This window comes from Taudactylus pleione, unplaced genomic scaffold (assembly GCF_031769625.1).
Source record: "Taudactylus pleione unplaced genomic scaffold, aTauple2 ptg000224l, whole genome shotgun sequence".
Classification (NCBI taxonomy): domain Eukaryota; kingdom Metazoa; phylum Chordata; class Amphibia; order Anura; family Myobatrachidae; genus Taudactylus; species Taudactylus pleione.
In genome coordinates, this window is record NW_028284626.1 from 349,207 (window position 1) to 596,353 (window position 247,147).

The 247,147-nt window shown below is 43.9% G+C and overlaps 6 protein-coding genes and 1 pseudogene across 7 annotated transcripts; 2 read left to right on the forward strand and 5 right to left on the reverse strand.

Annotated features, from left to right (window-relative positions):
* Positions 1-12,424: 12,424 nt before the first annotated feature.
* On the reverse strand, positions 12,425-37,016 carry LOC148517293 (uncharacterized). Its single transcript, XM_088478867.1, is given in 7 exon segments — positions 12,425-13,710; positions 13,712-14,952; positions 28,308-28,512; positions 28,663-28,760; positions 28,880-28,958; positions 36,416-36,538; positions 36,944-37,016. Coding segments are annotated over 5 exon segments (2,259 nt in total). The 5' UTR covers positions 28,914-28,958; positions 36,416-36,538; positions 36,944-37,016; the 3' UTR covers positions 12,425-13,029.
* Positions 37,017-37,356: 340 nt separating this feature from the next.
* On the forward strand, positions 37,357-230,693 carry LOC148517294 (uncharacterized). The gene is made up of 8 exons (XM_088478862.1): positions 37,357-37,373; positions 42,693-42,801; positions 43,640-43,718; positions 43,835-43,926; positions 44,107-44,696; positions 44,841-45,202; positions 224,510-225,051; positions 227,165-230,693. Exons 4-8 carry the CDS (start codon positions 43,866-43,868, stop codon positions 229,063-229,065), a joined length of 3,456 nt encoding a protein of 1,151 aa, XP_088334988.1. The 5' UTR covers positions 37,357-37,373; positions 42,693-42,801; positions 43,640-43,718; positions 43,835-43,865; the 3' UTR covers positions 229,066-230,693.
* LOC148517295 (uncharacterized) lies at positions 45,250-66,078 on the forward strand. Its single transcript, XM_088478863.1, is given in 3 exon segments — positions 45,250-45,540; positions 59,292-59,411; positions 59,414-66,078. Coding segments are annotated over 3 exon segments (2,865 nt in total). The 5' UTR covers positions 45,250-45,263; the 3' UTR covers positions 61,882-66,078.
* On the reverse strand, positions 85,621-88,115 carry LOC148517296 (uncharacterized; annotated as a pseudogene).
* Positions 107,273-141,364, reverse strand: LOC148517297 (uncharacterized). Of its 2 annotated transcripts, none has more exons than XM_088478866.1 (5): positions 141,316-141,364; positions 121,652-121,762; positions 113,622-113,719; positions 112,966-113,458; positions 107,273-108,839 (listed from the first exon to the last, which is right to left on the reverse strand). In XM_088478866.1, the coding sequence occupies exons 1-5, from the start codon at positions 141,320-141,322 to the stop codon at positions 107,287-107,289; spliced, it is 2,262 nt and encodes a 753-aa protein (XP_088334992.1). In that variant the 5' UTR covers positions 141,323-141,364; the 3' UTR covers positions 107,273-107,286. The 2 variants fall into 2 exon arrangements, with proteins under 2 accessions (XP_088334992.1, XP_088334991.1); XM_088478865.1 differs by having other exon boundaries at positions 107,273-108,842; positions 141,316-141,337.
* Positions 181,944-195,335, reverse strand: LOC148517298 (uncharacterized). The gene is given in 5 exon segments (XM_088478895.1): positions 181,944-182,999; positions 183,001-184,801; positions 193,647-193,851; positions 194,369-194,560; positions 195,258-195,335. Coding segments are annotated over 5 exon segments (2,364 nt in total). The 3' UTR covers positions 181,944-182,911.
* An 11,445-nt stretch (positions 230,694-242,138) lies between the features above and the next one.
* LOC148517299 (uncharacterized) lies at positions 242,139-246,777 on the reverse strand. The gene is made up of 2 exons (XM_088478898.1): positions 246,693-246,777; positions 242,139-242,971 (listed from the first exon to the last, which is right to left on the reverse strand). The coding sequence occupies exons 1-2, from the start codon at positions 246,775-246,777 to the stop codon at positions 242,139-242,141; spliced, it is 918 nt and encodes a 305-aa protein (XP_088335024.1).
* Between the last annotated feature and the right edge of the window lie 370 nt (positions 246,778-247,147).

Here is a 247,147-nt window from a genome sequence, read left to right on the forward strand (position 1 = left end):
TCTCTAAGGCTATTACATCCATCACTCTCCCTGTATGTCACCCCTCTGTACACATTGCCTCCTCATTACTCTACTCCCCTCTTATATACACACATGAGCTATATACACTGACAAACATCCTTGACCTGTCACCATAAAAATCTTTCATACACGTCTTACAACTATAATTATCTCTCCTACTTCTATTAGCTGGTGACATATCTTCAAATCCAGGCCCCACTCATAACATAATATAAATTCAGCTAACCACAAACATCATGTTTCTCCCATCACCCTCCCAGTCACTATAATGTGCCTTATGGAATGCTGCTCTGTCTGCAACATATTTACATCCATCCATGACTTTTACCTCAAATAACCTCAACCTTCTGGCGATAACAGAAACATGGCTCACACAATCAGACACTCCCTCCCCTGCAGCATTGTCACCTACACGTCACACACACCTCCAGGGCTGGTAATAGTAAAGGAAATGGGGTTGGAATATTACTGTCCCAATCTATCACATCCACAGTTCTCCCACAGGTACCTTATTTTTATTTATTACCAGTTATTTATATAGCGCACACATATTCCGCAGCGCTTTACAGAGAATATTTGGCCATTCATATCAGTCCCTGCCCCAGTGGAGCTTACACTCTATGGGCCTAATTCAGACCCGCTCGCGAGCGTTGAGCGCTCGCAAGCGGGTTGATGTTGCCCTAGTGCGCATGCACGACGGAGGCGGCTCCGTCGTGCGCATGCGCGAGACCCGAATAACGACGGCCAAACCGTCGTTATGGGTCTCGCACCAAAGGGGGTGTGCTGTCGATGGTGAGTGACAGCACGCCCCCTTTGGTGGGTGTGCCGGGGTTGTGGCTGGCCAGACGGAGGCGTTCCCATGGGAGTGCTTTTGGCTCTGATAGAACCAAAAGCACTCCAGGGCTTGCGGCACATGAGACCCTACCGCAAGGGTCTCGTTGCAAGCCCAATGGTCGCGATGGTCTTGACCATCGCGACCATCATTTTGGCCGCTCGCTATAGCTGTGGGTGGTCACCGATATGCGAGCGGCCAAGAGGCCGCTTAATTTCAGAGGGACGGCCCTGATTCAGAGCGAGCGCTCTGTTAGAGCGTCCGGCTCTGAATCAGGGCCAACATTCGCTGTCACATGCACACGCACATATACACTAGGGTTAATTTTTGTTGGGAGCCAATGAACCTACCAGTATATTTTTGGTGTGGGAGGAAGCCGGAGTACTCGGAGGAAACCCACGCAAGCACAGGGAGAATATACAAACTCCACACAGGTAGGGCTGTGATGGGAAACGAACCCATGACCTCAGTGCTGTGAGGCAGTAATGCTAACCCTTACACCGTCTGTGCTGCTACCTTCACTCACATTACATCATTTGTACATTCTGTCAGGACTGTCACCCCTTTCTCTCTGCGTGTTGCTGTCTGTCGCCCACCCCAACAATCTCTGAAACATATTTCTGCCTGGTTCCCTCACTTCCTATCCTCAGACATCTCCACCATCATCATGGGTGATATCAGTATCACTACTGACAGTCCCCAATCACCTCATGCCTCCAATCTACTCTCTGTAACCTCTCTCAGCATCTCCCAATCAGAGGCGTAACTAGGGCCTTCAGAGCCCAGGGCAAGTTTAAGATTGGCACTACCACCCTGTAGTAAAATACATTAAAAAAAATGAAAGTGGTCACATACCGGAAAGGACGTGCCAATATCACACGCCAGCCATTTCTGTCACTCTGAGAACATTCCATTCCATATACACCTTACCTATATGGTGGTTTCTCACAACCTGGAACCTCTAAAGAAATCTATCCTCCCTGAGACGATGGCGTCTTCTGTCAGTTATCACACGTTCGGATGATGCCTGTTTGTGTAGGAATATTAAGTTCATCATACAACAGTGGTTCAACCAGACTCATTCCCCCTGTGTAACTTCCCCTGAGGCTCTCAGCCACACAATCTCCCCCCACCTTCTCTCAGCACACAGACACACACACTGACACATATACACACTGACTCATACACACACTCACATATATACACACTGAGAGCCTACATAAACACATGCAGCCAGCCCCCCCTCCCTCCCTGGCACCACACATGAATATACTAACACCTGCGGTCAGCAGAGGTTCCCCCCATGCAGCAGCTTGGTCCTCTCCGCCCCCCTCTATACACACTTGCGGTGAGCGGTAGCCTCCCACCCCCTTACCACTGCAGCTTAGCTCCCCAATATATACCTGCAGTGACTTAAGCGTAGAGAGCCCCAGGGAAGGAAGAATCACTCTTCACCGGCGCAGGGGGCAACTCTCAGGTCAGGATAGAGAATGGGAAGAAGACTGTCTGGGCCAAGTAGCAAGCTTCCGCTGCAGCGCCCTCTACAGGCAACCCAGCAGGCACACTTGTCTTCTCATTAAAGTCAGGATGTAATGGTGGGGGCAGGTGGTGCGGGTACAATGCCCTGGCCGGTGGCACCCCCTCTCCTGGGCCTGCCCTGGTACCCAGTGCATGTGCCCTGCTTGATTTCCCCCCCCTTCAGTTACACCAATGCTCCCAATGGTCTCCTCTACTCATCAGGAGGGTCACTGCCTTGTTCTGCTAACACCAAGGAAGAACTAGATGAGGATGTCTGTCATTGGTGCACATGTATAATATATAACTTATTGTTAGCTGTAACATGGATAGATTATATACAGTCAGTGAGATAATAAAAGATAGACAATTAGAAATGTGACTATAGAATGAATCGTGTAATAAGGAAATTCTGAGCTGTACGTCCCTACCATTAATTGCTCATATTTATGTGTATATATACGTGTCTTTCTCACTTGTTGTATATAGTTATATATTGTGATAAAAAATTATTTATTCCAAATCCCTCAATATTGATCAGCGTTTTATTCTCTGTACTCTTATGTCTATTTATTTCACATTCATTGGTGATCCCAACACAGATGTTTCATAGAGAATCTTTATTTTTTTAATTGAGTCATTTTTATTGCACTTTTTTTTTAAAGTACAACAACATAATAAAATAAAGTGTACATGGCAGACAGGAAACATTAAATGTGGCATATGTAATTCCACATGGCAATGCTGACTGAGACTCCGGCTGTACAGTCACTTTCCTCCCAGGTGATCTGTAATCCAGCAGAGAAGATACAATGTATCACACGGGGGTAATCCATCAGGCAGCAAAGGTAACAGGGCCATAGGAGACACAGAGCGTTCTAGCTGACTGAGACTCCGGCTGTACAGTCACTTTCCTCCCTCCCGGGTGACCTGTAATCCAGCAGAGAAGATACAATGTATTACACGGGGGTAACCCATCAGGCAGCAAAGGTAACAGGGCCATAGGAGACACAGAGCGTTCTAGCTGACTGAGACTCCGGCTGTACAGTCACTTTCCTCCCTCCCGGGTGACCTGTAATCCAGCAGAGAAGATACAATGTATTACACGGGGGTAACCAATCAGGCAGCAAAGGTAACAGGGCCATAGGAGACACAGAGCGTTCTAGCTGACTGAGACTCCGGCTGTACAGTCACTTTCCTCCCTCCCGGGTGACCTGTAATCCAGCAGAGAAGATACAATGTATCACATGGGGGTAATCCATCAGGCAGCATAGGTAACGGCCATAGGAGACACAGAGCATCCTAGCTGACTGATACTCCGGCTGTACAGTCACTTCCCTCCCTCCCGGGTGATCTGTAATCCAGCAGAGAAAATAAAATGTATCACATGGGGGTAATCCATCAGGCAGCTAACCAGATACAGGGATGAATAGAAGCAGGAGGATTTATCTCACTAGCAGGCTGATGGGTATCGGGCTTCCCCACACCCTCCCCTAATGTGGGCAAGTCACAGCACAGTGTGTAAGTCTGCCTGCAGCTCCACAAGCTCATCCAGCACACGGTATGTAGTCACTCACCGCCTACAATGCCACAAGCTCATCCAGCACACGGTATGTACAGTCACTCACCGCCTGTAATGCCACAAGCTCATCCAGCACATGGTATGTACACTCACCGCCTGCAATGCCACAAGCTCATCCAGCACACGGTATGTAGAGTCACTCACAAGCCAGATCTTGTGCACAGATAGTAGCTGGTGGGTTGGGTGAGGGAGGGGTAAGAAGTTATATGTACTAAATAGTCACTTGGGTTAGAGGCTTGAGCAGAGATGAGAGATTGGGAATATGTTTGCCTGACAGTGTCTGAGCATTAGGATAAGAGTGATAGATAATCTTACATGTGAGGAAGTCACTTGGAGTACGAGATTTACGCCAAGATGGCGGCGCGCTAGTGTACAGCGGCGTTAGACACGAACACTTGTGGACACATAATTACCAGCAGCGTACTTTCCATTGTGCTGCTGGTTGGTGCATTTTGCTGGAGCCGGGATGTGATTGTGTCTGTCAAAAGACACCACCGACTTCAGTACTATGGAAATGTTTTACTTGTTTGTTATAATATAATAATATAGTGGAGTGTTAATAATTCACATTTCATTGACACTTCAGTGTTGTTGTTTTGTTAATGACATTAAAGTGTATTGTATTATACTGATGATCTACTTTACGTCTGAGTTTTTGTAGGTGTGTTGTGCATTTAGATTGCTACAGTGGCATCTAAGTCTACATGGAGTCAGATCAGTAGCTGGATCCACCTCACTGAGAGCTATTTATATAGTCTGGTACAGGTGATACTGCAGTCTCAGGAGAAGTGAATGTAGACATTGGTGAGAATAGATGTCACAGAGAAGTGGATAGTTGTCACTGAGAGCTATGTCTAGAGTCTGGTACAGGTGATACCGCAGTCTCAGGAGAAGTGAATGTAGACATTGGTGAGAATAGATGTCACAGAGAAGTGGATAGATGTCACTGAGAGCTATTTATATAGTCTGGTACAAGTGACACCGCAGTCTCAGGAGAAGTGAATGTAGATATTGGTGAGAATAGATGTCACAGAGAAGTGGATAGATGTCACTGAGAGCTATGACTAGAGTCTGGTACAGGTGATACCGCAGTCTCAGGGAAGTGAATGTAGACATTGGTGAGAATAGCTGTCACAGAGAAGTGGATAGTTGTCACTGAGAGCTATACCTAGAGCCTGGTACAGGTGATACCGCAGTCTCAGGGGAAGTGAATGTAGACATTGGTGGGAATAGCTATCACAGAGAAGTGGATAGTTGTCACTGAGAGCTATTTATATAGTCTGGTACAAGTGACACCGCAGTCTCAGGGGAAGTGAATGTAGACATTGGTGAGAATAGATGTCACAGAGAAGTGGATAGTTGTCACAGAGCTATATCTAGAGTCTGGTACAGGTGATACCGCAGTCTCAGGGGAAGTGAATGTAGACATTGGTGAGAATAGATGTCACAGAGAAGTGGATAGTTGTCACTGAGAGCTATTTATATAGTCTGGTACAAGTGACACCGCAGTCTCAGGGGAAGTGAATGTAGACATTGGTGGGAATAGCTGTCACAGAGAAGTGGATAGATGTCACAGCTATATCTAGAGTCTGGTACAGGTGATACCGCAGTCTCAGGAGAAGTGAATGTAGACATTGGTGCGAATAGCTGTCACAGAGAAGTGGATAGTTGTCACAGAGCTATATCTAGAGTCTGGTACAGGTGATACCGCAGTCTCAGGAGAAGTGAATGTAGACATTGGTGGGAATAGCTGTCACAGAGAAGTGGATAGTTGTCACAGAGCTATATCTAGAGTCTGGTACAGGTGATACCGCAGTCTCAGGGGAAGTGAATGTAGACATTGGTGGGAATAGCTGTCACAGAGAAGTGGATAGTTGTCACAGAGCTATATCTAGAGTCTGGTACAGGTGATACCGCAGTCTCAGGGGAAGTGAAAGTAGACATTGGTGAGAATAGATGTCACAGAGAAGTGGATAGTTGTCACTGAGAGCTATGACTAAAGCCTGGTACAGGTGATACCGCAGTCTCAGGAGAAGTGAATGTAGACATTGGTGAGAATAGATGTCACAGAGAAGTGGATAGTTGTCACTGAGAGCTATATCTAGAGTCTGGTACAGGTGATACCGCAGTCTCAGGAGAAGTGAATGTAGACATTGGTGAGAATAGATGTCACAGAGAAGTGGATAGTTGTCACTGAGAGCTATATCTAGAGTCTGGTACAGGTGATACCGCAGTCTCAGGAGAAGTGAATGTAGACATTGGTGAGAATAAATGTCACAGAGAAGTGGATAGTTGTCACCAGGAGGGGTGAGGACCATATACAATAAGGGCACAGTCACATAACTGTGACTCAGACATGGACACTTGTGCTGATACACCATTTAGGAGGTGTATGTAGTGCGGGTGATGGTACATGTGATGATGACTGTGACTCCTTACACCAGGAGAGGGGTGAGGACGATGTACAATAAGGGCACAGTCACATAACTGTGACTCAGACATGGACACTTGTGCTGATACACCATTTAGGAGGTGTATATAGTGCGGGTGATGATACATGTGATGATGACAGTGACACCTTACACCAGGAGAGGTGAGAGGGGTGAGGACCGTGTACAATAAGGGCACAGTCACATAACTGTGACTCAGAAATGGACACTTGTGCTGATACACCATTTAGGAGGTGTATGTAGTGCGGGTGCTGATACATGTGATGATGACTGTGACTGATTACACCAGGAGAGGTGAGAGGGGTGAGGACCATGTACAAGAAGGGCACAGTCACATAACTGTGACTCAGACATGGACACTTGTGCTCATACACCATTTAGGAGGTGTATGTAGTGCAGGTGCTGATACATGTGATGACTGTGACTCCTTACACCAGGGGAGGTGAGAGGGGTGAGGACCGTGTACAATAAGGGCACAGTCACATAACTGTGACTCAGAAATGGACACTTGTGCTGATACACCATTTAGGAGGTGTATATAGTGCGGGTGATGATACATGTGATGATGACTGTGACACCTTACACCAGGAGAGGTGAGAGGGGTGAGGACCATGTACAATAAGGGCACAGTCACATAACTGTAACTCAGAAATGGACACTTGTGCTGATACACCATTTAGGAGGTGTATGTAGTGCAGGTGCTGATATATGTGATGATGACTGTGACTCCTTACACCAGGAGAGGTGAGAGGGGTGAGGACCAGGTACAATAAGGGCACAGTCACATAACTGTGACTCAGAAATGGACACTTGTGCTGATACACCATTTAGGAGGTGTATGTAGTGCAGGTGCTGATATATGTGATGATGACTGTGACTCCTTACACCAGGAGAGGTGAGAGGGGTGAGGACCATGTACAATAAGGGCACAGTCACATAACTGTGACTCAGACATGGACACTTGTGCTGCTACACTATTTAGGAGGTGTATGTAGTGTGGGTGCTGATACATGTCATGATGACTGTGACTCCTTACACCAGGAGAGGTGAGAGGGGTGAGGACCATGTACAATAAGGGCACAATCACATAACTATGACTCAGACATGGACACTTGGGCTGATACACCATTTAGGAGGTGTATGTAGTGCGGGTGCTGATACATGTGATGATGACTGTGACTCCTTACACCAGGAGAGGTGAGAGGGGTGAGGACCATGTACAATAAGGGCACAGTAACATAACTATGACTCAGACATGGATACTTGTGCTGATACACCATTTAGGAGGTGTATGTAATGTAGGTGATGATACATGTGATGATGACTGTGACTCCTTACACCAGGAGAGGTGAGAGGGGTGAGGACTGTGCACAATAAGGGCACAGTCACATAACTGTGACTCAGACATGGACACTTGTGCTGATACACCATTTAGGAGGTGGATGTAGTGCAGGTGCTGATATATGTGATGATGACTGTGACTCCTTACACCAGGAGAGGTGAGAGGGGTGAGGACCATGTACAATAAGGGCACAGTCACATAACAGTGACTCAGACATGGACACTTGTGCAGATACACCATTTAGGAGGTGTATGTAGTGCAGGTGCTGATATATGTGATGATGACTGTGACTCCTTACACCAGGAGAGGTGAGAGGGGTGAGGACCATGTACAATAAGGGCACAGTCACATAACTATGACTCAGACATGGACACTTGTGCTGATACACCATTTAGGAGGTGTATGTAATGTAGGTGATGATACAAGTGATGATGACTGTGACTCCTTACACCAGGAGAGGTGAGAGGGGTGAGGACTGTGCACAATAAGGGCACAGTCACATAACTGTGACTCAGACATGGACACTTGTGCTGATACACCATTTAGGAGGTGGATGTAGTGCGGGTGCTGATACATGTGATGGTGACTCCTTACACCAGGAGAGGGGAGAGGGGTGAGGACCATGTACAATAAGGGCACAGTCACATAATTGTGACTCAGACATGGACACTTGTGCTGATGCACCATTTAGGAGGTGTATGTAGTGCGGGTGCTGATACATGTGATGATGACTGTGACACCTTACACCAGGAGAGGTGAGAGGGGTGAGGACCATGTACAATAAGGGCACAGTCACATAACTGTGACTCAGACATGGATACTTCTGCTCATACACCATTTAGGAGGTGTATGTAGTGCAGGTGCTGATACATGTGATGACTGTGACTCCTTACACCAGGGGAGGTGAGAGGGGTGAGGACCATGTACAATAAGGGCACAGTCACATAACTGTGACTCAGAAATGGACACTTGTGCTGATACACCATTTAGGAGGTGTATGTAGTGCAGGTGCTGATATATGTGATGATGACTGTGACTCCTTACACCAGGAGAGGTGAGAGGGGTGAGGACCATGTACAATAAGGGCACAGTCACATAACAGTGACTCAGACATGGACACTTGTGCAGATACACCATTTAGGAGGTGTATGTAGTGCAGGTGCTGATATATGTGATGATGACTGTGACTCCTTACACCAGGAGAGGTGAGAGGGGTGAGGACCATGTACAATAAGGGTACAGTCACATAACTGTGACTCAGACATGGACACTTGTGCTGCTACACTATTTAGGAGGTGTATGTAGTGCAGGTGCTGATAAATGTGATGTTGGCTGTGACTGATTACACCAGGAGAGGTGAGAGGGGTGAAGACCATGTACAATAAGGGCACAGTCACATAACAGTGACTCAGACATGGACACTTGTGCAGATACACCATTTAGGAGGTGTATGTAGTGCAGGTACTGATACATGTGATGATGACTGTGACTCCTTACACCAGGAGAGGTGAGAGGGGTGAGGACCATGTACAATAAGGGCACAGTCACATAACTGTGATTCAGACATGGACACTTGTGCTGCTACACTATTTAGGAGGTGTATGTAGTGCAGGTGCTGATAAATGTGATGTTGGCTGTGACTGATTACACCAGGAGAGGTGAGAGGGGTGAAGACCATGTACAATAAGGGCACAGTCACATAACTGTGACTCAGACATGGACACTTGTGCTGATACACCATTTAGGAGGTGTATGTAGTGCAGGTGATGATACATGTGATGATGACTGTGACTCCTTACACCAGGAGAGGTGAGAGGGGTGAGGACTGTGTAGAATAAGGGCACAGTCACATAACTGTGACTCAGACATGGACACTTGTGCTGATACACCATTTAGGTGTATGCAGTGTGGGTGATGATACATGTGATGAGGACTATGACAACTTACACCAGGAGAGGTGAGAGGGGTGAGGACCATGTACAATAAGGGCACAGTAACATAACTATGACTCAGACATGGACACTTGTGCTGATACACCATTTAGGAGGTGTATGTAATGTAGGTGATGATACATGTGATGATGACTGTGACTCCTTACACCAGGAGAGGTGAGAGGGGTGAGGACTGTGCACAATAAGGGCACAGTCACATAACTGTGACTCAGACATGGACACTTGTGCTGATACACCATTTAGGAGGTGGATGTAGTGCGGGTGCTGATACATGTGATGGTGACTCCTTACACCAGGAGAGGTGAGAGGGGTGAGGACCATGTACAATAAGGGCACAGTCACATAATTGTGACTCAGACATGGACACTTGTGCTGATACACCATTTAGGAGGTTTATATAGTGCAGGTGCTGATAAATGTGATGATGACTGTGACTCCTTACACCAGGAGAGGTGAAAGGGGTGAGGACCGTGTACAATAAGGGCACAGTCACATAACTGTGACTCAGACATGGACACTTGTGCTGATACACCATTTAGGAGGTGGATGTAGTGCGGGTGCTGATACATGTGATGATGACTGCGACACCTTACACCAGGAGAGGTGAGAGGGGTGAGGACCGTGTACAATAAGGGCACAGTCACATAACTGTAACTCAGAGATGGACACTTGTGCTGATACACCATTTAGGAGGTGTATGTAGTGCAGGTGCTGATACATGTGATGATGACTGTGACTCCTTACACCAGGAGAGGTGAGAGGGGTGAGGAACATGTACAATAAGGGAACAGTCACATAATTGTGACTCAGACATGGACACTTGTGCTGATACACCATTTAGGAGGTGTATGTAGTGCAGGTGCTGATACATGTGATGATGACTGTGACTCCTTACACAAGGAGAGGTGAGAGGGGTGAGGACCATGTACAGTAAGGGCACAGTCACATAACTGTGACTCAGATATGGACACTTCTGCTGATACACCATTTAGGAGGTGTATGTAGTGCGGGTGCTGATACATGTGATGATGACTGTGACTCCTTACACCAGGAGAGGTGAGAGGGGTGAGGACCATGTACAATAAGGGCACAATCACATAACTATGACTCAGACATGGACACTTGTGCTCATACACCATTTAGGAGGTGTATGTAGTGCAGGTGATGATACATGTGATGATGACTGTGACTCCTTACACCAGGAGAGGTGAGAGGGGTGAGGACTGTGTACAATAAGGGCACAGTCACATAACTGTGACTCAGACATGGACACTTGTGCTGATACACCATTTAGGAGGTGTATGTAGTGCAGGTGATGATACATGTGATGATGACTGTGACTCCTTACACCAGGAGAGGTGAGAGGGGTGAGGACTGTGTACAATAAGGGCACAGTCACATAACTGTGACTCAGACATGGACACTTGTGCTGATACACCATTTAGGTGTATGTAGTGCGGGTGATGATACATGTGATGAGGACTATGACACCTTACACCAGGAGAGGTGAGAGGGGTGAGGACCGTGTACAATAAGGGCACAGTCACATAACTGTGAGTCAGACATGGACACTTGTGCCGATACACCATTTAGGAGGTGTATGTAGTGCAGGTACTGATACATGTGATGATGACTGTGACTCCTTACACCAGAGAGGTGAGAGGGGTGAGGACCATGTACAATAAGGGCACAGTCACATAACTGTGACTCAGACATGGACACTGGTACTGATACACCATTTAGGAGGTGTATGTAGTGCGGGTGCTGATACATGTGATGATGACTGTGACATCTTACACCAGGAGAAGTGAGAGGGGTGAGGACCATGTACAATAAGGGCACAATCACATAACTATGACTCAGACATGGACACTTGTGCTGATACACCATTTAGGAGGTGTATGTAGTGCGGGTGCTGATACATGTGATGATGACTGTGACTCCTTACACCAGGAGAGGTGAGAGGGGTGAGGACCATGTACAATAAGGGCACAGTCACATAACTGTGACTCAGACATGGACACTTCTGCTGATACACCATTTAGGAGGTGTATGTAGTGCAGGTGCTGATACATGTGATGATGACTGTGACTCCTTACACCAGGAGAGGTGAGAGGGGTGAGGACCGTGTACAATAAGGGCACAGTCACATAACTGTGACACAGACATGGATACTTGTGCTGATACACCATTTAGGAGGTGTATGTAGTGTGGGTGCTGATACATGTGATGATGACTGTGACTCCTTACACCAGGAGAGGTGAGAGGGGTGAGGACCGTGTACAATAAGTGCACAATCACATAACTGTGACTCAAGACATGGACACTTGTGCAGATACACCATTTAGGAGGTGTATGTAGTGCAGGTGCAGATACATGTGATGACTGTGACTCCTTACACCAGGAGAGGTGAGAGGGGTGAGGACCGTGTACAATAAGGGCAGTCACATAACTGTCACTCAGACATGGACACTTGTGCTGATACCCTATTCAGTTTTCGGAGTTTGCTGAATACTGGGGGAAGAGGGGGGATCCTATTGGACCCCTATTGATGAATGGCCCGGTAACTAAAATATGTGGAAACTAGCGATTCCGCATTGTTACCGGCCCACTTATCGTTTGATGAATAGGCCCTTCAGAATGGACTATCCAGTTGTTAGCATTGAAAACATTAGCGCCTCAGGTATATTATATGAAGTCTATCCCATTACATGTTATCTCCATGCCAGCTGCCACAGAAAAGACGACACCTAAACATGAAAATCTGTACTTTATGTTCTTTCTTTTTAATATTCTGGTTAATGCGACTTTCTCTTTTACCAATAAGATATCTGCACTTGTGCATCTCACTGCATTACCCTATTTGTATATAATATAATGTTGCTAATAATAGTGTAATGCTTTTTCTGCATTGCATAGACACCCAATGCTTATATACAGTACATGTACATCAGGTGTAGCTACTGGTCCTGCATCCCAAAAAGTGATTCTACGAATGGATATATACATTTTCTTGCTAGCAAGTTTTATGTATGAGAAAAAAATTGTGTCCACTTGTAAATAAGCCCCTTAGTGCATAAACACCATGTGGCCTAAACTACAGACAATCCATTTTTGATGAATCTCAGGTAATATAACTGTTATTGTATTTTATGTATGCTGGGTGGTCAACAAAATTAGACTTTTTAATTTTAATAGTCCACATTAGAACATATCTCACCTGTTTGACTTTTCTCATGTCTAACAAGATGTGATTTATCTATACAACATTAATTTCTGTACAGAACATTTCTCACCTTTGGAAAATTTAGAATATTGTTACAAACATTTCAGATTTATAAGTTCATGAACATTACTTTTTCCTTGTGACTTTTCTTATGTGTAACAAGATGTGTTTTGTTTCTACAACATTTCCCACACTCAGAGCAGGGAAATGGTTTCTCACCTGTGTGATGTCTCTGATGCATAACAAGATGAGATTTCTGTGTAAAACATTTCTCACACTCTGAGCATGGAAATGGCTTCTCACCGGTGTGACTTCTCTCATGTCTAACAAGCTTTGATTTCTCTGTAAAACATTTCCCACACTCAGAACATGGAAATGGTCTCTCACCTGTGTGACTTTTCTGATGTCTAATAAGCTGTGATTTGCAAGTAAAACATTTCTCACACTCTGAGCATGGAAATGGTTTCTCACCTGTGTGACCTCTCTGATGCGTAACAAGATCTGCTTTCTGTGTAAACCATTTTCCACACTCAGAACATGGAAATGGTCTCTCATCTGTGTGACTTTTCTGATGTATAAGAAGCTGTGATTTCCAAGTAAAACATTTCTCACACTCTGAGCATGGAAATGGCTTCTCACCTGTGTGACTTCTCTCATGTATAACAAGCTGTGATTTGTATGTAAAACATTTCCCACACTCAGAACATGGAAATGGTCTCTCACCTGTGTGACTTTTATGATGTCTAACAAGCAGTGATTTGATAGTATAACATTTCCCACACTCTGAGCATGGAAAATAGTTTCTCACCTGTGTGAGTTATCTGATGTTTAACGAGGTGTGATTCATGTATAAAACATTTCCCACACTCAGAACATGGAAATGGCTTCTCACCTGAGTGACTTCTCTCATGTCTAACAAGAGTTGATTTCTCTGTAAAACATTTCCCACACTCAGAACATGGAAATGGTTTCTCACCTGTATGACTTTTTTGATGTCTAACAAGCTGTGATTTGCAAGTAAAACATTTCTCACACTCTGAGCATGGAAATGGTTTCTCACCTGTGTGACTTCTCTGATGTGTAACAAGAGATGATTTCCAAGTAAAACATTTCCCACACTCAGAGCATGGAAATGATTTCTCAACTATGTGACCTCTCTGATGCGTAACAAGATCTGCTTTCTGTGTAAACCATTTTCCACACTCAGAACTTGGAAATGGTCTCTCACTTGTGTGACTTTTCTGATGTGTAAGAAGCTGTGATTTCCAAGTAAAACATTTCTCACACTCTGAGCATGGAAATGGTTTCTCACCTGTGTGACTTCTCTGATGTGAAAGAAGAGCTGATTTCTCTGAAAAACATTTCCCACACTCAGAACATGGAAATGGCCTTTCACCTGTGTGACTTCTCTTATGTCTAACAAGAATTGATTTCTCTGTAAAACATTTCCCACACTCAGAACATGGAAATGGTCTCTCACCTGTGTGACTTCTCTGATGTCTAACAAGCATTGATTTGCAAGTAAAACATTTCTCACACTCTGAGCATGGAAATTGTTTCTCATCTTTGTGACTTCTCGCATGTCTAACAAGCAGTGATTTGTGTGCAAAATATTTCCCACACTCAGAACATGGAAATGGTTTCTCACCTGTGTGAGTTCTCTCATGTTTAACAAGAGCTGATTTGCATGTATAACATTTCCCACACTCAGAACAAGGAAATGGCCTCTCACCTGTGTGACTTCTCTGATGTACAACAAGCTGTGATTTGTGTTTAAAATATTTGTCATTTATAGAACAGTGGGATATTTTATCTGCTCTCAATGCTGTACTATAATTTCCAATATCAGAGTTATCAGGAGAACAGTCCTTATGAGTAGAGGGATTAGATGACACATCTGCACGGTGATGTGCTGGGTGTATAATGGGGCTGTCACATGAAGAATCTCGTGCGATGTCACTGCCTTCTATTTCACAATTTGGAGATAGCATGGGAGATTCCTCTGAGACATTCCTGCTGTTACATCCATGTGCTGGAAATAAAATACATGGTAATATGAATTTCTTCTATGACAAGTTTATATTTTTAAATAAAATCTATGATTAAAAGTTCTAGAATTACCAACAAATAGATAAACTGAAGATGTTTGAAAGTACAGTCACAAACCGCCCAGCTTTGGTATATTTGTAGATGGCTCCCACCTCCCGGTCTGCTGGATTCTCATGCTGTATCAGCCTCTTCTAGGTACAAATCACATGGAGTGGCTATAGTCTTTCATCATGATTACGCTATAGGATACTGCATTGGGGAATGTTTATCAGCCTCTTATAGGCACAAATCACATGGAGCAGGTATAGTCTTTCATCATGATTTACACTATATGATTCTGGATTGGGGAATATTTATCAGCCTCTTATAGGCACAAATCACATGGAGTGGCTATAGTCTTTCATCATGATTACGCTATAGGATACTGCATTGGGGAATGTTTATCAGCCTCTTATAGGCACAAATCACATGGAGCCGCTAGTCTTTCATCATGATTTACGCTATATGATTCTGGATTGGGGAATGTTATCAGCCTCTTATAGGTACAAATTGCAGTTAGTCTTTCATCATGATTACGCTATATGATACTGGATTGGGTTTCTGATCCCATGGGCCATTGTGTGGTTGTGGAGATGGAAAGTAGTAAATGTACTTTGGTGAACATATGCTCCTAATATTTCTCCTAGTGATTTTATTTTCTAAATTGTCCCAATTTTTAGCTCTCCGAACATTACATACTCTAATACTAGCTGGCGATTTTAATACAGTGGACGAACCTAATATTGACAAGTCCTCTCCTGCTTCACGCCTAAAAGCTCCCTCGTGGTACCATATTTATGGTCTTATAACTATTTTTCAATTAAGTGATCTGTGGGGGTTACTCAACTTGACAGATAGATCATTTACCCCCTTTCCAGAGCTCATCACTCCCTGACTTGCAGAGATTACTTTTTAGTGGCCACTCGGATTCTCAGGTGCGATCGGTGGGTATTGGTGACATTATAGTTTCTGATCATGCCTCGATTAGGCTTAGCTTATGGCATGCTTCTTTCATGACGACTGACCGCCTTTGGCATTTCCCAGATTATCTGTCAAAGTCTGAGGGCTGTTAGAAATTTTTGGCGGTTTCCTGGGCATTAATTTAGATGACAACCTGAAGCATTAGGGTAACGGTCTTTTCCTTGGAGACATCGGAGGGGGTCATGAGGGATCATGTTTTTAATTATGTGTCTAAGCTGAGAATAGAATACTCTGAACAGTAAATTTCCCTGAGATCTGATGGAGCTTTGGAGTTTCATTGCTGTATTATCAGATTCCACTCTGGGATCCTATACAGTGTAAATGGCTTCTAGAGAGGTGCCTTACAGCGCAGGCACAGACATGTATTGATTACACTAAGGTGGAGGAACAAATGTGGGAAATTGCTGTCAATGATGTTTAGACCGTAGAGGAAAGGCTCCTTTATTACAGCTATCAGGGATCCTGCTACAGGCGAAACCCATGTCCAAACCTTTTCCCATTTCCATGAATTCTATACTGAACTTTATCAATCTACATCGATGGACAGGCCTCTGCCATATAGAATTCGAACAGAGGAAAATATGCCTACACTCAGACTCAAAGAGATGCTCTATCAGCCGACATTACTGAGTCGGAACTGGCAGTTACTGCCCGTCTACAACCACATAAATCTCCAGGATGTGTCGGTTTACCGGGGTATATTTTAAACTTTTACAACCACACTTGACGCCAACATTGTTATAACCTTACTACAGAATTCTCCAATACAATCCACCTTACTCATCCTTCACGATTGCCTACGCGATACTTATTCCTAAACCTGACAAAGATCCCCTTCTAGTTGACTTCTATCAACCCATATCTCTCCTCAATATGGACGTCAAACATCTCTCCAAAATAACAGCTAATAGACTGCGCACTATACTAACAGACTTGTTGTCTTCACACCAAATGGGTCTCGTTCATGGCTGACATTTTGTGACAGCTGTACATACAGCTTGTCAGGGTTCGGCCTAGGATCGGCCATTACCGCAGCAACAGCTTCGCTTGACTTCTCGTGCGGTCAGACGTCAAGTGCGGTGGGGGGTGACGATCTGGGGATTTTGCCTTCGGTGCCTTTGGACTTCCATGTGCGTATCAGTGTCAGGGTTTCTGAGGTTGCAGTCATGGACGCTGACATGATGCTCCTTCTCACTTGACTGTTCCTTCAACCAATGGTAGCATTGTTTTGGTCAACAGACGCTGTCCTCCTATGAGCTGCTACCTTAGGGTATATAACTGGGCTCTGGACATAAGGAAGTTGTTTATGCTTGTCATTCCATTCCAGGTTCCCATACTTGCTCTCAAATTATTCCTAACATATCGATTATATTCTCCAGTGTGTCTGGATTCTCATGCTGTGTACTCAGGGCCTGATTCAGACTTGGGAATAGAGAGAGATCTCTCTCAACTGATCATCTTGGTGAAACCATGCTGCACTGCAGGTGAGGCAGATTTAAAATGTGCAGAGAGATTTAGATTTGGGAGGAGTGTTTCCAAACTGACATCTAAACTGTAGTGTAATAATAAAGCAGTGCAGTATCTGTGGGCTACATGCAAAATCAGCCAGTATTTACCCAACATGTAAAAAAAATGTATGTATTTACACCCCTTGCACTGCAATATGGTTTGTTCAGGTTCACAGTTGAGAGAGATATCTCACTATTCCCAACTCTGAATCAGGCCCTCAGTACGCATTACTGTGTAGAAATACTGAACCACTCTCCGGTGTGTGTGGATTCTCATGCTGTGTACTCAGTACACATTACTGTACAAATACTGAACCACTCTCCGGTGTGTCTGTTTTCTCATGCTGTGTACTCAGTACGCATTACTGTACAAATACTGAACCACTCTCCAGTGTCTGGATTCTCATTCTGTGTACTCAGTACACATTACTGTACAAATACTGAACCACTCTCCGGTGTGTCTGTATTCTCAGTACGCACTACTGTACAAATACTGAACCACTCTCCGGTTTGTCTGGAATCTCATGCTGTGTACTCAGTAAACATTACTGTGTACAAATACTGAACCACTCTCCAGTGTCTGGATTCTCATTCTGTGTACTCAGTAAATATTACTGTACAAATACTGAACCACTCTCTAGTGTGTCTGGATTCTCATGCTGTGTACTCAGTACACATTACTGTACAAATACTGAACCACTCTCCGGTGTATCTGGATTCTCATGCTGTGTACTCAGTATGCATTACTGTACAAATACAGAACCACTCTCCTGTGTGGATTCTCATGCTGTGTACTCAGTACGCATTACTGTACAAATACTGAACCACTCTCCGGTGTGTCTGGATTCTCATGCTGTGTAATCAGTACGCATTACTGTGTACAAATACTGAACCACTCTCCGGTGTGTCTGTATTCTCATGCTGTGTACTCAGTACACACTACTGTACAAATACTGAACCACTCTCCTGTGTGTCTGGATTCTCATGCTGTGTACTCAGTACGCATTACTGTACAAACACTGAACCACTCTCCGGTGTGTCTGGATTCTCATGCTGTGTACTCAGTATGCATTACTGTACAAATACTGAACCACTCTCCGGTGTGTCTGGATTCTCATGCTGTGTACTCAGTACACATTACTGTACAAATGCTGAACCACTCTCCGGTGTGTCTGTATTCTCATGCTGTGTACTCAGTATGCATTACTGTGTACAAATACTGAGCCATTCTCCGGTGTGTCTGTATTCTCATGCTGTGTACTCAGTAAATATTACTGTACAAATACTGAACCACTCTCCGGTGTGTCTGTATTCTCATGCTGTGTACTCAGTACACATTACTGTACAAATACTGAGCCACTCTCCGGTGTGTCGGGAATTTCATGCTGTGTACTCAGTACGCATTACTGTACAAATACTGAACCACTCTCCGGTGTGTCTGGATTCTCATGCTGTGTACTCAGTACGCATTACTGTACAAATACTGAGCCACTCTCCGATGTGTCTGGATTCTCATGCTGTGTACTCAGTATGCATTACTGTACAAATACTGAACCACTCTCCTGTGTGTCTGGATTCTCATGCTGTGTACTCAGTACACATTACTGTACAAATACTGAACCACTCTCCGGTGTGTCTGTATTCTCATGCTGTGTACTCAGTACGCATTACTGTACAAATACTGAGCCACTCTCCGGTGTGTCTGGATTCTCATGCTGTGTACTCAGTACGCATTACTGTACAAACACTGAGCCACTCTCCGGTGTGTCTGGATTCTCATGCTGTGTACTCAGTATGCAATTACTGTGTACAAATACTGAGCCACTCTCCGGTGTGTCTGGATTCTCATGCTGTGTACTCATTACACATTACTGTATAAATACTGAGCCACTCTCCGGTGTGTCTGTATTCTCATGCTGTGTACTCAGTACACATTACTGTATAAATACTGAGCCACTCTCCGGTGTGTCTGGATTCTCATGCTGTGTACTCACTACACATTACTGTACAAATACTGAACCACTCTCCATTGTGTCTTGATTCTCATGCTGTGTACTCCGTAAACATTACTGTACAAATACTGAGCCACTCTCCGGTGTGTCTGTATTCTCATTCTGTGTACTCAATACGCATTACTGTACAAATACTGAACCACTCTCCGGTGTGTCTGGATTCTCATGCTGTGTACTCAGTACACATTACTGTACAAATGCTGAACCACTCTCCGGTGTGTCTGGATTCTCATGCTGTGTACTCAGTACACATTACTGTACAAATACTGAGCCACTCTCCGGTGTGTCTGGATTCTCATGCTGTGTACTCAGTACACATTACTGTACAAATACTGAGCCACTCTCCGGTGTGTCTGCATTCTCATGCTGTGTACTCAGTACACATTACTGTACAAATACTGAACCACTCTCCGGTGTGTCTGGATTCTCATGCTGTGTACTCAGTACGCATTACTGTACAAACACTGAGCCACTCTCCGGTGTGTCTGGATTCTCATGCTGTGTACTCAGTACACATTACTGTATAAATACTGAGCCACTCTCCGGTGTGTCTGGATTCTCATGCTGTGTACTCAGTACACATTACTGTATAAATACTGAGCCACTCTCCGGTGTGTCTGGATTCTCATGCTGTGTACTCAGTACACATTACTGTACAAATACTGAACCACTCTCCATTGTGTCTGGATTCTCATGCCGAGTACTCCGTAAACATTACTGTACAAATACTGAACCACTCTCCGGTGTGTCTGGATTCTCATGTTGTGTTCTCAGTACGCATTACTGTACAAATACTGAGCCACTCTCCGGTGTGTCTGGATTCTCATGCTGTGTACTCAGTACGCATTACTGTACAAACACTGAGCCACTCTCCGGTGTGTCTGGATTCTCATGCTGTGTACTCAGTATGCATTACTGTACAAATACTGAGCCACTCTCCGGTGTGTCTGGATTCTCATGCTGTGTACTCAGTACACATTACTGTATAAATACTGAACCACTCTCCGGTGTGTCTGGATTCTCATGCTGTGTACTCAGTACACATTACTGTATAAATACTGAGCCACTCTCCGGTGTGTCTGGATTCTCATGCTGTGTACTCAGTACACATTACTGTACAAATACTGAACCACTCTCCATTGTGTCTGGATTCTCATGCTGTGTACTCCGTAAACATTACTGTACAAATACTGAGCCACTCTCCGGTGTGTCTGTATTCTCATTCTGTGTACTCAATACGCATTACTGTACAAATACTGAACCACTCTCCGGTGTGTCTGGATTCTCATGCTGTGTACTCAGTACGCATTACTGTACAAATACTGAACCACTCTCCGGTGTGTCTGTATTCTCATGCTGTGTACTCATGCTGTGTACTCAGTAAATATTACTGTACAAACACTGAATCACTCTCCTTGTGTGTCTGTATTCTCATGCTGTGTACTCAGTAAATATTACTGTACAAATACTGAACCACTCTCCGGTGTGTCTGGATTCTCATGCTGTGTACTCAGTACACATTACTGTACAAACACTGAACCACTCTACGGTGTGTCTGGATTCTCATGCTGGGTACTCAGTACGCACTACTGTACAAATACTGAACCACTCTCCGGTGTGTCTGGATTCTCATGCTGTGTACTCAGTACACAATACTGTACAAATACTGAGCCACTCTCCGGTGTGTCTGGATTCTCATGCTGTGTACTCAGTACGCATTACTGTACAAACACTGAACCACTCTCCGGTGTGTCTGGATTCTCATGCTGTGTACTCAGTACGCATTACTGTACAAATACTGAACCACTCTCCGGTGTGTCTGGATTCTCATGCTGTGTACTCAGTACGCATTACTGTACAAATACTGAACCACTCTCCGGTGTGTCTGGATTCTCATGCTGTGTACTCAGTACGCATTACTGTACAAATACTGAACCACTCTCCGGTGTGTCTGGATTCTCATGCTGTGTACTCAGTACGCATTACTGTACAAATACTGAGCCACTCTCCGGTGTGTCTGGATTCTCATGCTGTGTACTCAGTACGCATTACTGTACAAATACTGAGCCACTCTCCGGTGTGTCTGGATTCTCATGCTGTGTACTCAGTAAGCATTACTGTATAAATACTGAACCACTCTCCGGTGTGTCTGTATTCTCATGCTGTGTACTCAGTATGCATTACTGTACAAACACTGAACCACTCTCCGGTGTGTCTGGATTCTCATGCTGTGTACTCAGTATGCATTACTGTACAAACACTGAACCACTCTCTGGTGTGTCTGGATTCTCATGCTGTGTACTCAGTACACATTACTGTACAAATACTGAACCACTCTCCGGTGTGTCTGGATTCTCATGCTGTGTACTCAGTACGCATTAATGTACAAATACTGAGCCATTCTCCGGTGTGTCTGGATTCTCATGCTGTGTACTCAGTACACATTACTGTACAAATACTGAACCACTCTCCGGTGTGTCTGGATTCTCATGCTGTGTACTCAGTAAATATTACTGTACAAATACTGAACCACTCTCCGGTGTGTCTGGATTCTCATGCTGTGTACTCAGTAAATATTACTGTACAAATACTGAACCACTCTCCGGTGTGTCTGGATTCTCATGCTGTTTACTCAGTACGCATTACTGTACAAACACTGAACCAGTCTCCGGTGTGTCTGGATTCTCATGCTGTGTACTCAGTAAATATTACTGTACAAACACTGAACCAGTCTCCGGTGTGTCTGGATTCTCATGCTGTGTACTCATTAAATATTACTGTACAAATACTGAACCACTCTCCGGTGTGTCTGGATTCTCATGCTGTGTACTCAGTACGCAGTACTGTACAAATACTGAGCCACTCTCCGGTGTGTCTGGATTCTCATGCGGTGTACTCAGTACGCATTACTGTACAAATACTGAACCACTCTATGCTGTGTACTCAGTACGCATTACTGTACAAATACTGAACCACTCTCCGGTGTGTCTGGATTCTCATGCTGTGTACTCAGTACACATTACTGTACAAATACTGAGCCACTCTCTGGTGTGTCTGGATTCTCATGCTGTGTACTCAGTATTCACTACTGTACAAATACTGAGCCACTCTCCGGTGTGTCTGTATTCTCATGTTGTGTACTCAGTACACATTATTGTACAAACACTGAGCCACTCTCCGGTGTGTCTGGATTCTCATGCTGTGTACTCAGTATGAATTACTGTGTACAAATACTGAGCCACTCTCCGGTGTGTCTGGATTCGTACACTGTGTATGCAGTGCATCCTCATTCTACACCAGTGTCAGCAGTACAACCTATTCTCCATTGTCAACAACACATTCTCTCTCTCAGTGGATCTTCTCTCCAACTTCTCAAAGTATCACTCCAGGAATTAACACCCTTGTACCCACTCTATACTCAGTATGGAGATTATTCTACCTGTGGGACATAGTGGTGTATCTTTCTCCACTCCCACTCGCAGCAGTTTCCTGACCAGGGGACTGCGACCTGCTTGCCTGGTGCAACTGAAACCCATATACCGCATGGAGGGGTCACTGTTGAATACCTCCCAGCAGGTTAGATTCCGTAACCTTGATCTGGTCTCGTTAACATCCGCTGTTTGTGGATGAGAACATATATCCAGGCCCCTCACCTCCGATTCCTACCCGGGACCACAGAGCTTTCAGCCCCTTAGTAGGGAATTCAGGTAAGCCAGTTATTGCAGCAGTGATAACTGCTGAAAGGAGAGGTGTTGGGGGGAAGCTACTGTAGACAACACAAAGTTTGTCATTGTGCCACTTGGCCCCAACTATTTACGGGTTTAGAGAGACCTGAATCTGACCCCTCTATCTATCTAATGTGTTATTTTTACTCACAGCTCATCACTTCTTTGTTGGTTAAGGGACCCTATACTAATGCACAGAGATACACGTCAGGGGTGCCCTTTATTGCCCCTCTTCTTTAATCTTTCAATAGACCAACTTTTCTGCAGTTAACAATCTTGGTTTCCATTCAAAGTTATCTCTGTGGACAATGCTGAAATCAAACCGTCAGATTTTGCCTACAACGTCTTACTGTATATTACCAATCCTAAAGAATCTCAGGATTATGCTGAATAAATTGCAGGAGTTCGGTGATGTTTCAGACTTTGCAGCCAACATGACTACATCCACGGGCCCTTTCCTGCACCCTATATAAAGAAATCATGTTGGAGCAACCTTCTCCGATTTGGAAGAAGAACCCAATCACCTAACTGGGTAATCATCTACCTACGCGCCCCCTGGGGGTTATATCGACTTCCCAAAATGAGCTCTGGCATTTCAGGGAATCTTCTTTCATCTTACCTGGGTAGGGTTAGTTTGGTCAGAATTGTGACATCTCCTCGGTTTATGGATTTTTTTACAGTCCCTGCCGCTTCTGCTCACTTCCGTTTAGGAAACTCGTTTGGCAAATCAACAATCTAAATCTAATGGAGGCATCAACTTTCCACACCTGCCACATTACAACCATGCTGCCATACTGAGGTATTTATGGGACTGGCTTCATGGTCATCATTCCTACACAAATACATCCCTTGAGTGGTATTTCCTGACTGACTGTCGTTTTCTTCATTACCTCTATCAACATGATCCTGAAATTCCACAGCAGATACATGAGAATCCCTTATCGCAGTCCACACGTAATTGTGGTACATAATGTGGCATAGTCACAGATCTGGGTTTGTGCCATTCTTGGGTAATCCCGAGTGTCGGTGTGGTGCACAGGATTTCCCATTTACCAGATTGAGGTCACCCCATCCTGAGACAATCGGCTGCTTGGCATATAAACAAAGCGACCACTGACATTAGCACAGACAATACAGAAGCTTCCTACTTTACATCACTTCCCCCCCTTGCACTCTTCCAAGCACAGCATTACGTCAGTGCCTCATTTGTGTGGTCCTCAGACCAAGATTAGCAGAACGCGTTGGGCCGTTGGCATCTATCCTCTCCGATCCCCATCATGCTATATATGTAGATCACTCCTACATGAGAACGGTTATGGATCAATGATCAGACTCAATCTGGTAGGAATCTCTGGCTACAAAGTCATCCCATTTCTTTCCTACAACACTCTAGTCAGTGCTCCCAATATATCGCGTAAGGAACTATCCGCGGCTCAGTATCAGGAAACGTTTCCCAACATCTGTCACGAAGCCTACTTTACACCCCATAGACACGTTATTAGCTGGTATGTCATCCTCTCATTCCTCTTATCGCGTAAGGAACTATCCAATGCTCAGTATCAGGAAACGTTTCCCAACATCTGTCACAAAGCCTTTTTTACACCCCATAGACATGTTATTAGCTGGTATGTCATCTTCCCATTCCTCTTCTCGCCCTAAGACCCCACCAGCCAATCGCCTTCATTCCTTTGGAGCTTACCCTTCCTTTGCTGCTTTTGGCAACAGATTAGGAAAGTTGCTTTGGAAAACCGAGTCAACTATTTACCACTAACCAGTGATATGGGCGATCTTCTGCATTTTACCTAGTTGTCAGAGAGAAACTAGAGGTTGTAAAATAACCTACTTATAATTATTAGTGCTGCCGCAGGAGAAGGCCATATTACATGTATTAGTGCTGCCGCAGGGAAGGCCATATTACATGTAATTATTAGTGCTGCCGCAGGAGAAGGCCATATTACATGTAATTATTAGTGCTGCCGCAGGGAAGGCCGTATTACATGTAATTATTAGTGCTGCCGCAGGGAAGGCCATATTACATGTAATTATTAGTGCTGCCGCAGGAGAAGGCCGTATTATATGTAATTATTAGTGCTGCCGCAGGGAAGGCCGTATTACATGTAATTATTAGTGCTTCCGCAGGGAAGGCCGTATTACATGCAATTATTAGTGCTGCCGCAGGGACGGCCGTATTACATGTAATTATTAGTGCTGCAGCAGGGAAGGCCGTATTACATGTAATTATTAGTGCTTCCGCAGGGAAGGCCATATAACATGTAATTATTAGTGCTGCCGCAGGGACGGCCGTATTACATGTAATTATTAGTGCTGCCGCAGGGAAGGCCGTATTACATGTAATTATTAGTGCTGCCGCAGGGAAGGCCGTATTACATGTAATTATTAGTGCTGCCGCAGGGAAGGCCATATTACATGTAATTATTAGTGCTGCCGCAGGGAAGGCCGTATTACATGTAATTATTAGTGCTGCCGCAGGGAAGGCCGTATTACATGTAATTATTAGTGCTGCCGCAGGGAAGGCCGTATAACATGTAATTATTAGTGCTGCCGCAGGGAAGGCCGTATTACATGTAATTATTAGTGCTGCCGCAGGGACGGCCGTATTACATGTAATTATTAGTGCTGCCGCAGGGAAGGCCGTATTACATGTAATTATTAGTGCTTCCGCAGGGAAGGCCGTATAACATGTAATTATTAGTGCTGCCGCAGGGAAGGCCATATAACATGTAATTATTAGTGCTGCCGCAGGGAAGGCCATATTGCAGAGTTTAATTAACGCAGACCATCCGACCCCAACTGTATTTTTAGAGAAACTTCCACATGGTTATCATGGACTGCCTTGGGAGCACATTAGATAAGGAAGAGCGGTCCTCTGATACGAGGGAGAGTTACGCACATACGTTTCCCATAGACTATAGACTCAGAGTATGTGACTCGCTCTAACATACCCTATGGGACGGTTACTGCCAATTAGATCACATTTTCCCATTCTCCTGGATTGTGAAAGCAATATGGTCTCCTCGGTTCCCTTTGTTTCATTTCTAGCTTATAGTTCATAGTGTTCACTCTAGCTCCGGCGGCAGCTGCGCCCAAAAAGGGGGCATGGCCAATGAAAAGGGGGCGTGTCTATAAGACGCGTCCCCTTTTCGTTACACTTGGGGGCGTGCCCGCACTTACGGACACGCCAGGCAGCCTCCAAGCGCTTCCAAGACGGAGAATAGATGCCAGGTGCATGCGTCTGGCGTCTATTCTCCGGCGGTAACCAGGTCACCACACATTTCCCCACCCGCGGGACAATGTGACCCGCGGGTGAAGACGGCACCCGCAGGCTGTGAGGGCAGGGCGCTTTTTGCCCTCCAGAAGGAAAGCAGGGCACCGCGCCCCGCTAAAACAGCCTAGCGGGAATGTTAGTTCACTCGCATGACTGTCTTCCCTTATAGAAGTTACTGTCTACACTCTTCTTTTTTATCTGCTTCTATTTGGGTTTGTATACAGCAGATTTATCTATACTGTATGTCCGTTATCTCTCATTGTTTACATTCATATACTGACTGTTAGTCACTTCTTATTACTATTATCTGCTCACTGTTTCAATGTTTTACTGTTGAGTGTATGGCTGTGATTCACACCAACTCTTTGTGTAAATGTTATTTTACCTAACACACAATGTTTGAGAAAGTGTGAGGAGGAGACTGATCAGACCTTTGGGCTGGTAACACACAGTGACATGATGTGAGGGGGAGAGCAGGAGTATAATAGGGTCTGATGGCTCCTGATGTATATGATACACCAGAGAGTGAGGGAGGAGACTGGTCAGATCTCTGGGCTGGTAACACACAGTGACATGATGTGAGGGGGAGAGCAGGAGTATAATAGGGGCTGATGGCTCCTGATGTATGAGATACACCAGAGAGTGTGGGGAGGAGACTGGTCAGATCTCTGGGCTGGTAACACACAGTGACATGATGTGAGGAGGAGAGCAGGAGTATAATAGGGAATGATGGCTCCTGATGTATGAGATACACCAGAGAGTGTGGGGAGGAGACTGGTCAGATCTCTGGGCTGGTAACACACAGTTACATGATGTGAGGGGGGAGAGCAGGAGTATAATAGGGGCTGATGGCTCCTGATGTATGAGATACACCAGAGAGTGTGGGGAGGAGACTGGTCAGATCTCTGGGCTGGTAACACACAGTGACATGATGTGAGGGGGAGAGCAGGAGTATAATAGGGGCTGATGGCTCCTGATGTATGAGATACACCAGAGAGTGTGGGAAGGAGACTGGTCAGATCTCTGGGCTGGTAACACACATTGACATGATGTGAGGGAGAGAGGAGGAGTAGAATAGGGGCTGATGGCTCCTGATGTATGAGATACACCAGAGAGTGTGGGGAGGAGACTGGTCAGATCTCTGGGCTGGTAACACACAGTGACATGATGTGAGGGGAGAGCAGGAGTATAATAGGGGCTGATGGCTCCTGATGTATGAGATACACCAGAGAGTGTGGGGAGGAGACTGGTCAGATCTCTGGGCTGGTAACACACAGTGACATGATGTGAGGAGGAGAGCAGGAGTATAATAGGGGCTGATGGCTCCTGATGTATGAGATACACCAGAGAGTGTGGGGAGGAGACTGGTCAGATCTCTGGGCTGGTAACACACAGTGACATGATGTGAGGGGGAGAGCAGGAGTATAATAGGGGCTGATGGCTCCTGATGTATGAGATACACCAGAGAGTGTGGGAAGGAGACTGGTCAGATCTCTGGGCTGGTAACACACAGTGACATGATGTGAGGAGGAGAGCAGGAGTATAATAGGGGCTGATGGCTCCTGATGTATGAGATACACCAGAGAGTATGGGGAGGAGACTGGTCAGATCTCTGGGCTGGTAACACAGAGTGACATGATGTGAGGGGGAGAGCAGGAGTATAATAGGGGCTGATGGCTCCTGACTCCGCCACTGGGCAAACACATTTCCCTTTTTACTTTGTACTGTTGTAGTGACTTACTCAGAAAAGAGTCATATATTCTTCTTGCTAAGTGTTTATTACTCACCTGTGCTAATATCTGTAGGGATTTCCTCCACCTTACACTGCTGATCATCCTTCATATACGTGTCTTCTCCCTCTATATCTGCTGCCTTCATATCAGTCACATACGTCTCTTGTTCTCCGTCTGTATCTTCTACCTTTATATCAGTCACATACATCTCTTCTTCTCCCACTATATCTTCTACCTTTATATTAGCCAGACTTTCACCCTTAGTAACACACAAAACAATAAAATAACAGTTTAAAAATGTTCGATTTCATTAAATCACATTAATTAGAATAATTCTGGTTAAAAAGACACACACAGCTTCCTATAGATCATATAAGGACACTGTGGTATATTGGTGAGACTCAACTACCTGATGCTCCTGTGGGATCCTGTGATTCTCCTCTATACAATCCTTTGAATAAAGAGGATGGGGACATCTCTCTGGGGTATTTCTGTTACTGGGTCCATCTGTAGGAGACACATAGTGACTGAGTACATTGTATATATGTGATTATCAGGTGATGTGTGTATATAGGGGGCCCCCATACCTGCTCTCCCCGGTACAATAAATGACAGTCTCCTCTTACCCAGTGATGTGAGGGGCCGGTGATTCTCCATCATCACGTCCTTGCACAGACCCCTATGTTCCTCTATATACTCCCCCTCCTGCATGGAGACATAGACAGTGACATCCTGACACCTTATAGGAACCTCACACATACAATGATACAGTCATCATGCAAAAACATATCCCCTAGTGGCTCTGTCATGCCCCATTCCCAGCAGTCACCTCTCCAGTCATGACCCTGTATTATTACTCTAGATATAAGTGATGTCACTGTGACACTCCCAGATCCCCTCACCTCCCCAGTCATGTCCCTGTATTATTACTCTAGATATAAGTGATGTCACTGTGACACTCCCAGATCCCCTCACCTCCCCAGTCATGTCCCTGTATTATTACTATAGATATAAGTGATGTCACTGTGACACTCCCAGATCCCCTCACCTCCCCAGTCATGTCCCTGTATTATTACTATAGATATAAGTGATATCACTGTGACTCTCCCAGATCCCCTCACCTCCCCAGTCATGCCCCTGTATTATTACTATAGATATTTTAAAAGAAACAAACAATCTACAGACAGAACAAAAAATGGAATCAAAGTAAAACAGCACAAAAATCATAATACAAAAGCTGGACAAAGCTAAACACACTCCAGTTCGACATGGATAGCATAAACAAAATCACACAATTAAATTGCTCTGGAAATAAAGGCAAAATAATTATAAAACATACAAATATAAATGGTATCGACTACTGGTATAACAAAATACGAAAAATTGCACTTAGGACTGAAAACATGGAATGAAAACATTTTAGGAAAATTAACTGAACAAACTAATTACATTAAGGAGCTGACAAATTAACGGTTCCTTTCCCCTGTCTGGAAAGACACCATCTATCTCATTTCAGCATAGAGTTACAACTTTTAATTAATATCTTTCGTGATTGGCAACATCAGACCAGAGCTCTCCTTTTAAAAAATATCAAGGGGATCTGCTGCAAACCAGGTTCTAGCTACAAATGACCTTCACCAGGATAGTAAGACAAAGTGTATCGGTATAGCATTAGGGAGTGTGTTTCCTCTAAGTCAAGGCTGAACAGACATAACCTAGGGTCTAACGAAGTGAGAGAGGAAGCTGTTGATTTCATATTATCCCAAACCTTAGACCAAAAAGGAAATACTGCTGGACAATCCCACATCAAATGCCAAAAACCAGAATACAGTGCACCACATTTTGGGCAATTAGTCCTCAAACAGACTGCCGTAAGGAGAGTGTGGTATGATATACTCCATGTAAAACAAAAAAACCTGCTGGTACCCAACACACTGAGTAATAAACTTAAATTTGCATCCATTGTTCAATGAATCCAGATCAACTTCCCATTTCAGCTTAAGAGGATTTAACAAATCTGTCATAAAATTAGTATTAAGGTTAGCATACACAGTGGAGATTTGACCCCTTGAACCCAAACAAGTTACTAGTGATTTAATTAGGGAAGGGGATAACATTGGGGGCAAACTACCAAGTTGAGCATGGACTGCATGTCTCAATTGTAAGTTTCTATAAAAGGCCGTGCTAGGGAAACCGAACTCAGACTGAAGCTGTAAACAGGATATAAAAACACCCTCTACATATAATTGACCCAAGGAAGAGACCCCTCCCAATCTCCAAATGTTATCATATGAAAGTTTAGACAGTTCAGGATATTATTTATTAACCCATAAAGGGGAATCCTCATCGAAATTTTTCCAATCAAATAAAGTATGTGCATAACGCCATAACAAAAGGGCCTGGCGGTGTAACGGAGGAAGACCAGAGACACAGACACCAGAAAGAAGAAATTGCAAAGGATAGATAGAGGACCCCATCCACTCGGCTAGAAAACCAAGTAACGTATGGTCCCCAGCACTAGAAACCCAACTGAATAATTGGACCAATTGAGAGGCCATAGAATACAAACATAAATTAGGGAGGCCTAAACCACCCGAAGCCTTGGATGCAACAAAGTTTTAATGGCCACTCGCGTGGGTTTGTCACCCCAAATACATGAAGATAAAATACTCTCAATACTTGAAAAAAAAACTTTTGTAGGGATATAAACTGGAGAATGCGGTGATAAATAATATTTGGACTGAATTGACATTTTAAAGATTGATGCGTCCCATAATGGTAAGTGGCAATCTCTTCCACATATAAACCCTCAATTTAAAATTTAAAGTAATTGGGTCTATTGTGAGAAAGTCTGTAGATTGAGGATGAATCCAGACTCCCAAACACTTAAAACGCAGACTCCACTGAAGTGGGCAAGACGATTCATTAGTTATAGTGAGACAACCAGAAATAGGAATTATATTAGATTTGTCCCAATTAATGAGTAACCCTGAAAAACCACCAAACGTATTGACTATTCCAGCATCATAGCCAAAGAAACCTTGGCATCCTCCAAAAATAAGAGCATATCATCTGCGTATAAGGCTATGACATCGCTCAATACTCCAGCTCTAAAGCCACGAATACCAGGAGCAGTACGTAACAGACACGCCAGATGCTCAATAGCAAGCACAAATAGGGCAGGAGATAGAGGACACCCCTGGTGAGTCCCTCTAGCGAGGCATCTCAGTTTCGTAGCAAGCTAAATGCCGGAGGAGGATAATAGAGAGAGAAGAAAGTCTGGAACACCCAAGAATCACATTCTCATAAGAAAGAAACCAGAAACCGGTGACCAGAGCGAAGCCCATCTGAGGCACAGGTGCATCAGGGTGGGTGCCCTGTGGACCCTATGGACTTCGTAGAAAGAGAGATAAAGGTAAGTTCTTACCATATTCTCTCCTTTTCTACTTCAGGGTCCATAGGCTCCACAGGAAAACCTTAGGGATGTCAAAAAGCAGTTCCATTAAGGGTGGGGACGCTCCTGTGCAGAGAGGAGAATCTGCCGCCCAAAGGAAGCATCCTGAGAGGCAAAAGGTATCAGGTGCATAATACCTCAGAAAGGTCTGGACAGAAGACCACGTAGCCGCCTTACAAAGCTGAACAGCCGAGGTGTCATGGTGAGCTGCCCACAGACAGAGTAGAATGAGCAGTAACAGAGGGCAGAACAGGAAGGCCCTCAGAAGTGTAAGCCTTAGAGATCATCATGCAAATCCACCTAGCCAAAGTTTGCTTATTGGCTGGCCATCCCTTCTTGTGGAATCCATAGAGTACAAACAAGGAGTCTGACTTCCGAAGGGAACTCGTACGGTCCACATCCAATGAGGCCTCACCTGTCGAGAGGTCTGGGGAATTAAAGGCCAGCACAATAATTTCCTCATTAATGTGGAAACTACAGACCACCTTAGGAAGGAAACCAGGGCCAGTCCGAAGCACTGCCCTGTCCTGGTGAAAAAACAGAAATGGAGAACGGCAAGAGATAGCCCCCAAATCTGACACTCTTCTGGCAGAAGCAATAGCCAGAAGAAAAACAACTGTCTTAGCAGTAAGCCATTTGAGATCCACTGAGTCCAGGGGTTCAAATGGAGGGCCCGAAGGACAACAGCCAAATCCCAAGGCACCACAGGAGGGACAAAAAGGAGGCTGGATGTGAAGGACCCCCTGTAGGAAAGTGCGGATATCAGGAAGAGGAGCAATCCTTCGCTGGAACCACACTGAAAGAGCACAGAACTGCACCTTCAGTGAAGCAAGGGGGAGACCAAGGACCAAACCCGCCTGCAGGAAAGCCAAATTTCTGGATATCCTAAAAACTTGGTGGTCGTAACCTCTGGAATGACACACAGAGCCGGAAAAACCCTTGGAATTTCAGAGGGATGTCTCAACAGCCACGCCATCAAAGACAGATGACCCAGGTCCGGGCAAAGGCAAGGACCATGAGACAGCAGGTCCAGACGTTGAGGCAACAGCAACGGAGTGTCGATGGAGAGACTTGGAAGATCTGAGTATCAGTGACGTCTGGGCCACACTGGAGCCACCAAGAGGACAGTGCCTCCTTCTTGTTTGAACTTCCAAAGAACTCGAGGAAGAAGGGAGATTGGAGGGAACAGGTACGCAAACAGGAAGGTCCACTTGACTGACAGAGCATCTACCAAGAGAGCCTTGGCGTATCTTGTCCTGGACCCGTACATTGGCAGTTTGTGATTTTGTCGAGAGGCCATGAGGTCCATGTCTGGAAGGCCCCACTTATCCACTAGGGGCTGAAACACTTTTTGGTAAAGAGATCATTCCCCGGGATGCACGTTGTGACGGCTGAGGAAGTCCGCTTCCCAATTGAGAACTCCAGGGATGAACACTGCAGATATGACTGGGAGATGGCCATCCGCCCATGTCAGAATGTGTGACACCTCTGTCATTGCTGCCTGACTTCAAGTCCCTCCTTGTTGGTTTATGTAAGCCGCAGTCGTGGCGTTGTCTGACTGAACTTGCACAGGCTTTCCGTGAAGTAAGAGTATGGCTTGTTGCAGGGCTCTGAAGACCGCCCGACGTTCCAATATGTTGATTGGCAGGGCGGCCTCTTCCGCTGTACACCATCCCCGAAATGTGTGGACCAGTCACTGCACCCCAAAATTGGAGACTGGCATCCAAAAGGGGCACCCCCTGATGAGGTGGCCCATCTGCAGCCACCAAACAAGAGACAGACGCACCTCCGAAGAGAGCACCATTGTTTGCTTTATCCGATGGGGTAATCCGTCCCACCTGGAGAGGATCAATTTCTGCAGAGGCCAGGAAGGAAACAGGGAATATTTCACCATGTCGAACGTCGACACTATGGAATCGAGTAACTGCATTGCAGAGTGGATGGACACTCGGCGACTGTGGAGGCATCTGCATACTTGCATCAGCAAAGTGGAGATCTTGTCCGTAGACAGAAAGATCCGCTGCTGTTGTGAATCCAACAGAGCTCCCAGATGCAGCATCCTTTGGGATGGGATCAGGGAGGACCTCTTCCAATTGATATACCACCCGTGCATAGATATAGTCAGCTGTAGGTGGTGGTGGTGAAGTCCCTCTGGAGACCCTGCCAACAGTAAAAGCTGTAAAAACAGTAAAAAGTCGTCCATATATGGTAACAGGCGGACTCCCTGCAGCCGCAGATGGGCTGCCATCACTGCCATAACTTTGGTAAACATCAGAGGTGCAGTAGAGAGGCCAAACAGCAGAGCCCGAAACTGGAAATGTTGCAGTACAGCAAACCTGAGAAAACGCTGGTGAGATGAAGCAATCGGAATATGCAGGTATGCATCCTGAATATCCAGTGACACCATAAAATCCCCAGGTTCCATAGCCAATATAACTGAGCGTAGGGTTTCCATCCTGAACAGAGGTACCCTGAGGAATTTGTTCAGGGAGTTATAGGCCAGTGGGATCCAGTCGAATTTTGAACCAGAAAGATTGGTATAACAACCCGTTCCCCTCTGAGGCAACGGGACAGGTACAATGACTTCTGCTTGAGCAAGGATTTAAGAAATGACAGTTTGTGAAAAAAAAATAATATATAGTTTCAGACAGACAGCGCTAACATAAGTCACATACAATGCAGAAATTAACCTGCACCATGGCACTATAATCAACTACACAGACTCAGTGCCTGGTAGGCAATAGTGCTGCATACACTGACCCAAAAGGGAGAGGTATGCAGGGGGACTGGGCACATGCTGGGCAAAGAGAACTGCCACATTGCCATCCAAGAAAATGGCCACCGGAGACTTTAGAGGTGGCGTGGCCCAAGAAGGGGAGCAGCTCAGCGTAGCCAGGCCGCAGTGGAAAGGCGCGCTGAACTGAGAGGAGGAACCGGCTGTTAAGACAGGGAAGGCAGCCTGCCCTGGCCAGCGTTTAACCCCCGGGACGCTGGAGCATTTCCGCATCACTCCAGCCTGCAGTCTCTGGTCGCCTAGTGGAAGCGAAGGACTCAGTGCCTGGCTCCCCATGCTGTCATCCCCAGGGAGTCCTCAGCCCTGGCGGAACAGGACTGCGTCTCGGCAGGTCATCACCGCGGTGGGGTATGAAATCCTGGTGGCTGAAAAACTTCCAGGTGAAATACTGACGGGGAACGTAAGTTAGCAAACCCTACACTTCTCCTCCCCCACCAAACCTCCCTTTGTGGTGCCTAACCATAAAACTCCCAGAGTGGTGCCTAAACATAAGTCCCCCCGGGGGCGCCTAAACCTATCCCCCTCCCTGAACCCTAACCTAACCCTCCCGGATAATCAAAATTTAGATGTTGGGATTTTGTCAGGTGGCTTCCCGCCATGCTTTACTGTTGGCATGACACAGGACAAAGTCTTTTGGAGGATGGCCTGGTGTCAGGAAGAGCAGCAAAGAAGCCAATAATCTCCAGGAAAACATCAGGGACAGACTGATATTCTGCAATAGGTACAGTGATTGGACTGCTGGGGAATGGGGTAACGTTATTTTCTCTGATGAATCCCCTTTCAGATTGTTTGGGGCATCTGGAAAACCCATGTCTGGAGAAGAAAAGGTGAGTGCTACCATCAGTCCTGGTACGTCTATACCTCCTAAAGACTGGTCACAAAAACTTTCTATACAGATTAAGCCACTGTACAATTTATTGTATGTTCTATAGAACCTGTGACAATTATTCAACTTTGAGCGCCCTTTTCCCTTTGCTATGTGTATGTCTGTATGGTGACCCCACTAACAGGGGGGCGGGTGTGAAGGTGCAGCCATCGGATTCTCTCTATTTGTGACATTGTGTGAGCGCAGGATAAAGGTATATTATAACACACAGTGGTCGAGGTGGGGATTTCGAAGTGGGGGTATGGAGACACGCTGTGAAAACTGGGCGTGGCCATGTGTGACGAGGGGCGTTGTTACGTGTCACGATGGGGCAGCGACTACTGCAACTGATGATCGCGACGGTGATCCTAGGCAGCATCTATGGACGCAGCACTGGGATGGTAACTTAATGTAGGAGGAGCCTAGTTCCTACAGACGCCTCCTGCTGCATCTGTATTGTAGCTGTACGGGTCACATATAAATCAGGCCCTTTATGCTCAGCATATGAAATCCACCAATACAATTGTACACATATATGCTGGGTCACAGATCCGGATATATGATTATTCTCCGAGTTACCCTTTAACTGAATTGTAAGCTGAACCAGCAGAATGTTTTAGAGCAGAACTTAGTGATGCTGCTGACCTTGCCAGTGGACATTAGAGAAAGCTCTTGCTCAGAAGGTGAGGAGCTTCTCTCATTAGCTTTGCAAAAGTGGTTCCATGTGAGGGGGAGGTCCTCCAAGCAAAGTACCCTCCCCTTTCTTCATGTGCAGTGGCGTCAAGGATGTGCTTGCCACCGCGCCCGTGATCCGTCCATCATGGATACCAATGGAGGCCCCTGGGAGAGAGGTATGTTACTCGCCTGGGTCCTCAGACTCCTCATTAATATGGTTTTAGCCATCTGTAGGAGGGGGACCTTGTGTATCACATCAGGGTCGGTTCTAGACCAAGTAGAGCCCAGGGCGAAAACTGCTTTTGGTTCCCCACTTAAAAGGACAAAAAAAATAAAATATTCTATACTGTTTATGTGTGTACTAAAAATCTCACCTTACCTATATGGGGGTTTCTCGGCAATGGGGAACCTCTGAAGAAATTGATCCTCCGTGGGCAGACAGTGTCCTCAATCAGTAGTCACTGTGCACATTGAAGATCACATGGTCCGGAAAATGCCTGTGTGTAGGAATATAACCAATGTCACCATCATACAACAGAAGCTTAACCAGAAATGTGCCCCGTGTCCCATCCAGCCTCCTGCCCCCCCCCCGTGTTCCCTCCAGACCTCTGTCATTCCAGCCTCCAATACCCCCTCCAGTCCTCATTCCAGCCTTCAGCCCTGTGTCCCCTCCAGTCCCGTCATTCCAGCTTCCAGCCCCCTCTGCACCTCCAGCCCACCATCATTCCAGCCTCCTGTGACTCCTCCAGCCCCCTCTGTCCCCCTGTCATTCCAGCCTCCTCTGTCCCCTGTCATTCCAGCCTCCTCTGTCCCCTGTCATTCCAGCCTCCTCTGTCCCCTGTCATTGCAGCCTGCTGAGTAACCTGAACAACCCACCTGCTCCCCGGCCCCCTCCAGCTTACCTGCCCTCTGGCAGCGGGACACTGCTCCTCCTCCTCCTCCCGGGTCTGCTGCTCCGGCCACCACTGTATCCCGTATGTGCCCCTCCCCCTGCTCCTCCCCCTGCTCCTCCCCCTCCCCAGCACCTGACACGTGGCCACGCCCCCTTATGGGGAAAAATAAAATCTTTTTGCAGTTGTGTTACCGGGGGGCGATAACTCTAAACCCCCCCCCCCCCGGATCCGTCACTAATATGGGGGCACCGGCAGCGCGGAGACACCGGCAAGTAGGGGAGGAACTGGCAGCTGCCAGGAAGAGTAATGGCGGCGGCGGCCAGTGGCAGGAAGTGACGGAGGCCGCAGTGGAGCAGGAGAGAGGAGAACGCGGACGGGACAATATGAGGAGGAGGAGGAGACACGGCCTGAGCTGCTGCTGCCCCCGTCATACATGTACGTATGTGTTATATGTGTGTGACCTGGGGGCTGTGTGTGACCTGTACATAGGACACACACTGTATACTGTCTGTCTCACTCTTACTGTAATACATCATATATATACCATTTCCCCCCCAATGTTGGGGTCCCCCCTATTTGTTACTAGCTCTGGTACTCCCAAAATCAGGGGGAGAGATGGGGGTTCCCCCCTGCACCATGAATTGCCCCTGGGGGCTGCCGGAACCATACAGGAACCCCCCTCCTCCACCATGATACCAGGCCAGTTGGCTCTAGGACTGGTTTTCCCAGGTATGACCGGCAGTCACAAAGCCCCCACCATTAGGTAAATACCCTAACGCTAACCCCTAACCCTCCCTCCTTCCCCGGTGCCTGACCCTAACCTCCCCTCCCTTACTGACTAACCCTGACCCTCCCCCTAACCCTCCCTCCCCGGTGCCTAACCCTCCCTCCCTGGTGCCTAACCCTGACCCTCCCTCCCTGGTGCCTAACCCTGACCCTCCCCCTAACTCTCCCTCCCCGGTGCCTGAACCTAACCTCCCCTCCTCCCTTACTGCCTAACCCTCCCTCCCTGGTGCCTGAACCTAACCTCCCCTCCTCCCTTACTGCCTAACCCTCCCCCTAACCCTACCTCCCTGGTGCCTGAACCTAACCTCCCCTCCTCCCTTACTGCCTAACCCTCCCTCCCCGGTGCCTGACCCTAACCCTCCCTCCTTGGTGCCTAACCCTGACCCTCCCCCTAACCCTCCCTTCCCGGTACCTGAACCTAACCTCCCCTCCTCCCTTACTGCCTAACCCTCCCCCTAACCCTCCCTCTCCGGTGCCTGACCCTAACCCTCCCTCCCTGGTGCCTAACCCTGACCCTCCCCCTAACCCTCCCTTCCCGGTGCCTGAACCTAACCTCCCCTCCTCCCTTACTGCCTAACCCTCCCTCCCTGGTGCCTGAACCTAACCTCCCCTCCTCCCTTACTGCCTAACCCTCCCCCTAACCCTCCCTCCCTGGTGCCTGAACCTAACCTCCCCTCCTCCCTTACTGTCTGACCCTCCCCCTAACCCTCCCTCCCCGGTGCCTGAACCTAACCTCCCCTCCTCCCTTACTGTCTAACCCTCCCCCTAACCCTCCCTCCCCGGTGCCTGAACCTAACCTCCCCTCCTCCCTTACTGCCTAACCCTTCCCCTAACCCTCCCTCCCTGGTGCCTGAACCTAACCTCCCCTCCTCCCTTACTGCCTAACCCTCCCCCTAACCCAAACTCCCCGGTGCCTGAACCTAACCTCCCCTCCTCCCTTACTGCCTAACCCTCCCTCCCCGGTGCCTGACCCTAACCCTCCCTCCCTGGTGCCTGAACCTAACCTCCCCTCCTCCCTTACTGCCTAACCCTTCCCCTAACCCTCCCTCCCTGGTGCCTGAACCTAACCTCCCCTCCTCCCTTACTGCCTAACCCTCCCCCTAACCCTAACTCCCCGGTGCCTGAACCAACCTCGCCTCCTCCCTTAGTGCCTAACCCTGACCCTTCCCCTAATACTTACCTTCGGGATGCCGGCAGTCGGGATTCTGGAGCCCGTATTTGGACCGTCGGGATCCTGCACCCTGGGATGCGGATTACCTCACGTCAATGTACATCGACCCAGGTTTATACTATGTGTGACAGCAAACGACCCGGGACGAATGTCCCAGGCCCACGACCCTGCTCTGTACTAGGGTCAGGGACTGAGACCTGGGAAATTCACGGGTTAATCGGTGTGCGAGGTGTATAACAGCGCCGACCATCGACTGGCACGCGCCCGCTATCATCATAGTGTACGTAATCCCTGCACTGGCACTGATGGCGAGGATGGCAGCACTACCATACGGGTCTTATGGGCGAAAACAATAAGGACTGATCGGGGTACTGAGAATCCCCCTACTTCATAGCAGCGCCTGCCGCAATCTGACGTCCTCAGGGTACAGGCAGGTCTATATAACAGCTGATCTTTTGGGCAAAATGAATGCACTGGCTGAAAGATCTATATATATATCTATATGTAATTGCTTATTGTCTGCTTGAAAAATCCCTTTGGAGTGCTGCCTGTATATTGTATTGTGAGGATCCCTTGGATGTGCACCCGGGTACATGATAATATATAGGAGTGCCGGTCTATAGTCAATGATACATACATACACTGGCTAATTCATTTTTCTATGCATTGCATTATGGGAGTGATGATTTCAGTCTGTTCTATGGTAAATTAGTTCTGCCTTTTGAATTATTGTATTTTAACATCAGCGTAACTTTAGTATTTGGTCGCTTTGCGTTGGTTTATTACATTTCCTTTGTGGTTTGGTTTTTACGGCGCTGGGTGTTGAGTTTTTTTGACAAATTACCTATTTCCACAATTCCCATCCCCCTGAATTACCAGATGAGGTGGGAGAGGGCCAATTGGGCCCCTGTAGCCTAATGACACTTTCTCATTGCATCTGGTGCTGGTGATGGTCATAGTCCAAATGGTCAGTGTAATGGCGGGTACATATCGGGCATATCGTCCATTGCAGGCATGGGCAACCTGCGGCTCTCCAGCTGTTGTGAAACTACAAGTCCCAGCATGCCCTGCCACAGTTTTGTTATTAGAAAATGCTAAAACAGTTGCAGGGCATGCTGGGACTTGTAGTTTCACAACAGCTGGAGAGCCAGAGGTTGGCCAGGCCTGGTCTAGTGCATCCTCAATGTCACTAATGCTGCGCTCTCCCATGCATTGTCAGCGATATCTCCAGTCAGACCTGCATGCTCTTTGCTCTGGTGCTTCTAGCACACTCTGGTCTGTATCTCAGCACTTTGTTGCATCAGCTGAGTGTGCTAGAGGCACCAGAGCAGAGAGCGACACCCCAGGCAGGAAAGAGGAACTGCACGGGCTGTGACAGGTGCAGGGTGCTAGAATGAACACTACGGGGGTCAATCCAATTAGGTGCAAATTGCGAGTTGCTATTTTCTCTTCGAATTTGCATAGCAAATTCATTTTGCACTCCAATTAGCAACTCGTACTGATCAGTCAGACTGAATTCACATCTTTCCACTCGCACCTCCCTGAGGGTGAGAGATGGGAAGGAAAATCTTTATCTTAAGGTTAAATTGTTGGGATATTTTGCTGAACCCCTTGGACCCCCCCTAATGACTAATTAAGCAATTGGAAGTTTCCAGTCAGCTTAATTATTAGTCCAATAATTGCATGTAATTTTTTGAGGTACAAAAAAAAAAATTCCTCAAATTACCCCAAAATCAACTTTTTCGTTATTTTAGGCACCCCAAATTTAATTACAATAATTTTTTAATTGAAAAATTATTTATTATTTTTTCAATTTTTCAAGATGCCTTCAAAGTACCCCAAAATCACATTTTTTTTCTTACTTTTTTTTTGCATTTTTCGTTTCATTCGTTTGAGATTAAACAAAAAAGTTTGTTTTTTTATCAGTTTCTTGCATTTAAAAAATAAAAATCAGCCATTTGACACCATTTAAAAACCTACAGTACCTTCCTAATGCTCACAAACAGCCCACTATATGGTCCTTCTAACAAAATTATATACATTTTGCGGGGTCCAGGATGGTCTCCCCACTTTTTCATGCACTTCTCTCAAATCTCATTTGGCAGTCAAATCATACCCCTCCGCTGCGAGCACCACAAATAGCCATTATTAATTGGATCGGAGAATTCTTGGGCGCTCGCTTCGATGAGAAGTCTGTGAGTTTCAAGAAACAAACTCACTACTCGCAATTCGCACCTCGTTGGATTGACCCCTATGTATGTTTGATGGCTGAGCTCCTCTCCATGCTATTTTGAATGCTGTATCAGTGAGCATATAATTTGTAGTATTACTTAGTACATTTGGGGTAATATTATAAATGGTCACATATAGGAGAGGTAAGTGCTATATAAAGTACTATGGGCCTTATTTATAAATGAGTTTTATAATACACGAGGGATAAAAACTCGTTTCCTATGACAATGTTACTCCAACCAACCAGCTCCTTACTGTTATCTGTTTGAAAAATGACAGTTGGGAGCTGATTGGCTGGATCATCATTTATCTTACGCAGCGAGTTCTTTCACTCGTGAATGATAAAACTCATCCTATATTAGAAAAATAGGTTCAGGAACTCCTGGGAGGGGGAGAGGCATTGATGGGCGGAGCTGTGAATAATGTGGGTGGAGCTACAGAGGGGTGGGGCATCAATTGGGGCATAAAACCATTTTTCTTTTTAAACAGAGTTTGGGCTGTGGCGGTGTTGTTATAACTCTCACTGTCTCCTCCCATCTGTCCCTGATGACATAATCTCCTATTCTGACTTATCCTTTCCTCTGCCCTTTTTACCCCTTCTCCGTGTCCCTTTTGACTTCTCTCTCCATTTGCCCCACCCCGTCCCCACTCCTAATGACCTCAATCTCTTTCCTCCACTTTTCCTAACTAAGGTCTCTGTTCGCTGCTTTTGTCCCATGTCTTCCCCCATACTGTACCCTCTTCCTGACTCCATCATCTCCTCTAGGTGAGCTCTCCTTGTCAGTCCGATAGTGCTCTCTCCCTGATGACTCCTCTTTGTCACCCCAATTGCCCCTGATGACCCCTTGTTCTTGAAGAGGAGGGGGGACAGATCATGGGTGCTGGGGCCCGGAAAGGAGTCAGCACAAAGAATAGGAGGACGGGGAAAGAGGGGGACAGAGCAGAGAAAGACAGCCCCAGCCGATGGCCCAGACGGGTGGCACCACTGGCCCACACACTATGTGCAGCTGCAGACATGGACATGGCTGACTGCTGGGAGGAAACAGAGACTGCTGTCTGGGTGCAGCTGCTCGCATTGTGACAGAGCGGCCAGGAAGCATCCTCTGCCTTCCTCCCGCAGTCAGCCATGTGCAGGCATAGCGCGGCTGCGGATGGCCCTGAATCAGTAAAATTGTATTGGCGAGGGGGGCCGTTGGCAGGACCATGTGCAGCCAGCCGTGTTCTGCAAGATGGCTGCCGACCCAGTCAGTAGCACAGTAGTCAGAGACAAGATGTCCTGCTGGCGAGCAACAGGTAGGAGATCCCCCAGCTCATGGTGCGCTGTAGTATACTGCTAGCATACTTTAAAAAAAAAATTATTATGCGGTTCTGGACCGCCGCTCCAGATGGCGTAATTTTTTTACATGAACTTCCAAAACGACTCTACGGTACAAATATATAACCCTGGCTATATACAGTCCACGATTTTCATATTATCTCCTAAAGTAGACTTCTAATTTACATTTTATTGATGTCTCTCATTAAACAGGGTTACACAGTAGTCAGAAGACATTTGTGTTTCCTTCACAGCTGTGCCTCCTTCACAGTGCCTCCACCTCAATCACTAATACATGAGCGATACAATGACCAGAAGATCCTGGAACTCACCAAAAAGATCATTCAGCTGCTGACTGGAGAGGTGACTGCTGGGAATGGGACATTATACAGTAACACCAGGGGATGTGTCTGGGTGATGACTGGAGAGGTGACTGCTGGGAATGGGACATTATACAGTAACACCAGGGGATGTGTCTGGGTGATGACTGGAGAGGTGACTGCTGGGAATAGGACATTATACAGTAACACCAGGGGATGTGTCTGGGTGATGACTGGAGAGGTGACTGCTGGGAATGGGACATTATACAGTAACACCAGGGGATGTGTCTGGGGGATGACTGGAGAGGTGACTGCTGGGAATGGAACATTATACAGTAACACCAGGGGATGTGTCTGAGAGGTGACTGCTGGGAATGGGACATTATACAGTAACACCAGGGGATGTGTCTTGGTGATGACTGGAGATGTGACTGCTGGCAATGGGACATTATACAGTAACACCAGGGGATGTGTCTGGGTGATGACTGGAGAGGTGATTGCTGGGAATGGGACATTATACAGTAACACCAGGGGATGTGTCTGGGTGATGACTGGAGAGGTGATTGCTGGGAAGGGGACATTATACAGTAACACCAGGGGATGTGTCTGGGTGATGACTGGAGAGGTGATTGCTGGGAATGGGACATTATACAGTAACACCAGGGGATGTGTCTGGGTGATGACTGGAGAGGTGATTTCTGGGAATGGGACATTATACAGTAACACCAGGGGATGTGTCTGGGTGATGACTGGAGAGGTGATTGCTGGGAATGGAACATTATACAGTAACACCAGGGGATGTGTCTGGGTGATGACTGTATCATTGTGTGTGTCAGGTTCCTATAAGGTGTCAGTATGTCACTGTCTATGTCTCCATGCAGGAGGGGGAGTATATAGAGGAACACAAGGGTTTGTACAAGGACGTGATGATGGAGAATCACTGGCCCCTCACATCACTGGGTAAGAGGAGAATGTAATTTATGTGCGGGGAGAGCAGGTGTGTAGGCCCAAATAGACATACATCATGTGATAATCACATATATACAATGTACTCAGTCACTGTGTGTCTCCTACAGATTGACCCAGTAACAAAAATATCCCAGAGAGATGTCCTCTACATTCACAGGATTGTACAGAGGAGAATCACAGGACCCCACAGGAGCATCAGGTAATATAGGTTCTTCCCAATGACCACAAAAACCAAAGTGACTTTTCATTAATTGACCTGTATTTATTAATTATTCTGCATCTAATTGATATTTTAACATGCTGATATTATACTATTTATTCTCAAATAATGTACTCAGACATTATTAAGGTATTGTTTTCTGTGAAATTTACAATGAAGATCTGACTGATATTAAGGCAGAAGATATAGAGAGGGAAGAAGAGACGTATGTGACTGATATGAAGGCAGAAGATATAGAGGGAGAAGAGACGTATGTGACTGATATGAAGGCAGAAGATATAGAGAGAGAAGAAAAGACGTATGTGACAGAAATGAAGGCAGAAGATATAGACGGAGAAGAAGAGATGTATGTGACTTATATGAAGGCAAAAGATCTAGAGGGAGAAGAAGAGCCGAATGTGACTGATATGAAGGCAGAAGATACAGAGGGAGAAGAAGAGACGTATGTGACTGATATGAAGGCAGAAGATATAGAGGGAGAAGAAGACACGTATGTGACTGATATGAAGGCAGAAGATATAGAGGGAGAAGAAGAGACGTATGTGACTAATAATAAAGCAGAAGATATAGAGGGAGAAGAAGAGACGTATGTGACTGATATGAAGGCAGAAGATACAGAGGGAGAAGAAGAGACGTATGTGACTGATATGAAGGCAGAAGATATAGAGGGAGAAGAAGATACGTATGTGACTGATATGAAGGCAGAAGATATAGAGGGAGAAGAAGAGACGTATGTGACTGATATGAAGGCAGAAGATATAGAGAGAGAAGAAAAGACGTATGTGACAGAAATGAAGGCAGAAGATATAGACGGAGAAGAAGAGATGTATGTGACTTATATGAAGGCAAAAGATCTAGAGGGAGAAGAAGAGCCGAATGTGACTGATATGAAGGCAGAAGATACAGAGGGAGAAGAAGAGACGTATGTGACTGATAATAAGGCAGAAGATATAGAGGGAGAAGAAGAGACGTATGTGACTGATATGAGGGCAGAAGATACTGAGGGAGAAGAAGAGACGTATGTGACTGATATGAAGGCAGAAGATATAGAGGGAGAAGAAGATACGTATGTGACTGATATGAAGGCAGAAGATATAGAGGGAGAAGAAGAGACGTATGTGACTGATATAAAGGCAGAAGATATAGAGGGAGAAGAAGAGACGTATGTGACTGATATAAAGGCAGAAGATATAGAGGGAGAAGAAGAGACGTATGTGACTGATATAAAGGCAGAAGATATAGAGGGAGAAGAGACGTATGTGACTGATATGAAAGCAGAAGATATAGAGGGAGAAGAAAAGACGTATGTGACTGATATGAAGCCAGAAGATATAGAGGGAGAAGAAGAGACATATGTGACTGATATGAAGGCAGAAGATATAAATAAACAAGAAGAGACTTATTTTAAGACAGAAGCTACCGAGGGAGAAGAAGAGATAAATGTTTCTGTTATGAAGACAGAAAATACAGAGGAGGAAGAAGAGATAAATGTGAGTGATGATAATAAAGCAGAACATACAGAGGGAGAAGAGATGTATGCAAGAGGTGATCAGCAGTTCAAGGAGGATGAAATCCCTACAGATATCAACACAGGTAATCAGCACTTATATTTTTGCAGAAAAATGTCACATTCGCTTTGCTCAGTCACTACAGCAATCTCTTCTGCACCATCCTCTTCCAGTACCAACTATAGAGTGAAAAGTACCTGGACAGTGAGGAGTCAGGAGCCATCAGCCCCTATTATACTCCTGCTCTCCCCCTCACATCATGTCACTGTGTGTCACCAGCCCAGAGATCTGACCAGTCTCCTCCCCACACTCTGGTTCATCTCATACATCTGGAGCCATCAGCCCCTATTATACTCCTGCTCTCCCCCTCACATCATGTCACTGTGTGTTACCAGCCCAGAGATATGACCAGTCTCCTCCCCACACTCTCTGGTGTATCTCATACATCAGGAGCCATCAGCCCCTATTATACTCCTGCTCTCCTCCTCACATCATGTCACTGTGTGTTACCAGCCGAGATCTGACCAGTCTCCTCCCCACACTCTCTGGTGTATCTCATCCATCAGGAGCCATCAGCCCCTATTATATTCCTCTCCTCCTCACATCATGTCACTGTGTGTTACCAGCCCAGAGATCTGACCAGTCTCCTCCCCACACTCTCTGGTGTATCTCATACATCAGGAGCCATCAGCGCCTATTCTACTCCTGCTCTCCCCCTCACATCATGTCACTGTGTGTTACCAGCCCAGAGATCTGACCAGTCTCCTCCCCACACTCTCTGGTGTATCTCATACATCAGGAGCCATCAGCCCCTATTATACTCCTGCTCTCCTCCTCACATCATGTCACTGTGTGTTACCAGCCCAGAGATCTGACCAGTCTCCTCCCCACACTCTCTGGTGTATCTCATACATCTGGAGCCATCAGCCCCTATCATACTCCTGCTCTCCCCCTCACATCATGTCACTGTGTGTTACCGGCCCAGAGATCTGACCAGTCTCCTCCCCACACTCTCTGGTGTATCTCATACATCTGGAGCCATCAGCCCCTATTATACTCCTGCTCTCCCCCTCACATCATGTCACTGTATGTTACCAGCCCAGACATCTGTCCAGTCTCCTCCTCACACTCTCTTGTATCTCATACATCAGTAGAAGGGATGTCAGCATGATCCTACCTGTGTTCAGGGCCATAAAGAGCTGCGCCAAATCACTGGCTAATCACTTGAGGTGTAGCCATGCCCCTTATGATTTTAAATTTAAAAAAAAGGAAAAATATTAATTTTGTAGTGGTGCGCTGTGAGCCCCTCAACTCTGCGAAAAGCCAGGGGGAGGCGTGATCACCCCCCCCCCTTCCCCCCTACAGGCACAAGAGGCTGCTGCAACGTGTGCTTGGCTGGTGTGAGGTAAGAGGGAGGGGAGCCCGGCCACACCAGCAAGCCTGGGTCTGGGTAATTAGTACCCGGTCCCACCCCTCTGCGCCCATACCTGTGTTCTACCACATGTGAGATTATCCTCTTGAATAATAATACCATACTAGTTCATTCTTTATATGTGTATACTAATACTGCTATACTAAAGCAGAATAAGAGGCGATTCCCCTTTCCCTAAGATCATACTACACACATGACTTTATATTGCATTCTTGTGTAGCAGAGTGGGCCAACAGTAATGTGTCTGTGTGATGCTCTTACAAAATGTGCACCAACCCTCCACTATATTAGAGGGACCATCATCTAAAATTACAGACTAGTGTAAAAAACTAGCAATAAGGTCAAAACGGCTGCAAACGGATATCCCTGAGTACTAAGACTCCACCTTACTAGAGGTGCCATCTTCTAGAGATGGACGTCTTAGGACTCCAGATATACATTTTATTACATAGTATTTACACTGGTTTCTATTTTTAGTTGAAGGTCACAGTGTAGAATAACTTAGGCTTGTTATTATTGTATATAACCCTGAGGAAGTCCTACGGACCACACTGGTGGTTAGGACGAAACGCGTTTTATAGACTGATGGAGACATTTGTCGGTGTCTATTATGTTCAATGTTTTTGAAAAGATTTTTCAAATAAGTGAATGATATATTTTAATCATATTACGTTTGGATTTATCTTGTTTTTCCAGTTATTTTGGGTGCACTAGAGTGAACATTTTCACCATTCTTGTGAGATGATCATATGACATGTTTATTTTAGGGACGGGACCACGTGGTTATGGCACATTTCCCTCTGGATGTACTGGTGATTTTATCTGGACAATATTGCACAAATACAGTGCATCCGGAAAGTATTCACAGCGCTTCACTTTTTCCACATTTTGTTATGTTACAGCCTTACTCCAAAATGTAATAAATTCATTTTTGTCCTCAAAATTCTACAATACCCTATAATGACAACATGTAAATAGTTTTTTTGAGATTTTTGCAGAGTTACCAAAAAAAACTTAAGAAATCACATGTACGTAAGTATTTACAGCCTTTGCCATGAAGCTCAAAATTGAGCTGAGGTGCATCCAGTTTTCACTGGTCATTTTTGAGATGTTCCAACAGCTTAATTGGAGTCCACCTGTGGTAAATTCAGTTGATTTTGAAAGGCATAAACCTGTCTGTATAAGGTTTCACACTTGACAGTGCATGTCAGAGCACAAACCAAGCATGAAGTCCAAGGAATTGTCTGTAGACCTCCGAGACAGGATTGTCTCGAGGCACAAATCTGGGGAAGGGTACTGAAAAATATCTGCTGCTTTGAAGGTCCCAATGAGCACTGTGGCCTCCATCATCTGTAAATGGAAGAAGTTCGGAACCACCAGGACTCTTCCTAGAGTTGGCCGGCCGTCTAAACTGAGCAATCGGGGGAGAAGGGCCCTAGTCAGGGAGGTGACCAAGAACGCGATGGTCACTCTGTCAGAGCTATAGCATTCCTTTGTGGAGAAAGGAGAACCTTCCAGAAGGACAACCATCTCTGCAGCAATCCACCAATCAGGCCTGTATGGTAGAGTGACCAGACGGAAGCCACTCCTTAGTAAAAAGCACATGGCAGCCCACCTGGAGATTGCCAAAATGCACCTGAAGGCCTCTCAGACCATGAGAAACAAATTTCTCTGATGAGACAAAGATTGAACTCTTTGGCGTGAATGCCAGGCGTTATGTTTGGAGGAAACCAGGCACCGCTCATCACCAGGCCAATACCATCCCTACAGTGAAGCATGGTGGTGGCAGCATCATGCTGTGGGGATATTTTTCAGCGGCAGGAAATGGGAGACTAGTCAGAATAGAGGGAAAGATGAATGCAGCAATGTACAGAGACATCCTGGATGAAAATCTGCTCCAGAGCGCTCTAGACCTCAGACTGGGGCGACGGTTCATCTTTCAGCAGGAAAACGACCCTAAGCACACAGCTAAGATATGAAAGGAGTGCCTTCAGGACAACTCTGTGAATGTCCTTGAGTGGCCCAGCCAGAGCCCAGACTTGAATCCAATTGAACATCTCTGGAGAGATCTGAAAATGGCTGTGCACCAACGCTTCCCATCTAACCTGATGGAGCTTGAGAGGTGCTGCAAAGAGGAATGGGTGAAACTGCCCAAAGATAGGTGTGCCAAGCTTGTGGCATCATATTCAAAAAGACTTGAGGCTGTAATTGCTGCCAAAGGTGCATCAACAAAGTATTGAGCAAAGGCTGTGAATACTTATGTACATGTGATTTCTTAGGTTTTTTTTTTTCATTACATTTACAAAAATCCCCAAAAAACTTTTTACACGTTGTCATTATGGGGTATTGTGTGTAGAATTTTGAAGACAAAAATGAATTTATTCCATTTTGGAGTAAGGCTGTAACATAACAAAATGTGGAAAAAGTGAAGCGCTGTGAATACTTTCCGGATGCACTGTATATACATATAGACACACACATATAGTAATGTATGTGAGGCTTGGTCTTTTTGGGACATTGCATGACAACTGCAGATGGAGTAAGAAGGCGCTTATTAATTATCTTGGAAGAGCAAAGCTTGATTTGTAGCACATTTGCAGTATGGGTCTGGGGCATGCACAGATTCCCGACCCTTGGGATTTGCAATCAGACTCAAAGTACCTGATCGGGTTGTGCTATATATGCTGCAACCCATGTGACCCATGACCGTACGCTCCGTCTTGACCATAGAGGAGGATGATCCTCCGGCTTCTATATCCAAGCAGAATTACTGCTACCATTTTTCCTTTTTCTGATCAACTAGTGGATCATTTGGAGGTAGCATGGAAAACTCCTGGAAAGCGTTACAGGTGCAAAGACGCCTGTCTCACGCGTATCCGTTTGCTGGGGAGTATTTTGCCACATGGGAATCTCCATCTGTGGTGGATTCACATGTCACGTGCTTGGTCAAGAGCGCGACTTTGCCTATGCCTTCCATATCGTCCTTAGGACACTACAGGTAGGAGGGTGGAAAGTTGCCTGAAGTTTATATATTCCCTGTCGGGTGCGGTGGCCAGGTCGGCTATAGCTTTCTGCTGGGTAGCCAGAGCTATGGAGTCCTTGGCAGACTCCCTGGAGGAGTCCCTGTCTTCAGACGCTAATAGCGACCATGTGACTCTGGTGGGCAATGTTCGTGATTCAGCCGCATATATTAATGAGGCTGATTTGGATGTTACTCTCCTATCTTCAAGGGGGTCGGCGGCCGCAATTGCGGCTCGCCGTACTTTGTAGCTCTGCTCCTGGAGAGCAGATGCAAACTCTAAGGAGGGTTTGCCTTATAATGGTAAAGTTCAGTTCGACAGCATGCCTGCTTTCTGCGTCCATGCCTGCCGGGTCAAGAACTGTGTCCTTTCGGCCCTTTAGGGACCAAGGTAAGGTTTAAAAGAGTCAGTCAGACTGGCAAGTCCAAGAGACAGGCTTGGAGCGCAAGGCGTCCCGACATGCTGAGGACCTGACTAGTCTGACAAAGCCTTGCAGGCCCAGAAAGCAGTACATTCCTGGCTACAAGCAGGAGTCATTGTACCTGTCCCAATGTCGCAAAGGTGACAGGGATATTATTCAAACCTCTTTCTGGTGCTCATAGCACCTATCCTCAATCTCAAGTCCCTGAACAAAGTCTTCGGGGTACCTCGATTCAGGATGGAAACCCTACGCTCCATGATACTGGCAATGGAACTGGGGAATTTATGGTATCCCTGGATGTCCAGGATACATATCTGCATATCCCGATTGCATCTTCGCACCAGCGGTTTCTCAGACTAGCTACAGTACCAGTCAAAAGTTTGGACACACCTTCTCATTCAATGGTTTTTGTTTATTTAAATTATTTTTAACGTAGTAGATTAATGACATCAAAACTATGAAAGAACACATATGGAACTATGTTGTAAACAAAAAAGTGTTAAACAAATCAAAATATGTTTTATATTTTAGATTCCTAAAAGTAGCCACCTTTTGCTTGGATGACTGCTTTGCACACTCTTGGCATTCTCTCAGTCAGCTTCATGAGGTAGTTTCCTGGAATGCTTTTGAATTAACAGATGTGCCTTGTCAAGAGTCAATCTGTGGAATTACTTGCCTTCTTAATGTGTTTGAGACCATCAGTTGTGTTGTGCAGAGGTAGGGTTAGTACACAGTGGACACCACTATTAGACTACTGTTGTAATCCATATTATGGCACCAACCACTCAACTCAGTAAAGAGAAATGACAGTCCATCATTACTTTAAGACATGAAGGTCAGTCGATACAGAAAATTTCAAGAACTTTGAATGTATCCTCAAGTGCCATTGCAAAAACTATCAAACGCTATGATGAAACTGGCTCTCATGAGGACCGCCCCAAGAAAGGAAGACCAAGAGTTACCTCTGCTGCAGAGGATGTTCATTAGGGTTACCAGCCTCAGAAACTGCTACTCAACAGCACCTCAGATTAGAGACCACATAGTCTTCACAGAGTTCGAGTAGCAGATAAATCTCAACATCAACTGTTCAGAGGAGACTGTGTGAATCAGGCCTTCATGGTTGTATTGCTGTGAAGAAGTCACTACTGAGGATGAACAACAAGAAGAAGAGAATTGTTTGGGCCAAGAAATACAAGGAATGGACATTATACCAGTGGAAATCTGTACTTTTGGTCTGATGAGTCCAAAATTTAGATTTTTGGTTCCAACCGCCGTGTCTTTGTGAGACGCAGAGAAGGTGAGCAGATGGTTTCTGCATGTGTGGTTCCCACTGTGAAGCAAGGCAGGAGGAGGTGTGATGGTGTGGGGGTGCTTTTCTGCTGACACTGTTGGTGATTTATTCAAAATTCAAGGCACACTTAACCAGCATGGCTACCACAGCATTCTGCAGCGCCATGCTGGTTTGCGCTTACTGGGACCATCATTTGTTTTTCAACAAGACAATGACCCCAAACACACCTCCAGGCTATGAAAGGGCTACTTGACCAAGAAGGAAAGTGATGGAGTGCTGTGTCAGATGACCTGGCCTCCACAATCACCCGACCTAAACCCAATTGAGCTGGTTTAGGATGAATTGGACCACAGAGTGAAGGAAAAGCCACCAACAAGTGCTCAGCAACTCTGGGAACTCCTTCAAGACTGTTGGAAAACCATTCCAGGAGACTACTTCATGAAGCTGATTGAGAGTATGCCAAGAGTGTGCAAAGCTGTCATACAAGCAAAAGGGGGCTACTTTGAGGAATCTAAAATATAAAACATATTTTGATTTTGTTTAACACTTTTATTTACAATATAATTCCATATGTGTTCTTTCATAGTTTTGATGTCTTCAGTATTAATCTACTATGTTGAAAATTATTTAAATAAACAAAAACCATTGAATGAGAAGGTGTGTCCAAACTTTTGACTGGTACTGTATATGGCAACAACATTCCAGTTTCGGGCTTTACCTTTTGGCCTCTCAACGGCCCCTTGGGTGTTTACCAAGAGTATGGTGGTAATGGCATTCCATCTGAGACTACAAGGGATCCGCCTATTACCTTACCTGGATGATCTCTTGCTGCTGGCAGTATCTCCAGAGGTACTTCTCCACCACCGGCAGCTTACCATTTCGGTGCTCCAGTCGCACGGGTGGCTGATTAATTGGAAGAAGTCCTCATTGACTCCATCTCAGAGAATGTTCCACGTGGGAGCCCTCTTGGATTCACAACAGCAACGGATCTTTTTGACACCAGACAAGATCTTTGTTTTTCAGATGCAAATATGCAAATGTCTCCAGGGTAGCAAGGTGTTCATTCACCCAGCAATGCAACTACTGGGATCCATGGTATCGACCTTTGTCATGGTGGAGTATGCCCAGTTTAATTTGCGACCTCTGTCAATTTTCATTCCCGGAGTCCTCAATTGGGAAGCGGACTTCCTCAGCCATCACGACATGCATCCTGGGGAATGGTCTCTTCTCCAGAGTTGTTTCTACTCCTAGTGGAAAGGTGGGGCCTTCCAGACGGTAGTCCTCGTGGCCTTCCGACACTATTGCAAACTGCCAGTGTACGGGTCCAGACCAGACGCTCTCCTTGTAGAAGCTCTGTCAGTCAAGTGGACCTTCCAATTTGTGTACCTCTTTGCTCCGGTGTCCCTTCTTCCTCGAATACTTCGAAAGTTCAAGCTGGAATGTGGCACTATCCTGCTGTTGGCTCCAGTGTGGCCCACAGGGCACTGGTATTTAGATTTTCAGAGTCTCTCCATCGACACTCTGTTGCTGTTACCTCAACATCTGGACCTGTTGTCTCAGGATCCTTGTTTTTACCCGGACCTGGGTTGTCTATCTTTGATGGCTTGGCTCTTGAGACATTTCTCCTAAGGTCGAAAGGTTTTTCCAGCTCTGCGGTTAACACCATGCTCAGAGCTTGGAAACCGGCTTCTACAGGTTTTACCACAGGGTGTGGCATACCTACTTTAAATGGTGTCGCCTTAGGGGGTCGATCCCCAGGTGTTTCGGATATCCAGGGTTCTGGCTTTCCTATAGACGGGCTTAGATCAGGGTTTTTGCCTTGCCTCCTTAAAAGTGCATGTCTCTGCACTGTCAGTGTGGTTTCTACATAGGATTGCTCCGCTTCCTGAATTTCGCACCTTTAGGCAGGGTGTCCTTCGCATTCAGCCTCCCTTTGTCCCTCCAATAGCTCCTTGGAATTTGGCTGTGGTCCTTAGGGCTCTCCAAGGACCTCCATTTGAACCTCTGGGCTCAGTGGACTTCAAGTGGCTTGCAGTGAAGACTGTGTTTCTTCTGGCTGTTACTTCGGCCAGAAGCGTATCAGATTTGGGGGTTCTCTTCTGTCGCCCTCCTTTTCTAATTTTTCACCGGGACAGGGCAGAACTTCGCCCTGGTTTCCTTCCTAAGGTGGTGTCTAGTTTCCACATTAATTAGGATATTATAGTACTGGCCTTTAAGTCACCAGACCGTTCAGCAGGTGAGGCCTCATTGGATGTGGTACGGGTTCTATGGATTTACGTGGACCCTACCAGTTCCCTTCGGAAGTTGGGCTCTTTGTTTGTCCTCTACGGTTTCCACAAGAAGGGTTGGCCTGCCAATAAGCAAACTTTGGCAAGGTGGATTTGCATGGCGATCTCTGAGGCTTACACTCTGGAGGGCATTCCAGTGCTGCCCTCTGTTTCTGCTCACTGTACAGGGTCTGTGGGTCCTTCATGGGCAGCTCCCCGCGGTCCTCTGTCCATATTTTTGTATGGTATTATGCTTTTGATACCTTCGCCTCTCAGGATACTTCCTTTGGGCGGTGGATTCTCCTTTTTGCACAGGAACGTCCCCACCCTTAAAGTGATTGCTTTGTGACATCCCTGTGGATCCCTAAGGACCCTGAAGTAGAAAAGAAGATATATGGTGTGAGAATGTGATTCTTGAGTGTTCCAGACTTCTTCTTTCTCTCTTATTTTCTCCTCCTCTGGCCTTTGGCTTACTACTAAACTGAGGAGCTTCTGGCTGGGAGGCGGGGTATAGAGGGGAAGCCAGGTGCATCCTGGGAAGAAAAAATTAACTATGTGGTGCCCAGATGCCTCTGCCATCACGATACCCCAAGGTATCCCTGTGGATCCTAAGGACCTCATAGATAGAGAGATAACAAAGGTAGGTTCTTACCATATCTCTTCTTTTTATTTTACTTTACTGTAATGGGGTCTATCCACTAGGCGACCTGAAAGACTGAACGACTAGCGTTCAGACCTTCAGGTCGCTGAGGTGCAGTGCCAGCACTGAACGGTGTTCACTGAACATCATTCAGTGCAGAGACTGACCTCCTATCTCTGAACATGCGGAACCTGACGATCGTCATCAGGTTGACGGGCATGTTCAGTAGATAGTCGGGGTCGGCAAGGACCCAGAGTGCACGCGCATCGCTGGTCCTTCCTGGCTATCCATTACACAACTTTCTGTACATTGTGACCAAAACCTCCTGGTTTTAATTGGATCGTGCAAAAAGTTTTGTAATGGATAGGCCCCTTAACATAGCAAGCAGTACTAGACAGTCTTCTGGACGTCTGTGCTGCTGCTCCATCATCCCTCTTGCACACCGGGACTCGGCGGGGCATCGAGCGGGACCTGGTTAGCGTGGCTCCTCTGTCCCCAGACTGCAGCTGGGACGCAAGGGGACAGGTAAGGCGGGCAGTCTCGCCTCCGGTCTCTGGAGACAGACCAGAGGCGCCGATGCGGACACAGGTCCATCCGGGACTCCAATAGACCACAAGGGCATACATTACTTGTGCATAGAGTCCAGGGAACCGGTGGATAAAGGGCCTGATTCAGACCCACTCGCAAGCGGCTTTCCGCTCGCAAGTGGGTCGATGTTGTGCACTGCGCATGCACACGACGGCGGGAGCTCCGTCGTGCGCATGCGCCAGACGTGACGAGCGAAGGACTTTCCTTCGCTCGTTGTGTCTGATCAAAGGGGGCGTGCTGTCGATGTTGATTGACAGCACGCCCCCTTTGGTGGGCGTACCGGGGGCGTGCCTCCCTGACGGGGGCGTTCTCAAGGGAACGCCTACCGTCAGAAGCCGGCCCCACTGACATCACTAGTGATGTCAGTGGGAGTGATTTTGGCTCTGATAGAGCCAAAATCACTCAGGGCCTTGTGGTTGAGAAACTCAACCGCAGGCTCCGGCTCGCAGTGGCGATGGTCAAGACCAGCGCGGCCATCAACCTGCACGCTCGTACAGGCTGTGGGTGGTGACCCACAGCTATATGAGCCTCCAGGAGGACGCTCCATATTAATGGAGGACGGCCCTCATTCAGAGTGTGCGCTCTGCTCAGAACGTACGGCTCTGAATGAGGGCCAATGTCAGCACAGGGGCTGACATTAACCACCGGTTCTCCTTTCCTCTTGCCTGGACCTGCCTTGTTCTGCCTTGGTGAGATGTTTAGTGAAACTGACCTGCAACATTCTTTTGAACAGAAATGGATTGGCGTGCTGCGCTGGAGATGAGCATCTCAGTTAGGGAAATAGATTAGGTTATGTGTACAGCATCAAAGGCTGGACTGAGCGCTAGTGTCGATGTATGTTAATAAAATAATTAGGTAAACATAAGCACAAAATTCAGCATCAACAGTATATATGGTTAAAAAGTGGGTATTATGGCCACTATGTGTATATTGTTAATGTTTATAGCCTTTTAGGGCTTTATGGGTGCGGTGATAGGAGGTCCAGTGTCCGCTTTTCAGAGGGTTCTTCACCCTGTTGGGGTTGAGGGTATCCCTATCCCTACCTCCCCCTACCTGAGGTCGGCATTCCTCCTTTCCCTGCAGTCACCGATATGTGGCTGGGACCCGGTCGTATAGTCGCGGCACTTTGTGATGTCAGATACCGTTATATTCTTCACAAGGGTCTCACCTCCTCCAGCTAGTATTCTCTCGCACTGTCCACGGTTAAACCAGCGCATTTCACATTCGTTGGGATGCTTTTTCAAGGATATTTGCTGTCATTTTTTTAGGTCTTTGAATAAAAAACTTTATTTAGAATTGGGAATGACTGGAACCTGAAGTGCCCTGTTATAGCAGCAACCTCATGTTCCTATAAGCCATATTTAAAAACAATATACTGCTGTGCTTTATTTTGACAAAATAAAATATAAATCAAAGGATAAATACAAAATAGGCGATAAAAGAAGAGAATGAGAGATCACTGAAGTTAAAATGTTATGTGTTGTGAACGTGTTTGCAATTGTGTTAAAATTATGTTAAAAAGGCTTTGAGGTCAATGTCTATATTGAGACCATTAGACTCCGACATTAGTAACTGGTATATCCATTTCGTTTCATTCTTCTTGAGAGTTAACCAGATCTTCTCTCCAGTGGGGTATATCTTTCTGCATACCAACAAATTTTTGCCCTTTTGGAGCTCTGTTATGGTGTTCTGCAAAATGTGCTGAAAGGCTGTGGGTTTTCAGTCCTTTTTGTATATTATACAGATGTTCGGATATTCTTGTTTTCATTTTTGTCTGGCCAACATATTGGGTGCCACGTGGGCATTCCAATAAGTATATTTCTCCCTCAGTGTCACAAGACATACAGTTCTTGATTTTAAATTCTTTTTTTGTGATACTTGAATGGAAAATTTGAGCTGGTTTCATGGTTGATGTTTGGTTTTTACAGCCTGGCAGAAGTAGTGTGGGGAGGAAGCTTTGTGTTGAATTTCTTGCTTTCTGTACATGATTTTTGATTGTGTTGGTGAACTTTTTTTCAGGTCTTCATCCAATAATAAGACATCCAATGGTTATTCAGGATTTTCTCAATTTCTTTATGGTTCCCATTGTATTGTGTGATAAAAATGGATTGTGTTTCTGTTTGTTGTTGGTTTTTGATTTGTAGTTAGTAATTTTCTTCTATTTTTGAGATCTTGTCTATTTGTTGTAATGCTGTTTCTTTGTAGCCCTTTTGGATAAATTTTTTCTTCATTTCTCTGGTTTGTTACATGAAGATATGGTCTTCTGTACAGTTTCGTCTTACGCGTCGGAATTGTCCTCCTGGAATATTTACCCATTGTCTATGATGATTACTGTTGTATGCCAACATATTGTTTCCATTCACTTTCTTGATATGGGGTCTTGTTTGGATACTGTTTTCTTTTATGTAAATTTCAAGATCCAGAAATACCACCGGTGGTTGTGAATTCCAGATTTAGAGAATTACTGTTCATGTAAATGAGAAATTCCTACAGTTCTTCATGGGACCCATTCCAGCCGAAAAACAGATCATCTATATACCTCTGCCAATTCCAAATTTTATCTATGTAGATAAAGCAATGAGACCAGCATCTATGCTTTTTATTGTATTTCATGGGGCTTATATAAGCTAGAAGTTTTTTTTATAGTCTTGAATCATTTTTTTAATATATATTTTCTGCCTTTGTAAATTATTATTAAATTGATATTATTCATTTGCAAACAACATGGGTGCTTCTTGATTTCTCACTGCCCTACCATATGCATGATACTCGGTAATGCCGGCACACCCATGCTTGCCTCCGGTACTGCGCCCCGTGCCCACCAATTACCTTTCCCAGTCAGGAAAGGAATAAATATATAGCATCTATGGCAGCACTCAGGACGACTTGTAAAATATATATACTGTATATATAGAGTAACAGAAGCACTAGTAAAGTACTAAATGGCAAATATATTTCTCCAAGGTTTCTGACCCTATGTATTTTAAACCCTCAGGAAATGTCTGTTTATGCTTAATGAGAGTTTGGGGCTTTAAGGAAAGATGGATAATGGGTCCTGTGGGTGTGGATGTGAGAGTGAAGGGAGGGCTCCATCCACAAGGCCAGTTCATCTTTTCCGGCCTTCAGCCTGAGAGCAGGCTAATTAGTGCCTGCAGCTGTGAGAGGCTCATATAAGCTGTGTCAGGGTTTGGCTCCTGTACTACTTGTAAGTAATGTGCATATGCCTATGTTTGTGGTGAGGGAAATAGGCCCTACCACTTTGAGAGAGGGAATCTGTTTAGTGGCCAGATGGGCTAGGATTTATTTTTATATTTTCCACTTTATACTGCACAATAAAAACTAACTGAAGCTAGCTTGCACGAAAACCCTGGACTGGTGTGCTGTTACTGGTGTGCTGTTCAAGGCTTGACGCCTTTTTGTCAGGATGCGTCACTACAAGTGCAAATAAAGGCCTTTATTTGCACTTGTAGTGACGCATCCTGACGAAAAGGCGTCAAGCCTTGAAACGTTGATGTATCTGTAAATTGTCACCATGATATACTGAATTCAGCACTTTTTTGTACTTTGTATGGGAGTGCCGCCTGTTCCTTTATTTAGGACTATGGAATAATAAATAAATATATATATTTATCTTTATCAGCAGTTTTTTTGCTTTGTTTTCACTTTTTGTGGAACTATCACTATTCCTCATTGGAGCTACCAGCTATTTTTTTCCGTATACTTTAATATACAAATTTTCTATTAAATTAATATATAGGATATATTACATCCTTAATCAATTAGTATTTACACATTTTTTATTTATGTCTGCCTTTTTTTTCTTATGTCAAAGGAAATGACAGCCTCATAAAGAAGTATGGCCTAAATACTGAGGTGAGGGATTGACCTTTCACCCTTAGCCTATAACTTGGGAACCGGGTGAAAGTTCCCTTGGGCATTATCTAGGGCTGGCCGGCTCCTGGGCTAGTAAAAAGAACCTAGAGTGCTAGGGGTCTGCTCTATTTAGTAAGGTTTGTTTCTTCTCCTATATTATGTTTATGAGTGTGAACGGTAGAAGCCCAAAGTGTTCCTCATGATGTTGTACTAAGCACAAACCTATGGGAATAGGGGTGAGATTAATATTTATTAATTATGCCTTTGCTGTGGGATACTTGGATAACTATTTTATTTCTACCAGATGGACCGAATACAAGGAAGACCTCGGAAGGACATCTTGTTTGGTGTCCAGATTTTAAATTAGAAGATAACCTCACACAAGGATCTCCAGAAGAAAATTACATAACCCTAAATATACATCACTTTTTAGTGCAGATATATCATCTGATCCCTCTATTCTTGAGGAATGTACTTCTGGTAACTCACATATTGCTGCACATAGTACAGATCATAGCGGTGATACAGTCACTTCTGTGTGTGGGACATGTTTTACACCAAAATCAGCTCTTGTTAGACATCAGATAAGTCACACAGGTGAGAAGCCATTTCCATGTTCTGAGTGTGGGAAATGTTTTACACATAAATCAGCTCTTGTTACACATGTGAGAAGTCACACAGGTGAGAAACCATTTCCATGTTCTGAGTGTGGGAAAAATTTTACACAGAAATCAGATCTTGTTATACACAAGATAATTCATATAGGTGAGAAACCATTTCAGTGTTCTGAGTGTGGGAAATGTTTTAAAAGGAAATCACATCTTGTTAGACATCAGATAAGTCACACAGGTGAGAAGCCATTTCCATGTTCTGAGTGTGGGAATTGTTTTACAAAGAAATCAGCTCTTGTTACACATGTGAGAAGTCACACAGGTGAGAAACCATTTCCATGTTCTGAGTGTGGGAAATATTTTACACAGAAATCAGATCTTGTTACACATAAGAGAATTCATACAGGTGAGAAACCATTTCAGTGTTCTGAGTGTGGGAAATGTTTTAAAAGGAAATCAGAGCTTGTTATACATCAGAGAAGTCACACAGGTGAGAGGCCATTTCCATGTTCTGAGTGTGGGAAATGTTTTACACATAAATCAGCTCTTGTTACACATGTGAGATGTCACACAGGTGAGAAACCATTTCCATGCTCTGAGTGTGGGAAAAATTTTACACAGAAATCAGATCTTGTTATACACAAGATAATTCATATAGGTGAGAAACCATTTCAGTGTTCTGAGTGTGGGAAATGTTTTAAAAGGAAATCACATCTTGTTACACATCAGATAAGTCACACAGGTGAGAAACCATTTCCATGTTCTGAGTGTGGGAATTGTTTTACAAAGAAATCAGCTCTTGTTACACATGTGAAAAGTCACACAGGTGAGAAGCCATTTCCATGCTCTGAGTGTGGGAAATGTTTTACACAGAAATCAGATCTTGTAAAACATGAGAGAATTCATACAGGTGAGAAACCATTTCCATGTTCTGAGTGTGGGAAATGTTTTAAAAGGAAATCAGAGCTTGTTATACATCAGAGAAGTCACACAGGTGAGAGGCCATTTCCATGTTCTGAGTGTGGGAAATGTTTTACACATAAATCAGCTCTTGTTACACATGTGAGATGTCACACAGGTGAGAAACCATTTCCATGCTCTGAGTGTGGGAAAAATTTTACACAGAAATCAGATCTTGTTATACACAAGATAATTCATATAGGTGAGAAACCATTTCAGTGTTCTGAGTGTGGGAAATGTTTTAAAAGGAAATCACATCTTGTTAGACATCAGATAAGTCACACAGGTGAGAAGCCATTTCCATGTTCTGAGTGTGGGAATTGTTTTACAAAGAAATCAGCTCTTGTTACACATGTGAGAAGTCACACAGGTGAGAAACCATTTCCATGTTCTGAGTGTGGGAAATATTTTACACAGAAATCAGATCTTGTTACACATAAGAGAATTCATACAGGTGAGAAACCATTTCAGTGTTCTGAGTGTGGGAAATGTTTTAAAAGGAAATCAGAGCTTGTTATACATCAGAGAAGTCACACAGGTGAGAGGCCATTTCCATGTTCTGAGTGTGGGAAATGTTTTACACATAAATCAGCTCTTGTTACACATGTGAGATGTCACACAGGTGAGAAACCATTTCCATGCTCTGAGTGTGGGAAAAATTTTACACAGAAATCAGATCTTGTTATACACAAGATAATTCATATAGGTGAGAAACCATTTCAGTGTTCTGAGTGTGGGAAATGTTTTAAAAGGAAATCACATCTTGTTACACATCAGATAAGTCACACAGGTGAGAAACCATTTCCATGTTCTGAGTGTGGGAATTGTTTTACAAAGAAATCAGCTCTTGTTACACATGTGAAAAGTCACACAGGTGAGAAGCCATTTCCATGCTCTGAGTGTGGGAAATGTTTTACACAGAAATCAGATCTTTTAAAACATGAGAGAATTCATACAGGTGAGAAACCATTTCCATGTTCTGAGTGTGGGAAATATTTTACACAGAAATCATATCTTGTTACACATCAGAGATTTCACACAGGTGAAAAACCATTTCCATGTTCTGAGTGTGGGAAATGTTTTACACATAAATCAACTCTTGTTACACATGTGAGAAGTCACACAGGTGAGAAACCATTTCAGTGTTCGGAGTGTGGGAAATGTTTTACAAGAAAATCAGCTCTTGTTACACATGAGAGAAGTCACACAGGTGAGAAACCATTTCCATGCTCTGAATGTGGGAAATATTTTATAAAGAAATCAAATCTTGTTAGACATCAGATAAGTCATACAAATGAGAGGCCATTTCCATGCTCTGAATAGGGATGGACATCAGAGCTTGGTGTCGATTGATTGCCAAGCTTCTGTCATCAAATCATGCAATACGATAGCTACTAGCTATCGCATCATAACCATTGGTGGTTAAACCTTGCATAGAAAAAAACAGCTGCAATAGTCATAGAAACTAAGCTGCAGAACCCACTTTTGGGTGTCCTCGGCTTAATTCAGACACTCTATGGATGGGCATCGGAGACAGCAGCAGATAGCTGGCAACTGTCGCAAAACCTTTTCATTGGAAAAGAGTACTTTAAACGGATCAGGAACATTGATGGTTGGTAACTATTTGTTTCTGATATCCATCCCTAGTTCTTAGTGTGAGAAGTGTTTTATACAGAAACCACCTCTTGTTACACATCAGGGAATTCATAGAGGTGAGAAACCAGTTACATGCTATGAGTCAGTGGCGGATCCAGGGGAGGGCGATCAGGGTGATCGCCCCCCCTAGCAGGGTCCATCCTTGATTATGTTTCAACAATGCTGCTGCACTCCTGCACTGAAATGGTTAAGGTCCCACTCCTCCCTTTAGCTGAACACACCCGGAGCCTTTCATCTGCAGACAGTTCATCAGTCTTTTTGCATGATCAGGCTGCCGGTGTGCTGAGAATGGAGGTGGTGGGGGAGGGCTACAGTATCTGGAGTTATTTTTTTGTGCAGCCAGCTCCCAGCCTATAACTGGGCTAAGGGCACACAGCTCCTGCACAAGCCAGGCACCGAGTGCTGGGGGGCTTTTGCCGAGATCCTGGGGTAGGGGGCTGCTGAAAGTTCAGCTCACGGAGCTGCAGTTTGCAGAGTAGGACATGTAATAGCAGCAGTAGCCTATTGTGATCCTGTCCCCTCCCTGGCCACACTACATCCTCTCTAGTGTGCACACCAGGCAGCATGTACTCCCTGCCCCTTCTCACCCAGGTAAGTGGCTGCAAATCTGGGCACTCAGCCCTGGCTGGCACATGGCTATTGGCACCTTCCAGCTCCTACTTTCAGCAGGGTCTGGTGCTGTGTCCCGGGCATTGTGCAGGGGAAACTGGCTGCACATTTCTGGAGGAGAGATGCCAAGGGATGGGTACCCTGCAGTGTGCCAGGCAGCTCTGTTATTGTTCTTACTGTAGCCTGTGAGTTTGTATAGATGCATTTAGCACACTTGCATTATACATGGTCAGACTCACACAGGACAGAATGTACTAATGCTAAAATGTGGTCAAAACTCCAAAATGTGTAGTTTTTGGAGTTTTGACTGCATTTCCCATATGTACAAAATTCCAGAAAATGTAACTTTCCGGCGCATGTGCCCGATAGGCTGCTAGGCAACACCATCTATAGATGGCGTTGCCTATAGAAGCCTATGGGCTTCTTTCAGCAGAAATCCGCAGTAGGATTCTCCTTTTCCTCAAATGTGCTGGCCGTCTGTAAGAAACCTGAAAGTCGTAACTTCGCATTGGGACAGCTCTTAACGTCAGAGCTGTCCTGTACATAAGTAATCATGCATGCGGCGTTAACAAATGCTGGTATGCATGCGATATGGGGAGAGATGCACATGATACATCTCACCTACAGTGTATACATGTGATACATCCCGCCACTTAACGGGAACATACCGGCATTAACGCCTGTATGCACCTAGAAATGCAAATAGAATCGTAAAGGACAGCTCTCTGTCCTTTGCGGTAGAGGGACTTTTGGGTTTATGACCCTGGAGTCCTTCTGCAGGGGGTGCTGGTAGGGATCTGATTGGATCTCTCACGGATGCAAATGTAAAGAGAAGCCCATAGTCCACCAGGTCCAAGGATACATTCCTGAGCTAGGTACAAATGGAAATGTGGTCTAAACGATGTTTTGTCTGTATTTTTTCCCTTAGTACATCCCACCCATATAGAAATTGGAATTATCAATGTGACTGACAAACTAAAAAAAAAAAACCTGTAAAGGAGAGGAGTAGGTACCAGAAAGGGGAGGAGTCAGGATAGATCACTAAATCACCCCCCCTAAAAAAGTCTAGATCCGCCCCTGCTCTGAGTGGGGGAAATGTTACCCTAGTAATTAGTGTGGTTATAGAGTGTTACAGCTCATTGTTCTACCACTGCTGGGTGACATATAGACCTAGGTTGCAGCACTAGTGTGTGGTGTTACAGCCCATCATTCTTTCACTGCTGGGTGACATATAGACCTAGGGTGCAGCACTAGTGTGTGGTTATAATGTTACTGCTTATTCTACCACTGCTGGGTGACATACAGACCTAGGACGCAGCACTAGGGGGACTATTCATTGTCTTACATGTGCAGCTGCATGCTTACATTGTTCAGTGAGCAGAAGCTTATCACCATTTCTGTACAAGGTGAGATTGTGTGCGATTGCACAAACAAGATTCTTACTGAATTTGACCTTGTAACACTCTGGTTTAGTAACACGTATCAGTGTCAGGGTGACAGTGACATTGGTTTGTCTCGCAGTTGCTTTCTGTAGTGATATCTGTTAGATATTTAGTGTTTATCAATTTTTATTGCATATTATATTTTTATTGCGCGCTCATTAACACCATCATTAATTCATGAATCATACACTTATATATTATAGTCTTTGGTGTTTATATATATTGGCACCCACATTGGTGATGGTTTGTTACTTCTGTTTAAAAATCCTTTAGATTCAGGTATGAATTCTCCCAGGTGCTGCTTCACCAAGTAATTCATCCGGCACAGATATACTACTTTATTAATTAATTAAATAATCTTACTGAGAGTATAAATGCATCTCTCAGGGTTAGTGCACAAGTAACAAGGAGGAGAACAAATCACAGACCTTTTATACACTGGTCATGTCATTTACAGAACCATTACACATTATCACGCCCTCTAACATGATTGTTACCTTCTATGGCATGCAAGCACTGGATGACTTCTGGCATAATCTGATAACACATCTATAATAATATGGAGGCATAGTTTATTCTTATTGGTATTAGAATCCTCCGTCCTGTCCTTGGAATACTATGGACGAGGCTACTTGTCCTGCTAACATCCTTGCTCTGTGGGCTGTATCTCTATATTTGGTAAATAGCTCAGACACTGCGTAATAGGAAAGATCTTATTGTATTCCTTATACTCTCTACATTGAGAAAAACAAGTTATGTAATATCGTGCTTACAGTGACCATGATAGCTGAGTCCTGCTGCAGCATCATGGCTGACGGGTGGTTCTAATACTGACTAATGTATATATGTGCTCTGTATGATATATATCAGTATATGGATATTTGTAACTTGTAAATATATGTACGTATATGAAATATATCTGTATATATTGAGTTATGTGAAATATTCTGTATTTATTGTTTCTTATTGAATCTAATTTACGCAATTTCCACCCTTTGAATATACACATTTTACATGTGTCATATTTATAGATTACACTGGAACATAAAGCTCCTCCATATCTATCTCAGGTGTCTCTTTATTGTACATGTCTCATATTTATAGATTACACTGGAACATAAAGCTCCTCCATATCTATCCCAGGTGTCTCTTTATTGTACATGTCTCATATTTATAGATTACACTGGAACATGAAGCTCCTCCATATCTATCCCAGGTGTCTCTGTATTCTACATGTGTCATATTTATAGATTACACTGGAACATAAAGCTCCTCCATATCTATCCCAGGTGTCTCTGTATTGTACATGTGTCATATTTATAGATTACACTGGAACATAAAGCTCCTCCATATCCCAGGTGTCTCTGTATTGTACATGTGTCATATTTATAGATTACACTGGAACATAAAGCTCCTCCATATCTATCCCAGGTGTCTCTTTATTGTACATGTCATATTTATAGATTACACTGGAACATAAAGCTCCTCCATATCTATCCCAGGTGTCTCTTTATTGTACATGTGTCATATTTATAGATTACACTGGAACATAAAGCTCCTCCATATCTATCCCAGGTGTCTCTTTATTGTACATGTGTCATATTTATAGATTACACTGGAACATAAAGCTCCTCCATATCTATCCCAGGTGTCTCTCTATTGTACATGTGTCACATTTATAGATTACACTGGAACATAAAGCTCCTCCATATCTATCCCAGATGTCTCTTTATTGTACATGTGTCACATTTATAGATTACACTGGAACATAAAGCTCCTCCATATCTATCCCAGGTGTCTCTTTATTGTACATGTGTCATATTTATAGATTACACTGGAACATAAAGCTCCTCCATATCTATCCCAGGTGTCTCTTTATTGTACATGTGTCATATTTATAGATTACACTGGAACATAAAGCTCCTCCATATCTATCCCAGGTGTCTCTTTATTGTACATGTGTCATATTTATAGATTACACTGGAACATAAAGCTCCTCCATATCTATCCCAGGTGTCTCTTTATTGTACATGTGTGATATTTATAGATTACACTGGAACATAAAGCTCCTCCATATCTATCCCAGGTGTCTCTGTATTGTACATGTGTCATGTTTATAGATTACACTGGAACATAAAGCTCCTCTATATCTATCCCAGGTGTCTATTGTATATGTGTCATATTTATAGATTACACTGGAACATAAAGCTCCTCCATATCCATCCCAGGTGTCTCTTTATTGTACATGTGTCATATTTATAAATTACACTGGAACATAAAGCTCCTCTATATCTATCCCAGGTGTCTCTGTATTGTACATGTGACATATTTATAGATTACACTGGAACATAAAGCTCCTCCATATCCCAGGTGTCTATTGTACATGTGTGATATTTATAGATTACACTGGAACATAAAGCTCCTCCATATCTATCCCAGGTGTCTCTGTATTGTACATGTGTCATATTTACAGATTACACTGGAACATAAAGCTCCTCCATATCTATCCCAGGTGTCTGTTTATTGTACATGTGACATATTTACAGATTACACTGGAACATAAAGCTCCTCCATATCTATCCTAGGTGTCTCTTTATTGTACATGTGTCATATTTATAGATTACACTGGAACATAAAGCTCCTCCATATCTATCCCAGGTGTCTCTGTATTGTACATGTGACATATTTATAGATTACACTGGAACATAAAGCTCCTCCATATCTATCCCAGGCTTCTCTTTATTGTACATGTGTCATATTTATAGATTACACTGGAACATAAAGCTCCTCCATATCTATCCCAGGTGTCTGTTTATTGTACATGTGACATATTTATAGATTACACTGGAACATAAAGCTCCTCCATATCTATCCTAGGTGTCTCTTTATTGTACATGTGTCATATTTATAGATTACACTGGAACATAAAGCTCCTCCATATCTATCCCAGGTGTCTCTGTATTGTACATGTGTCATATTTATAGATTACACTGGAACATAAAGCTCCTCCATATCTATCCCAGGTGTCTCTTTATTGTACATGTGTCATATTTATAGATTACACTGGAACATAAAGCTCCTCCATATCTATCCCAGGTGTCTCTCTATTCTACATGTGTCATATTTATAAATTACACTGGAACATAAAGCTCCTCCATATCTATCCCAGGTGTCTCTTTATTGTACATGTGTCATATTTATAGATTACACTGGAACATAAAGATCCTCCATATCTATCCCAGGTGTCTCTTTATTGTACATGTGTCATATTTATAGATTACACTGGAACATAAAGCTCCTCCATATCTATCCCAGGTGTCTCTTTATTGTACATGTGTCATATTTATAGATTACACTGGAACATAAAGCTCCTAAATATCCCAGGTGTCTCTTTATTGTACATGTGTGATATTTATAGATTACACTGGAACATAAAGCTCCTCCATATCTATCCCAGGTGTCACTGTATTGTACATGTGACATATTTATAGATTACACTGGAACATAAAGCTCCTCCATATCTATCCTAGGTGTCTCTTTATTGTACATGTGTCATATTTATAGATTACACTGGAACATAAAGCTCCTCCACACCTATCCCAGGTGTCTCTTTATTGTACATGTGTCATTTTTATAGATTACACTGGAATATGAAGCTCCTCCATATCTATCCCAGGTGTCTCTGTATTGTACATGTGACATATTTATAGATTACACTGGAACATAAAGCTCCTCCATATCCCAGGTGTCTCTTTATTGTACATGTGTGATATTTATAGATTACACTGGAACATAAAGCTCCTCCATATCTATCCCAGGCTTCTCTTTATTGTACATGTCATATTTATAGATTACACTGGAACATAAAGCTCCTCCATATCTATCCCAGGTGTCTCTGTATTGTACATGTGTCATATTTACAGATTACACTGGAACATAAAGCTCCTCCATATCTATCCCAGGTGTCTGTTTATTGTACATGTGACATATTTACAGATTACACTGGAACATAAAGCTCCTCCATATCTATCCTAGGTGTCTCTTTATTGTACATGTGTCATATTTATAGATTACACTGGAACATAAAGCTCCTCCATATCTATCCCAGGTGTCTCTGTATTGTACATGTGACATATTTATAGATTACACTGGAACATAATGCTCCTCCATATCTATCCCAGGCTTCTCTTTATTGTACATGTGTCATATTTATAGATTACACTGGAACATAAAGCTCCTCCATATCTATCCCAGGTGTCTGTTTATTGTACATGTGACATATTTATAGATTACACTGGAACATAAAGCTCCTCCATATCTATCCTAGGTGTCTCTTTATTGTACATGTGTCATATTTATAGATTACACTGGAACATAAAGCTCCTCCATATCTATCCCAGGTGTCTGTTTATTGTACATGTGTCATATTTATAGATTACACTGGAACATAAAGCTCCTCCATATCTATCCCAGGTGTCTCTCTATTCTACTTGTGTCATATTTATAGATTACACTGGAACATAAAGCTCCACCATATCTATCCCAGGTGTCTCTTTATTGTATATGTGACATGTATAGATTACACTGGAACATAAAGATCCTCCATATCTATCCCTGGTGTCTCTTTATTGTACATGTGTTATATTTATAGATTACACTGGAACATAAAGCTCCTCCATATCTATCCCAGGTGTCTGTATTGTACATATGTCATATTTATAGATTACACTGGAACATAAAGCTCCTCCATATCTATCCCAGGTGTCTCTGTATTGTACATGTGACATGTATAGATTACACTGGAACATAAAGCTCCTCCATATCTATCCCAGGTATCTGTATTGTACATGTGTCATATTTATAGATTACACTGGAACATAAAGCTCCTCCATATCTGTCCCAGGTGTCTCTTTATTGTACATATGACATATTTATAGATTACACTGGAACATAAAGCTCCTCCATATCTATCCCAGGTGTCTGTATTGTACATGTGTCATATTTATAGATTACACTGGAACATAAAGCTCCTCCATATCTGTCCCAGGTGTCTCTTTATTGTACATGTGACATATTTATAGATTACACTGGAACATAAAGCTCCTCTATATCTATCCCAGGTGTCTCTTTATTGTACATATGTGATATTTATAGATTACACTGGAACATAAAGCTCCTCCATACCTATCCCAGGTGTCTTTATTGTACATGTGTCATTTTTATAGATTACACTGGAACATGAAGCTCCTCCATATCTATCCCAGGTGTCTCTGTATTGTACATGTGACATATTTATAGATTACACTGGAACATAAAGCTCCTCCATATCCCAGGTGTCTCTTTATTGTACATGTGTGATATTTATAGATTACACTGGAACATAAAGCTCCTCCATATCTATCCCAGGTGTCTCTGTATTGTACATGTGACATATTTATAGATTACACTGGTACATAAAGCTCCTCCATATATATCCCAGGTGTCTCTGTATTGTACATGTGACATATTTATAGATTACCCTGGAACATAAAGCTCGTCCATATCTATCCCAGGCTTCTCTTTATTGTACATGTGTCATATTTATAGATTACACTGGAACATAAAGCTCCTCCATATCTATCCCAGGTGTCTGTTTATTGTACATGTGACATATTTACAGATTACACTGGAACATAAAGCTCCTCCATATCTATCCCAGGTGTCTATTGTACATATCACATATTTATAGATTACACTGGAACATAAAGCTCCTCCATATCTATCCCAGATGTCTCTTTATTGTACATGTGTCATATTTATAGATTACACTGGAACATAAAGCTCCTCCATATCTATCCCAGGTGTCTCTTTATTGTACATGTGTCATATTTATAGATTACACTGGAACATAAAGCTCCTCCATATCTATCCCAGGTGTCTGTTTATTGTATATGTGACATATTTATAGATTACACTGGAACATAAAGCTCCTCCATATCTATCCTAGGTGTCTCTTTATTGTACATGTGTCATATTTATAAATTACACTGGAACATAAAGCTCCTCTATATCTATCCCAGGTGTCTCTGTATTGTACATGTGACATATTTATAGATTACACTGGAACATAAAGCTCCTCCATATCCCAGGTGTCTCTTTATTGTACATGTGTGATATTTATAGATTACACTGGAACATAAAGCTCCTCCATATCTATCCCAGGTGTCTCTGTATTGTACATGTGACATATTTATAGATTACACTGGAACATAAAGCTCCTCCATATCTATCCCAGGCTTCTCTTTATTGTACATGTGTCATATTTATAGATTACACTGGAACATAAAGCTCCTCCATATCTATCCCAGGTGTCTCTGTATTGTACATGTGTCATATTTACAGATTACACTGGAACATAAAGCTCCTCCATATCTATCCCAGGTGTCTGTTTATTGTACATGTGACATATTTACAGATTACACTGGAACATAAAGCTCCTCCATATCTATCCTAGGTGTCTCTTTATTGTACATGTGTCATATTTATAGATTACACTGGAACATAAAGCTCCTCCATATCTATCCCAGGTGTCTCTGTATTGTACATGTGACATATTTATAGATTACACTGGAACATAAAGCTCCTCCATATCTATCCCAGGCTTCTCTTTATTGTACATGTGTCATTTTTATAGATTACACTGGAACATAAAGCTCCTCCATATCTATCCCAGGTGTCTGTTTATTGTACATGTGACATATTTATAGATTACACTGGAACATAAAGCTCCTCCATATCTATCCTAGGTGTCTCTTTATTGTACATGTGTCATATTTATAGATTACACTGGAACATAAAGCTCCTCCATTTCTATCCCAGGTGTCTCTTTATTGTACATGTGTCATATTTATAGATTACACTGGAACATAATGCTCCTCCATATCTATCCCAGGTGTCTCTTTATTGTACATGTGTCATATTTATAGATTACACTGGAACATAAAGCTCCTCCATATCTATCTCAGGTGTCTCTTTATTGTACATGTGTTATATTTATAGATTACACTGGAACATAAAGCTCCTCCATATCTATCCCAGGTGTCTCTGTATTGTACATGTGTCATATTTATAGATTACACTGGAACATAAAGCTCCTCCATATCTATCCCAGGTGTCTCTTTATTGTACATGTGTCATATTTATAGATTACACTGGAACATAAAGATCCTCCATATCTATCCCAGGTGTCTCTTTATTGTACATGTGTCATATTTATAGATTACACTGGAACATAAAGCTCCTCCATATCTATCCCAGGTGTCTCTTTATTGTACATGTGTCATATTTATAGATTACACTGGAACATAAAGCTACTAAATATCCCAGGTGTCTCTTTATTGTACATGTGTGATATTTATAGATTACACTGGAACATAAAGCTCCTCCATATCTATCCCAGGTGTCACTGTATTGTACATGTGACATATTTATAGATTACACTGGAACATAAAGCTCCTCCATATCTATCCTAGGTGTCTCTTTATTGTACATGTGTCATATTTATAGATTACACTGGAACATAAAGCTCCTCCATACCTATCCCAGGTGTCTCTTTATTGTACATGTGTAATTTTTATAGATTACACTGGAACATGAAGCTCCTCCATATCTATCCCAGGTGTCTCTGTATTGTACATGTGACATATTTATAGATTACACTGGAACATAAAGCTCCTCCATATCCCAGGTGTCTCTTTATTGTACATGTGTGATATTTATAGATTACACTGGAACATAAAGCTCCTCCATATCCCAGGTGTCTCTTTATTGTACATGTGTGATATTTATAGATTACACTGGAACATAAAGCTCCTCCATATCTATCCCAGGTGTCTCTGTATTGTACATGTGACATATTTATAGATTACACTGGAACATAAAGCTCCTCCATATCTATCCCAGGCTTCTCTTTATTGTACATGTGTCATATTTATAGATTACACTGGAACATAAAGCTCCTCCATATCTATCCCAGGTGTCTCTGTATTGTACATGTGTCATATTTACAGATTACACTGGAACATAAAGCTCCTCCATATCTATCCCAGGTGTCTGTTTATTGTACATGTGACATATTTACAGATTACACTGGAACATAAAGCTCCTCCATATCTATCCTAGGTGTCTCTTTATTGTACATGTGTCATATTTATAGATTACACTGGAACATAAAGCTCCTCCATATCTATCCCAGGTGTCTCTGTATTGTACATGTGACATATTTATAGATTACACTGGAACATAAAGCTCCTCCATATCTATCCCAGGCTTCTCTTTATTGTACATGTGTCATTTTTATAGATTACACTGGAACATAAAGCTCCTCCATATCTATCCCAGGTGTCTGTTTATTGTACATGTGACATATTTATAGATTACACTGGAACATAAAGCTCCTCCATATCTATCCTAGGTGTCTCTTTATTGTACATGTGTCATATTTATAGATTACACTGGAACATAAAGCTCCTCCATTTCTATCCCAGGTGTCTCTTTATTGTACATGTGTCATATTTATAGATTACACTGGAACATAATGCTCCTCCATATCTATCCCAGGTGTCTCTTTATTGTACATGTGTCATATTTATAGATTACACTGGAACATAAAGCTCCTCCATATCTATCCCTGGTGTCTCTGTATTGTACATGTGTCATATGTATAGATTACACTGGAACATAAAGCTCCTCCATATCTGTCCCAGGTGTCTCTATTGTTCATGTGTCATATTTATAGATTACTCTGAAACATGAAGCTCCTCCATATCTATCCCAGGTGTCTCTGTATTGTACATGTGTCATATTTATAGATTACACTGGAACATAAAGCTCCTCCATATCTATCCCAGGTGTCTCTTTATTGTACATGTGTTATATTTATAGATTACACTGGAACATAAAGCTCCTCCATATCTATCCCAGGTGTCTCTTTATTGTACATGTGTCATATTTATAGATTACACTGGAACATAAAGATCCTCCATATCTATCCCAGGTGTCTCTTTATTGTACATGTGTCATATTTATAGATTACACTGGAACATAAAGCTCCTCCATATCTATCCCAGGTGTCTCTTTATTGTACATGTGTCATATTTATAGATTACACTGGAACATAAAGCTCCTAAATATCCCAGGTGTCTCTTTATTGTACATGTGTGATATTTATAGATTACACTGGAACATAAAGCTCCTCCATATCTATCCCAGGTGTCACTGTATTGTACATGTGACATATTTATAGATTACACTGGAACATAAAGCTCCTCCATATCTATCCTAGGTGTCTCTTTATTGTACATGTGTCATATTTATAGATTACACTGGAACATAAAGCTCCTCCATACCTATCCCAGGTGTCTCTTTATTGTACATGTGTCATTTTTATAGATTACACTGGAACATGAAGCTCCTCCATATCTATCCCAGGTGTCTCTGTATTGTACATGTGACATATTTATAGATTACACTGGAACATAAAGCTCCTCCATATCCCAGGTGTCTCTTTATTGTACATGTGTGATATTTATAGATTACACTGGAACATAAAGCTCCTCCATATCTATCCCAGGCTTCTCTTTATTGTACATGTCATATTTATAGATTACACTGGAACATAAAGCTCCTCCATATCTATCCCAGGTGTCTCTGTATTGTACATGTGTCATATGTATAGATTACACTGGAACATAAAGCTCCTCCATATCTATCCCAGGTGTCTGTTTAGTGTACATGTGACATATTTACAGATTACACTGGAACATAAAGCTCCTCCATATCTATCCTAGGTGTCTCTTTATTGTACATGTGTCATATTTATAGATTACACTGGAACATAAAGCTCCTCCATATCTATCCCAGGTGTCTCTGTATTGTACATGTGACATATTTATAGATTACACTGGAACATAAAGCTCCTCCATATCCCAGGTGTCTCTTTATTGTACATGTGTGATATTTATAGATTACACTGGAACATAAAGCTCCTCCATATCTATCCCAGGTGTCTCTGTATTGTACATGTGACATATTTATAGATTACACTGGAACATAAAGCTCCTTCATATCTATCCCAGGCTTCTCTTTATTGTACATGTGTCATATTTATAGATTACACTGGAACATAAAGCTCCTCCATATCTATCCCAGGTGTCTCTGTATTGTACATGTGTCATATTTACAGATTACACTGGAACATAAAGCTCCTCCATATCTATCCCAGGTGTCTGTTTATTGTACATGTGACATATTTACAGATTACACTGGAACATAAAGCTCCTCCATATCTATCCTAGGTGTCTCTTTATTGTACATGTGTCATATTTATAGATTACACTGGAACATAAAGCTCCTCCATATCTATCCCAGGTGTCTCTGTATTGTACATGTGACATATTTATAGATTACACTGGAACATAAAGCTCCTCCATATCTATCCCAGGCTTCTCTTTATTGTACATGTGTCATTTTTATAGATTACACTGGAACATAAAGCTCCTCCATATCTATCCCAGGTGTCTGTTTATTGTACATGTGACATATTTATAGATTACACTGGAACATAAAGCTCCTCCATATCTATCCTAGGTGTCTCTTTATTGTACATGTGTCATATTTATAGATTACACTGGAACATAAAGCTCCTCCATTTCTATCCCAGGTGTCTCTTTATTGTACATGTGTCATATTTATAGATTACACTGGAACATAATGCTCCTCCATATCTATCCCAGGTGTCTCTTTATTGTACATGTGTCATATTTATAGATTACACTGGAACATAAAACTCCTCCATATCTATCCCTGGTGTCTCTGTATTGTACATGTGTCATATGTATAGATTACACTGGAACATAAAGCTCCTCCATATCTGTCCCAGGTGTCTCTATTGTTCATGTGTCATATTTATAGATTACTCTGAAACATAAAGCTCCTCCATATCTATCCCAGCTGTCTCTGTATTGTACATGTGTCATATTTATAGATTACACTGGAACATAAAGCTCCTCCATATCTATCCCAGGTGTCTCTTTATTGTACATGTGTTATATTTATAGATTACACTGGAACATAAAGCTCCTTCATATCTATCCCAGGCTTCTCTTTATTGTACATGTGTCATATTTATAGATTACACTGGAACATAAAGCTCCTCCATATCTATCCCAGGTGTCTCTGTATTGTACATGTGTCATATTTACAGATTACACTGGAACATAAAGCTCCTCCATATCTATCCCAGGTGTCTGTTTATTGTACATGTGACATATTTACAGATTACACTGGAACATAAAGCTCCTCCATATCTATCCTAGGTGTCTCTTTATTGTACATGTGTCATATTTATAGATTACACTGGAACATAAAGCTCCTCCATATCTATCCCAGGTGTCTCTGTATTGTACATGTGACATATTTATAGATTACACTGGAACATAAAGCTCCTCCATATCTATCCCAGGCTTCTCTTTATTGTACATGTGTCATTTTTATAGATTACACTGGAACATAAAGCTCCTCCATATCTATCCCAGGTGTCTGTTTATTGTACATGTGACATATTTATAGATTACACTGGAACATAAAGCTCCTCCATATCTATCCTAGGTGTCTCTTTATTGTACATGTGTCATATTTATAGATTACACTGGAACATAAAGCTCCTCCATTTCTATCCCAGGTGTCTCTTTATTGTACATGTGTCATATTTATAGATTACACTGGAACATAATGCTCCTCCATATCTATCCCAGGTGTCTCTTTATTGTACATGTGTCATATTTATAGATTACACTGGAACATAAAACTCCTCCATATCTATCCCTGGTGTCTCTGTATTGTACATGTGTCATATGTATAGATTACACTGGAACATAAAGCTCCTCCATATCTGTCCCAGGTGTCTCTATTGTTCATGTGTCATATTTATAGATTACTCTGAAACATAAAGCTCCTCCATATCTATCCCAGCTGTCTCTGTATTGTACATGTGTCATATTTATAGATTACACTGGAACATAAAGCTCCTCCATATCTATCCCAGGTGTCTCTTTATTGTACATGTGTTATATTTATAGATTACACTGGAACATAAAGCTCCTCCATATCTATCCCAGGTGTCTCTGTATTGTACATGTGTCATATTTATAGATTACAATGGAACATAAAGCTCCTCCATATCTATCCCAGGTGTCTCTTTATTGTACATGTGTCATATTTATAGATTACACTGGAACATAAAGATCCTCCATATCTATCCCAGGTGTCTCTTTATTGTACATGTGTCATATTTATAGATTACACTGGAACATAAAGCTCCTCCATATCTATCCCAGGTGTCTCTTTATTTTTACATGTGTCATATTTATAGATTACACTGGAACATAAAGCTCCTAAATATCCCAGGTGTCTCTTTATTGTACATGTGTGATATTTATAGATTACACTGGAACATAAAGCTCCTCCATATCTATCCCAGGTGTCACTGTATTGTACATGTGACATATTTATAGATTACACTGGAACATAAAGCTCCTCCATATCTATCCTAGGTGTCTCTTTATTGTACATGTGTCATATTTATAGATTACACTGGAACATAAAGCTCCTCCATACCTATCCCAGGTGTCTCTTTATTGTACATGTGTCATTTTTATAGATTACACTGGAACATGAAGCTCCTCCATATCTATCCCAGGTGTCTCTGTATTGTATATGTGACATATTTATAGATTACACTGGAACATAAAGCTCCTCCATATCCCAGGTGTCTCTTTATTGTACATGTGTGATATTTATAGATTACACTGGAACATAAAGGTCCTCCATATCTATCCCAGGCTTCTCTTTATTGTACATGTCATATTTATAGATTACACTGGAACATAAAGCTCCTCCATATCTATCCCAGGTGTCTCTGTATTGTACATGTGTCATATTTACAGATTACACTGGAACATAAAGCTCCTCCATATCTATCCCAGGTGTCTGTTTATTGTACATGTGTCATATTTATAGATTACACTGGAACATAAAGCTCCTCCATATCTATCCCAGGTGTCTCTGTATTGTACATGTGACATATTTATAGATTACACTGGAACATAATGCTCCTCCATATCTATCCCAGGCTTCTCTTTATTGTACATGTGTCATATTTATAGATTACACTGGAACATAAAGCTCCTCCATATCTATCCCAGGTGTCTGTTTATTGTACATGTGACATATTTATAGATTACACTGGAACATAAAGCTCCTCCATATCTATCCTAGGTGTCTCTTTATTGTACATGTGTCATATTTATAGATTACACTGGAACATAAAGCTCCTCCATATCTATCCCAGGTGTCTGTTTATTGTACATGTGTCATATTTATAGATTACACTGGAACATAAAGCTCCTCCATATCTATCCCAGGTGTCTCTCTATTCTACTTGTGTCATATTTATAGATTACACTGGAACATAAAGCTCCACCATATCTATCCCAGGTGTCTCTTTATTGTATATGTGACATGTATAGATTACACTGGAACATAAAGATCCTCCATATCTATCCCAGGTGTCTCTTTATTGTACATGTGTCATATTTATAGATTACACTGGAACATAAAGCTCCTCCATATCTATCCCACGTGTCTGTATTGTACATATGTCATATTTATAGATTACACTGGAACATAAAGCTCCTCCATATCTATCCCAGGTGTCTCTGTATTGTACATGTGACATGTATAGATTACACTGGAACATAAAGCTCCTCCATATCTATCCCAGGTATCTGTATTGTACATGTGTCATATTTATAGATTACACTGGAACATAAAGCTCCTCCATATCTGTCCCAGGTGTCTCTTTATTGTACATATGACATATTTATAGATTACACTGGAACATAAAGCTCCTCCATATCTATCCCAGGTGTCTGTATTGTACATGTGTCATATTTATAGATTACACTGGAACATAAAGCTCCTCCATATCTATCCCAGGTGTCTCTTTATTGTACATGTGACATATTTATAGATTACACTGGAACGTAAAGCTCCTCTATATCTATCCCAGGTGTCTCTTTATTGTACATATGTGATATTTATAGATTACACTGGAACATAAAGCTCCTCCATACCTATCCCAGGTGTCTTTATTGTACATTTGTCATTTTTATAGATTACACTGGAACATGAAGCTCCTCCATATCTATACCAGGTGTCTCTGTATTGTACATGTGACATATTTATAGATTACACTGGAACATAAAGCTCCTCCATATCCCAGGTGTCTCTTTATTGTACATGTGTGATATTTATAGATTACACTGGAACATAAAGCTCCTCCATATCTATCCCAGGTGTCTCTGTATTGTACATGTGACATATTTATAGATTACACTGGTACATAAAGCTCCTCCATATATATCCCAGGTGTCTCTGTATTGTACATGTGACATATTTATAGATTACACTGGAACATAAAGCTCGTCCATATCTATCCCAGGCTTCTCTTTATTGTACATGTGTCATATTTATAGATTACACTGGAACATAAAGCTCCTCCATTTCTATCCCAGGTGTCTGTTTATTGTACATGTGACATATTTACAGATTACACTGGAACATAAAGCTCCTCCATATCTATCCCAGGTGTCTATTGTACATGTGACATATTTATAGATTACACTGGAACATAAAGCTCCTCCATATCTATCCTAGGTGTCTCTTTATTGTACATGTGTCATATTTATAAATTACACTGGAACATAAAGCTCCTCTATATCTATCCCAGGTGTCTCTGTATTGTACATGTGACATATTTATAGATTACACTGGAACATAAAGCTCCTCCATATCCCAGGTGTCTCTTTATTGTACATGTGTGATATTTATAGATTACACTGGAACATAAAGCTCCTCCATATCTATCCCAGGTGTCTCTGTATTGTACATGTGACATATTTATAGATTACACTGGAACATAAAGCTCCTCCATATCTATCCCAGGCTTCTCTTTATTGTACATGTGTCATATTTATAGATTACACTGGAACATAAAGCTCCTCCATATCTATCCCAGGTGTCTCTGTATTGTACATGTGTCATATTTACAGATTACACTGGAACATAAAGCTCCTCCATATCTATCCCAGGTGTCTGTTTATTGTACATGTGACATATTTACAGATTACACTGGAACATAAAGCTCCTCCATATCTATCCTAGGTGTCTCTTTATTGTACATGTGTCATATTTATAGATTACAGTGGAACATAAAGCTCCTCCATATCTATCCCAGGTGTCTCTGTATTGTACATGTGACATATTTATAGATTACACTGGAACATAAAGCTCCTCCATATCTATCCCAGGCTTCTCTTTATTGTACATGTGTCATTTTTATAGATTACACTGGAACATAAAGCTCCTCCATATCTATCCCAGGTGTCTGTTTATTGTACATGTGACATATTTATAGATTACACTGGAACATAAAGCTCCTCCATATCTATCCTAGGTGTCTCTTTATTGTACATGTGTCATATTTATAGATTACACTGGAACATAAAGCTCCTCCATTTCTATCCCAGGTGTCTCTTTATTGTACATGTGTCATATTTATAGATTACACTGGAACATAATGCTCCTCCATATCTATCCCAGGTGTCTCTTTATTGTACATGTGTCATATTTATAGATTACACTGGAACATAAAGCTCCTCCATATCTATCCCTGGTGTCTCTGTATTGTACATGTGTCATATGTATAGATTACACTGGAACATAAAGCTCCTCCATATCTGTCCCAGGTGTCTCTATTGTTCATGTGTCATATTTATAGATTACTCTGAAACATAAAGCTCCTCCATATCTATCCCAGGTGTCTCTGTATTGTACATGTGTCATATTTATAGATTACACTGGAACATAAAGCTCCTCCATATCTATCCCAGGTGTCTCTTTATTGTACATGTGTTATATTTATAGATTACACTGGAACATAAAGCTCCTCCATATCTATCCCAGGTGTCTCTGTATTGTACATGTGTCATATTTATAGATTACACTGGAACATAAAGCTCCTCCATATCTATCCCAGGTGTCTCTTTTTTGTACATGTGTCATATTTATAGATTACACTGGAACATAAAGCTCCTCCATATCTATCCCAGGTGTCTCTTTATTGTACATGTGTCATATTTATAGATTACACTGGAACATAAAGCTCCTCCATATCCCAGGTGTCTCTTTATTGTACATATGTGATATTTATAGATTACACTGGAACATAAAGCTCCTCCATATCTATCCCAGGTGTCTCTTTATTGTACATGTGTCATATTTATAGATTACACTGGAACATAAAGCTCCTCCATATCTATCCCAGGTGTCTCTTTATTGTACATGTGTCATATTTATAGATTACACTGGAACATAAAGCTCCTCCATATCTATCCCAGGTGTCTGTATTGTACATGTTATATTTATAGATTACACTGGAACATAAAGCTCCTCCATATCTATCCCAGGTGTCTCTTTATTGTACATATGTCATATTTATAGATTACACTGGAACATAAAGCTCCTCCATATCTGTCCCAGGTGTCTCTGTATTGTACATGTGACATGTATAGAATACACTGGAACATAAAGCTCCTCCATATCTATCCCAGGTATCTGTATTGTACATGTGTCATATTTATAGATTACACTGGAACATAAAGCTCCTCCATATCTGTCCCAGGTGTCTTTTTATTGTACATATGACATATTTATAGATTACACTGGAACATAAAGCGCCTCCATATCTATCCCAGGTGTCTGTATTGTACATGTGTCATATTTATAGATTACACTGGAACATAAAGCTCCTCCATATCTATCCCAGGTGTCTCTTTATTGTACATGTGACATATTTATAGATTACACTGGAACATAAAGCTCCTCCATATCTATCCCAGGTGTCTCTTTATTGTACATGTGTCATATTTATAGATTACACTGGAACATAAAGCTCCTCCATACCTATCCCAGGTGTCTTTATTGTACATTTGTCATTTTTATAGATTACACTGGAACATGAAGCTCCTCCATATCTATACCAGGTGTCTCTGTATTGTACATGTGACATATTTATAGATTACACTGGAACATAAAGCTCCTCCATATCCCAGGTGTCTCTTTATTGTACATGTGTGATATTTATAGATTACACTGGAACATAAAGCTCCTCCATATCTATCCCAGGTGTCTCTGTATTGTACATGTGACATATTTATAGATTACACTGGTACATAAAGCTCCTCCATATATATCCCAGGTGTCTCTGTATTGTACATGTGACATATTTATAGATTACACTGGAACATAAAGCTCGTCCATATCTATCCCATGCTTCTCTTTATTGTACATGTGTCATATTTATAGATTACACTGGAACATAAAGCTCCTCCATTTCTATCCCAGGTGTCTGTTTATTGTACATGTGACATATTTACAGATTACACTGGAACATAAAGCTCCTCCATATCTATCCCAGGTGTCTATTGTACATGTGACATATTTATAGATTACACTGGAACATAAAGCTCCTCCATATCTATCCTAGGTGTCTCTTTATTGTACATGTGTCATATTTATAAATTACACTGGAACATAAAGCTCCTCTATATCTATCCCAGGTGTCTCTGTATTGTACATGTGACATATTTATAGATTACACTGGAACATAAAGCTCCTCCATATCCCAGGTGTCTCTTTATTGTACATGTGTGATATTTATAGATTACACTGGAACATAAAGCTCCTCCATATCTATCCCAGGTGTCTCTGTATTGTACATGTGACATATTTATAGATTACACTGGAACATAAAGCTCCTCCATATCTATCCCAGGCTTCTCTTTATTGTACATGTGTCATATTTATAGATTACACTGGAACATAAAGCTCCTCCATATCTATCCCAGGTGTCTCTGTATTGTACATGTGTCATATTTACAGATTACACTGGAACATAAAGCTCCTCCATATCTATCCCAGGTGTCTGTTTATTGTACATGTGACATATTTACAGATTACACTGGAACATAAAGCTCCTCCATATCTATCCTAGGTGTCTCTTTGTTGTACATGTGTCATATTTATAGATTACACTGGAACATAAAGCTCCTCCATATCTATCCCAGGTGTCTCTGTATTGTACATGTGACATATTTATAGATTACACTGGAACATAAAGCTCCTCCATATCTATCCCAGGCTTCTCTTTATTGTACATGTGTCATTTTTATAGATTACACTGGAACATAAAGCTCCTCCATATCTATCCCAGGTGTCTGTTTATTGTACATGTGACATATTTATAGATTACACTGGAACATAAAGCTCCTCCATATCTATCCTAGGTGTCTCTTTATTGTACATGTGTCATATTTATAGATTACACTGGAACATAAAGCTCCTCCATTTCTATCCCAGGTGTCTCTTTATTGTACATGTGTCATATTTATAGATTACACTGGAACATAATGCTCCTCCATATCTATCCCAGGTGTCTCTTTATTGTACATGTGTCATATTTATAGATTACACTGGAACATAAAGCTCCTCCATATCTATCCCTGGTGTCTCTGTATTGTACATGTGTCATATGTATAGATTACACTGGAACATAAAGCTCCTCCATATCTGTCCCAGGTGTCTCTATTGTTCATGTGTCATATTTATAGATTACTCTGAAACATAAAGCTCCTCCATATCTATCCCAGGTGTCTCTGTATTGTACATGTGTCATATTTATAGATTACACTGGAACATAAAGCTCCTCCATATCTATCCCAGGTGTCTCTTTATTGTACATGTGTTATATTTATAGATTACACTGGAACATAAAGCTCCTCCATATCTATCCCAGGTGTCTCTGTATTGTACATGTGTCATATTTATAGATTACACTGGAACATAAAGCTCCTCCATATCTATCCCAGGTGTCTCTTTTTTGTACATGTGTCATATTTATAGATTACACTGGAACATAAAGCTCCTCCATATCTATCCCAGGTGTCTCTTTATTGTACATGTGTTATATTTATAGATTACACTGGAACATAAAGCTCCTCCATATCTATCCCAGGTGTCTCTTTATTGTACATGTGTCATATTTATAGATTACACTGGATCATAAAGCTCCACCATAGCTATCCCAGGTGTCTCTTTATTGTACATGTGTCATATTTATAGATTACACTGGAAGATAAAGCTCCTCCATATCTATCCCAGGTGTCTCTCTATTCTACATGTGTCATATTTATAGATTACACTGGAACATAAAGCTCCTCCATATCTATCCCAGGTGTCTCTGTATTGTACATGTGTCATATTTATAGATTACACTGGAACATAAAGCTCCTCCATATCTATCCCAGGTGTCTCTTTATTGTACATGTGTCATATTTATAGATTACACTGGAACATAAAGCTCCTCCATATCTATCCCAGGTGTCTCTTTATTGTACATGTGTCATATTTATAGATTACACTGGAACATAAAGCTCCTCCATATCTATCCCAGGTGTCTCTTTATTGTACATGTGTCATATTTATAGATTACACTGGAACATAAATCTCCTCCATATCTATCCCAGGTGTCTCTTTATTGTACATGTGTTATATTTATAGATTACACTGGAACATAAAGCTCCTCCATATCTATCCCAGGTGTCTCTTTATTGTACATGTGACATATTTATAGATTACACTGGAACATTAAGCTCCTCTATATCTATCCCAGGTGTCTCTTTATTGTACATATGTGATATTTATAGATTACACTGGAACATAAAGCTCCTCCATACCTATCCCAGGTGTCTCTTTATTGTACATGTGTCATATTTATAGATTACACTGGAACATAAAGCTCCTCCATATCCCAGGTGTCTCTTTATTGTACATATGTGATATTTATAGATTACACTGGAACATAAAGCTCCTCCATATCTATCCCAGGTGTCTCTTTATTGTACATGTGTCATATTTATAGATTACACTGGAACATAAAGCTCCTCCATATCTATCCCAGGTGTCTCTTTATTGTACATGTGTCATATTTATAGATTACACTGGAACATAAAGCTCCTCCATATCTATCCCAGGTGTCTGTATTGTACATGTTATATTTATAGATTACACTGGAACATAAAGCTCCTCCATATCTATCCCAGGTGTCTCTTTATTGTACATATGTCATATTTATAGATTACACTGGAACATAAAGCTCCTCCATATCTATCCCAGGTGTCTCTGTATTGTACATGTGACATGTATAGAATACACTGGAACATAAAGCTCCTCCATATCTATCCCAGGTATCTGTATTGTACATGTGTCATATTTATAGATTACACTGGAACATAAAGCTCCTCCATATCTGTCCCAGGTGTCTTTTTATTGTACATATGACATATTTATAGATTACACTGGAACATAAAGCGCCTCCATATCTATCCCAGGTGTCTGTATTGTACATGTGTCATATTTATAGATTACACTGGAACATAAAGCTCCTCCATATCTATCCCAGGTGTCTCTTTATTGTACATGTGACATATTTATAGATTACACTGGAACATAAAGCTCCTCCATATCTATCCCAGGTGTCTCTTTATTGTACATGTGTCATATTTATAGATTACACTGGAACATAAAGCTCCTCCATATCTATCCCAGGTGTCTCTGTATTGTACATGTGTCATATTTATAGATTACACTGAAACATAAAGCGCCTCCATATCTATCCCAGGTGTCTCTTTATTGTACATGGCTCATATTTATAGATTACACTGAAACATAAAGCTCCTCCATATCTATCCCAGGTGTCTCTGTATTGTACATGTGTCATATGTATAGATGACACTGGAATATAAAGCTCCTCCATATCTATCCCAGGTGTCTCTTTATTGTACATGTGTCATATTTATAGATTACACTGGAACATAAAGCTCCTCCATATCTATCCCAGGTGTCTCTGTATTGTACATGTGTCATATGTATAGATGACACTGGAATATAAAGCTCCTCCATATCTATCCCAGGTGTCTCTTTATTGTACTTGTGTCATATTTATAGATTACAGTGGAACATAAAGCTCCTCCATATCTATCCCAGGTGTCTCTGTATTGTACATGTGTCATATTTATAGATTACACTGGAACATAAAGCTCCTCCATATCTATCCCAGGTGTCTCTTTATTGTACATGTGACATATTTATAGATTACACTGGAACATAAAGCTCCTCCATATCTATCCCAGGTGTCTCTTTATTGTAATGTGTTCCTGTTTCCCTCATACTGTAGCAACCTCTCTGTGTAGCCCTTGAATACAGCATAGGCCACATCGGTAGACTGCATAGTTGAGAAGAACCAAGATCACAATAGCAAGAATAAACTGTCATAGCATGAAACAAATTGGTAAACCATTTTCTAAATACTGAAACCCATTTACTAGGATCTAACCATGACCACCATGAAACGTTTTCTGAATCTTTATCATAATGTATATGGCAAAATTTTTCTTTCATATCATGAGCCTCTTTCATGTAATTAGTAATGACAGCTTCCGGATCAGTAGTGTCATTGGTCAGATAATTGCAACAATGAACTCCAAGATTTGTTTCAAGAGTAAGACAGTATCCCCCCGCTTGTGCATTTAGATAGTCCAGCGTTAAGCGGTGTTGCAATAGTTCATTTCGAAATGCTTTTAACTCATGCCCAACATATCTGAAAGTCTCATCATAAAGTTCAGTCACATTGTCCATAAACTCAGCCAGATCAATAATCTCTTGTTGATTTTCCAAATATCCCCAATTGCCAGATGTAAGAAAGTTATCAAAGGCTGTACCAATACGATGTTTATCAGAGAAATTCTCTTTTTTTTCACTGGATCAATGTCTGTTTTAGAACGTCCAATATTGGTACCCTGCAAAAGAACTTTTTGCAAATCATCATGAGTTATGGAATAAAATTGTGGAATCACTCAACCTAAATAACAAATACCTTAGGAATTGATTGGTAACCATTTGTAAGCATATTTTTCACATATGTAATAGAGATCATTTGGCAAAAGGAAAGGAACATCAAATCCTAATACCATAGTAGCAACTATCATTCCCAGGTGACGTGTGAAATATCTCCTGTTCTGACCCATTTTCTGTCCTAGTATCTTCCTCGCTGTTTACCTGACCTTCTACCTTACTGCCTTTCTCTGTCTCATTATCCTCTGAATTCCTGGGTTTCCTCACAGGAAATGTATAATCAAATGATTCTTAATAATTGATTGATAAAAATCGGTGGTACATGTTAAACAATCAGGTTTCAGAAGACCTTACAGAATTTGTCACATTGAGGAACATAGGGCTTGTGCATAGTAATGATGTTTTTGCAGTATCCTGTCTCAGCCTTTCCTAGCTGTATTGGGTGTTCGGGCCTAGGAATAGTATACAATCCTGCAGTTGTGCAAATCTGAGGTGTAACTGTTGCATTTCATAAATTGTTTTATTAAAACAAAAAGGAATATATTCACTTACATGTGGAGCTAATGTAATCACTGGAGGTTTTGTCAGATTATAAGTATCAGTAACCTTTTGACCAGACCATTTAGCAAAACAATCCTCACAAGCTATGGTATGTATCTTAGTAATGTCAGTGTGAAAAGCTGGTACTGGTGTCAGTGGCATATCTCCACTTAATAATGGAGTTCTGGTGCACATCCAACAGTTAGTAACATTTAATATTTTACCCAACAATGGGCCGTATTCAATTAGCGGCGAAAACGGATGTTTTTTCACCAAAAAACAGCGAAAACTTAATTGGAGAAAAAAAACTGGAGAAAAGTTTTCTCCATCGTAAGCTGCGCACTTTGGCGAAAAACGAACGCTGAAATTTCGTTAATTTTTTTTTTCCATGAAAAATCCATTTAACATAATGGGGCTGGTATTTTGGAGGGCCATAAGGATGCGTCAAGTGTTCTAAGCATCGCACGTGGCTGGCGCAGGCGTTTTTTTTGCGGTTATAAAAAACCGCCTGCGCCAGCCATGTGCGGTGTTTAAAACAATTGGCACATCCTTATGGCCCTCTGAAATACCAGCCCCAATACGTTAAATGCATTTTTCATGCAAAAAAAATGTTTAACTGAAATTTCAGCGGTCGTTTTTTGCCAAAGTGTGCAACTTACGTTTTTTTTTTCGCTAAAGTGTCATTAGGGGGGCTGTCCAAAGTGTTCTGTAAGAAATCCCCACATTTTTACCCAAAAAGAGATTTTGCTAATTTTTTCGCCTGCCCTCGCCGTCGTTGGCGGAAATCGGCCATGATATTGGCCGATCGGATGGACGATATCGCCAACGATGGCGACAATGGTCAATTATGCCTGTAATTGAATACCCCAATGCATGATATTGCTGAATGGGATATTCCTCTGAATAATAACCAATATTTTCCATACACCACAATATACATCTTTCCTCTGGTGATTTAGTACAGTAGTCACAAATACACTTTTCAACGGATGGTAAATCAGTCTCCTGACACCGGTCATTTAGCTCTTGTCCTGCTTAGAAAAGGAAATATTAGAATAAACTCCATCCAAATTACTGGATGTGTAGTAACCAGACCATGAACCCTCGCTCGCTCGCTCTCCAGCAAAAATCAGTCCCACTACTGAAATAACTAGGAAGAAACCCAACACACAGACCACAATGTTAAAAGTTCTATTTTGCATCAGTCTAGGCCTGCAGTCTGTGGTAAGCAATCACTTCCATCTTGCTTGAAGAGTTATTTCAGATATAATTCGGTCTTGATTTCAGCACTTGAGTCTGAGGACCTCATTCAGAGTCGGTCGAAGCGGCCGCACGGTCGTACGGGAAAAGGGGTCAGATATGCAAATGATTCCCTCGCAAGTTGCGTCCCTAAGTTCGGATCGGTAGCTGGCCGACCAAGGGGAGGAAGCGGCCGGAAAACAAAAAAATACGCCCCCTTTTCGTACGCATTACACGTCATCTCCGGGCATATAAGGATTAATCGAAACCATCAGGAACCATCGGAACTGGTCGTAGAGCTTAAGGTTGACCATACCCTCTCTTAAGCACTACGATCATGTCAGTGTAAAAACCTCCCATGTCACATGTGCCATGACGCTACTTTGTTAATTATGCACTCCCATAAACCGTATGCACTCCCATAAAACGGCATTCGCATAATTAGGCACGCCTGCGTTCGGATCTCCACTCCCCCGTTTTCAAGCACCTTCCCCTGTTACCACCCACAAACGCCCCAATCTGTCACTCAAACTACCGACCTGGCTGTGTTCAAGGAGAGAGAAATTTCTGATCGTAGCGGCTAGTTTGCGAACTTTATGCATGCGCACTTTAGCGAACATCGGTGGCGTACGACCGTGCGGCCGCTTCGACCGACTCTGAATGAGGTCCTGAGTCTTTTGGTCCCTTTAAGCTCGGATCTCTGTCCTTTTTGCAGTGAGAGCCGTGAATCCAGGTGTTCTCAGCAACCTTTACAGCTGTGTCTGTTGTCAGCAGTACTTGCCAAAGACCATCCCATCGATCTGTAAGGGAACCAGAATGTAAAAAACTTCTTATCATAACATAGTCTCCAGGCTGTATCTCATGTGCTGGACCAATTGCAGATGCTGGTTGAACATCTTGTTGAGCTTTTCGCAGATCTTGCAACTGTTTAGACAATTTTATGACACAATAACCAGTCAAATCATGTTGCATTTTAAAGTCAATTTTTGGGTTAGTAAGGTTTTGTGGTTGCAGTCCCAAAAGTAACTCATAAGGTGATAGATTGAGCAGGGTTTAGGTGTGGTTCTTATGCTACGAAGCACCAAAGGTAGGGCTTCGGGCCACGCCATTCCTGTCTCTTGTAAATTTGGCTAGCCTATTTTTATAACCCCATTCTGTCTCTCAACTTTGGCTGACGCTTTGGATAATACGGAGTATGCAATTTTGATTCTATTCCCATAATTTCACACATTTTCTGAAACACTTTTCCTGTAAAATGAGTTCCCCTGTCACTTTCAATAACACAAGGTAAACCATATCTACATACAAATTCTTGCAATTTGCGCAGTATCGGTGGCCGTAGACCATCCTTCAATCCACCTGCTGAACATACAAACACAAACCAACATGTACTTGAACCCTCTGGACTTAGGTACCTGAATATAATCTATTTGCAATCTCTGGAAAGGACCTGTGGAATTTGGTAGATGATTTACCTTTGTAGGCACAGTTTTCCCCACATTGTTCTTCAGGCAAATTACACAACCTTGACGTTTGGCTCTAGTCACTGACATGAAACCTGGAGCACACCAATAAGATTGCACAATGCGATTCATATTGTCTGCTCCCAAATGTACTAGTCCATGAGCACCTTCTGCAAGGGCTGGTAGTAACGCCTTTGGTGCCACTGGTCTTCCTTCTGCATCTACCCAAACACCATCTTCCCTTTTGTTGCAATTTCTTAGCTTCCAAGTATTAACCTCAATGTGGGGAGTATTTTCCTGACATTGTTTTAAGAGCTCAAATGTAATTTCCTTAAACAACATGAATTTAGTGTTTACCACTGGTTCCTCACTTATAGTCAAACTAGCTGCTTCTCTTGCTGCTGTGTCAGCTAATCTATTCCCCATGGAAATGGTGTCATTCTGTTTAGTATGTGCCTGACACTTCATCACTGCGACTTTTGGTAATTGTATTGCTTCAATCAGTTCTTTGACTGTAGGTCATGAACAATTGGGGTTCCTGAAGCTGTGAGATAACCCCTATGCCTCCAAATTGCACCAAAATCCTGAACAACCCCAAACACATATCTGGAGTCAGTATAGGTGTTAACTCTTTTACCTTCAGCTAGCTGGCATGCTCTTATTAATGCTGTAAGTTCTGCCACCTGTGCTGAATGTGGTGGACCCAATGGGTTATCTTCCACTATCGCATCCTGTGTAGTCACTGCATACCCTGTCACCAAAGAACCATCATGTGTTTGTCTGTGACAGCTGCCACCTGCGCTGAATGTGGGGGACCCAATGGGTTATCTTCCACTACCTCATCCTGTGTAGTCACTGCATACCCTGTCACCAAAGAGCCATCATGTGTTTGTCTGTGACAGCTGCCACCTGTGCTGAATGTGGGGGACCCAATGGGTTAGCTTCCACTACCTCATCCTGTGTAGTCACTGCATACCCTGTCACCAAAGAGCCATCATGTGTTTGTCTGTGACAGCTGCCACCTGTGCTGAATGTGGGGGACCCAATGGGTTATCTTCCACTACCTCATCCTGTGTAGTCACTGCATACCCTGTCACCAAAGAGCCATCATGTGTTTGTCTGTGACAGCTGCCACCTGTGCTGAATGTGGGGGACCCAATGGGTTAGCTTCCACTGCCTCATCCTGTGTAGTCACTGCATACCCTGTCACCAAAGAGCCATCATGTGTTTGTCTGTGACAGCTGCCACCTGTGCTGAATGTGGTGGACCCAATGGGTTATCTTCCACTATCTCATCCTGTGTAGTCACTGCATACCGTCACCAAAGAGCCATCATATGTTGTCTGTGACAGCTGCCATCAGTGACAAAGACCAATTCAGGATTTTCTAATGGAACTTCAGAAATGTCTGGTCTTACAGAAGTTTTGTCTCATGTATTTCATGCAGTCATGCTCATCAACCCCTTTTATTCAAATCTCTCCTCTCCCGGGTAACAATGTAGCAGGAATGAGAGTGGCACACTTGTGGATATGTACATTAGTAGGGGTTAAAAGATAATCTCCCAACATGAAAATCTGGCTGCCGACATGTCTGGTCTGAGCATTGTTTAGTAACTGAGCTACAGCATGTGGAATGTATAAATGTAATTCAGGCTGAAGCACAATGTCCTGAGTCTTATCTACGAGTAAAACCGCAGTCCCGTCTGCTCCGAGACAAGTAGGCAGAGCTCTCGCAGCTGCATCGAGCTGTGCACTGAAATAACCAAATGGTCTATGCATGTCCCCATGAATTTGAGTTAACATGCCTATGGCCGTGTTCTTATCCTCTGTACAATAAAGTTGAAAGGGCAATTTATAACGTGGGAGACCCAGTGCCGGGGCTGCAGCCAGAAGTTCTCTAATTTCCTCAAATGATTCAATTGACTCAGGTGTATGTTGTAGAAGTTGAGGTTGATCATGAGAAATCAATTTCTGTAAAGCTAATGTAACGGAAGAAAACCCTGGTATCCATTGTCTGCAACATTGAGTCATTCCTAGAAATGCACGCACCTCCTTTTGTGTCTTAGGCAAAGGATGCTTATCAATGAAAGCAATCCTCTGTGGATCTAGGTGTCTGGCCTGGTGCCAAGCAATGACCTAGGTATTTAACCTTTTCAGAATAGAGCTTAATCTTCTCTCTTGAAACTTTGTGACCTGCCTCTGAAAGAAAACACAACAGTTGTTTAGTATCTTCTAGCGATGTCTAAAATGACTTGAAACAATAGCAGATGATCCACGTATTGAATAAGAACTGAACCACCTGTTGGTACAAAAGACTGTAAGTTGTTTTGCAAGTACTGGGAAAAAAATTATTGGTGAATCCACAAACCCATGACTAAGCCTAGTATATTGAATACCTTAAAGTAAAGGCAAAAAGATATTGTGATTCTGGATATATCGGTAATGAAAAGAAAGCACTGCACAAATCTATAACTGAAAAATGAGTTGTATCCTCAGGTATCTGCCTCAGAACGGTTGCAGGATTCGGAACTACCGGAAAATGTGACTTTACCACTTTGTTTAAAGCTCTTAAATCCTGCACTAGCCGCCAACCCATAGTTTTACCTGTAGCCGTACTTGTTTTTTGCTTTGGAATTGGATATATCTGAGTATTAGGTGGACTCATACATTTCACCAATATTCCTTTTGTTAGGAGAGATTGGATAACTGGTTCTATACCCACATCTGCTTCTGGTTTTAGTGGGTACTGAGGTACGTGTGGTGGAGACTCACCTGGCAACAACTCAACATACACTGACGGGGCATCATTCATCAACCCAACATCCTGTGAATCTGTTGTCCAGAGTTTTTCTGGAACTTCTCCCAGCATTTGTTCTATCTCTGGAGTAAGAGTCACCGGATATATAGGTGTAGGAACGTTTGCCATATCCAAGTACGCCTGCGCATCCTCTGTGTATTTTCCTGGAATCTGTAAAAATACTCCATCCAGAGTACAGTAAATTGTACATTGCAGTTTACACAGCAAATCTCTCCCTAACAAATTTGATGGAGCTTTTGTTGAAGGAATAATTGCATGTGTTGTAGAAATCGGTCCTCGTGTAATGTCCTGTTTTGTAGAAACTGGGAGAGTCATCATTTCACCAGTAATTCCTACTACTTGAACTCTCTGTGATGTTTTTTGAAATAGTCCCTTTGTCCTTTAAGACACTACACTCAGCACCTGTATCTAGTAAGAAAGGGTAAATATCATTACCTACTTGTATTTATATTGTAGGTTCAGATACCTTAGGCACCTGTAATGCAAGTATATTGGTACACGCCTCATCCAATGGGCAAGCTAAAGAATTGACCCCTCCCTTATGAACAAAAGGCCGTGTGGCTTAAACCAAGGAGTGTAAAACCCAGCAGGAGGAGGGGGGCAAAAACCTGCTCTATAAAATCTAGCAAGAGGTCTTTAGAACCCTTAGCTATAGCTATCAGACATTCCCCAGACTTTCAAGGCATTAACATAAATGTAGTAGCTTTAGCTTTACTTGCAGATAATATGCTTTTATTTTTATCCCATCCAAATTATTCCCTTCCTATAGTTTTTTATATCATTTCAGAATTTGGAACATTTTCTGGGTACAAAATTAATATCAATAAATCTGAACTTTTGCCGTTGGGAACAGCAAGGAATACAATTTTATTAGGGGAATCTTTCCAAGACATTAAAGTGGTGACTACCAAATTTAAATATTTAGGAATACAAATTACTTCCCTATTATCTACTCTCTATAACATTAATTTTACACCAGTGATTACTTGTATTACTGCAATGCTATAAAAATGCCAATTACTACCACTTTCATTAATGGGAAGAGTTGCGCTTATAAAATCAATTGTATTCCCTAAACTGTCCTATGTTGTGCAGATGCTTCCCTTAAACATTCGGCAGAAGGATGTTAAGCTATTGTCAAAGTCTTTTCAGAAACTTATATGGAAAAATGGTAAATGAAGAACCTCTCGCTGTAATTTGCAGAAGACACGCAGTATTGGGGGTCTGGGGATCCCTGATCTCTCACAATTCTCCCACTCTATATTTTCCCGATATATTGCAGAAGACACGCAGTAATGGGGGTCTGGGAACGCCTGATCTTTCACAATTCTCCAACTCGATATTTTCCCGATATATTGCAGAAGACACGCAGTAATGGGGGTCTGGGAACGCCTGATCTCTCACAGTTCTCCCACTCTATATTTTCCCGATATATTGCAGAAGACACGCAGTAATGGGGGTCTGGGGACGCCTGATCTCTCACAATTCTCCCACTCTATATTTTCCCGATATATTGCAGATAGGTTATGGGAAAGAAGTATTTACACGTCTTATGAATTCTATTGTGCTCTCCTATATCCATATTCTCCAGGTACTTTGCTTCACACCCCTAAATCTCATTTACCTGCTCAGATATATGATCATATTATTTTTCGAGACACATATAACACATGGTGGATGATAAAATCCTAAAGAGAAACCCATGTGTACCTCCTCTTATTCCCTTTTGGGGTTATCCTATGTTTACACCTGTTATAGAAAATGCTACTTACTATAGATTGCAACTTAAGGGGATTAAAAAGATTGCAGATGTGTTTGACCCTGGTGGCTTTCTTTTATCATATCGGGCTATTCAAGAAAAATATGGACTAACTCGATACCATCTTTTCTCTTATTTTCAAATGCGTCATTATATTAATTCTCCCGAAAGCTATGTCTGGACAAGACTTTCCTGATCCAATGATGTCCCTGTTGAATTTGATACGTCAAAATACCTATAGGACTAGATACCTATACCCAGACTTGATACCGATGACCTGTGTTAATTATCAGAGGCTTGGTTAAATCATGGGCATTGAATATACCCTCAATAACACAAGACACTGATATATTTTTACACTACGACTCCGTTCTACGTGTTTTACAATCTACTTCTCTTCAAGAAGTCCATGTGAACACATTGTATGGTGCTTATATATTCCAAGCCCAGAGGAAGCATTTTGTAGAGGAGACAGGCTCCTGCCCCAAATGCAAACATCCCTCAGCTACATTTTATCACAACTTTTGGGAATGTTGTCAAATTAAATGTTTTAGGTATAAAATACTACACTTTATTAATTAAAAATTATCAACCTCCTTTATGTAAAGTCCGGCTGCTTTTTTATGTGCAGATTTTACAGAATGGAAATTACAGGGACTAAATAAACAAATGCAACCTTTCCTTATAATATTAGTAACAGCAGCCAAAAAAGCTATATTGAAATAATGGATCTCCAGGTCTTCTCCTTCTCTCATGACAGTTCATAACATGCTGCTTAATATTCTTTTTCATGATCGTTATTCCACCTTTATAAATATAGAGAAAGATGTTATTAAATTCTACCATAAATGGGGACCATATGTTGAGACATTATCAGCAGAAACCCAGCCTTGTATCTTCAAAGTATTTGAAAAAACGGAATTGTACCTCTATAAACGTCTCTTAGAGTCAGTTTAGAGATGAGACACAAAAGATGACTGATTTGTATTGTATTGCTTTGTATTGAGATGTAATCCCTTCATCTACTTCAGTTTACCTCCTTTCTGTTACCTTTCTTTCCCTTCTCCTTTTTATTCCCTCTATTGTGTTCCGCTTTTATTATTAAAGTGGTTTACTTAATGCATTTCTGAAATATGTATACATATACGTACCAATGTGTCAGGTATGCCGTTAGTGGTCTTGAGTTTAGGGAAGAAGTCAGAGATGAGAGACCTGGATAACCGAACTCCTCGTCCACAGATCTTGGACATGAGAGACCTGGTTAATGGTGTGGAGTCTAACCTGCAGGGAGGTGTTCACCAGTGACCCCTCCAAGCGGGATATGGGCTTAGCTGCACCCTGCAGGCAGGTCGCGGTCCTTTGACCAGGTATTCAAGATTCCGTGGAATAGAGACTGTGGATATCAAATGGACCAGGGAAAGTGCCTAACCAAGGCACTGTTACACAAGGAGTTAACTAGAAGATGGTACTTAGAATTAGCACTTGAGAGGTACACTGGGATTGACCCTTGAAAGGTACACTAGAAGAATACACCAGAAATGCCGGGCAGATGCACTTTAGCACCACAGGTAAACTCACAAGGGATACACAGGGAATGGCGTGTGGACGCACATTTGCACTGAGAGGTGGCACACGAGGGAACACAAGGAGAGGAGTGCTGAAGCACTTTAGCACCGCAGGTTAACACACACGGAATACACAGGGAAATGGCGTGCAGATGCACTTTTGCACCACAGGGTGCACTTGACCAATAATACAGGCAGAGATGTAGGTCGCACTGCTGCTCACAGGGAAACACCAGTAACTAGATGTGGAAACCAAGGGAACCTGGAACAAAACTCAACTAGTACACTAGGAGTGACAGCTGTTGATCAGGCAACTTCCTGGAGTTCTGGAGGCGGATTTATACCCAGGGGTAGCATTTAATTGGAGCACAGCATCAGCTGACTGAAGATCATGCTACCATTGCTTAGGAGGACTGTCACATCAGAGGAAATGTCATGGTGGAGCCCATGATGGGAACTCCGATTCCCAACACACACAGCCGACCATGGAAGTCCACAAAAGCACCTAAGGCAGAATACTCAGCATCTCGCACCAGACGTCTGACCACAAGGAGTCAGGGGAAGCTGGCACGGAGGTAACAGATAGTCGATCCTAGGCTGAACCCTGACTGACACAATGTTTGGTATACCACATATATTGTATGTTTCTGTTTTTAAAAAAATCAAATAAATATATTTGAAAAAAAAAAATCTAGTAAGAGGAGGAGGGTGAAAACTTGCTCTGGATCCAGGAATGAACTCCCCATTCCTGCCCATAAATCTGGGAGGGGGACACATTGGGAATGGTAATATGCTCTGTCGTAACAGTAACATCGGGCACAGCTTTGAAAGTGACCAAACTCTTCACATGAAAAACAATTTCTATTACGGTTATCCTGCACAGTACTTTCCAGATTCCTAATCTGTAATGTCATTAATTTCTCTTTTGTTTTTTACTTTCTCTGCAAAATGTTTCTCTCATGTCTTTTAGCAGCAGTCACCAAAAAGCTGAAAGTCTGCTCTTTCCATTCTGGATACTGAATTGTTACCCTCTCACATAATGTCTCATTAAGTCCTTCCATAAACAATCCCTTTACCATATACGCAACCTGTACATTCTCATCCGTAATACCACCAAAATCTTATAGGTTGTCCATTAACCTCTTATGATAATCAGCAACTGCCTCAGAGAGATCCTGTTTAGTCTGATACAGTTTAGACCAGGGGTCTTCAAACTAGGCCCTCCAGCTGCTGTGGAACTACACATCCCAGCATGCACTGCCACCTTTTTGATATAACAGCATGCTAAAACTATGTGCAGTGCATGCTGGGATGTGTAGTTCCACAGCATCTGGAGGGCCAAGTTTGAAGACCCCTGGTTTAGACCATACAATCTGCTGTGGAAACACTACGTAGCTTCAACTGTTCCTCAGAGAGATCCTGGTTAGTCTGATACAGTTTAGACCATACAATCTGCTGTGGAAACACTACGTAGCTTCAGCTATTCCTCAGAGAGATCCGGTTTAGTCTGATACAGTTTAGACCATACAATCTGCTGTGGAAACACTACGTAGCTTCAGCTGTTCCTCAGAGAGATCCTGTTAGTCTGATACAGTTTAGACCATACAATCTGCTGTGGAAACACTACGTAGCTTCAGCTGTTCCTCAGAGAGATCCTGTTTAGTCTGATACAGTTTAGACCATACAATCTGCTGTGGAAACACTACGTAGCTTCAGCTGTTCCTCAGAGAGATCCTGTTTAGTCTGATACAATTAGACCATACAATCTGCTGTGGAAACACTACGTAGCTTCAGCTGTTCCTCAGAGAGATCCTGTTTAGTCTGATACAATTAGACCATACAATCTGCTGTGGAAACACTACGTAGCTTCAGCTGTTCCTCAGAGAGATCCTGTTTAGTCTGATACAATTAGACCATACAATCTGCTGTGGAAACACTACGTAGCTTCAGCTGTTCCTCAGAGAGTTCCTGTTAGTCTGATACAGTTAAACCATACAATCTGCTGTGGAAACACTACGTAGCTTCAACTGTTCCTCAGAGAGATCCGGTTTAGTCTGATACAGTTTAGACCATACAATCTGCTGTGGAAACACTACGTAGCTTCAACTGTTCCTCAACTCATTTAACAACTGTTTTCCGTTCTTTTGCTGTTAGCTGCGTAGCATTAAGCATAACCTCAGTAATGATATCTTCAGATGTTACACTGTTCTCTGGCCACATAGCTAACATAAGCTGCTTCCAATCTTTCCCTGTGGGCTCATGTAATAATGATAAAGTTTCAACATATTTATAACTTTTCTGCAAATTCTTTTTCGGGTCAGGTAAATTCTGCATTAAGGCTGCAAAGCTGTCTGTCTCCATGGGGCCCACAGCGGAACCAATCTTTCCCTCCCTGCTCTCCTGGCTCTGTATATACACACACAGGCTGTAATGTCACTGTCTTAGGCCCTGATTCAGACCCACTCGCAAGCGGCTGTCCGCTCGCAAGTGGGTCGATGGTGTGCACTGAGCATGCGCACGACGGAGGGAGCTCCGTCGTGCGCATGCGCCAGACGCGACGAGCGAAGGACTTTCCTTCGCTCGTTGTGTCTGATCAAAGGGGGCGTGCTGTCGATGTTGATTGACAGCACGCCCCCTTTGGTGGGTGTGCCGGGGGCGTGCCTCCCTGACGGGGGCGTTCCCACGGGAACACCTCCCGTCAGAAGCCGGCCCACTGACATCACTAGTGATGTCAGTGGGAGTGATTTTGGCTCTGATAGAGCCAAAATCACTCCGGAGCTTGCGGTTGAAAACCTCAACCGCAGGCTCCGGCTCGCAGTTTCGATGGTCGCGATGGTCGCAACCATCATGGCCATCAAACTGCACGCTCGTATAGGCAGTGGGTGGTGACCCACAGCTATACGAGCGTCCAGGAGGACGCTCCATTTTTATGGAGGGCGGCCCTCATTCAGAGTGTGCGCTCTGCTCAGAGCGTACGGCTCTGAATGAGGGCCTTAGTCCTTATATTTTCCTGCACTTCTCTAGGTTTCCTTAGTAATCATTGCCTCAGATTGTAACTTTGCTGCTTTTTCTTTTTTAAGCTCATAAGCAGTTTTATCCTTTGTTTCCCCAACAGACTGTTCAGGATCAGATTTTACAACATCATGTTCATAATAAATTGATTTTAATTCCTCAGTATCATCACTCGAATCTGAACCAACTGGTGCTGACTGAAGTATTTTTGGGCGTGCTCCTTCTGCATAAACCAACTGGTGCTGACTTAGGTAATTACAGACGTGCTCCTTCTGCATAAACCAACTGATGCTGACTTAGGTAATTACAGACGTGCTCCTTCTGCATAAACCAACTGATGCTGACTTAGGTAATTACAGACGTGCTCCTTCTGCATAAACCAACTGGTGCTGACTTAGGTAATTACAGACGTGCTCCTTCTGCATAAACCAACTGATGCTGACTTAGGTAATTACAGACGTGCTCCTTCTGCATAAACCAACTGATGCTGACTTAGGTAATTACAGACGTGCTCTTTCTGCATAAACCAACTGGTGCTGACTTAGGTAATTACAGACGTGCTCCTTCTGCATAAACCAACTGATGCTGACTTAGGTAATTACAGACGTGCTCCTTCTGCATAAACCAACTGATGCTGACTTAGGTTATTACAGACGTGCTACCTCTGCATAAACCAACTGGTGCTGACTTAGGTAATTACAGACGTGCTCCTTCTGCATAAACCAACTGGTGCTGACTTAGGTAATTACAGACGTGCTCTTTCTGCATAAACCAACTGGTGCTGACTTAGGTTATTACAGACGTGCTACCTCTGCATAAACCAACTGATGCTGACTTAGGTAATTACAGACGTGCTCCTTCTGCATAAACCAACTGATGCTGACTTAGGTAATTACAGACGTGCTCCTTCTGCATAAACCAACTGATGCTGACTTAGGTAATTACAGACGTGCTCTTTCTGCATAAACCAACTGGTGCTGACTTAGGTAATTACAGACGTGCTCCTTCTGCATAAACCAACTGATGCTGACTTAGGTAATTACAGACGTGCTCCTTCTGCATAAACCAACTGATGCTGACTTAGGTAATTACAGACGTGCTCCTTCTGCATAAACCAACTGATGCTGACTTAGGTAATTACAGACGTGCTCCTTCTGCATAAACCAACTGATGCTGACTTAGGTAATTACAGACGTGCTCTTTCTGCATAAACCAACTGGTGCTGACTTAGGTAATTACAGACGTGCTCCTTCTGCATAAACCAACTGATGCTGACTTAGGTTATTACAGACGTGCTACCTCTGCATAAACCAACTGGTGCTGACTTAGGTAATTACAGACGTGCTCCTACTGCATAAACCAACTGGTGCTGACTTAGGTAATTACAGATGTGCTACCTCTGCATAAACCAACTGGTGCTGACTTAGGTTATTACAGACGTGCTACCTCTGCATAAACCAACTGGTGCTGACTTAGGTAATTACAGACGTGCTACCTCTGCATAAACCAACTGGTGCTGACTTAGGTTATTACAGACGTGCTCCTTCTGCATAAACCAACTGGTGCTGACTTAGGTAATTACAGACGTGCTCCTTCTGCATAAACCAACGAAGCTGATGCAGATACAGGCTGTGAGGCAAATACTGGTACTTGTCTGGGGGAATCTACCACCTTACATGCAAGACCTGCCATCTGTAATTCATCATGCCACTGTACATCTGATATACCAGTGATATTTTCAGGGAACAATGGACAATATGCAGGAGGACAAGTATTCTGTGGGAGCATAGGGTATAAGGTGTTATCTCACACTGGAACCATGGGCTAAACACCCCCCTTTACAGTCTGCAGTTTATACAGTTTAGAGCAGAGGAGAGGGACCCTTATTCTGCCGAGGGCCATTTTGATATATATAACATTATTTGTGGGCTCTATTCAGGCCACGCCCCCTCTGTGTGATGTCACACGGGGGGGGCGAACCACAATTACTGGTGATTAAAGCAATGCCTGGAGCATCCCGAAGATGCTCCAGGGAGCTGTGAGGGCAGCAGTGTGACTGTCTGAAGCATCCTAAGGACGCTCCAGGTGGCACTGCTGCATAGATTCTGGCTGCAGGGTGCCATTCTAGGTACACAGTGCTAGCCAGATGAGTCTAGCAGAAAAAAGTTCAGAGGGCCAGACCAAATGATTCTGGGGGCCTTATGCGGCCCCCGGGCCTGAGGTTTCCTATCCCTGGTTATAGAGTGATGATACCAATTATGTAAACACTGCAAATGTTTTTCTCTGTGCTGTGCTCAAAGAAGAGATTAAATCTTTTCCCCAACTAAATCTAAACTGTCTGTGTTAAATGTTCCATACACAGGAAAACACATCCTGTTACCTTTTGTCAATTTATACCATTCATCACAGAACTGCAGGTAATCAGGATTCATTTGTTTCATGATGTAATATGCACATGATTGTTCTGAGCGAATTTTAGCCCTTTTCTCCAAGGAAATATCAGCGCCCATATTTTCTACAGGTCTATACTACACCTTGGGACACGTCTGTCTTAAGAAAAAAAATGGCTCCACCCCAACAAGTATTCCACATATCAATATAAATGTCTCTAATTACGTCACAAATTTCAATTATTCTTACTTATAATTTAAACGTTCAGTAAATTAATAAACTGCCAATTATATTTATTATTATTGTATTTTTTATATATATGTATATATATATATATATATATAGCTGATCAGACTATAGTTTAAAATATGTTATTATTTTATTTAATTTTACTACTTCAATAATTTAATTACAAAATTACTTATATGCAGCTACACACTATGTCAAATTCACATATTTATGAGTCCAACACCTAGTAGAAGACACCCGATCACCAATATTATCTCTCTCACACTATCTCTGAGTATAGGAACATGTATTATAAATACAATAATTTCTATTACTCACCAAGATATCGAGAGATGACTAGTGAAGACCCTCAAGCCACTGGCCAATCAGCAAGTAGTTCTCCACCCGTCACTATGGTTACACTGGATACATGATGAGGTGCATTCTGTAAGTCCTGGAAGCCAGTGCCTCCAGCTATAGAAAATCCCTTTTATACAGGAATGAATTCTCCCAGGTGCTGCCTCACCAAGTAATTCCTCCGGCACGGATATTATTAAGAATAAGTACTTTATTAATTAATGTTACTGAGAGTATAAATGCATCTCTCAGGGTTAGTGCACAAGTAACAAGGAGGAGAACAAATCACAGATCTTTTATACACTGGTCATGTCAGTTACAGAACCATTACACATTATCACGCCCTCTAACATGATTGTTACCTCTATGGCATGCAAGCACTGGATGACTTCTGGCATAATCTGATAACACATCTATAATAATATGGAGACATAGTTTATTCTTATTAGTATTATTAGAATCCTCCGTCCTGTCCTTGGAATACAATGGAGGAGGCTACGTGTCCTGCTAACATCCTTGCTCCGTGGGCTGTATCTATATATGTGGTATATAGCTCAGACTGTGCGTAATAGGAAAGATCTTATTGTATTCTTTATACTCTCTACATTGAGAAAAACAAGTTATGTAATATCGTGCTTATAGTGACCATGATAGCTAAGTCCTGCTGCAGCATCATGGCTGACGAGTGGTTCTAATACTGACTAATGAATATATGTGCTCTGTATGATATATCAGTATATGAATATTTGTAACTTGTAACTATATGTAAGTATATGAAATATATCTGTATATATTGAGTTATGTGAAATATACTGTATTTGTTTCTTATTGAATCATACATTCACTAGTGCTTTCCCTGCTATATAATCATCACACTGACTGCACACACTGCTCCATGCTAATATATTACTGGTGTCATACAGGGGCTGTGACCGCTGGTGCTTTCCCTGCTAGATAATCATCACACTGACTGCACACACTGTTCCATGCTAATATATTACTGGTGTCATACAGGGGCTGTGACCGCTGGTGCTTTCCCTGCTAGATAATCATCACACTGACTGCACACACTGCTCCATGCTAACATATTACTGGTGTCATACAGGGACTGTGACTGCTGGTGCTTTCCCTGCTATATAATCATCACACTGACTGCACACACTGCTCCATGCTAATATATTACTGGTGTCATACAGGGGCTGTGACCGCTGGTGCTTTCCCTGCTAGATAATCATCACACTGACTGCACACACTGTTCCATGCTAATATATTACTGGTGTCATACAGGGGCTGTGACCGCTGGTGCTTTCCCTGCTAGATAATCATCACACTGACTGCACACACTGTTCCATGCTAACATATTACTGGTGTCATACAGGGGCTGTGACCGCTGGTGCTTTCCCTGCTAGATAATCATCACACTGACTGCACACACTGCTCCATGCTAACATATTACTGGTGTCATACAGGGGCTGTGACTGCTGGTGCTTTCCCTGCTATATAATCATCACACTGACTGCACACACTGCTCCATGCTAACATATTACTAGTGTCATACAGGGGCTGTGACCGCTGGTGCTTTCCCTGCTAGATAATCACACTGACTGCACACACTGCTCCAAGCTAACATATTACTGGTGTAATACAGGGGCTGTGACTGCTGGTGCTTTCCCTGCTATATAATCATCACACTGACTGCACACACTGCTCCATGCTAACATATTACTAGTGTCATACAGGGGCTGTGACCGCTGGTGCTTTCCCTGCTAGATAATCACACTGACTGCACACACTGCTCCAAGCTAATATATTACTGGTGTCATACAGGGGCTGTGACCGCTGGTGCTTTCCCTGCTAGATAATCATCACACTGACTGCACACACTGCTCCATGCTAATATATTACTGGTGTCATACAGGGGCTGTGACCGCTGGTGCTTTCCCTGCTAGATAATCATCACACTGACTGCACACACTGCTCCATGCTAATATATTACTGGTGTCATACAGGGGCTGTGACCGCTGGTGCTTTCCCTGCTAGATAATCATCACACTGACTGCACACACTGCTCCATGCTAATATATTACTGGTGTCATACAGGGGCTGTGACCGCTGGTGCTTTCCCTGCTAGATAATCATCATTTTCATTCCTCTTTGGATAAAATGTGAAAAGTATTTTACTCTGCTGAAAAAAATGTGGCACAGCCATTGCCAAATGTACCATCGCAGAGAGATTTATCTACACAAGTGTATCCGCAGGTGTCTCCTTATACTGCAGAGTCCTGGTGAGTACAGTGACCACTTCTACTGTATACGCTGTTAGCCTGTAAGAATGAAGCTGGTAATCACACACAGCACCCAGATGTGTCTCAGAGATGGATATACCACAATATTCATGGATCCCCCAGGGAGACAGCAGCTTTGTAATGGGAATGATATAATTGCTACATGACATTAGCCCACAGATGTTTGTGGACCTTCTAGTTTGTGTACATGACATATAAAACAATATAAACCGTAAAGAAATAATTGGATGCATGAAACTGGTTCAGTATAATAAATAGCAGTTTTTAATAATACTTTGTTTAGTTAATTAACACATGACAAACATTCAGTCCCTCGAATCCCAATACATGAAGATGATTGGCTGCATTTTGTACATGGAGAACCAGAGAAATAAATCTACACAATATTACAATGTAGCATGTATACAATTATTAGTACATACAGCACAATATTACAATGTAGCATGTATACAATTATTAGTACATACAGTACAATATTATTATTATTATTATCCTTTATTTATATGGCGCCACAAGTGTTCCGCAGCGCCTTACATAGTACATAGAACTAATAAGTGAACAAGAAACAAGTAACTTACAGTACATTACAGTGCAGGACAAGGACACAACTTATATACATTGCTGAAATAGTGATTAAAGCACTCACAATAAGCTGCCGGGAGTTGGCGGTCCCGTGATAGGTGCCCTAATGGGGAGTAGAGAGTAGAAGAAAATGTAAAGAGAAGCACATGAGGGAAGAGGTCCCTGCTCATGAGAGCTTACATTCTAAGGGGAGGGGCAGACAGACAGGCGTGACACAGAAGGGGAGGGGCAGACAGACAGGCGTGACACAGAAGGGGAAGATAGGAAGGAAAGAGCATGAGGTGGGTTAGGAGGAGTGCTGGAAGGCCTTGATGAAGTAGTGGGTCTTGAGAGCCCGTTTGAAGATTTGTAGAGAGGTGGAGAGTCTGATAGGGAGAGGGAGAGCATTCCAAAGGTAGGGAGCAGCACGGGCAAAATCTCGGATGCGGGAGTGGGAGGAAGTAATCAGTTGGCAAGAGAGGCGGCATGCATTAGTTGAGCGAAGTGGGCGGGTAGGAGTGTGAAGGGAGAGAAGGTCAGAAATGTATGCGGGAGAGGATTTGGTGAGGGCTTTGTAGGTGAATGTAAGAACCTTGAATTGGCATCTGAAGAGGAAGGGGAGCCAGTGTAGGGCTTGAAGGAGAGGGGAAGCAGATATAGAACGTCTGGAGAGGAAGATGAGCCGAGCAGCAGCATTGAGAACAGATTGTAGTGGAGAGAGGTGAGAGACTGGGAGGCCAGCTAGGAGGTTACAGTAGTCCAATCTGGATATGACCAGTGAGTGGATGAGGGTTTTAGTGGCATCCTGGGTGAGGAAGGGTCTAATCCTGGAGATATTTTTTAGGTGAAAACGGCAGGACTGCGAGATGTGCTGAATGTGCGGTTTAAAGGAGAGGGAGGAGTCTAGGATAACTCCAAGACAGCGCACTTTGGGGCTAGAGGAGATAGTTGTGCCATCAATAGATAACGAAATTGTGGAAAGTGATGTCGTGGAAGAGGGTGGGAAGATGATCAGCTCAGTCTTAGACATGTTAAGTTTAAGAAAGTGCTGGGACATCCACGAAGAGACAGCAGAGAGACAGTTGGAGATACGGGTAAGGAGCTCAGGGGTGAGCTCAGGGGTGGAAAGGTAAATTTGAGTATCATCTGCATAGAGATGATATTGGAGGTCAAAGGAGTTAATGAGTTCACCTAAAGAGGATGTATATAGGGAGAAAAGGAGAGGTCCAAGAACAGAACCTTGGGGAACTCCTACCTTTAGTGGAAGTGGAGGGGAAGAGGAGTCATGAGAGGACACAGCGAAGGAACGATCAGAGAGGTAGGAGGAAAGCCAGGAGAGGGCAGTTTCACGTAAACCGAGAGAGTAAAGGATTTGCAGGAGGAGAGGGTGGTCTACAGTGTCAAATGCAGCAGAGAGGTCAAGGAGAATGAGCAGAGAGTAGTGGCCCTTGGATTTGGCAGCAAGGAGGTCGTTGCTGACTTTCGTGAGGGCAGTTTCCGTGGAGAGATCGGAAGCCAGATTGAAATGAGTCAAGGAGGGAGTGGGAGGAAAGAAAGGTGGTAAGGCGGTTGTAGACAATACGCTCAAGGAGTTTGGAAGCAAAAGGGAGAAGAGAGATGGGTCGATAGTTTGAAAGTATGTTAGGATCAAGGGTAGGTTTTTTAAGAATGGGGGAGACAAGAGCATGTTTGAATGCAGAAGGGACAGAGCCAGATGATAGGGAAAGATTAAGGAGGTGAGCCAGATGGGAACAGGCAGGAGACAAGTGGGAGAGGAGACGGGAAGGGATAGGGTCAAGAGGGGAGGTGGAAGGAGGGGAGGACCGTATGAGGGCCAAGACTTCCTCTCCAGAAGCAGGGGAGAAGGATGTCAGAGTTGGTGAGACAGAAGGGGAGGGGTGGTAAGGGCAAGGAGGGAGAGGAGTGCTAAGGGTCTGATGGGATATTACAATGTAGCATGTATACAATTATTAGTACATACAATGTAGCATGTATACAATTATTAGTACATACAGTACAATATTACAATGTAGCATGTATACAATTATTAGTACATACAGCACAATATTACAATGTAGCATGTATACAATTATTAGTACATACAGTACAATATTACAATGTAGCATGTATACAATTATTAGTACATACAGCACAATATTACAATGTAGCATGTATACAATTATTAGTACATACAGTACAATATTACAATGTAGCATGTATACAATTATTAGTACATACAGTACAATATTAAGTTTCATAGATCTTTATAGCCTCATTCTCTAAGCTCGGGAAGGAGCAGAGAGGGAATAGCAGGATATAACGGAGGGGAAGGGGCTGGTGGCAGAAACTTATCTGTCAGGTCTCAGACCTTATGGTCTGTTATTAGATGACAGAACTCTGTTTCCGCCTTGGTCACTGTTCCTAATGTCATTCTACACCCTTTTATACCATTTGGGTTATCCAAATCCAAAACCTACTTTACACACTGCAGTCACTTTCCTTTCAAAATAGAGCAAGAAAAGTAACAGCAGATACGAGGACTGTAATGCAAACTATGACCACTCACAAAACAGAAATGTCAGAGGTCAGGATAAATGCTGTTTAATAAGATGTTATCTTTAAAAAATACATTTTCATTTGTAAACACTGTTTCTCTAGTGTAAATAAAGGGTGGTCTAATGAGACCTGATTTCTGATAATCAGGATATGAGAGTAGCTAATCTGTGTGACATCTTTTATGTGAAACAAGATCTGATTTCTGTGTAAAAGTTTTCCCACACTCAGAACATGGAAATGGCTTTTCCCCTGTGTGACTTCTCTCGTGTGTAACAAGATGTGATTTCTGTGTAAAACATTTCCCACACTCAGCACATGGAAATGGTTTCTCACCTATGTGATATCTCTGATGTATAACAAGATATGATTTCTGTGTAAAATATTTCCCACACTCAGAGCATGGAAATGGTTTCTCACCTGTGTGACTTCTCTGATGTGTAACAAGAACTGATTTCTGTGTAAAACATTTCCCACACTCAGAGCATGGAAATGGCCTCTCACCTGTGTGACTTCTCTGATGTATCACAAGATTTAATTTCTGTGTAAAACATTTCCCACACTCAGAACATGGAAATGGTTTCTCACCTGTGTGACCTCTCAGATGTCTACAAAGCTGTGATTTCTGTGTAAAACATTTCCCACACTCAGCACATGGAAATGGTTTCTCACCTATGTGATATCTCTGATGTATAACAAGATATGATTTCTGTGTAAAATATTTCCCACACTCAGAGCATGGAAATGGCCTCTCACCTATGTGATTTCTCTGATGTATAACAAGATGTGATTTCCGTGTAAAACATTTCCCACACTCAGAGCATGGAAATGGCCTCTCACCTGTGTGATGTCTCTGATGTGTAACAAGATGTAATTTCCGTGTAAACCATTTCCCACAATCAGAGCATGGAAATGGCCTCTCACCTGTGTGATGTTTCTGATGTGTAACAAGATTTGATTTATGTGTAAAACATTTCCCACACTCAGAGCATGAAAATGGTTTCTCATGTGTGTGACTTTTCTGATGTATAACAAGATGTGATTTCTTTGTAAAACATTTCCCACACTCAGAGCATGGAAATGGCCTCTCACCTGTGTGACTTCTCTGATGTATCACAAGATTTAATTTCTGTGTAAAACATTTCCCACACTCAGAACATGGAAATGGTTTCTCACCTGTGTGACCTCTCAGATGTCTACAAAGCTGTGATTTCTGTGTAAAACATTTCCCACACTCAGAACATGGAAATGGTTTCTCACCTGTGTGACTTCTCAGATGTATACGAAGCTGTGATTTCTGTGTAAAACATTTCCCACACTCAGAACATGGAAATGGTTTCTCACCTGTGTGACTTCTCAGATGTCTACAAAGCTGTGATTTCTGTGTAAAACATTTACCACACTCAGAACATGGAAATGGCCTTTCACATACTTTAGGTGGCTGATGGGTAATATGATTTGTGTTCTGTGTAAGACTTCTGGCTTCTATAGAAGAAAATATTTTATCTAGCCTAAGAGCTGTAATAGATGTACCAGGAGAACATTCCTCATTATACGCAGGATCAGGTGATACATCTGCACTGTGAGATACGGGATGTATAATTGGGGTAATGGGGTTTTCTCCCAGGGAATCTTGTTTGATGTAATTATCTTCTACTTCACAATCTGTAGATAAAACTATATTCTCCTTCAAAATATTCCTGCTATTACATCCATCTGCTGGGAATAAAATAAATATATGAATGTCCCCATAAATATAATTTTTCATAAAGACTATAATTAAAGGTCCTTAAATCACCATCAAATGGATAAACGAACAATGCTCTAAGGTACAATGTAAAACTCATCACCTGACATGTTACGCTGTTATGTATAGAGCAGAGATTACAGCTTTATTGTAATCATTTGTGCTGGTTACTCTGTAACATGAGAGTAACATGCAGTGATAACAGCACAGTGATAACATAAACCCCTCTGCATACTATCAGGGTTAGTGCTGGCATCTGACTGTGACATAACCCGGTCCCACCTAACTACGGTGTATACCCATTAACACAGGGCTCGACAAATCCTGTGGGCCAGGTCGTCATGGTGACCAGATTTTTCTGCCTGGCTGCCAGATTTTGCATGGAGGGCGGAAGCAGATCCTTGTCAGCCCCAGCGGAGATTAGTTTCTGTAGCATTGCAGCAGTCATTTCATACACAGGAGTGCATGTGCTGAGAGTTGCCTGCGGTGACTGCTGTGCCTGTTTGTCTTGGACTGCGCCGACTCCTCCTCTCCGTCCCAGCCTGTGGTGACGTCACATCACCACTTTGTCCCGGCTTGCATCCTAACTCCGGCTGCATAGAGCTCTCCGGTAAGAGGGTCTATGCATGGCCAGGGATTGCAGAGCAGCTTCAAAGAGATAGCGTTGTGACCACGAGGGGGAATGGAGGGCTGGATGGTTCCGGAGGGGTGGTTTGCCGGTGGGTACCCCATAGTTGTGTGGCCATTGCAGTTAATTTAAAGGGGGGGGGAAGGTTAGGTGCTCCTTATTGTGGCCGCGGGGAAGGTTTGTTTGCCCGGGGGTAGCTGCACAGCATTGTGGCTGCAGAAGGGTGGTTTTCCTGGGGTACCCCCTGTGTAGTGGGGGTTGGTTGCCCGGGGGAGTAGGTGCTCAGGAAGGTGGCCCCGGAGAGGGGGGTTGTAGTACTTTGTGGCTCCATTGTTTTATGTGCAAATGTGTTCTATTATTACTGGAGGAGGGGGGGGGGGATGGAGCAGATTAGCTGTGCAGAGAAGTGAGGAGGGCTCCATATTACTATATTCATTCAACTGCGGCCATTCTGTGGACTAGTATAGTGTGTATAACAGTTGGATAACACACAGAGCTGTGCTCCTCACTCCTATCATTTTTATGGTAAGGACGGTGGTCTGGCTCCTACACTTTAGATCTTAGAAGAATATGACAAGCCCGGCATTACACTTATTTTATCAGCAAGTTACAAATCTGGACAGTGACTTTTAGGAGGATTATACTAACATTCCAATTCTTATTACTCACAGACATTGGGATTACTCTATATGATTGTGAGAGGAAGCGGTTAGCCCTACGTGGATATTGTTTTGATGTATAGTGATATATTTATTTATTAATTATTAACAGATTCTTATATAGCGCAGCATATACCATTGCGCTTTACAATTGGAAACATTTATAAAACAAAACAGAGTAATAACAGACAGACATAGAGGTCAGAGGGCCCTGCTTGCAAGTATATATATATATAAAATCAATTTATTATTGTAAAACATCTGTATTATGCTGGGACCCATGCAATATTTATTAGACAGCTTTTAATAAATTAGATATTCTTCTGAATTGCACCTGGGAATTATATTTATCACACAGACTGGTATAGCGCAGGTCATGTGATGTTTTTCTTTGGTTCATATTTATGAAACTGCAGAGTTTTTACTTTTGAACAGCTGCTTAGCCTGTACTAAGGGATTATTATTATTTATGTTAGCGATAATCAGCACCAACTGTTTATTCTCACATCCAATCTGGGGGACACTGGACCATATGACATACAGAAGCTGTCCCTAGGGGAGGGTACGCTCAGAAAATCCAAAACTAGCATCCTTGGATGCAAAAAGCCGGTCGCCCCTCACAGGCTGGAGGTCCCTGGATACAGGGAGAGACAGGAGGGCTGGGCTCCATAGACTGGTGTGTGACCTCCGGAGGTGACCAGGAACCAAGTGCTGTCCTGTCCCTGTGTCTGTCATTGGGAGTTTTATTTACACTCTGCTTGTATATTTCTAAACCGTACAGCCACCCCTTCAGGCTCCAGCCTCTGTACTCTGGGCCTGATTCAGACGCGCTCGCAAGCGGGTCGATGTTGGCCCAGTGCGCATGCCCACGACGGAGCCAGCTCTGTCGTGCGCATGCGCAAGACCCGGATAGCTCCGCGTGCTGTCGATGTTGAGTGACAGCACTCCCCCTATGGTGGGTGGGCCCGGGGGCGTGTCTGCCCAGACAGAGGCGATCCCATGGGAACGCCTACCGTCTGGGGCCGGCCCCACTGACATCACAAGTGATGTCAGTGGGAGTGCTCTCGGCTCTGATAGAGCCGAAAGCACTCCAGGGCTTGCGGCAACGAGACCCTACCACAAGGGTCTCGTCGCAAGCCCGATGGTCGCGATGGTCATCTTTTTGGCCGCTCGCTATAGCTGTGGGTGGTCACCCACAGCTATGCGAGCGGCCAGGAGGCCGCTCAAAAAAAACAGAGGGACGGCCCTGATTCAGAGCGAGCGCTCTATCAGAGTGTCCGGCTCTGAATGAGGGCCTCTGTGTCATCCAGTCCAAGCAGACCTAAGGCAGCAGCCAGTGGGAGGTGGTAACAGCGGAGGAAGGATGTAACAGGGGCCGAAGCTGCAGCAGCCAACAACAGAGAAGCTGGGCTCTTCAGCAGCAGGTTGCTGGCTCATGGCTCTGCCTTCTCCCAGTAGTACCATCCTCTTCTGCAGCTGACTCAATCTTACTCCTTCTCCCACTCTGTCTCCATCTGCTTCCCCTTCCCCCTTATCTCTACCACCTCCTACTGCTTCTTCCTTCCTTTTCCCAGCTTTCCTGGTGCCCCCCAAGGACTAGATCTAGGTTTAGATTCATGATAAACCAGCAGCAGTTGCATGGCATGGCTGGGGTGACCCACTACTACCACCAGCTCCAGAGCCCATCACCTCTTCCACATCTTATCTCCTCTGCCCTGAGTGGGCCAGGTATGGAAAGAAATGACAGCAGCCTCCCATAGGGAGTTTGGTAACCCCAAGGCCCTCCATTAGGAACAAGGAGAGTAACAACCACTGAGAACCATTATCTACTGTCCCCAGCAGGTAGTGGTGGATGTTATTTCTCCCATGAGAATGATCTCTGAAAATGTGTCTGACAAGTTTACAGTGTACACAAAGATTATACAGTCACTGCTGGGTACTGTCATTACATAGGACATTAGTGACCGGCCTTACTATAACTACAAACCATGGAAGGTAGGGAAGGAATAAAGTAACATAACATGAAGGCGCTCATAGTGTAGTAAATAAAACACGAAATGATAGCTGTAAAATATGTAGTGTATGGATATGCTTATCTGAGTAAGGTTCCACTCATGGGTAATGGAAATCAGGATAACGTCATCCACTTGGACACTTTTTGAACCACTTATAATGATGTCAAAATCTGGAATACAGCCCTGCACCAAGCACACAGAGAACTACTAAACGCGTCCACTACTAAACTCATCCACTGACTTATTTCGAGCCCTGATTCATCGCAGTGGGCAGAGTGTGTGTGGAAACCAGTCTACAGAAGTGTGGTGAGGATTCACATATTTCTACTTGATACATACTATGGGTTACAGTCCATATCCCAGCAGCCGCAATGCCGACACTGATATTACCGGAGCCGGAATACCGATGCCTATCACAATCCCAACATCCTGACCGCCAGAATACCGAAGGTAAGTAGCGGGGTGGGGGGGAGGGTTAGCTTACCGAACAACAAGTGTAGGTATGCTAGACGACTGCCGGCATCCCATACCGAGTCCTATACTAAGATCCGCCATTTGTTCTATTTTCTGGTATGAGTAAAATATTGCATCCATTAAAGACATTCAGTCACGGTCTGATTGCCTTTCCATGTCTCTCTTAAACTGTGGACGGATCTGCAGTAACCGCCTCTAATTAGATTTAGAAATTAACAAACTGCTCACTAACAGAGGAGGGTGTAGGATAAGAGATTGTTGTAGTGACTGAGCAAGGAGAATACATGACTCTTTTCTGTAATACATGTTTATTACTCACCTGTGCTGATATCTGTAGGGATTTCCTCCTCCTTACACTGCTGATCACCCCTCACATACGTCTCTTCATTTTCCTCTGTATCTTCTGCCTTTATATCAGTCACATACGTCTCTTCTTCTCCCTCTGTATCTTCTGCCTTCATATCAGTCACATACGTCTCTTCTTCTCCCTCTGTATCTTCTGCCTTCATATCAGTCACATACGTCTCTTCTTCTCCCTCTATATCTTCTGCCTTCATATAAGTCACATACGTCTCTTCTTCTCCCTCTGTATCTTCTGCCTTCATATAAGTCACATACGTCTCTTCTTCTCCCAATGTATCTTCTGCCTTCATAACAGACACATACGTCTCTTCTTCTCCCAATGTATCTTCTGCCTTCATAACAGTCACATATGTCTCTTCTTCTCCTTCTGTATCTTTTGCCTTCACATCAGTTACATAAGTCTCTTCTCCCTCTATATCTTCTGCCTTAATATCAATCAGGTCTTCATCCTAAATTACCCACCAAACAAAATAATATATTAATAATGTCTGAGTAATTTATATCTAAGTAAAAATTATAATACTATAATATCAGCATGTAAAACAATCAATTAGATGCAGATTAATTATTTAATGCAGGTCAATTTCAATTTTCGGGAAGAGCCTTTATTACCTGATGCCCCTGTGTGATCCTGTGATTCTCCTTTGTACAATCCTGTGAATAAAGAGGACAGGGACATCTCTCTGGGGTATTTCTGTTACTGGATCCATCTGTAGGAGACACACAGTGACTGAATACATTGTATATAAGTGATGTGTGTACAGTAACCTAACCATATACACTGGATGGGGAAAGCTCTCTAGGTATAACTCCTTATGAGGCATTTACCAAGTATATAAGGAGGCATCTCATAAATGTTGCAACAAACAGGTTGGAACAATAAAAAATGTCAAAGCTCTTTATATCAGGGAATACATATCTATCATTAGTGTTTCATTTTAAGATATTTCCAAAATATATTGTCCATAGTATCTCTAAGGGTCCCCTCATCCCCAGCAGTGTGACGGGGCAGATTTGTGACACTATGTCTAGGGTCCTCACATCCCCAGCAGAGTGACAGGGCAGATCTGTGACATTATGTCTATGGTCCTCACATCCCCAGCAGTGTGACAGGGCAGATCTGTGACACTACATCTAGGGTCCTCACATCCCCAGCAGTGTGATAGGGCAGATCTGTGACACTACGTCTAGGGTCCTCACATCCCCAGCAGTGTGACAGGGCAGACCTGTGACATTATGTCTATGGTCCTCACATCCCCAGCAGTGTGACAGGGCAGATCTGTGACACTACATCTAGGGTCCTCACATCCCCAGCAGTGTGATAGGGCAGATCTGTGACACTACGTCTAGGGTCCTTACATCCCCAGCAGTGTGACGGGGCAGATCTGGGACACTATGTCTAGGGACCACACATCCCCAGCAGTGTGACAGGGCAGATCTGTGACACTACATCTAGGGTCCCCACATCGACAGCAGTGTGACAGGGCAGAGCTGTGACATTGTCTAGGGTCCTCACATCCCCAACAGTGTGACAGGGCAGACCTGTGACACTATGTCTAAGGTCCCCACATACCCAGCAGTGTGACAGGGCAGACCTGTGACATGTCTATGGTCCCAACATCCCTAGCAGTGTGACAGGTAGATCTGTGACAATGTCTAGGGTCCCCACATCCCCAGCAGTGTGAAAGGGCAGATCTGTGACACTATGTCTAGTGTGAGGACATGGGATGTGTGTTACAAATTTACTGGCAGCATCTCAGTCATTGCAGAGATCAATTTACTTTTTAGTCCTTTTGTGTCCCCCATCCGTCTCCTAGTGTATGTGTGATCATTCTCAGGACACACATTTCCATTAGCATGTCTATTATGTACTGTACTATAATAATGTAAGTAATTGTAATGTTTAATACTGGATAAGCCTTGATGTTAGCCTGGTCCATATGTCTGTGTTATTTGTAACCACTAGAGCAAGGTGACACCTTTCAGAACAAAAGACCCTCTAAGTTAATTCCCACCTCCCCAGGGGACGCTCAGGATTTACTCCTCCTTCCATTTGCCTGTTTTGTGTCTCACGTGAATCTGGTAGCCCGAACCGAACCATCCCAGCAGGTGTTCGTCAGGGAAGTAATATCCGGAGGAGGTAGGAGAAAATGACAGCATAAGGGACCCGCACCAATCAGGAGATGGTGCAACCCCCCCCCGGGTGGTCACAATATCGTGGGAAATTGGAAGATTTTAAAACATGTCACCAAAGGCAACTCCACATGTTAGTCGCTGACTTTGGCTAAGAGGTCTCGCTCTGCCAAGGTACTAGTGGAACGCATCACCAGTTCTGTGGATTTATACTTGGAAATTCTGCAAGGACCTATACGCTATTCATTGCTGTGTGTTCTGTGATTAGCTTCTACTGTATGGGGTCCTGGAAATGCTTGATTGTACCCAGGGACTATCACTGCTGTGTGATCTCTGATAGTTTCTACGTGTGGGGTCCTGGAAGCGATTGAGTGGACATACGCTATGCACTGCTGCGTGATCAGTGATAGTTTCTACTGTGGGGACTGAGGGTCTCTAGCTATTTCGTGGAATTGTTCTGGGACATTATACTCTACTGGGACTGCCTCTGTCTGGACTGCTACCTGTTTATTGCCCGTTCACTGGATTTACTGCTTGTCCTGACATATTATCTATTTCTGTGTGCTGTGGAAAAATAAACCATCACGTTGGTTTCATCTGCTCGGTGTCTGGGTGATTGAGAGAACCCCGTATCCTCACATCTAGGGTCACCACATCCCCAGCAGTGTGACAGGGCAGATATGTGATACTATGTCTAGGGTCCCCATATCCCCAGCAGTGTGACAGGACAGATATGTAATACGTCTAGGGTCCCCACATCCCCAGCAGTGTGACAGTACAGATCTGTGAGACTGAATGTCTAGGGTCCGCACATCCAGACATCAGAGAAAAATACCTAAGGAGCGTCCAGGAGAAATGCAAAACAAACAATAAGGTAACAGCAGCCCAGGTGCCAGCAAGTCTGGGGGTGACCACTAAAAATTTACTTCCAGAATTCTGCATGGAAACTACCACGCTCTCTGAATGTGGGCCCAGAGGCAGGGAGAAAAGATCCCCAGACAACAGCCTCCTTGGCCACCGAGTGTCATCTCCTTGGAGCTCCAAGAAAATAATCAGGTGGCTGTGCTGGCTAGCTCTCCCTGCATCTCCTCATGTCATTGCAGGAGGCTGCATGGGAGGCCACTCTGATTCCCTGGGAGGGGGAAGACCAGAGTCCCAAAAAGGGACCCAAATACCCCTGGACCACCAGGGAAGAGGTAAGTGCAATGATACTTTTAACCACTTGCCTGGCAGTTCTTTATCTGCTCTGGTTGTAAAATCTCAACCAGTCAGATAAACATGAGGGCAGATGCAGGAAGAGAATCCCGGTTCCTCTGCTTGCCTGCACCCTCTCCCTCTGTGTCTGCTGTGCTACCGATCACTGCTGATCGGTCAGCAAAGCAGGACCCCCCCCACCCAGCGGCTGCAAAGATTAGCAGCTGCTGGTAAAAAGTAAATTAACCTCACGCACCTAACGTACCTTGTGCCTCGATCCATTCTCAAATCGAGTGTCACAATGGTGGTTCTGATGTTCCTGTGTTTGAAATTTTTTTTTTTTTAAGATTTGTAATAAAAAAAACAAAAACAAAAAAAAACGACAATTTTGGAGCGGTTTTTAGAGAAAAAAAAAAAAAGTTAAGTGGTTAAATATTACAATTGTATCAGAATTTCATACCAAACAAACCAGTGGTGGGGTATTGTGAGCGAGGCTCCAGGTCTATAGATCGTATCCCTGCATCTAGGACTAGAGTCCCGAACACAGTAACTCTCACAGCATCGCTGCAGCCGCCAGGCTTAATCCCCCTCCGCACTGAGGTACTGGGATGGCTCCTAAAAATGAGAGTTATGGTAAGAACTTACCTTTGTTAACTCTCTTTCTTCAAAGTCCATAGGGTCCACACACTCATAGAGGAGACGGGAAAACGGTGACCAGAAACAACCTATTTGAAGCCAGGTGCGTCAGGGCGGGTGCCCTGTGGATCCTATGGACTTTGAAGAAAGAGTTAAACGTAAGTTCTTACCATAACTCATTTTCTTCTTCAGGGTCCATAGGCTCCACAGGGAGACCTTGGGGATGTCCCAAAGCAATCCTTTTAAGGGTGGGGATGCTCCTGCGCTGAGAGGAGAATCCGGCGCCCAAAGGAAGCATCCTGAGAGGCAAAGGTATCAAAGGCATAGAACCTTAGAAAGGTCTGAACAGAAGACCACATGACCGCCTTACAAAGCTGAACAGCCGAGGCGCCACAGCGGAGCTGCCCACGAGGGACCCACAGACCGAGCAGAATGAGCAGTAACAGGGCGGGATAGGAAGGCCCTCCTGAGTGTAAGCCTCTGAGCCGTACGAAGCCATCTAGCCAATGTTTGTTTACTGGCTGGCCATCCCTTCTTGTGAAATCCATAGAGCATAAACAAGGAGTCCGATTTCCTAAGGGAACTGGTACGGTCCAGGTAAATCCTGAGGGCACGGACCACATCCAAAGAGGCCTCACCAACCGAGAGGTATAGAGATTTAAAGGCCGGGACTACAATTTCTTCATTAATGTGAAAACTAGAAACAACCTTAAAGAGGAAACCAGGGCGAGTCCGAAGCACAGCCCTGTCCCTGTAAAATATCAGAAATGGGGAGAGACAGGAGAGTGCCCCTAAATCTGACACCCTTCTGGCGGAAGCAATGGCCAGAAGGAATAGAGTCTTTGCTGTCAAACCTTGTGAGTTCCACTGAAGTCAGAGGTTCAAATGGAGAGCCCTAAGCACTATAGCCAAATCCCAAGGAGTCACTGGGTGGACAAAGGGAGGCTGAATCCGGAGGACACCCTGAAGGAAGGTGCAGATGTCTGGTAGAGGAGCAATCCTTAATTGAAACCACACCAAAAGAGCAGAGACATGCACTTTCAGGGAAACTAGGCAGAGCCCAAGATCCAATCCCGCTTGAAGAAAGGCCAGAATTCTGGAAATCCGAAACACCTGGGGATCGCAAACTCGGGGACGACACCATCAAAAATATGTATGCCACACTCTGTGGTAGATCAGAGCAGAGGCTGGCTTATGAGCTCTAAGCATAGTGTTAACTATAGAGCTGGAGAATTCTCTGGACCTTAGGAGGGATGTCTCAAGAGCCACGCCGTCAAACACAGACGACCCAGGTCCGGGTAAAGGCAAGGACCCGAGACAACAGGTCCGGACATTGAGGCAACAGTAACGGAGTGTCTATGGAGAGACTCTGAAGATCTGAGTACCAATGACGTCTGGGCCATGCTGGAGCCACCAGCAGGACATTGCCTCCGTCTTGTTTGAACTTCCTTAGAACTCAAGGAAGAAGGGAGACTTGAGGACACTGGTACGCAAAGTGGAAGGTCCACTTTACTGACAGAGCGTCTACCAAGATAGCCTCGGCATCTCTTGTTCTGGACCCGTACACAGGCAGCTTGTGATTGTGACGGGAAGGCATCAGGTCCTCCTCTGGGAGGTCCCACTTGTCTACTAGGAGTTGAAACACCTCTTGGTGAGGAGACCATTCCCCGAGGATGCACGTCATGATGGCTGAGGAAGTCTGCTTCCCAATTGAGAACTCCCAGTATGAACGCTGCCGATATGGCCGGGAGATGACCTTCTGCTCATGTCAGAATGCGTGACATCTCTGTCATTGCTGCCTCACTTCGAGTGCCTCCTTCAAGGTTGATGTAGGTGGTGGAGTTGTCGGACTGCACCTGCACGGGTTTCCCCTGCCAGATATGGCACAGTGCAACACACAAAAGTATGTGACAATTCTCACAAATACTTAGCTTTATATATGTGAGATATTAGAAACACCCTGACTACACTTGTAGGATAGGGCATGAATCAGAGAAAAGGTATATATATATGCTGACAGTTTTGTGAAAAAAATAGACCACACCAGCATAAGTCACATACAATGTAGAAAGAAACCTGCACAATGGCACTATAATCAACACCGCAGACTCAGTGTGTTAGGCAATAGTGCTACATACGCTGACCCAAGGGCGAAGTATGTAGGGGGACTGGACCTCATGCTGTCCTGAGAGAGCTGTGACTAAATGGCCGCCGGAGACCTCAGAGGGGGCGTGGGCAGAGGAGAGCAGCTCAGCAAAGCCAGACCTCAGTGGAAAGCCGAGCTGAGGGGCTGTCTCCCCTGCCTGGTCATTAACCCTCGGGACGCTGGTTTTCCGCACCATAGTGTCCCTGGCGGTCCAGTGGAGCGTGATGGCTGGAGCCTGCGTCCACACCCAGGACTTCTGGTCTGTCCCCTGAAACCGGGACAATCTGTTCCGCTAGAGGAACCAGATCATCAGCCGGAACACCAGTCTTAAGGCCCTCAGCAAGCTGCATAGCCCAAGCTTCCACCGCCTTGTTGACCCAACAGCTGACTAAAGCGGGTTGAAGGGACACCCCCGCTACAGTGTACATAGACTTTAAGGTAGTTTCTAACTTCCTGTCAGAAGACTCCTTTAAAGAAACTGCTCCTGGAACAGGGAGCACCGTCTTTTTAGACAGACGTGACACTGAAGGGTCCACTGAAGGAGGTGTTTCGCATAATTTCCTTCTCTCTGCAGGAAAGGGATAGTAGGATAAAAGTTTATGCGAGATCTGCAACTTTTTATCTGGGTGTTTTCACACTGAGGTAAGGATCTCGTCCAATTCCTCAGACACTGGAAAGGAGGCTGCTAGTCTTTGTTTCTTATTAAAGATAGACGGCCTAACTTCCACAGGGTCCATGTCCTCAACATGTAACACCTGGCATATAGCTGCAATCAGCGCCTCTACACCCTGAGATAAAGGCTCCGCTTCCTCTGGCGCCTGTTCCTCTATATGGTCCTGTAACTCCCCTTCCTCTGTATCAGGCATGCCGTCCTCTTCCGGATCATCCCACATAAGGGGATTCGGTATTAGTCTCCTAGCAGGGACACTAGAGGATTCTGCCACAGGAGGAACCTGGGCTGACATAACCCTTGTGAGCCCTTCTACAGACTTGGCTAAAGACCACGCCCAGTCTGGTTCAGAGAAGGCGGACCTCTCAAATTCAACCTCTCTCTCCCTGCGAGAAGCTTCAAGCTCAGCAGACATTTGAGACATGACTGATGTAATTTGATCAGCCCAAATAGGGTGTTGTGGGGATGCTGCAGTCTGTGTTTCTGAACCACACTTCTCACACAACAGGGAAGTGGATGATAGTCCCTGTGTAAACTTCTCTGCACAATTCTTACGGGAGAAAGCTTTTTGTGCAGCCTTAGACCCCTTTGAAGTCATGTTACCAATTCACTGTTCACACACACACACAGAGAAAATGTAGTGATACACACAAACACAGACAGAGAGACTGTTTAGAAAGAAGAGATTAAGGGCATAGAGGGAGATTATGCTATTAACCCAGCCCAGCCAGCGCTGATGCAGAGACCAGCGCTGTGTAACACAATATACTGTGCTTTAAACGCTGTGTAAACACAGTCTGACCTGCTCTTCACAAGTCTAACCTCACCGTGCAGTCACAATCTGGGCAGACAGGTCTCTTTTCTGCATTTGTCAGCAGCCTGTGTCTTCTAAAATGGCCACCAGCCTCTTTCTGGGAGCGCTGGGGCAGCTGGGAGGCAGGAGCAGAACTGTGTGTTAGGATCCACCCCCTGCATTCTCGCGCCTTTCAGCGCTGTATCAAGTTGCTGCTTTTTAATGCCCGCCTGTCATTTTTTCCTAGCCACCCTGCTACTCAGAGTGCCAGGAGTCACTAACCTGCTTGCTGCCAAATGCTGCTGGCGGCGGGCTGAGCTAATGGGGGACCGCGATGAGCGCTGCACGCAGCTCGTCTAGGTAACCCCCAGAGACAGTGGTCTCTGTATCTGAAGACTCCAACGCACGCCACAAGCAGCGTGAGGTCTCCCCGGCAGCTCCAATGAAGCAGACAGGCAGGGAGCTGCCTGTCTGATCCTCTTGCTGATCGAGGATCCTTGATTTTTAGCAGAGAGCTCTTTGTATGTGACCAGCTCTCTTGACACAAAATTAAGAATGACCTGTAGGGGGGTATAGAGAGGGAGGAGCAAGCTACTATTCATATTTATTAAAGTGCCAGCTCCCGGTTATCCCACATCTATACCCCACTGTACTGAGACTCCAGTGTCCCCTAGTGGATGAAGGAGAAATAGGGGCTGATGTGTCCTGATGTATGAGATACACCAGAGAGTGTGAGGAGGAGACTGGTCAGACCTCTGGGCTGGTAACACACAGTGACATGATGTGAGTGGGAGAGCAGGAGTATAATAGGGGCTGATGGCTCCTTATGTATGAGATACACCAGATAGTGTGGGGAGGGGACTGGTCAGATCTCTGGGCTGGTAACACACAGTGGCATTGTGAGGAGAGCAGGAATATAATAGGGGCCGATGGCTCCTGACTCCCCAACTGGGCAGATATATTTCCCTCATTAGTTTGTACTGACAGTGGAGGGTGCAGGATAAGAGATTGTTGTAGTGACTGCACAAAGGGAAAATATGACTCTTCAGTAATAAGTGTTTGTTATTTACCTGCACTGACACATGTAGTGATTTCCTCTTCTTTAAACTGCTGACTACCAATCATATATGCCTCCTCTTCTCCCTCTATATCTTTTGCCTTTAGATCAGTCATTTCTTTACCTTAAAAAACACACAAAACAAAAAAATAACACGTAAATACCAATAAATGATACAATACATAAGTAAAACAGAAGAATATCAGTGTGGAAGACTAACTACAGCTTCTCTAAAAACCATATCTATATAATAAGTGAGAAAGTGTGTTTTTGTCGGTTTGTCCTTTATAGACGGCCAGAGTTTTATACCTAGCTCCACTAAATTAAGCATTTTGGTGTAGTTTGAACAGGATTAAGTTTCTGGATAAGTCTGAAGGTCGTGAGGGCCTTGGAGACCTAACATGGTGCCTACCAAGTAGGCCGTGGAGTCTCTGATTTGAAATTTTAGTTTAAGCAAGTTCGCTCTGGATGGCTTCCAGTGCCTAAAACAGCACTTATTTCAAGGTACAGGCTGATATGTACCAGAGGGGGGCAGGCAGAGCTCCAACGGGAGAGCAGTGAGTCAGAAGATCAACTGTCACACTGCACTGACAGTTACTAATATCCTCCAACTGTCACACTGCACTGACTGTTACTAATTACCTTCAACTGTCACACTGAATCTGCACTGACATTTACTGATTTCCTGCGTCACACTGCACCACCACTGATTTCCTCCAACTGTCACACTGCACCTGCACTGGCCGTTACTAATAACCTCCAACTGTCACAATGTACCTGCACTGACCGTTACTAATGTCGAAGTCAAATAATTGGTTGTGATCATTTGCAAATTATTATCGGACGATCTCATCGTCGAGGGTCTGTTGGAGAGCGAATCGGACGATGCTTTGCGACTGCGCAGTCCAATGCGCACAATTGCGTTCCCCACATCAAAATACATAAACACCGACAGCGCACGTTTCCGCCGTACATGACCCCTACACACTGTGCACTCCTTGCGCTGTGTGTAGAAGCACAACACATACATATAATTGTAAATAAACACACATTGATAATGGTATATACATTAATTTAAGTACATGTGGACGCACGTGGGCTTACTGAGGTATATACACCTTGATGAACATTTCCTTAGTTTAAAATACAGACGCACATTAGCGACCACAAATATATATACATATTTGCACACATAAAAGGTTCCTGCACAATAAGGTTCATATTAAAGATATTGGTTATGATATGAAATGCATGTATTTGATATTATTGGTATAGAACACTGTGGACATGTCATGTTTAGTATCAATCTGATGCCCTGTTTGTCTGCAGGCTTCCGGTTCTAACAATGTGGAAGTCGCATCTTGTGTTCTCGAATTATGGATCATAGAGATTATGGTTAGATATTGAAATGTTCTATGTAGTGTCTTAGCTATTTTATACCAGTTTTCTGGCGGGAAGACTACACAAAGGAACTGCAAGATCAAGCCATACCCCTAATGACACCATATGAACTGTCCAATAAAATGATTAATCTGGAACAAGAACCAATGAAACAGTGTTTGTCTGTTCCCATTGTGTTGCCACTTCTTGTAAGAGTATATATAATTGCACCCATGGGCTAGTCCTCAGTCGTTACCCATTTAATGACTGCAGACATCAGGACTGATCGGCTGGTGACCTGGATCCAGGGCGCATGCGTATGTATTTGGCTGTACCTTGTATTATAATTATTTGCGCTCATTGTCTGGATCAAAGCGCGTATTTTTTCTTTTGTTGAATAATATAATTTTATGTGCTTTGGAACCACACATTGGGCTGGACAACAATTATTTATTTAGCGACTTCCAGCGCTAATAAGCGACTAGCGATTTAGAGGTATCCATAGATTAGGGGCTCATAGTGAAGTCAAGCTACCAAGAAATCACACGGTATCTGGTCCTCGGTCTCTCAACAAAGGGTGGACGGCGCCATATTGCAGGAAGAAACGCGATGTGTTTAAACCTGCACCATCTAGTGTTGTGAAACAGAGACCCGTTATTGTGTGATTTCAAGGAGCGCTGGCTAGGAACCTGGGGACGGGAGAGAAAAATCTATTTCTTTCATATATGTCTCGACGCTAAAGTGAGATTAGCACAATAGCATATACGTACTTCCGGTATTGCTGCCACGTGTTCAAACAAATTGTTTTGAATGCATTGTTGTATTGATAGCGCGATTACATTGTCTTCAGTCTCATACTGCCATATCTGGGAGGTTTATTTTCTTTTCTGTGCAGAAAAGGTGCATGATAGACATATTGTGGTTAGAATAGGGGTACTGTGTTTCCTATTTGCTAGGTTTACTGAGTGTTCCCTAGGATTGTACACATAACTGGTGTATTGCAGGAAGGACAGTGCTTTTGTACCTTGAAGAAAACAAGGTTTTCGATCAGCTCTCAGTGTGATTGCAAAATTCAGTGATCAGTTAGGGTTGTTGAGCAGGTATACAATCGGGAAACCGGTTGCCGGAATCCCGACAGCCGGCTTCCCGGCTGCTATATGCTGGCGTGGGAAAAATGACCGGCGTCTATTTCTAGATGCCAGTCATTGTCCTGACACCGGGAGACCGGCGCCCGGCATACCAATCGAAGGGATGCGGGGTGCCGCGAGCGGACAGCCGCAGGGGGAGGGTTAGGTTTAGGGCACCTGGGGGGGGGTATTAGGGTCAGGCACCCCCCCTGGAGGGTTAGGCTAGGGGGAGGGAGGGTTAGGCACCCCCCCGGGACTTTCGGCGGCGGGGAAGGGGGATTAGGGTTAGGCACCCTAAAGGAGGATTAGGGGGTTAGTTTAGCATAGTAGATACTTACCTAGGGACGATCGGGATTTCCAGAGCTGTCGGTCTTCTGCTGCCGGGCTCTGCTCTTTTGTCGGGCTGCTGCTGCTGGGAATCAAACTCCCGGCCATGTGGCAGCCGGGATTTCATACCCATTCCGTTGAGCATTGTGATTGAACCGCACGGTTAGGGCAAGCCCTGATTGTGAATTGAGTTGTGGTGGGGGAAATCACTGAAAATGGGTAAGGGTTATTGGAACCCTTAAATGCTAGCAGTGCAAAGTACTCGAAAAGGGATTTGTTGTGGGGTACTGTGTGTTCCCACTGTCTAGGGGTACTGTGTGTTCCCTAGTGGATATGACTAGTGTGTGTTACCTATCCAGAAGGCAGGATAGTTGCATAGGCATAAGTTTTGCTCCTCGTTGTGCATGCTGTCCATTACGCTTAGCGGGCTGGTTGTGCACAGCGGGAAGGAGTGCGTGAATGTTAGCTCTTGAATCGTTCACCGGTCCACGTTACCTAAGCTGTGTTAGAGGTTTCCCCAGATGGGCACTAAGCAGTCCTTGGGGATGGTCGACGATGCGCTGCTTTTGGAAGGGCCGACAGGTTAGGCACGGCATATAATGTATACAAAGTACGGTGCGTATGCAACTGCGTACTGTGATGTATGGATTAAGATGACGAGAAAGTGTGGCAAACCTTTTGATGTGGAGATATTGAACAATGTCAGGGATAGCATCTGTGTGGTGAAATCCATGAAGAAAAGCATAAAGTATAATGATTGCTTGAAGTTGTGGCAGCAGGAGGGAAATACGTGGCTTAGTGGTGCGCAAACTAGCGTAGCGTGCACATGCAGGGGATCGCGCACGCACGGCAAGGTAGCCATCAGCCCCTATTAACAGCGTTGTGCGTGTGACGCAAGGGAGCGTGCACGTACAGCAAGGTAGCGTTGCCGAAGGTAATGTTAGTAGCGCATGCGCACCTCCTCCGTCCTATGCGGATGAAGGTACAGCTAATCTCAAAAATCATAAAAATTTAATAAGTAACTTGTACCCAATCCTGAGTAACTATAAGGAAAATGTTTATAATGCAGATGATGAACCTGTTGTTATGTCCGCCATTTCCCATGCTACCCAGATGTTAAATTTTACACCATCACAAGAACAGGTAGTGGCTCCACCAGTGCCGGAGGTATTGGTGGCTTCACCAATGCCTGCAGCAGGGGTGGCCCCATCAGTGGTAGTACAGGAAGTATTAACACTCGCTGTAACAGTAGCGGAAGTTGTTAATACTATACGTAGCAGTAGTAGGCTGAACCCCCCATCAGGTAGCAAGGCCAAAGGTAACTATGTGGTAGGGATCCATCCCGTCTGGAAAATAACGGTTCCCAATGGGAATCTGGACGCAAATGGTGTAGTGGCCACAAGGGATGTAGCAATACATTGTCCATGGACGAGAGCGGAGTTACATTCCATAATGACAGATTTCCCCGACCCAAAAAAAGATTTAGCTAAATGCCAGAAATTTATAAATAATTTAGGTAATGCTCATGAGCCAACCAACAAGGTTTGGCGAGTGGTATTACGGGCCTGTCTTCCACACAATACCGACGTGAAAAAGTTTAATCAAAGCCTGTGTATTGGATGGAGGTGGTACCTTAACTGAAGTAATCAGGATAACATAACCCACATAATCACCCAATTGGCCGTATATATTCCAGTAGTAGTTAACTGGAGTAAAATTTTTACAATTAAACAGGATGAGAGTGAATCTGCAGAAGATTATTTCTCCAGAGGGCTGCAGACTATTACACAGTACAAAGGGATAGAGAACATAAAAGACAACACACACTACAGGGAAATGGTCATCACGGTACTTATGGATGGTCTAAAAGACAATCTAAAGACCAGGGTTCAGACCTCAACTCCTGGGTGGAGGGGAATTACGGTAGACACCCTCAGGGAAACTGCAATTGAACATGATAAAAATATCCTCAGGAAGCGTGAAACCCAGAGTGAGAAGCTAATGGCTGTTAGCATTCAAGCTCTTGAAACAATGCACCCACAGCCACCAGACACTTATCCACCTGCGCAGCTACAAGTCCTCAATACATATCAACCTGCGCAGTCACAAATTACACAGCCTTACCACACATTGCGGCAACAAAACACATACCTTGCCTCAGAACACATACCACACACAGTCACAACCCCCATATCTACATCCTCAACCTCTTTCTTCCAACACTCCCCAAACCACATTACAACAACCTCTCAGACCATACCAACCACGAAGGTGTTATAACTGCAACCAGAGGGGACACCTAATTAGGGACTGTAAAATAAGGAAACAGGGACCACTCAACCCGGGAGCTCCAAAACATCCCCAGAATGCAGGAAATTTCCAGCAATCACCTGCTCGCATAGTGGCAGTAAATGCCTTATTGGAGCAGGATAGTCAGCTCTAGGGGTCAGGTCACACCTGTAGTCTACAGCCTGTCAGGTTAACTAGGAGTACTAGGGAAGAACCTATAATGATGGTTGAGGTAGCTGGTACTAAACATTCTTTTCTTGTAGACACAGGGGTGACCAGATCAGTGTTATTTTTCCATCCAATTTACAGGTGACCAGCAAGACAGTACCAGCAATGGGTGTAACGGGTAAAGTGCAGCATTATCTTTAACAGAATCTGCAGAGGTTACGATCAGTCCTCTACACACCAGGCATTCTTTCCTCCTGGCAGCAGCTGCCCCTACTACCCTACTGGGAAGAGATTTGTTATGTAAAATGGGACGTGTCATTTATTGTACCCCTGATGGTATATTTCTAGATATCCCAGAGAAAGTTGCGCATGAGGTAAGGGATATATTAGACACTCCACAAAGGCTAATGTTTCACTCTAAGATTACAGATAAAACTCCAGCTCAGGTAAAGCAGATGTTAGCGCAAATACCGGGTTCTTTCTTGACCAAAGATGGACAGGACACTGGATTAATGGTAAATGTAGCTCCCGTAATGGTAATTCTAAAAAGTGGTAGGCAAGCTCCAAAAATTCCCCAGTACCCGTTGAAACCAGAAGTAGAGCTAGAAGTGTATCCTGTAATTAAGAGATTGCTCCAACAGGAAATTTTAATCCGTACAGCTAGTGTAGCCAATAGCCTCATCTTTCCTGTGAAGAGTGGTGGGAGATGTTATAGGCTAGTACAGGACCTTAGAGGGGTTAATAAGGTAGTAGAGAGCCAATTCATTCTCATGCAGATCCCACCAAATGCAACCCATTTTACTGTCATTGACCTCTGTTCTGCCTTCTTCTCTGTCCCTCTTCATCCTGACGGCCATTATTTATTCACTTTCACATACAGGGGGGTACAATACACATGGACACGATTGGCCCAGGGCTTCATAGACAGCCCCAGTATCTTCTCTCAGGCCTTACACGACAGTTTACAATCTTTTCTAACTGCCAGTGGATCTGTTCTAATACAATATGTAGACGATTTGTTGTTATGCTCTGATTCCTTTATGTCATGTTTAAATGATGCTAAACTTTTGTTGCTTCATCTGTCGCAAACAGGGCACAAGGTTGCAAAGGACAAATTACAGCCATGTCAGACTAAGGTTAAATACTTGGGACACTGTCTAACCCAGGGACTACGACACTTGACGACTGACAGAATCCAGGCCATACAGACCATGATACTGCCGCAAAACCAACAGCAAATCCGTACCTTCTCGGGCATGTGTGGATACTGCAGAACCTGGAATTGTTGTCATCCTCAAAACCCGATCGTGTTACTCACAGAGGAAACAGAGCAGGCCTTCCTTAATCTTAAGGATAGTCTGACAAAAGCACCCGCCTTGGGAATACTAGATTATGAAAAACCCTTTGAGTTATATTGTACGGAAGCTGAGGGCTGTGCAGCAGGTGTCCTCACACAAAGACATGGTGACGCTAGCAGACCTGTAGCATACTACAGTGCCCAATTGGACACTGTGGCAAGATCATTCCCAACCTGTTTAAGATCTGTAGCAGCAACTGCTCTACTGGTAGATAAGACTGAGGATGTGATATTAGGTCATGACATGATTGTTTATACACCACATGCTGTATCTGCTCTGCTGAATTCTGCCCAAACCAGACATGTTTCCTCAGCTAGGTTCACAAAATGGGAACTAGCCCTGATAGCACCTGCAAACATCACCATAAAGCAGTGCAATTCGTTAAATCCAGCAACGTACTTACCTTATGTGTCTCGAAATACACAAAGGGTGGAAGGTGAGTCTCTGGTCGAAGGTGAGTTTTGCAGGTATATTGACACACACAATTGTATGGAGTATTTTAATCAGACTTTTACTGCAAGACCTGATATACAAGTGATACACCATTAGAAAATGCAGAGGTGACGTTTTATACGGATGGGAGTTGTCATAGACAAACAGACACAGGTGAATTAAGTACAGGTTATGCTGTTGAAAACAACGAGGATGTCGTATAGGCCAAACCCCTTGGTCCACATCATTCAGCACAGGTGGCTGAGCTGGTGGCATTGAGGAGAGAGTGTGAGCTGGCAGAAGGTAAGTCAGCTAACATCTACACTGACTCCAGGTACACCTTAGGGGTAGTGCACGATTTCGGGGCCCTATGGCATCTTAGAAATTTTATGACAGCAGCGGGTACACCAGTAGCACACGCTTTTTCAAACAATTGACTCGCAAAAATTAATTGAGATGCAAAAAATGTGTTCCATTCAGGAAAAGGTAGCCTGGAGATCAAAGGGATGTATCCAGGAGTCCTCCGGACTCTGGAGAGATGGACAAGGTAGACCTGTTGCTCCCAAGGCATATTACCCAAGCTTGGCTGAGGCAGCGCACGGTCTGACTCACCTGGGTAAAAGAGGTATTTACAGGCTAGTCAAAGCATATTGGTGTGCACCAGGTTTCTCTTCTCAAGCTGGAAAGATAGCAATGTCTTGTCTGACTTGCTTGAGGAAGAATGTCGGAAAGCCAATACCCTCTGAGCAATCCCACATCCCTCCAACAGACGGACCTTTTCAGGTAATAGAAATTGATTTCATCCAATTACCACCTTGCAGGAATCTGAAGTACGTATTAGTTTATATTGATGTATTTTCTAATTGGGTAGAGGCATATCCAGCTGCCACTAATACTGCTGCGTTTACTGCTAAAAAGGTTGTTCAGGAGTTTGTATGCAGATACGGTATCCCTAGGATCATTGAAAGTGATAGGAGTACTCTTTTCACAGGTGATGTCTTCCAGAACATGTGTAAGTTAATGGGCATTAATAGTAGGCTTCACACCCCGTATCGACCACAAGCCAGTGCCAAGGTGGAGAGGGTAAACGGCACGATTAAAAATAAATTGAGTAAAATCATGGCTGAGACGGGACTAGGATGGCCAGAAGCCTTACCGCTAGTCCTCCATAGCATCAGAACCACTCCTAGACCTCCTCTTAATCTGTCCCCCTTTGAGATATTATTAAATGTGGTTGTTTCCCAAACTATAAGTCCACAGGATGATTTAAAAATAATGAGGTTACGATGAACTACCTTATAAAAATGAGTCAGCAGCTGAAGCAGAAATGCCAGAAACTGTCATGACGTTAAACCTGGAGAATTTGTTATGATTCGAAATTTCTTACATTCAGGTTGTTTGAGTGATCGGTGGGAAGGTCCGTATCAAGTGTTACAGACAAGTACAACATCGTTGAAAGTAGCAGAGAGATACCTGGGTCCATTCCACTCACTGCAGAAAGGGCAAGCACCTGGAGATACAAGGCGGAGTCGATACAGATAACGTGTACCTGTCGATTGCGAGCCTGTTCCGGGAGAGTTAGGGGCTGCAGTGGAGCACCTGAGCTATAGAAATTTGCAGCCCAATTTTCCAACAATGGAAATGTGGGTTGGGTTGGAGTTTCTGTTCCCTTCCAGGGTTCTCTTCATCTAGTTTGTTTCAGGATTTCCTGTTCCTGTGGCAGAGGGCAGATTACGGAGTGAGAGGTCCAGGGTGATGTCGATGGCATGGAGTCGGGAGAATGAGCAATACATTCACAAGGGTGGTACCTGACCATTACAAGTACAGTAATTGCTAAAAGATCCGTTATCCTATAAGGTCGGAGACAGTGTGAAGGGTTATTGTCTGAGGAATACTGTATTTGTGAGTATTGTGGTTCCTTAATCAATGAGAGATGCCTCCAACGGTGTCAGACCAAGTATAACCAGTATTGGGGTGGGCACCCTTTAGAGGATTATCATGCATTGGTGGGCAAAGTCTTAAACCAGACTGAATGTTGGGTGTGCTCTCACGTGCCTCAGGGACAACATAATGTAGGGCTAGTACCATTCCTGTTAAATGTCTCCGAGGTCCTTGGATTACATAAGGGGAAGACGCTGGACGGGAAATATATTATGTCCAAGCCTCCAAATTTCAAGCTCCACCAGTACCAGGTGGATAGATCCCTGTTATGTTTGAACATCACCAATTCCAATAAACCAGGAAATTGGGAGGTGTCCGGGAACAATCAGACAATGACCTTTTCACACAGAGCTGATAATGAACCAGTAGATGGTGAACTTATACGCAATATTACCAGTGGGAGATACTTCTGGTATAGGTATACACTTAGTTCCACCAAGGTAATGGTTGGCAGAGTACCAGAAGGGTACTGTGTAGTTATTGTACAACCCAAGACGTGTACCAGTCAGTTGGGAGAGTCTGGGGTTGGATCCTTTGTCAGAGAAATGTGTCCGATGATAATGATGCATTCTATTCCTTATGTATTACTAGACGACGTGTATTTTATATGTGGTAGGAAAGCATATAGGTGGCTCTCTCCAAATTCTGAATGTTTATGCTACTTGGGAAGGGTACTCCCAGAGGTTATGACCCTTACACATGGTGAAATGCTTGGTATCCATAAAGACACACCATCCCCATATCTTCATACGCATTATGAACACCGTGACAAAAGAAACATGATACCTGGTGAAATACATACAGCTACACAGTTGATAAGCGAAACAACTGGTTTCCAAATTTTGGTAGCACTAGATCCCACCACGATTGCTCGGGGTACTTAAAAATTTCAGATACATCCAAGATCTTGCTAAATTAATAGATATCACCGAGATGTATGATGACACGTTCAGGTATACAGGTAAAGAGTTACAGGCTTATAAGAAAGAACTTGTGCAACATAGACTAGTGTTAAATTATTTAACTGCTGTTACAGGAGGGTACTGTGTGACTTTGGCCACCCAATTTGGTGTCAAGTGCTGCACGTACATCACAAAGAACACTAGTGACCCTAAGATGGATGAAATTCTGCAGCTGAAATGGGAATTTCGAAAGAACCATAATGCTTCACTGGCTGAAGTAGAGGAAAAGGTAGAGGAGTGGTTCTCATGGCTGAACCCTATGAAATGGTTCTCCGGTCTAGGAGAGTGGGTCCAGGAACTGGTTGCGACTGTGGGAAAGTTCTTGATCCTCATACTTATTGTCATCTTAGTAATTGGCTTATGTATCCGGTGTGTTCCTAATGTATTGAAGTGTGAAAAATGTACAAGGGCAAACAGAGATTATGATGGTGGTAAGTAATGATATTATGGATACAAAGGTCAAGGTAGAACTGCATTACAAACCTGAAGTAGAGTGTACCATCAGATAATGGAATATAGAATTGTGTGGTAGTGCATAGATGTATTATTAAACATCCTAGATAATGTAGTCTCAAGTCCCCAAAACTTCCTTTATAGGTTCGATGAGATCCCACATCCCACCAATGATCCCTATAGATCCGCAGATGGCGTATAAGGGTTGTTCAACCTTCTTGAAACGCATTAACGGTTCAGTGACCTACTTGTGTCGCACCGTTTATAACCTTGAATAATACATTATTATGCATGACTACTAAAGGTTAAGATCAAAGTGTGATAGCATATTGTTTGCTATCAAAGGGTGGACTGTCGAAGTCAAATAATTGGTTGTGATCGTTTGCAAATTATTATCTGACAATCTCATCATCGAGGGTGTGTTGGAGAGCGAATTGGACGATGCTCTGCGATTGCGCAGTCAAATGCGCACAATTGCGTTCCCCACACCAAAATACATAAACACATACAGCGCATGTTTGCGCCATACATGACCCCTACACACTGTGCACCCTTTGCGCTTTGTGTAGAAGCACAACACATACTCACATATAATTGTAAATAAACACACATTGATAATGGTATATACATTAATTTAAGTACACGTGGACGAGCGTGGGCTTACTGAGGTATATACACCTTGATGAACATTTCCTTAGTTTAAAATACAGACGCACATTAGCGACCACAAACATATATACATATTTGCACACATAAAAGGTTCCTGCACAATATGGTTCATATTAAAGATATTGGTTATATGAAATGCATGTATTTGATATTAAAGGTATAGAACACTGTGGACATGTCATGTTTAGTATCAATCTGATGCCGTTTGTTTGCAGGCTTCCGGTTCTAACAATGAGGAAGTTGCATCTTGTGTTCTCGATTTATGGATGTGAGGATACGGGGTTCTCTCAATCACCCAGACACCGAGCAGATGAAACCAACGTGATGGTTTATTTTTCCACAGCACACAGAAATAGATAATATGTCAGGACAAGCAGTAAATCCAGTGAACAGGCAATAAACAGGTAGCAGTCCAGACAGAGGCAGTCCCAGTAGAGTATAATGTCCCAGAACAATTCCACGAAATAGCTAGAGACCCTCAGTCCCCACAGTAGAAACTATCACTGATCACACAGCAGTGCATAGCGTATGTCCACTCAATCGCTTCCAGGACCCCACACGTAGAAACTATCAGAGATCACACAGCAGTGATAGTCCCTGGGTCCAAACAATTGATTCCAGGATCCCATACAGTAGAAGCTAATCACAGAACACACAGCAATGAATAGCGTATAGGTCCTTGCAGAATTTCCAAAGTATAAATCCACAGAACTGGTGATGCGTTCCACTAGTACCATGGCAGAGCGAGGCCTCTTAGCCAAAGTCAGCGACTAACATGTCAAGTTGCCTTCAGTGACCTGTTTTAAAATCTTCCAATTTCCCACGATATTGTGACCTCCCACGGGGGGTTGCACCGTTTCCTGATTGGTGCGAGTCCCTTATGCTGTCACTTTCTCCTACCTCCTCTGGGTATTACTTCCCTGACGAACACCTGCTGGGATGGTTCCGTTCAGTCTACCAGGTTCACGTGAAGCACAAAACAGGCAAATGGAAGGAGGAGTAAATCCTGAGCATCCCCTGGGGAGGTGGGAATTAACTTAGAGGGTCTTTTGTTCTGGGAGGTGTCACCTTGCTCTAACACAGACATATGGACCAGGCTAACATCAAGGCTTATCCAGTATTAAACATTTCAATAACTTACATTATTACAGTACATAATATTCATGGTAATGGAAATGTGTGTCCTGAGAATGATCACACATACACTAGGAGACGGGAAGTTGAACACAAAAGGACTAAAAAGTAAATTGATCTCTGCAATGACTGAGATGCTGCCAGTACATTTGTAACACACATCTCATGTCCTCACATTCCTCTCCCACTTTTTAGGCCTTGTTCCCAGGGGTGATCAGGACACATTACAGACTGGGCGAGGTGGGGTGCAGGGTAAAGCATCTTGTGGGTGAGTGTGCCACCAGTGTCCCACAGAATAATGTAACATAAGACCCAGGATGTGAGAAGCAGCCTAGTTAGACAATCCGCAAGTACAAAATTACAATATAACATGTCCCCTTTTTCCACCAGAGGATTTAGCAATTCCCCCAAGTCAGACGTTCGGTGTTCCCCCTTCACATTATCACACCCCTTTCCCCAAATCATACTAATCGGGCATCCTAACACCCTCACTTCTGGAACACAGGGGCAGTGGGTACCTTCCCCCTCACCACCTTGTACAAGTAACGGTTGCCCAGGGGCAGGCAAATATTGGGTCTCTTTACATGGCACTTCTGTGGCAGTGTCCATTCCTTCCTCCCCCAAACACCAACTGGGGGGCTGACAACTTTCAGTGCAACATGTGGGCTCCTCACGGCTCGGGCCCCAGGATGAACCTTGTATATGGAACAATGCAGTTAGTGGCTGCAGGGGAGCCACCAGGACAGGCTGGTCCTGTCCCAGCCCTCCCCCCTCAAAAGCCAGAGTCTCACCTGGAACTTCTTCTGGACTGTCCTCCTCCTTGGTAACTCCCTCTTCTAGCCCGGTCGGCTGGATAACTGGTTGGGTACCACACCAGGTTTTAACCGCTGAACACTCCAAAATTATCTCCACAAATGCCTCGTGTTCTGTGAGATGCAGGGGGCCGGGTGGTGCAGTGCCTTCTCCCTGGGGTGGGAGAAGGGGTTGCAAGCGCTGTCTCCTGACATCCACCTGGTCTGTATTTGCTGGAATCTTACTAAGGGCAGGCAAATCCCCTGGCACATAGTTACAGTCCACACCACTGTCCGAGTTATTACAGGGTGATAACAAATCCTCTTCTGATTTATGATCTGATGTTAGGTTAACAGTCTTTGCTACCCATGTTCCATTTAAATCACAGGGTATGTACCAACATTTTGCCTGCAATTCCTCAGTTTCCAAATAGGGGATCGGGTACAATCCTTCATATCCTTCAGGGGGAGTTAGGATAGCAGGACATACACTGGGCATTTTCTCCTCAGCCTCCCCCGATGAAATAAAAGAGTCTGCCATTGCCAGTTCATCATGATGGACCTCTCCCAGCTGAATATGCTGAACCGCCTGGACCACGATGCCATCTGCGCCTGGTATGCTTGTGGTTGGGAAGTGAGATGATACTCCCCCAACCTTGGTGATCTCCTCTCGGACACCGTCCTCATAGATCCCCTGGCAGCTGGTTAATAGGTCTCCATCTTCCACCTCAGCAAAAGGGAAGGTGTAGTGCGACTCCTCCTGGGGTGCCTGTATTATGGGCACTGCTTCCTTCACTTGGGCGCTAGCCTCTCCCAGTATAGTACACTGGGCAGCTGTGTCCTTTGGGAGTGGGAGAAGCTGTTGCAGGCGGTGCCTTTCTGCATTCACCCTGCAACACTGGTCCCGCCAGCCTGGGGTATCCAGGAGACCACGATCTGAGGCCTCTTCTTCTGCCACAACAAAGCACGACTCCAAACACTCCAGCTGTTCCCCCACACTCATCCGTGGGCCGAGATGGAGGATAAATGTCCGATAATCAGTGAACGCTTTGGTGGGGTCCCCCTCGTCCTGGAGTATACACTGAAGGATTTCCCTGCGCGTGCCGAATTGGCCAGGGATGCCCCGCAGCTGGCATTCTGCTACCAACTCCTCCATGCTCATTTTGTCCAGAGGGCTTAGGGGCCCCCCTGACAATGACCCCGCTCCACTGGTAACAGTTAATTTTGGGGCAACCCCCTCGGTTGTCTGGCCGGGTTGCAGTAGTTCTATTTCGGATCTTTCATCTGGGTCTGTCCAGGAGGACAACTTATCCTGCACCTGCCCTTCTGTCTTTGTACAGTGGCTTCCTTGTATCATTTGGGCCATTGTAGTCTTCACTTCCTCTGCGAATTCTTCAAACTCTGGTTCATCCAGCATCTTCCATGTGACTGCTTCACTTCTGCAGTGCATGAAAGCATCTCCCAGATAACACAATTTGTCTGTTAAGCTGGATACTCTCCACCCGCTAATCATCCTCCGAGCATCATTCCAGTATGCCCATATGTACTGCATCCTTATAATAAATAATATATCCGGCTTCCTAGCCTGCCGACATACCTCCATCCACGAGCTTCACTGCCCTGGGAGACTTGAGGCACTGACTTTCTTTCCTTAGCACCATTTTACCTTTTACAGGACTGACGACCACTCAGTTGGCCTGATCCTCTCTTCTCTATTGTGAGTGACTTCACGCTTTCACTGCTCCTTGATTGATGTCTGAATGATCCCACTGTCGCTGCCGCCAAATGTGAGGATACGGGGTTCTCTCAATCACCCAGACACCGAGCAGATGAAACCAACGTGATGGTTTATTTATCCACAGCACACAGAAATAGATATGTCAGGACAAGCAGTAAATCCAGTGAACGGGCAATAAACAGGTAGCAGTCCAGACAGAGGCAGTCCCAGTAGAGTATAATGTCCCAGAACAATTACACAAAATAGCTAGAGACCCTCAGTCCCCACAGTAGAAACTATCACTGATCACACAGCAGTGCATAGCGTATGTCCACTCAATCGCTTCCAGGACCCCACACGTAGAAACTATCAGAGATCACACAGCAGTGATAGTCCCTGGGTCCAAACAATTGATTCCAGGATCCCATACAGTAGAAGCTAATCACAGAACACACAGCAATGAATAGCGTATAGGTCCTTGCAGAATTTCCAAAGTATAAATCCACAGAACTGGTGATGCGTTCCACTAGTACCATGGCAGAGCGAGGCCTCTTAGCCAAAGTCAGCGACTAACATGTCAAGTTGCCTTCAGTGACCTGTTTTAAAATCTTCCAATTTCCCACGATATTGTGACCTCCCAGGGGGGGTTGCACCATTTCCTGATTGGTGCGAGTCCCTTATGCTGTCACTTTCTCCTACCTCCTCTGGGTATTACTTCCCTGACGAACACCTGCTGGGATGGTTCCGTTCAGTCTACCAGGTTCACGTGAAGCACAAAACAGGCAAATGGAAGGAGGAGTAAATCCTGAGCATCCCCTGGGGAGGTGGGAATTAACTTAGAGGGTCTTTTGTTCTGGGAGGTGTCACCTTGCTCTAACACAGACATATGGACCAGGCTAACATCAAGGCTTATCCAGTATTAAACATTTCAATAACTTACATTATTACAGTACATAATATTCATGGTAATGGAAATGTGTGTCCTGAGAATGATCACACATACACTAGGAGACGGGAAGTTGAACACAAAAGGACTAAACAGTAAATTGATCTCTGCAATGACTGAGATGCTGCCAGTACATTTGTAACACACATCTCATGTCCTCACAATGGATCATAGAGTAATTATGGTTAGATATTGAAATGTTGTATGTAGTGTCTTAGCTAGTTTATACCAGTTCTCTGGCGGGAAGAATACACAAAGGAACAGCTGCAAGATCAAGCCATACCCCTAATGACACCATATGAACTGTCCAATAAGAAGATCAATCTGGAACAAGAGCCAATGAAACAGTGAAAACAAATAATGCTGTGGACAATGGCGCAACCTTCTAAAATAACAGGACCAGATAAGGTGAGAAGTGATCTATGGTATAATTAGCAAGTTCACTAAAAAAATTGAAAAAAATTTCCTTCTTCAGTTTTCAAACAACACCAAATCCAACTGGTAAATCCCTCGTAGGTCACATGTAAAAAAGAGAGAAAAATCGCAATATAGCGTAGTACAATTTAATCACATAAAAAAAATCACATATCAAAAACATACATCCTTCACCAACATATGGGAAGCGTACCAGAGATGGCAGTGTATAATGCACACCTATTCACATATGAATAAATCAATCCCAAAATTTCCCGGGAAGAACCTGGAATTGCGGCTCCTAGGTGTGTATCTCGCCAAGATGGAAGTCCTCTGGTGATGGATCCGTCACCAACGCGTTTCAACTCCTTGTTGGAGTCTTTTTCAAGGTGTGTTTGGTTGGTGCTCAAACAGTCTTTAAATACCCCTCACATGCCTTTGTGCCTCTCCATGGCTTCCTATTATATTCATCCCTTCTTCATTTGGCTGTATTACTCAGAGGTTTTTTGCTGTAGCCACCTGGTTCGGTAGAAGTGGGCAGGGAGATATTGTTGTACTTATTCAAATCTTTTTCCACTCATATTGAATAAACGTTTCCAGGCAATTTTGGCAAACACAGCTATGACGGTGATGTTCACTTGAAAGGCAAATGATTGTAGCCAATGAAACAGTGTTTGTCTGTCCCCATTGTGTTGCCACTTCTTGTAAGAGTTTATATAATTGCACCCATGGGCTAATCCTCAGTCATTACCCATTTAATGACTGCAGACGTCAGGATTGATCGGCTGTTGACCTGGATCCAGGGCGCATGCGTATGTATTTGGCTGTACCTTGTATTATAATTATTTGCGCTCATTGTCTAGATCAAAGCACGTATTTCTTTTGTTGAATATATTTTTTTGTGCTTTGGAATCACACATTGGGCTGGACAGCAATTATTTCTTTAGTGACTTGCAGCGCTAATAAGACTAGCGATTTAGAGGTATCCATACTAATAACCTTCAACTGTCACACTGCACCTGCACTGACAGTTACTGATTTCCTCCAAGCACATTTCCATTGGTCTGCAGAGATTTCTGCTTGCAATGATTTCTAAATTCGCAGTGATTTGGGAAGGTTACTGGTTTCTGTCCTGTAAGTCACCCTGCTCCTAATATACCACATTCCAAACAGTCAGAATACTGCTGTCTCCACTGCTATTTACTCCTAAGTTGCAATGTTATCCAGCTGTGAATTACTTCTGTGTTGCTTGTCAAAGCTTTCTCCCTTTAGTCTGACACATTCAATCTATGTTTAGTTCTTTCACATCTCAACCTTTAAAATTGTGGACCTATTCAGGACTATTCACTCTTAAAGCACAATCAAAGACTAAAGGCTCCCATACACGGGGCGATAAAGCAAGCGATCCGACTGATTGGTACAATTTGCTTGCAATATCGCACCGTGTATGGCCCCGATGTCGGGCCGAGTATGCTCCCGTGGGGTCGTACATCACACCCCCGATCTTTCTACATAATCAAAAGATCAGGGGATGCGATATGCGATCCCATGTATGGCTATGCGGGTGGGGGAGCCAGGATATCAAGCGGTCGGCCACCCAATCGCACCGTATGTGTCGGACGATGGATCGCCTCGAATGGTGCCATCAGAAAAGCCATGCCACCAAAATAAACATCCAGCAAGCACGCTTGGCAGCTCAGCAAGAGAGGCAAGCAGCCACTGAAGAGAGAATCACACCTCAGTATTGAGGTAACAGTGTCTACATATTCTATATAAATGGATCGATGGGTCCTTTTCAGGGCTAAAGCATGTTAGCACACAGTGAGAATCCTTCTCAGGATCAATGGAATGGGGTTATAGGCGAGGACAATGTAAAAGATGAAGGCTGCAGATGTTCTTCAAGGTCCATTCTTCAACCAAGGCAATGCTGGGTATCCCAGCTAGTACTAAATGTGGTATTTTGTGCATGCTACAAGAGGTCTGACAGATACCACTATAAGTATACTATGGAATAGTACAAGGGGAAGCAGAGATTTGTTCATGGTCCTCACAGACACTGGCAAATTATAAATAGCCACATAAACATTAGGTCACTACAAACCTGTTTTGATAGTTTGAAAAAAGACAAACGGACAGTAGAATCCCTGAGTTTTGCCCAAGTTTAGCTGATAATGGCCACACTTACATACCAAAGCGCAATCCTGGACTCTCCCCTATATAATAATAATGCCACATATCAGTGTGTGCTGGGAGCTGTGTTATTTCCCTCATATATCACTGTACACTCCCCTCTCCCCTATATAATAATACCACATAGTGTGTGTGCTGGGAGCTGTTATTCCCCCTCATATATCACTGTACGGTCCCCTCCCCCCTATATAATAATAATACCACATATCAGTGTGTGCTGGGAGCTGTGTTATCCCCCTCATATATCACAGTACGGTCCCCTCTCCCCTATATAATAATACCATATATCAGTGTGTGCTGGGAGCTGTGTTATTCCCCCTCATATATCACTGTACACTCCCCTCTCCCCTATATAATAATAATACCACATATCAGTGTGTGCTGGGAGCTGTGTTATTCCCCCTCATAGATCACTGTACAGTCCCCTCTCCCCTATATAATAATAATGCCACATATCAGTGTGTGCTGGGAGCTGTGTTATTTCCCTCATATATCACTGTACACTCCCCTCTCCCCTATATAATAATACCACATAGTGTGTGTGCTGGGAGCTGTTATTCCCCCTCATATATCACTGTACGGTCCCCTCCCCCCTATATAATAATAATACCACATATCAGTGTGTGCTGGGAGCTGTGTTATTTCCCTCATATATCACTGTACACTCCCCTCTCCCCTATATAATAATACCACATAGTGTGTGTGCTGGGAGCTGTTATTCCCCCTCATATATCACTGTACGGTCCCCTCCCCCCTATATAATAATAATACCACATATCAGTGTGTGCTGGGAGCTGTGTTATCCCCCTCATATATCACTGTACAGTCCCCTCTCCCCTATATAATAATACCACATATCAGTGTGTGCTGGGAGCTGTGTTATTCCCCCTCATAGATCACTGTACAGTCCCCTCTCCCCTATATAATAATAATGCCACATATCAGTGTGTGCTGGGAGCTGTGTTATTACCCTTCATATATCACTGTACAGTCCCCTCTCCCCTATATAATAATACCACATATCAGTGTGTGCTGGGAGCTGTGTTATTCCCCCTCATATATCACTGTACAGTCCCCTCTCCCCTATATAATAATAATACCACATATCAGTGTGTGCTGGGAGCTGTGTTATTACCCTTCATATATCACTGTACAGTCCCCTCTCCCCTATATAATAATAATACCACATATCAGTGTGTGCTGGGAGCTGTGTTATTCCCCCTCATATATCACTGTACAGTCCCCTCCCCCCTATATAATAATAATAATACCACATATCAGTGTGTGCTGGGAGCTGTGTTATTCCCCCTCATATATCACTGTATGGTCCCCTCCCCCCTATATAATAATGATAATATCACAGATATCATATAAGTTACCTGACATAATCACCAGAGATGTTGCCGAATGGACAACTGGCGGCTGAGGTATCTGGAATCTCTCTCTATGTAGCCCCGCCCTCTCCGCACCGTCACGTGTTAGGGTCTCACTCTCGCTGTTGTGTATTTTGTGCAATCTGATTGGCTCTTCGCTACGTCAGTCATCTCATTATCAGGAGGCGACGGCTGCAGCCATAGAGACGGCGGGTGGGCGGGGCCGCCTCATTACAGCCTGGCCGTACGATTGGCTGCCGCTTCTTCTCCCCGTCGGAATCTGTGGCATCATGAGATCCTCTCTGTAATGACTCTGACCACTCATGTCCCCAGTGCAGGAGGCTGGCGGCCATTTTCTTGTATACCAGGCCTGGCAGTTACTATGGGAGCGGCGGCCATTTTCTCCTGGTCTGAGCCCTGCCCCCTATTTATCACGTGATCTCCTCCGGGCAGCGCTGTAGACACAGAGTCACTCAGTCATTGTCTCATCCTCTGCTGCTGCTGCTGCTGCCGGGGAGAGGGGGCACAATAGGAGCAGAGAGACACCGGGGAGACTGCTGCAGGGGAGGGCAGGTAGGATGGTGACAGTCCTGGTGCTAATCTGTATTATTAAGTGGTGATAACAGTCTTCCTCCCTGCAGGTATAATCACATAGAGGGGACATGCACACGTAGGGATGGGGGGGTTCTGAGCACCCAGAAACCCCCCCCCCGCCCACCAATCGATAGCGTAGCGTCGTCGGACCAGTGTCGCCGCCGGCCGCGGTCCAGGTCACCTCTGTCAGTATGTGCAGTGCAGACCACACAACACAGTGATAAATCACACGGCCGGCGCCAAGTAGTGCGCACGTACACGGCGGTGTGTTCGCTTTGGCAGCCAATGAGAGTCAGACTCTCATTGGCTACTACATCCACGGAGGGGACCAGGGCTGGAGGTCACTCATGAGCTCCGCCTTTCTGGCTCTCGCAGTGGGCGGAGGGAGAGGTGCCATGACATCTCTCTCCCATAGTGCCGAGCGGGAGGACGGAGGAGCAGACGGTAAAGAAATTAAAGGGAGATGTATAAATCTTTATATGTATTTAAATGAAATGAACAAAAACATTTGTGGTTTTCATTAAATGACCCCCACCCACGTGCCCCCACATTAAGTTGGGCCTTTTTGGATTGGTTTGGGCTTCTTATTCATTTATCAGTTGCTTGTTTTCAATTTTAATGTTGGCAACAGTGACTGTGGTTCTGCGTTATCATTAAGCGGGTGGGATGCACTACGGTGCCCTATTTTTATAATACAGAGGAGGCTGACCCCGTTATTATAATGCAAGTGGTGCAGACCCCGTTGTTACTATAATACAGGTGGTGCAGACTTAGTTGTTACTATAATACAGGTGGTGTAGACCCCATTGTTACTATAATACATGTGGTGCAGACCCCGTTGTTACTATAATACAGGTGGTGCAGACTCAGTTGATACTATAATACAAGTGGTGCAGACTCAGTTGTTGCTCTAATACAGGTGACTCAGACTTAGTTGCTACTATGATACAGGTGGCGCAGACCCCATTGTTACTATAATACAAGTGGTGCATGTGTTACTATAATACAGGTGGAGCAGACTCTGTTGTTAATATAATACAGGAGGTGCAGCCTTAGTTGTTACTATAATACAGTGGTGCAGCCTCTGCTGTTAGCGTTCCCGCTAGGTGGCTTTAGCGGAGCGCCGCGCCCTGTCTGATTTTAAAAAATCAGAATGTTCCTGACCCTTTTGGCGACACCCCGATAAAATAACATTTCGGGTGCCGTCCCCACCTGTGGGCCGCAGTGTCCTGCGGGTGGGTAAAATAGCGGTGCAGCGATCACTGCCGGTAAATAGGTGCCGTGCGCATGTTACTATAATGTATAAATATAATTGTCCCCTGGATTTGGCCGGATATCCAAACAGAGATTTCTCCTTTTCTTTACACAATTCAGCTTCCCTTAGGGTTTATCACCTCAGACCTGGATAATGGATACTCTAGGAAAATAAAAAACCAGGTGCGCACAATGTAATACAATTGTACATTTATATAGATGAAAGTACCATAAACATGAACATTTAAGGTAAAACAAAACATCTCATCACAAGCCTGGTGAGACTGAGGAATCTGTATCTCCAAACACCGACGCTGTGGGCCTGATTCAGAGCCGCTTGTAAGCGGCCGCTCGTTCGTTCGGAGCGATGTTCGCACATCTGCGCATGCATATAGGTTTTAGTACGCATGCGCGAACCAGTCAGTGCGGTCAGAATTCGTATGCTCGCAAAATAGCGAATGCCTGGTAATTTGAGTGACAGGATGAGGCGTTTGTAGGTGGTAACAGGGGAAGGTGCTTGAAAACGGGGAGTGGAGATCCGAACGCAGGCGTGCCAAACGGTCAAAACGGGCGTTTAATGGGAGTGCATAATTAACAAAGCAGCGTCATTGACCACGTCACTTGGGTGTCTTTTAACCAGAACTGCTCGCATGATTGCGGTAGGAAAAACCAACCACAAGAATAGCGAGCAGTTCATTCGCCTTTCGATGTACTCGATTAATCTAATAAATAGCGGAGATGACTTATGATGCGAGCGGCCAGGGGGAGTTTTTATCAAAAAAAGTCCGCATGTTTTGTTCGCTCGTTCAGACATAGAGGCGTCAACAGACCGCAAAGAGCGAACGGTCAATTTAAATAGCCAGCCCCTTTTTTCTGGACGAGCGAGCGTAAATAGCGTCCGGCTCTGAATCAGACCCTGTGTCCGTTACTCTCTGAGACAGCAGATGAAGCTTTACAAAGAGCCGGCGGGGAGTTCCGATATAGCCGTCAGCGCGTGAGTGCCACACCTCGCTGTAAGGTCCGTCACAGAGTAACCACATGAATCACCATCCCAGGCGCTCCCAAATGCATTTCATCCACAAAGACGTCATCAGTGGGTGTGTTCAAGTGCCCCATACACTACCTTATATCCAGCTGTCACTCATCATTATATATAATACACAAAGACTTTATCAGTGGGTGTGTTCTAGTGCCCCATACATTACCTTATATCCAGCTGTCACTCATCATTATATATAATACACAAAGACTTTATCAGTGGGTGTGTTCTAGTGCCCCATACATTACCTTATATCCAGCTGTCACTCATCATTATATATAATACACAAAGACTTTATCAGTGGGTGTGTTCTAGTGCCCCATACATTACCTTATATCCAGCTGTCACTCATCATTATATATAATACACAAAGACTTCATCAGTGGGTGTGTTCTAGTGCCCCATACATTACCTTATATCCAGCTGTCACTCATCATTATATATAATACACAAAGACTTTATCAGTGGGTGTGTTCTAGTGCCCCATACATTACCTTATATCCAGCTGTCACTCATCATTATATATAATACACAAAGACTTCATCAGTGAGTGTGTTCTAGTGCCCCATACATCACCTTATATCCAGCTGTCACTCATCATTATATATAATACACAAAGACTTCATCAGTGGGTGTGTTCTAGTGCCCCATACATTACCTTATATCCAGCTGTCACTCATCATTATATATAATACACAAAGACGTCATCAGTGGGTGTGTTCTAGTGCCCCATACACTACCTTATATCCAGCTGTCACTCATCATTATATATAATACACAAAGACTTCATCAGTGGGTGTGTTCTAGTGCCCCATACATCACCTTATATCCAGCTGTCACTCATCATTATATATAATACACAAAGACTTCATCAGTGGGTGTGTTCTAGTGCCCCATACACTACCTTATATCCAGCTGTCACTCATCATTATATATAATACACAAAGACTTCATCAGTGGGTGTGTTCTAGTGCCCCATACATTACCTTATATCCCTATGTCATTCATCATTATATATAATACACAAATACTTCATCAGTGGGTGTGTTCAAGTGCCCCATACATTACCTTATATCCAGCTGTCACTCATCATTATATATAATACACAAAGACTTCATCAGTGAGTGTGTTCTAGTGCCCCATACATCACCTTATATCCAGCTGTCACTCATCATTATATATAATACACAAAGACGTCATCAGTGGGTGTGTTCAAGTGCCCCATACATTACCTTATATCCAGCTGTCACTCATCATTATATATAAAACACTTTTGGGCGATTCAATTGTTTTATCGCACCCGATCTCCCGTCTAAAGTGACGGGAGATCGCTGGGCGCTATTCAATTGTCGGTCGGGTTTAGCTGGGTAAAACGGCTACTCCCGACCAAAGTGCTGGGCGCGATCGCAAAAAGTGTAGTTTGGGCACCCAAACAGGTCACTTTTCACCCATTTCAGCTTGCAGCCCTCTGCAGCTGCGATCTGAAATGGTGCGCCTGCAGCTTATCGCGCCCGTCAGGAGCAACAATTGAATAGCTACTGTCGGGTGCTTAGGTGGGGGCAATACAATTGAATAGCTCCTTTCGGGCATACAGGTGGGGGCGATACAATTGAATAGCGCCATATTAGTGTAATAAGTCTTGTGCTATTCTGATCTTTTTTTTCGGTTGTCTTTTTCCTCCTTATAAAATATAGATGTTGATTAGATCCAGTACAGACTATTATTATCTCTGCACTGTGTTATTATCTATGCACTGTGTTATTATCTCTATCCTGTGTTATTATCTCCGCACTGTGTTATTATGTCTGCTCTGTGTTATTATCTCTGCATTGTGTTATTATCCCTGCACTGTGTTATTATCCCTGCACTGTTATTATCTCTGCACTGTGTTATTATCCCCGCACTGTGTTGTTATCCCTGCACCGTGTTATTATCTCTGCTCTGTGTTCTTATCTCTGCTCTGTGTTCTTATCTCTGCTCTGTGTTATTATCTCTGCTCTGTGTTATTATCTCTGCTCTGTGTTGTTATCTCTGCACTGTGTTGTTATCCCTGCACTGTGTTATTATCTCTGCTCTGTGTTATTATCTCTATCCTGTGTTATTATCTCTGCACTGTGTTATTATCTCTGTCCTGTGTTATTATCTCTGCACTGTGTTATTATCTCTGTCCTGTGTTATTATCTCTGTCCTGTGTTATTATCTCCGCACTGTGTTATTATCTCCGCACTGTGTTATTATGTCTGCTCTGTGTTATTATCTCTGCATTGTGTTATTATCCCTGCACTGTGTTATTATCCCTGCACTGTGTTATTATCTCTGTCCTGTGTTATTATCTCTGTCCTGTGTTATTATCTCTGTCCTGTGTTATTATCTCTGCACTGTTATTATCTCTGCTCTGTGTTATTATTATCCCTGCACTGTGTTATTATCTCTGCACCGTGTTATTATTCCTGCACCGTGTTATTATTCCTGCACCGTGTTATTATCTCTGCACTGTGTTATTATCTCTGCACCGTGTTATTATTCCTGCACTGTGTTATTATTATCTCTGCACTGTGTTATTATCTCTGCACTGTGTTATTATGTGTAAGAATAAGTGTAATAGGGAGAACTATTACAGGCTTGTAATTTTTATCTTATAATTATCCTATACCTTTCATTATTCATTATAGGTTATATTTATGAAATAATATACCTGCAAAAATGCTTTTTTAAGATGTTAATGTAATTTATTATAAGGTACTGTAAAAGTTTATTATTAGATGTTATGGAATCCTAACAATCGCTATACCCCTAACAATTATTTAAACCTGAAATAATCACTGTCCAAACCATAAGTGTGGTTCCAATGCACAAAATATTATTATTGCAAGTAAAAACAAAAGTCACGCGCTTTGATCTGGACAATGAGCGCAAAGATCATAATACAAAAGATACAGCCAATACATACGCATGCGCCCCGGTACCAGGTCCCAGCCGATCAATCCTGACATCTGCAGTCATCAAAGTGGTAACGACTGATCACTAGCCCATAGGTGCATGTATATATACTCTTACAAGATATAGCAACACAATGTGGACAGACAAACACTGTTTCATTGGTTCTTGCTCCTGGATGATCTTCTTATTGGACAGTTCTAGGGTTATGTCCAATCTTCCAACAGTCTCTTGAGATTACATTGTCTTTCTTTAATTGGTTTCAAAATTAACTATGGAAACTGCATACAGAGTTTTACATTCATAACCAATAATTCACTATGATCCTTAATTCCCGAACACATGATTCGACTCCCTTGCCAATATAACCGGATATCTGGAAATAGACAGGGTATCAGTATAGTACCAAACATGCCATGTCTACTATATTGCATACCTTAAATATCAATTACATACATTTAACATCATTATTAATACTTTTTATAAGAACCATAAAGTGCAGGAACCTTTTATGAGTGCGGGCATAAATATATATATGTTTGTGGTCGCTAATGTGCATCTGTGTTTTAAACTATGTATATACATCAGTAAGTACACATGCGTCCACGTGTACTTATATGATTGTATATGCAATCACCAATGTGTATACACATCAATAAGTTCACATGCGTCCACGTGTACCTATATGACTGTATATACAATCACCAATGTGTGTATGTTTGTCTCTGCAATAGCAACTGTGTATATGTGTGCAAGCATTGTGGATACATATGCGATTGTCTATGTGTATGCATGTATATATCATGAATTAATATATATATTATCTCTCTTTATGCATTAATTGACATATTTGATATTACTTCTGTCTGAACTAAAAAATGACAGACAATGAGTTCTCACAGGTGGCAGCAGATGCTGGATGGAATCACAAATGTAAATTCTAGTTTGTTTAGGAGTCAGACATAAAGACAATGGTTTATTTAGAGTACAATTACAGTACAATTCAGTTCTTTTTAACCACATTAGCATTGGACACAAGGCCTACAATTGCTAACAATAGCCAAACGTCTAACAATTATCTCTAAATATACATTCAGAACACTCCTTCTGAGCATATCAGTGTCTGTGTTATACTTCAATTGTCATATGCATACTATATCTGTATGCAGAGCAAACGCTCACCATATCTTTGTGCATTCCAATTGTTTCAGACATGTCCACAAGACTTGTCTGTCATCTCTGAATATATGAAATCTTTAAAGTTATATTTATATATATATATGTGTATTCATGCGCATTTATTCTGTAAGGACTTTAACAGTGTGCAGTTAGCACGGCATTCGCACAACGCTAAAATAGCACCGTATACCATCTGTATGGCATCGTGCTAAAGACGCAAAATGGCATCTTTCAGACAACTCAAAATGGCGTCTTCAGATCTTAAAGATTTGGTCCTAGCCAATCATCCGGCTTCGACACTGTGTATAGTGATCAGTGTGTATCAGGTGTGTGATATCAGTGTGATCTGTGTATAGTGATCAGTGTGTATCAGGTGTGTGATATCAATATAATCTATTTATAGTGATCAGTGTGTATCAGGTGTGTGATATCAGTGTGTCCTGTGTATAGTCATCACTGTGTATCAGGTGTGTGATATCATTGACCTGTGTATAGTGATCAGTGTTTATCAGGTGTGTGATATCAGTGTGACCTGTGTATAATGATCAGTGTGTATCAGGTGTGTGATATCATTGACCTGTGTATAGTGATCAGTGTTTATCAGGTGTGTGATATCAGTGTGACCTGTGTATAATGATCACTGTGTATCAGGTGGGTGATATCAGCGTGACCTGTACTCTGTAATATTGATTATAATTATATTTTAATAGACAAGTGCGCTGTGAGTAACCAGAGAATCTTTACTAGAAGTGACGGAAGGATGAGACGTGTCCTGCATAAATCACTAATCACTAATGATGGACAAGGATAGAAGTTGCATGACTGATAGGATACTAAATCTCACCCTGGAGATCGTCTACCTGCTGACTGGGGAGGTGAGAGGATCTGGGGGTGTCACAGTGACATCACTTATATCTATAGTAATATTAAAGTGACATGACTGGGGAGGTGAGGGGATCTGGGAGTGTCACAGTGACATCACTTATATCTATAGCAATAATACAGCGACATGACTGGGTAGGTGAGGGGATCTGGGATTGTCACAGTAACATCACTTGTATCTATAGTAATAATACAGGGACATGACTGGGGAGGTGAGGGAATCTGGGAGTGTCACAATGACATCACTTATATCTATAGCAATAATACAGGGACATGACTGGGGAGGTGAGAGGATCTGGGAGAGTCACAGTGACATCACTTATATCTATAGTAATAATACAGCGACATGACTGGGTAGGTGAGGGGATCTGGGATTGTCACAGTAACATCACTTGTATCTATAGCAATAATACAGGGACATGACTGGGGAGGTGAGGGGATCTGGGATTGTCACAGTGACATCACTTATATCTATAGTAATAATACAGGGATATGACTGGGGAGGTGAGAGGATCTGGGATTGTCACAGTGACATCACTTATATCTATAGTAATAATACAGGGACATGTCTGGGGAGATGAGGGGATCTGGGAGTGTCACAGTGACATCACTTATACCTATAGTAATAATACAGCGACATGACTGGGAAGGTGAGGGGATCTGGGATTGTCACAGTGACATCACTTGTATCTATAGTAATAATACAGTGACATGTCTGTGGAGGTGAGGGGATCTGGGAGTGTCACAGTGACATCACTTATACCTGTAGTAATAATACAGTGACATGACTGGGGAGTTGAGGGGATCTGGGATTGTCACAGTGACATCACTTATATCTATAGTAATAATAAAGGGACATGACTGGATAGGTGAGGGGATCTGGGAGTGTCACAGTGACATCACTTATATTTATAGTAATAATACAGGGACATGTCTGGGGAGGTGAGGGTATCTGGGACTGTATTCAGTGATATTTGGTGTCTCCCTCAATACACAGGAATACACAGTAGTGAAGAAGACATCCGATGAGTGTTGGACACCCAGCAGCCGTCCCTGTGTGTCAGGAGGACTGAGCAGGACCCAGAGCCTCATCACGGTGCCTCCACCTCACTCACTGATAAATGAGAGACACAATAAACAGAAGATTTTGGAACTCACCAACAGGATCATTCAGCTGCTGACTGGAGAGGTGACTGCTGGGAATGGGACATTATATAGGTCACTATAGCAATGTCTTACATAAATTTAGCCACAACTTTGGCTTAATTATCTCTAGCCGATGCTGACAATCACTCAGTAGCACAAAAGATGTTACTTCCGCTCACACACCTCAATCAGCAGCAGGAAAACACATTGTTAGTACTTGTAGCACAGCACATTATTAGTCCAGCAGATATATTGCAAGCAACAACTTTCAATAGTCCACCTCCTATGTACACTGTATATGGTACTGTCACCCAGTGAAATATTTTTAGAGAGGTTTTCAGTTGTATTCCTCTACTCACTTAATTACACCCCCCCCCCCTTTCCCCCTCCCGCCCCAGTGTGTGCAGTGTTGGGTATCTGAATCCTCCTTGGAATGGATCATAAGGAACACAAAGGGTTACTGATAGTATCGGCTGTAGCTCGTAAATGTTTCCTCCACACCATGATACTGACATACCATTCCTTGCATAGTTTTATTCAAAAATAATCTGTTTTTCGTGCAAGTATTAAATGAATTTGGTGGTATCCTCTTTGGACACTTGTGTGAGGAGACTCTAAGACTTTTTGAAAAATGTTATTGATCTCCATACATTTGTCATTGATAATATTATGTACAAATAATGGTGAAGGAAGTGTCCAGGACGTGTTTTACCAAGTTTGTGGCTTCCTCAGTTGGTTTCCTTTCTAGACAGATGTATTTTATTTTTTTGTGTTTTGTATTCTTTTTAAGGTTGATGTTGTGACTAATATTAAAGTTGAAAATATAGAGGAAGAAGAAGAGACCTGTTTGACTGATACGAAGGCAGAAGATATAGAGGGAGAAGAAGAGACGTTTGTGACTGATATGAAGGCAGAAGATATAGAGGGAGAAGAAGAGACCTGTGTGACTGATATGAAGGCTGAAGATATAGATGGAGAAGAAGAGACGTATGTGACTGATATGAAGGCAGAAGATATAGAGGGAGAAGAAGAGACGTATGTGACTGATATGAAGGCAGAAGATATAGAGGGAGAAGAGACGTATGTGACTGATATGAAGGCAGCAGTTATAGAGAGGGAGACGTATGTGACTGATATGAAGGCAGAAGATATAGAGGGAGAAGAAGAGACGTATGTGACTGATATGAAGGCAGAAGATCTATATGGAGAAGAAGAGACGTATGTGAGTGGTGATCAGCAGTGTAAGGAGGAGGAAATCCCTACAGATATCACCACAGGTTAGTAATAAAGACTTATTACAGAAAAGAATCACATACTCCTTACAGTACAACACAGGGCCGTAACTAACTATGGGCGACAGGCCAGTATATGAAGCCTATCGGGTGTCCTTAGGACAGTTATCGTTGCACTTACTGAAGCAGCATCACACCCCTTCTGCGTGTTGTGCGCTCAGTGGACGGGGCCAGCATAGGGTGCAAACGTGCCCTATTACAGCAATCCCTTATTCTATGTGCTCAGCCAAAGCTTGGCCTGGCCTCATACTACATAGGATAATGGGCCTGATTCAGAGCCGTTCGCTATTTGTGGTCGTTCGTTCAAAAACAAGGGATGGCTATTCAAATGATCCGTTCGCAAATTGCAGTCTGTTCCCACCTCTAAGTCTGAACAAGCGAGCAAAACATACGCTCGTTTATTTGATAAAAACGCCCCCTGGCCGCACGCACCATACGTCATGTCCGCTATTTATTAGATTAATCGAGTACATCGTACAGCGTATGAACTGCTCGCTATTCTTGTGGTTGGTGTTTTCAACCGCTATTTTGCGAGCAGTTCTGAGTTAAAAAAAACCAAGTGACGTGGTCAATGACGCTGCTGTATTAAATATGCACTCCCTTAAAACGCCCGTTTTGACCTTTAAGCACGCCTGCGTTCGGATCTCCACTCCCCGTTTTCAAGCACCTTCCCCTGTTACCACCCACATACGCCTCATTCTGTCACTCAAAATAGCAGGCCCTCGCTATATTGCGTACCAACGATTTTCGGCCGCACTGACTGGTTCGCGCATGCGTACTAAAAACCGTACGCATGCGCAGATGTGCGAACATCGCTCGGAACGAGCGTACTGCCGCTAGCGAGTGGCTCTGAATGAGGGCCAATATGCTGAATATTTTTGCTCACTTTTTAATAAGGAGAACTAGTAGACATTTCTGTATGTTGAAGGGATCACTATGAGGGTGGGGAACACATCTTTTGGGATTCAATCATTTCCTCCCACACTACTCTCCTGCTTTGTCACAATGAGAATTTGCAATAAAAAAAATAAAATCATGTAAACATTCCCCAAAATGGCGACCTGTGCGCATTTCCAGCTTCTCTTTCCGTACATCCCATGGATATTGCGCATCTTTCCTGCAAGCCTGGAGGCAGCAGTGTCTTGTTCACGTGCCTTCAGCTTTCATGATCTAGTACAGGCCTGGCCAACCTCTGAGCCTCCAGCTGTTGTGTAACTACACATCCCAGCATGCCCTGCCACAGTTTTAGCATTTCCTAATAGCCAAACTTTGCCAGGGCATGCTGGGACTTGTAGTTTCACAGCAGCTGGAGGGCCACAGGTGGCCAGGCCTGTACTAGACTGTCTAGTATGTCAGAACACATTATATCTATAGTATATGAGATATACTCTCCTGTGATGTCACAGTAAAGTAAACTCCAGCACAAGCATAGTAAATGAATAAGACACACATGTCCGTGCCTGGGTTACCCATATTGTACATGGTACAAGCTGCGTGGCGATAGTAATGCCGTATATGAATACAATACAGAAAGACAATTGTTGTGGGATGTGGTCGGGGACACAAGCCACGCGGCTGAGATGGCCACCACGGCATAACATTATGTGCTATGGCACCATCAGAGGGAAATATTGGCATTATAGGCTTTATGCTGGCTGCATATGTAATGGTGTAGTATGTACGGTGTGTACAGCTGGCTGTGGTATCTGAGCATCATCTGGTGGCTGCACCCCCAAGGCTGTTACCTCCCAGTGCTGGGCACAGTGTAGGTAATGTGCAATGTTAAGAGGACGAGAGGCTGTATTGTAATTCCTACTTATAACTAGGTTGGGTATGAAATACCGGCAGCTCTCATCATTACAAGAGCGCAGCATCGCTAGACAGTCCCCTAGATGTCTGCACTGCTGCTCTATCACACCTCCATGGCACCGTGACACCAGCCCTCGGCTTGGTTCTCCAGGCGGGGCTTCAGGGGGAACCTAGCTAGAAGGCTCTTTGTACCCCGGACTGGAGCCGGAACTCAAGGGGACAGGTAAGGTGGATCCCCGTGGGGACCCGCATCTATTCGCAGTCTTGCCTCCAGTCTCAGGAGACAGACCAGAAGTGCTGATGTAGACACCGGTGCATCCAGGACTCCACTAGACCTCCAGGGCAATACATATACTAGCGCAGGGGACAAATTGCGGCCAGGGCCCCGGTGGTTGATGTCAGCATAGGGGAGACGACCCTCTTCCTGCAGCTCCTCCCCCGGCTCAGGGTGTCATTCCACTGCACTCTTGCCCCCCTTGAGCTGCTCCTCCCTCATCTGCCGCCCCCTCTTAGACTCTCGGTCTCCCTGTATGCCTCTACCAAGGGCCAGGCTGTACAGCGCTATATCCTACCAGACACTGCGGTCTGTGTAATTGATTTTAGTGCCCACTGCAGTAATATTGTATACTCTGCATTGTATGTGACTTGTGCTAGCGCTGCTGTCTGTCTCCTTTTATCCCCAAACTGTCAGCTTATACCTTTCCCTGTTTTCCATTATAACCCTGGCATACTGATGTATCCCCTCACATGTACCTCACATCTCCCTATATTTGTGAGGGCTATCACATACTATATATCGGTGTTGCGCACTACACTGTGCCATATTGCACATATATGTGGGTTGCTCACTGCATGTGCCAGATCGTGTGTTAGATTACTCTTGCAGCTATGTCTGGCAGAGGCAAGAATAACAAGCAGCCTGCTCCTCCCACTCTGGTGTCTTCAGAGGACCTCATTCAGGATGGTCTCTGTACATCTTGTTATACTGCTCCTGGCCCATCAACCCCTGTGTCCTCTCCTCAGGAACCCCCCAGGGTTACTTTTTCACAGGTGTTTGCAGAAATTAAGGACCACCTAGCAGTCCCTGTGGTAGCTCCCCCTATGGGATGGCCACAGCAGGTACTCCCTGCATATCCTTTGCCTCCCCCATGGGTAGATGCACTTTCTACCTCAGTGCAGAGTCTGGCGGATACCTCTACTGCCTTTCAACAAATGCTGCAAAAGGAGAGACCCTTACCTAGTAAACCCACTAAGCGTGCTTTGCTATCTTCCCAGCCCACCCAGCTATGAGATTCTGAATTATCATCTGGGGAGGCAGAAGACGCAGATCTCTCTCTCTGACTCCCCCATCGGGAGAGGAGGAGCCCCCCTCCAAGTTAAATAAACCTGCACTTGTGAGAGCTGTAAAATCTATCCTTCAAATAGAAGAGGCAGAACCCACTTCTAAGGCAAAAGAGCCACTAGTTAAGCGACAGAAGGTAGTTTTGCCAGAGTTTTCTCACTCGGATCAGGTATCTGATCATATGAGTGAAACATGGAATATACCAAGGAAAATTTTTGAGTTGCTCAAATGCTTAACTTCCTTTTACCCTCTTCCAGATACTGATTGCACTAAATACGATGTTCTCCCTGCAGTAGACTCCCACGTGACATGTTTAGTTAAGAATGCTATGTTACCTGTCCATACTGCAACCTCCTTAAAGGAGACTACGGATTGAAGCTTGTCTGAAATCTACATACTCTCTTACAGGAGCTATTACTCGTCCTTCCAGGGCTACGGCCTGGGTGTCAAAAGCCATTGAGAGTTGGGCAGAGGCCCTAGAAGTTACATTTCCCTCTGATGCTTCGAGGGAACAGCTGTCCTACATATCTCACATTAGAGATGCAGCCTCCTATTCAGGTAAGCGGCTCTGGATACTGGTCTCCTGGCTTCCAAGGCATCTGCTACTATGGTAGCCCGCCGTATTGTTTGGCTTTGCTCATGGAAGGCAGATTTGGACTCTAAAAGGGCATTGGAGTCTCTGCCTTATTCTGGGGAGATCCTGTTTGGCCCAGAATTGGACAAGATTTTGACTGCCTTGGAAGCTTCCAAGATGGTGTCCTTGCCCTCTGCATGTACTACGAAGCCTCAAATGTCATCCTTTCGACCTCAAAGAAAAGCTAAAGGTCAGTCCTTTCCAAGGCAGTCGGCATCCACTAAGGCCTCCAAGCCTAGGACCAAACAGACCTGGGCTACTAGACGTCCACTTACCAAATCTGTGGACAAGCCTTCAGCCTGACGGGGCAGGCCTCTCACTTGGTTCTTCCAGGGTGGGAGGCTGACTTCTTCAATGCGCCCAGTTCTGGCATCAGACCATATCAGACGCCTGGGTAAAAGAAGTGGTCTCCAATGGATATGCCCTCTCATTCCTGAGGAGGCCCCCAGCAGTTCTTTTGCACAGGACCTCCATCGGACCAAGCAAAGCCCTGCTGCTCCAGGAGGCCATTCAGTCCTTAATGCTCTCAAGAGTAATAATTCCGGTCCCCCCCTTAAAGTGAGGGAAGGGCTATTATTCTACCCTTAGTTGAGAAGTCCAACGGGTCTCATCGGCCTATCCTCAACCTCAAGTCTCTAAACAAGTTTATCAGGGTGCCCAGGTTTCATATTGAAAACCTTCACTCTCTTGTCCTGGCGTTGGAGCCTAGAGATTTTATAGTGTCTCTGGACATTCAAGACTCTTACCTACATGTAACTATAGCGCCTTCTCATCAGCAGCATCTCCGGTCTGCTATACTGCAGCAACATTACCAATTTCAGGCTCTGGCATTTGGCCTTTCTACAGCCCCTCAGGTCTCTTACCAAGATTATGACATTGTCAAGGGATCAGACTGCTCCCATACTTGGACGATCTCTTGCTGTTGGCAAGCTCCCCAGAAATTTTTCACCCCTATTTACAGGTAACCATTGATTTTCTGCAAATGCAAGATTGGCTGATCAACTGGAAATCATCTTCCCTGGCATCTTCTCAAATAATGGTAAATCTGGGTGCCCTTCTGGACTCTCAAATTCAGAGAATCTTCCTAACAGCTAACAAAATCTCTGTATTACAGCACTGAGGGCCTGATTCAGACCCTCTCGCGAGCGCTATGCGTTCGCAAGCGCGTCGATGGTGGCCCAGTGCACATGCGCACGACGGAGCCGGCTCCGTCGTGCGCATGCACGAGACCCGGATAGCGACGGGCAAACCGTCGCTCCGGGTCTCGTACCAAAGGGGGCATGCTGTCGATGTTGAGTGACAGTACGTCCCCTTTGGTGGGCGGGCCGGGGGAGCGGCTGCCCAAACTGAGGTGTTCCCATGTGGGGGCCACCTCCGTTTGGGGGCGGCCCCACTGACATCACGAGTGATGTCAGTGGGAGAGATTTCGGCTCTGTTAGAGCCGAAATCTCTTTGGGGCTTGCGACAACGAGACCCTACCACAAGGGTCTCGTCACAAGCCCGATGGTCGCGATGGTTTTGACCATCGTGACCATCTTCCTGGCCACTCACTATAGCTGTGGGTGGTCACCCACAGCTATGCGAGCGGCCAGGAGGCCGTTCTAAAAAAAAAAAAAGACCGGCCCTGATTCAGAGCTGGCGCTCGTTCAGAGCATCCGGCTCTGAATCAGGCCCTGAGTGTGCAGACTACTCCACAGTCGAGAAGTGTCAATTCATACTGCAATGCAGACCTTGGGATCCATGGTGTCCACCTTTGACATGGTGGACAGTTCAGTTTCACTCCAAGCCCCTACAACACCGTATCCTCTCTAGGTGAAATGGGCTGCTCCATCTGCTCAGATCCTAGATGATGGGCATCTCCCTGGAAGTTTGCCTGTTCCTAGCCTGGTGGCTACAGACGTCCCACTGAAACAAGGGGCGACCCTTTTGGATCCCGGACTGGGCACTCCTCACCATGAATGCTAGCCTCTGAGGGTAGGGTGCAGAGACCAGCCAGCACTCCTTCCAAGGATGCTGTACTCCAGCAACCAATCAATGTCCTGGAATTCTGAGCCATCTACAGGGCCCTCACTCTGGCTCAGGATATTCTGCAGGTCAGTACAAGTACAATCCGACAATGCGACGGCAGTGGCCTACCTTAATCACCAAGGAGGCACTCGAAGTCAGGCAGAAATGGCAGAGGTGTCCCACATTCTAACATGGGCTGAACACCAGCCAACTCTGCAGTGATCATCCCAGGGATTTTAAATTGGGAAGCAGATTTCCTCAGCCATCACGATATGCATTCAGGGGAGTGGTCTCTACATCCAGAAGTCTTTCAGCTCCTGGTGGACAAATGGGGTCTACCAGATGTGGACCTCATTGCTTCATGACACAACCACAAACTTCCAGTGTATGGGGCCAGGACAAGGGACCCCAATGCGGCCTTCATGGACACATTATCTGTGAGGTGGACTTTCCATTTGGCGTACCTCTTCCCTCCAGTCTCCCTTCTTCTTCGGATTCTTCGGATGTTCAAACAGGAAGGGGGCATAGTCCTGTTGTTAGCTCCAGATTGGCCCAAATGCCATTGGTACTCCGATCTTCAAAGTCTCTCCATAGTCGTTCCTCTGTAACCTCCTCTATGACCAGACCTGTTGTCTCGGGTCCCTGCCTACATCCGGACCTGACCAGTGTGTCTTTAATGGCCTGGTCTTGAGACATCCCTCCTAAGGTCTAAAGGGTTTTCTAGCTCTGTGGTCCAGACCTTGCTCAGAGCACATAAACCGGTCTCTGCCAGGATTTATCACCGGGTATGGCATGCATATTTCCAGTGGTGTGCTACTAGAAACTATGGCCCTCAGGCAAGGATTCTAGAAACCCTAAAAACCTATCTTAAGCTGGATTGGTTCTCAGACTCCGCCTAGCATCTCTGAAAGTGCACGTCTCTGCTATGTCCATCTGGTTCCGACCTCCCTTTGTCCCTCCTCTGGCTCCATGGGATTTGTCAGTGGTTCTCCACACACTTCAGGAACCTCAATTCGAACCCCTGGAATCAGTAGATGTCAAATGGCTCACTGCGAAGACTCTGTTTCTTCTGGCTATAGCATCTGCCCATAGGGTATCGGATTTAGGGGCGCTTTCATGTCGCTCCCCCTTTCTAGTCTTTCATACAGACAATGCTGTTCTTATAACGTGCCCTGGTTTCTTCTGAAGGTGGTCTCTCATTTCTACCCTAATGTGGAAAATGTGGTTCCGGCCTTTCAATTACCAGATCTCTTGACAGGTGAGGCCTCTTTGGATGTGGTCCGTGCTCTGAAGAGTTACGTGGAATGTACTAGTTCCATCAGGAAATCGGAGTCCCTCTTTATCCTATATGAATTTCATAAGAAGGGATGGCCAGCTAACAAATAGACTCTGGCCAGATGGCTTCGCATGACTATCTCGCAGGCTTACACGCAGACTGGCCTACCTGTGCCAGCTACAACAGGGCATGACACATTTTTGTAACCTCTAGGAGTCATATTAAAAGTTTGGGAGCCAGACTATCGTCCATTACCAAAATATATGAAAGCTTGTATAGACCACCACATATGCCCTTTCAGTGCCCAGCAACCTCCCCACATGCCATCAAATCACCACACATGCCTCTTTAATGGTCATCAAATTCTGCAACATACCCATACCAGCCCCTCTAATATTGTGCCCAAAACTAATGCTTCCTGTATTAGTGCCCCCAATAGTAATTCCCCCAGTAGTAGAGCCCCCTGTAAGTGCCCCAGTAGTAAAGCCCCTCTAAAAGTTCCCCAGTAGTAAGCCCCCTGTAATAGTGCCCCCAGTAGTAAGCCCCCTGTAAAAGTGCCCCCAGTAGTAAGCCCCCTGTAATAGTGCCCCCAGTAGTAAGCCCCCTGTAATAGTGCCCCCAGTAGTAAGCCCCCTGTAATAGTGCCCCCAGTAGTAAGCCCCCTGTAATAGTGCCCCCAGTAGTAAGCCCCCTGTAAAAGTGCCCCCAGTAGTAAGCCCCCTGTAATAGTGCCCCCAGTAGTAAGCCCCCTGTAATAGTGCCCCCAGTAGTAAGCCCCCAGTAGTAAGCCCCCTGTAATAGTGCCCCCAGTAGTAAGCCCCCTGTAAAAGTGCCCCCAGTAGTAAGCCCCCTGTAATAGTGCCCCCAGTAGTAAACCCCCTGTAAAAGTGCCCCCAGTAGTAAGCCCCCTGTAATAGTGCCCCCAGTAGTAAGCCCCCTGTAAAAGTGCCCCCAGTAGTAAGCCCCCTGTAATAGTGCCCCCAGTAGTAAGCCCCCTGTAAAAGTGCCCCCAGTAGTAAGCCCCTTGTAATAGTGCCCCCAGTAGTAAGCCCCCTGTAAAAGTGCCCCCAGTAGTAAGCCCCCTGTAATAGTGCCCCCAGTAGTAAGCCCACTGTAAAAGTGCCCCCAGTAGTAAGCCCCCTGTAAAATATCCCCCTGTAAAAGTGCCCCCAGTAGTAAGCCACCTGTAATAGTGCCCCCAGTAGTAAGCCCCTTGTAAAATTGCCCCAGTAGTAAGCCCCCTGTAAAAATTCCTCCAGTAGTAAGTCCCCTGTAAAATTGCCCCTTGTAAAAGTGCCCTATTAGTAAGCCCCCTGTAAAAGTGCCACCTGAACACACACAAATAAAAAAATACTTCCATAAGGCTCGAACCTGCGTCCACTGCCGTCCACCGCTCGTAACTATCGGAGAGACGTCATGATGTCTCTTTCATAGTGCACGTGGGGGGAGCCAGACGCCGGAGCTCAGGAGTACCTCCTTGAACAACTGCTTTGGGACATCCCCATTGCCTACCTGAAAAGGAGAGTTATGGTAAAACTTACGCTTGTTAACTCTTCCTTCGAAGTCCATAAGGTCCACAGGCTACCTGCCCTGATGCATCTGGCTTCTATGGGTTTCTTTTCTTGGTCACTTGTTTCCTTCTCTGTGTGAGTGTGAGATTCTTCAGTGTACCAGTCTTCCTTCTCTCCTCTCCTGCCTTGGGCTTGTTAACTAAACTGAGTTGCCCTCAGGCTGTGGTTGGGGTTTAGGGGGAAGGACCGGCGCATCCTGGGACAGGAAAAAGCTTTTCTGTTGGTGTCCAGTCCTCCAAGCACTGCCTGCACCCTATTGTCTCCCTGTGGACATTGGCCCTCATTCAGAGCCGCTCGCAATTAGCGCTCGCTCGTTCAGAAAAAGGGGGTGGCTATTCAAATGAACCGTTCGCTCCTTGTGGTCTGTTGCCTCCATGTCTGAACGAGCGAACAAAACATGCGCTCGTTTATTTGAAAAATACGCCCCCTGCCCGCTCGCATCATACGTCATGTCCGCTATTTATTAGATTAATCGAGTACATCGAACAGCGTATGTACTGCTCGCTATTCTTGTGTTTTAATTATGCACACATAAAACTCCCGCTTTGACCTTTAAGCACGCCTGCGTTCGGATCTCCACTCCCCGTTTTCAAGCACCTTCCCCTGTTACCACCCACATACGCCTCCTCCTGTCACTCAAATTAGCAGGCACTCGCTATCTAGCGAACAAACAATTTTCCGCCGCACAGACTGGTTCGCGCATGCGTATTACAATCCGTACGCATGCGCAGTTGTGCAAACATCGCTCGGAGCGAACGAGCAGCCGCTAACGAGCGGCTCTGAATCAGGCCCATTATGTACTTTGAAGAAAGTGAGTTAACAAGAGTAAGTTTTGCCATAACTCTATTTTGCTCAACACATTTACGCATGCTACCCTGCGTCAGGAGTTCCTACTTTTTGCAAGTTCCTACTCTATGAATGATCTTTCATACACCACTAACTTGTAATTACATCTTCCTCGCCTCCCAGCTACAGAAGCTCATTGTGAAATTAAAACCTATCGCCACGCGGCTGGTACCATTTAACATATGGGTAACATCTAGCGCTGGCCTATTTTATTTTGTTTCAAAATTGTGCCTAAAGACCTGAATGCTGTCAGTCAAGCCGATATGAGGCCGTTTTGGGTACGGCTCACTAGCCTGTGCTTGTTTAGGCGTTAGCCTCTGGATCTGGGAGGTGAGCACATGTTACCAGCAGTGTAATGGTGTTTGATACATATACAATATAAATACTTGTAGGATCGGTTTGATACTGGGCTGTAAGCTTAAATGTTTTGCTGAAGTCCTTGTGCTTGGATTGCTAGATGTACCCAGGTTTGTAGTGGTGGCCCCAATGCCGACAACAATTGTCTTTATGTTTTGTATTAGAATAAACATGTAACCCCTGTGATAACTATAGCATAATATGTGACCGTTATACATTGTACCATGACACAACGGAACTTCCCCATTTGTTACTAATTTGGGGACCTGTAGTCTCTATTGGGAAAACTATCCCTGTTACAGGGAAACATTACTTTTATCATATATTTATTTTATTCCCAGCAGATGGATGTAACAGAAGGAAGATCTCAGAGGGATATCTCATCTTATCTACAGATGGTGACATAGAAGATCACAACATCACCCGAGATTCTCTAGGACAAACCCCTAACACCACAATTATACATCCAGCACCTCACAGTGCACATGTGTCATCTGATCCCTCTGATTATGGGGAATGTCCTCCTGATATCTCAGATAGTGGTACACCTATTACAGCTCTTACAGTAGATAAAATATTTTCCTGTTCTATAGATGCCCAACAGAACACAAAAGTCATTAATGACCAACCAACTAAGACCAGTGCAAAGCCCCATACATGCCCTGAGTGTGGGAAATGTTTCACCTATAAATCAGATCTTGTTGCACATCAGAGACGTCACACAGGTGAGAAACCATTTCCATGCTCCGAGTGTGGGAAATGTTTTACACATAAATCATATCTTGTTACACATCAAAGACGTCATACAAGTGAGAAACCGTTTCCATGCTCTGATTGTGGGAAATGTTTCAAAGACAAAACATATCTTGTTAGACATCAAAGATGTCACACGGGTGAGAAACCATTTCCATGCTCTGAGTGTGGGAAATGTTTCGTCTATAAATCAGATCTTGTTACACATCAGAGACGTCACACAGGTGAGAAACCATTTCCATGCTCTGAGTGTGGGAAATGTTTTACACAGAAATCAGATCTTGTTATACACCAAAGAATTCACACAGGTGAGAAACCATTTACATGCTCTGAGTGTGGGAAGTGTTTTACCAGAAAATCACTTCTTATTATACATCAGAGAAGTCACACAGGTGAGAAACCAATTTCATGCTCTGAGTGTGGAAAATGTTTTACAAGAAAATCAAGTTTACTTAGACATCAGAGACATCACACAAGTGAGAAACCATTTCCTTGCTCTGACTGTGGGAAATGTTTTACAAGATTTGATTTATGTGTAAGACATCAGAGAAATCACACAGGCGAGAAACCATTTCCATGCTCTGAGTGTGGGAAATGGTTTACACAGGAATCAGAACTTTTTATACATCAGAGAACTCACACAGGTGAGAAACCATTTCCATGCTCTGAGTGTGGGAAATGTTTTACACAGAAATCAGAACTTGTTATACATCAGAGAAGTCACACAGGTGAGAAACCATTTACATGCTCTGAGTGTAGGAAATGTTTTACCAGAAAATCAGTTCTTATTAAACATCAAATAATACATAAAAAAAATGAGCTGATAGACAAAAAACACAATACTCTAAGCAATTCAAATGCTTCAAATCTTTTGGCTAATCTATTGTGTTTTGAGGGTATGCAGTCGGAATGCCGATGGTCTAAATGCCGACCATCGGTATCCTGATTGCATAATCCCGGCAAGGGTCTAATGACAGGTGTCGAAATCCCGATGCCGGCGCCCGGCATACCAGACAAAGAGGAAAGCTGGGCATAGACAGCCACAGGGGGGGGTAGGTTAGGGGCTCCCGGGGGGGACTTAGGTTCCGGGAGGGTTAGGCTAGGGGAGGAGGAGGGGTTAGGCACCCCCGGGGGGAGATTAGGGTTAGGCATCCCCCCCCCGGAGATTTAGGGTTAGGCTGCGGGGAAGGGGGGGTTAGGTTTAGGCACTTAGAGGGAGGTTAGGCATTTGGGGGGAGGTTAGGGTCAGGCACCCCTAAGGGAGGGTTAGGTTAGCCATACTTACCTTAATAAATGATCAGGATCTGCATCCCTGCTGGGCTGCCACTGCTGGGATTAGAACCGATTACATACTGATTCCGTTTTGAGTACCAGCAATATCAGAATGGACAATACACAGTGCCATCAGTGGACAAACGTACTTTTTTTCACACAGCAATCAACCTTAATAAAAGGAAAGTATATATATATATATATATATATATATTACACAGTCATGGACTACTGTAGGGAACAGGGAGGGAAAGATGTATTTTGTGTTGCTAATCAAAAGCAAGTAGTCCTCCGTCTCCTTGAACCTTAACCAAGAGAACCATGTGGAGACAAATTCCCAGTGTCAGTCCATCGTGGAGAACATCACATCTTCCATCTGATGTTATACGTATGTGATGTAATGAGTTGCTGTAATTGTCATTACCTGTGTGTGATGGGGATCAGTGAGGCATAGATTATAGTAGCACACTGCCTGTTATATACTCACACACACACAGTGCTATGTATGTCCTCTCATCACTCTGCATTTCATTCCACTGACCAATTGGCTCAGATATAGGCCTGTGTCTTATCAGCCATACTATATCTTATCATTCAGTCTTATGGGGCAGCTAACTGAGGGGGCAACTAACTGTGGTAATACACAAAGTGTATAATAACTAAGTGGGTTTTCTAAACCATTAAAAAAAAAACTGTAACAAACATTGATCACCATCTGTGACCAGGTAATTTCATAATTAAACTTGACATTCAGTTTTGTATTGTCCTACAAATATCAACTTTTAAGCCAAAATCAACATGTAATAAAAATAGCTTTTTCTTTTATCACTCCATGGTGTCTTCTCTAAGGCTATTACATCCATCACTCTCCCTGTATGTCACCCCTCTGTACACATTGCCTCCTCATTACTCTACTCCCCTCTTATATACACACACATGAGCTTTTTCCTATATCACTCCATGGTATCTTCTCTAAGGCTATTACATCCATCACTCTCCCTGTATCTCACCCCTCTGTACACATTGCCTCCTCATTACACTACTCCCCTCTTATATACACACATGAGCTTTTTCCTATATCACTCCATGGTATATTCTCTAAGGCTATTACATCCATCACTCTCCCTGTATGTCACCCCTCTGTACACATTGCTTCCTATTACTCTACTCCCCTCTTATATACACACATGAGCTTTTTCCTATATCACTCCATGGTATCTTCTCTAAGGCTATTACATCCATCACTCTCCCTGTATGTCACCCCTCTGTACACATTGCCACCTCATTACTCTACTCCCCTCTTATATACACACATGAGCTTTTTCCTATATCACTCCATGGTATCTTCTCTAAGGCTATTACATCCATCACTCTCCCTGTATCTCACCCCTCTGTACACATTGCCACCTCATTACTCTACTCCCCTCTTATATACACACATGAGCTTTTTCCTATATCACTCCATGGTATATTCTCTAAGGCAATTACATCCATCACTCTCCCTGTATGTCACCCCTCTGTACACATTGCCTCCTCATTACTCTACTCCCCTATTATATACACACATGAGCTTTTTCCTATATCACTCCATGGTATCTTCTCTAAGGCTATTACATCCATCACTCTCCCTGTATGTCACCCCTCTGTACACATTGCCACCTCATTACTCTACTCCCCTCTTATATACACACATGAGCTTTTTCCTATATCACTCCATGGTATCTTCTCTAAGGCTATTACACCCGTCACTCTCCCTGTATGTCACCCCTCTGTACACATTGCCTCCTCATTACTCTACTCCCCTCTTATATACCCACATGGGCTTTTTCCTATATCACTCCATGGTATCTTCTCTAAGGCTATTACATCCATCACTCTCCCTGTATATCACCCCTCTGTACACATTGCCTCCTCATTACTCTACACCCCTCTTATATACACACATGAGCTTTTTCCTATATCACTCTATGGTATCTTCTCTAAGGCTATTACATCCGTCACTCTCCCTGTATGTCACCCCTCTGTACACATTGCCTCCTCATTACTCTACTCCCCTCTTATATACAGACACATGAGCTTTTTCCTATATCACTCCATGGTATCTTCTCTAAGGCTATTACATCCATCACTCTCCCTGTATGTCACCCCTCTGTACACATTGCCACCTCATTACTCTACTCCCCTCTTATATACACACACATGAGCTTTTTCCTATATCACTCCATGGTATTTTCTCTAAGGCTATTACATCCGTCACTCTCCCTGTATCTCACCCCTCTGTACACATTGCCTCCTCATTACTCTACTCCCCTCTTATATACACACATGAGCTTTTTCCTATATCACTCCATGGTATCTTCTCTAAGGCTATTACATCCGTCACTCTCCCTGTATCTCACCCCTCTGTACACATTGCCTCCTCATTCCTCTACACCCCTCTTATATACACACATGAGCTTTTTCCTATATCACTCCATGGTATCTTCTCTAAGGCTATTACACCTGTCACTCTCCCTGTATCTCACCCCTCTGTACACATTGCCTCCTCATTACTCCCCTCTTATATACACACATGGGCTATTTCCTATATCACTCCATGGTATCTTCTCTAAGGCTATTACATCCATCACTCTCCCTGTATGTCACCCCTCTGTACACATTGCCTTCTCATTACTCTACTCCCCTCTTATATACACACATGAGCTTTTTCCTATATCACTCCATGGTATCTTCTCTAAGGCTATTACATCCATCACTCTCCCTGTATGTCACCCCTCTGTACACATTGCCTCCTCATTACTCTACTCCCAACTCTTATATACACACATGAGCTTTTTCCTATATCACTCCATGGTATCTTCTCTAAGGCTATTACACCTGTCACTCTCCCTGTAGCTCACCCCTCTGTACACATTGCCTCCTCTTTACTCTACTCCCCTCTTATATACACACATGGGCTATTTCCTATATCACTCCATGGTATCTTCTCTAAGGCTATTACATCCATCACTCTCCCTGTATCTCACTTCTCTGTACACATTGCATCCTCATTACTCTACTCCCCTCTTATATACACACATGAGCTTTCCTATATCACTCCATGGTATCTTCTCTATGACTATTACATCCATCACTCTCCCTGTATGTCACCCCTCTGTACACATTGCCACCTCATTACTCTACTCCCCTCTTATATACACACATGGGCTTTTTCCTATATCACTCTATGGTATCTTCTCTAAGGCTATTACATCCATCACTCTCCCTGTATCTCACTTCTCTGTACACATTGCCTCCTCATTACACTACTCCCCTCTTATATATACACACATGAGCTTTTTCCTATATCACTCCATGGTATCTTCTCTAAGGCTATTACATCCGTCACTCTCCCTGTATGTCACCCCTCTGTACACATTGCCTCCTCATTACTCTACACCCCTCTTATATACACACATGAGCTTTTTCCTATATCACTCCATGGTATCTTCTCTAAGGCTATTACATCCGTCACTCTCCCTGTATGTCACCCCTCTGTACACATTGCCTCCTCATTACTCTACACCCCTCTTATATACACACATGAGCTTTTTCCTATATCACTCCATGGTATCTTCTCTAAGGCTATTACATCCGTCACTCTCCCTGTATGTCACCCCTCTGTACACATTGCCTCCTCATTACTACTCTCATATATACACACATGAGCTTTATTGTTATCTATATACACTGACAAACATCCTTAACCTGTCACCATAAAAATCTTTCATACTCCTCCTACAACTATAATTATCTCTCCTGCTTCTATCAGCTGGTGACATATCTCCAAATCCAGGCCCCACTCATAACGGAATATAAATCCAGCAAACCTCATGCATATCAGGTTTCCTCCATCACCCTCCCAGTCACTATAATGTGCCTTATGGAATGTATGCTCTGTCTGCAACAAATTTGCATCCATCCATGACCTTTATCTCAAATAACCTCAACCTTCTGGCGATAACAGAAACATGGCTCACACAATCAGGCTCTCCCTCCGCTGCAGCACTGTCACACGGTGACCTACACGTCACACACATCTCCAGGCCTGGTAATAGTAAAGGAGGTTGGGTTGGAATATTACTGTCCCAATCTATCACATACACAGATCTCCCACAGGTACCATCACTCACATTTACATCATTTGTACATTCTATCATGACTGTCACCCCTTTCTCTCTGCGTATTGCTCTCTAATGCCCACCTGGGCCACCCTAACAATCTCTGGAACATATTTCTGCCTGGCTCCCTCACCCTCCTATCCTCAGACATCTCCACCATCATCATGGGTGATTTCAGTATCACTACTGACAGTCCACAATCACCTCATGCCTCCAGTCTACGCTCTGTAACCTCCTCTCTCGGTCTCTCCCAATCAGAGGTGTAACTAGGGTCTTCAGAGCCCAGGGCAAGTTTAAGATTGGCATCCCCCTCCCCACCATCACCACTACCATGTAGTAAAATACATAAAAAAATGAAAGTGGTCACATACCGGAAGGGGCGCGACAACATGACACGTCAGCCATATCTGTCACTCTGAGAACATTCCATTCCGTATGCAACTTACCTATATGGTGGTTTCTTACAATCTGGAACCTCTGAAGAAATGTATCCTCCCTGGGACGACAGTGCCTTTCAGTCAGTATTCACTATTCATGTAGGTCACACGACCAGATGATGTCTGTTTGTGTTGAAATATCAAAAAGATCATCACCATACAACAGTGGTTCAACCAGACTCGTTCCCCCTGTGTAACTTCCCTCCCAATGAAGCTCTCAGCCACACAATATGCCCCTGCGTCATCTCTCAGCACACCATCACGCACCCCCCTGCATCATCATCTCAGCACACCATCACCCACCCCCCTGCATCAACTCAGCACACCATCACCTCCCCTGCATCAACTGTCAGCACACCATCATCTCCCCTCGTCTCTCAGCACACCATCACCTCCCCCTATGTTGTCTCTCACACCATCACCTCCCCCCCACGTTGTCTCTCAGCACACCATCATCTCCCCCCTGCATCGTCTCAGCACACCATCACCTCCCCCCTGCAACATACCAGTCACACCACCTCCCCCCTGCATTATCTCTCAGCACATCATCACCTCCTCCCCGCATCATCTCTGTCACACCATTATCTCTCCCCTGCATTGTCTCTCAGCACACAGACACATGCACTGACACAGATACATATACACACACACCTCTTTCACACAAATGCAGCCAGCCCCCTCCCTTCCCTGGCACCACACATGAAAATACTAACACACTTGGTGTCAGCCGAGTTTCTCCCCCCCCCGCGGTAGCTTGGTCCCTACCGCCCCCCCCAATACACATGAGTGGTGATCTCCCACCCCCTTACCGTGCCAGCTTAGCCACCCCCAATACATATCTGTGGTGACTCGAGTGGAGATAGCCCCGGTGAAGGAATAATCACTCTTCACCAGGCGCAGGCAGCAACTCTCAGGTCAGGATAGAGAATGGGAAGACTATCCGAGAGGGGCTGTGAGCTTCCGCTGCGGACAACCCAGCAGACATGCTTGCCTGCTCATTAAAGTCAGTCAGGATGCAATGCTGGGGGTGGGTGGTGCGGGTACATTGCCCTGGCCGGTGGCTCCCCCTCTGCTGGGCCTACCATGGCGCCAAGGGCATGTGCCCTGCTCAACCTTCCCCTAGTTACACCAATGCTCCCAACGGACTCCTCTACACATCAGGAGGGTCACTGCCTTGTTCTGCTAACACCAAGGAAGAACTAGAAGAGGTTGTCTGTCATTGATGCATTAGTGTTAGCTGTAACATGCATAGATTATATACAATCAGTGAGATATTAAAAGAAAGAGAATTAGAAATGTGAATACAGTATGAAGCGTGTGTAATAAGGAAAGTCTGAGCCGTACAGCCCTACCATTAATTACTCATATTTATGTTTATATATATGTGTCTTTCTCGCTTGTTATATATCGAGATAATAAATTCTTTATTCCAAATCCCTCAATATTGATGTTTTATTCTCTTTACTCTTATGTCTATTTATTTCACATTCATTGGTGATCCCAAAACAGATCTTTCATATTGAATCACTTTTTTTTTTTTAAATTTGAGTTTTGTTTTTTTGGGGGGGTTTTTTCAAAAAATTTTGACAACCAAAAAAAGAAATTATACATACAGGATATCGTGCCATTCTTTTCAGCATTAACAAATGAACCAAGTCTGAATCAGCAACTTGCAGAGATAAAATTATATGATACAACTCACTATAAAATTTCAATCACCGAATTCCACAAAAAGAACGTTCACAGGCATGAAGAAAAATAAAAAAATAAAAATTTATAAAATGAAAATAAATAAAGTAAAATAAAGCATATATACATATAAAAGATATGATCTGACCCCAGTGTGGCAAGGCCTTTCATTATTATCTCAAAATTCCAGCTATGGAGGCATATAAAATAACCCTCTGAACAGAATGGGAAATTTATTTTTGGGGATATATATCACTCCAGATTATGAAGCAAACACCAAGTCGTGGTTTCAAACTGCTTCATTATGTGTGCTTTGGTGTCGAGATCCAAGCTGTCAATGTATACACCTCATTTAGCATGAAAACGGATCACCCCTTTCTCAACATCAGGCAGGGGCAGAACTGTGGGAGACAATGGAGGCGCCTGCCGCCGGGCTCCAGCTCTGAAGGGGCACCTCCTCCATTGTCCACAACATATTCACCCCACTTAGGGCTGTAACTATGTACCCGGAGTGTACTGTCACGGCCGCCCAATACATGGCAGCCATTCCCAGCATCTGAGAAGCCACCATACACTAGAGGAGAGCTCCATGTCAGACCATCAGCTGCCACCTTCATCTATCTGTAGCCTGTCTGCATGCAAATTGCTACATTACAGTATAAGTGGCTGTGATATGGGGGGGCACCAAATTATAACTTGCCTCCGGGCGTCTGGGATGAATTTACGCCACTGACATCAGGTAAAGTGGCCCGTCTGTCGAAATATATGATTTGAAGCAGTGTATTTTTTATCGCCTCAAGAAGGCGCAGTAGGGACTCTAATTTCCAAGTATAACCTTTTTCACTACAGTGACGACTACTGTAAGAAAGGGTAACAGTTCTGTTTTTCTCCCTTTGTAGATCCCAGTTCGCAAAATTAGTAAATAACATAGCTATTGGGTCTTTCTGAAGATGTGAGACACAAATCTTGTTTATAAAGACCATAACTTTTTCCCCAAATTTTTGTATTTTGCCACATTCCCGCATATTATGAAAGAATGTGACTCGGGAAGCTTTGCATTTTGTGCAACCTCCTGATTCTCACAAGTTCCCGAATATAGATAGACAGTAATTTGTTAGACAATGTCTAGATAGACGCCAGATGTTAGACAGTGAAAAGTTTGACAGGGACAAAAGTCAGACAAACTAAAGTTAGACATGTAAAAAGGTCGACACAAAAATGGTCAACATTCTTTTAACAATTTTTAGGGTTAGGCACTTACCCCCACGGTTAGGGTTAGGCACCAGGAGGGAGGGTGAAGATTAGGGCTAAAAAAAATAAAAATTGTCGACCATTTTTGTGTCGACCATTTTCATGGTGAACTTTTGACCATGTCGACATTTTGTACCTTTCAACATTTTTACATTTCTAACTTTAGTGTGTCTGACTTTTGTCCCTGTCGAACTTTTGTCCCTGTTCTAACTATTCACTGTCTAACATATGGGGCCAAATGTAATAGGGTGAGAGTTTAGAAAAGTGAGAGTTTCTGACACTTTTTAAACTTTGCCAATGTAATAGGAGAGGTGAGTATGGATTTTTTTTTTCAGGTACACCACTATGGATTACTTCGGATACTAGGTGAGTATGTGTGAGTGTGCATGTATGTTTTATTAAAATTATACTTTCACGGTGTAAGTTTGTTTATTTACGTATTTCTTTAGTTGTGGAACTACAAGTGCCAGCGGGCCCGTAATGCCCCGCATGCTGGTATTTGTGGTTCTCCAAATACCAGCATGCAGGGGAGGCTTGCTGGTACTTGTGGTTCTACAAATAAAGACAATATGGAAAACTTATTTTTACACTTTACACTATCAACCCGGCACCCACCGCCCTAGGGTGCCGGGGATAGCCCCGGGCTATCAGTCTAGGCCTGGGGTGCCCTGGAGAGGGGTACCCCTTTATTGGGGTGAAAGGTTTTCCCTGGCTGTGGCATTATCCCCCTGCTAGAAAGAGTTCGGTGCTGGTTCAGGAATTTTCAGGGGACCCCTACTCGTTTTGTCCCCTGATTTTCCAGAACCAGGACCAGCTCAACAAAGCCCTGTGCTGGTTCTTAATATACAGGGGCCCCCTACGTATTTTGGCCCCTGTATTTTTAGAACCAGAACAGGCTTTATAAAGCCCGGGCTGGTTATGCTTTTGGGGAGGGGGTGCACGTTTTTTTTTTTTTAACACACACAGAAGCCATCACGGATCTCACTGATCTGTGATGGCTTCTCTAAAACTCGCACCTTTTAATGCTACTCGCATTAAAAGGTGTCAGTTTACATTGTCCTAAACTCGCCTGCACTCGCAAATGCAGTAGCCTCGAGCTGAAAAGTTCGCAGGCTATTGAATTTGCGAGTTTCAGTACAAACTCGCACTTTTTAAAAGTGCGAGAAAGTGCGAGTTTGTACTGTTACTAAAACTGACTACCTATTACATTTGGCCCAATATATCTTTATCAAGGCATAGAGGGTAATTTCCAAAGTGCTCACTGTTATAGTAACAGTCTTCTCTTTAGAATGGTGCCACTTCCGGTTCCGTTGCTGTGGAGTCAATCTTGATGTTTATACATTAGAATAATGGGCAATTTTGATCAGAGTATCACAGAATTTATTTCCAACATGTGGTGTTATAAAAATCTAAATTTTAAAACATTTTCTACCAGTTCTATAGAGGTGACAACGATCAGATAACATGATACACAGTAATTGGATATACAATATCTCTCCAATAGTGGGTGCTATAATTATTTAGTGTACAATACATTATTTACATCATATTTCCAATAGATCAGGGTTGAATTATAGGCAGTGAGGTCACCTAGGGGCCCCTGCACATTGCTCCTACCCAGCCCACTCTGGCCTGGCCGGCTCTCGGCAGCATTGCAGTCCCTCCCACATACTTACCTTCCAGTCCAGTGTTTCCGTCTTTCCCTCGGCCAGGGTGGATGGGATCGGCGCTCGTCTGGCTCTGTGCTCTCCCAGCCATGGCTGCTGCTCAGTTATGGCCAGTGACCAGGGGCGTATCCACCTATTGGCTGGGATGGCACTTTCCTGGGGCATCAGCCAAGGGGGGGCGCCATCCAGTGGTATCACACACACAGCGTCGGCTGGTTAGTTCTTTTACCATGTCAGTGACCTGTGAAACAACGTAGCTGCAGTGTGACAGGAAACACTGTCCTGGAGCTGAGGTGTGTGTGTGTATATAGGGCCGGCCCTAGACAGACAAACTAAGCAAATGCCTAGGGGCATCCAAGCCCACCTACGGCCGGTGGAGGTTTGGTGCAGACATGGCCGGAGCCACTGGCTGGGCAGAAACTCTGGCAGCTGCTACTGCCGCTGTGCAGCATCCATGATCAGAGCTCTGGTGACAGCTCCGATCGGGCCTATCAGCAGCAACCATGAGCGGGCAATGGCGGAACAGCCGGCGGCAGTTTGTGAGAGCAGAGTACTGAACAGCGGCTGGTGTTAGCGCTGGGCCGGCTCTGAGGCATCACACAATCACAATGAGCTTCTGCACATGGTCAGAGGCTCATTCAGGACCTTTAGTAATGGTCACGGAAGGGCTGCTGCACTATGGGCCTTTGTGGAGCTCGGAATAGTGAGTCACCTCACGGCTCTGGGTCCCGCCTCCAGCAATCATCACACACAGCTGCGGCCTGCCAGCCTGAGATGGGAAAAGCGGGTCCACCGCCCGTGGCTTGCTATACCCTGAGCCGGATTGCTCTGCAGTCTACACTCAAGTACAGTAAGTTTGGAACTGGGAGAGGGCTGGGGTGCTCACTGCTGGGAGAGGGGTGCTCTGCTGGGATAGAGGTGGTGGGTGCTGATGCAGTGCTGTGCTGGGATAGAGGTGGTGGGTGCTGGGATAGGGGTGGTGGGTGCTGATACAGTGCTGTGCTGGGATAGGTGGGTGCTGGGCCAGGGCCCCTTCCTTGAGGCCACACCCCTTTTGAGGATCCCACGGGGAGGGGGGCACCACCCAAAATCTTGCCTAGGGCACTAATTTGGCTAGGGCCGGCTGTGTGTGTGTACTATATACAGCTTCTATATCACACAGCAAATCCTCCTCCCACAATGCCTCCCATTGGCTGGCAGCAAAGTGTTAATAACATAAATTACAGTACTTGAAGTCTCCGTCCTCTCTATCACCCGTCCCCCACACCCCATCCTGATTGGATGAGGTCCAGGAAGTAGGTTCAGTGGGGGTGGGACAAATTTTAAATAACTGGCTATTGGACAAATGATTGCCTGTATAGGGTTAGGTGACTAGTGAGTGGACTTGTGCTGTGTGTACACAGGAAGGGAAGTAGAAAGGAATTATGCGTTCCACCTGCACATGGATTCTACTTCCCTTTGCTGAGTCTGCATGCTGCATCTAATTAGACAAGCAGCCTGCCAGCCAGGGAGACCAGCAGCCTGCCAACCAGTGACACCAACAACCAGCACCAGCCAGGGAGACCAGCAGCCTGCCAGCCAGGGAGTCCAACAACCAGCACCAGCCAGGGAGACCAGCAGCCTGCCAGCCAGGGAGACCAGCAGCCTGCCAGCCAGGGAGACCAGCCCCCTGCCAGCCATGGAGACCAGCAGCCTGCCAGCCAGGGAGACCAGTAGCCTGGCAGCCAGGGACACCAACAACCAGCACCAGCCAGGGAGACCAGCAGCCTGCCAGCCAGGGAGACCAGCCCACAAGAGACCTGCCATCAATCTGTAACCCAAGTAAGTGGAGTGGGTAACCCCTGATAGCTTTGTCCATATAGTCTAGTAAGGGGGATGAACAGGTGGGTAACGGGGTAAGAATTTTGTGCAGTAGTTAATTTCCTGTTTGCCTGTTCTTCACAGCAGCCCCAGATAGCTCCATAAAGAGTTTTAGTTATTTAAAAACTTATTACTTTTGTTTTTATTTGCAAATATTTAAGTTTTAATTCTGAAGTATAATTATTCCTATAAAGAGGGGGGGGGGGCCGCCAGTCCCTTACTTTTGAACTCTCCCCAAAAGAGACGTTTAGCACTGAAATATTTCCATAAGCTTAAAGCCCATATTGTAGCAATCCAGGAGATCCATTTTCAGCAGTCTACCCCTCCGAGCTTTAGCAATGCTAGATTCCCTCATTGCTACACAGCTAATGGGCCTCACAAGAAGGCAGGAGTAACCCTCCTTATTTCCCAACATTGCTCATTCTCATTGATTTTACAGCACATAGACCCACAGGGAAGATATCTAATTTTGGTAGGACTATTAGACACCGTGGAAGTCACCTTAGTTTTATGATATGTCCCCAACACTAGGCAACTATCTTTTTGTAGAAAATTTTGTTTGACATTGCAGAAGTACTCTAAAGAGGCACTACTACTCCTCGGAGACTTTAACATGGTTCTCGATCCAACTATGGATAGATCCCGTCCAACGACTTCCTGTTCAAGTAGACCACAGTTTTCCAAGGGTTTTCAGCAGCTTTTAGCAGAGTACGGACTGTTCGATGTCTGGAGAGCCAATCAGCCTACAATAAGGGACTACTCCTTTTATTCACATGTCCATAGATCGAAATGGGACATAGGGAGTAGAAGAGTTGTCCCAGGCCCTTGGAGAATAAGTAACCACCTGTTGTCTCAGCCGGGAGGCTCATAGAGCAGTAGAGGAGGCCCTTTCCCTTTTCCTTAGTACCAATAATCCGGAAGAGACTTCTATATTTAATTTTTGGTGCTCATTAAAGGCATCAGAGGTTCAGCGATCCAGGTTGCTGCTCGGCTTAAGAGAGAATATAAACAGCAATATGAGAAGGCGGAAGTTGAGGCAGCATACTTGGAGGCCCATAAAGCAGATCCATCTAATAGAATGCTGTATAAATGACTTATTAATACCCGAGAGAAAGTAAATGTCTTCTGCCTTAGAGAGGTACAGCGTAATATTGCCCGTTTAAATCAAAAATTTTGTGTGTTTATAATCCAGCTAGTAGGTTGTTGGCTAGTAAATTGTGCGGCCGAAGGGCTTCGGGAACAGATACAGAGAATTTATACTCATCATGGGGCAAAGGTATCCGACCCTGTTGAGATAGCTAATGCTTTTGCTACCTATTACACACAACTATATAATCTTAAAGATGACCCCAATACTACCCAGGAAACTGCTGCCCTTATTGAGCAGTTTTTGAGTAGGCTCTCCCTCCCGGTGTTGTCCTCTGAGGCCTGTCGTCCCTTAGCTCTCCTTGGACTCTGGATGAAGTAGATGTAGCTATTGGCAATATGCAATCGAATAAGGCTCCGGGCCCAGACGGCTATCCTGCTAATTTCTACAAATCTTTTAAAACTGACCTAGCTCCAATTTTGTTGTTAGTATTTAATGAAGTAACTGAATCTAAACAATACCCTAAAGAAATGTTGGAGGCACAAATAGTTGCCATACCCGGTACAGACCCTCATGTTGTAGCTAACTACCACCCTTTGCATTATTGAACACGGATGTCATCTTGTTCGCTAAATTAGTTGCTAATCATTTATCCCGTTTATTGCCAACTCTTATTAAACCGGATCAGGTTGGATTTGTGATGGACAGACAGGCCCGAGACAATACGCGTAGTTATTAATATAATAGAGCATTATGATTTCCTTACAGAGCCCTTGCTGATTTTGTCGCTTGATGCCGAGAAGGCATTTGACTGCCTACATTAGGGATATTTGACGGAGGTTTTACACCATTTCAGTTTCCAGGGGAGAATTTTAGACTCCATCTCGGCTCTATATACCTGCCCTTCCGGAAAAGTGTTTGTCAATGGTTGTCTGACAGATTTGACATATCAAACAGCACACGTCAGGGATGTCCACTTTCACCACTCATCTTTGCGCTTGCCGTTGGGCCTCTGGCTGAGACGATTAGATCCCTAAATAGCATACACGGCCCTTTTTGTTGGGGGCTCCTCCCACAAGATAAGCTTATTTGCAGACGATATCTTATTATGTTTACTTCACCCAGAAGTCTCTTCCAGCACTACATGCTGTTTTAGATCAATATACAGCAGTGTCATATTACAAACTAAACACCACTAAGACAGAGGCCCTTCCCTTTAACATCACGAATGCACTTTTGGAAAAGTTGAAGGAGATCTACAGATATATATGCAAATCTAAATCACTTAATTACCTGGGAGTGCATTTAGCTAGAGATCATGATCTCATTGAATGTAATTTTGGGCCATTATTGATAGCCTATGAAACTTTAACTAAGGAATGGATGCTACATGAGGTATCCTGGCTGGGACGGATTGTGGCTGCAAAAATGGTGCTCCTCCCAAAACTTATGTACTTATTTCATACCATCCCTAGACCCCTATCTAAATCTATATTTAATAAATTTTATCAAATACTTACTAAATATATCTGGAAAGGGAATAGACCCAAAATAGCAAGAAGCACTCTCACCCTCTCCAAGGCGGTTGGAGGAGTAGCCTTCCCAGACTTTGAACGCTATCATTCAGCTTGTATTCTTAGTCAGGCCAGAGATTGGTTCATAATCGACTCCCCCAAACCCTGGGTACTTATTGAAAGGGAACTTATGCGTCCCTTCCCCCTTTCTGATTTATTCTGGTTGCCCCCCTCTGAAATTTCCTTCAGACCGGGATTCTGTAAAGCAGTTCGGACTACAATAATGTGCTGGCATGCATGTGTTTCCCTAGATGAAGAAATTTCCTTGCCTTCTCCTAATGTCTATCCAATCAATAGCTAGATTCCAGATTTGTATTTAGGTTCATGGGTTGGGTCTTTCTTCCCTGAGTGACATATTCACAGAAAATGGTCTTACCCCTTTTGTTTTCCTTCAAACTCAATTTGGACTAATGAAGCAGGACTTTTGTAAATACTTACAGCAGAGACATTGGTTGCACAGCCACCTCCCTTCTCCACTTAAGAAACCTGCTTTCCCAGCATTGCTGTTGATCCGTTTACAATCTCTTGGTGGTATCAGCATCAGATAAGGATAAAAAAAGGGAATTTACTATGCCAGATCAAATGGGAGAGAGATTTAACTGTAGGTCTTTCTGAAGATGATTGGAATATTATTTTTCGTTCTGTTTTTACAGTGTCCAAATGTATTAACCATTTAGAAATGTATTATAAGCTACTTCAGAGAGCATATTTTACACCTGAGAGGCAACATAAACCCTGTTCCCCTGTCTCCCAATATTGTTGGCGAAACTGTGGTTTGGTTGGAGACATTCTCCATGTTTTCTGGTCATGTCCACTACTTCGACCCCTATGGAATGCGGTGTTTTCCATGATAAGTAATATAGTTGGAACAACCATCCCTGCAGAGCCCCTAACCGCTTTATTTCATTTTTATTCTGGGACATTATCCCGTGGTGATACATCATGGAACATATTGTAATAGCTACGAAGGCTGCAATTGCCCAGAGGTGGAAGACTGCTTCCCTGCCCAACGTCATAATGATAGAAAACAAGGTTCATAAGCACTTTGTTTTTGAAATATTGGATAGCAAATATTCATCCTCTGCTAACTTCCTCCATATGAAATGGTTTCAATGGGGAGAATATAGGGAAAAACAAGGTCATTCCACCATTTATAGTGCTCCAGTTGATCTAGGTGTTCTCTGCTCACCTCATTCAGACTCGGGGTAGTTCTACTCAACGCTCCTTTAGTATCTGGTTTGTAATTGTTCTAATGTGTATTAAAAGGGTTTTTTTTATGTCTATGAATCAGATGTTTGTATGCTGACCAATGATATTCTGCTTTGTGATATGCAATATGTCTGGCTTTCCCTTTTTTCTTTCTGTATCCTCATTTTTTTTTCAATAAAAACTATTGTGGAAAAAAAAAAGAAATGTTAAGTGCGTACTGTATTTGGAGGTAAAACCATCAAATTAGATACTCATGTTTCAAATAAAGAAACATGATTCTATATTTATTTCATTTATTACAATATAAATAACATGTACACAATTGCAGGATTTACAAAGATGAAGAAAACAAGTTAAACAGTAGTACAATAACAATCCCCCGAATAACTAAAACACAGAATCAATACAATATGGTTATGTATAAAGGAATAGTCTCACTTTCCTCACTGTACATTGTAACACAATATCAGACAATACTACAACTATACAATTAAACTAACCCTAAACTGTAGCTGGGCAAAAAGGATCTCAATTGATTATAATTTTTAGTTTACGAGATGCTGAGCCCTTTATAATGAATATGATTCTATTAATCTCATATCTATCTAATATATAGTTATCTCATAAATATATTCATCTCATATATATCTATCTCATATCAGTGTACTTTTTAATTCATTTTACTTCTTTTTCTATGCATTGATAATTGATGATGTGATCTATGCTTATTATATTTTTTGGGGAGAACTTAGTGATAGATGCTTATATCATTTGTTTATAATTATTTTGTATTATAGCTTATGTCACGTCTGAGACTGGAGTAGAAGACGTGGAGGGCCTAAGTTGTGGGAGGAGGCGGAGACGAGGGGCCTGGATATATGTTCTCCTCATCCACAGGTCTTGAGTGTTGGCGAGACCTGGGCAAAGGTGCGGAATCTAACCCACAGGATGGTGTTCGCCAGTGACCCCCCCCAATTGGGATTTGGGCTTAGCTGCACCCCGTGAGCAGGTCATGGTCCTTTGACCAGGTACCCAAGCCCTGCGGGAATAGAGACCCAACACCCGTGGCCCAGAGAGGTGATGCCTGGATAGGCACTAGTAATACCCTAACCGTACAATAACTATATCTTGACACGTGGATCAAATATCAAGTGGAGACTCACGGTTACTTGAGAAATCGCCAGAGACAGAGGGCACACAGGTAGGGATGGTATACACTGCTGCAGACATTCACCAGAGATGGGAGGCACACAGGTGGAGATGGTATACACTGCTGCACAATATTCACCAGAGACGGGAGGCACACAGGTGGAGATGGTATACACTGCTGCACAATATTCACCAGAGACGGGAGGCACACAGGTAGAGATGGTAACACTGCTGCTGTAAGAAAGGTTTAGGAACCTGGACCAGGAACTCACTAAGGCACGCTAGGAGACAACTGTTGTTCAGGCAACTTCCTGGAACCTGTGGAACAGTTATATACCCAGGGGAACCCTTTGATATGTGCACAGCGTCAGCTGATCACTCACCTATCCTGGGAAGATGCTGTCACATGGGCCGACTGTCATGGCAGCGCCCATGTCCGGAATTGTGATGCCAGACACCAGCCCACCAGGAAGCTACTGCATGCGGGGAGAATACTTAGCTTCTCCCCCGCCGCCGCGCCAACTGCCCGACCACCCAGGATGACAGGGGAAGCCAGCGGCGCGGTAAGCCGATCCCCGGCTGAGCCCTGACAGTTTATGTGCATTGTGTTTGTCTTTAATTATCTTTTACACTTTATGCAAGTGTTAAGACATGTTTTTAGTAATTATATTTGTTATTACTGCCTGGGGGTTTGATTATGCATTTTATTGTGAAACGCGTGCATAACCTCATGGGTAAAGTAGGACTGAGATAGGCTCATTAACCTATAAGTGACATTTGTGCCACTTTGTATGAGCACTGAATGCTACTAGAGGAACATCCAGAGTTGAGGAGGCATGTGCGCATACCAGGGTGAGGCGCGTTAGAGATGACCAGAAGAGTTGGGAGTGAGATTTTTACTAGAGGAACACCCAGAGGTGAGGAGGCATGTGTTCATACCACAGTGAAAATGCGTTAGTAGAGATTACCAGAAGTGGTGTTGGGAGTGAGACTGTTGCATACCACAGTGAAAATGCATTAGTAGAGATTACCAGAAGTGGTGTTGGGAGTGAGACTGTTCCATACCACAGTGAAAATGCATTAGTAGAGATTACCAGAAGTGGTATTGGGAGTGAGACTGTTACATGTACATAGAGGTGAGCACTACCATCATTCCTGTATCATGCCAACAGTTAAGCATCCTGAGGCCATGCATGTATGAGGTTGCTTCTTAGCCAAGGGAGTGGGATCACTCACAATTTTGCCTAAGTACACAGCCATGAATAAAGAATGGTACCACAACATTCTCCAAAAGCAACTTCTCCCAACCATCCAAGAACAGTTTGGTGATGAACAATGCCTTTTCCAGCATGATGGAGCACCTTGCCATAAGGTAAAAGTGATAACTAAGTGGCTTGGGGAACAAAACATCGAAATTTTGGGTCCATGGCCAGGAAACTCCCCAGACCATTGAGAACTTGTGGTCAATCCTCAAGAGGCAGGTGGACAAAACCCACAAATTCTGACAAACTCCAAGCATTGATTAGGCAAGAATGGGCAGCCATCAGTCAGTATGTGGCCCAGAAGTTGATTGACAGCATGCCAGGGCGAATTGCAGAGGTCTTGAAAAAGAAGGGTCAACACTGCAAATATTGACTCTTTGCATAAACTTAATGTAATTGTCAATAAAAGCCTTTGGCACTTACGACATGCTTGTAATTTTACTTCAGTATAAAATAGGTCTAATACTAAAGCAGCAAACTTTGTGAAAACCAATACTTGTGTCATTCTCAAAACTTTGGGCCACAGTTGTGTGTGTTTATATATATACATACTGTATATTCTGCCATGTTCAAGGTTAGATATATTAATTTAGGAAAAGCACTCGCTTAAGTTAAAGCAATAAAAAGTTAGTTTATTACCACCAGACAGTATTCTGACAGGCAATTTGGTATCACATCCCAATTGTCGATGTTTAGGTCCCTTACGGACCATTTTCAAGACAACTCACCAGTATCTCACAAGATGCCAGTTTTAATAGACAGAATTTTTATTCTTTGGTCCATAAGACCTTCTTCCAGCCCTCGGTATCTGGTGGTGCTGCCCAGCCCTCGGTAGCTGGTGGTGCTGCTCAGCCCTCGGTAGCTGGTGGTGCTGCCCAGCCCTCGGTAGCTGGTGGTGCTGCCCAGCCCTCGGTAGCTGGTGGTGCTGCCCAGCCCTCGGTAGCTGGTGGTGCTGCCCAGCCCTCGGTAGCTGGTGGTGCTGCCCAGCCCTCGGTAGCTGGTGGTGCTTGCCCAGCCCTCGGTAGCTGGTGGTGCTTGCCCAGCCCTCGGTAGCTGGTGGTGCTTGCCCAGCCCTCGGTAGCTGGTGGTGCTTGCCCAGCCCTCGGTAGCTGGTGGTAGAGGCAGCCTCTTTATCGTTGCTGTAGAATAGTTGTAGGTTTTAAGCCCATCAGTTCTTCTCTGAAAAAGGCTTTTTATAACGCCAAAATTCACAATATATTTCAGTTTTTGCTAACCAAAACATTTTTCTTTACCCCCCAGCAGTTACCAGCTTTGTACCATTCCAGGTTATTCCCTGAACTTAAATAAAAACTAGAAAATAGAGGTGTGTTACATCTTGTGACAGGTAGTGTATACAGATCTCTCAGTGTATATATACAGATCTCTCGGTGTATATATATATTAGGGATGTGCAGGCTTGTATTAGTTCGGATTTTTCCCACCAAAAATCGGGTATCAGAAAGAGGCAAAACGTCATCTTTCTTGGACTTTTGTCCAGGAATGATATTTGTCCAAGAAAGATGACATTTTGTCTCTGTGTGAGTAGACTCTGTACATTGCATTGTTTTTATTCCATTTACATTTAAAAACAAAAGCATTTTTACTATGCATGGTGGCATAGTGTTAGAATTGTTGCCTCATAGTGCTGGGGTGTAAGGTACTATTCCTAAGGCCATATTTGTGTGGAGTTTATATGTTCTCTCCATGATTGTGTTTCCACTAGTAACTCTGGCTTCCGCTCACAAACCTTATAGGCAGACTGGTAGGTTAAGTGGCTTCTGATAAAAATGGAACCTGGTGTGTGATGAGGAATTACATTGTAAGCTCCAACGGGGGCATGGACTGATGTGACTGATTACTCAGAATAGCAACTGAGCACATCCAAGATGGCTGTCTCACCTTATACAAATATGCAAAGTGTTTTAAATCCTATTGGGAGAATGGTGCTATATAAACAAATAATGTAATTAGTTATCTTAAATGTAACATTTTAATACATGCCTGTTTCATGTCTACCAATTAAGGAAATTAAACTGTGACTTTCTCATGCCTTACAACAGCTGGTTCTCACCTGTGACTTCTCTGATGTTTAATAAGATCAAATGATTGTGAAAAACATTTCCCACACTTAGAACATGGAAATGGTTTCTCACCTGTGAGTTCTCTGATGTTTAACAAGATCTGATTTCTGTATAAAACATTTCCCACACTCAGAACATGGAAATGGCTTCTCACCTGTGTGTGTTTTCTGATGTCTAACACAATCTGATCTCTGTATAAAACATTTCCCACACTCAGAACACTGAAATGGCTTCTCACCCATGTGACTTCTCTTATGTACAACAAGAGCTGATTTATGTATATAACATTTCCCACACTCAGAACAATGAAATGGTTTTTCACCTTTGTGACTTCTATGATGTTGAACAAGATGTGATTTATGTGAAAAACATTTCCCACACTCAGAGCATAGAAATGGCTTCTCACCTGTGTGACTTCTCTGATGCCCAACAAGATCAGATTTAAGTTTAAAACATTTCTCACATTCGGAACATGAATATGGTTTCTCACCTGTGTGATTTCTCTCATGTATAATCAGCTGTGATTTCTGTGTAAAACTTTTCCCACACTCAGAGCATGGAAATGGCCTGTCACCTGTGTGACTTCTTTTCTTATGACTAGCAAGAGATGACTGGTTTGTAAAACATTTTCCACACTCAGAGCATGGAAATGGTTTCTCACCCGTGTGACTTCTCTGATGTATAATCAACTGGGAATCATGTGTAAAACTTTTCCCACACTCAGGACAGGGAAATGGTTTTTGACCTGTGTAACTCCTCTGATGTGCAACAAGAGCGGATTTATTTGTGAAACGTTTTCCACACTCAGAGCATGAAAATGGTTTCTCACCTGTGTGACTTCTCTGATGTATAATAAGATGTGATTTCTCATTAAAACGTTTCCCACACTCGGAGCATGGATATGGTTTTTCACCTGTGTGGACTCTTTCATGTATAACAAGAGATGATTTGCCGATAAAACATTTCCCACACTCAGAGCATGGAAATGGCTTCTCACCTGTGTGACTTTTCTTGTGCCTAACAAGTTGTGAGCTCTGTGTAAAACATCTCCCACACTCAGAGCATGGAAATGGTTTCTCACCTGTGTGTGTTCTCTGATGTATAACAAGATGTGATTTCTGTGCAAAGCATTTCTCACACTCAGAGCATGAAAATGGATTCTCACCTGTGTGAAATCTTTCATGTATAACAAGATCTGCTTTTCGTGGGAAACTTTTCCCACACTCAGAACATAAAAATGGCAGCTCACCTGTGTGACTTCTCTCATGAATAACAAGACCTTGTTTGTGTGCAAAACATTTACCGCACTCAGAGCATGGATATGGTTTCTCACCTGTGTGACTTCTCTTATGTCTAACAAGATATGATTTTAGTGAAAAACTTTTCCCACATTCAGAGCATGGAAATGGCCTCTCACCTTTGTGACGTCTCTCATGTCTAAGAAGATATAATTTCAGAGTAAAACATTTCCCACACTCAGAACATGGAAATGGCCTCTCACCTGTGTGATGTCTCTGATGTGCAACAAGATATGATTTCACAGTAAAACATTTTCCACACTCAGAGCATGGAAATGGCCTCTCATCTGTGTGACTAGTCTCAACTAGGTTAGCTGTAAAACTCTGAAATTTAGAAGAGGACATTACTGCATCACTGCCATGATCTGTACTTTGTGAAGCAATATGAGAGTTACCAGGGGAACATTCCCCAAGAATAGAGGGATCAGATGGTATATCTGCACTGTGAAGTGCTGGATGTATATTTAGGGTAAGGTGGTTTTCCTCTGGAGGGCCTCGTGTGATGTTCCTATCTTCTAATTTTAAATGAGGAGACCACGCGAGATGCTCCTCCAAAGTATTCCTTGTATTGGGTCCATCTAGTAGAAATAAAATAGTTAACCAAGAATACCACAATAAAGGCATCACTAATCAATATTTATCATACCCCTATTCCCATAGGTTTGTGCTTCGTACAACCTTATGCAGAACACTTTGGGGCTGGTACCGCTCACACTAATAAATATAATACAGGAGAAGAAAGGAGACACGGGGAGCTTTGCTGAGTGATGCACTAAAGATCATATATTTATGTTACCAACATATACATTTCAGTGGTACTTGCATTAAAATAAAATCAGAACATGTTCCCACATAACATAATATATGTATTTTGTAATAATTTATTTAATCCATTTGTCCTACTATTGCAGAGACATAACAACAGCTAAAATAAAACCATTTGTGCAAAAGTTGGGTTAATAATTAGTGATCAAACATTGATGTTATGTTTCAGCTCCGAAACATCGTTTGCCGCTTGCGATAATTAATATGAACGTGTAACAATCTCAATAAATGTAGTTATTTTGTTTGATCCATTCACGCTAGGTAATACACGTTATTATGTGCAGCAGGCTGATATGTAATAAGCCAGTCACTGTGACACGTTATTATGTGCAGCAGGCTGATGTGTAATAAGCCAGTCACTGTGACACGTTATTATGTGCAGCAGGCTGATGTGTAATAAGCCAGTCACTGTGACACGTTATTATGTGCAGCAGGCTGATGTGTAATAAGCCAGTCACTGTGACACGTTATTATGTGCAGCAGGCTGATATGTAATAAGCCAGTCACTGTGACACGTTATTATGTGCAGCAGGCTGATATGTAATAAGCCAGTCACTGTGACACGTTATTATGTGCAGCAGCCTGATATGTAATAAGCCAGTCACTGTGACACGTTATTATGTGCAGCAGGCTGATATGTAATAAGCCAGTCACTGTGACACGTTATTATGTGCAGCAGGCTGATATGTAATAAGCCAGTCACTGTGACTGATTAGGACATGCCTGGTCAACCTGTGGTTCTCCAGCTGTTGTGAAACTACAAATCCCAGCATTGCCTGCCAGTTTTAGCATTCCCTAATACCAAAACTGTGGCAGGGCAGGCTGGGGCTTGTAGTTTCATACAGCTGGAGAGCCACATGTTGGCCAGGCTTGCATTAGGGTGATAAACCAAAGATATTGAGCTGGTTGGGTGTAATATAAAGATGGGTCACTGGGGTAATTCTTCCATTTGTTCTACCTCTCAGAATATTACAGAATCACGGGACTGAAAAATAAGAATTTTCCGCCCATCACTGGCATCGCTTGCGCCAAATGTATGGAAGCGGTAAAAAAGAGGCGACCGCACACATCGAGTTGAGGCAGGAACTGTCACATTGGAGGACAAATATGCCTGCCTAATGGCAGAAGTGACCCATCTAGCGATGGACCCTTTTGAAGCAGGCCAGACTCTCTGGTGCATCAATCAACACCAACAATGATTCCGTACACCTCAAAGACGCAGTATGGTCCAAGTAAATGCGTAACGCACGGTACCACATCCAACAGTGACAAGGAAGAAGCTTCACTAGTCACTGAATCCTGGCAGAAAGCCGGAAGGACAATATCTTGGTTAATGTGGAAAGCCGATACCACCTTTGGCAGAAAGGAAGATTAAGGGTGTAAAAAAATAATAAGCGGAGCTTTATAGGACAGAGCCACTAATTTCAATACCCACCTGGCTGAGGCAATGGCCAAAAGGAAAACAACCTTCAGAGTGAGATATCACAATTCTACAGACTCCAAAGGCTCAATGGCGCCTCCAAAACTAAAGGTATATAAGGAGACTGCATGCGAAGAACTCCTTGTAAGAAGGTCTGAACTTCTGGAATGGTGGCCAATTTCCTTTGAGTCGACAGGGATGAAATTTGTCCATTAAGAGAGGACAATCTCAGACCCTTACCCAATCCCTCTTGTAAAAAGGACAAGAGGTGAGATACTTGGTTATTTCAGGCATGAACTTGTGTTGGTCACACCAAGAAATACGATGATAAATCTGGGAAGTAACTGGTTTAAAAGCCTGTATCATGGTTTTCACCACAGACTCTGCAAACCCTTTGATCCTCAGAATTTTGGATTCAAGAACCATGCCGTCAAAGCCAAGCCATGCAATTTGGGGTGACGGCATGGGCCCTGATGCAACAGATCTGAACGCGGAGGCAGATAAAAAAAGAACATCTGAATAAAAGACAAAGCTAGTGGGTTTCAACCAATCTGGCAAAAGGAACAGCTTCTAATGAAGCTACCATTTTCCCCATTACCTGTATAGCCCTTAGAACAGAGATATGAGATATCTGTAAATGGTCATTATTCTGGATTGAAGATCCTGAATCTTTGCCTGTGGCAGAAACACTCTATGACACTGAGTGTCGAAGAGAAAACCCAAAACTACCATCCTCTGAGATGGAGTTCAATTTGATTTGGGAAAGTTGATGATCCAGCCGAATCTCTGGAGCATACCTAATTTAATCTGAATATGTTGTTTCAATAGAGCTATTGTGGGAGCCCTTAGCAACAAATCATCTAGATAAGCCAAAAAATGTATTTCCTCTCTCCTGAGTAGGAATATCATTGTAAATGCTCTGTGAGCGATGGCCAAACCAAATGGCAGAGCCTGAAACTGAAAATGTTGATGCTCCACTGCAAACCGCAGAAGATGCTGATGATCCCGCCATATAGGAATATGGAGGTAGGTAGGCATCCTTAATATCTATGGAAGCCAGAAAATCTTCATCTTACAACAGAACAAATGACTGACCTTATTGACTCCATCTTGAATTTCTCCAAGTGAAGATAAGCATTTAACTCCCTGAGGTTGAGAATGGGTCAGAATTACCTGTCTGGCTTGTCTACTAAGAGAAGATTGGAGTAAAACCCCAGAACTACCTGTAGTGCGGAAATTGAATAATTTCTCCGGATATGGCAAGCACAAAAATTGCCTGCATGAGAGCCGCCTTTCTGCAATCATCAACAGGGAGGAGTTGAAAAGAACCTTCTTGGAACAGGACCCTCGAAATCCAAAATGTAACCCCTGGTGACTATATGACTTACCCAAAAATATGGATTGTATTGAATCCAGGTTTCCTGGAATTTGAGTAAGTGAATTCCCACCAGAGGACGGGTCCCAGTCCCGTGACAGTCATGTGGATCTCCCTGCTGGTTTAGCTGCAGGTCGACTGGTGCCAGAACCACCTCGTCCCCTATAGGTCCCTCTTTGGAGACCTCTAGGTGCACCTTGGAAAGCCTGAAATCTTCCCTTACCTTCATTCCGAAAGGAACAAAACCTAGGAGTTTTTGTTTTAGGTGTAGTTACAAGAAGGTAAGGACTTTTACCTCCTGTAACCTGTGAAATAATTTTTGTTGCTTCTGGACCAAACTAAGACCTTCCTTCAAAAGACAGTGCCTCTAGAGTATCTTTTGATTCTACGTCTGCCTTCCATGTTTTAAGCCAAGCGAACGCCTGGCAGAAACAGCTAAGGCTGAAATATGAGACTGTATCTAAATAGTATCTAATAAAGCGTCATCTATATAGGTTAGAGCTTCCGAAATCTGATCAGCTAAGGAGTTAGCTTCAGATTCATCCCCGGATTGAAAATCAGTAATCATCTGATTCATCCAGGGACAGATAGCCTCAATCACCCAGAATTGGCCGCAGCGATACTCCTGACAAGGTGAACAAAGATTTTAGAACAGTCTCATTCTTAGTCGTGAGGAACCTAACCAACCTAGCAATAGGAGCATCCACCATGGGTGGTATTTCCCATTCGTTGGTATCCTCTTCTGAAATAGGATAAAGACACTTACATTTTTTCAGAATATGAAATTTTGAATTCAGGGCCTAATTCAGACCCGCTCGCGAGCGCTGAGCACTCGCAAGCGGGTCGATGTTGGCCAAGTGCGCATGCGTACGACGGCGGAGGCTCCGTCGTGTGCATGCGCGAGACCCGAATAACGACGGCCAAGCCGTCGTTATGGGTCTCGCACCAAAGGGGGCGTGCTGTCGATGGTGAGTGACAGCACGCCCCCTTTGCTGGGCGCGTCTGCCCAGACGGAGGCGTTTCCATGGGAACGCCTACCATCTGGGGCCGGCCCCACTGACATCACTAGTGATGTCAGTGGGAGTGCTTTTGGCTCTGATAGAGCCAAAAGCACTCCAGGGCTTGCGGCAACGAGACCCTACCTTTCGTCGCAAGCCCGATGGTCGCGATGGTCTTGACCATCACGACCATCATCATGGGCGCTCGCATAAGCTGTGGGTGGTAACCCACAGCTATGCGAGCGGCCAAAAGGCCGCACTATTAAAAAAAAAAAAAAAAACGCCCTGATTCAGAGCGGGCGCTCGTTCAGAGCATCCGGCTCTGAATCAGGCCCTCAGTTTTAACCAGGATCCCTTTACTATTTCCTCAAAGTAAGAAAATTCTGGGAAAACCAAAACATGTTTCTTCTTACGTTTGAAAAAAGAAACTGCACTAGTCTCTGGCATAGCCGCCATCTGTAACTGCCCTAGTCTCTGGCATAACCGTCTCCTGTAACTGCGCTAGTCTCTGGCATAGCCGCCATCTGTAACTGCCCTAGTCTCTGGCATAACCGTCTCCTGTAACTGCGCTAGTCTCTGGCATAGCCGCCATCTGTAACTGCCCTAGTCTCTGGCATAGCCGACCCCTGTAACTGCGCTAGTCTCTGGCATAACCGTCTCCTGTAACTGCGCTAGTCTCTGGCATAGCCGACCCCTGTAACTGCGCTAGACTCTGGCATAGCCGACCCCTGTAACTGCACTAGTCTCTGGCATAGCTGCTTCATGAAACTACGCTAATCTCTGGCATAGCCGCCATCTGTAACTGCGCCAGTCTCTGGCATAGCCGCCATCTGTAACTGCGCCAGTCTCTGGCATAGCTGCCTCCTGTAACTGCAGAGTTTCCCTGATTGCAGCTATCAACATAGAAACTCCTGAATGTGACTAGGAGTCACCCTCCCAGTTTGAGGAGTCCTCCCAGTCATAATCCAATTCCCCTTCTTCCTGTGAAGAAATAACTGAAGCTTCTTTTGCAGGAAAATCTACAGAGGAATGTGACCACTTTTGAATGGCTGTGGCCCCGAATTATTTAGAGACTTTGCCATCTGAGTGAGTCAACGTCCCATATTCTAGGCCCATCTGGGCTCTACCGAGGGACCAGACAGGGGAGGAGCTTGAGCACAGGGTGTCATATAATTTTCCTGAAAGTAACGTATGTCACCTATGGCATCCGCCATAGAACTGGCCCAATCAGGCACCACCGACTGTTCAGCCGAACATCCTGGTGATGGATTTACCTGTGAACTGTCAGGATCCGGCCTGGAATCGGGTTTTACTCACTGCTGAACTGGTGTCTTTAGGCTCCGAGGCGTTCAGATGCCTGTGGTAGTGGCTGGTAATGGCTGAGGATTTTCCCCGGGGTCCGTTTGGATTTCCTGACTCCTGTGTTAGCAGGCATGGGTGCAGCCATGTTGGTTCATCTCACCTGATCAGTCATCTCCAATGGCAGCCCTGCTAGTCTCCCAGCTGATCTCATGATCCAATGACCAGCTGCCTAGGGGTGTTTAGGTCTAACTCCTGCAACAGGAAGTTGCTGTTCATCATCGCTGTATGAGTGCACGTAGTCTTTCCCTGTGACAACCGTCTCATGTTCCAGAGGCCGTATTTCTTTCTTCAGTCTTCCTGGTTTCCTGTGTGTCTTCAATCACAACTCTGTGTATTCAGTCCTCATGTTCCGTACAAGTTCCTGGCTTCCTGTGTGTCTTCAATCACAACTCTGTGTATTCAGTCCTCATGTTCCGTACAAGTTCCTGGCTTCCTGTGTGTCTTCAATCACATCCCTGTGTATTCAGTACCCGCGTTCTGTACAGTGTGTTTCAAGTCACCCCACTGTGTATCCTTTCCAGTCCTCTGCAGGTGTGTCCGGAGTCGCACCTGTGTACAAATACTCACCACTGTGTACACTTTCAAGTCATCTGCTGGTGTGTCCGGAGTCGCACCTCTGTGTACTAAATACACACCATAGTGTGCAAAGTACGCACCATTGTGTATTTAATCCCTGTGCTTCAGTACAAGATCATCCCGAGTGTCTCAAGCTGCACCTTCGTGTACTAAATACACGCCATAGTGTACAAAGTACGCACCATTGTGTACTTCATCCCTGTGCTTCAGTACAAGATCATCCCGAGTGTCTCAAGCCACATCTGTGTACTAAATACACATCATAGTGTACAAAGTATGCACCATTGTGTACTTCATCCCTGTGCTTCAGTACAAGTTCATCCCGAGTGTCTCAAGTCGCACCTCTGTGTATCCAGTCTCCAACTTCAATACAAGTTCACCCTGAGTGTCTCCAGCTGCTCCTCCAGTACACCCCCAAGTGGCATCCTTGGGTACTTCGCCCCTGTGTTCGGTACAAGTTCCGTCTTCACGTCCAGTACGCCCTCAAGTGGCATCCTTGTGTAATTCGTCCCTGTGCTCGGTACAAGTTCTGTCTACACCTCCAGTGCACAACCAAGTGGCATCTTCGTGTTCCTTGTTCCTGTCTCAGTATAATTTCATCCCTGCACATTCAGTACGTCTCCGGAACATCTTAGAGTATCCAGTCCTGGTGTTTCAGTACTAGCCATTCACCTGTGTTACTATATTCTTAGTGTTCCCTGTGTTTATGTGTATATATATATATATATATATATATATATTTCAGTCTTCTGTCACTCCCAGGTAGCTGTCCAGAGGGCCGCGACCTGCTCACTTGGTGCAGCAAAAAAAACAAATCCTAATTGCAGGGGTCGCTGGAGAAAACCACCAAGTGAGTTAGACTCCGCGCCTCTGGGAAGGTCTAGTCAAACCCGGGCTTGACCGCAATTAGGAGACACTTCGTACAAGTATAAACAGTGACTTGTTTTTTTTAAAACTCTTGTCTGGCTTATCCATACTGAGAAAGAAAGACAAGTCTACTCCAATCATTCAGCTACCTAAATTCCCATAGGAAAAGTGTAGCCCTGAATGAATAGAAAATACAGAGGTAAATGTAGAGTCTTATTCACCCACTTGTTTAAATGCAAAAACACCCCGGCCCCAAAAGACCAAATTCTTTGCCTATAAACCAAAGGTAAAATAAATTGTCATATACACACACACACTCATACACACATACCCACACATATAAACACACCTGTGTAAGATACTGCCTATCAGTGCAGTGACTATGCTTATACATACTGTATAGAAAGCCCAGAACACATGGGTAACTACACATCCAGGGTTACGGCTTAGCTTGTCAGGCCTCCATCACGCAGTGTCTGCTCTGACTTCCCCCAGACCTCAGCTGCTCTGACTTCCCCCAGACCTCAGCTGCTATGACTTTGCAGCAGCCTGTACTTTAATCAGAATAAATACCTGGGGGAGTGGATGCGTGGCCGGCTACCGAGTCCTGCTAATTCCGGACACCTGTGAACATAGCATCCAGCGTCCGCTGCTCAGCCTAATGATGTCACCGCTGCGCGAATACACGTGCAGCAGTCATTTACTCACTCTCTGACACATAGCCTCCGGTGCTCGCCAGTGACGTCGCCTGCCGTGCGATCTATGTGCAACAGCGCTCTATCTATCCGGCCATCTGTTTAATCTCTGGCCTGGAAACTACTTGTGGCCCCTCCTGATGACATCACTGCTGTGCGCCTGAATGCCCCTCTCTCATTTAAAAGCAGCAGCGTGTCGCTGCTGCTGTAACCCTCAAACCGAATGCAGCGCTGAGGACTGAAGCAGTGTTGTGCTGAGCAGCCCCTGGAGGTGTGAGACAAGCCGGCTCTGCAGGATCTGTAGTAACAAGGCCCAGCCAATCTGCTCTAAAGCACTGTGCAGTATAATGGCAACAAGATTCATATACTAGTAACATATATGACCTTTATGCCTGCGGCCCCCTCAGATGTGTGTCTGGCATGGAGAGAGACCCAGGGACATGGTAGTTTGGTGACTCTCTCAGTGGCCGTCTTTAGAGTGGGATACAGGTTCACACAAACCCTCTAATCTATATAACTCCCTCTCTGTTGGTGCTTGTCCAGGAACTAAGCTCCCAAATCCAAAGCACTAACATAAAGAAATAAAACCCAACTAAAAGCGAGGACCTTATAGACTGAGCTTATGGTGGAAAGGGGGGGGAGATATTTACGGGTGGGAGACAGTTCTCAATTAGCTAGTGTCCGACTCCACCCATTACTATACATAACCCAGATGTAAGGTGTCCCCCAGATGGAAGAAAAAGGAATGTATATAACACAGCAGAGTCCAACTCAAAACAGCTCTACATAAGTTAACAAATCAGGAAACGAATATTAAATATAATTTAAATTTCACAGAAACAGGTTAATTGCAAATTGAGCAATAATATTCCACATATCATCCTATGTAGTATCAGTAGGCCAGGCCAAGCCCTTTGGCTGAGCGTGTAGAATTAGGGATTGCTGTAGCAGAGCATGGTTGGACCCTGTGCCGGCCCCGTCCACTGAGCGTACAACAGCATTACGTCATGCGGAAGGGGCGTGACACACTGCTTCACTAAGTGCAACAATGACCGTCCTAAGGACGCCCGATTGGCTGCATATACTGGCCAGGGAGCCAGTCAGTCCACAGGACACTCTGCGGGTGATCCAGAAGCAATCCTGGCTGTAGGCACCCTGCTAACCAGGAACAAGAGCCAGCGGGCTAGGCACTGCTGCCCACAGAGCCTCTGGGCCGGCACCGGTCGCCCATAACTAGTTACGGCACTGTGTTGTAGTGCAAGGAAAATATGCAACTCCTTTCTGTAATAAGTCTTTATTACTCACCTGTGGTGATATCTGTAGGGATTTCATCCTCCTTACACTGCTGATCACCCCTCATATACGTCTCGTCACCCTCTATATCTTCTGCCTTCATATCAGTCACATACATCTCTTCTTCTCCCTCTATATCTTCTGCCTTCATATCAGTCACATACGTCTCTTCTTCTCCCTCTATATCTTCTGCATTCATATCAGCCAGAATTTCACCCTAAATAACCCACAAAACAATAAAGTAACATTTTAAAAATGTCAGATTTCATGAAATCACAGTAAGTAGAAGATTTGTGGTTACTGGTGTTACTGTATAATGTCCCATTCCCAGCAGTCACCTCTCCAGTCATGACCCAGGCACATCCCCTGGTGTTACTGTATAATGTCCCATTCCCAGCAGTCACCTCTCCAGTCATCACCCAGACACATCCCCTGGTGTTACTGTATAATGTCCCATTCCCAGCAGTCACCTCTCCAGTCATCACCCAGACACATCCCCTGGTGTTACTGTATAATGTCCCATTCCCAGCAGTCACCTCTCCAGTCATCACCCAGACACATCCCCTGGTGTTACTGTATAATGTCCCATTCCCAGCAGTCACCTCTCCAGTCATCACCCAGACACATCCCCTGGTGTTACTGTATAATGTCCCATTCCCAGCAGTCACCTCTCCAGTCATCACCCAGACACATCCCCTGGTGTTACTGTATAATGTCCCATTCCCAGCAGTCACCTCTCCAGTCAGCAGCTGAATGATCTTGTTGGTGAGTTTGAGGATCTTCTTGTCATTGTCTCTCTCATGTATCAGTGAGTGAGGTGGAGGCACCGTGATGGAGATCTGGGTCCTGCTCAGTCCTCCTGACACATGGAGACGGCTGCTGGGTGTCTCACACTCACCAAATGTCTTCTTCACTACTGTGTAATCCTGTGTATTGGGTGAGACATAAATAAAAGGGTAAAATTATACTCATGGAGCCATTTATTGAGGTGTCATCAGCGTATAATATGCATGAAGGTTCTGTCTTACAAATAAAACCTTTTATTCTGTAACTGTTTACAATATATAGGAAAGTGGACAGAATATAGCACATCTCCTGCCATCTTCATTTCAGTGATAGAAAAGAAACAAAAAAAAGATACTGTGAGCAATGTGATATATTCCAGCTCCTATGATAACTGAGGCACTGATACTATATGTCCCTGTATTATTACTATAGATATAAGTGATGTCACTGTGACATTCCCAGATCCCCTCACCTCCCCAGTCATGTCCCTGTATTACTACTATAGATATAAGTGATGTCACTGTGACACTCCCAGATCCCCTCACCTCCCCAGTCATGTCCCTGTATTATTACTATAGATATAAGTGATGTCACTGTGACACTCCAAGATCCCCTCACCTCCCCAGTCATGTCCCTGTATTACTACTATAGATATAAGTGATGTCACTGTGACACTCCCAGATCCCCTCACCTCCCCAGTCATGTCCCTGTATTATTACTATAGATATAAGTGATGTCACTGTGACACTCCCAGACCCTCTCACCTCCCCAGTCATGTCCCCGTATTATTACTATAGATATAAGTGATGTCACTGTGACACTCCCAGATCCTCTCACCTCCCCAGTCAGCAGGTAGATGATCTCCAGGGTGAGATTTAGTATCCGCTCAGTCATGTGACTCCTGTCTGTGTCCATCCTCAGTGATTTATACAGGACACGTCTAAACCTCACATGACTTCTAGTAACAAGGATCTGACTCCTCACTGCACAGAAATCTTTGAATAAATATAATTATTAGAAGCTATTTATTACCAGTTATCTATGTAGAGCGCACATATTACACAGCGCTTTACAGGGAATATTTAGTGATATCTGTTCCTGCCCCAGAGGAGCTTACAATCTACATTTCCTACCACACGGACACACAAACAAACACACACACACACACACACACATTAGGGGTATTTATGAAAGAAGCCAACTAACCTACCAGTGTGGCTTTGGAGAGTGTGAGAAATACAGATCACCTGGGAGAAACCAATGCAAACACTGGAACATACAGAATCCACACAGACAGAACCTTGGTTGGGAATTAAATTCACGACCCCAGAGCAGAGTAGAAATGCTGTCCACTACGCTATTGTGTTGCCTATATAAATGTAAGAGTACACTGAGTGACCACTAATCCCCTCATTCCCAGAGCCATAGAGTCTAGGTCAGTGTTTCTCAGATGTTCCTCTGACCCAGCTTCAAAGGGCTGCTCAGTGACCACCACACAGCATTGCTGGAGGTTACACCAATGGTCCTCTCATGGCCAATAATCCTGGACCTCCACGACACATACTTGATGCAATTTGCCTAATGAAGCAGACATGATCCCTGTATTGGGGGTTACACAGACACTCCACCGGTGCCCCCCTCTATTAGTGACTTGGTAACCATGGTTGGCCTGAGCTTTCCTGGGTGAGAGGGTTAATAGCACCCTCCCTAGATATGATGATGTTGCCCCCAGTGTTCCAGTATTGGGGGCAAAGTAATGGATGACTTGTTATAGTTGACCCCTTTTATGTAGATGCCCTTTCTTAGGGTGTGTGTTTTTCACAAGGGCTCCTTCAAATGTTGCTGTGGGACCACAAATCTCTAGTTACACCCATGGTACTGAGACACCTATTCCGGGAGCTGGAAGAGATGGAATTAGTTACCTAATACCTGTTCTCAAACAGACAGAACTATTGTTCCAACACCTATTCCAGCAGCTGGAATGAACGGCTCAGCAACTTAGAGCCCTAATCCGGCACCCAAAATGGATGGCTGTGGCACTGGGAGACCTAATTGGGGCAGCTTGAAGGGATTGCCAAGGTTCTCGTAGCTCTATTCTGGCATCTAGAATTGCTGGCTAACGTACTCAGACCTCCAGTCTGGCAGCCCAAACACCTGGCTAACATACTCAGACCCCACGGTTGGTTAAGGGTATCAGAGCTCTAACCCAGCACCGGGAATGGATTGCTAATGCACTTAAAACTCCATTCTGCCATCCAGAATAGATGGCAAACATACTCTAGCTCTGTTTGAGCAACCAGAACGGCAGGCTAACATACTGTAACTCCATACTGGCACCTCTTTCTGTTTATCGATATCAGCTGCATATCACTTAGTCACACTTGCAGGCCACCAATATAAAGGGGTGGAAGTGGGTTGATAGTCATAAACAGGGGTGTGAGAGCACTCTGAGGTAAAGGCACGTTTGGCGTCTCGGCTGGCATATAGCGGCATAAGGGGGCTTTGAGGCATATGAAGGGGTGCGATTGTCCGCTGAGACTTATAAAGGGGCACAAGGGGGCTCTAAGTCATATAAAAGAGCACGAGGGGCCTCTATAGCATATAAAGTGCTGTTTTTGCCCATAAAATGAAAAGGTGGTAACCCAACCCACAGATCTGGTCACAATGTGCAGTGATAGAGAAGGCACGGTAGTGGTGAGGGTGCATGTATCCCCACCTTGTATGCAGATCGTGCCAAGGAGCAGAGCTGTCTCCGTGCAGGGCTCCCAGGCTCCTCTCTGCCCTGAGCAGCTTCATACAAGGAGGCTGTAATTTCTGCCTGTCACACTAGGGATGGACACTGACATCTGGTGTTTACTCACCATCAATGTTTGTTTTTATGGTAGTGGTTTTTACCATTCGATGGCGGCCTTCGATTGTTTGTCACCATCGGGTGGTAATCATTCAATGGTGTTCCGATGGTGGCTTGTTTTTTTCGATTGCTAATAGCTATGCCTCCCCTGGCTCCTTGGCTGCTGCCTGCATCAGGGAATCTTCATGGGTTCATCCTGGGTATGTAGTGTACCCTACAGTCCCGGCAGCATAACGCAGGGACAGCCATTAGTATGTAAGCTCTGATGAGCAGGGCCCTCATCCCTCTTGTGCTTCTCCTTACTTATACTTTCATCTACCTCTCACTCCCCACTAGAGCACCTAACATGCCTTGTTGTGTATCTGAGTACTCTGATCACTAATGCAGCAATGTGTATAACCCTTGTCCTGCATTGTATTGTACAGTAAGTCACTGGTTTCTTGTTTCCTTATTTATGTCCCTTCATTTACATACAAAGACTGAGGGCTTGATTCAGAGCCGCTCGTAAGCGGCCGCTCGTTCGTTCCGAGCGATGTTCGCACATCTGCGCATGCGTACGGTTTGTAATACGCATGCGCGAACCAGTCAGTGCGGCCAAAAATCGTTAGTTCGCTAAATAGCGAATGCCTGCTATTTTGAGTGACAGGATAAGGCGTATGTGGGTGGTAACAGGGGAAGGTGTTTGAAAACGGGGAGTGGAATTCAGAACGCAGGCGTGCTTAAAGGTCAAAACGGGCGTTTTAAGGGTGTGCATAATTAATACAGCAGCGTCATCGAACACGTCACCTGGTTGTTTAATAGTCAGAACTGCTCGCAATATAGTGGTAGGAAAAACCAACCACAAGAATAGCGAGCAGTTCATACGCTGTTCGATGTACTCGATTAATCAAATGAATAGCGGACATGACGTATGGTGCGAGCGGCAAGGGGGCGTATTTTTTAAAATTTCGACCGCAAGTTTTGCTCGCTCGTTCAGACATAGAGTGAACAGATCGCAAAGAGCGAACGGTTCATTTGAATAGCCACCCCTATTTTTTGAACGAACGACCACAAATAGCGAGCGGCTCTGAATGAGGTCCTGAATCCGCACATTAGAGAGTACACAGTATTATGTTGTTGCTCCAGACCCCAATCCCACCCCCTGCCTAGCAAGCTGCAGTTATTATTGCGTATGTACATATCATATAAATAGTTTTAGCATTGAATTATTTTGATACGATGGTTAGTTACCTTCACATCGAAAGTTTCAAACATTTGATGGTTGGCCTCCGATGTCCATCCCTAAATCCTGCATCCCCAAATGAAGACGTGCACTGACAGTTCTAGAGGCAGGGGGCGCTGCAGTGAGCTGAGACGTTCAGGAGAATTCCATATATTTACAAAATTCCACTGACCCTTTTTATAATCCCTATCCCTAGGCATCAGAGCAACCAGTTACCAAGCAAGGTCTGCACCATCTGTATTATAACAGCAACGGGGTCTGCACCACCTGTATTATAGTGACAACGGGGTCTGCGCCACCTGTATTATAGTAACAACAGGGTCCTGCACCACCTGTATTATAGTAACAACGGAGTCTGCACCACCTGTATTATAGTAACAACGGAGTCTGCACCACCTGTATTATAGTAACAACGGAGTCTGCACCACCTGTATTATAGTAACAACGGGGTCTGCGCCACCGTCTGCGCCACCTGTATTATAGTATCAACAGAGGCTGCACCACCTGAATTATACAAATAGGAGACTTGAGTGCAACCCTCCTGCACAATGACAATGCAGCACCAGAGTCAGCTCCATCTGTACTACAGCAAAGTGACACAAGAGTCTGCTCAGCCTATAGAATAATAACATAATTACCTCCTGCCAAACACAACAATTGCTGCTTCCTGTATCTGCAGTCGTTGGGAATGATAGAGAGACTGTATGGGCGTGTAACGTCACTTCCGCCCTCACTACTACGTCACTTCCAGGGAACAAACACTGAAGGGGATCTATAGTCACCCGTTGTTCCTCATGAAGTGATTTGGGCCTCGGGAAAATGGCCGCCGCCTCCGTCTCTTTTGCACACTGGGGACACTTACTGTAGCTGTACATAGAGTCCTGCTCTAGTGCCCGGAGCTCCTCCCCCTTACTCCAGCAGCAGCATCAGCGTCACATGACCGGCTGCCGTGTGATCCTGTTCTAGCGGCGGCTCCTGCTGTATCCCTGGTAATGTCATCTACTATTATTATACAGGGGGAGCAGCCTGTGGTGTCCTGTTATTACTATTATTATACAGGGGGAGCAGCCTGTGGTGCCCTGTTATTACTATTATTATACAGGGGGAGCAGCCTGTGGTGTCCTGTTATTACTGTTATTATACAGGGGGAGCAGCCTGTGGTGTCCTGTTATTACTATTATTATACAGGGAGAGCAGCCTGTGGTGTCCTGTTATTACTATTATTATTATACAGGGGGAGCAGCCTGTGGTGTCCTGTTACTATTATTATACAGGGGGAGTAGCCTGTGGTGTCCTGTTGTTACTATTATTATACAGGGGGAGCAGCCTGTGGTGTCCTGTTATTACTATTATTATACAGGGGGAGCAGACTGTGGTGTCCTGTTATTACTGTTATTATACAGGGGAGCAGCCTGTGGTGTCCTGCTAATACTATTATACAGGGGGAGCAGCCTGTGGTGTCCTGTTATTACTATTATTATACAAGGGGAGCAGCCTGTGTTGTCTTGTTATTACTGTTATTATACAGGGGGAGCAGCCTGTGGTGTCCTGCTAATACTATTATTATACAGGGGGAGCAGCCTGTGGTGTCCTGTTATTACTATTATTATACAGGGGGAGCAGCCTGTGGTGTCCTGTTATTACTATTATTATACAGGGGGAGCAGCCTGTGGTGTCCTGTTATTACTATTATTATACAGGGGGAGCAGCCTGTGGTGTCCTGTTATTACTATTATTATACAGGGGGAGCTGCCTGTGGTGTCCTGTTATTATTATACAGGGGGAGCAGCCTGTGGTGCCCTGTTATTACTGTTATTATACAGGGGGAGCAGCCTGTGGTGTCCTGCTAATACTATTATTATACAGGGGGAGCAGCCTGTGGTGTCCTGTTATTACTATTATAATACAGGGGGAGCAGCCTGTGTTGTCTTGTTATTACTGTTATTATACAGGGGGAGCAGCCTGTGGTGTCCTGCTAATACTATTATTATACAGGGGGAGCAGCCTGTGGTGTCCTGTTATTACTATTATTATACAGGGGGAGCAGCCTGTGGTGTCCTGTTATTACTATTATTATACAGGGGGAGCAGCCTGTGGTGTCCTGTTATTACTATTATTATACAGGGGAGCAGCCTGTGGTGTCCTGTTATTACTATTATTATTATACAGGGGGAGCAGCCTGTGGTGTCCTGTTATTACTATTATAATTGTACAGGAGGAGCAGCCTGTGGTGTCCTGTTATTACTATTATTATTGTACAAGGGGAGCAGCCTGTGGTGTCCTGTTATTACTATTATTATACAGGGGGAGCAGCCTGTGGTGTCCTGTTACTATTATTATACAGGGTGCAGCCTGTAGTGTCCTGTTATTACTATTATTATACAGGGGGAGCAGCCTGTGGTGTCCTGTTATTACTATTATTATTATACAGGGGGAGCAGCCTGTAGTGTCCTGTTATTACTATTATTATACAGGGGGAGCAGCCTGTGGTGTCCTGTTATTACTATTATTATTATACAGGGGGAGCAGCCTGTAGTGTCCTGTTATTACTAATATTATACAGGGGGAGCAGCCTGTGGTGTCCTGTTATTACTATTATTATACAGGGGGAGCAGCCTGTGGTGTCCTGTTATTACTATTATTATACAGGGGAGCAGCCTGTGGTGTCCTGTTATTACTATTATTATTATACAGGGGGAGCAGCCTGTGTTGTCCTGTTATTACTGTTATTATACAGGGGGAGCAGCCTGTGGTGTCCTGCTAATACTATTATTATACAGGGGGAGCAGCCTGTGGTGTCCTGTTATTACTATTATTATACAGGGGGAGCAGCCTGTGGTGTCCTGTTATTACTATTATTATACAGGGGAGCAGCCTGTGGTGTCCTGTTATTACTATTATTATTATACAGGGGGAGCAGCCTGTGGTGTCCTGTTATTACTATTATTATTGTACAGGAGGAGCAGCCTGTGGTGTCCTGTTATATTACTATTATTATTGTACAGGGAGAGCACCCTGTGGTGTCCTGTTATTACTATTATTATACAGGGGGAGCAGCCTGTGGTGTCCTGTTATTACTATTATTATACAGGGAGCAGCATGTGGTGTCCTGATATTACTTTTATTATACAGAGGGAGCAGCCTGTGGTGTCCTGTTACTATTATTATACAGGGGGAGCAGCCTGTGGTGTCCTGTTATTACTATTATTATACAGGGGGAGCAGCCTGTAGTGTCCTGTTATTACTAATATTATACAGGGGGAGCAGCCTGTGGTGTCCTGTTATTACTATTATACAGGGGGAGCAGCCTGTGGTGTCCTGTTATTACTATTATTATACAGGGGGAGCTGCCTGTGGTGTCCTGTTATTATTATACAGGGGGAGCAGCCTGTGGTGTCCTGTTATTACTATTATTATACAGGGGGAGCAGCCTTTGGTGTCCTGTTATTACTATTAATATACAGGGGGAGCAGCCTGTGGTGTCCTGTTATTATTATTATACAGGGGGAGCAGCCTGTGGTGTCCTGTTATCACTATTATTATACAGGGGGAGCAGCCTGTGGTGTCCTGTTATTACTATTATTATACAGGGGAGCAGCCTGTGGTGTCCTGTTATTGCTATAATTATTATACAGGGGGAGCAGCCTGTGGTGTCCTGTTATTACTATTATTATTGTACAGGAGGAGCAGCCTGTGGTGTCCTGTTATTACTATTATTATTGTACAGGGGGAGCAGCCTGTGGTGTCCTGTTATTACTATTATTATACAGGGGGAGCAGCCTGTGGTGTCCTGTTACTATTATTATACAGGGAGCAGCCTGTGGTGTCCTGTTATTACTATTATTATACAGGGGGAGCAGCCTGTGGTGTCCTGTTACTATTATTATACAGGGGGAGCAGCCTGTGGTGTCCTGTTATTACTATTATTATTATACAGGGGGAGCAGCCTGTAGTGTCCTGTTATTACTTATATTATACAGGGGGAGCAGCCTGTGGTGTCCTGTTATTACTATTATACAGGGGGAGCAGCCTGTGGTGTCCTGTTATTACTATTATTATACAGGGGGAGCTGCCTGTGGTGTCCTGTTATTATTATAAAAGGGGAGCAGCCTGTGGTGTCCTGTTATTACTATTATTATACAGGGGGAGCAGCCTCTGGTGTCCTGTTATTACTATTATTATACAGGGGGAGCAGCCTGTGGTGTCCTGTTATTACTATTATTATACAGGGGGAGCTTCCTGTGGTGTCCTGTTATTATTATACAGGGGGAGCAGCCTGTGGTGTCCTGTTATTACTATTATTATACAGGGGGAGCAGCCTCTGGTGTCCTGTTATTACTATTATTATACAGGGGGAGCAGCCTGTGGTGTCCTGATATTATTATTATACAGGGGGAGCAGCCTGTGGTGTCCTGTTATCACTATTATTATACAGGGGGAGCAGCCTGTGGTGTCCTGTTATTACTATTATTATACAGGGGAGCAGCCTGTGGTGTCCTGTTATTGCTATAATTATTATACAGGGGGAGCAGCCTGTGGTGTCCTGTTATTACTATTATTATTGTACAGGAGGAGCAGCCTGTGGTGTCCTGTTATTACTATTATTATTGTACAGGGGGAGCAGCCTGTGGTGTCCTGTTATTACTATTATTATACAGGGGGAGCAGCCTGTGGTGTCCTGTTACTATTATTATACAGGGAGCAGCCTGTGGTGTCCTGTTATTACTATTATTATACAGGGGGAGCAGCCTGTGGTGTCCTGTTACTATTATTATACAGGGGGAGCAGCATGTGGTGTCCTGTTATTACTATTATTATACAGGGGGAGCAGCCTGTGGTGTCCTGTTATTACTAATATTATACAGGGGGAGCAGCCTGTGGTGTCCTGTTATTACTATTATTATACAGGGGGAGCAGCCTGTGGTGTCCTGTTATTACTATTATTATACAGGGGAGCAGCCTGTGGTGTCCTGTTATTACTATTATTATTATACAGGGGGAGCAGCCTGTGTTGTCCTGTTATTACTGTTATTATACAGGGGGAGCAGCCTGTGGTGTCCTGCTAATACTATTATTATACAGGGGGAGCAGCCTGTGGTGTCCTGTTATTACTATTATTATACAGGGGGAGCAGTCTCTGGTGTCCTGTTATTACTATTATTATACAGGGGAGCAGCCTGTGGTGTCCTGTTATTACTATTATTATACAGGGGGAGCAGCCTGTGGTGTCCTGTTATTACTATTATTGTACAGGAGGAGCAGCCTGTGGTGTCCTGTTATTACTATTATTATACAGGGGGAGCAGCCTGTGGTGTCCTGTTACTATTATTATACAGGGAGCAGCCTGTGGTGTCCTGTTATTACTATTATTATACAGGGGGAGCAGCCTGTGGTGTCCTGTTATTACTATTATTATTATACAGGGGGAGCAGCCTGTAGTGTCCTGTTATTTCTAATATTATACAGGGGGAGCAGCCTGTGGTGTCCTGTTATTACTATTATTATACAGGGGGAGCAGCCTGTGGTGTCCTGTTATTACTATTATTATACAGGGGGAGCTGCCTGTGGTGTCCTGTTATTATTATACAGGGGGAGCAGCCTGTGGTGTCCTGTTATTACTATTATTATACAGGGGGAGCAGCCTCTGGTATCCTGTTATTACTATTATTATACAGGGGGAGCAGCCTGTGGTGTCCTGTTATTATTATCATACAGGGGGAGCAGCCTGTGGTGTCCTGTTATTACTATTATTATACAGGGGGAGCAGCCTGTGGTGTCATATTACTATTATTATACAGGTGGAGCAGCCTGTGGTGTCCTGTTATTACTATTATTATACAGGGGGAGCAGCCTGTGGTGTCCTGTTATTATTATTATACAGGGCGTCCTGTTATTATTATTATACAGGGGGAGCAGCCTGTGGTGTCTTGTTATTACTATTATACAGGGGGAGCAGCCTGTGGTGTCCTGTTATTACTATTATTATACAGAGGGAGCAGCCTGTGGTGTCCTGTTATTACTATTATTATACAGGGGGAGCAGCCTGTGGTGTCCTGTTACTATTATTGTACAGAGGGAGCAGCCTGTGGTGTCCTGTTATTACTATTATTATACAGGGGGAGCAGCCTGTAGTGTCCTGTTATTACTAATATACAGGGGGAGCAGCCTGTGGTGTCCTGTTATTACTATTATTATACAGGGGGAGCAGCCTGTGGTGTCCTGTTATTACTATTATTATACAGGGGGAGCAGCCTGTAGTGTCCTGTTATTATACAAGGGGAGCAGCCTGTGGTGTCCTGTTATTACTATTATTATTATTATTATACAGGGGGAGCAGCCTGTAGTGTCCTGTTATTACTATTATTTTACAAGGGGAGCAGCCTGTGGTGTCCTGTTATTACTATTATTATACAGGGGGAGCAGCCTGTGGTGTCCTGTTATTACTATTATTATACAGGGGGAGCAGCCTGTGGTGTCTTGTTATTACTATTATTATACAGGGGGAGCAGCCTGTGGTGTCCTGTTATTACTATTATTATTATTATTATTATAATACAGGGGGAGCAGTCTGTAGTGTCCTGTTATTACTATTATTATACAGGGGGAGCAGCCTGTGGTGTCCTGTTATTACTATTATTATACAGGGGGAGCAGCCTGTGGTGTCCTGTTATTAGTTTTATTATACAGGGGAAGCAGCCTGGGGTGTCCTGTTACTATTATTATACAGGGGAAGCAGCCTGTGGTGTCCTGTTATTATTATAATTATACAGGGGGAACAGCCTGTGGTGTCCTATTATTATACAAGGGTAGCAGCCTGTGGTGTCCTGTTACTATTATTATACAGGAGGAGCAGCCTGTAGTGTCCTGTTATTACTTATATTATACAGGGGGAGCAGCCTGTGGTGTCCTGTTATTACTATTATACAGGGGGAGCAGCCTGTGGTGTCCTGTTATTACTATTATTATACAGGGGGAGCTGCCTGTGGTGTCCTGTTATTATTATAAAAGGGGAGCAGCCTGTGGTGTCCTGTTATTACTATTATTATACAGGGGGAGCAGCCTCTGGTGTCCTGTTATTACTATTATTATACAGGGGGAGCAGCCTGTGGTGTCCTGTTATTACTATTATTATACAGGGGGAGCTGCCTGTGGTGTCCTGTTATTATTATACAGGGGGAGCAGCCTGTGGTGTCCTGTTATTACTATTATTATACAGGGGGAGCAGCCTCTGGTGTCCTGTTATTACTATTATTATACAGGGGGAGCAGCCTGTGGTGTCCTGTTATTATTATTATACAGGGGGAGCAGCCTGTGGTGTCCTGTTATCACTATTATTATACAGGGGGAGCAGCCTGTGGTGTCCTGTTGTTACTATTATTATAATGGGGGAGCAGCCTGTAGTGTCCTGTTATTATACAAGGGGAGCAGCCTGTGGTGTCCTGTTATTACTATTATTATTATTATTATTATTATACAGGGGGAGCAGCCTGTAGTGTCCTGTTATTACTATTATTTTACAAGGGGAGCAGCCTGTGGTGTCCTGTTATTACTATTATTATACAGGGGGAGCAGCCTGTGGTGTCCTGTTATTACTATTATTATACAGGGGGAGCTGCCTGTGGTGTCCTTTTACTATTATTATACAGGGGGAGCAGCCTGTGGTGTCCTGTTATTACTATTATTATACAGGGGGAGCAGCCTGTGGTGTCTTGTTATTACTATTATTATACAGGGGGAGCAGCCTGTGGTGTCCTGTTACTATTATTATACAGGGGGAGCAGCATGTGGTGTCCTGTTATTACTATTATTATTATTATTATTATTATTATAATACAGGGGGAGCAGTCTGTAGTGTCCTGTTATTACTATTATTATACAGGGGGAGCAGCCTGTGGTGTCCTGTTATTACTATTATTATACAGGGGGAGCTGCCTGTGGTGTCCTGTTATTAGTTTTATTATACAGGGGAAGCAGCCTGTGGTGTCCTGTTACTATTATTATACAGGGGAAGCAGCCTGTGGTGTCCTGTTATTATTATAATTACACAGGGGGAACAGCCTGTGGTGTCCTATTATTATACAAGGGTAGCAGCCTGTGGTGTCCTGTTACTATTATTATACAGGTGGAGCAGCCTGTGGTGTCCTGTTATTATTATTATACAGGGAGAGCAGCCTCTGGTGTCCTGTTATTAATATAATTGTTATTATACAGGGGGAGCAGCCTGTGGTGTCCAATTATTATTATACAGGTGAAACAGCCTGCGGTGTCCAATTATTATTATACAGGGGGAGCAGCCTGTGGTGTCCAATTATTATTATACAGGAGAAGCAGCCTGTGGTGTCCAATTATTATTATAATTATACAGGGGGAACAGCCAGTGGTGTCCTGTTATTATTATAGTTATACAGGAGGAGCAGCCTGTGGTGTCCTGTTATTATTATAATTATACAGGAGGAGCAGCCTGTGGTGTCCTGTTGTTGTTGTTGTTGTTATTATTATTATAATACAGGAAAAGCAGGCTGTGGTGTCATTATTATTATTGTACAGATTGAGCAGCCTGTGGTGTCCTGTTATTATTATTATACAGGGGGAGCAGCCTGTGGTCTCCTGTTACTATTATTATACAGGAGAAGCAGCATGTGGTGTCCTGTTATTGTTATTATTTTTATTATTATTATTGTACAGGAGGAGCAGCCTGTGGTGTCCTGTTAAAATTATTATACAGGTGGATTAGCACGTGATTTCCTTTTTATTATCATTATAGAGGGGGAGCAGCAGGTGGTGTCCTGTTATTGTTGTTGTTGTTGTTATTAATTGTTATTATTATTATTATTATTATATACAGGGGAGCAGCTTGTGGTGTCCTGCTACAATTATTGTACAGGTGGAGCAGCCTGTGGTGTCCTGTTATTATATAGCAGCATATACAGAGTAATAATAACACTAATGAGCTGTCAGATAAAGAAATAACACATAATAGGTATAACATGTATGTATGAGAAGTAGTCTGTATCCCGACAGTCAGAATCCTGATGCGCCCTATACCGTCTGCAGGTTCCGGACGGGTCAAAATGCTGACAACTTCAAATGGTGAGTGTTAGGGTTAGGCTGCAGGAGTGGAGGGTCAGGGTACCGGAGGGGAGGTTTATGGTAAGGCTGTGGGGGGAGAGGAGGTGGTTAGGGTTAGGCTGCGGGAGGGTGGGTTGGGTTTAGAGTTAACCTTAGGATACTTAGTGAAAATGTCGAGATTTTCAGTGTCGGGATTCCAACCATCTGGATTTTGACCATCGGGATGTTGTACCCAACCCCGTATGTACGAGGGTGGTCAATAAGTAAGGTAACAAGACCCCTGAAGTGTGTAATGTGTAATATATGTATATGTACAAGGTGACTTCATTTACACAATGAGAGGTCTTGTTACTTTATTTATTGAACCACCCTCGTATATACCAGATGATACATAACAGGAGCTGGGGAAGGATGTGTGAGAAGGACACAGACAGGCCATGTAACAAAGGGCTGCACTGAGCTGAGACTGTCTGTCAGGGCGTCTTGTTATCCTGAGCAATAGAGACTGTCTCAGAGACAGCCAGTGGCTGTGACAGTCCCCAGATCCTCAGAGTGTCACTGATTATCCCCCAGGACATGTCTCACCCCACCCTATGCTGCACACACACGGCCGGCAGGCTGGTCACACATGTAACATACATCTGAGGTGCGGTCATTTGTCATTTCATCATATGTGCAGAGTGACTGATGGGATTCTGTATTGTGTAACCCTTTGTGTGTCCCCTGGGCTGCCTGCTGTCCTATCCCTGTGTTATTAACCTCTTCTGTTCCCTTCCCCCTCCCCTGTGTTACTGACACCTCTGTACAGCTGTTATACCCCCTGTTGTGCACTGACATGACTGGGGAGGTGAGGGGATCTGGGAGTGTATGCAGTGATATTTTGTGTCTCCCCCAATACACAGGATTACACAGTAGTGAAGAAGACATCCGGTGACTGTGAGACACCCAGCAGCCGTCCCCGTATGTCAGGAGGACTGAGCAGGACTCAGAGCCCCATCACGGTGCCTCCACCTCACTCACTGATACATGAGAGACACAATGACCAGAAGATCCTGGAACTCACCAACAAGATCATTCAGCTGCTGACTGGAGAGGTGACTGCTGGGAATGGGACATTATACAGTAACACCAGGGGATGTGTCTGGGTGATGACTGGAGAGGTGACTGCTGGGAATGGGACATTATACAGTAACACCAGGGGATGTGTCTGGGTGTTGACTGTATTATTGTGTCAGGTTCCTATAAGGTGTCAGGATGTCACTGTCTATGTCTCCATGCAGGAGGGGGAGTATATAGAGGAACACAGGGGTCTGTACAAGGACGTGATGATGGAGAATCACCAGCCCCTCACATCACTTGGTAAGAGGAGACTGTCATTTATTGTACAGGAGAGATTAGGTAGGGGGGCCCCATATATACACATCACCTGATAATCACACATATACAATGTACTCAGTCACTCTGTGTCTCCTACAGATGGACCCAGTAACAGAAATACCCCAGAGAGATGTCCCCGTCCTCTTTATTCACAGGATTGTACAGAGGAGAATCACAGGATCCCACAGGAGCATCAGGTAGGTGGGGTTTGGGTCTCCTCAAATAGTAATATACGAAGAGACTTTCTATATCAGTGCTCCATGGCAGTCCCCACAAAGGGTAATGTCTATAACGAGGCTTCTCCGCATCACCTGTATCTTTTCCTGTCTAAGTCAGTTAGTGTGTATGGTCTCTGAAACAGAGGCTTCTCTCATCATTCCCAGCTGTAACAGAGGCTTACTTCTCTCATCATTCCCAGCTGTAACAGAGGCATACCTCTCTCATCATTCCCAGCTGTAACAGAGGCATACCTCTCTCATCATTCCCGGTTGTAACAGAGGCTAACCTCTCTCATCATTCCCAGCTGTAACAGAGGCTTACCTCTCTCATCGTTCCCGGTTGTAACAGAAGCTTACCTCTATCTTCGTTCCTGGCTGTAACAGAGGCTTACCTTTCTCATATTTTCTGGCTGTAACAGTGATTTACATCTCTCATCGTTCCCGGCTGTAACAGAGGCTTACCTCTCTCATTGTTCCCAGCTATAACGGAAGCTTACCTCGCTCACTGTTCCCGCTGGAACAGAGGCTTACCTCTCATTGTTCCCGGCTATAACGGAAGCTTACCTCGCTCACTGTTCCCGCTGGAACAGAGGCTTACCTCTCTCATTGTTCCCGGCTATAACGGAAGCTTACCTCTCTCACTGTTCCCGCTGGAACAGAGGCTTACCTCTCTCATTGTTCCCGCCTATAACGGAAGCTTACCTCTCTCACTGTTCCCGCTGGAACAGAGGCTTACCTCGTGGTTTACGGCTTTAACAGAGGCTTACCTCTCTCATTGTTTTTGGTTGTAGCAGAGGCTTACCTCTCTCATTATTCCCAGCGGTAACAGAGGCTTACCTCTCTTATTGTTACTGGCAATGCACCATGTTAGTTCTACAAGCTGAGGATGGGCAGTCTGATCCGCGTGCATCACTGTCGGGTGAGTGATATAACATAAAGCACCTGAACTAAACAGATCGATGGTCTGAGGATGCACACGCTCTGAGGCACATTGGTAGCACCAGGCAGGATGCAAGAAGCCGGGAACCTTGAGCTCTCTACAGTGATCCTGTTCTTGCTGCAAGGGTGTAAAAATACATGTCTAGCAGCCAGTTGGAGCCTGAGCCTGATCCCACACACTTGGAAGTCCCCCGCCCAAGGTAATTTCTTAAATTAGAGGGTGTCCATATGCTGGATCCTGATACATAGTGATTAGTGTTTCTCTTCAGCGCCCATGCAGAGTCTTTGGGGGAGAAGATGACAAACAAGTGACCACATAATAAGCTCTGTGCAGCCTGTGATGGGAGGTTTCCTGCACACAATGAAGGAGTACTGTGTAGCACACGTAGATCCCAGGATAAGGGATGGAACCAGCCTCCAGGGCAATTTATAGAATAACTTGTATGAATGAGAGAAGCTTTTATTACTAAGGAAAATCTTTGTTACACAGGGAGGCTAGAAGAACAAGGGGGAGATGTATCAAACCGGGCTGTGGAGTCGATAAGCTAAAGTTTAGACTCTGAGGGCCAAATGTAATAGGTATAGTCTGTTTTAGTAACAGTACAAACTCGCACTTTCTCGCACTTTTAAAAAGTGCGAGTTTGTACTGAAACTCGCAAATTCAATAGCCTGCGAACTTTTCAGCTCGAGGCTACTGCATTTGCGAGTTTAGGCGAGTTAGGACTATGTAAACTGACACCTTTTAATGCGAGTAGCATTAAAAGGTGCGAGCTTTAGAGAAGCCATCACAGATCAGTGAGATCCGTGATGGCTTCTGTGTGTGTTTAAAAAAAAAAGTGCACCCCCTCCCCAAAAGCATAACCAGCCCCGGGCTTTATAAAGTAGGGGTCCCCTGAAAATTCCAAAACCAGCACCAAACTCTTTCTAGCGGGGGATTAATGCCACAGCCAGTGAAAACCTTTCACCGGTTTCCCCGGCCAAAGCATTACCCCTGACCGCTAGTCAGTCCAGGCTGGGGATCCCTGGGGAGTTGGGTACCCCCCCAATAAAGGGGTACCCCTCTCCAGGGCACCCCAGGCCCAGACTGATAGGTCGGGGCTATCCCCGGCACCCTATGGCCGTGGGTGCCGGGTTGATAGTGTTAGTGTAAAGTGTAAAAATAAAGTTTCCATATTGTCTTTAGTTGTAGAACCACAAGTACCAGCAAGCCTCCCCTGCATGCTGGTATTTGGAGAACCACAAATACCAGCATGCGGGGCATTACGGGCCCGCTGGCACTTGTAGTTCCACAACTAAAGAAATATGTAAATAAACAAACATACACCGTGAAAGTAAAATTTTAATTAAACATACATGCACACTCACATATACTCACCTAGTATCCGAAGTAATCTATAGGGGTATACCTGAAAAAAAAAATCCATACTCACCTCTCCTATGCGTCGATCACGTCCACTTGTCCAAGTAGGCAATCCAGGGGTTAAAATAAAAAAACGCAAAAAACCGATCCATGCCGGACACAGCAAAGGTATGTGTATACATACCTTCGCTCCACGTAAATGACCGTTGCACACGTGTGCCCCGTCAGTGAAGGGGCCGCCAGCCAATCAGGGAGCATCTCCATCGGAGCAGCTCCCTGATTAGCTGAATGCGGCCAGCCTGTGTGTCCCATAGACTTCTATGGTGAGAAATCCCCATTGAAGTCTATGGTGGGAACCGCTACATCGTAGCCACAAGGTTACCTCAGGTTAATCTTGCGGTTACATCACTGATACAATGTCGCGACATTGTATCATTGATGTAACCACAAGATTAACCTCAATTAATCTTGCGGTTACGATGTAGCGGCTCCCTGCATAGACTTCTATGGGGAATTCTCACCATAGAAGTCTATGGGAGACGCAGGCTGACCGCATTCAGCCAATCAGGGAGCTGTTCCGACGGAGATGCTCCCTGATTGGCTGGCGGCTCCTTAATACAGAACCTCCTACAACCTTCACTAAGAACAGCCACAATATCCCAGTTCCTTCAGGACAGAAGAGCAAAGGCTTTTCCATGTAGGAGGACATCAGGATCCTTGTCACAACTCTCGGATGGATTATGGATGCGGCCTGTATTTAGGGAGTTGGCTAGACCTATGCCTGAGACACGGAGTCTAATTTGCTGGCGGTGTTCACCAGGGACCCTCGCAAGAAGGTATAGACTTGGATGCGTCCGACACACAGGTCGCGGCCCTCAGGCCTCAGGATAGGTTCCCTTATACAGGTGCTGGTGAACTCTGGACGTAGTGGAGGAGACATATAGCTTAGTCGACGGGCTGGTCAGAACCAAACGGACTAGACGGTACCAGGGAGCAGGTGTAAACAGGTCACAGGAGATAGCCGAAGTCAAAACCAGATATCAGATGCAGTACCAGGGGTCAGGCGAAATCAGGGTCACAAAACGAAGCCAAGGTCAGGAACAGGTCACGCAGTATCACAGGAACGCTGGAGTATGGGAAATGAGCCTATACTTTGGCACCTATGTGCTGCCAGAGACTCCCTCTTATAGGGAGGACTCGAATTCTCGCACCAAATGTGATTAGCGTTTGGCGCACCTGCCCCTTTAAATCTAGAACAGGACAGCACGCATGCTCCTAGGAGAGCTGCGGCCACCTGTCACAGCCGCCGGGGGGAGCCGGAAGCATCGGCAGCGGGCGTCCTGGACTCCTCATCCGCTGCCTGACAGACCAGGGTCACCGGACCCGGTAAGTGCACCCTGGAGTCCGGCGCACTGTGACATTACCCCCTCCTCTAGGGGTGGGCACTGAACACCTCACAAATGGTTTATCAGGAAACTTTTGATGGAATTTCTGAAGTAATTGAGGTGCATGAATGTCTGAAGCCTTGACCCAACAACATTGCTCCGGACCATACCCCTTCCAATCAACCAAGTACTGAACAGATCCCCTCGACATTCTGGAGTCCAAGATCTGTTTTACCTCATACTCCTCCTGATGGTCCACCGAAATTGTAGAAGGGGAACTGCGAGGCACTGAGAAACGATTACGCACCAGGGGTTTTAGAAGGGATACATGAAATACGTTAGGTATCCTAAGTGTACCAGGTAATTTTAAACAAAATGCCACTGGATTAATCACCTGAAGAATCTGGAAAGTACCTGGCAGCAAACTTCATAGTGGGAACTTTCAATTTCAGGTGCCTGGTTGACAGCCAGACTTTATCACCAGGATTTAACAACGCACCCCGCCTCTTTTCCGGGACCAGGTGGAGAGTGCAGAGGAATCTTGTGCTGAGCACAAATTTGACAGGCTGCCACAAAATCCTTAACATCTTGACTCGGCTAGGGTTTCTCGGCATGGTAGTCACTGGGTATTACCTGTGAGGTCATTATGGCGGGGGGTCTCTGGCAGTGGTGCTGGTGTTTGGTGAGGGGCATTGGCTGCACGTGGTTCTGTAGGGGAACATTGTCACTAGGCCTGGTGAGGTCTGACGATGTTTCTGTTCCGTTGGCATAGGCGCCACCATCTTGCCTGCGGCCATGTTATTCCAGCTGTCCAATCCTGGTAGGTCATGTGCTCATTCCAGCCAGTCACAGCGCTGCACTGAGTATTTAGGAAGGTCCAGAGCCTTCCTTCCTTTGCCAGTGCAACGTGTTTCTCAGCTGCGGCTGAGAGAGAGTACCTGTGCCTTACCTGCCTGTCTGTTTACGCTACTAGCCTGAACCTTGCCTGCTCCAACCTGCTGGACTTACCCTGCACCCTCCACATACCTTTTCACCTGCCTGAGTACCTGAACCTGCTGTTCCCTGCACCTTGCCTCCCTTCACTCCCAGCTGGGCTTCATTACCTCAGCCTGCATTTGTTACAGCTCACCATACCTGCACTCGTTACAGCTCATCATTCCTGCATTCAGTTACAGCTCATCATACCTGCATTCTGTTACAGCTCATCATTCCTGCATTCAGTTACAGCTCATCATACCTGCATTCTGTTACAGCTCATCATACCTGCATTCTGTTACAGCTCATCATTCCTGCATTCAGTTACAGCTCATCATACCTGCATTCTGTTACAGCTCATCATACCTGCATTCGTTACAGCTCATCATATTTGTTTACTGGACTGTTCCTGCCTGTCACTATCTGGACATTTCCCATTAACCCCCACTACAGTTATCAAGTGCACTTTAGTGCTATACCTGGACTTTTTATTTGCCATTCCCATGTCTTCTAAGCCACTTATTAAAAACTCCACTTTTTCATTCAAGTCTGCTTCTGTGTCTGCTCTTATCACCACCCTGGGTCCACAACAAATTCAGAACCTCACAGTTTGCACTGGCCCCATGGATCCGGCCATGGAACAGGAGTCTGGAGTGGATTTATTTAGTTGTATTGCTGGTCGTTTAGAAAACCTGGAAGCTATGCAACATCAAATGGCCCAGTTCCTACAGTAGACGTCTAAACGACAAGATAATCTGCAAACCTCATTAAACATCCCTGGGGTATCAGCCACTACACCCCCTCCTGTGCCTGGTAATACAGGGACCAGGGTATCCCCTCGTCTACATCTACCCATGCCAAGCAAATTTGACAGCAATCCTAAGCTCTGTCATGGTCTTTTAAATCAGTGTGATATACACTTTACGTTACAGCCTGATAACTTCCCCACCGCTAGAACCAAAGTGGCTTATATCGTGTCCTTGCTGACCGGCTCGGCTCTGGATTTGGGCCTCCCCACTCTGGGAGTGTTCAGACTCGCAGCTGGATAACTATACAGACTTTGTATCTTCATTCAGGAGGATTTTCGATGAACCTGGATGCACAGTGTCAGCATCGTCCAGCATCATGACCCTGAGACAAGGAACCCGTCCTGTCAGCCAATATGCCGTACAGTTTCAAATCTTGGGATCAGAGCTTAAGTGGAATGAGGAGGCCCTCACCTCAGCCTTTTGGCATGGCCTTTCCGACCGATTAAATGATGATCTGATTACCCGTGAGCTCCCTACCAACTTGAATGATATGATCTCACTCTGCAACAAAATTGACCTACGCTTCAGAGAACGTCAGGCTGAAAAGCACAGAAGTGACCGGCAAAGATCATTTACGTTTCCCTTGCCTACCCGTCCACCCCATCCTCCTATAGATGAGGAGCCCATGCAGGTGAACCAAACCCATCTCTCCAAGGAGGAACGTCAGAGAAGGATGCTAAAAAACCTCTGTCTGTACTGCGGAGATTCGGGTCACCTGGTGGCCTCCTGGAAGTCGGGAAACGCCCGTTCCTAACTGACCTCGGGGACATCAAGTTAGGAGTTATGTGCCCGTCCCCAAATACTGAAGAATTCAAGAATTCCTTAGCTTTGGATCTCAAGCCCAAACCTGTCTTCGTCTCTGCTCTATTAGACTCTGGAGCAGCTGGAAACTTCATGACTTCCAGCCTAGTTGATAAACTACAGATTCCTTGTTCATCTCTCAAGCACGCAATCTCCCTGACTTCTGTAGATGGACGTCCTCTAGCTAAAGGAGTGGTCACCAAGGAAACTCAACCCGTATTAGTTCGTGTTGGGGAACTCCACTCAGAGTCTTTAAAGTTCTTAGTGATACCAGAGGCTTCTCAAGAAATCATCTTAGGACTTCCCTGGTTACACCAACAAAATCCCAGGATAGACTGGTGTTCAATGCAGATTCTTTCATGGGGAACTGACTGTCAGAAATCCTGTCTTCCCAAAATACTACCTGTAAGAAAGACAGCTTCGTTACCATCTCCAGCTATACCCGAGGAGTACCAGATGTTCTCTGATGTTTTTTCAGAGCAACAGGCGAACTTCTTACCTCCCCACAGAGAATGGGACTGTCCTATCGAGCTGCTGCCTGACAAGATGCCACCCCGTGGTCGCACCTACCCTCTATCAGTGCCTGAGACTCAAGCCATGTCAGAGTGCATCCAGGACAACCTAGCAAAGGGGTTTATTCGACCTTCCATCTCTCCCGCTGAAGCCAGCTTCTTTTTCGTTGGCAAGAAAGACGGAGGCCTAAGACCTTGTATAGATTACTGGGGCCTCAATGATATAACAATTAAGAATTGGTATCCTCTTCCCCTGATCACAGAATTGTTTGACAGAGTTAAAGGGTCCATCATATTCTCAAAGCTGGATCTGAGAGGGGCTTATAATCTCATCCGCATTCGTGCTGGCGATGAATGGAAAACCGCCTTTAATACTCGAGATGGACACTTTGAATACCTTGTGATTCCCTTTGGGTTGTGCAATGCCCCTGCCGTGTTTCAGGGCTTTGTTAACGAGATTTTCCGGGACCTGTTGTACGTCTCGGTTGTAGTTTACCTAGACGATATATTGATTTTTTTCATCTTCTGTAACAAAACATCATGAACATGTGAAGGAAGTATTGTCCCGTCTGAGAAAGAACCACCTTTATTGCAAACTGGATAAATGTGTCTTTGGGGTTCCCAGAGTGCCATTCCTTGGTTACGTCATCTCTGGCTCCAGTCTAGAAATGGACCCCAAGAAGGTGCAGGCGATTTTGGATTGGTCCCGTCCTCAAACTTTGAAAGCCATCCAGAGATGGCTTGGGTTTGCCAACTACTATAGACGTTTCATTAAAGGATTTTCATAATTATTGGCTCCCATTACCGTGTTGACCCGAAAAGACGCTAACCCTGCCCTATGGTCACCTGAGGCAGAGACTGCCTTCCAACTTTTAAAACAGGCATTTATTTCAGCTCCAGTCTTACGACAACCAGATCTGGATAGGCTGTTTCTAGTGGAAGTGGATGCATCATCTGAGGCCGTGGGTGCAGTTCTTTCCCAGTCATTATATATGTCATTTTAATTCTTTATCATTTCATTAACACTTATTGATTTATCTTTACACATCTTTTCTACATACTTCACTATCACCTTTTTCCCTTTTTCGTGTGATGCCCTGGGGATGGCCCTTGGTTGGAATTTTTTTGGGGTGCCTTGCTTCTCGGATGTGAGCCCCTTAATATTAGGGACGCCAGTATAGAGGAGCCTTGACGATTGGACTGGCGCTTATTCATATATTTGCAAATATGTGTAACCAATACCTCTAAATTTCTATTATTATGTAGGATTTAAGTATTGTTTTTGCTGCAGTGTGCTGGGGGGCAAATCTCTTTTTTTCTGTGTTCAGATTAAACCCCGCCCTTTACAAGCACCTGTGTTATGCAATTAAGCTGATCTGAGCAACTACCATTTTTCTTTCCCAGTCACCACCTGGGACTCAGGAAGCAAAAGAGGAAAAATTCTTCAACGGGGTGGTACCTTCCCAGGCAGTAAGTCTATAGCACAATCCCATTCTCGGTTAGAGGGTAGCGTCTCTGCTGCTTTTTTACTGAACCCATCTCTAAAGGATTGATAAGGAACTGGAAGTTGATCTTATGGAGATACGACTGAGCTGCGAATGGCACGGTGAGGAGGCTGAACCGATGATAAACAGAACCCATGGCATTGAGAACCCCATGACAGTATTTGAGGTTCATTCCAATCTAAGACGGGAGCATGCTTGCGGAGCCAGGGGAGATCTAGAATGACTGGACTCTCGGCTGACGGGAGAATGTAGAATGTTATCAACTCTCGATGAAGAGCCCCTATTTGCATGGTGTCTTCCATCATCTCTGAGTGAATGGTAGCCGTAGGAAGTTTGTTCCCATCTACTCCGATGATGGAAAGGGGTTATTTTGGAGGCATGCTAGCAATACCCAACTCTTGGACCTTTTTTGCCGTAATGAAATTGCCATCGGCACCCGAATCTAAGAAGGCCTTGACTACTTCAGAGGAGTTTCCCATGGCCAGGGTTACGTCGATGGAAAACTGAGGAGTAACTTTGTTTTTTGGGGTGTATTTCAACGCACCTAAACTGACCACCCCTTGATCATATAGGCCTTCTCGTTTCCTGGACGCTTTGGACAGCCAGAGAGAAGATGTCCTGATTCACCACAGTATAAACAAAGCTTATTTTTGAACCTCCTTTTTCTTTCTGCAGCAGGGAGGTGAGATTTCCCAATCTGCATGGGTTCTTCTGGAGCCTCAGTAGGTGCTGTGAATCGTGGGGCCAGCTTAAAAGTGAAGCGACAAGACTGTTCTCTTTCTTGCGCCCTCTCTCTGTGGCAAAGGTCTACTCGGATACACAAGGAGATCAAGTCGTCCAAGGAAGTTGGCAACTCCCTAGATGCAAGAACATCTTTAATTTTCTACGACAGTCCCTGCATACAGTAAATGCGGCAACCAAGGCTTCATTGTTCCACCCCAACTCTGAAGCAAGGGTTCAAAACTGCACAGAATACTGTCCCGCAGATTGGTTTTTCCCTGCTTCAGCTGCAAGATGGCCGAGTCTGCGGAGGATTCTCGCCCAGGCTCATCGAAGACCTTCCGGAAGGCTCTCGGAAACTCGGCACTGTTGTTGACGAGTGGATCATTTCTTTCCCACAATGGAGAGGCCCAAGCCAATGCTTGACCTGACAACAGCGAGATCATATAAGGCACTTTTGTCCTATCTGAAGGGAAACTTGCTGTATGGACTTCAAACTGGATCGAGCACTGGTTCAGGAATCCACGACAGCCAGTCAGATCCCCATCATACTTTGTTGGATTCGGAATCCATATTGGTGTGGAAGCCCCTGCGGCTGGTGCCGTAGTAGATGGACCCGGTAATACAGGAGGTGCTTGAGCGACACCGACTTGCTGCATCAGGGTCCGTAAACACTGCATAATCTGAGCCTGGTCTTGTTGTTGCTTCTCGACTCTAGCAAGTAAGTTCTCGAGCAGGTCTCGTGGTGACAGGTTACCAGTTGCATCCATTTTTTAGGCCAGAGTATTCTGTCACAATTCTCGCATGGATTATGGATGCGGCCTGTATTTAGGGAGTTGGCTAGCCCTATGCCTGAGGCACGGAGTCTAATGTGCCAGCGGTATTCACCAGGGACCCTCGCAAGAAGGTATGGAGTTGGCTGCGTCCGACACACAGGATAGGTTCCCTTATACAGGTGCTGGCAAACTCTGGACGCAGTGGAGGAGACGTATAGCTAAGTCGACGGGGCCGGGTCAGAACCAAACGGACTAGACGGTACCAGGGAGTAGGCGTAAACATGTCACAGGGGATAGCCGAGGTCAAAACCAGATATCAGATGCAGTACCAGGGGTCAGGTAAAATCAGGGTCACAAAACGAAGACAAGGTCAGGAACAGGTCACGGAATATCACAGGAACACTGGAGTATGGGAAATGAGGCTATACTCTGGCACCTATGTGCTGCCAGAGACTCCCTCTTATAGGGTAGAACTTGAATTCTTGCGCCAAATGTGATTAGCATTTGGCACACCTGCCCCTTTATATCTAGAACAGGATGGCACGCGCGCTACCTAGGAGAGCCGCGGCCACCTGTCAGCCGCTGGGGGGAGCCGGTGACACTGGTCTGACAGGCAGCGGGCGAGGAGTCCAAGGCGCCCGCTGCCTGACAGACCAGTGTCACCGGACCCGGTAAGTGCACCCTGGAGTCCGGCGCACTGTGACAATCCTTTTGCACCATCCTCATTCTGAGGAGACTAAATAACTATGTCAGTATCAGACCATTTTCCATGGGAATAGTGAATTGGATCCTCTCTACTATCGGCCAAGAGGAACTCCTCACACCCATAGACCTGCAGGACACTTCCTCTTATGTTGTAGTTTAGCACAGGAAGTGACTCAGGTGCTGGATCAGGGACACCATTACCATCTCACCGGGCTTCCTTTTGGCCTGGCAACTTCTCTATGAACCTTTACAGAAATGCTGGTGCAGAGATAAGAGATCTGGGGCCCAGGTGTGGCCACATCTATACATCATCCTGGTTGTAGGAGAATCAGAACATGTGATAGACACCAAGAACATACAGGTGATGACCTTATTGCAGAAACATGGCCGAATCGTGACCAGGATAGAAAGTCAGCTTGTTCCCTCACAGCAAATACAATGTCTGGGAGCACAAATACCATAGCGTACACAGTAACTCTGTCAGAGGAAAGGTGTCTCACACAACAGCACTTAGTGCATGATGTACGGATTCATCACTGGTCACCAATGAGGAGAGTGCTGCAATTATCGGGAATGTTCTCAGCCATAGGAATAGTTCCTTGGGCTAGATGGCACATGCACAGTCTCCAGCTGGGATTGGTTACTCTGTGGTATCACAAACAGGCTGTCATCACCTACCAGGAGATCTCTAATCTGGTGACAAGACCCAGGACTGAGGACACCGCAGTGGCGGAACTGTGGGAGACAATGGAGTCAGTTGCCGCCTGGCGCTAGCCCTGAAAGGGGCACCTCCTCCATTGTCCCCCACTCCATTGTTCCCAGTTCTATTGTCCGCCGCAGCCATTCCGTTTTCCTGCAACAGAGAGGAGCCACTGAGCTGAAGCTAATTGGCGCTCCTTCTCCGTGAGCTGTGTGATCTGGGTCGCGGTCCGCGGAGGACTTGTACCATGTGACCGTGACCCTGCCCGACTGAGGAGGGAAGTGGATAGATCCCCTTCAGTTTTGGTACCCTGAGATCAGAGATACAGTGCGGCTGGGACCAGGTGTATATACAAACTGAGCGTCGGCTGTCACTGGGGAGTGGAGAGGACTGGGAGTCAGTGCGTGAGCGTGGAGCCGGCGGCTGTCACTGGGCAGTGGATGGGAGTCAGGAAGGCAGAGCTAGCGGATAAGGATAAGCAGCAGTGGCTGAAAAACAGTAAGCTGTGCTGGGGGAGGGGAAGGGGGAGCATTCCATATTTACATTTAAAGAGCAAGATAGTGTAAATACAGTCAGATGCACCTTCAGGTTTTAAATGGGGGGTGGACTCCAACATTTACCTTGCCTCCGGGCAACTGGTACAAAGTTACGCCACTGGGACACCAGGTATGTCACTCTCAGATCCATGGGCAACACGGATGACAGATTCCAGCTCATGTAACTAATATAACACAAAGGACTTGGTCACAGAAAGAAAGGAGACTCCAGGTAAATGTACTAGAAATGAGAGCTGTATGGGATGCAGTTCAGCAATTTCATTCATAGTTACTGGGAAAGTATTTACAGAGAAGATAACAGGGATGCCAGGAATGTTACAGCCAAGGAGGCACCAGAAGCAGAACTGTGATGTTGGAAGTAGAAAAACTAATACCTTGGGCAGAAGAAAATCTTCGACCTCTTCCAGTATTCCATGTCTCAGGTACAGAGGATACAGTGGCAAATTGCCTGAGCCATAACCAGGAGAATGGTGACTGCTTCAGGAATTCTTCCAAAAAGGTTCTGTCTTCTACAGGTGGACAATATGGGAACAACCCAGAATGCCAAAATACCAGTATTCTTCTCTCAGCACAACGTTCCTAGGAGTGAGTAGATGCATGGACAAAGCCATGGAAGGTTCATCTAGCCTATATCTTTTCCTCTCATTTATCGCCAGCAGTAAGGGACTGGCCTTATATACACACACACACGGTACACGTATCATCAGTAAGTGCTTTCTTACATGCTAATTTGGTTACAGGAGAATTATATGTTGTCTCCAGGTGGTGATGAGTATCCGCCTGTCTGTAAGATCCTTTGTGGTCCCATGGGCTCTCAGTCTAGCACTGGGTACTTTAATGGAGTGATTCTGGATCTCCTCATGAGAAGGATGACACTGATGGTGGCTAATTGCAGCTGCCAGGAGAATTACAGGCACTGTGGGAATAAAGGAACCTTAGCTAATGTCTATAATTATACAGTGTCTGTAATCACCTTCCCAGCTTCTCTCCCCAGGTGCTGTCTATATATCACATTACCCAGGAGAGTTACAGGCACTATGGGAATAAAGGAACCTTATCTAATGTCTATAATTACACAGTGTCTGTAATCACCATCCCAGCTTCTGTCCCCAGATGCTGTCTATATATCACATTACCCAGGAGAGTCTTCTACCGTCTTACCCACAGCCAGTGAGGAGCAGAGTGAGGAGACATCAGTCACTGGGCTAAGTGTGAGCGATTAATATGTGTCCTCCCAGGACAGAGTGTCCTAAGTATACAGAGTATTTATTGGTGATTCCCTAGGGACCTCAGAAAGTTTGTGCCCCATTCCCTGTAATCAGACGGATACAAGAAATGTGCACATAAGTTACCAGGGGTAACAATAGGCCCCTATACTGGGGCAGAGGTAACTTCTGGGACAAAGGAAGCTCAGCCCTCAGTGACTGAATGTAGCAGAGGCTGCTGGATGACCTCACTAGTCATTACCACTTGGATGTATTATCCTCTGCTCGGTCTCAGTGTGCGACATGTTCTCCATGTAATAAATGTATTATTATGCAGCATTTACATTTTTCTTTGTGACCATTGCTATTGTATTGTCTTGGTGCGTCCCATGGTCTGGGCTCCCAAGGAGGACTGAAGGCGAAAAACAGTGATTTATGTACCTGATAATTCCTATTCCCCTAAGCACTCCATGGTGGCCCAGTGTTCCCACCCATCTTGGTTCATATTATATATATTTCAGAGACAGTTTGTGAAGTTTCTCAAAGACACAGTGTGTCACATGACCTGGGTATAAACTTACCCATTGAAGTTCATGGGATTATTCCAGTGGCAGGAGCTGGTCCAGGTATGGCAGTGAGAAGCAAGTAACCCACACAATGTTTTGGATGCAGTGAGGAAACAAGGATATGTGTAACACTGTTCAGCAGAGTCTGGGTGGTCCTGAGGTCTGCATACTAGCAGCTATCTGGTGTAAGCTTGTCCTGCAGGTCTGATACACTAATAAGCAGTTCATTGGCCAGTGCACTAAATTGTAGCCAAGAACAGAGCCAGGTTTGGAACAACATGTAAGCAGGAGGATTAGAGCAGAGGTGAATAGTCTCACACAAGCCGGAATCAGTGTATCGGCAGCAGGAAGATCGGAGAAGAAGTGAGTAGCCACACACCAGCTGGGATCTGTAGTAGGTAGTCACACCAGCTGGGATCTGTACATTGTATCCGCAGGCAGAGCAGAGGCAAGAAATCAACACAAGGGGGGGGGGACAGAGCAGAAGTGGGTAGTCAAACACCAGCTGGGATTTATACACAGTATGAGCAGGAGCAGCACTAGATGGTAATCAAACAAGCAAGGAGTGGAATACTTTATCACCTAGCATTGTGTGCAGGAATAGCTTTGATAGCACTAGCAATCACCTAGAATCAGCTGCTAGGTCTGCCCCTACTTTACAGTGTCAGAGGATGCAGATCTAAGGGCATTAGGACTAGCAGACCACTTGCACATGCACAGATGAACTTCCATAATGCTGGGGACTCAAAATACACCTGTCACACATCTACTCAACCAAGATACTTTAACAGCTTCTCATACTGCTGAAATGGTATAGTTTACACAAAACATATGTAACATGACATGAAATGAGGAGCCGCATTATAGGCCTAAATGTGCAATTCAGAATGCAGATTCCTGATGATCAGGAATCTGTGCAGATGCCAGACCCATTATGCGCAGGTGCAGAATGTGTCTGGGGGCCCGCATGGAGACTGCCAGCAGAATGTCATTGATTGACACTCTGCTGCGGTTTGTGGGTGGGGAGGGGGCGTCAACAGCCTCCGTTACCCAAAACTGAGTTGTGTCACCACTATTGGGGGGAGGGAAGAGGCCAGGATCTCCATAGCCTGATTGAAATTCTCTGGCCTCTTCCTCGCTGCTGCGATGGCCGGCTGCATGACTCTATTAGCAGGCCGATCGTTGCAGAGTATCTGATGCTGCATTTGACAACGCAGCTTGGATAGGTAATGTGGCAGGAGGCGTGATGCTTGCTTGCGAGCAGCTTTGCAATTCCGTCCGCCCTTATACCATCCTATTGGGTGTGTTTTTATAAACTTGTCTCTAGCTAAGTTAGATGGAACTTAACCCACTGTAAGAGCTGCCATGGAGAACATCAATGAAAAGTACTTTTCAGGTACATAACTTGCTGTTTTCTCTAACATCCACTTGGAGGACACTGGATACTATGGGGAAGAGACATCAGGAGTATGAGAGTTTCCAGTTAATATAAAGTGACCATGCTCCTGTTTCCACACTCCGTACCTCATAGTATCCAGTGTCCATCAGAGGGAGAGAAGGATTCATAATGCAAGTGCAAAAATCCAATGTTTCATTATATGACCTGTGTGCATCTAATACACCAATATTCTTCTAGATAATCTCAATCAGTGGAACTGAAATTACTAAGTATTATTTTATTATTTTTGTGGATTATTTAGAGTGAAAATCTGACTAATATGAAGGCAGAATATACAGAGGGAGAAGAAGAGACGTATGTGACTGATATGAAGGGAGAAGATATAGAGGGAGAAGAAGAGACGTATGTGACTTATATGAAAGCAGAAGATATAGACAGAGAAGAGACGTATGTGACTGATATGAAGGCAGAAGATACAGAGGGAGAAGAAGAGACGTTTGTGACTGATATGAAGGCAGAAGATACAGAGGGAGAAGAAGAGACGTATGTGACTGATATGAAGGCAGAAGATATAGAGGGAGAAGAAGAGACGTATGTGACTTATATGAAAGCAGAAGATATAGACAGAGAAGAGACGTATGTGACTGATATGAAGGCAGAAGATACAGAGGGAGAAGAAGAGACGTTTGTGACTGATATGAAGGCAGAAGATACAGAGGGAGAAGAAGAGACGTATGTGACTGATATGAAGGCAGAAGATATAGAGGGAGAAGAAGAGACGTATGTGACTGATATGAAAGCAGAAGATCCAGAGGGAAAAGAAGAGACATATGTGACTGATATGAAGGTAGAAGATATAGAGGGAGAAGAAGAGATGTATGTGACTAATATAAAGGTAGAAGATATAGAGGGAGAAGAGACTTATGTGATGGGTGATCAGCAGTGTAAGGAGGAGGAAATCCCTACAGATATCAGCACAGGTGAGTAGTAAACACTAATTACAAAAGAGTATCAAATATTCTCTCCATACACCATGATGACAGTGTTCATCTTAATGTTAACCAGTGTCTTTTATATGTGGAGTGTTTGTTTGTACTCTCTATGTGGCTTTGCTTCCCCAGTTCAAAATATACTTCTATGCTAATCATTCAGTATGTACGATAATCTCTTTCTACACCCTCTTCTGCCCCTATTAGACTCCTGCTCTCCTCCTCACATCATGTCACTGTGTGTTACCAGCCCAGAGATCTGACCAGTCTCCTTCCCACACTCTCTGGTATATCTCATACATCAGGAGCCATCAATCCCTATTATACTCCTGCTCTCCCCCTCACATCATGTAACTGTGTGTTTCCAGCCCAGAGATTTGACCAGTCTCCTCCCCACACTCTCTGGTGTATCTCTTACATCAGGAGCCATCAGCCCCTATTATACTCCTGCTCTCCCCCTCACATACTGTCACTGTGTGTTACCAGCCCAGAGATCTGACCAGTCTCCTCCTCACACTCTCTGGTGTATCTCATACATCAGTGTAGGGGACGTAGCTATAATGATTAAATCACTGGTCAGTGTGATGAAACCCCATGTAACATAATCCTACTGACTTGCTTCTGTTCCCTGCTCTGCCTTTCTGCTTTTTTTCCTCTTTCTGCTGTTGCCCATCTGTGCTCTTCACCATTCTCCTACCCGTCCTGCTGCCTTTCCTCCTCTATGCCCTGCGCCATTCCCCTACCCTGTCCTGCTGCCTGCCCCGCACAGTGCCATGCGCCATTCCCCTATCCTGTCCTGATGCCTCCCTCGCTCTGTGCACTCCACCATTCCCTACCCTGTCCTACTGCCTCCCCCCTCTGCGCCCTGCACCATTCCCTTACCCTGTCCTGCTGCCTCCCATGCTCTATGCCCTTCACCATTCCCCTACCCTGTCCTGCTGCCTCCCCTGCTCTGTGCCCTGCACCATTCCCCTACCCTGTCCTGCTGCCTCCCTGCTCTGTGCCCTGCACCATTCCCCTACTCTCTCCTGCTGCCTCCCCCGCTCTGTGCCCTGCACCATTCCCCTACCCTGTCCTGCTGCCTCCCCAGCTGTGCCCTGCACCATTCCCCTACCCTGTCCTGCTGCCTCCCTGCTCTGTGCCCTGCACCATTCCCCTACTCTCTCCTGCTGCCTCCCCCGTTCTGTGCCCTGCACCATTCCCCTACCCTATCCTGCTGCCTCCCCCGCTCTGTGCCCTGAACCATTCCCCTACGCTGTCCTGCTGCCTCCCCCGCTCTGTGCCATCATTCTGTGTAGCTCTGTCCTATCGCTCTCCTTCCCTCTCAGCGGTTATATACAGTGACCCTAAGTTAGTAACATGACTCTGTTGGGGCTACTCTCCCTGAGGATGACCAGAGGACCATATAGAGGCTGCTTTTGCTACATATATATCCACCTGGAGAACTTTGTGTAGTGTGGACGCAGTTGTTGGTAATTAGCCCACAAGTTTCCTGTGTGTATGTGTGAGAGCGTTCTAGATGGGTTTTGTGGTTCACCAACGTCACTGACTAATGAGGCTTCCTGCTCTGTGATGATGGCTAGGGAACGTTACCCAGCAAAATCTGCATTTGGGGCGGAGATATACATTGGTGATGTGCTATCTGCCTGTCCCTTGGGCTGGGTCTCTGGCATATGCTGATAATGTGGGTGTGGTATTTTATCTGTTTAAAGAGAATCTTATTTGTTGGTTCTTTTCTAAATGAAATAATGTGGTCATAGCTCATACCTGCAAATTAAACAAATAAACGCTTTATTTATTATAGTAACATGGTGGAGTGATGGTTAGCATTACTGCCACACAGCACTGAGTTCAATTCCCAGCCAAGGTGCTTTGTGGAGTTTGTATTTGTTTCTTCCAAAAATCATACTGGTAGGTTAATTGGCTTCTGACACAAATTAATCATAATGTGAGTGCGAGTAGATATGGTGGGAATATAGATTGTAAGCTCCATTGGTGCAGGGACTGATGCGAATGTCTAAATATTCTTTGTAAAGTTCTGCTCAGTATGTCTGTGCTATATAAAGATCTCTTACTAATAATACAGTTATTGTATTTCCAGCAGATGGACGCACAAGCAGGAATACCTTGGAGAGAGATCTCATCTTGACTACAGATATTAAAACAGAAGATAGCTTAACACAGGAATCTCCAAGAGATAATCCCGTTACACTAAATTTACATCCAGTACCTCACAGTGCAGCTATATCATCTGATTTTTATAATTATCAGGATTGGTCTCCTGATACCTCAGCTTTTGTTACAAATAGTGCAGCTCATACACCTGATAAATTATTTCCATGTTCTGAGTGTGGGAAATGTTTTAAACATAAATCATATCTTGTTACACATCAGAGAAGTCACACAGATGAGAAACCATTTTCATGCTCTGAGTGTGGGAAATGTTTTAAAGATAAATCCAACCTTATTGCACATCAGAGAAGTCACACAGGGGAGAGGCCATTTTTATGCTCTGTGTGTGGGAAATATTTTACACGGAAATCACATCTAGTTACACATAAGAGAAATCACACAGGTGAGAAACCATTTTCATGCTCTGAGTGTGGGAAATGTTTTAAAGATAAATCAAATCTTGTTACACATCAGAGAAGTCACACAGGTGAGAAACCATTTCCATGCTCTGAGTGTGGGAAATGTTTTACAGTGAAATCACATCTTGTTAAGCATCAGAAAAGTCACACAGGGGAGAAGCCATTTTTATGCTCTGAGTGTGGGAAATGTTTTGCACATAAAGCAAATCTAATTACACATCAGAGAAGTCACACAGGTGAGAAACCATTTTCATGCTCTGAGTGTGGGAATTGTTTTAAAAATAAATCACATCTTGTTAGGCATCAAAGAAGTCACACAGGTGAGAAACCATTTTCATGCTCTGAGTGCGGGAAATGTTTTACATTGAAATCACATCTTGTTATACATCAGCGAAGTCACACAGGGGAAAAACCGTTTCCATGTTCTGAGTGTGGGAAATGTTTCACTGAGAAATCACATCTTGTTACACATCAAAGAAGTCACACAGGTGAGAAACCATTTCCATGCTCTGAGTGTGGGAAATGTTTTACATTGAAATCACATCTTGTTAAGCATCAGAAAAGTCACACAGGGGAGAAGCCATTTTTATGCTCTGAGTGTGGGAAATGTTTTACACATAAACCAAATCTAATTACACATCAGAGAAGTCACACAGGTGAGAAACCATTTTCATGCTCTGAGTGTGGGAAATGTTTTACACAGAAATCAGATCTTGTTAAACATCAGAGAAGTCACACAGGGGAGAAACCGTTTCCATGTTCTGAGTGTGGAAAATGTTTCACTGAGAAATCATATCTTGTTACACATCAAAGAAGTCACACAGGTGAGAAAACATTTCCATGTTCTCAGTGTGGGAAATGTTTTACCCAGAAATCACAGCTTGTTATACATCAGAGAAGTCACACAGGTGAGAGGCCATTTCCATGCTCTGAGTGTGGGAAATGTTTTACATTGAAATCACATCTTGTTAAGCATCAGAAAAGTCACACAGGGGAGAAGCCATTTTTATGCTCTGAGTGTGGGAAATGTTTTACACATAAACCAAATCTAATTACACATCAGAGAAGTCACACAGGTGAGAAACCATTTTCATGCTCTGAGTGTGGGAAATGTTTTACACAGAAATCAGATCTTGTTAAACATCAGAGAAGTCACACAGGGGAGAAACCGTTTCCATGTTCTGAGTGTGGGAAATGTTTCACTGAGAAATCATATCTTGTTACACATCAAAGAATTCACACAGGTGAGAAACCATTTCCATGTTCTCAGTGTGGGAAATGTTTTACCCAGAAATCACAGCTTGTTACACATCAGAGAAGTCACACAGGTGAGAGGCGATTTCCATGCTCTGTCTGTGGGAAATATTTTACACGGAAATCATATCTTGTCACACATAAAAGATCACATAGGTGAGAAACCAATTCCATGCTCTAAGTCACACCTTAGCAGACATGAGATTTCACACAAGAGAAAAGCATTTATATGAGCTGACACAAAACAGGGTTGCAGGAACACTCCAGTCACGCAGTATTTAACATTTGAAATGATCCATCTGCAGATAATTGGTATGTGTGCCATTAATATAAAAAGAGGAGAAATGTACGTGCTAGGGAAATTTTAACAATAAATAATGAATGTAGGGTTTGCTAAAGATGCAAGACAAATATATCATATTTTAGTATGAACTGTCCCAGGGGCAGTGACAGATTTCACTATCGAGGTTATTTGGATGTTGCTACAAGCCGCTGTTGCAGCTTACCTTCTTGCTCCCCGGCTGTCACTCCCCATCCGGGATGCCATGTTCTTCTGCCTGCAGCTTCAGACAGCCTCCTCTGTTGCCAGGCAACATAGATGCCGAACTAAGATGGCGCTTGCTGGGAGATCAGGACACTGGGCAGCCGCACATACTTCTGGAACCACTGGATGACGGCCATTGGCTCAGCTGTTGGCCATTAGTTAATCTTCAGCTTTGCTTGCTATTGGTGCAATATCATTGAAAAATGTGCCAGTCCAGCGCCATCTTGCCGGTTATAGCGTACCCTTAGCACGTGTACTCCAGTTCTGTCAAGTCGGACTTTTGATCATGAGACTCTTCTGCATGGCTATGACTCCTGTGGAACATCTATTTGTTCACTCGCAGTTGTCATCTAGAGCAGTGTCACCCACGTGTAAGACCAGACGGCAACCTAAGTACCAGTGAGCATTTCCAGCTCTAAGGGAATATTCATATCTAAACAAGGGGGTGGAAAGGGACGGGTTGTCTTGAGTGGTGCATTGTTATCAAGTAAAATATAACCTTTACTAAGTCAAATATAAGGGAAAGGGGTAATAGGTCACACCATGCCTATTGTGATTGCAAGACTACCCTGGTTATAATGACATGTTTATTTTAGTATCGTATAGTCACATTCAGGGGTGCTACTCAGGGATATATCACTACTACATTACACATCAAGAAAATCCCAATACCAGTGCACAATGTCCCAATAATGCTATAATATAACTTTTATTGCTAATCTTTAATATCCACCTAAGTGGTTGGGTTAAAACCCAGCAAAATATGAAAAATTAGATAGGAAATAAAAGGTTTAAAACAATCGAGCTCAGTCACCAGTGTCTCTAACTCATACACTAACTAGTGCGCTGCTGTATGTGACCATATTGTGAGAATCACTATTATAATTACCAAGTAAGTATATTTATTATATAGATTACAATCAGTAGTATAATATAGTGTGTGTATACCTCTTGGTACAATAGATATTAGATTATAGCTACTTAATAGTCATGTTTGTTATCTTCATATATAAACTCCATCATATGGAGATCAATATACTGTAATAAACACATTTAATCTAGCATATTCTCCGTGTTTCTTATTGAATGTGCATGCCTGGAAAGGCCCATGCTACATATTTGTGTGTTATTTGAATGAGATTTATAACACAGGTCTTCAAAATTTAAGGTATTGAAAGCTTTTTTAATAATACTTTTTTATTCTTAATTATACTGTGTACATCAAGAAATAGTTTATTAAAAAAAATTAGCACATCACATTTACCTATAGGGTTTACAAACATTTTTAAGAAAAAACAAGAAGTTTAATTGTTTTTGACATTTATTGTGAAATGTGATGTGTAGATGATATCACTGTTTTTGTCTTAATTACATAATAAAATAACAATAAAATCAAGCAATAATAGAAACAAAACCATACTTATTGAAAAAATCGTTAATATCTTGTTTTTTTTGTCTTCAAACTTCATTTTGTCGCTTTTCGCTTATAAGCTTATAAGTTGTTGTGTGTGTGCAATGTACCTTTAGACAGTATGGGGTTTAGGCCCTTTGTAAATTTCAGCTCCAGGCACATGTGGACCTTACAGAATAACATGATGTGATATGCAAAATCGGGAGTCATTTTCGTGTTCAGAAGCCAAAAATATACATATCACATAAATTTGTTAAAAAAGCTTTTTCATTGCGGACTTGTGTTATTAATCTGGCGATCGCAGACCTGTGTCACTGTAACACTTGTGTCCTCTTTACTGTGTCACTGTAACACTTGTGTCCTCTATACTGTGTCACTGTAACACTTGTGTCCTCTATACTGTGTCACTGTAACACTTGTCTCCTCTATACTGTGTCACTGTAACACTTGTGTCCTCTATACTGTGTCACTGTAACACTTGTGTCCTCTATACTGTGTCACTGTAACACTTGTCTCCTCTATACTGTGTCACTGTAACACTTGTCTCCTCTATAATGTGTCACTGTAACACTTGTGTCCTCTATACTGTGTCACTGTAACACTTGTGCCCTCTATACTGTGTCACTGTAACACTTGTGCCCTCTATACTGTGCCACTGTAACACTTGTGCCCTCTATACTGTGTCACTGTAACACTTGTGTCCTCTATACTATGTCACTGTAATACTTGTGTCCTCTATACTATGTCACTGTAACACTCGTGTCCTCTATACTATGTCATTGTAACACTCGTGTCCTCTATACTATGTCACTGTAACACTTGTGTCCTCTATACTATGTCACTGTAACACTCGTGTCCTCTATACTGTCACTGTAACACTTGTGTCCTCTATACTATGTCACTGTAACACTTGTGTCCTCTATACGATGGGCCTGAGTCAGAGCCGCTCGTAAGCGGCCGCTCGTTCGCTCTGAGCGATGTTTGCCCAACTGCGCATGCGTACGGATCGTAATACGCATGTGCGAACCAGTCAGTGCGGCCGAAAATCGCTTGTTCGCTAAATAGCGAGTGCCTGCTATTTTGAGTGACAGGAGGAGGCGTATGTGGGTGGTAACAGGGGAAGGTGCTTGAAAATGGGGAGTGGAGAAACGAACGCAGGCGTGCTTAAATGTCAAAACGGGTGTTTTAAGGGTGTGCATAATTAAAACAGCAGCGTCATTGACCACGTCACTGGGTTATTTTATAGCCAGAACTGCTCGCAAAATTGTGGTAGCAAAAACCAACCACAAGAATAGCGAGCAGTTCATACGCTGGTCGATGTACTCGATTAATCTAATAAATAGCGGACATGACGTAGGATGTGAGCGGCCAGGGGGCGTTTTGTACCAAAAAATGACCGCAAGTTTTGTTCGTTCGTTCAGACATAGAGGCGTGAACAGACCGCAAAGAGCGAACGGTTCATTTGAATAGCCACCCCTTTTTTCTGAACGAACGACCCCAAATAACGACCGGCTCTGAATCAGGCCCTAAATGTCCAATTTTTATTGTGGTTATTGTATAGGAACGCCAAAGAAGAGCAGTAAAAAAAAATCCACACCAACAAAGGAAACGATTACAAGAAAGAAACATGCAATGACACCATCAGAAACTGAAGGTAAATAACATTATTTACTTTGCTTTAAAAAATGTTGAACATTATACATAAAATGATTAAATTATATATATAAAAAAATATATACACAGGAGAAAAGAGAAAAAGAAGAATTTCTTTTGTTGAGGAAGAATATGACAGTGAAAGTGAACCAAGGACAGCGGACGCGGCAATAACCATATTGGACACAGGTATGCATGTTTAACCAAAATGTACAATGTATTTACGTAGTAGAAACATTGAATAATTATTGATTATAATTTTTAAGCTATAAAACTTAAAGGAGAGTTTTGTTCATTATGGTTGTGCTTGAAATAGTCAGTCAGAATTACAATGCAAACATTACCACACATTATTGTTGATATTATATGTCTCACCCTCTCATTACTCTAACCCTTATTTTCTAGTGTTAGTCGATGGTGCCCAAGTGCGCATGCGCACGACGGAGGAGGCTCCGTCGTGCGCATGCGCGAGACCCGAATAACAACGGCCAAGCTGTCATTATGGGTCTTGCACCAAAGTGCTGTCGATGTTGATTGAGAGCACGCCCCCTTTGGTGGGCGTGGCTGCCCAGACAGGCGTTCCCATGGGAACGCCTACCATCTGGGTCCGGCCCCACTGACATCACTAGTGATGTCAGTGGGAGTGCTTTTGGCTCTGATAGAGCCAAAATCACTCCTGAGCCTGCGGCAGCGATACCCTACTGCAGGGTCTCGTTTCAAGCCCGATGGTTGCGATGGTCTTGACCATCGCGACCATCATTTTGGCCGCTCGCTATAGCTGTGGGTGGTCACCCACAGCTATGCGAGCGGCCAGGAGGCCGCTCTAAAAAACCAGAGGGCTGGCCCTGATTCAGAGCGAGCGCTCTGTCAGAGCATCCGGCTCTGAATCAGGGCCTCTGTCCCTTAGTGCCTAAATCCAACCCTACCCCCAACTACATTAGTTAATTGGAGTGGGGAGCATTTATTACATTTAAGTCTTAGAAAGTTCATTCACGATCTAAAGAAAATTGCATTCTGGATATATATATATAAATTGGATATAAATATGTAAAAACTCGATATGGTTAACTTTTAATCTTCGTTGTGGTTAGTTCATCCAAAACAAGACAGATGTTCTATTCCCATAAAAGTATCTTTCATTGCTAAGACAATTTTGTCAATTAAAGACTTGTGGATAAAATGTAACTGTGAAATGGGGAAGCTGTGCACTTGAACACTTTGCTCCAAATGTACTAAGCTCTGGAAAGTGATTAGCTGGACAGTGATAAACTACCAGCCAATAAGCTCCTAACTATCATTTTTCTAACACAGCCTGAAACATGACAGTTAGCAGCTGAGTTGCTGGCTGTTTATCACTTTCCAGTGTATAACTTTTCACAGCTTAGTACATCTGTCCCTCAGGGACAAGCGCAGTGAGAATAGTAATCTTGTTTACTATGAAATGATTGCAGCATGATGCAAGATTATATAATATACTGGACTTCAACTAAGGTACAGGAAAATACTGTTTTCTTATTTTCAGTAGATTGTAAAAGTGTATGAGAACTCCTGTTATCTGTTGTGCTTACACCCAGCAGTATTTTTTTTTTAATGAACGCTTATGATTAACTCTGGTGAATATCCACAATATTTTTTGGGAAATCACAAAGCTGTCTCATCAATGAAAAAGACTTATGGAAATAGAACATCTAGATTGTATGTGAGTACAGTACACATTTGTTTAAATTAAACTTAAAATACTTGAGAACACCTATTGCATAGTGAGTGGAGTACACCACTTTTTATTCATCAACTCTTCATTGTGGGATTCTGCAAGAACTGATGATTACATAAAGGAAATCTGATTTAGTACATATTTAGTACACACTCCACTAGTGATTTTTCTTGGGTTATCAATATTCATAACAGAATATGATTTTATGACATTGGTAAAACATTAATATGTTGGAATCGTAAAGCAGAAAACACAGAAAGAACAGTTCCTTCTGACCAGGAAGAAACCGTAGGTGAAAGAGCAGCCAGGACTATAACCACAGTACAAGATTTTCTTGACACAGGTATGTCTGTTTCAAAATAATCAAAGACTATCTAACTTTCATTCACTGTACTGTTCTACATCGACATAATCACTACATACCGTTGTTATAATGTAATGTTATAAAATTTTCATTTTTGAAATTGTTTATTTTTTCTATTAATCAACATAAAAAAATATATATATATTTTTTTTTTTAAATATACTGTATGTATATATATATATATATATATATATATATATATAAAATTGTTTTTATAATTGCAGGAGGACAAAGTACAATAGATAGTAACATAGATACTGCATCTGGAGCATCATCCTCACCAAACTTGCAATCAAATGAAGAAAATGCACCTCAAAGAGAGACTATTAGTAGGGACCCAATAAATATTATACATAAAAAAAAGTAAGAAGTTTTTATTTTTTAATATCTTTGCGTTTATTTACATAATTTTAAATTTGTTATATTAATACTGCAATAATAGAGCATCGTGAATGGAAGGAACAGAAAATAAGAGAAGATCACAAATGGTTTGAACAAAGGAGAAGAGAAGATCGGGAATGGTTTGAACAAAGGAGAAGAGAAGATCGGGAATGGTTTGAATAAAGGAGAAGATCAAGAATGGATAGAAGAACAAAGGACAGAAGATCTGGTATGGATGGAACAACATTTTAACAGCCTGGCGCAGAGCATGAACCAGATTTCAAATATACAGCTAAATCACTCATGCAGTTGGAAAATGGTAGGCCAGTACTTTGGTCAAATGACTACAATGATTGATGTGCTTTTTAGTCATCTCCAACAGATGGACAGCCACTTTATCCATATGGTAGTGTGACAGCATCAAGGCAACACAAACACAAGATTGATTGCCAACCAACTGTAGCTGTTGACGGACAATATCAAAAGAAGATCCTCTGAAGTAGATCCACATCTACAAACTGAACAGGTTGTAATGCCATCAACATACAGTGTAGTCCAGCAAATACATGAAGAAAATAGAGAGCTTCAGATGAGGATGGAAATGGAACGGATGCAATTCTCAAGCCAGGAAGAACAGGACCCGGAACCAAGAACTGATGAACCATGATTTTTAAAAGTAAAATAGATTTTTGATTGTAACCCTATAAATATATTGATTTTTTGTCAGGGGTTGAGGATGTGTTTTGTTACACTCCTTTTTTTTGGTGGGGTAAAAGATGTTTTGTTGGGGGTATTTTTTTTTTGAGTTAGACTGGGCGTAAGGGTGCGCAGGACCCTGGTGCGCAGGACCCTGTGATGACAGCACACGGATATCGGGCTGAGAGTAGGACTTGGGGACCAGGTGCTGGTTGTTTTTTCTTTCTGGAAGATTGAAGTTTCATGCCATGTTTGTTTTCCTCTGCCGTTGTGTCCAGGAGAAGTGGGGCGGCATGAAGGGACCAGCCTGCCACTAGACGTGGAGGAACCAACGAGGCTGGCATAGAGCTGAAAAGGCGGTGGACAGACGGTAAGCGCAATATATTCTCTGGGGCTTCCCCCACAACATTTTGTTTTAAAATAAATACTTGAATAAAAAAGGGATAGTCATCATCCCAGCTTAAGGGATGCTCACTGTAATTACCATTACTAGAATACAAACAGTGGCCCTAATTCTACAAGTAACACAAGTGCAACTCTGCAGTCAGATGATTCTTTCATTCTTCGTATATACATCTTAGTTACAGTGCGTATGCAAACTAGTCACTAAAATAGGGAATGTGATTGCAATGTATACACAGGCCCACCTGGAAGTGATTGACACGAAGTATCATTGGTGGGTGGTGTGGGAGTGTGGTCAAGCAAGTGCAGGCGTGTCACTGTATATGAATAAAGTTGCAGGGGTGTGTATAATTTATCCATTGCAAACCTATATGCAGCCTGAGCAATCACTGTGTGAAGGGAAGGATTTATGTTGTGCTGCGTCTCTAAGTATTGAGCTGCGAGTGTATTGTGATGGCATTCATTTAAAAAACTTTTCAGCGTGTGCAGGATTGCTATCCGTGCTGAATCAAGCCCACTGTCAGCTTCCCAGCTACAGAATGCAAAATGTAGGCATGCAGAAGGTAAGTTTCAGAGGTTAAGGGAGTGTTAGGTCTAGGCACAACCGGTGCGTTAGGGCTAAGTTGCGGGAGGGGGATTTTAGGTTGAGGCACCACCAAGAGGGACTTGGGGTTAGGCACCCACGACAAGGGGGTTAGGCACCACAGTGGGGGAGTTAGGTACCATAGGGGGGAGGTTAGGCACCACTAAGGGAGGGTTCCAGTTAGGAGTTGGGGGAGAAGGGGAGGGTTAGTATACTTTCCATGCCCAGTCAGGATCTTCAGAGTTTGTGATTGCAACATCAGTATTTAGTGAGATACTTACCAGCCGTCAGAATTTCATACACAGAGCTATAGAAAATAGTTGGCTAAATATTTATTATACGAAAGAAGAACTGTTTCAATAATTTAGGACTGTGTGTTATTGTTTTAAATAACATATTGGAGTATAGTTAGATTTTAATCTTATTTTTTTTTCATAGCTAATAGAGGAATTTGAACTAGTGAAAATGGATTTAAAAAATACAAGTCAATATATAAAAAACATTTATACAAATACAATAACAAAATTATACAAAGAAAAACATGTAATGTATTGTTTAATTTGTCTTAAGCAAAGTATTTCTTTTTTATTTGCATCAATACGAAATAATGTATATTTCATATTTTTTAGCTTGTAAATAAACTAAAATGTTATGTTGATTTGCTAAATTTATGTTGATTTGCTTTGTGAATAAAACATGGCTTGCATTATTTTTTTAACTTTAAATAAAAAATAATAAACATAAGTCTTTATTGTATTTTTTATCAAGATATGTAATATCGACTTGCCATATAAAATTAAACATGCGTGTGTTTGTGTATACAAACACAAATGCAGGTCCGTTTATAGGGGCAGGTGACCCGTGCAATTACAAAGGGCGCTCCGCTCCTACCCCTGCTTACAGGAACGCTGGCCTCTGAAGCTACCGGAGGCTAAAGAAGCATTTACTTCAGAGAACAGCAGCATTCCCAGTAGTGCACTGCGAGGGTGAAATCATTGTTACCCACGCGGTGCAGAGCCTACCCTGCACACCAGATGGATAAAGTTAGATCAAGACAGAGGCGCAAGGCAGCAGCAGCAGTAGCGGCGCTCGGAGGTTGGAGAAGACAAAGTGGTCAGGTAAGTAATACTAAGTAGGCTGGGGGCGCGGCATATGGGGCACTACTATATGTGAAAAAAACAACGGGACAATGCATAAGTGGCACTGCAAAAGGGTCAAAGCTACAGGAGGCAGTGCATAAGGGCCAAAAATATAGGAGGTACTGCATAAGGGCCACAAATACAGGAGGCGCTGCACAAGGGCCACAAATACAGGAGGCGCTGCATAAGGGGCATAAATACAGGAGGCACTGCATAAGGGCCACAAATACACGGGGGCACTATTGCCTGAGAGCCAGTGGGGGGGGCAGCCTGTGAGCTGAAGGGTTGGAATGGCAAGGGAGGGGACTGGAGTGACACATGTAGGAGCTGAAGTGTGTATTAGGTGAACCTTGCTCTTTCAATGTATTTTATGTGGTTCTGGATTTCAAAACATTTAATTTACCTGCTGTTAAATTTTTTTTGTGACGGCTTCCACAATTGCTATATTGGACTCCACCAGGGATATTTAAAGAAGGCACTGGGACACGCTATCGATGGTTAATGGAGTGCACCCTTATCTGTGTGTGTATATATATATATATATATATATATATGTGTGTATTAAAAATGCCCACAGCAGAAAAGCAGGCCTACTACATATTTGCTTCTAAAGCTAGAGGCAGGACTAAAGACAGACGTCTATATTCAAAGGTCTGTCTAGATCTAGATGCCAGAACCCCGACGGATGGCTTCCAGAATGAAGGTAAGCAAAACTATAGTAGCTGTTAGCTATGGGGAGGGTTAGTTTTAGGCCCCCCATGAGGTTTAAGATTAGGCTAGGGGAAGGGGGGGATTATGTTTAGACATCCCCCTTGTAGGGTTAGGATACGTATCCCGTATATACAGTATGTGATTACAGGAAGCGTGTTTAAAAACTTTGATTAAAAACAAACAAACAAGGGTATAGTTAGGTATGAAAATGGGATTTTGTTAGCATTCTCTATTTGGTTTCTCGGTATATTATCTATCTAACTTGCCCTCTAATAAGGGACAGGTATGGTCGTTGTAAACGGGATGGCCGGCTATTTTTAGATGGTGTATGAAGGCAGAACTCGTGCATTCGCCTGGGGTTAGCCATCTACATTGCTGTCTGTTACATGGCGGATCTGGACAATTACGGGACTTAGCGAGACTCATCTGACTGATGTGACTTCTTGGTTGGCTTTTGTCGGTATTGTGACAGTGAAGGGAGATTGTTTACTTACTATGTATTGTGATCGGTATTGTCATAGTTATGGATGTTTATATGGGAAGTGGGCTTCAGACTGCACACCTTGAACATATATATATAATTGGAGGTTCTACCTGTGGAGACAATTGATATATGCACAAAAAAAAGAAGTACAGGTGCTCAACTCCAAATTAACTGTATATAAATACATTTTTGCAATGAATAGTTTTTTGGCATAATCTTGGCCAAGGTTATGGGCCTATCCACCGCTGCCGGGTAGGTCCCTAACATACTAGGATTCAAATCCACAGCGCAGGACACCCCCAAACTGGCCCAGCAAAGCCACCCCAGGGCACCGCCATAGTAAGAAAAGTGCAGTGTAAAAGAGATAGTTAAGAGCAGCCTAGGCTGCATATAAAGAATGAAAATAAAAAGTGAAGTACATATATAATAAACAGTGAAGGGTTAAAATGTGTTATAACACATTTTAACCCTTCACTGTTTGTTTACAACACACTATGGGCCTGATTCAGCAAAGGACACAGATGCGAATTTGCACGCACCCAGTTGTTTTGCACTGCGCATGCGTATGAGTGGCAGTGCACCCGCGCAAACTGCCCAATGCAATTGGATACCGATCGCAGTGAGCACGCAGTCTCATTGTACATTGATTGACAGGAAGTGACCGTTCGACCATTACAGGCACATTAATAATTAAGCCCCTGCGATGGAAGATGCAGCCTGAGCTCTTACTGTGTGCAGGAAGTTTAGCAATTCTGCGAGAGGGTCAGGTCAACCACTATTGTGTGCATGGGTCCGATGTAGAGACAAACTTCTAAACGGAAATCCCAGTGAAAAAATTGAATATATAAAAATCATGATACAAAGATCAGTAAATGATGAGATAATAAGTGAAGAAGAATCCAAATATGTAATTAAGTAAAATCCAGTTCTCCCAGTAATTTATATCTTACCAAAGATACATAAGGATCAACAAAACCCACCGGGATGCCCCATTATTGCGGGAACTGACTCAGTTTCCTCTAACCTATCACACTTCTTCGATTCATTTTTACAACCAGAAGTTATCAAACTAAAATCCTATGTAAAGGATACAATGGATGTAATTAGAAAAATATAGGGAATTAATCTTATGGAAGAAGCTTTTTTGGTTACAGCAGATGTAAGTGCAATGTACACCATTATTGACCATGAGGCAGGAGTTAAGGGTGTAGAATATGCATTGAGAAAGAATCCACTTTTTAATGATAAAAAGATAAATTTTATTAAAGAAGCCATTCATTCCAGCTATTCATTCCAGCTATTCATTTTACAAAATAACTATTTCTGGTTTGATGGACAGTTCTATTTACAACTTAGGGGGACTGCTATGGGCACCCGTTTTGCACAATCTTATGCCAATTTATTTATGGGATGGTGGGAGGAGTCAACAATATGGGAAAATAATGATTTTATTCACAATATAGTTTTATGGGTTAGATATATCGATGATATATTTTTTATCTGGAACGGGACAGAAGACAACCTTCTTTTATTTTGTGACATTTTAAAAAACTCTCTTAATATTAATTTAGTTTTTAACAAGAATAAATATGAGATTAATTTTTTAGACTTAATAATTTATAAAGGAGATAAATTAAACACCAAAAATTACAGTTTACAAACTGACAGTAACGCCACATACACATATACACCACCAGTAATCATCACCCGCATTGGCTAAACAATTTCCCAAAGGGCCAGGTTCAGAGAATTAGAAGAAATTGTACCAACGAAAATGTATTCCAACAAGCAGAACTCAAAAATAAGTTCATTGTAAAAAGATATGATACAAAATCAATTGAAGAAAAGATTGAAGAGATGAAAAAAATCCCCCAGAGAAATTTGCTGGAATGCAGAAAACAACAATCGCAGAATAATCATCCAAGACTCCTTTTCGTGTCCACTTTCAACAATCTGTATCATTCAGTGAACAGATTTTTAAAAAACATTGGCATATTTTAACCTTTTAAAAGATATTATTACCCCTGTACCTGCTTTCACATAAAGAAAAGCGTAAAATATGAAAAATAAATTGTGAAAAGTGCAATCCCAGAAAAAAGGAGCAATAGAATAAAAACCACTGGATTCCATTGATGTGGAAAGTGCATCCCATGTAGGACCCATCAACATCAAAAATGTAAGGAGACCTATTCATCAACAACCACGATAGGTTTTTAAAATACGGGATTTCATTACCTGTGAAAGCACTAATTGTATATACATTATAGAATGCATTTGTAATCTCCAATATATTTGAAAAACAAAAAGAAAATTAAAAGATAGATGGGGGAACATGAGCAGTATTAAAAGAGGGTACGAAAATTACACACTATCTAAACATTTTAAATTAAAACATGCATTTTCTACGTCAGGTATCAAACATATTATAGGTATTAAAAAAGTTGAGGGAAACTGGAGAATAAAAAAAATCAGATATCTGTCTAGCCAAAACGGAAATAAAAACCATATATGAGCTGAGGACCCTGGAACCTTTAGGGTTAAACAGCGATTTTGAGCTTAAATGGTTTTTATAAATTCATGAATTATCTTATCGGCTTCTTGTTTTTTTTAAATATTTTTTACTCATACTTATAAGTATGTAATCGTATGTAATGCTAGATGATTGTTCTCTATAGTAGATATGGAATTCACTATGACAAATGTATTCTCCTTTTATATATCATTTAAATGTTTATTTTTAAACCATGGTGATGTAATTTTAATGTGGGAGGTTTTTATTATCTATCCCATTTCTTATAGAAAAGTGTTGTCTCCTAAGTACATTACCCATCCTGTCTAAATAGATGGAAGGTCTTCCGCCCATACTGCCCATGTGACTTGATGGGCGTGATGCCACACACATGCGTGATACATTCCAGGCGTGTGGACATCACGTGAGCGGAACGATCCACGTGTTCACAAAACGCTCAATGGCGATGACGCACTTTAGATTATGTATTTCCGGTGCTCCACGACATGGTGGAAGCGTTTCAAGTGTTGGAACGCACTCGGTGGTAAAGATTCGATCGAGAATTATGGCCACTATTAGATTCTCCATTTTTAGGAATAGAGAACGGGAGCTTTAGCACTTATTCCTTTCATACCAAATTGGTTAATACTTGATTAGAATAAGTGGTTTCTCACCTGTGTGACTTCTCTGATGTGTAACAAAACTTAATTTCTGTGTAAAACATTTCCCACACTCAGAACATGAAAATGGTTTTTCACTTGTGTGACTTCTCACATGTGTGACAACAGATGATTTCTCTGTAAAACATTTCCCACACTCAGAACATGAAAATGGTTTTGCCCCTGTGTGACTTCTCTGATGTGTAATTAGATATGATTTCTTTGTAAAACATTTCCCACATTCAGAACATGGAAATGGTTTCTCACCTGTGTGACTTCTCTCATGTGTAACAAGTTGTGATTTCATTGTAAAACATTTCCCACACTCAGAACATGGAAATAGTTTCTCACCTGTGTGACTTCTCTCATGTCTAACAAGTTGTGATTTCCGTGTAAAACATTTCCCACACTCAGAACATGGAAATGGTTTCTCACCTGTGTGATGTCTCTCATGTGTAATTAGATGTGATTTCTTTGTAAAACATTTCCCACACTCAGAACATGGAAATAGTTTCGCACCTGTGTGACTTATCTGATGTCTAACAAGAGCTGATTTGGACGTAAAACATTTTCCACAATCAGAAGTGACTTCATCACTGCTATGATCTGTACTATGTGCAACAATATGTGAGTAACCAGAAGTACATTCTTCAAAAATAGAGGGATCAGATGGTATATCTGCACTAAGAAGTGATGGATGTATATTTAGTGTTATGTAATTTTCTTCCGGAGATCCTTGTGTGTGGTTATCTTCTAATTTAAAATCTGGAGACAAAACGAGATGTCCCTCTGAGGTCTTCCTTGTATTCTCTCCACCTGGTAGAAATAAAATAGTTATCCAAGTATCCCACAGAAAAGGCATCATTAATATTATTCTCACCCCTATTCCCAGAGGTTTGTGCTTAGTACAACATCATGCAGAACACTCTGGGCTTCTACTGTTCACACTCATACAAATAATATAGGAGAAGAAACAAACCTTACTACATAGAGCAGAACCCTAGGACTCTAGGTTCTTTTTACTATCCCAGGAGCCGGCCAGCCCTAGATAATGCCCAAGGGGGAACTTTCACCCGGTTCCCAAGTTCTAGGCAAAGGGTGATAGATCTATCCCTCACTTTTGACACAAAAGGCAGAAAAAATTCCTTAGTGCTAATAAAAAACGTACAAAATACTAATAGATTAAGGATGTAATATATCCTATATATAAATTTAATAGAAAATTGTATATTAGTCTATAGGGAAAAAAATAGCAGCTAAGTAAAATGAGGAGTAGTGATAGTCCCACAAAAAGTAAAAAAAAAGATGAAAACTGTGCTAATAAAGATATACGAACCCTGCGAGGCTGGCACTCTGTGTGGTTTCAATCATATATCTTGCTGTGGTGCCTTCCTAGAGTGTCTGCCCACTCAATATATAGATTCGGAGGTATAGGCGGCACTTATCCAGACTTGTAATAAGTATAAAATACGACCTTTCTTTCCAACTTTTCGGAGGGAGTACCTCCATCTTAAGATGGAGGTACTCCTTCCAAAACGTTGTAAATAATGGACGTATTATATACTTATTAAAAGTCTGGATGAGTGCCGCCTATACCTCCGAATCTGTGTGTGTGTGTATATATATATATATATATATATATATAAATAAATAAATAACTTTATCTGTCTAGTTATATAGCTCTACCTATTGTAATAAGATTGGGGCAGGAGGTCCCACTCCTGGGGTAGATGCAACCTGCAAACACACAGCAGTTAGGAAACAGTACACGAGTCCAGGGTTTTCCTACAAGCTAGCCTCAGCTAGTTTTTATTGTGCAGTATAAAATGGAAAATATACAAATAAATCCTAGCACTAAACAGATTCCCCCTCTCAAAGTGATAGGGCACAGTATTTAAAAGAGCCAAACTTGACACAGCTTATATGAGCCTCTCACAGCTGCAGGCACTAATTAGCCTGTTCTCAAGTTGAAGGCCGGAAAATCCCAAAACTCTCAAGCATAAACATACATTTCCTGAGGGTTTAAAATACATAGGTCAGAAACCTTGGAGAAATATAATTTGCCATTTAGCACTTTACCAGTGCTTCTGTCACAGTATATCTATTTTACAAGTCGTCCTGAGTGCTGATGTAGATGCTATATATTTATTCCTCTCCTGACTGGGAAAGGTAATTGGAGGTCACCGGGCGCAGTACCGGAGGCAAGCGTGGGTGTGCCAGCATTACCGAGTATCATGCATATGGTAGGGCAGTGAGAAATCAGGAAGCACCCATGTTGTTTGCAAATGAATAATATCAATTTAATAAGAATATACAAAGACAGAAAATATATATTTCAAAAAAATGATTCAAGACTATAAGAACTTCTAGCTTATATAAGCCTCATGAAATACAATAAAAAGCATAGATGCTGGTATCATTGCATTATCTACAAAGATAAAATTGTGAATAGGTATAGTATATAGACCATCTGTTTTTCATCTGGAATTGGTCCTGTGACCAGATGGCTGCAGCCTCTACTCCTGATCACAGATTACTGGACCTTAAGGTATCAGGGATCCCCGCTTACCATCAGTGACCGCTTGTCACTGACTCCAACCACTGCGCAGTGGGTGGGTATATAGCTGCCACCTCCGAACTCCCACCATCGTCGTTTCCGCTTTTCCTTATTTACACTCAGGCTCCTATCTCCAGCACCTGGAACCGCTTCTGCTGCGTATGCGTTAGCTAGCTGCAGCCACACCCCCCGATTGGTGTCGGCTGATTCCTCCTGATCCCACGCAAAGGACCAGGCTCTGCACGGTAGCTGGCAAAGGCCTTGAGCTTTGGATACGTTTGGATCAATCCAGAACAGCCGGAGAACGGAATAGCACTTTTTGCAATTCTGTTGGTCGCAAGATTCAGATGCAGTTGTACGGCAAAGATATTTATTGCTCACAGTCTTGAAAAAGATCTTCCCTTTAGCTTCACGGGGGTATAGCATACATAGATGATACAGCAGTCTTGATATTCCAAAGATATACAAGGTTGGACATTTTTACCAGGTATGCAGCCTTCTTTTATGCCACTCAAATACACATTGCCACTGGGGTAAGTCCGCCCTGTGGTTTCCAACCAATCACCTTAAGTGCATATCCTGTGCTGGCCACATGCACATTTAACATTGTCCCCTATTGACAAGGGGAAGTTATCACTCCCCTGTGCCCGAGCCTACCTGGTATTTTAGTCGCCACCCAGGAGTCAGCTCATCTAGGGCCGGGGGAGGTTTCCCCCCAAAAGCGTCTTCCAGGAATCTGCTAAGGGACCAAGCCTGCCACCCCTGCCTGAATCTGAGCTTCAGAGGTGGACAAGCAGGGTCCCTAGGCATGGTTTCCTGGCCACAGAGGGGAAGCTCTTTTGGAGCTCGCTGAGAACAATTAGCTGGCTGCATTAGCCAGCTTCCTATGCACCCTCCTCATACCACTTCCAGGCATGAGGCTGCATAGGTGGAACGTTTATTGCTCTGGAAGGGTCTGGAGGATCCAGCAGCCCACTGAGAACTCTGGATTCCTTGGCCATCCAGGGAAATCAAAGGTAAGTGCAATTTTCCTTAAATTATACATTTAAAATCGCTCCCGATCCCCAGCGTGCAGCTGCCATCCACGCTGGGAGCTGTGCTTCCGGCTCCAATCAGTCAGCACACAGCACCGCAGCCTCGCTATGTAGCTGTGGCACCAGGAGCTAAGCTCCCAGCCCCAGCATGGAACACTCAATGGCTCCTTATAGAAGACGCCATGCACCGAGGGGTTAACACTGCCGCGGCCATCTGAGGAGGTCCAGGCAGCGGAAGATCACATAAATACATTTTAATACACACCGGGCACTTAGCGCCAATAATACATTTAAATACTGAGTGCCTAGCACCTATTGTTACATTTAAAAATGGCGCCGCAGCACAGGGGGTTAACCCCTTCTGTGCCATGGCCATGATCCACGTGTGATGTGGGATAACCGGAAGCTGGCACTTGAATAAATTTGAATAGAAGCTAGCTCCTCCCCCTCTATACCCCCTACAGGTCAGACTAAATAAACTGTGCCCGAGGAGAGCTGGAAAATAAATCATAGAGGAGAAGAGAAGCTAGAACATACCTGAACAAATAAACATATATGCAAACAAATCAAGGAAACCTTGAAGAAAACATCTGTCCAAACCTGGAAGAACAATAGCGAATGCAGGTGGAACAGCACTATGTGGGCATCCAGTGTCCCCTGTGGAATCGGAGAAAGGGATTTATCGGTAAGTACCAAAATCCTGTCTTCTCCTTCATCCACTAGGGGACACTGGAGTCTCAGTACAGTGGGGACATCCCAGAGCTCACATCCCGGGCGGGAGAGGGCTAAGAACCCTGCAAAACAGCACGGCCATACTGTGAAGCAGATGCCGCAACTGTGTTAAAACGGGAAACATTTTTGCAAAAGTATGCCGGCCTGACCAAGAGGCCGCCTGACAAAGCTGAGTTAGGGAAACACCGAGGGCAGCCGCCCACGAAGGACCCACCGAGCATGTAGAATGCACTGTGATTGAAGTAATAGGTTGATTCGATGCAGCCAAATAGGCCTGTCTGATAGTCAGACGAATCCATCCTGAAATAGTCTCTTTTGAAGCCGGCCCACCAGGACGCGCCATATCATATCGAACAAACAGCGTATCCGACTTTCTGAGGGATGCAGTCCTATCAACATAAATCCGAAGAGCCCAAACCACGTCTAGGGATCTGGATGCTGAAGAATCGTCTTAATACACCGGAACCACAATCGGTTGGTCGATGTGGAACGCAGACACCTTAGGTAAAAAAGATAACTGTGTACGGAGCTCAGCCCTATCCTCCTGAAAAATGAAGTAAGGTGGACGACAAGAAAGCACCCCTAGCTCCGACACACGCCTAGCAGACGCGAGCGCCAAAAAGAGAACCTCTTTCCAAGTTAAACATTTTAATTCCACAGTCTGTAAAG

Bases quoted from the DNA above. Each gene is read 5' to 3' on its own strand.
- LOC148517294 (XM_088478862.1), top strand. From the start codon at position 43,866: ATGTCCTCTACATTCACAGGATTGTACAGAGGAGAATCACAGGACCCC. The intron at 44,697-44,840 runs GCAGAAGATATA...ACTGATATGAAG, and splicing joins CGTATGTGACTGATATGAAG to GCAGAAGATACAGAGGGAGA. The intron at 225,052-227,164 runs GTGAGTAGTAAA...TATTTCCAGCAG, and splicing joins CCCTACAGATATCAGCACAG to ATGGACGCACAAGCAGGAAT.
- LOC148517297 (XM_088478865.1), bottom strand. The intron at 113,459-113,621 runs GTAATAAAGGCT...TGGGTAATTTAG, and splicing joins GGATCACACAGGGGCATCAG to GATGAAGACCTGATTGATAT. The intron at 108,843-112,965 runs GTGAGTAATAAA...TTTTATTCCCAG, and splicing joins CCCTACAGATATCAGCACAG to CAGATGGATGTAATAGCAGG.
- LOC148517299 (XM_088478898.1), bottom strand. From the start codon at position 246,777: ATGGATTCGTCTGACTATCAGACAGGCCTATTTGGCTGCATCGAATCA. The intron at 242,972-246,692 runs GTGGGTCCTTCG...TATTTCTACCAG, and splicing joins CAGTGCATTCTACATGCTCG to GTGGAGAGAATACAAGGAAG.